At 35.3% G+C, this 260,394-nt stretch overlaps 33 protein-coding genes across 69 annotated transcripts; 14 read left to right on the plus strand and 19 right to left on the minus strand.

The window, feature by feature from the left end:
* Positions 1 to 5,684: 5,684 nt before the first annotated feature.
* On the minus strand, positions 5,685 to 36,183 carry LOC105256618 (nuclear factor 1 X-type). 7 transcript variants are annotated; one of them, XM_025408949.1, is made up of 13 exons: positions 33,245 to 34,095; positions 32,029 to 32,481; positions 30,474 to 30,629; positions 25,371 to 25,562; positions 24,983 to 25,166; positions 22,696 to 22,749; positions 22,386 to 22,484; positions 21,520 to 21,660; positions 20,195 to 20,338; positions 9,923 to 10,110; positions 9,406 to 9,762; positions 9,022 to 9,256; positions 5,685 to 8,938 (listed from the first exon to the last, which is right to left on the minus strand). In XM_025408949.1, the coding sequence occupies exons 2-13, from the start codon at positions 32,029 to 32,031 to the stop codon at positions 8,685 to 8,687; spliced, it is 2,007 nt and encodes a 668-aa protein (XP_025264734.1). In that variant the 5' UTR covers positions 32,032 to 32,481; positions 33,245 to 34,095; the 3' UTR covers positions 5,685 to 8,684. The 7 variants fall into 7 exon arrangements, with proteins under 7 accessions (XP_025264734.1, XP_011265011.1, XP_025264733.1 ...); XM_011266709.3 differs by having other exon boundaries at positions 32,029 to 32,718; XM_025408948.1 differs by lacking the exons at positions 32,029 to 32,481; positions 33,245 to 34,095 and adding an exon at positions 34,872 to 36,183 and having other exon boundaries at positions 22,386 to 22,478.
* A 2,310-nt stretch (positions 36,184 to 38,493) lies between these two features.
* LOC105256619 (actin-related protein 2/3 complex subunit 4) lies at positions 38,494 to 40,095 on the minus strand. The gene is made up of 4 exons (XM_011266713.3): positions 39,703 to 40,095; positions 39,107 to 39,433; positions 38,829 to 38,999; positions 38,494 to 38,739 (listed from the first exon to the last, which is right to left on the minus strand). Exons 1-4 carry the CDS (start codon positions 39,703 to 39,705, stop codon positions 38,734 to 38,736), a joined length of 507 nt encoding a protein of 168 aa, XP_011265015.1. The 5' UTR covers positions 39,706 to 40,095; the 3' UTR covers positions 38,494 to 38,733.
* A 783-nt stretch (positions 40,096 to 40,878) lies between these two features.
* Positions 40,879 to 47,717, plus strand: LOC105256620 (dnaJ homolog subfamily B member 6). 8 transcript variants are annotated; one of them, XR_889599.3, is made up of 8 exons: positions 40,879 to 41,066; positions 43,839 to 43,940; positions 44,100 to 44,209; positions 44,521 to 44,631; positions 45,442 to 45,612; positions 45,696 to 45,960; positions 46,042 to 46,224; positions 46,466 to 46,629. XR_889599.3 is itself a non-coding variant. In XM_011266714.3 (8 exons), exons 2-8 carry the CDS (start codon positions 43,876 to 43,878, stop codon positions 46,632 to 46,634), a joined length of 981 nt encoding a protein of 326 aa, XP_011265016.1. In that variant the 5' UTR covers positions 40,879 to 41,066; positions 43,839 to 43,875; the 3' UTR covers positions 46,635 to 47,717. The 8 variants fall into 8 exon arrangements, 7 of the variants coding, with proteins under 7 accessions (XP_011265016.1, XP_011265024.1, XP_011265019.1 ...); XM_011266714.3 differs by having other exon boundaries at positions 46,042 to 46,131; positions 46,466 to 47,717; XM_011266717.3 differs by lacking the exon at positions 40,879 to 41,066 and adding an exon at positions 41,095 to 41,283 and having other exon boundaries at positions 46,042 to 46,131; positions 46,466 to 47,717.
* Positions 47,588 to 49,014, minus strand: LOC105256621 (acyl-CoA-binding protein). The gene is made up of 3 exons (XM_011266723.3): positions 48,857 to 49,014; positions 48,075 to 48,189; positions 47,588 to 47,986 (listed from the first exon to the last, which is right to left on the minus strand). The coding sequence occupies exons 1-3, from the start codon at positions 48,869 to 48,871 to the stop codon at positions 47,847 to 47,849; spliced, it is 270 nt and encodes an 89-aa protein (XP_011265025.1). The 5' UTR covers positions 48,872 to 49,014; the 3' UTR covers positions 47,588 to 47,846.
* Positions 49,015 to 55,685: 6,671 nt separating this feature from the next.
* On the minus strand, positions 55,686 to 60,603 carry LOC105256622 (ceramide glucosyltransferase). The gene has a single exon (XM_011266724.3). The coding sequence runs from the start codon at positions 59,652 to 59,654 to the stop codon at positions 58,458 to 58,460; it is 1,197 nt and encodes a 398-aa protein (XP_011265026.1). The 5' UTR covers positions 59,655 to 60,603; the 3' UTR covers positions 55,686 to 58,457.
* A 632-nt stretch (positions 60,604 to 61,235) lies between these two features.
* LOC105256623 (general transcription and DNA repair factor IIH helicase subunit XPB) lies at positions 61,236 to 65,349 on the minus strand. The gene is made up of 15 exons (XM_011266726.3): positions 65,184 to 65,349; positions 64,770 to 64,975; positions 64,561 to 64,671; positions 64,329 to 64,478; positions 64,051 to 64,233; positions 63,779 to 63,967; positions 63,584 to 63,681; positions 63,395 to 63,501; positions 62,991 to 63,287; positions 62,644 to 62,912; positions 62,392 to 62,556; positions 62,099 to 62,285; positions 61,890 to 62,038; positions 61,664 to 61,780; positions 61,236 to 61,516 (listed from the first exon to the last, which is right to left on the minus strand). Exons 1-15 carry the CDS (start codon positions 65,215 to 65,217, stop codon positions 61,388 to 61,390), a joined length of 2,391 nt encoding a protein of 796 aa, XP_011265028.1. The 5' UTR covers positions 65,218 to 65,349; the 3' UTR covers positions 61,236 to 61,387.
* A 154-nt stretch (positions 65,350 to 65,503) lies between these two features.
* LOC105256624 (RING finger protein 113A) lies at positions 65,504 to 67,234 on the plus strand. Its single transcript, XM_011266727.3, has 6 exons — positions 65,504 to 65,663; positions 65,814 to 65,887; positions 66,039 to 66,236; positions 66,338 to 66,554; positions 66,671 to 66,863; positions 66,957 to 67,234. The coding sequence occupies exons 1-6, from the start codon at positions 65,588 to 65,590 to the stop codon at positions 67,135 to 67,137; spliced, it is 939 nt and encodes a 312-aa protein (XP_011265029.1). The 5' UTR covers positions 65,504 to 65,587; the 3' UTR covers positions 67,138 to 67,234.
* Positions 67,235 to 67,515: 281 nt separating this feature from the next.
* LOC105256625 (tRNA-dihydrouridine(20) synthase [NAD(P)+]-like) lies at positions 67,516 to 70,147 on the minus strand. The gene is made up of 5 exons (XM_011266728.3): positions 69,426 to 70,147; positions 68,550 to 69,063; positions 68,221 to 68,466; positions 67,812 to 68,156; positions 67,516 to 67,728 (listed from the first exon to the last, which is right to left on the minus strand). Exons 1-5 carry the CDS (start codon positions 69,610 to 69,612, stop codon positions 67,617 to 67,619), a joined length of 1,404 nt encoding a protein of 467 aa, XP_011265030.2. The 5' UTR covers positions 69,613 to 70,147; the 3' UTR covers positions 67,516 to 67,616.
* Positions 70,148 to 70,161: 14 nt separating this feature from the next.
* On the plus strand, positions 70,162 to 72,585 carry LOC105256626. Its single transcript, XM_011266729.3, has 2 exons — positions 70,162 to 70,678; positions 71,914 to 72,585. Exons 1-2 carry the CDS (start codon positions 70,510 to 70,512, stop codon positions 72,363 to 72,365), a joined length of 621 nt encoding a protein of 206 aa, XP_011265031.2. The 5' UTR covers positions 70,162 to 70,509; the 3' UTR covers positions 72,366 to 72,585.
* A 2,971-nt stretch (positions 72,586 to 75,556) lies between these two features.
* LOC105256628 (troponin C) lies at positions 75,557 to 76,725 on the plus strand. Its single transcript, XM_011266730.2, has 3 exons — positions 75,557 to 75,673; positions 76,106 to 76,529; positions 76,609 to 76,725. The coding sequence occupies exons 1-3, from the start codon at positions 75,671 to 75,673 to the stop codon at positions 76,635 to 76,637; spliced, it is 456 nt and encodes a 151-aa protein (XP_011265032.1). The 5' UTR covers positions 75,557 to 75,670; the 3' UTR covers positions 76,638 to 76,725.
* Positions 76,726 to 76,905: 180 nt separating this feature from the next.
* On the minus strand, positions 76,906 to 81,614 carry LOC105256665 (mediator of RNA polymerase II transcription subunit 12). The gene is made up of 7 exons (XM_025408933.1): positions 81,459 to 81,614; positions 80,594 to 81,210; positions 79,969 to 80,393; positions 78,315 to 79,894; positions 78,102 to 78,238; positions 77,722 to 78,016; positions 76,906 to 77,640 (listed from the first exon to the last, which is right to left on the minus strand). The coding sequence occupies exons 1-7, from the start codon at positions 81,571 to 81,573 to the stop codon at positions 76,985 to 76,987; spliced, it is 3,825 nt and encodes a 1,274-aa protein (XP_025264718.1). The 5' UTR covers positions 81,574 to 81,614; the 3' UTR covers positions 76,906 to 76,984.
* Positions 81,615 to 83,943: 2,329 nt separating this feature from the next.
* Positions 83,944 to 85,246, plus strand: LOC105256629 (protein lin-7 homolog C). The gene is made up of 5 exons (XM_011266731.3): positions 83,944 to 84,180; positions 84,249 to 84,290; positions 84,368 to 84,480; positions 84,574 to 84,819; positions 84,904 to 85,246. Exons 1-5 carry the CDS (start codon positions 84,144 to 84,146, stop codon positions 85,060 to 85,062), a joined length of 597 nt encoding a protein of 198 aa, XP_011265033.1. The 5' UTR covers positions 83,944 to 84,143; the 3' UTR covers positions 85,063 to 85,246.
* Positions 85,247 to 85,813: 567 nt separating this feature from the next.
* Positions 85,814 to 91,646, plus strand: LOC105256631 (casein kinase II subunit alpha). 2 transcript variants are annotated; one of them, XM_025408987.1, is made up of 8 exons: positions 85,814 to 85,999; positions 86,797 to 87,028; positions 87,118 to 87,229; positions 87,329 to 87,541; positions 88,320 to 88,514; positions 88,689 to 89,040; positions 89,292 to 89,369; positions 90,406 to 91,646. In XM_025408987.1, the coding sequence occupies exons 2-8, from the start codon at positions 86,934 to 86,936 to the stop codon at positions 90,525 to 90,527; spliced, it is 1,167 nt and encodes a 388-aa protein (XP_025264772.1). In that variant the 5' UTR covers positions 85,814 to 85,999; positions 86,797 to 86,933; the 3' UTR covers positions 90,528 to 91,646. The 2 variants fall into 2 exon arrangements, with proteins under 2 accessions (XP_025264772.1, XP_011265035.1); XM_011266733.3 differs by having other exon boundaries at positions 89,292 to 89,385; positions 90,406 to 91,644.
* Positions 91,647 to 94,258: 2,612 nt separating this feature from the next.
* On the plus strand, positions 94,259 to 96,589 carry LOC105256632 (ubiquitin-like modifier-activating enzyme 5). The gene is made up of 6 exons (XM_011266734.3): positions 94,259 to 94,398; positions 94,728 to 94,863; positions 94,939 to 95,135; positions 95,271 to 95,457; positions 95,548 to 95,884; positions 95,971 to 96,589. Exons 1-6 carry the CDS (start codon positions 94,259 to 94,261, stop codon positions 96,156 to 96,158), a joined length of 1,185 nt encoding a protein of 394 aa, XP_011265036.1. The 3' UTR covers positions 96,159 to 96,589.
* Positions 96,395 to 97,859, minus strand: LOC105256633 (actin-related protein 6). Its single transcript, XM_011266735.3, has 3 exons — positions 97,684 to 97,859; positions 96,639 to 97,610; positions 96,395 to 96,563 (listed from the first exon to the last, which is right to left on the minus strand). Exons 1-3 carry the CDS (start codon positions 97,755 to 97,757, stop codon positions 96,434 to 96,436), a joined length of 1,176 nt encoding a protein of 391 aa, XP_011265037.1. The 5' UTR covers positions 97,758 to 97,859; the 3' UTR covers positions 96,395 to 96,433.
* A 210-nt stretch (positions 97,860 to 98,069) lies between these two features.
* On the plus strand, positions 98,070 to 101,309 carry LOC105256634 (46 kDa FK506-binding nuclear protein). The gene is made up of 4 exons (XM_011266736.3): positions 98,070 to 98,262; positions 98,463 to 98,552; positions 98,990 to 99,992; positions 100,200 to 101,309. Exons 1-4 carry the CDS (start codon positions 98,253 to 98,255, stop codon positions 100,285 to 100,287), a joined length of 1,191 nt encoding a protein of 396 aa, XP_011265038.2. The 5' UTR covers positions 98,070 to 98,252; the 3' UTR covers positions 100,288 to 101,309.
* A 943-nt stretch (positions 101,310 to 102,252) lies between these two features.
* LOC105256635 lies at positions 102,253 to 107,753 on the minus strand. Of its 4 annotated transcripts, XM_025408871.1 has the most exons (6): positions 107,638 to 107,753; positions 107,204 to 107,518; positions 104,571 to 104,830; positions 104,119 to 104,414; positions 103,470 to 104,047; positions 102,253 to 103,290 (listed from the first exon to the last, which is right to left on the minus strand). In XM_025408871.1, the coding sequence occupies exons 3-6, from the start codon at positions 104,687 to 104,689 to the stop codon at positions 103,009 to 103,011; spliced, it is 1,275 nt and encodes a 424-aa protein (XP_025264656.1). In that variant the 5' UTR covers positions 104,690 to 104,830; positions 107,204 to 107,518; positions 107,638 to 107,753; the 3' UTR covers positions 102,253 to 103,008. The 4 variants fall into 4 exon arrangements, with proteins under 4 accessions (XP_025264656.1, XP_011265042.1, XP_011265041.1 ...); XM_011266740.3 differs by lacking the exon at positions 107,638 to 107,753 and having other exon boundaries at positions 107,269 to 107,624; XM_011266739.3 differs by lacking the exon at positions 107,638 to 107,753 and having other exon boundaries at positions 107,181 to 107,624.
* Positions 107,754 to 108,402: 649 nt separating this feature from the next.
* Positions 108,403 to 109,730, plus strand: LOC105256639 (signal recognition particle 9 kDa protein). The gene is made up of 3 exons (XM_011266744.3): positions 108,403 to 108,653; positions 109,252 to 109,320; positions 109,420 to 109,730. Exons 1-3 carry the CDS (start codon positions 108,582 to 108,584, stop codon positions 109,513 to 109,515), a joined length of 237 nt encoding a protein of 78 aa, XP_011265046.1. The 5' UTR covers positions 108,403 to 108,581; the 3' UTR covers positions 109,516 to 109,730.
* Positions 109,571 to 122,128, minus strand: LOC105256637 (band 4.1-like protein 4). 2 transcript variants are annotated; one of them, XM_011266743.3, is made up of 16 exons: positions 121,580 to 122,128; positions 119,545 to 119,776; positions 116,563 to 116,667; positions 116,237 to 116,376; positions 115,159 to 115,256; positions 114,310 to 114,430; positions 114,097 to 114,184; positions 113,893 to 114,009; positions 113,217 to 113,720; positions 112,742 to 112,956; positions 112,299 to 112,374; positions 112,137 to 112,222; positions 111,734 to 111,889; positions 110,642 to 110,918; positions 110,023 to 110,129; positions 109,571 to 109,761 (listed from the first exon to the last, which is right to left on the minus strand). In XM_011266743.3, exons 2-16 carry the CDS (start codon positions 119,656 to 119,658, stop codon positions 109,725 to 109,727), a joined length of 2,241 nt encoding a protein of 746 aa, XP_011265045.1. In that variant the 5' UTR covers positions 119,659 to 119,776; positions 121,580 to 122,128; the 3' UTR covers positions 109,571 to 109,724. The 2 variants fall into 2 exon arrangements, with proteins under 2 accessions (XP_011265045.1, XP_011265044.1); XM_011266742.3 differs by having other exon boundaries at positions 112,299 to 112,377; positions 121,580 to 122,127.
* Positions 122,129 to 122,602: 474 nt separating this feature from the next.
* Positions 122,603 to 143,354, plus strand: LOC105256640 (thyroid receptor-interacting protein 11). The gene is made up of 14 exons (XM_011266745.3): positions 122,603 to 122,618; positions 123,180 to 123,437; positions 124,135 to 124,214; positions 125,325 to 125,399; positions 134,986 to 135,144; positions 135,209 to 135,316; positions 135,989 to 136,400; positions 136,531 to 139,215; positions 139,397 to 139,500; positions 139,596 to 139,695; positions 142,497 to 142,578; positions 142,645 to 142,840; positions 142,972 to 143,067; positions 143,143 to 143,354. The coding sequence occupies exons 2-14, from the start codon at positions 123,335 to 123,337 to the stop codon at positions 143,302 to 143,304; spliced, it is 4,362 nt and encodes a 1,453-aa protein (XP_011265047.1). The 5' UTR covers positions 122,603 to 122,618; positions 123,180 to 123,334; the 3' UTR covers positions 143,305 to 143,354.
* A 902-nt stretch (positions 143,355 to 144,256) lies between these two features.
* LOC105256641 (rho guanine nucleotide exchange factor 10) lies at positions 144,257 to 160,707 on the minus strand. Of its 10 annotated transcripts, none has more exons than XM_020029168.2 (15): positions 160,618 to 160,707; positions 158,429 to 158,603; positions 157,851 to 158,176; positions 156,817 to 157,101; positions 156,474 to 156,637; positions 150,328 to 150,535; positions 150,014 to 150,251; positions 149,735 to 149,917; positions 149,351 to 149,647; positions 149,177 to 149,269; positions 148,875 to 149,099; positions 148,602 to 148,763; positions 148,240 to 148,452; positions 147,747 to 148,061; positions 144,257 to 147,667 (listed from the first exon to the last, which is right to left on the minus strand). In XM_020029168.2, the coding sequence occupies exons 2-15, from the start codon at positions 158,534 to 158,536 to the stop codon at positions 145,802 to 145,804; spliced, it is 4,683 nt and encodes a 1,560-aa protein (XP_019884727.1). In that variant the 5' UTR covers positions 158,537 to 158,603; positions 160,618 to 160,707; the 3' UTR covers positions 144,257 to 145,801. The 10 variants fall into 10 exon arrangements, with proteins under 10 accessions (XP_019884727.1, XP_011265048.1, XP_019884729.1 ...); XM_011266746.3 differs by lacking the exon at positions 160,618 to 160,707 and adding an exon at positions 160,183 to 160,482; XM_020029170.2 differs by lacking the exon at positions 160,618 to 160,707 and adding an exon at positions 160,085 to 160,482.
* A 616-nt stretch (positions 160,708 to 161,323) lies between these two features.
* On the minus strand, positions 161,324 to 185,854 carry LOC105256643 (dorsal-ventral patterning protein Sog). Its single transcript, XM_020029177.2, has 9 exons — positions 185,737 to 185,854; positions 184,615 to 185,135; positions 174,279 to 174,382; positions 171,966 to 172,095; positions 169,022 to 169,087; positions 167,014 to 168,801; positions 166,252 to 166,400; positions 165,513 to 165,839; positions 161,324 to 165,041 (listed from the first exon to the last, which is right to left on the minus strand). Exons 2-9 carry the CDS (start codon positions 184,742 to 184,744, stop codon positions 164,844 to 164,846), a joined length of 2,892 nt encoding a protein of 963 aa, XP_019884736.1. The 5' UTR covers positions 184,745 to 185,135; positions 185,737 to 185,854; the 3' UTR covers positions 161,324 to 164,843.
* An 11,281-nt stretch (positions 185,855 to 197,135) lies between these two features.
* Positions 197,136 to 199,864, minus strand: LOC105256644 (ADP-ribosylation factor 1). Of its 3 annotated transcripts, none has more exons than XM_011266758.3 (5): positions 199,759 to 199,864; positions 198,289 to 198,462; positions 197,888 to 197,997; positions 197,523 to 197,648; positions 197,136 to 197,449 (listed from the first exon to the last, which is right to left on the minus strand). In XM_011266758.3, exons 2-5 carry the CDS (start codon positions 198,434 to 198,436, stop codon positions 197,285 to 197,287), a joined length of 549 nt encoding a protein of 182 aa, XP_011265060.1. In that variant the 5' UTR covers positions 198,437 to 198,462; positions 199,759 to 199,864; the 3' UTR covers positions 197,136 to 197,284. The 3 variants fall into 3 exon arrangements, with proteins under 3 accessions (XP_011265060.1, XP_011265059.1, XP_011265058.1); XM_011266757.3 differs by having other exon boundaries at positions 199,538 to 199,859; XM_011266756.3 differs by having other exon boundaries at positions 199,475 to 199,859.
* A 973-nt stretch (positions 199,865 to 200,837) lies between these two features.
* On the plus strand, positions 200,838 to 205,975 carry LOC105256646 (putative methyltransferase NSUN6). The gene is made up of 8 exons (XM_011266760.3): positions 200,838 to 200,944; positions 203,177 to 203,554; positions 203,644 to 203,766; positions 204,115 to 204,310; positions 204,390 to 204,552; positions 204,735 to 204,945; positions 205,190 to 205,480; positions 205,620 to 205,975. The coding sequence occupies exons 2-8, from the start codon at positions 203,426 to 203,428 to the stop codon at positions 205,893 to 205,895; spliced, it is 1,389 nt and encodes a 462-aa protein (XP_011265062.1). The 5' UTR covers positions 200,838 to 200,944; positions 203,177 to 203,425; the 3' UTR covers positions 205,896 to 205,975.
* On the minus strand, positions 200,938 to 203,218 carry LOC105256648 (rac GTPase-activating protein 1-like). Its single transcript, XM_011266762.3, has 7 exons — positions 203,060 to 203,218; positions 202,857 to 202,973; positions 202,458 to 202,639; positions 202,227 to 202,384; positions 201,767 to 202,153; positions 201,527 to 201,650; positions 200,938 to 201,453 (listed from the first exon to the last, which is right to left on the minus strand). Exons 2-7 carry the CDS (start codon positions 202,891 to 202,893, stop codon positions 201,439 to 201,441), a joined length of 903 nt encoding a protein of 300 aa, XP_011265064.1. The 5' UTR covers positions 202,894 to 202,973; positions 203,060 to 203,218; the 3' UTR covers positions 200,938 to 201,438.
* A 203-nt stretch (positions 205,976 to 206,178) lies between the features above and the next one.
* On the minus strand, positions 206,179 to 207,666 carry LOC112638043 (the record flags this gene model as incomplete). Its single annotated transcript, XM_025408947.1, has 6 exons — positions 206,179 to 206,265; positions 206,356 to 206,481; positions 206,540 to 206,751; positions 206,978 to 206,987; positions 207,095 to 207,442; positions 207,517 to 207,666. Coding segments are annotated over 6 exons (933 nt in total), but the record flags the coding sequence as incomplete, so codon positions are not given.
* Positions 207,667 to 208,142: 476 nt separating this feature from the next.
* LOC105256650 (proteoglycan 4) lies at positions 208,143 to 215,885 on the minus strand. Of its 4 annotated transcripts, none has more exons than XM_025408982.1 (10): positions 215,707 to 215,885; positions 214,442 to 214,527; positions 214,037 to 214,179; positions 213,706 to 213,946; positions 213,345 to 213,520; positions 213,132 to 213,271; positions 212,845 to 213,057; positions 212,665 to 212,747; positions 209,722 to 212,193; positions 208,143 to 209,613 (listed from the first exon to the last, which is right to left on the minus strand). In XM_025408982.1, the coding sequence occupies exons 2-10, from the start codon at positions 214,494 to 214,496 to the stop codon at positions 209,516 to 209,518; spliced, it is 3,621 nt and encodes a 1,206-aa protein (XP_025264767.1). In that variant the 5' UTR covers positions 214,497 to 214,527; positions 215,707 to 215,885; the 3' UTR covers positions 208,143 to 209,515. The 4 variants fall into 4 exon arrangements, with proteins under 4 accessions (XP_025264767.1, XP_025264769.1, XP_025264766.1 ...); XM_025408984.1 differs by having other exon boundaries at positions 209,424 to 209,613; positions 209,722 to 212,187; XM_025408981.1 differs by lacking the exon at positions 215,707 to 215,885 and adding an exon at positions 215,293 to 215,363 and having other exon boundaries at positions 209,424 to 209,613.
* LOC105256649 (general transcription factor IIH subunit 2) lies at positions 215,087 to 219,267 on the plus strand. 4 transcript variants are annotated; one of them, XM_011266767.3, is made up of 8 exons: positions 215,087 to 215,261; positions 216,999 to 217,083; positions 217,192 to 217,393; positions 217,471 to 217,599; positions 217,919 to 218,092; positions 218,165 to 218,421; positions 218,608 to 218,857; positions 219,052 to 219,267. In XM_011266767.3, exons 2-8 carry the CDS (start codon positions 217,022 to 217,024, stop codon positions 219,181 to 219,183), a joined length of 1,206 nt encoding a protein of 401 aa, XP_011265069.1. In that variant the 5' UTR covers positions 215,087 to 215,261; positions 216,999 to 217,021; the 3' UTR covers positions 219,184 to 219,267. The 4 variants fall into 4 exon arrangements, with proteins under 4 accessions (XP_011265069.1, XP_011265070.1, XP_011265067.1 ...); XM_011266768.3 differs by lacking the exon at positions 215,087 to 215,261 and adding an exon at positions 215,964 to 216,102; XM_011266765.3 differs by lacking the exon at positions 215,087 to 215,261 and adding an exon at positions 216,182 to 216,395.
* Positions 219,268 to 224,517: 5,250 nt separating this feature from the next.
* Positions 224,518 to 228,253, plus strand: LOC105256651 (cationic amino acid transporter 3). The gene is made up of 10 exons (XM_025408985.1): positions 224,518 to 224,755; positions 225,558 to 225,686; positions 225,807 to 226,067; positions 226,341 to 226,624; positions 226,721 to 226,958; positions 227,043 to 227,145; positions 227,246 to 227,409; positions 227,569 to 227,735; positions 227,924 to 228,032; positions 228,129 to 228,253. The coding sequence occupies exons 1-10, from the start codon at positions 224,518 to 224,520 to the stop codon at positions 228,251 to 228,253; spliced, it is 1,818 nt and encodes a 605-aa protein (XP_025264770.1).
* A 2,221-nt stretch (positions 228,254 to 230,474) lies between these two features.
* Positions 230,475 to 238,839, minus strand: LOC105256652 (tectonin beta-propeller repeat-containing protein). 2 transcript variants are annotated; one of them, XM_011266777.2, is made up of 25 exons: positions 238,631 to 238,839; positions 238,256 to 238,516; positions 237,959 to 238,141; positions 237,295 to 237,447; positions 237,113 to 237,205; positions 236,802 to 236,982; positions 236,513 to 236,736; positions 236,157 to 236,360; positions 235,874 to 236,052; positions 235,586 to 235,718; positions 235,236 to 235,459; positions 234,953 to 235,087; positions 234,712 to 234,868; positions 234,454 to 234,616; positions 234,266 to 234,369; positions 234,037 to 234,179; positions 233,588 to 233,936; positions 233,364 to 233,514; positions 232,996 to 233,195; positions 232,620 to 232,829; positions 232,441 to 232,542; positions 232,164 to 232,299; positions 231,657 to 231,848; positions 231,409 to 231,566; positions 230,475 to 231,072 (listed from the first exon to the last, which is right to left on the minus strand). In XM_011266777.2, exons 2-25 carry the CDS (start codon positions 238,478 to 238,480, stop codon positions 231,022 to 231,024), a joined length of 4,050 nt encoding a protein of 1,349 aa, XP_011265079.1. In that variant the 5' UTR covers positions 238,481 to 238,516; positions 238,631 to 238,839; the 3' UTR covers positions 230,475 to 231,021. The 2 variants fall into 2 exon arrangements, with proteins under 2 accessions (XP_011265079.1, XP_011265080.1); XM_011266778.3 differs by lacking the exons at positions 238,256 to 238,516; positions 238,631 to 238,839 and having other exon boundaries at positions 237,295 to 237,513.
* Positions 238,840 to 241,080: 2,241 nt separating this feature from the next.
* Positions 241,081 to 245,548, plus strand: LOC105256653 (exocyst complex component 2). The gene is made up of 11 exons (XM_011266779.3): positions 241,081 to 241,308; positions 241,786 to 242,086; positions 242,168 to 242,363; positions 242,482 to 242,983; positions 243,177 to 243,466; positions 243,618 to 243,802; positions 243,900 to 244,014; positions 244,113 to 244,382; positions 244,481 to 244,807; positions 244,909 to 245,093; positions 245,307 to 245,548. Exons 1-11 carry the CDS (start codon positions 241,200 to 241,202, stop codon positions 245,491 to 245,493), a joined length of 2,667 nt encoding a protein of 888 aa, XP_011265081.1. The 5' UTR covers positions 241,081 to 241,199; the 3' UTR covers positions 245,494 to 245,548.
* A 156-nt stretch (positions 245,549 to 245,704) lies between these two features.
* On the minus strand, positions 245,705 to 254,223 carry LOC105256654 (prodigiosin synthesizing transferase PigC). The gene is made up of 20 exons (XM_011266780.3): positions 253,869 to 254,223; positions 253,429 to 253,581; positions 253,111 to 253,262; positions 252,869 to 253,007; positions 252,614 to 252,794; positions 252,402 to 252,512; positions 252,050 to 252,274; positions 251,675 to 251,799; positions 250,319 to 250,438; positions 249,967 to 250,199; positions 249,751 to 249,896; positions 249,390 to 249,659; positions 249,127 to 249,277; positions 247,977 to 248,513; positions 247,590 to 247,892; positions 247,110 to 247,499; positions 246,674 to 246,999; positions 246,490 to 246,574; positions 246,022 to 246,322; positions 245,705 to 245,882 (listed from the first exon to the last, which is right to left on the minus strand). Exons 2-20 carry the CDS (start codon positions 253,517 to 253,519, stop codon positions 245,809 to 245,811), a joined length of 3,960 nt encoding a protein of 1,319 aa, XP_011265082.1. The 5' UTR covers positions 253,520 to 253,581; positions 253,869 to 254,223; the 3' UTR covers positions 245,705 to 245,808.
* A 39-nt stretch (positions 254,224 to 254,262) lies between these two features.
* Positions 254,263 to 259,302, minus strand: LOC105256655 (cleft lip and palate transmembrane protein 1-like protein). Its single transcript, XM_011266781.3, has 8 exons — positions 258,503 to 259,302; positions 258,161 to 258,275; positions 257,850 to 258,073; positions 257,465 to 257,750; positions 257,201 to 257,389; positions 255,509 to 255,717; positions 255,181 to 255,432; positions 254,263 to 254,493 (listed from the first exon to the last, which is right to left on the minus strand). The coding sequence occupies exons 1-8, from the start codon at positions 258,754 to 258,756 to the stop codon at positions 254,409 to 254,411; spliced, it is 1,614 nt and encodes a 537-aa protein (XP_011265083.1). The 5' UTR covers positions 258,757 to 259,302; the 3' UTR covers positions 254,263 to 254,408.
* Between the last annotated feature and the right edge of the window lie 1,092 nt (positions 259,303 to 260,394).

Below are 260,394 nucleotides of genomic sequence, written 5' to 3' on the forward strand. Positions count from 1 at the left end.
CTCTCTTTCTCTCTCTCTTTCTCTCTTTCCTTGTTAAAAAGAACATTACAAGGTTTAATTAATGAGATGCAAGTTTTTCGTTTTCTTGCATCTCTCATATAATGTTTTTTATTACAAAGTCATTTTATCGCTGTCGTATTTTAAATACTTTTCTTACTTTTCACTTAATAAAGATGATAATGTCATATGTAACGCCAAAGTTTTCAATTAACAAATATAATTGTTTTAATGATTGAAAAATTTTGATATTTGCTACTTTGCATGAAAAAGTAAATGATGCGATATGCTATCATTTATTTTGATTATATAATTACATTGTAAATCGTATCACATTTGATTTCTATCAACAAATATCTAGTTGTTTGATTATAAATTTTCGTTTCAATATATCTATAAGAACTTCAAAAAAAATTATCTGTTAAAAATAATTGTGTTTATTGTTATTGTTAGTTAAAACTTTATTGTTGTTAATGACATTATCACTATAAGCTATACAAATAAGATAATATGTTCATATAACGTTTTATATTTTTTCGTTAATGCTTTTATCTATTATCCACATTCCAATAATGTAGAAATCCAATCGTTGTTGTTCATACAATTCTTTAGGCACGACCGAAGAGATATTTACGTATTTAAAATCGCAAGAATTTATCTTTAAATCAATTTGCAATTATTTTCAAAAATTGTTGAAAACACATCAAAAGATCTATTTGCTTTATATGAAATCGCATATTACATCATAGATATAATGGAATAAAAAATGTTATCAGCAAGATAAAACCTGAGATAGAAAAAATTTTATATCTCTAGAATAATCTATTTGCACATGCATATATGCACACGCGCATACATCTCTAATGCTATTTTCAGTCTTTATTATAATCTTAAAATCGATTATTGAATTTTTGTCTCTAGTTTCAGATATCTCGTTGTGTAGTAGGTCATTTATATTTCGCGTTTTTTAAATAAAAGTTTTTTTAAACAAAAATATATAGCAATAAAGCGAACAGTAATAAAAAAATATAATGCAGAAAAAATGCACAATTTTTGTGTGAACGCGCTCTGCTTTTTTATATCTCAAGTTGGATAATTCCTCAGGTCTAAATAAATATATGTATCTTAACAATTCTGAATTATAATATTTTTATGTCTACGATGTGCGCATATACATGTGAATACGAGCCGTGATAACTAATAAATTATTTTAAATTTCTTCTGCAAATATGATGATTAATAGATATTTCGATTTTTTTACGGCTTTTCTAGTATTTATATTTAAAAAACGGGATCGCCATTAAAAATATTCAAATCTTTAGATTTGATTTCTATGTATTTCTATTGTCTCTTCTGTTTTCTAATTATGTTTTTTTCTCAAATATATCTTACGGTTTGCTTTGTGTGTATACGTGTATATGTGTATGTGAACGGTTCGTTAAACCTTATTGTTAGTAGATATTAAATCGTATTCCTTTTCTGTAAGACATGAGTGGCTCGGGATAATGACATTTGCGGACTTACTACTTATTATCGGAATATCATATATCAGAATTTCAATTCGACGAATAATTTATATGTATTTTTATACATATATCTGTTGTATCAGTTTTGCTTTCGTCCAAAATGTGGAGAGCATATATACTTTGACTTTATAAACTTAGAATTTGTCGTTGAAGCAGAATCGTATTTATAGGCACGTTGAGAGTTGCGTGAAATGACAAATATTGCTCGTAGATATCTGAGACAAATATGATACGAATGTGATATAACGGAAAAAAACTCCAAATTGTTATTGTGATCACTTTTTATGCTTGATGTATATATGCGTATATAAGTATAAAAATGATAGCATGCACATTTCCTAAGTTTTTATTTAGCTAACATTTTTTATGTTATCATTTATCTATTATTGTAAATATACAATTTACTAGTGACAGCGCAGAAATTATCATTTTTGTTGTAAATAAAACTATGTATCAATTTGTCTCATAATATCCAAATATAATTCTGCTTCTCTTCTTCACAATGTTTAAGTACAATTTTTTAATGCACTTTTAATTTAAAACAATTTGATATGCTATATAAAATGTTGCAAAATGATTTGATTATTGTGAATCACGAAATATTGCCTTAATTAATCGTGAATTAATAATAAATAAATATTTTGGAAAAAACATTGCTAAGTAAATATAAGAAACCAATAGAAGATATTATAAGATTTTTATACAATTTAAATTATATATACTGGAGATGTATATATATTGAAATATTTTTAAATACTTTCAAGTTAATTATATTATATCAATTGTGCCATTAACGCTTACTTCACTATCGATACAATCGTTGTATCACATTCGGTTTACTTTTTACTTATCGTCATTGAAATTTCATATATTTAACTTCGTGTATTCTTGCGCCATTATTCTTGGTGTAAATACCTAAAATCTAAACTTACATTACTATAAATTGGCACACTATCCTGTCATTTATATTTTAAAAGCAGCATACTATTGTGATTTGTATCACACATGTATCACACAATGACTTTATTTCAATTTATTAAAATTAAAATAATGAATTAAAATTTCATTATAAATCACTGTAAAAATTATTTCAGAATACTGCGATGGCTTATAGAACTTGTAATTTTATTAATTACTTGCGCGTGATATAAGAAACATTATATAAAATGTGCGCTTTTTCTTTCTTTTCTTACGTGATACATTTCAGCTGAAACATAAAACTTTCGCAATGTATATCCCGAACCACCCAATATTTTTTTAAATAATCCTCAATGTCTAAAAGTATATATGACATGTTTAAGTTTTATGATTCATGATGTATATTGTGCATAATTTCGAATCGTCACAAGTACATTTATCATCTTCTTGCTTGTAAGTATACTTTCAATATCTCTTTTTTACAATTAGTGTTTTAAAATATCTGAACAAATAATATTATATTATGCATTAATACTGGCAATGCAAATTTAATCATAGATGTGCGAGAAAATTAGTAGATGAAGAAAAATAACAGTTAAGATTGAATAGTAGGGTAATGTTAATAATAGCGACAGTATTAGAGACAGTGGTAATAGTGATGACCGTATAATAAAATTAATAATAATTATGCCTATAGCAGTCATACTAGTTGTAATAATAATATCACTACCAGTTAGAATAGTGGTATTAATTATAGTAATGTAATAGTATCAATAATAATAATAGTAATAGTAATAATAATAGTAATAGTAGTTTTAAATTCTACTGGTGGTGATAGTGATGGTAGTAATAACGGTAATAGTTATAAGTAGCATTAATAGCAGTAATAGTGGTAAAGTGTTTAATGGTGTAAAATTAATTATCATAGTAATAGTAACAATAGCAATAGTAATAATAGTAATGGTAGTAGAAGTAGTATTTGTAGTAATAATAATAATAATATTATAATTATAATTGTTATTATTATTATTATTATTATTTGTAGCAGTAGTAATAATAGTAATAATAATTGTTGTAGCAACAGCAGCAACAATTGTAGCAGCAGCAGTAATAGTAATAATTTTTGGTATTAATAGTAATTGTAGTAATTATAGTAATCTTATTAGTAATAGTAATAATAATAGTGTTAATAGTAATAAAATAATGTTAATAGTAATATTATTATTATTAATAGTGATAGTGGTAGTAGCAGTAGCAATAGAAGTAGTAGTAGGAATAGTAGTAATAATAGCAGTAGTAGTAGTAGTAATAGTAATAGTAGTAGTAGTAGTAGTAGTAGTAGTAGTAGTAGTAGTAGAAGTAGTAATGATAGTAGTAGTAAGTAGTATAGTAATGATGGTGGTAGTAGTAGTAATAGTGGAAATAGTAGTAGAAATAGTAAAAGTAGTCATAGTAATAGTAGTGGTGATAATAGTAATAATTGTAGTAATAATAATAGCAGCAGTAGTAAGATAGTAACAGCAGTAATAGTAGTAGTAGCAGTAGCAATAGGAGTAGTAACAGCAGTAGTAGTAATAATAATTGTAGCCGTAATAACAATAATAATAGTGAATATTAATTGTCGAAGTTTGATAATAGTAATATTAATATTAGTTATAGTAATCATAATAGCAGTAGTAGTAATTATAAAATTAGTAATATTAATAGTAATATTAATAGTAACCATAATAGCAGTAGTGATATTTGTAGAATTAGTAATAATAGTATTAATAGTACTAGTGATGATAATAAGAATGTTAATGGTATTGGTAATGATAGCAGCGGTGATAGTAATAGTAGTAGTAGCAGTAGTAGTAATAATAATAGTAGAAGTAGTAGTAGTAGTAGTAGTAATAGTAGTAGTAGTAGTAGTAGTAGTAGTAGTAGTAGTAGTAGTAGTAGTAGTAGTAGTAGTAGTAGCAGTAATAATATAGTAGTAGTAGTAGTAGTAGTAATAATAATAATAATAATAATAATAATAATGATAGTAATAGTAGTAGTAATGACAGTTGCTGCAATAATTGTAGTAATAACAACAATATTAATAATGGTATGATAATGATAACAGTAGTAGGAAATAATGTATAGTAATTTTAATAATAATGCAATAATAATCTTTTTCAATTATAACATTACTATAAGCTGTAGTTATTATAATAATGTTGTTTTATATAATATAAGAGCAACTACATCTTTCTGTAAGAATATTAACATAATATAATATTTATTATTAAATTATTATATTTATTATTGTTATCGTTGAACCGCGCGAATTGATAGATATACGGCACTTTTTTTATTACAAATATTCTTGAACTCTATCTTCTTAATGTTACTTCTTCTATCTTTGTTTTGTATAATTTATTTATTATTATTTTGCAACATGTTTTCTTTAGATTATAAATATATGTATTTTATACAAAAATGTTAAAGAATTTTTAATTTTGATAGCGATAAAATAAAACAACTCAATGTAGTTTCTGTAATTAATAATCAACAATATAACAAGTAACACTTGAAAGTAATTAATGTCAATATGGAAATGACGTATTGTAATTTAAATAATAGATTCAACACATTTCGAGAATATACTTACAAAAAAAAAAAACATTAATTTAAGCAGGATTTTTATATATAAAATAAAGAAATGGCTAAATAATTGGAATTTAGAAAAATTGACAATATTTTTTTTTATACAGGTAAAAATTTCAAGTAACATAATTTTAATATTCCGTAAGGTGTATCGTAAAAAAATTACATTGGTTTTTGTTTAAACCATATGGAATAATCAATATATTTTCATAAAATCAACAAGTTAAATTAATCCTTAACATGGCAAATATATGGGATATACACATGATATATATTTTCAAATTTTAAAGATATTTGAAAGATTTTTCTGTGTTAGAATAAGAAAAACTAAATAATTTAATATATCAAATTTAATGCAATAATTTTTCTTCTATTTTTTTTGTATCCTTATATACTTTAGAACAAATAAACATAATGAACGTTGTCCAAAATATTGAAAAGTTCCGAAAAATGTAAAATTTTTAAGAAGAAATCTAAAATAAAAATAAAACATCTGTGAGATTTCTATTATATTTCTCCAATTACGTATTGACTTTTTTCTTTATTACCAGTTAAGGATCAATATTCATTAATTTAATAAATGGGGAAGGAGCGAGCAAAATAAAACATTCGGCCGATTAGTGATCTTATTTTCATGATTCGTAACAAAATGTTTTGCTTCTTCTGGTACAGTGCCCACGTGATACTTTTTCACTTGTTGGTTCTATTTTGACGTCTCTACTTTACGTGCATCCACATACTTGCATTGTATATACTTCTCTTCTCACGGAAATACACACAAACACAATAATGATAACATGGATAGACTATCTAGAACTAATAATTCTAAAGTAGACATCCTATAATTTAAACCCCGCATAATTATTAACTTATTTTAAATAGATTGGGATTATTGTTATTTTTAGTAAGCGAGGTTGAGTACTTAATCAAATAATAGTATTTTTTAATTATAAATAGTGGAGCCATAAGCAGATAGGTAATATACGTATCTGTTTCAACTACATTCACAAGCGTTAAGCTTATACATTTGTCTCAACGATAGTATCTACATTTTAAAAGAAAATGAAATTAAATTAGTCCATAAAAGAAGTTTCGAGAATCCATTTTTTCTCTCCTCACCGCCGATAAATCTTTATCGAATTTCAAGTGTTAAAAAAACAAGAAAACAATTTGAAAAAGAGAACGTTAGATTGTGCGATCGTTTGTCGTGTGTAACAAATGGTATTAATAAAACAATATTATAATATAACAAAATTAATCATCTTGTTATCTAGATAATGTACATAAGAACATAATAACATATCACTCGTTTATGTTGAATGCTCTTATTAACTATGTTTTTTCGATTACGGATGATAACGGACACAAATCCAAATTTCTTCTCTGCATATCGTTTACTTATTTGTCTTATTGTGTATAGAAAAGAGAAAAGTAGGTTTGATTAATTATTAAATATGAAGCGAATATGATCGTTTAACAAATATATTAAGAGTATTTTGTTCTTGTGATATAAACAACGAAAAATTTGAACTGTTAATTTAACTGAGTATATTTTACAACATCAGTATAAGTCCGTAATAATGGCAATTTCTTATTTTATGCACTCTTTTTGATATACATTGGCAATGAAAAACTTTATACAAAGTTGGACTTTGTTCGCAATAAACAATATTCGATGTTTGTTTGCTTACGCGATTATTTCCTACATCGTTATTTTCAATATAATATTGATAACATATTTAAATAATTAAGCGCTTATATTATCCAATAAACACAATATTAAATATCCACATTGGTTCTAATTAGCAGCCTCTGATGTGACTAGTTTTCACTAGTTCTTTTCCCTAATTAATGCTAGCCTGAGCATTACGCGATGACGCTATGCTTATTATCGAGTATCTGTCATTTATAAATCAGTAAATTCTTATTCGATGGATTTTCGTTTACGGTTTGTCACCATCGACGTTTGTCTCGCATTAATCCGTGTTTATAGGCAATCCTTAATTTATTAATATCACTACAAAAAGAATAGCGCGCACATGTGCTGCTTCATTGGCACAGAAAACTTTATACACGGTTCAATTATATTCAACCATTATAAGAATCGTACATGTCGCCAATTCATTTCTAACGAATCACTCATATGTATCTTTATGATACACGAGCTAACAAATTTTATTTGTTCAAGCTAAACCCGTAATATTTACTCATCGATGCACTACGTGAAATATGTAACACAACTTTCTACATAAATACGTATAAACTTGTATATTCTAAATACGTGACGTAAAGTCTGGAATAACATGTGGAAGAACAATTTTTCGGCAACTAGATGAAACTTGGTCTACACAAAATGTATAAAGGGCGATCAACAGGAACGCGACATGTTACTATATATTTCAATGTTAAAAGTGTTAAAATATTGCAAAGCAGATTGGATCAACGAGAAGGTTATTTGAAAAATTTTTGGAAAATGATGAGGAGAAAAAATTACGTACTCACAGAAGCTTTGTGTTATTCGCGTTATTTCTACTTTTAATAAAAGTTTTACTGTCTGCTTCCATGTCCCTCTTCATTATTATCGATTATAAAACACTATTTATACAAAATATTACAGTTTTGTACTTATTAAAAAAACATACTCGCATATATGTCACGAAAATTTTATTACGAAAATAAATCGAATCTCTTTATAATATAAACATTATGGAAGAATGCTATATCGCAAGAATATTATACCGTTTTAACTACGAGATTGCGGGAGAGTTTTAGAAAGTTTAAAAATAACATAAATGAAGAAATTCAGCTGTTTTCGTTTATGTCTCGAGATATAGAAAAATATGAAAAATAGAAAAATAGAAAGAGAGAGAGAGAGTGAGAGAGAGAGAGAGAGAGAGAGAGAGAGAGGTGGAAGGGGGGAGGAGAGAGGGAAACAGACAAAGAGAAAATAATTTAAATAATTATATGGAAATCATGAACCGTGTATCGACCAATATAGCGCATTCTGTATTGTTGACAAATGATCAAACAATATTGCATATTAGTTATATCGCGTCCAACTATTTGTATCAATTTCAACTGAAATTATGTCGTTTTATCTAAATACGTTATATTATAGCTTGAACAATATTTCATTGTACGACACTGTATGTAGACAATTTTCTGTTTTCGAGCAGAATAAGGCATGCATGGCGACGTCATCTTATGGCTATTCCAAGCGTCGCAAACTCTCTCACGGTTAACTATGCTTTAGAAGAACTTACTTATACTTGGTTAAGTTGTAATGAAACTTTATATTGTACGAATTCATTTCGAGATAAACGTGAATCAACGAATCTCCTTTTTCCTCAATTATGTTCCTTACGGAACGTATTCTTATTTTTGCTTTATAATGCTTTTTAATGTAAATTAAGATCGAACTCTTAAATATTCTATTCTCCGCAAGTTTAAATCACGTAATTGAATAGGAGACATAGATTCCTGACGATTGCGCTCGAATTCGGGCTCGGCTATAATTTCGGAATAATTATTACACGCGATACCAAATACTGATCTCGACAAACGTGGCGAGTATGCGAGTCTCTCGAGACTTTCCGTTTTCAGACTCCACTGTCACGGAGGAGATTTAGGTCCACCAGATTTATCTGCCATTACTTGTTGCTGCTGTTGCGAAGATGATTGTGTTTGCTGCTGTTGATGCTGCTGATGTTGTTGTTGTTGCTGTTGCTGCTGCTGCTGTTGATGCTGCTGCTGTTGGTGATGATGTGACGCAGGATCTGTGTTTACTCCGAGTTCGTTGCCTATTAAATTACCACTGCCATTTTTGTCTACTACGCCACTCGTATGCACAGGATGAAAATATCGTTCTGAAAAAGAGAAAATATCTGTTTTAAGCTAGCAAAAATATTGACAATTTTGCCAATGATAGAAACACGAGATTTAGCTTCACCTTCTTCCATGGCAGATGGTGGTTCGCTAGTAGTTCCAGCGATAATCGGCGCTATCATGTTGTAATCGTCTTCCAAATTGATAAATGGTGCAGTATTCCAACGCGGTGGAACATTCGAGACTGATCTCTGAGTGGCCACCGGTCTCGTAACCGAGACAGGAGACGAAAATAGAGAGAGATTAGTCGGCGATATTACCCCGGACATTGAACTGATGGTTGGATAGGTGAAGATTTGCTAGAAAAATAAGAGTACAATGCAGAAAGATTGCATATATTTCATAATGAAACTCAAAGAAGCACTAAAAAACAACTGACTCTGATATAAAAGAGATGAAAGAAATTCCTTCTCGAGGAAACAAGAATGCAATCGTACAATAATCTAACCTGTCCGGGTTGTGAATGAAAATGAGCAAACGTGTATTCCCTGCTAGTTGTGTGCGGTGTAACGAGAATTCTGGCGGGGCTCTTCCGGCCAGTGGATTCGACAGAATTCTGGCAAGCAGAACCGACGAGACCGACCGCCGCGGTCATCTGTTCTTGGTTGGGACCTAGTTCGGCTGGATCCGTAGGTGATGTGGACGATGTTGGAGGCGAACTAGCGGTCGTCGCTGCCAGCTCACCCGTCGATCTTATTATCGCCACCGGTCTGGCCATGGGAGCGGGAGGAGGCGGCGGTAACATCGAACTCGGATAATACTGTGGGAATTTTTGTATACCAGTGCGCGGTCCAGTTAGCTGCGTCTGAAAGTAATCGCGGTTAAGTTAGATATCGGCTTTCATCCGTAGAAATCGTAGAGATTTTGTGTATGTGTCGAAAGGTAATTTTCCCAATTGTTCGCGAAGAGGAAACAGTTCACGCGTTTATGTAATTTTAAATATTATTCACTAGTCGCTAAACTACCTGAGGTAATTGCTGAGTGTTCTCGGCTTCTTGGCAGACAAACGTCACAAAATCCGAGAGAGTATCATGTCCGTTCTCGGGGTACTTTACTACCCCTGTAGAGCCGGGATGTTCTGCCTGATAGTAAGCTAGTCCAGACATGCTTTGACCAGAGCCACCGGTTAATCCTTCGTGAGGTGAATGCAATCCTGAAACACAATTCCCATGATCATCTGATCTGATTAATGACCTCGATGTCACGACGAACCACCCCCTTAATTTAACGCTATTCTTTCCTTACCTTCGCGAACCGACACGATTATTTTTTACTTAACAAATTCTATTTTATCAAATTTTTGTCTATCGAAACTGGACGAAACGTTTGCGGTATCGCGAGAGCGATTTATATCCTATCTTGAAATTATATACAAAATGTTAGATTTTTTTCCAATGCGTGAAAAGATAATTTGCTTTGGAATTTTGAGCTATTGACGAGTTATAATCTTTAAAAGATGAAATTATTTCGTCCAATTTATTTCGCACTTTATTGTAAATTTTGTTTATTCAGATATATCGTGCTTACATTTTTTCGGTATTATTTCGATCATCATCAGTGATGAAAAATTAATATAATTGAACAATTACTAGTAATGTGTCTGTACACAAATGGTATTTTCAACTAGCTTAGTTGTACTTAATATACATAGATTAATCTTGTAGTGATAAGTCGCATTTGAACACACATGTGTATATGTACGTGTATCCAATCGAATCACGAAATTGAGATAAGCCGTATATAAGTTATGCACATCGAATTAGAGAGAGTTACAGCCAAATAATAATATTAAAGGTAAAATGCTAGAGTAGATCTCTCCCTCTAGTATTGTTTCATCTTTTGCAGCATTGTAGCTTAGCCCAGTTTCGTAATTGACACGCATAAATATACAGATAGATCGATAGGTATATAAATAGTTAGATAAGGACAGAAAAGTCGTTGTTACCATGAGCTTGTTAGGGGGTGGTTTTAGTGACGAACCGATAAAATTATTCTGATGCTTAGACCATGGTACAGATTATGTTCCAAAACTGTCGCAGTTTCTTTCAATTATAGATCCTTGAATAAATATAAAATTGTTTTTTTCTAGAGAAAATTTTGTAAAGAAAAAAATTTTATCGTCGATATAATTTTATATTTCAAACATTTCATTGAATTAGATAGAATTAATGTAAAATGAATTAGTATAAAATGTTTTGTTTTTTTTTATTGAGTTAATGGTTTAGTCTGGTAAGATTTTTCATTTAATTTGATTCAGAATTCTTCAATTTTCGTTAATCGACTTTGTAATCGTATATATCCCGTCAAATTTTCATTGTGTAGGATTCATCGACCTCAAATTCACCAAAAGAACTTATATGTGAAAGAGGGTACGATAATCCTGGAACACTGTACATATATATTTATATATGACGTACATACATACACATATACATATGCATTGGATGATGCATTCCAAGCGTGAGACCGGATGAATATGAAATATACGTTTATAGAATATATTCTTAGCAGAACACAAATCAAAAAATAGATTGCATATGCCGTTATGAAGAAACAATCTCTATTGTTTATCTCAAGAATTTCACATTCGATACACTGCGACATTTAAATGAATAAATAATAATTGTGAACGAAAAAAAAACTACTAGAAATTGTAAAGATCGAGTTGTTTAGATATTTCTTAATATACGCATTACAACAGTACACTACAAGCGTGCACGTATGCGTTTAATATGCATATCGAATAGAAGTTGAATATGATGTTTGAATTTTTTTGTATAGAGATGTATAGAGAGATAAACTTTTCGTACACACAATTAATTTTGTGCATAGAATAGATAATAACGTGTACGCATATAATACGTGATAAGAGATATATACATGTACGTATGTAGGTGTGTACATAGACACACAAAGTGCAACAACATAGTGCAAACATCAAACAAACAGCAAGATAACAACGACTAAACAACACATCAAAAACATCAAATTAACAACAACATCAACATCAATACAAAATATTGATTAGAGTATATATAGATGTATTAAACAACAACACCAACATCGCAACGATAATAGTGTAGAACAGGTAGATAATACCGTACAGAAAGGGCATAAATGTTCAATTAATATATATTCGAATATATGTGAATCAATGAAGTAGGTCAATTAATCCATCCAGCATACCAAGAGCATTGGCCGTGTGACAGTGAATAATATGGAAATAATATCGAGAGTGAGATGAAACTAAATTATATAGTGCACGCTTAGGATAGACGCAGCCTTGATCGTAGCTCGATCGATCGATTGTTACATTTATCTATCTTGGACTTGAACGTAATTAATAATAAATTAATCGTAAATGGTTTGTCGTTTGAATATTATTCTTCCAAGAGAGTCGAGAGAAATTTGTATATACACGGTCAATTATAAAATATAACTATATAGTCTTAATTCTTAAGAAAATACATGGGATCTTTTAGGCCCTAAAGATTATTTTAAATTAAGTCTTGTTTGTAAAAATGAAAAGGACATAAATAAGGGTATTAGTTTTAATGCAATAATATTTTTTTAACATTCATATTTGTGTGTCCTTAGATAGCCAATAAAAGTAATAATGTTAAAAAAAAAAGTATTCGAAAAAAATTTGCAAAAGATGAAACAGATTTGTAAGAGACTTTGCCAATCGCCAATTTTTTTATATTTAAAGATTAATAATATATAATTATAATCGTATTATATAATTTTAATCTTTCCTGAAATAAAGTCGATTATCGTAAGTTCAGATAAATTTTCTCATAAATTTTCTTTTGTGATCACCGAGCCGCGTCGAGACTGTATCGTCGAGTTTATTACGTGAATGGGTGTAAATAAAGGGCTTGTTAAACAAGGAATAAATTAATAGACAAAAACCAGACTGCCAGACAGACAGACAGACAGATAGATAGATAGATAGATAGATAGACAGACAGATAGATAGATAGATAGATAGATAGATAGATAGATAGATAGATAGACAGACAGACAGACAGACAGACAGACAGCAACAACTAGCTTGCTAGGTAGACCGTACTACGCATTTAGCAAGAAAAGCCGTCCGTCTGTTTATCCACCCGTTTCCAACCACTATATTTGCCTTTACTACATAATAATACAGACGATGCTTCCAAATGTTGGGAGAAAGTTATAGTTAGGGAATAAAGAGGAAATAATTATATTCTTGACTCTAAGAAGTAAATAGCAAGTTTACTAACTCGAATACGGCGGCCGTTAACAGGCAGATAGGTCAGACGGACAGGCAAAGAATTTTGTAAAGAGATATATATTATGCAGATATATATATGATGATACATACACAGATGGGAGAGAAAGACAGAAAATGAGATAAAAATAGAGTGAAAAATCTTTGTTGGTACTCAAATAAATTTTTTTTTTAAATACGCAATATTTGTTCAATATTATAAAATAAATGTTATAATATATTTATATTTTTTGTTTTATAATTTATTTGTATTAATTTGTATTATATGGATAGATATTAAATTTTTACCATTTGAATTAAAAAGAAGATTTAATAGACTATGATCGAGCTAGTCTTAATCATATTACTAAATTGTTCCAAGTCTTCAACGAATAAAAGAATCGTCGCTTGTGTCGCTTGTGATGACGACTTGTACAAGCAAGATTGATCTCACAACCGCAAAATCATTAAATCGGAAAAAATGTAGATTAGGGACATATTGTCGGTTTGGATGTATATTTATTATATCATCAACTGATATTTTAGCGCTTTAATATTTTTTTCATTTGATATATATATTTTTCTGTTTTTTAATACATACATTTCGTATGTATATGCGATATAAATAAACTGAATGGAATTAACACGACGAAGTTACTGATATTTCTGACATAATATTGCAAATGAAAAATATCACCTTTTTTTTCGTGACCGATGACACTGGTCGAAAGAAAGTATAGATAACAGAATAGTTACAATTTTCGGCTCAGCGGTCAATGAAAATATCGCACCAACGATATCGTGCACATAGCTGCAGGCGGATATAGATATGTATATGTATAGGTAAGGAACACAATATATGATGCAACACCGATCTAACACATATAGATATATATATATATATATTGTCATTAGTGCTAACATAACATTCTTGCGACCATGAGCGCAAGCGTTTTACCATATCGCAATCAGGCGTCAGGCGGATTTCTCGCTCTAAGTAGGACTTGCCTGATAAACAGAGGGTTTTCAATTAATTCACGTAATTTCATTCGATTCCAACCATTGGATTCATGTTTAATAACATTATATTCGTCTTTCTTTTATACTTAAATGCTAAAAATATCCATACAGTGAATGTCAAGTACTTATTTCGTACACTACGATGATTCTTCTTCATGCTTCTTTTTCCTATTTTATTTTTTCGTTATATCAGACACACGTTTCTCATTGTATATCCTATTCCTATATGCGATATATTTCGGATATATTTAGATCCAAACAATGTCTCACGATGATATTCTACATGAGGAAATTAAATTGATATTATCATAAATAAGAAAATGATTGAAATTATATTTTTAGTTGCATTAGATGATATTTTGACATTAGTCTGCGATTAATAATGATACAACAGAATGAGAAAGTTACATATATGTATATGTAAACATATAAGCACGCTTATAAAAAATATTGATTCGATTTATACACATATCTCTCTCAAATATACTAATATTCACTATTATATTATATATTCATTATTAAATAATATATTTGCTAGCTATTTGTATACTTTGTTGTACATCTTTTTCCCATTATTTTTAACAAATTTGTTTTAAACGAAACAAATATATTCTAAACGTATTTCGCATAGTATTTATTGTTTCATTAATATTTTAGAGTAAGTTATATAATTATGTGTGCGAAAAAAAAGATAAGAATGTAAGCAAAGTGACGAGAGAAAATTAATACAAATAGAATAAGAGAAAAAAACCATTGTACTAAAGAATAGAACGTTGGCTAATGCATCGAACGCATAGAATGTAATTGTGTTTAAGTGCAATTAATAAGTTCCATAAAAAAATCTCTAAAGGCAATAGAGAGAAATAAATATTACATTTTTGTAATAAATGTAAAGAGTAGCATTGTTACGATTTCAAGTCGTTGCAAGCGTGAAAGGAGTAATTTCAAAACGCCATTTCTGCATTGAATTTCGTGTAGTATTCCAATCGAGTGCATTAATAATCGGACAATTACGCAAGAAAGTAAGTTCGACTATAAAAAATCCACTATCGGTTAATACGTTCAAATTACATATAAATGGGAATGAAATAGAAAAATATGTAATTGAGTAAATAATAAAAGAAAAGAAGAAAGAAGAATAAAGAATAAAGAAAATAAATGAAAGATAATAAATTGTTGTGCTTTTTAAAATAGTGCTAAACACTGTGTGATCAAAAATGTATAAAAATTACAAATTAAAGTAACAATACGACGATATAAAATAATTGCAAAATTAAAGAGAAAGAGAGAGGGAGAGAAGAAACAAATAGCCGCAAAAATAAAAAAAATATAATAAAGTGTATATGAAAATATAGTAAGGATACGTAAATTTCATAGGATTTTATAGCAAGCCTTCTTGTTTAAGTAATAAAGAAACAGAGAGATTGATAATCCGAGATACTCGAAGGTAAATAAATATATGTGCTGACCCCGATATAGAGAGATGGAAGAAAAATTTTGTTTATATTACAATAGGTAAGGACGTACGCACAAAAATAATAGGGCGTATTGAAAAGTCTGCGTCAATACACATTTCAGAGTTTTACACCCTCCCGAAGAGATTCATCATGATACAACCTTACTACGAAACTTTTTGTGTCCTAATAACATCTACAGAAAAAATATCACAGATCATACACGAGTCTCGTAAGGCATAGATCTATGCACGAACCCATGCGCATACAAAGTCACGACTTTTTATCGAGAGCCACGATATCCAGGAAATATTCGCAGGTAAAATTGTACCAAATTGTACTCTTCTTCATATTGGAGCGATCGGCAGGTAATAGTTTTCATGTATTTTTTCTGTAAGTAAATTTCGCGTCCCACGGAAATATTCAGGAATATACTTTGAATACCCAGAGCAGTATCTACTGTCTAATATAGACCTACCAATCCACAACATGGATTTTCGATTTTTTCACGAATATTTCAAAATTCTATTTTTGACAATAATTACGTATTTTTTTATTAAAATTATATTTTATATGAGTTTGTTGCTTCCTCGTATACGCAAATATCTTGATATATGTATCTCTACATATACATATATATATATATTTGCGTTATTAAAAATAAATAAGTATTTGAAATTATGGAAACGATTAATATATAATAAAATGTGTCGTACGTAAGATATTTTAATATTTTATGTGGCATTGATTTTTTTTCTTATATAAAATTTTATATTTATTAGCAAGAGTATTAAAAAAGTGTCGTGCTACTTGAGATATAAGCATAGAAATCTGAGAATATAGAGATCAGAGATTTATACAATCATTTTGCGACGCAATTAATAAATAACTGTCCTGTATTTGTGTATACGCGTATAATAATAAACAGTCGCGTGCGTACAAATATGTATGTGTGTGTGTTTATACATACATATACATATAGAAAGAGAGAGAGATAGGTAGATAGATAGACAGATAGATAGATAGATAGATAGATAGAAATAGAGGAAAAGACAACAGTCAATAACCAGTCACAAAGTACCTTTTAGTCGAGTTAGCGAGCTTCTCTCTACGCTCAGGGTCAGACTGAAACAGACATCATGACGCGTCATTTTTAACGCGATTCATTAACACAGTCGTTGATTGGTAGGTAAGTTGGATAGCTTGATAGATTAACAGATCGAAAGATATCGATAGAGAATTGGTTACCCGATAAATTTGCCTCGTGATATGATATGAGTAAAAGATGAACGCGAAAATTACTTGCGACAAGATGCATACAAGAATCTGATTATTACGTGGCACTATCGTCGCTCATTAATTACGACAAACGCTCTCTCGCGTCGTCTTTTATTTTGTGTATTTTCTATGTAATATGTATAAAGCATACGATTTTGATAATATACAGAAAATTATGTTTAATTAAATTATGTTTAATTATGTTTAATTAAAAAATTAATTAAATTTAATTGTGCGGAGAAAAAAAAATGTGCCAAAACTGTCCGTTTACATATTTTAATGATTGTTTCCTCAAAAAACTTTGAGATATATTTTGGCAAAAATATTACGGTTATAATATTCATGTAAATGTGTTATATTCGGTGACTTCTTATTTACAACATTAATTATCTCGACCAAAAAGGATAAAAATTTCTAAGCTGAGATTATTTAAAGAATTGATACAGCAACAAGAATTTCTTAATATTACATGTGTCTTTGAGTATTTAATTAGTCAAAACTCTTTATATTTCTGTCACTTATATCTCAAAAAGCATTTACATTTATTAATTTAAAAATAATGAAAAAGCAGCAACTTTTTCGTTCAATCTTTAATAGATAAATAGTCATTTGTAAAGTAAACATATGTGTCGGGCATTTTGGCATATTTACAAGTGATATGCTATAAAAGAACGCATCGCTATGATGGTTTAATCTTCCTGAATATACATATTTGTGAAATATATATCATATTTTCATTTAGACATTCTTCTGGATACTAATTGTCCAAATGACGATTTTTTAATAAAGTCGTGCGCTTTGCTGCGTGAGCTCAATTAGCATGATTATTTCTCAGAAGAACGAAATAATATCGTAGAATCGTTTCGAAGAAAAGTATCGATTAACTTGTGTTTTGCATGCAATCCTTTCTATAAACATTCATATAAGCGTCTAATTAACGACGCGTCATATTTAATTAGATGGCAAAGATAAATGTATCAAATATTATTTTATATATATATATATATATATATATATACATATATAATGTTTGATACATTTATCAAATAAATTTTAACAAAGATTACTGCTTTAAAAAATAACACGGGTCTCGCATAAAAGATTTCAACGTAAAAAGAATCGAATGCTATGTTTCAGATTTCTTATTTCACATTAATTTGCTTATTCGATGGGTCAGCAAATTTATGTATTTTGGACTCATCGTACATTAAACACACACACATCGAAAATATGAAAACTTGAACTAAATTTTTATTAAAACTTGAATCAAAATTTCAAAGAGTAAATATATAAAAATATATATTGCGTATTAATTGAATTATTTAAAGTACACTAAAATGGCACAGGATTTTCAATAATTAAATATAATATCGTTATCTATCTAAGTAAATCACTGTAGAAGAGAGAAAGAAGATTAGATAGATTATGATTTTTTAAATTTATACCGCATATTTTCGGGTAAATAATTTTTTTAAAAAGCAGACTTATTAAAAAAGAGATTAATTAATAAAAATTCCTTCTGTTATGTTATTAACTTAAATTTATATATATATTTTGTTACGCTTTCTCATCATTCTAATTTTCATTTCATATATCAATATTAATATATTAATGTTAAACACAAATGTTAAAAAATTAAGTTAACTTAAGAAATTATACTCATTGAATAAATTACAAGTTAATATGACATTGAGAGAAAATATTTATTGAAATATAAACTCGTCACAATAAAAAGTATAAAAGTTGAAAATGAATATTTATTAAGTACTATATATAAAGTTAATATAAATTTGAATAATCTATATAATTTAAAGTATTTTCTTGTAAAAATATTTTTTGATATGCACACATATTTATATTATGTTTTATGGAAAAGAATATAAATTCGAACCAATAATCATTGCGAACATTCAAATTCTGGATTTTTGAAAGATTTAAAACTTTTATTTAACTATTTTTAAATAAGAATAATTTTTGATATAAAAATGATAAATATATTAAGGAAAAAAATATATTTATTAACACAAATAATCATTCATCGCTTCTCGATATAATCGAGATATGCAATGATTAAATATCGATAAAATATTAATTTGATCCTCACTTAATGTGAAGCGCATTGATCGCTTTAAAAGCATCGGCTTGATATATTTCGATATTAGATATATGTTAATAAAATAATTGGGATTAATTATCAAACACATGCGTCCCAAAACCGTGCACGCACGTGGGAGACAGAGAAAGAGAGAAAGAGAAAGAGAGACAAATGGGGTAGGAGAGAAAGAAAGAAAAAAATTATTGGAAGAATGGAATCAAGAGAGTCGTGTCGTGTTCTATACAGCGTACCTCGATAAAAAAGATTGGTCGCGATTCGAAGATCGTTGATATCTCGCTCTTCGATGACTCATTTAAAAAATTATAGTGAAAATTGTAGATGTAAATATCTGTCTAATATTGAACGAAATCTATATCTCTGTAAAAGTATTTATTAATGCGATACACACGTTATTCGTGACATATTTAATTTTCGATTTTATATGTGTAAGGAATATTTTTTTTTATTCTCAATACACACGATCTTCATTTAAATCATTCAAAAATTTTGAGGTTTTAACACTTCTCACGAGTTGTAGCTACTTAAAAATTTTATATAGAATTCTTAATATTGATCGTAATTTTAAAAGTGTCTACACTTTATTATCCTATAAATTATAATATAAAACGGAAAAATATACGCGCCCAATTCTTGCAACTTACGTTTACACGAATCTTTCTACCTGCTGTAAGAGTTGTTAAAGATTGTCCGATCAAACCTTGTTAATCTATTTGTGTAACGAGTCTGCTTTACAAACTAAAACGAATTCGCAAGAACTGTTTGCGTGTATTTTCTTGTTTCTGACGATTCAAGATATAGCTGATGTGCATATTAATATATATATGTATCATCGATCTTAAAAATTTATACTAGAAAATCGTTTATACAATAAAAAGAATTCTTTTCGAAACTTTAACAGCGTCAGAGTCTATTATATAAAAAAATCTATTTTTGCGAAAAAAGAAAGTCTATTACTTGTTGTTAATTTTATCGCAGCATTTGTAATAAGTATTATTCGGTTTTCGTAGTATTAAAATATATAATATGATGTCTCGTCCATCCTTCTCATGCAAATTATCGGATAGGAGTCAGATTTTCGAGTAATTTGCAGCTTCAGTGAAGTAATTGGAAAAATCCAGTGAATACATACCCGTTTGCGAATGCGGAGATTCTATCCCACGATGTCCATCCTCCGGCCTAAGAACCGATGAAAATGTCGGCGCGCTCGAAACCGAGACTGTCGGCGGCTTTTCAGTCTTATCGTTTCTTATTAATTGATGAACCGGTGGTGGGCCTGCGCATAAAATGACGGATGGATATGGGTTGACTTTCAATTGATAAAACAAATGTAAAATCCGCTCGCGACAGCGTGAAATAAAGTCTAAAGTATTCGTTCAATTCATTGACAGCAATAAAAGTGGAATATACATCGTATAATATAAAACACACATAATATGATACACACGAGTCTTTTACTACATATGTAATTTGGATTTGACATTTGTCTTATTACTTGTGACATTATTATTGAGTTGTAAACAATATGTATGGTTGATTGCGTGCTCCACTCCATCTCGTCAACATAAAAGGGAAATGTATGTATTCGATAAAAGAAAACGGGATTATAGTTGGCAGCAATCCAGATATACTTATTGCTGAAATTTTTCCGTGCATATATCACACTCGAGAAAGTGGTCATTTTATTTTGATTGTAAATTTCGTCCGTTTACCGATTGGCAATATTGTCTGTATATTTCGCCGCATAAAATTAACATTGTTCGTTGCAACAAGATTCGATCGTCGAGTCTCTATTGTTCTTTCTAGTATTGTCCCATCTCTTTAATTATTTCTTGCTTTCTCGTCTTTTTACGTGTTTCATTTTTGCAAGGACAATATTGGAAAAAGTGACTATGACTCTTGCAAGATTAATGAGTGCGCAAGAAAAGCTGCTTGGGAAGAATGTACAACTTATTGTGTAAGATAAAAGATGTATCTTACAAGTAAATGCACACGCGCGCGTAACTTTTTCTCAAGTCGCAAGATTTACATCCAATCCGTAATTTACGAATTTAAAAAAATTCGAAAAAATTCGAGAGACGCAGAGTAAGAAATTTATTCCATCGAAATAATTGAAAGATACGAAAATTATGAACCGCGAAACGCGACGCGCGTAGCATAATTTCCAGATACTCGTGGACGATGGAGAGAAAGTTGCGGAAAGAGATTAAAGCGATAAAGCGGATTTTCCGGGGACGGAAATTTTCAATGACAGGGTCGACTCGACAGAAGAGGAGGAACATGTCCGATGCATGTAGATGGAATAAATAATTTCCGCGTTGGAAATTGGCGAGTCCTTTCCGCCTCTGCGACGTGAACTAGTTTAGCGAGCGTCGTGGACGGCGATGCCGCGGCTACCGCATTCGACCCCGACTCTGTCTACTAAAAATAAGGGCAAAGGCAGATTTTGAAACTCACTGAAGCTAGCCGCCGGCTGAACGTGATCCGCGGTCGTCGCTGCGGATGGAGGGGTGTAGCTGCTGCAGTAGTACGGCGGGTGCTCTATTTTGATCGCGTTTATTTGAGGCTGCATGTCGCTGAGGTCATGCAGTATGGACGCTGAAACCAGACACACATTAGCACGGTTCCTAGCGCGTTCGTACGTACGTGTCATTCGCTTTCGTTTGCACTCCCCGCAACGCAATCGCGAAAAACGGCGCTTCCGCGCGCGTTCGAACGAACGGGAGGGGAGAAAAATTTCTCTCGCCACCAAGACACCCGACACAGATGACACGATCGATGGTTCGATCGACGGATTTAATCTAACGCGGTCGCGCGCATCTAGAGTAGCAGCTATTAAATGCAAAAGAGTCGATTGAATTAAATTGGTGACCCTCGTTTCGATTTCCGAGACCCAGTGGCGTATCGCCACTCTGTCTGTTATTATTGCCAATGTTGAATCCACACCGAGGAGAATTCGCATACGACCTATTCCAAAAGGCTAACGGCCCGTTTTGAAAGTTTTTTTCTCGCAACTTACCTTGAAACGCACGGTTATATAACACGTATATGTATATTTCTTACAGATATGATAACGCAATTGAAGAAGAGAGATATATGTATATGTCAACGTTCGTAGCTATCAGGATGCTTTCAAAAGGTCTTTCACATCGAGCTGTTGGTCACCTTTCGAAAGCATCCACCAATCGCAAATGTACATGGACGATCTCGATAGAATTCAAAGAATACATCGAATTTATTAGACAAATGTACTAATAATTTAGTTGCATGCAATCAATGAAAGAGAACTCGTATTCGAATCTGTGAGAAATATAACGTCGTACCTTTTGAAAGCATCCAGAGCTCTTTGGAGCTGAAGACACCTGTCGCAAGGATCGTGTCATTGCAGACAACACCGTTATATAGTTCATGGTATCCTGTACCTGGGAACAGAACCCAGCGAATCATGTTTAATATCCGCTTAGATCCACGACTCGATACACGTACGAGTTTGGATGTCTATGAAAGTTTTATCTCAAAAATCGCAACATCAAGATAACATACGTGAACGCGCCAGTTTGAAGTTAACGGAACGAATATAATGCACGGAATAAATATATTGCATAAATGTAAACCGGAAAATCACGCGAGTACCTTTTCTACGCCTGTCTTCCTCCTTGCTAGCGTTGCAGATACCATTTAGAACCTCTGTAATAGAAAAAAAAATTTGTTTCATTAATAACGAAGCAAAAGAAGAGGCTATAGGAACCATAGACGCAGGTAATGGTGCGTGATAGTAATAATATATTATGATGGAAACTTTGAATAGGGTCATCGACAGTACATTTTAAATATATTTTTATGTATTTTTACGGTTCTTATTGTAAGATAATAACTTTACTTTATATACTTTAAGCTTCTATCATAATATATTATTACTATCACGCACCATTGCTTGCGCCTTTGGTTCCTAGCCTTCTTTTGCTTCTTATTTGATTTGTATCGTTTGAACCATTTTTACATTTTTATATTTTTACCTTTTTAATTAATAAGTTATTTAAAATAGTGACTGTATGTGTAATAGTACAAACACGCTTTATTTGTCTCTCTCTTTGTCTCTTTCTTTCTCTTACCATTCTTTGTTTGTTAAAATTTAAATATTTCGACTATTACGAGACTTATAATATCAAAATATTTAAATTGAGAAAATTACATAAAGCTGTTCTTTCCACGAAAAGCGTGTAATGTTTTCACTGTTGCACGGTGTTTTATACCACCGCGTTTTAAATCTCATTACGCAACGTATCACCGAAATACTCGAGGGTCCGGAATGTACGGCGATTTCGCGAGGATTGAGAGGGGTAAAAAAAGGTTGCTTTTTACATCAATAAGAACTCTAGTTTTGAAGTGAGTGCTATAAAACGTCGAAAAATTAAATATCTGCTTTCGTGTCGTCGCATCATTCGGCAAGATTTTTTTTTTTTAACGAGAGAGAACAATCATTCAAAATGTCATTCAAAAAAGATTATAAAATTTAATCTCCTTCTCTTCTTCTCTTTCTCTTAAATATTCGAAAATTTAAGATTCGAATTATATTAAAATAAAATAATGTCAAAGACAAAGCTTTGTTAAATTCGTGTAATCCAATAAGATGTGTCTGTCGCGAGGAAAAAAGTCTCTTAAAGAGTCTGAATCTCTCTCTTCTTCTCTCTCAATTTTTATCGCTTGATTTCTTAAATAAATAGACTCTAATCTTTATGAGAGATTCCCAGTGATCTACTTTGCTTCGCAATTTCGATGCACAATGAGCGTATCGCTTCGATATTCGAAAATCAATCGGAATGACATGCAACGATTTCGCACAGGTACAAAAATATTCAGGTATTTTCAGTGGCATGAAAGAAAATCAACGTATAAGCGAAGCTCTGTGAGCTCGCTAAAGATGTCCGTTGCCTATTTATTTATAGAGCGAGCATACACAGCGGCAAGCATGGTCACGCGCTTGCGTGCACATTTTCTCTACACTCTTCATTCGCGCTCGCGCAGCACGTAAGAGACACACGCACACAGCAACACGCGATAATATATATCAAAACATGCTCGGATATTTTATTGTGCCGATATAAATACTTTAAGCACTCTACAGGAAGCACTCTGCTCGTCGGAAGAAAAATTCTTTCCAAAAAAAGACGGAGAAGACTATACGTTTATCTCTACATATATTTAATTCAATAAAATGTTCGTCTGTACTCGCTCTATAAATAAATAATATTCAAATTAATTATGAGATTAATATTAAAAGAGAAACAAAAATTAAAAGAATATTAATGGCAACTCTTGTATTATGCCAATATTAATCTTCTTTTTTACTTTAATATTAATTGATTTCAATTTAAATTGATAAAATCTTAATCAAGCTGTAAACAACATAAAAAGAGGAAGAAAACACATATCTTTATGTATATTTGTCGTTTCTCGTTTCACATCGCTATAGTCGTGTTCGATGTTTCGTTTCATTTTAGCCGAATAGTTTGAAAAATTGGAATGAAAGAGATCATACGTCATGTCGTCGCTCTAATAATTTTATTACGCGTGACACTTGCTTTCGCGTTATACCCGAAATATACGAAATTTCGCCAACTACGCTCTTTGCTCAGTTTATAATAGCATGTTCTATTAAAGGACTACCTACAACTACGTTCCTCGTGCTGGAAATTACGTTTCACTCTAAAATATACTCGTTAGAAATATTTGACGATTGTAAGACAAATATTTGCAATCAATGAATATCTTTCATTTAGTTTACATAAATATTAATGCTACATTTTCTCGTTTTGCTGTCACTTTGGATTTGATTTTTCAAATCCCAAGAAGCGAATCGGCTCATTGAAAATGCTCTTTCGATCAATCGGACAAATTATTAATCGTGAATCTCCCTTACCATGACTCGTGATAAAATTTGCGAGATAGAGATCCAGCTCCCGGACGGAAACGTTGATGTGATAAGGATTGACGCAGAGTCCTGGTTGCGCGCACTCCGCAGTCTTCTCTAGCCGTTCTCCATCCGTCGATTCCAAGGGAATTGCCTTGAAAAGGATCACCATAACTAGGTCCAACCTCCATACCTATCGCAGGAGAAAATGAAAACGTTGGTTACGATCGTCGCGCAAGTTCTTGGAGCTAATTCTCAGCAATTTTGCGTTAAACACTCGTGCTTTTCACTTGTCTCGTTTAATGAAAAGCGATACGAGTCGTTGGAATAACACGTGAAAGATCCTAACGAGAGAAACGAAAGCATTCCTAGCGAAATTCGAATCATCTCGACATACCTTATCCGCTTGACGAAGGCAATCGATTCGACGCATTTTGCCTTTCTGATCAGGATTGCTTAAAACACACATCGCTGGTCTTTTCCCCGTAATACTCAGCACGAAATCCTCTCGATATTCTTGCGTGATATCCTTCCGTAACTTTCCGAGAAGCCGCGAGGCCCATTTCTGTTTTACTTCCAGCTTCTCGTTCTAGAGGAAGGAAAGAGCGATTGTAGATTTCGCAAAACACCAATCGATGTAATCAATGAATAATTCTTCGCGCCAATTATCATATGCTGCTTATGATCGTGGGAATATTTATTTATTATATATTTAACGGTATAATCTCTTATTAAATCGAATGATATACCTATCAAATTAGACATTCTTCAAAGAAGAGTCCACAATTGTACAAAAAAAAATGCCATTCGCCACGTCTCGATACTGGTCCCACCTTTCCGTTACATGTAGCGGGACAATTCGAAAGTATCTCGATGTGAAAATTTCGTCGAGTTTGTAAAGCTTGTAACGAGAATAGCGACTAGCGAACAATCTCGAGGAGGAACGTCTTTCGGGCGAGCGATATGCAGCGCACGCGTGCGACCCTCGTCACACTCGGAATAGCAAATATACACGCATGCATAAGATCCCTGAGAAATGCATCGAAAGTGCGTGGAATGCATCGGAGAGAACGCTCCGCGCGATCTATCTCGCCTAGCCCGTTTTTGCCGTGCACGTATTCCCTTTGGGGACAACAAATTTTTTTCTAGCTCACTAAACCGCCGTAGCCGTCGTCGTAATTCGCATTTCGATATATTCCCAACATTAATAATCGTCGGAGATATCGAAATCGCAATGTTATGCGTCACAGCTGATTACGGATGATATAGTTGAACGCGATAACGCTTGGCTTTTACTAATCGTAAAAGATAAAACTGGAACAATTATTGTATAATAAAAGAATAAAAAAATATAAACGGAAATTGCAATTAAATTAAAAAAATATCTAGCAGAGGAGAAGTCGATTCCTCCATCAATGATTAAATTAATAACTGCACACACGCGGATGTGAAACAACAAAGTTGATCGATATAAAAATTTGGCAGGGCTATTATTAATTAAGTGTAACAAGTGTTGAACGGTAATAAATTGGCAATCAATTTTACCGTAGCGGACGAAAGAGTAGAGCCAGGTAGCGAGGAAACGCGTATGCGAGACTGTCACGCGCCTCGACATTTCTTCGCGCGTGTGAATAAAATGTCAGGCACGTTTTTGCGCGAATAAAGCGCGGATAAGAGTGCATTCGCGCGCTTTTGCTCGCGATGCGCCACGCTTGGAGAAAGCGTCGCCGTCGCACACGCGTTTAACGTTGCGTCCTGCGTGCATACTCGATATCAGGTATGCCGAATGCGAAGGAGAGCCTTCGTGTTCACGAGAATTGTGTTCAACGAGAGAGCGCGTAACACCGTGACATGCGTACGCATGCTACCTTCCCAAAGGCGCGGCTTACTCGTTGCCGGATGACTCGCCCAGTGATTCCGATGATTGCTTTTTTCCCTAATCTCTGCTCCGAGTATGATGCGCCGAAAAAATTTCATTACGCAATCGCAAACACCTCGCGTATCAATTTTATTTCACGTTTTTTTGGAGTATTTCGTTAAGCTATATAAGATCAATCTCGCTCGTATGCGCTTACTCGATGACACGCGCGTACACGCACACCTGTCACAACAGCTGCTGCCAATTTATTTCAGATTAAATATGAAAACTCGCGCGCGCACCAATTCTCCCCTTTGCCTCCCTCCTTCTTCCCTCTGTCGCGCACAAACGCAACTCTAGAAATATACATCGATATTCTGTCACATTCTAATAGATATCCGATGGCTTTACTCAGGTGCATATGCGTTTTGTCACTTTGATGATTTGATGATTACCTCTAAAACTACTCTACGCGCGCGATATTTTTCATATAATATTATAATTATTTCTTTGATTGATTCTCGAGTATTTTTCTCGTTCATCTTAATATTCAATCTTTCCTCCCCCTCATAAACTTTAACGCTAAATCGCTTCACGAGAACATTTTATCTCCGCAATATGAGAAATAAAGTACGGACTGTATTGTTTAACGGACCATGTTTGCATTATCAATATGCATATTTTCTTGAAAATGCCGCTATCATATATTCAACAATGCTGGGACGAAAAATGAAAAGGCAGAGAGATGAAGAAAGAAGAAAAATTGCCTTATAAATGTATGACCGAAACATCACAAATACACACACACACACACACACACACAAACATATATATATATATATATATATATATATATATATATATATTACAGATAAATAAAATGTAAAAAGACGAATCTTTCGTCATGTAGTATCCCCTCTCGTAAATCAATAGAAAATCAAAGCGTCGCATTCGAGGTCAGAGACTAGATCAGCTCGGAGACTAGATTGTCGTTCGATGATAAGAATAGGTGCGTGGAATGGAACGAAGAAAATTCCAAGTGGGGTAGAGAGACCGGGAATATATTTATTAATTTGGCAAGCTTCCCGACCAGTGTATATCTACCGACCCTTTACGTTACTACGTTATGACGCGAACAAAGCGATTCTGCGATTTCTTTATAGGCAATTCCGAGGTCTATATAGAATGTTGTGTAAATATTACAGCCCCTCGAGAGTCAGCCTATAAAGGAACATGGACAATCTTTCCCGAGCTTCAAATCGTCCAAACTATCAAAGTGGGAATTCTCGTATAACGTGCAATCATCCCCTTGATAGCTCGTACTGTCTTCTTCCTTCATGTTAGACCATTTTACAATACTTGTAGTATTAATTGAAGAGAGACAGCTTTTCGAAATCTTTTATAATACATATCTATATCGAAATGAAAACGTATCTCTTAGTAATGTGTAAAGAAAAGCTTACTAGAAATAGATTTCATTGAAATTATTAATAGCGAAACGGATTAACGCGTTTATTAATGAACGATCGAAAGCTGAGAAAGATGATCAACGTGTGAAGATTACGCGAGAAAATGATAGGAGAATAATTTAATGTCGATTGTTATCCTCTTTAGACGAACGGGAGGGATTACAATGTAGAGAACGTATTGAGACAAATGTGCAATTACGCTATATATGTAGTTTGACTAACGAGCCGGAAAAGGTGACAATGCGAGCGACGAACGGAAGGGAGTAGCGCCGCTAGTTTGCATAAATTTAGGAAATACAGGGTGGAAAATCGATATCTGCATAGAGATTATAGATGGTGGTTGGTAGGCGCCGCGTAGCCGCAGCCTCCGTCGCGACGGCGTATGCGCTACATGTCTACGTCCTCCCCAACACCATTTTCGACCGCCCTAAACCGGCCATCCCTCCCACTCATCCCCATTGCCGAAAAGTTGGTGTGCACTCGTGTAGCGGATACTTCTCGTGGGTGTTGGTGCTGCACCCCTTTCGCCCTCTCTTTCTCTCCCTCCCTCCTCCCCCCGCCCTCCCTCTCTCTCTCTCTCTCTCTCTTTCGATCTACCACGACCCTTCCAAACCCTCCGTCGAGCTGCACATACTCTTCTCGCGTACGTATATGCTCTTCCTTCCTCTTACGAGCGACGCGACGCGACGCGACGCGCCGCACCCCTTCTCTCGCTCTGGTTTATCCCCGTCTATCCATCCATTGCTCGCGTTCTCTTTCTTTTTCTCCAATTTTCCATCTCTCGTTCTCTCGTACCGCGCTCGCTCGTCTCGGTCTCTCGCAGTGCCCTACACCCGAATTGAAGTAGTCGATATCGTACTGCGGTCTGTCTCGAAATTAAGAGAAAACGACAGACTTGCGTCGCGCGTAGTCTACCTCGTATATGTATATATATGTACATCTCTCTTGTTATTTTCCATTCGTATCCCTTTATTCCTTTCTCTTGTAAGGTATATTAATGTGCCGCGTTGCAACTTGAAAAGCACACGTTACGAAGATTGACGCCTCGCACCCTTTCCTCATCTATTCGAGAATGTGAATTTGACTCGAGAGGAGACTCCTTTGCGAACTCGTATTCTTGCGTCGTTCGAGACTCAACACAAACAGAAAGAAAGAGAGAGAGAGAGAGAGAAAGAGAGAGAGAAAGAGGCATTCAAAACATACTTATATATTCCTTACGTTATATTACATTCTATTGCGGCGAGCAATTGTGCGCGCTCCTATCCAAATCAAACTATCCTTTCATTCTGCAAAGTAAACTACGTTGAAACAACACCTATCATATCTTTAGTTAACCGTCTTTAGAAAGAGAGAGAGACAGAGAGAGAGAGAGAGAGTTTTGAAAGGAAAGAAGAAACCAACACATCTTAATTTCTCAATGTACGAAACACGTTACCTTACACCAAACACTGCATCGTGCCAGTACTCGCATACACACACACTTTAGCATGGCCAACGACCTTTCATTCATGTCTGTTCGCAAGGCCGGTAGATTGATTACGAGGCAAACATAATTTGAAATTTCTCCCAATAATTTTCCAGTCCAGAAGCGCAGTTTCCGCCGAAATTCGCCGTCAAATGTAAAATGACCGTTTTGTCCGTTTCACTTGTAATTTTAGCGCAACGTGAATTTGCGTGAGACGTTCTCATTGTTTAGATGCATGGAACAAAACTGAAAGGAAAATATGAAAATATGAAAATGGAGGAAGAAGAGACGTCTATGCGCCACTAGTTAATGCCAGCCGCTCTTCCGCTAAATACCGCAACATCGCGAAATTAAAATATTGATCGAACCCTGTCGCAAGAGGGAGGATGGGAATGACGGTGGAGAAGCAACGGGCCGATAACATTACCAACGATAGCACATCCGACTGCGCTATCATCGAATGAGGCACGGTAGATTCCGATAGAAGAGAAACTTGGTCGGAAACCTTACGTATTATCCTTATTGTTATAGTCTAAAATTTTTATAACGCTTCAATTCACAGCGCGCACACAATCCTCATCATTTAAGTTAATTGTTTACAAACTGAGGATCCATTTATTCGTGCAATTTAATTTTTATACACCGGGAGATAAAGACGCAATAATAAATAATTCTACAGACAATCTAATTTCTCTCAGAGTCCCTCACCTGGAGTTCCTCCTTACACTGACGTTCCTCTTCCAAGCTCATCCGTTTTTCGTGTTTCTTATAGTATCGTCTCTTGGCAGCTTGTAGGTTGAACCATGTGTACGAGAAAGACTTCACGAATGGTAGAAGAGCCTCGATAAATGGATGGAACTCATCCTGCAATCATACCATTTTTTTTATTTACATTTTTTCATCTCATCAAGTTTCACGCGCGCAGTTAGAAAAGTTGTTTTTTTTTCGAGTACACATGCAACTGTCAACTATTTTATAAAAATCAAGAATTTTGTATAAAAGAATATGTAAAAAATTCACTCAATATAGTAAATGACATAAACGACACTCTAAACTAATTCAATATCACTTTTAATGGATTGAAATTTTTGTCATCAAACTCAGTAAATTTCTATTATTTCACTTATGTACACAAAAATGAAAACTAAAATAAACCAAATTAATTATTTAAGAGCTGTTGTGTACGAGAAAGACTTTACGAATGGTAAAAGAGCCTCGATAAATGGATGGAACTCATCCTGCAATCATACCATTTCTTTATTTACATTTTCTCATCTCATCAAGTTTCACGCGCGTAGTTAGAGAAGTTGTTTTTTTTCGAGTACATGCAACTGTCAACTATTTTTAAAAATCAAGAATTTTATAAAAGAATATGTAAAAAATTCACGCAATATAGTAAATAGCATGAACAACATTCTAAGCTAATTCAACATCACTTTTAATAGATTGAAATTTTTCCCATCAAACTAACAAGCAAATTTTTATTATTTTATTTATGTGCAAAATGCAAACTAAAGTAAATCAAACTAATTATTTAAGAGCCATTGTAACGATAAATTTCCTTCTGGCTGTTTGGTAAAATAACATAACGATAGTAGTTGAAAATATTCTTAATAAAAGATTACATTTATCATGCATTTGGTCAATTTTAGAGAATAATTTGATTTATATAATACTCATTTTAATCTCGTTAAAAATAGAGGTAATCACAAAAGAAATGGAAAATGAGCGAAAGAAAATAAAAGTAATAGCACAATGATGACAAAATTCTATAAAATAATGGCAAAAATTGAGATAATGCACGGTACAGCTGTACCAGCACAATTATATCTCCGTTAATTATAATCAACTATAAATGTAATATCGAATGATTTTTTGATGGATCACATGCATTTTGCGATATAAAGGGTAATTCTTTTATTATTATGATACGTGTGCTATTTTCTTCATTCGTTTCCGGTAGATTTACGTTACTCTTTTTATTCATCTTTTTATTTTAGAGCTTTAAAACTTGTATAATCTCGCGATACACTCAATTTGAATCTATATATTGAATTATAAATGTATCGAAATATTGGATACGAGTATTGGATATTTGGCGGATACGGCGATATCGGTTAAAAGGCAAGATTGAATTTAGCATTGTTTTTTCGCTCCCCTCTTTCGCCCCTCTACCTTTTAATCTCTATCCGTAATAAATACAAGAATTCTCTCGTCGCGCACATCTCGCAACGAATAAACTGCTAAAAAAACATAAACGAACCATCGAGTATTCGCAAACACTGCAGCTGCTGTAGCACACTACCGTCGTCCGTTCGTCCCTCCTGTCAGCGTCCAGCTGTCAGAAACAGCGATCCTCGCGGTAACGATTACGAAGAGCTCGATACTCCTCCACCTCACAGTCGCGAATCGCCCGCGGCCTCATCTGTACCGATCTCGTTCCCGAGAAGAAGCCAGTGCTTCAGCAGAAGTCTGCTTCTTCTCACGTGCTTTTCCAATTATTCGAGATATTTGTCTATTTATTCTCACTTTTGACAAAGTCTCACTAGCCGTCGAGAAGCCGCTGCCAGGAATCTTGCTCGCGACACTGTCCCCGTAAACGCGTCCATGTATTTCCGTGATTTATTAACCGTACGCGCGACTTTTATCGACGCTACCACGTGGACTTGTTTTCGTGTTTATCAAGTAATCATCCTCTTTGAGGCGGTATCCCTAGCTTTAGGAACGAGACGATGTTTCTTTTCTTTTTTTTAAGAGAAATTTTTCCTCGTGGATCTTCCACCAATCTTTCTCATCTACGAGACTTTTTCCGACGATAGATTGCGCCGCACAATTTAAATTTTAGCTATCGAAAGCGCCAGCAGCCTCGCCGAGGTATATATTTGCGCGCGACGAAAGAGGAAAAAGAACAGAAGGAGAAGTACGTCTACGTGTTTTCGCTCCTTTCTCTCCGCTACGTTTTGTATACGTTTTGTTATTAAACGAAAGACCGAAGAAACGAACGAGAAAATGTACGGATGAAATAATGAGAGAAAACGAGCACACCTGGGAAGATGAGACCGTCGTTTACGGACGTTTTAAACGGACACGCCTTTGTACGTTGGACGCGCGCGTCCATCTGTGTAGGTAACGCTGTTATTTTCGGAGCCAACGAAAATCAGGAACGTTAAACACTCTCGTCATCGCGGCAAGGATAAAGACACGTTGGAGAAGAACGCGCGACAAACCTTGGGATATGTTTGGGAGAGGTACAAGCGCGCGAAAGCTATAAAAGAAACGACTCCAGCGCGTCATCTTGTCTCCGCGCATCTCGTTTTCTTTCCTTTTTCTTTCTTTCTTTTCTGTTTTTTTTTTTTTTTAATTATAAATTACTCTCTACGCGATAGAGAAAATCCATGCGAAAAATCGACGAGCAGCCAAGCAGGAAGAAGCGCAAAGTGAATCACTCCCGGAAAACGATGGTCACACGGAAAACGTACCATTGTCAGGTACGAGCGATTCGCGAACTCAAATTAGAGAGTCCGTCACCTCCTCCTTCTTCTCTTCCGCCACCACCGTCTCCTTCTCCTCCTTCTCCTCCTCCTCCTCCTTCTCCTCTTCCTCTTCTGTACTTACTCGCGCAATATTGCGTGGCGCGAACTTATTCGAAGAGGTCCACGAGTCGCGATCGAATCAAACATTTCGACACCGGTGAACGCTGTATAATTTTTACCGCCCGTCAAAATTCTCTCGGGGAGGATCGACAAATTTTCCACCTATTATTATATATTAACAAATAAACAGTAAAAAGACCACGAGAATCACTTGCAATAACAAGCACTAATATACATATATATATATATATATCTCTATAAATGACGCATTATACTGATTTGACACGCGCGACAAAGACTGTATCGAGTTTGACGTGGACGATGCAAAGGCAAGCGCGATTAAGCAAAATTAAACGTAAAACGAACGCTTTGTCCCGCCACGCAAGATCAGCGGCGCAAACTATGGCGAAACGTTTGGCTGCATAAGAAAGACACACGATGTACTCTTTGGAGAAGCTTGCCACATCGCCATTTCGTTAAACTTGCGGCGAAGCGTGGCCGAATAGCGTCTCGAAGGCACGATAGCGGCCAATACTGTATTTCTCTCAAACACTCTCGTCTAGTTTGGCTACTTAACGGCGTACTAAGTCCGAGCTACTCCGGATTCGAGTCCCGATTGGGTTGACTCGTTGGGCAAGATTGCAACCGCGCGATCTAGTCGAGTCGTCCGTCGTCTCGATAGCGGATAACAACGTCGGTCGTCGCGACGACACTGAGACGCCGGTCGTCGAGACGCGCGTATCGAGACGCGGACGGCACCGCGCGGCGGCCAGGTACGGCACCCTAAACAGTTATTAATAGCTCCTGTCCTAGCTTACTAGATTTGCCCTCGAACCGACGCGATGCGACGCGACGCGACGCGACGCGACGCGAAGCGACGCAACGCCAGGCACAATCTCCATCCCCTTTGTGCATTGACCCTCTCTTATCGCTCTTTCTCCCTTTCGTATGCAAAATTTGCGATACTCTCCTTCTTCTCGATTCTCCGATGTTCGAACAATTTAGAGTAGGACACAGTCAAAGTGCGCTATCCAAGACACAGACGCGAAATATTTCTGGAAAAAATGGAGTAAAAAAATAGCAGGCAAAGGGGAAGGAAGCGGTTTGTCAAAGAAAGAAACATCGAGGCATCAAAGATGACGCGACGAGGAAGAGAAACGTTTGAGACAAAAGTTGCGGCCGAAAATGAATTTTACACCGCGATGCCTTATATATTATAACGCGTCTCGAGATAAGACAGATTGGCCACGCGTAAATAGCACCGAAGCGCGCGCAACGTTCGAATTGACCGCCACAACAAATGCCACGAGTCTCTCTTTCCTCGACGCATTTTTCATCATCTATTACAATAAAAAGAAGAAGAAGAAGACAAAGAAACTTATAGAAATTTATACCTTCGCGATAACAGAGCAAAGTTGCCAAATCATCTCCGCGCAAGCAAGGTGAACATGGAAGAAAAGGTAAACATGGAGAACTAGGTGAAAAAGATGATTGAAAATGTAACGATAAGCACCTGTCCGACGGAAGGAGCTTGCAGGTAAGTCGAGACATCCGGTTCCACCATGCAGCTTCTCAGAGTGTCTGGGATGAACATGAGTAGTCTGGACGTAGTCTGAGAGCCAGGCTGGAGCCGGCTGGTCACGACCCCGACGACGTCGCCGCTGTCCGACGCCGCTTGATACCGCTCGACGCCGCTCGACGCCGCGCTCGTCGTCCAGCGAGACACGACTTTGTGCGCTTTAATACCCAGGTCCGACGACGATTATTATTATTATTACGTAGAGAAGAGCGGGCTCTCAATTTGGACGTCGATCGCAGCGTCTGCTCGCAAGGGATCGCGTCCCGAGGACCGCACCACTCGCCGTGACCGGGGAAAGGCCGTCGATCGCGAAGATATCGTTCGACGATCGTTTCCGCGACTTTCCGAGGATGAGACACGTGGGACGAGGGTATTCTTCGAGTTGGCGAACTTGCGGGGCGAGTCCGAGCGCCGCGGTGTCGCAGTGACGACGATTTTTCAAGCCCCGAAGAGATCTGTTCCGGTCTTTTTCGCTCTTGCCCTCGTCCTTGGCGCTACTCGCACCTCTGGCGAACGATTCCGCGCTCTCGATTAACGTTCTCGCGGGACTGTCTCGGATGCTCCCGACACCGGTCTCGCCGGCGTTGCTGCGGATAGTAGTATTGCGGTAGCTGTCGACGCTGCTAAACTCTTGTCGTTTGTCGGGTGGTGACGAGACGCCGCACCCAAGCACACGCATCCTATCTAGCCGCAGTTGAGAATTTCTTTTCGATTTCCGATCTCCTCGGTGCCGATCTTGCTCTCGTGCCGCACGCAGAGTGTCGCGATTCTCCCCCACAAACTGTCACACTGTCGCCCCTTCTCTGTCCCCTTGTTGTACCTCTCTCTCTCTCCCTCCCTCCCGCTTTTTCTCAAACCGACTTTCACCCCTTCCTCTCGAGAATAGTCTCGATATCGCTTCTTTTCCTGTCGTTACAAGTGTCGCGAGTCTTTATATTTGGCCCTTTTCCCTCATGTATATTCCTCGCTCTCTCTTTCTTTGATTTTACCGTTTCGATTCCTCCTGCCTTTCCGCTCTCTCTCCCGTCCCATCTGTATCTTTATCAGCGATTTGTCCTCCTCTCTCTCTTTCTCTCTTCCTGTCACAATCTCTCTCTCTTTTTGCCGCGCAATTTTCAGATTGTCTTTGTTGTCACATCGACGTTGTCAAATCACGGCGACGATAATGACCAAGAGAGCTCTTGCGCTCTCGCTTCCTTCTAGTTTTCCTGCGCTCGATCGGAAGACGCCAGGCTTCGAACTACGTCGACTCCAAATCACGAAAGCTGCGTCGGCGTCGGCGTCGGCGTCGGCGTCGGCGTCGGCGTCGGTGTCGGCGTCGGCGTCAGCGTCGGCGTAAAAAGTGGACAGCGTCGCGCAAGCTCGATATCCGAGTGCAGTCTCCGCCGCGAGAGATGGAAACACAACTCGAAATAAGGAGAGAAGAAAATTAAATTAGTTGAAACAATAAGTTACAAATTTTTAAATAATGCGAGTTGCGCGAAAACAAAATGCAAAATAGACAATGCAATCGATATTGAAATGTCTACTTGATCAAAACAAATATCGAGAGAAATGTATGAATGTAATTTTTAATCTTGGTATTTGCAAAAAATATCCTTGAAAGAAATCAAAAGATTAAGGCAGAATAACAATTGCATTAAAAGAAAGAAAACAGGAAATATTAATAAAAATATGGCCAAGAAATAAAATTAAATTTACCTTTCACATTAATGAACCGTTTAATGAAATAATTTATCTTCATATCGTTATCCATTTGATAAAATAGTCCATAATGCAACTCTCAAAAATGTTTTGTCTATTTTCATCATCGTCGTGTTACTTGGAAAGTACAGCTTTTGTAGACTTGTCAATAAAAAAAGCTAAATGTCTAACAAGATCTGAATACACTGAAAGATTAATGTTACTGATATTACGACACAGTTATTCAATCGATTATAACAAACAATTGTTCATCTGCAATTAATAACGAAAATTAAAAACATTTAGCAACATGGCGGCTTTACATGGGAAACTTGTAACATATTATAATATTATAAAGATCATAAAATTTCGGACAAAGAAAGAGAAGAAATATTGAATATATAAATTTCTACAGACATTCTATAAAGATTTTAGAAAAATAACTTACATGGTCTCGTAGAAAAACTTGCAAATTATCGCTGATGTTTGGCGATCGATTGATCATAAACATATAAATGGAATATCTTTTCACACAGCAAGTTACTATTACGAACGTATACCACACAATTTACAGAAGCGTTGGTCAAGTTGCAGCACAAAGGTGCATTCATTATCCATCTTTTACCAGATTCATCTTTTATTATCGTATCGAAACAGATAATGTCCACTATGTAAATTTGTCACAATGAATAAAATAATGCTCCATTTCACCACCTCCGGTTATCTTAATCGGCCGATTAAATTTAAGAATTGCCAACTGCAAAACTTAAAATCTAATCAGACATCTATGCTCAAGAATATGTCAGTTGAAGTCTTGTGGTTGGCAATACTGATGATAAATTTAAATTGGCCGATTAATTAATCGGAAATGGTGAAATTGGGCTTAAAAGATTATAACTAAACTATTAGTATCAAAAATTTTGATCCGACTTTTTAACATATACATTACATACATTATATTCATTATTGTTATTTTTCCTAATAAACCTTAGTTTTTAAATTACAATTTCGTAACATATTTTACCTATTACATGGTAAAAAATTAAAATTAAAGAAGTTTGTAATTTCATCAAACGTGAGAATATTTTTATTTGTCTTTTTATGTGAAACCCTATATACATAATATTAAATACATATAATATAAAATAATCTAAATACACAGTAACACTTTATATGATGGTGAAATAAAGTTAAAATTTTCAGTCTTTTTCTCAACGTTTTGAAAACAGAAAGAGAGAGAGAGAGAGAGAGAAAGAGAAAAAGAAATTCATTATATATAAATTCTTTATCATTTATTAATTACGTACAAAGATTTTTCAAATTTGTAAACTTTGAGATAAATTTTTTAAATTACATTTTGCAATGTAATTCAAATGCTGCTTCAACTAGAAATGAACATTATAAAATCATAAAAAATTCACAAATAGTAAAAAGTATACAAATTCGAATGTTATAAAAAAAATATACATAATTATATATTTAACAAAATCTAACTAGGATAAATTGAATCGATAAATCAATTTCCATAATAGTAAAAATTTGTCCAAGCATTTCTGATAATTATAAATGCGATACAAATATATTTGTTTTAAAATTATATTTAATGAGAAACAAGTGTGGACGCGTGCGTTAATTGCAATTTTTAAAAACTTTCGACTTCTTAGCAAACATTAGGAAAGATAAATTATTCTACATTAAATAGTCCAATCTAGAAAAACACTAAATTCAAACTTGTGAATTTGTTTAAAACTAATTAAATTCTTATTGAATTAGCCAAATTTTATTAAATAAATGCTTAAAAATCATTCATCATAAATATTTAAATAATAATACTCAAACTTTTAATATTGCTCCAATTGCTATATAACAAATTGAATTTGAAGCAAGTGTATAATATTATGTTTATATATTTATAACGTTTTATTTAACATGGAATCCAAGTGGCAATATGGAGGATATATTTCGTTGGATATTTATAAAAATGTCTTTCCTAATTTTGTCAGAGTTATTGTTCAAAGTTGTACAATGGACAATATCAATGCACAATACATCCGTTGTGTGTGGTTCGATTCTTTGAATTATTCACATATTGCTAATAGTTGATATAAATGGATTAAAACTGAAAAAATTGAAAATTTAATGTTAGATGGAAAATGTTACGTTTACAAAATGTTACAAACTCGATAAAAATGATAACTGGATACTTACCCTTTTTAAGAATTCCTCTGCACATATGCGTGCTCTGGCATTAACCGATAACTTCATTTCGCTAATTTCTCGATCAATTTCCTCCATAAAGTGAATAACAAAATCTACTATTTTATGTTTGTACATTTGCTCCACATGAATATTAGTGATTAAGAAGCTAATATCAAAGCCCTAAAATAAATTAGGCTCAATTGTAGAAAATATATTTGATTATACATATAAGTAATATTAATATATAAATTTGATAAAAAATTTAAAATTTATTTTTAATTACTCACCTCTATTGGTTTTCTTCTGAGTATCATGAAATGTTCGGCTCTCATTGTCATGAATCTTGTGAAATTATGACAAAGAATCTTTTCTAGATCGTCGGCTTGTTTCACAGCAATACTTATTCTCATACTGTTTATACTGGACTCGATCAAAACCTTCTCCTTATCATTTCTACTTATCAAGATGGGTGTTAAAAGCAGTTCTTTGCTCGCTCTTACTTCCACTTCGGGTTTGTTGTGCTTTTCCACAATTTGGGAGGAAAAATTCTCCAAACACATGGCAGCGGTAAGCGTACGCCTAACTGCTGTCAGATAGGGTTTTAGCGTTCCCGACTACAGAACAAACAACAAAGCAAACAGTATGAGAAAAATCTTTGATATTAATCATTCTCACAATTAATTGTTGCAAAAGTGCACAATTTTTTACTTTTTTTAGATAACTGTAACTAGAAAAAATGCAATATATTTCAGAAGCAAAATTAAAAGTACAAACAAATTGTTGTCAAAATCTATCCTAGTACATGTACAATAAGTTGAGAATGATTTTAATAAGCTGGTCGAATTAAAGAGACAATCCTTAATAATAAAATAAAATAACTTACCATATTTGCAAAAAATAACTCACAAAGTTCGAAATAGCATCCGTATTGATTAATCTATTGGTTTTTTTAAAAGCCTGTCAGGTTTATCACTGCTTGTGTCGGCAAAGATAAACGGTAGAAAACATGAAACATTACACCGGTCAGTACATTTTCTATTTTTCCAGCCTATAAACTCTCTTATTCAATCAGCCTGATTCACTCTAATTCAGGTCGTGTAGCTCGACTTTTCCTGATTCAATAAAACTTGATGATAAAGCCGGTGTTTTTATCGGCTTGATTCTTCTACTTTCAGCATCAGTGATTTAGGGCGTGTATCGCTAAACTCCAAGCTGTTCCAAGAATGCTTTTTCGTATCAAGTGGTATCAAGTTGAACAGATTGAGGGCGTATTGGGGCGTATTCGTTTGCATTTCATCCCCATTGGAGGCCCACAAGTGTTCCCAATTTTGTATTCTATGCCTAAACATTCACTAGATTTTCACTCAATTTTTCCTAGGTATTTTTGGGAGGGCACCATATATTTACTAGACATTATTGACCAATCATAGCCATTCTTTTGAAGAATATATGGTTACATTCTTCAAAAGAATGGCTGTGATTGGTTAATGACGTCTAGTAAACTATCCCGAAGCGATTAAACCCGACCATTTGAAAGCGCCACATATATATTCGTGCATTATGACCATTATGATTAATTTATTTAGGTAAAAATTTGCATACGTATACAAAAAAACTCAATCATTATTTGATTTGATTAATTTCTTTATGCATAAGCATTAAGTCCGTATCAAATTATTCCATTGAAACTTGAGATTGAAGATAAAAATCGAAACTTGACCAATCGGAACAAAGAAACTTTAGTTCCGTTATTTTTATTAGTCAGTCTTTAATGACTAGTCCAATCTTAAGTCTTCAATATTCAATGCATATTCTGTGATACAAACTTTACACATCTTTACAAAAATTTGTTTCAACAGAATCCTGATAATAACTGCACACATTTGACATATGCTTAAATATTCACGTATTCGCAAAAGAAAAAAATAATTTTTTTATTTGTTTTAATCATAATAAATATAGAGGGGAAGGGAGAGCGTTTGAAAAACGCGCAACTTCAGACGTCAAGGCGCGCGAATATAGTTACCAAATGCTGGAAACCTCTAGAAAATTCACGATATTGGCCACACGTTGAATAATCGAACTTTGTTTGAGGCAACTTCACGTCGCTATCGCGTATCTCCACTTTTGTCCGCGAACGTGTGCTTTCTTTCCGATCAGGAGGAAGAAAACCGTTTACTTTTACCAACTATTAAAATCGATTAAAACGATTGACGATTGACGTGCGACAAACAGGAGCCATTTTCGGTGAGTCCCGAAGATAACTTGATAACAGAGTGTCAGAAGACCACGCGCGGTATCTCTTTTTGCAGCTAGGTTTTTGCATTTTTTTTACACACGCTTCGAGCTCTTAGAAACGAGTAAACTTTCGAAGAGAAGCGCTCTTTGCCATCATTTCGCATCAAACATTCGCACGTTCTAAATTCGATGCCAAGCCAGCAGCTACGTGCGAAGGCATGTAAAAGTACGTGTGCTCTATTATGTATCGGCTAAAGCGTCATCGAGTATCAGCGTAACCAATCGAAGAAATTCAAGTACATGTCAGTTACTTTCGGTTGTTGATAAAGCGTGCGCTCGTACGTTGCAGAAGGTAAACCTGAAATTAGGACGTAGGTAGGACATGGTATGTTTGAAACTTTGTCGTGTGTGTTGTCATCGTTGAGTTTATTATAGATGCCAAAAATGTATCGAATCGCCAAAGGAAGTTATCAGTGATTGTTACTTATCGTTAACCAATATTATATTTTACTATTGCTGTAGCAGTAATGATATTTTACTAGATGCACAAGGACTACAGTTGCGCAAAACCAAACACAATTATTTTTACAATAGGAATCTATAGTTTAAAAACTTTAAAATTACAGGTTTTAGTTTTTATCAGTGACTTGCGACTAAAGCATACAATATGACCCGATGTCAAGGACAGAAACATTGTGTTACAGATTGTGTAATATTGTGTAATCGAAAGACACAGCGGCAGCAATGTATTTGATAATTGTACATTGGAAGGTACAATGCAAATGTACGATGTAAAATATTTGGTAAACATTTAAACAATGTTTTGAAACTTTATCTCGACTTGATGCGTATTTACAGCATATTACAATTCATTTGTATTTGACATTGAAGTAGTATCTTAGATATTAAATTATTACATTTAAAATGGGTGAAAGTAAATCTTTTCTTCCATTTTCTTCTTATTTCAATGTAAGTTGGAAGATGGTGCAATTTTAAATTTAAATCAAAAGTAAATTCAAGATACGTACATGTGTTTTTTCTCAAATAAAAACATTTCATTCTTTCTGTTGAATTTTGTAAAACAACATATATTCTAAGTTATTAAAATTTATTATTATTATATTCTATTTATTTTACTCACATTTATGCATATTTGTTTATTATTAAATCATTGTTGAAATGACTTTATGCAAAATGTAATCTGATTTTCTCTTCCATGCAAATTAAAAATAAATTTAACAAATTGCACTTGTACATTTGCATTGTAAAATTTTGAAAAAAAAGACGTATATGTATGCGTAATCGCGATTACGATTAACCGGCATCTATAAGGAGAAAGAGAGTGTACACGTTGATATTTAAATTATACTTGCAACGAGGACAATACACGGAAAGATTTGCGCGCGAGCGAGGACACGAGGCATCGCGCGGGATCCTTTTCCTTCGATATGTCGTTCTCTGGCCAAATATGTAAAACTGACGTCACGCCTCCCTGCAAGAATATAAGGACGCCCACTAGAATCGCCTCGCTCTCATTCGTCCTCGAAAATTGCGTACCCTCTTTCGGATCGCCAAATATATTTCCTTCCGTGGTGATTTTCGGTCCTCGTGAGTTTGATCGATTAGAGGACTCGCTCGGAAACGATGTGAAAATTCAAGGTCGTGCTTGATTCGAGAGAGATGAAAAAAAAAAAATTTTGAAATCAAAACTTTTGAAATTTCTCTCTCTCGCAACAACACGATAATTCAACGATTAAAGAGTAATGAGAGTGGGGATTTAAAATATATAGGTAAAACGAAATTCGCAGTCGTTACGCAGGCGAGAGATATATACGTAGGATTACGTGGTCGCGAGACGACCCACGTCGCGATGACGAGCACGTTGGCTGCGACTTCACCTGAGAGACTTAGCCGTAAAACGCGTAGGCAGCGTAGATCAAAATCAAATCCAAAAGTAGCGTGACTCACTCACAATCATCCTCCCTTGATCGAAGCATCAGTTTTTTTATCTTTATCATCTTCGTCTCTACCAGTCGCGTATTTCTTCCCTTCAACAGAGAGAAAAAGAGAGCACGTATATATATATTTCTTTTTGGCAAGGATTCAGAGTTATCGAAGGCAAGAGTAGTATCAACCATTAGTTGAGCATCAAACACATTAGTAAGGAACGAGGATTGCGCGATACATCTTGTTTTTTTTTTTTTTCTCTCTTTATTTCGACTTGTTTAATTTGGCGATTAGCGGTACCTCGCTATACAAAATCGTAGGTCGGAGACTTTGTATTCGTAATAATCTCTACGTTCGATGCATCCAACTATTTTCGATAGTCGTCTTGGCTAACTTTAGCAATTTCGTCGGTCTGATCTCGAGTTTGTAAACGCTGAAATTTTCATCATTGCGCGTACGTATAACACGTTCCGGTTACCATATTCAACCAAAAAAGTTGACACGATGCAATTAGCGATAATGCGCTATCTATTCTTACCTGCGGTCCATTTAAATTGTTAATGACATTTATATGCGTCGCATAACGCTATCCCGCACAAGTCACGACGTGGCATCGTGATCAATTATTCGTCAAAACATTAGGAATTATCGTATTACGAAACAAAGATATCTGTGTCGCGTCATCCAAAAAGATTTTCGAAAAAGTTTGGCAATATAATTAATAATTAAACTTTTCATCGTATATTCCTTTGCGATATTCGATAATCGATTGCATGCATTAAACGTCATCAATTTATATCGGCCATAATAAGAAAGATTCGCATTGTCCGACAGGTGGTTTCCTAAGTCCTGATTCCGAACGTGCCGAACGATGGTCGACTACTACAAAGTGCTCGAAGTACAACGGAATGTTTCCAGTGCTGATATAAAAAAGGCGTAAGTTTATCGTTAATCTAATTTGCATCTCTCATCTCGTGGAATTGAATTCCGAGCGAATTTTCAAAGTCTTACGAAATAATACGACCTACTCTTACGATCGGTCGGATGTTTTTAATAAACTTCACTAACGCAATATCCGGCATTTCTGTTCCCTAGGTATAGAAAATTGGCATTGAAATGGCATCCAGACAAGAATCCCGATAATTTGGAAGAGGCAAATAGAAGATTCAAGGAAATCTCGGAAGCTTATGAAGTTTTGAGCGATGGTAAGTGCGTTCTATGATAATAATAAATTAAATTGAAAGGACACACTGCGATTCTCGCCGAGAATTGGCTTTCTAGCCGTAAAACACACCTCGATGTCTTGGAACGCAAGATATACCTTGAATAAATTTTTCTATAAAAGCACAAGAGATTTCTAGGATTAATGCGATAGAATCTGCCGCTTTTTCTTAAGATCGACACATCGTACAAAATGTTTGTTCCGAGAATATGGATTGTCGAAAAATTTGAAAGAACGACGAGTGTACGCATAATTTGTAAGAGAAGATCGGGGCGATACAAAAAATCTTTCCAGATGTGAAGAGACGCATTTACGATCAGCGCTTATATCAGAAGGCAGCATCAAGGCCCGGCCGTGGATTCACCTTCCGGAGTTTCTTTGATTCTCCTTTCCAGCGATATTTCGGTATCACTTGATAAAAAAAATACGATTTGCAGAGTGTTCAAAACATTTTGTATATTATAGTTTTTTTCTCTCGTTTTTCTTTGCCTTAATATTGCGCCACACAAAATGTATATATATATATATATCCGCCTCTCTCTTCTTTTTTCTTTCTTTTCTTTCTTTTTTTGCGAAAAAACGACGCGAATAAGGACACGGAATATCTAACGCGATGCAGAAGCGAGATAGGATTTTGAAAATCAACGTTGTATGTGACTTATTATAACAACACGGTTATTTGTAAAAACTGCTACACTGTGTGATGTGTAAATATCTTTTTTAAAACGATACTTTATACAAACAGAATAGACATCCGCCACAATCGCTCATCCTCTTTATTCTTACAATAGTAGTAGTGAAAGAAACTTTGCGAATTTTCCTTGATCTATAGTATCACGCTGATCTATAGTATCAACGCTACACCACGTTGCAGTTAACCCCGCCTGCCTTTCATTGTCAGCGTGTGCTAACAGTTGGCGAGTTATAACTCGATCGAAATAGTTACATTCTTGATGAAAACGATCAACATGTTACATAACATAAACTAAACTAAGCAATACATCAGTCGCGATAAATCTTTGAACGTTGTTGACACTCCATTTTTTTCATGATGTATATTATTCGTATGTACATTATTCGATTAATATTGGACTAACCTTGCGGCAAACCTTGCGGAAGCCTCGCTTGTTGAGTTTTTGATTGAAAGGAAAAAAATTTGTGATAATGATCGAAGCCAATAAAAGATTATAATCATTTGCTTTTAAATTTTTTTAGAAAAAAAGAGGCGTGTTTACGATCAATATGGCAAAGAAGGTCTTCAAATGCCCGGAAGCAAAGGACGAGATGACTTTGATCCGCACTTTGCCGGCACGTTTGTTTTTAGAGATCCCGAGGAAGTATTTAGGGAATTTTTCGACGGTATGCCCTTTGAAGATTTATTTGCCGGTAAGCATGTACGCGTGCTCGCAGTATACATTGCAGATGACGAATATATGTGACGAATACAAAACGCCATTGTCGAATTTCAGGTTTTCATGGTTCTTCTCGGAGAGGCCCTACGGGGAGACATGGTCACCCGGCTAGTAATAGTCTGAGCACTTCCTTCTTTGGTCCCTTCGGATTCGGCTTTCGTTTGCCGTTCGATAATCTAATGGAGAATACTGGAGCCGCCGGAGCAAACTTTACCTCTTTCAATACTTTTACTAGTTTCGATGGAGCGAGCGGTGGTGCTGCTGTGAAACGTACCAGTACCTCGACTCGTTTCATCAACGGAAAGAAAATTACGACCAAAAAGTATGTCTGATGTTGCGAATCTTTAATGACATTAAAACGTACTCTTTCTAATCGTTCGTTTTATTTCCTTTTTTTTTGCAGAGTCTTTGAAAATGGGAAAGAAACTATAATGTCTTACGAAAACGATGTACTGAAATCGAAGACGGTGAACGGCGTACCACAGTCAATAACGTACAGTTAAAATACATCTCATTCGCTCGATCTCTCCTTGGCAATTGAGAAATTCCTGTCGTCACGGTTCAAACATCAGCAAACGAGTACCTGGTATTCGCGTTGATATTCCCCGACATATTCTCCTCTCCCTCGCAATAGTCTCGTCGAGAACGTAACATTAGTTTTTAACGCGTTTTACTCATTACAATTGACAATCGATGATAGTGAGATAGGCTCTCTAAGCCCGAGTGATCGGAGCGTTAATAATTGGAATTTAACAATAAAACAAGAGCGAAATTGCCTCTCACGAACTTCGATTTTCCGTCATCTCGTTTGTTTATGTGTGTATTAGGTTCGACGAAGCATCAACGAGTCGTCAAGTCTGTGAGAACATCAATGATAACACGATGGGTAGCCACAGCTCGAATGCGATCCACAGCGACTATCTAAAAGCTAGCAGAATAAAGACGCGTCATCATCCGCACATGAGTAAGAAGCACGATAGAAGTAAGAGGAAATAGATTGCTCTTGTCAAGTTCCTTATATATGCAAATCGACAAGTATGCGCTCCTAATGTACTCGATTGATGTAATTTTTTTCAAATTTTCATTTTACATATACATGTCACTATTATCCATCATCTACCATCTAATGAAAGTTTAAAAAACAAAATATTACCAATTTATATATCAAATTATTATTACATAAAAGGGGGAGAGAGAGAGAGAGAAAGAGAGAGAGGGAGAAAGAATATAATATCCTATAATGCAATTGGTTTTTGACATATCCACGCGGTTCGGTTATAATAAAATTCATTTCAAAAGACAAGATTTTTGTCAGCTTTTGGTTTCGAAAGCGAAGCGGCGCGCTATCTGTTGTCGTTGAATCATTTAGTTTCGTAAAGCAATGAGCTGTTCGAGTCGAGTTTGGGTACTCGTGATAGCGTATCGCTTACGCTGCTAATCCAAACTTTACAATTTGCAAGTAACATCCAAGCCTTGTCCTCTATCAATAGCTGTAAAACGTAACCGATGGCGTTCGCGCTAACTTAAATCTCGATTAAATTAGATATCGCTAGGTTACAGAACTGACGCAAACTTATAATTTCTCAAACAAAAATGTCTTGTACATCTTTCGTATCGGTTAATAATAGGTATAATTTATTTTCGTTGCTGCGTATTTTTATTGTCGCGTTGGCTATAGCGTTATTTACCAATTTAAGTTTTAGCTAAATACATACAGACACACGGCGAGATATATCATTGAAAGTGTGTTAGGAAATTGTTTTCTTTGATTAGTTATTTCCATATGTGTATATAATGATAAGAAAAAAATGTTATATGTAAAAATACATTATTAATATACACTAATGTCTTGAGTCGGTATGAGTGAAACTTTAGTACGGGACTGAAACGCAAACGGCAAAAGTTAAATTATTGTTTGTTAAGAAGGGAAAATGATTGTGACCGAAAGATATATGCCAGAAGTAATTTTATGCTGACTGTAATAAAGTAGATACAAGATTTATAAATGAACGGAACAAAAATGTGCACCCTATACAAGTGCGTGTAGTTGCTGAACAATACAAAATTGATATCATACTATATGCAATTATTCGTATGTGCGTGTATAATGCTTCCTGCTACTCTATTACAAATGAAAAGTTTCGTAGACATTTCAGTAAGATTACACGCGAATATTTATGCGCACATATATGCGTGATAATGAATCGGCTACTTTTTTCCAATCGAGGCGATTAATTCCTCCACTTTAGCAATATATTGCTCTTTCGCCGTTTCTTGTTCCAGGCTTTTTTTACCATTCCAAGCATCCCACTTTGCTTTCCCTTTAAAGTCCAATATACCTGGCCGCTCTAAACGGAAAAAAATTGAAAGGCATTGAGATTATACATACGTGTGCAACGAGTATGAATTTTGTGCAAAAATTTTATGTAAACAAACCTGTATTGCAATCACCTACGGTGGATTGCTTGTACAATGCGTAGAGTTCAAGTAGATGTTCGTCTTCTGGCTGCGCAGCCAATTCTTTTACCTCTGCGGCAGCATGATTGAATCTCTGAGAAAAAAAAATGTTTATGCAATCATCTTGTAAAAAGATTTCTCTCTACTCTGTATTGTTTTTATCTAACGAATAGTAACAATTTAATCAAAATAACGAGTATGCAATTTAGATTTGTCAAATCAGAGATAGTTGCATGTGCTAACAATGCAGTTTGATTGGGGAATTGAGCTTTCCTCTTTATATCAAAATTATCGTCTGATCGCCATAATTAACCATTTATGTATCAAGCTGAGCTTGTGAGTTATCAACCTTTATTTGTAAAGTCAATATTATCAGTCAATAGCACTATTGGCTGCTGATATAACCTAATCTCCTTGTTGAGTCTAGCCTAGTGAATTTTTTCCTTCTTTTGTCTTGGATTTATCATTAAAGAGCAGGAGAAAGAAGCAAATTTAAGATCAATAAAATTATTTTAAAAAATCATGTTTTTTTTTGTCGCGCTGCATTAATACGTTATCTTTCTAAAGTAATTTCGAAAATAATGTTCATGGCATGCAATAGTTTATTTTACACCGATATAGAAGATTTAAAAAAAAAAGTTTGCAATTGGCACAAACGTCACTAGTCTCACTCTAATCAAACTTCACTCGCTAATAAACTAATGGTTCGATTTTGCGATACAAATTTTTTTCACCAAGCAAATAATTAATTTACTCCTTACTTCGTCCAGCGACATGATCGAAAATGGTTAATTCTGACACTGAAATTACGACGATAATCTCGAGGGAAGAATCGTACGAGAGGTTACGACACTTTTATCAACTGTCAACTGAAGGCTGACGATAAGAACGCGTACGTACGTGGTCGTATACGTGGTCCTCTTAACGTTCAGCTTAACGCAATGAGCAATAATTAATGCGGGGATTATCGAGCGACCTTTGACAACTGAAGTGACTATAAAAACTTACATGTGTTTCATAAGTAATTTCGCAAGAATACCTTGGTGAAGAGAACGGTAACGGATCGTTTTTTCAAACAACCTGAAAAATCAAGGGTTAATTTTTATAATCAAACAATACCACGCCCATGTATTCTCATTTTAATGTCAATATTTCGCTTTATTGTGCATGATTATTGAAAATCATGATATAATAGAGAAAATGTAAAATTTCTCAACGCAGCGTATACCGAAATATTTATCTATAAGAAAAATTATAAATGTTTAATAATATTATACTTGTGCAAAGTAAAATTAACAAACGTTATAAATGTTTAATAATACTTGTGCAAAGTAAAATTAACAAACGTACGATAATAAGAGTAGAGGAAGGACGTTAATAATGTGTAACTTTTGCGATCTCTCTCAATCCGTATTAATTGAAAATATATAAAAATAATATCGCATTGTAAAAAAATATATTGTCAAAATTGTTTATTCCATTCCGTTCGATTATATTTTATTTCGTCCGTGAAATTAAATCACGGACAGTAGCGTACTCTATGTAAAAGTATGTCTACCGGGTAAATCAGATGACATAGCTGTTTCCGTTGTACGAGAGCGACGCATGGTAAACTCGTTACACAAATGTCTCGTGTTATAAATTCAACGTTATTTATACACACAAATTTTCAATAAATTTTCATTGTAAAAATATGATAAATCGTAAAAGAGAAATATTTTTCTGAGAAACATAAATATGTCTTTTTCGTTCCGATTAAGACGGAATATTTGTTTGAGCAAAGAAAATATTTGAATAAACTCTCGATAAAATTTGCAATTTTATCATCTCTTCTTGACAGTTTGAATGATAAAAATGTTAACGTTATATTTATGAGAAACTCGAGAATGTTAAATAAACTGATTTCGATAATCTTTTTATTCAATTCTCTTATTTTTTTTCTCTCTCTCTCTCTCTCTCTCTCTCTCTCTTTCTCGTACACGCGTATGTATGCTAAGCTATGCATCTCGAAGGCTTTAAATTTACACAAGCGCATTATACGAGAAACACAATGAGGCCTACGCGAACCTTCAACGACTCGAGACTGATCAAGAGACGCATACGTCATAAATTTTTCAATTGAGAGTGTTTAAACGACCAGGATAATGTCAAAGTTACATAAAATGATTTAATCGTTAGTTCTCTATAATTATACAAGAGTAAACACCCGTCACAAAGGATGAAATCGATAACGCAAGAAGGAAGAACCAAGAGACAATTCGATTACACGTAAACATCGATACGAAACACTAGAAACTACGACCGCGAAAGCGGCTCGGATTTCGTTGTTTACCGATGCAAGAAAAAAAATATACATATCGAGTAACACGTCTATCTATTACATTATGTTTAATCATTCCTCGTTACTGATGGACTGCACCGCGCCGCGTCGTATTGCGGTATTTTTACCCTTGACAACTAGTCGTTTCACGGAATACAATCTCGTTATCGTACCCCAAAATTCAGAGCACACAGCTACCGTATAATCGAATATCGCGAGTATAAAACAATCGATTTAACCTTAGAGCTCTCTTTAATTGTGCGATTCATGTTGCGTTTCAAACTACGGCTTTGACGATATCGCAGAATGAATCTATTATGATCGATCGAGGAATGCTAGATTCGTGCTTCTCTCTTCTCCTTCCTTCATCGTGTTATTCAAATTGATATACATTACGTATATATGAGAGACACATGCCGTGATATATAATATAACACAATGGAATGCAGCGTAGCATAGCAGATAGCATAATATAATCTAACGTAGGATCTAGAGTAGGATAAGGTTTCATAATGTGGCATTACACATGTTAGCGGTATGTGTTGCCAGCCACACTTTACGCGATCGTGCTCCTCCCATTACGTACGTACAGTACTGGACAAAATAAATCATACACTTTTCAACGAATTGAATTTCTTAGTATAACTAATTCTTTTAACAAGCAAATAGATTATTAGATATAGGAAAGTCGAAGCATTTCAAAGTACTTCAATAAAGAAAATTGTAAAATAATAAAAATTACGCTCAATTCTTTTGTAAAAAATTTCTTATTCAATATTGTTACATTTTGCCCTGGACAAAATAAATCATACACTTTTAGAAGTAATAGTTAGCAAATAAATAAAGTTAATTCTAATTGTGATTAGTACTTGGTACGGCCACCATTGGCTTTCAATACCGCTTCCAATCGGCGAGGCATACTTTGGACTAATTTCTTTAAGTATTTAGGATCAATTTCCTTCCGAGCCTTCTGGAATGTTGCATAGGACGATGTCTTGTCACACACGTTCGTTTTATTCACGTTCACGTAAGCCCGCATAGTTTCAAATAAGCCCGCATAATTTCAATTGGATTAAATCTGAGATTCTTTCAAATTCTCGCACAATACATCAATATATTCTTCTGCAGTCATGCTTTCAATTCAATTCGAGCCAAATTACCATGACCAATTATCCCAGACCATGTAGCATAGAGCCCAGACCATAAAGCACCTCCATACCATAATATTACCGCCTCCATATTTTGCAGTCTTCTGCAAAATATTTACTTCTTTAAAAGCCTCACCAGGTTTTCGCCACACCCTAGATCGTCATTTTTATCCAAATAATTCAAACTTGCTCTCATCAGACCACAATACTTTTTTCCAAAAGTCTAGAGACATATTCGCGTACTTCTTGGCAAACTCAAGTCGGTTTTATTCAGAAGACTGTAAAATATGAAGGCGATAATATTATGATATGGGGATGCTTTACATGGTCTGGAATCGGTAATTTAAACTCGAATTGAAAGCATCATGACGGCAGAAAGATATATTGATGTATTGTGCGAGAATTTGAAAGAATTTCAGATTTAATCCAATTAATAAGTATGCCTCGCCGACTGGAAGCGGTATTGAAAGCTAAAGGTGACCATACCAAATACTAATTAGAATTTATTTATTTGTGAATTATTACTTCTAAAAGTGTATGATTTATTTTGTCCAGGGCAAAATGTAACAATATTGAATAATAAATTTTTTACAAAATAATTGAGCATAATTTTTATTATTTCCTATTTTCTTTATTTAAATACTTTGAAATGCTTCGACTTTCCTGTATCTAATAATCTATTTGCTTGTTACAAGAATAGTTATACTAAGAAATTCAATTTGTTGAAAGGTGTATGATTTGTTTTGTCTAGTACTGTACGTTCTTAAGGATAAATCTTTTCTTTTTTATTTCAATAATTTATTCAAGGAAAAACGAAACTATCAATAAAATAATTATTCACCGTGAAACGCGCTATGTATTGGATGCAAGGATGTTTCAAAAGATGTTTACAACACGTTTATATGATTATATTTTAATCTAATCTGTTATCTTATTCACATCGGTAAATTGTAGGTGATGATAGGTATATCGTATATAAAAAAAGGATACAAAAAAACAGCAGGGTGAAAAGGAATATTTTTTTATCGTACTCATATAAAGTAATGAAAAATTTCCTATAAACTTCATAAATTTCGCTCAATTTTTAAAAATGTTCAACGTCCAACTGGTTGTTTTATCGAGAGATACAATCTAGAGACGCGATAATATTTCATGGCTATAACTTTATTGAAATAAATGACATGATATCAATTCTTGTAATCCATAGGAAAGAAATTTATTTTAATGTTTAAAGTGATGACGCATGTGATGTGCTTAATCGCTATTATTATAGCTTTGTCACCATGTCGTCCGTTGCTTGTTCATATTTTATTGAAATGTGAGGAGGGAGGGAGATAAATAGTTTGAGCTTCGAGTTCTCTCTCTCTCTCTCTCTCTTTCTGAAATTATCGATTCACAGCCCAAAGTTAAATAAAAATGCAAATTCTCTCTTGGAATCAATTTGATACATTGGTATCGTTATACTTAAAATGATTTAATTTCCTACTTCTTATAAGTGATAATAAGAAGGCGTACGCACATTGCTCGCTCGTTATACATATTTCACTTAAAAAATTTCTTGAACACGTGCGGATGATAGTCTTTTATCAAAGTGTTACTCATAATGACTGTTTCTAAAAAAAATATTATTTTATATTTATTACAAGATATAAATTAAATGTGAAAGGATGTAGAGAGATATATGCATATCGCGATAATCGTCAGATATGCGATTCTGATTTTTATCATACATCCGCGTTACAAACTTGTGTTTGGGAAAATGTGTTTGAAAAAATCTTTGAAATTAAGCTTAATCAAAGGATAAAGTTTTGGACGATAAAACAAGGATTGCATACAAAATTGCAAATGTTAAAACTAGTAAAACTTGGCAGTGATGATAAAAAAAATACAAATTTTTTCTCTCTTTACTTGGCTTTCACGTAATCACTCATTTTCCCTCTTTCTCTCTTTCGTTTTGTATTTTTTCAAATATACGATAATTGTACTATATTTTTTATGCTCACACGAATAGATTTGCAAAAACCATTTTCAAAAGAGGCTTGATTCGAAATTAATTGCTTTTTAACGCATTTTTATAATTTCGTTATATTGAAAATTACTAAACTTCGAAAAATGTACGCAAATTTGTTTATACTAGTGTCATTCCTCAGTTTATTACTAACGCGCACTCAAGTCGTGTCTGTGAAAGCTATAATTAAGACATTACGTTTTTTGATTCCAAAAGTAAGAAATAATCCGCATTTACCGCGGATAAATATCGCTTAAAGATTAAATTTTTTACATGGTGCAAATGTTTGCCTGCATTACTGGGAATAATACGCGATAATTACAGCGATAAAGAGGAGAAGCAATAATAATCCGCTTAAGTAGCAAAACATATATAATGGAGCGGTAAACTTTTTAGGAATTGGATAAACGTGGATAATGACAGATTACAAGTTATATACAATCGATATTTTAATTATGAATTTTCCACCGAATGATAAAATTTTAAAATATTAAGATAAAAGATAAAAGTAAAATTAACTTATCTTAATTCAGCCAAAAGAATCCCCGCGAGCCAAGAATTTAAAGAATATCGGATATTTTCCTAATAAATATGATATTATTATGACATTATCTTTTATTTTAAATTTTGAAGAGTGCAAAATTTCGAAATATCAAGAGAACATATACATATTATTCTCATGTGTGGAACAAGAGTAATTACGTAATTCACTGAAATTCTACCAAGAGTTTTATAAAGATTTTATCGTGTAATGTGTTTCTCGCATGCTATTGCATGCATCCGAATCCGAATTAATAAAATGTGTGAATGCTTTTATAAAAATATATATAATTAAAGAAAAAAAAATCGTATTTATAAGAGACTCTTCCATTTGGAAGATAGAGTCCATAAAAACCTTAAGAAAAATTTCTCGATAAGAATGTAGAAGAATATAAAAGTGTTTAAAAACAAACGATACGAGATTATACAAACGCGATAAATATCTTTATCGCTCGAGAGAATTCCATTTTCAGTTCTGCAATGCTTTTTGAAAGAAAGAGAGAGAAGAGTCTTATGTAACGCAAGGTATGTACGTAGAAGAAGGTACGTGTCATATCCGCGCAATTTTGCCACAGCCATTTGCTTCGATTCGTACCATTCGACTTGCGTGTCAATCGATGTAGAAATGTTCGATAATTTATCTCGTAACAGATAAGCCTACTTTCTGCCTAAATCAATATCGGTGATATAATTTCGCGAGAAATGGGACACGTTTTGACGTAGGACCCACGTTAGAGAAATGAAGAGTGCGAGAAATAAAGTTGAATGTTTATTTATCTATGTAAATTAGGTGGGATTTGTCGTGCGATGGTCGTACTTGCCGCACTTTTAAAGTACGAGAGGATGTGGCTGATATATATATATATACTCGTATATAAAATGCGTGAGACAAATGCACGTGCGTCCTTGTAACGACAGACACATCTGTATGGCATTTTCAAACGGATTACATGCAATTATGTGTAATAACGAGCAAATTATAATTTCTGCTACATTGGCCACATTACTACGCATCTACGATGTACAGGAAATATGCTCAAAGCTCGGGAATGATGCAAAGATTCGCTGCTTTCTCGCATTTCGATCGTCTCATCGAAACCGTATCCGGGAAAAATGTATCTGTCGCGCAACGATTTACATTTCTGAACAAGGTTTAATATAAGGAAACACGCTTTTCAATATTTATGAAACACAGTCATTTTCTATGTTGTTTACGCGCATCGTGCAGCGACAAGCACATTGTTTTTTAACGTAACGAGAGTCTTGGATCGATTAAAAAAAATGAAAAAAAATTTCGCTAAATTTATTCATCGCAATTCAAGTGATCGTAATGACTCAATGATTTGTGAGTAATTTGAAACTGGGAGATTATAATGACTCAATGATTTGTTATCTACAATACTGCTTCGTATGATTCATCTTTCCAACGGTATAGGTGGCACAACAAACAGTCATCCTATCAATGACGTTCGCGCGATAATGTCGTTTTACAATATTCCCGAACGTGTTGTAAGTAACGCGATGAATACTATCGCGTACTTTTTTTTATCTAATAAAAGAGAGGAGCAAAGTAGTAAAACGAAATCTTTTATTTATATCCTTCACGAATTTTACATCTCTCAGAATAAATTTTCTGGAATAAGGTCAATTTATACGAGAGGATCTCTCGGAAATTTTTTCATACGCAAACACGCATACATACTTGACACGCACGCACGCACGCACGCACGCAATGATGTGCTAGCTAAACTTGTACCGCGAAATGATATACGTCAATTGTATGTGCGTTGTGATATTTTAATTTTTTTAACAACTCTCGTGGGACGCATTTTTTAGCCAATGAGAAAATTTATATTCTAGTTGTATCGCTGCGAGAAAAGCAAATTTTTCCATTTAATATCACATATTTGCATTCGGAGAATCATTGAAAAAAAATAACGTAGATATTTCTATCAATTTACGAATGTATGAAATGTATGAAATAAATAATAGTCGAATTAGCTCGATAATTACATTAATTGGACATCATCCTGCACTATGATGATTACATCGAAAAGTTGGGAAAAAAAGAAACGTTAAAATTCGCGTAATCATTCTATTTGGAGTGTATATGAGCAACCTTTGACTTTGAAACAAGGAAACAAATTTCCATAATGTATCGTATATTCGAAATAATAATAATAATAATTACATTATCATTTATATAAGTACATTATCTTTTATACAAATGAGAAACTAACAGAAAATTATCGATATAATGAAATAAATAAAATCTGATTATAAGATATCGAATCAATTAATTCATCGTTAATAATTTATTGCTTCTGCTTTATCTGAAAGCTTCGTAATAACGTATACGGAGATAGTCTAACTACTATTTATGGAATTTTAGTAATAGTATTTGTTTACAAATTTGAGAGATTAAGTCGGGGGTCGCCTTATCGTTCTAAGTGTGCGTTATTCGAATTTCAAAATGTTGAATGTCGCTTATTTGACAGATCTGCATTTTACGTTATGGAAGCCTCGTTTCCAGAAATCAAATAATTGCGTCGCAAGTATGAAAAAAAAAAAAAACATCGATTATGGGGATAAATTGGAAACGAGAAAAAAAAATCTACCATCGAGATTATCCAACCCAATCAAGTAATTTTTTTCCAAGTGAAAAAGAAGAGAAGAGAGAGAGAAAGAAAACGTTTCTCGTAACAAAAAAAATTGTAGGGATGATTCGAACGTAAATTAAGAGTTTCGGTTTACATTCGGTGTATATACACATATACGCACACACGTACTCGCACGTCCGTCGAAGGAAGGAATCGATATTTGGATTATCGGTGCCCGGACAATTGATGCTATATACAAAAACATTGGTGTATCTAACGTTAAGTACAGTGTAAGTACAGTTTTAGTAAATCAGCGATAACCAATGTATTGCGTAATCTCGTTATCGTAGATGCATACACGGGAGAGACTTTACCGAGTTTCTAGGTCTAACAATTTTGCAAGACTGCGAGAAAATTGAGAAATAAGTAGATGCGACAAAAATACATGTGTCTACATATACAGCAGTCGTATATACGTTTACACGCACACATACAGACGCGCACATTTGCTCAATGAAATTTAAATTGTACAGCCGGGATGAGAGTGCGAGAATGCTTATCTCCAATTGTCGAAAAATCACGCCATTGGATTTCTGGCAATTTATTTATCTTTACAATCTTTCAATCATAATTTATGTAATGCAACGACAACATATAATATATTCGCGCAATTTCGATACATTTTAATCATACATAGAATGCGACGCACGTGGAAAGACGCGAATGCCGTACGATACCGCCGACCTGTACACTTAAATCTCGACTAGTTTTACGTATCTATCAAAATTATTACAAATAAATAATACATGTTCGCGGACAGGAAAAAAATCTCATACATTCCATACCGTGATGTTGAATAACGGAAATTCGATGGAAATAATAAACGCGTCAAATGTTTCTCTCGTTGGCTATATCGACGAGTCATTGTATCGCGTACAGATCGATTCGATCAACTTTGCGCGAATAAAATTTTCGGCTCCTTATTCCTTTTGACGTAATATCATTTTTTTTTATGCCAATCTTTCTTCTCGTAATATTGTTGCGTCCTTGAATTCGATATCGCGATATTCGGACGGTGTTGAAGTCGAGGCCGAAACGTTGTCGAGAGATTGTTTATAAACAACTCGCGCTGTCAAAATGTTGTGCGGATGTTATTTTTTACGAGTCTTACTTCTTGCGCTTATTAAGTTGCAGGGCTTGCAAAGCGTTACTTATTTCGCGAGAGCGATCATGTAAAAGGTTTCGATCGGTTGTTTTCGCGTTAGACTATCGATCTCGATCGAACCACGGACGCAACATTTAAATTTGTATATAAGATTTAGCAGCGAGGCAGAATCTATACGATTCGTTCGACATTTTTTGACAGTTCCGTCTGATGTAATAGATGGAAAGAGGAAGCAATTTTTACGATAAAATTGGACCCGCTGAGAACCCGGTTCGCGCGAAAAGTTTAAAGCGCGTTCGTGAGAATTTTGCTTGTTCGGAGCCAGAGCCCTTAAGCTACCAATATATTTGGGTAAAAGTCGCAAATAAAAATATAAATTTCATTTGACGCGACACAAAGCGTTATTCTTGGATCGAGGTTGCAAATGTCTTTTTCGATCGCGACGACTGGAATTATACCTCGTAGAGGAATCGATCGGCCGCGAGAGGCTCGCCTCCGGTTTTCGCCTCCGCTAATGTCGCTTTGATTCGATCGGTGCACCCTGGGGGATGCACCGATTCGGAGCGCGCACAGACCGAGCGTTAATATTTGACTTTCGCCTTAACCTCCTCGGCGACGCCGCCCCATTTGAGCCTATAAACGCGCGAGCGCCACTGTATGAGAGGATCCAAAACAGCCTGGAGGAACAGATAGGGTCTCGTAATCTCGCTGAGCCACCAACCGCACACAAACTCGAGTTTGTCGAAGGGCAACGGACCGTTTTGCACGACGCACAGGAGCGTCCAGTCGAACATGAACCACAAGAGTATGTGCACCAGATAAAAAACTAGGGAGTCCCAGTCGAAGAGGACGCTGGCCGCCCAGGAAGCGAAGGCGCCCAGGACGAGGCACTCGCTGAGCGGCTCGAAGACGATGGTGGTGGGTAGCATCGCCACCCGCAGCTTGGCCCATCGTCGCAGTCTCGCTTGGAAGGACGTGACCTCGCAGTGGCCGCTGTTCTGCAGAGCCGGCTGCGAGGAGACGGTGATGAGCCAGCCGCGATCCGTCAGCGACTTGGCGTAGAAAAAGTCCTCGGCGAGGTAGATGCCGAACGCCTTCAGGCCCCCGACCTCGTCGAGGATGCACTTTCTCAGGAGGGCCGACATGCCGGTGTGGCAGTTTATCCTGAGCAGGTCCGCGGCGAGGTACATCCGGGACTGCACCGTCCCGAAGAAGATCTTCTCGTACGCGGCGGCGAAGCCCTCGCGGTCGCAGGTGAAGGGCATCTGGTGGACCAGGGCCACCTTGTCCGTCATGTGATTCACCATGTCCAGGAGAGTGTCCTCCTTCATGCGTATGCCGCTGTCGCTGATGAGGACGAGCTCGTGCTTGGCGGCCTCGTACGCCGGCTGCATATTGTTGATCTTGGGATTCACCCCGACGTTGCAGCCGCCGACGAAGAGCTTGGCGTCGGTCTCCGGGTACTTCTCCATGAGCTTGCGCACCAGCATCAGCACGGGATCCGAGTCGTCCTCGACGCAGAACAGGAGCTCGTACCGCGGGTACTCCATCGTGAAGAAGGTCTCGAGGTTGCCGAAGAGATTCGGGTCGACCCCCATCAGGGGCTTTATCACGGAGACCCCCGGCAACGGCGTCTCGTAGCTCGGCGGTTGCGTCGTCTTGCGATGCAGCTTCCAGCGGCCGGCGATCAACGCCAGCATGTGCACGACCCACATGCCCGACCAAAACACCATGAAGAATATCGCGATCACGTAGAGAGTATATAGCATGGAGTTCATTTTCCAGGAGCGAGGCGAGGGCCGGTCCAAGGGCCCGTCTAGGCCGGCCGGCCGCGGACCGGCCTCGGCAGCGACGCGCCTCCGAGGGAGAGAGCTCCTCTATCTCGCTTGGCCGCTTCTCCTCCGCTTCTCGCTGGGACGCGGGAGGAACGTCCGGGCCTCGTCGTCGCCCGTCGACGACATGGCGCTGCTCGGCTCTCGGCTCCTTCGACGCGCGACGCGACGCGACGCGACGCTCCTACTCGTCGAGCATCGCTATCGTTGACGTTTCCTCGGCACCGCAACACCCACAACCGCCGCCGCAGCTGCGACCGCGACCGCGACGACGACGACGGCGACGACGGCGACGACGACGACGGCGGCAACGTACTTTCCCCTTGCAACGCATTCACAACCTTTAGCCGGCCCGCTGCCTCCGACGTCGCTGCCTCCTTTATCTTTTTCGCCAATTCGTTCTAGCAGCCTCTATCTCGAGATAATAACCTCCTCCTTCTCGAACCGCGCCGAATCGGGCACCGACGAGCGCGTCAACTGCCGTCCGCGTCGTCCGCGCCGCGGTAGCCGACCTCGGGCTCTCGCGCCCGCTCCTCGTTCCGTTCTCGAGCGAGCGAAGCGCTCGAGCGTCTCGCCGAGTCGGGAGCCCAAGTCGAGCCGGGCATCGTCGAACGGCCTGATCGGCTTGATTCCGCACCCGCACCGAGTATCCGACGACGCGTTGGCACTGTCGCTCTTCTCCGCTCTAGTCGCTGGCATTGACGCCTCGTCCTCGTCCTCTCTCGACGGCTCCTCGCGCTATCGTGCCATTATCTCTTCCTCCTCTCTCCCGGGCTCTATCCAATTCTGTCCTCGAATCGAACGCCGGAAAGCGAAAGCGAAAGGAATCTTTGCATGACAAAGCGAAGCGGCTCGCGGCTCGCGGCTCGCGTCTCGCCCCGAAATGCCTCTTCTTTTAACGTGGCGCGCGCACTGACGCGTCTCGCGACTCTCTCCCCTCCTCAAAGTCTCGCTCGGCGACGCATACGTGCCAGGAACGGTAGGAACCGCAACTTTTTATTTCGTCACGGATGACTCATTTCGTCGATTTCAATTCGGTATATTTAATCGCAGCTGACGATAACAACTCCATCAAACTCTACGATATCCCATCCTAGAAAGCGCGCAAAAGTGGGGATTCTGTCCAATGACCTCGAGCCGAGGGAGATAGTTGCCAAGGGGTGATGCTATTTCTATTTTTGTATCGGAGAGACAGAGAGCAAAGTACAGACTGAAAAGGTGGGGCGCATTGAAAAAACGGAGAAGGTATCACCTTCTTGGAGATTGGTCGTCTTTATCGTGCTTCTCTTTCCCTCTCTCTCTCTCGTTGCATTCGATATGTTATATAATTCAGTGCAAACGTAAATTTGCTTTTAGATTGAGAGAAAAAGAGTCGACAAAAATTAATCGCATGTGATTATCGGTTTCAATGATATTTTCTCTCATTGTCGGTAAGACATTTCAAAGCGGAATAATTTTAAAACATTATACATGTGATAAAAGTACAATATCAAATTACAATAATTTATTTTTTGACAAACGAGTATTCTTAGAACTAGTTGTCGGGTTTCCCTCAATTTTCATTTTCACGTCATTGCCTTCTCAAACCTGAAATTCTATATTTTACGATAAGTTTAGGATCTTGTACATGTATAATAACATACATTTTTTTATCATTTTATGCTTCCAGTCTGCGCTCTTTATGTCCTAAATTTTTTAAAAAGAGGATGTTTATTTGCCGTTGATGAGCTAGGAGCTTTCTTGTACTCGTAATAGACGGCATCGTCCGCTCCCGACATTGATGTCATAGTGCCAGCTTTACGTACAATCTGAGAAAAAATTTTACTTTAATATGTACTCGCACACACATGTGTGAAATGTATTTTTTGACTATAATACATGTTCCCAATTTAATATTTTAAAAACTTTGATTATATATCAGATCTCTATTCTACATTTGTGTAAATCACACTCACCGGTCTTGGTCCTTCGTTGGGTATTCTTTCTTCATCCGCATCTGTGTCGCTAGCTGTCAAAACTTGTTGCAACAATTGACCTTGTTCTTCTCGGTTCCCATACATTAGATCCGGCTCCTATATGAAAATCATTAAACTTTTTGATAACAATGCAAATATTTTGTAAACAAATACGTCATATACATGAACACACACAACTATAAAATTGTATCGATTGTATCTTTACCTCATCCATGCCTGCAAGTTTTGTAATGACTTTGTAGGCATAGCCTTGATTTACGAGAAATCGTTGACGCTTTCTGGAATAGTTCATTTCCATCGTATCTTGCGATACGAGCGTATAAAAGAATGCGTTATACTCTTCTGCAATTGCTCCTACAACGAAATTTTTAGTTGCAATAATTGGCAGTCGATAGACGCGAGCAAATTATATACCTTTTTTAGCTCTAAGAATACGTCCTAATCGTTGCGCTTCTTGTCTTCTAGATCCACCGTGAGATGAAATTTGAATCAAGACATTAGCTTCTGGTAAATCAAAAGAAGTATCTGCTACTTTACTCACAAATATCGTATTCACTTTTGTATTAAATTTAAAGTTTTGCAAGATGTGTATCCTCTCGCTCTAAAAATATAAATAATATAAATAGTAAAAAAAACGTGCGCTTTCAAAGTATAATTTTATATACGTATATCAAAAGTTATCTAGTTTACAATCTCTACTTACTTACCTGAATAGTAGGACCATAAATATACGGCTTATTCATTTTAACAGCATAATGTTTTAATGCAAACACATTATCGGAAAAGACGATTGTTTTATCGCCACGTCTTTCGTGATATCGAATTAAATATTGGCAGCACCGAAATTTATTTGGATTCATCACATACAACAACTGAAATTATAAAGAGAAATACGACATGTATATAATACATTAAAGAATATACAAGTTGTATAAAATATATAATAAATTTTTTCTAACCAGTTTTTTGCTCATCTTGCAACCAAGATATTCTCTGTAAAATTCTGGCGTCATGGGACACCAAACTTCTGCGCACTGTACCCTTGCTATAAATCCTCTCTTTTGCAATTCTAACCAGTTTGCCTCGTACAACTTTGGGCCGATTAAAAAATTTAAATCAGCAATTTTGTCGTCTTCTCGCAAAAGCGTTGCCGTTAAACCCAACTTGCAGTGAGATTGAACAATTGTTAATACTCTACGGAACATTTTTGCAGGAATAGTGTGTACCTCTAAAAATAAATGCCACAATTATTAATGTAAGAAGTACCAGTGTTACTTTTTATTTTAAATAATACGAATAAATTTACCATCCAAAACCATAATACCCCATTCTTGTTCTTGAAGCCAACGCATCGTATTCTCGGCATCCCAAGAGCGTTTTTGAGTGTGCGTAATCATAGAATACGTTGTTATCAATATACCACAACCCATAAATTTATCCTTTGCTTCGCTGGTAAATCGACAAATCATTGAATCGTCAGCAGTCGACCACATTTTAAATTGTTGCTTCCATTGTTCTACAGATACACCAGAGTTACATAAAACTAGAGCACGTTTACGTACTGTACAGCAGGCTGTCACTCCGACTAAACTCTTACCAGCACCTACATTTAACATGCAAGATTTAAAATTGTTGTAAAAATGTCCCTTGAAATTTTGATTACATTATATTTAGTACGACTAGGCGAGTTTTAGTATGAAATATACTTACCACAGGGTAAGACTATTACTCCGGATCTAGCTCGTCCATTGCCAAACATTTTCCGCAAACTTTTTTCTTGGTAAGGTCTTAATACAGCTGATGGTTTCAAGTCGATACTGGAATATTATTTTGATGTATTTTTAATTTTTGATGTACATGAAAAGTGAGATGTACAACTTTTTCATCAATATTACTTACTTTATATCTGGGTTTACACTATCATTACGAAAATCGTACTCTGCCAATAAAGGGTACTCAAGTTCGATGCAACGTTTTTGTACAACTTCAATTTTTTCCTTTTGTAATGACATATACAATTTTGAATATTTTGCAATATTGTTTAAGAGATAAATACTTGATAATATAAAATTGGATCGAAATATTGACACATACCTGATTTACTTCAAAACTAACTGTTTTCAATCCTTGATCTTCTTCTTCATCTTCGTCGTCTTTATCAATTTTATCATAAAAAGCTGTTATGTCTTCTGGAATGGTAGTTGATTCCACCATCATTTGATCAGATTCCGTTTCCGAATTTGTCTTACTAGTGGCAGGAGTATTTTGTGCCTTTGATCCAAACTATATTCCAACATAAAGAAATATATCTTATTATCATACTAGAAATTATTCAATTAATTATTGGCACACTTAGTTCTATAGACCTGAGGAACTTTTGATTTAGCTTGAACATTTGTGACAATATCATCAACATCTGTATCTTCCGTAGGCGTTATTCGTGTCCTCAACCGACATTCTTGAATAACTGGATCTTTTAATAATTTCTGCAGCACTTCAGGAAATGGCGATTCGATAAAATATTTATTATGTTTTAAAACAAGTTTTACCTATATAAAATGTTTAATATTTTAATATTTCAATTATCTCAGGGTTATTTTTTAATGTCAAACAAAAGAAATTTGTTCAAGTTATCTTTACTCACTTTTCCATAGGATAATGTACATAATTTTATAAACTCAATTATACCATCGGGAACACTAGTTTTACTTAATCTTTTTAAATATTCTATTATATCTTCTGTTTGCAGACCAACACTAACCGCAGCATAGAGCGAATAGGCAGTCAGTTTGTACTGAAAAGGAGAAAAAATTGTATTATACGTATCGCTTCCTCTCTCTAATAATATTTATTTTATCATTCTTTGTTACTCATACTTCGTGAATAAATTCTGGTCGGCATACAGGTTCAGATATCGCAATTAAGAAATCATGAGCATGTTTATATACGGGAGAAAAGGATTCCAAAAAGATGTGTCCATTTGGTGCCTATAAAAAAATGCGTAAATGTCTTTTAATACTTTTTCATCTTTAAATATTTCTCTGCAATGTTCTTGTGCCAAATTTGAATAAAATTTTAGTCTTACCACCCACAATGGTCTGGATGTATTATCTGGCTTTAAAATCATTTGCAAGCGATAATCTTTGGCTCCAAACTCATCTTCGGTCGCGCACTCATCCTGCTTTTCTACATCAGTTTTTGCCGCGTCTGGCACACCATCCGCTTCATTACTGTCTATCGAATCGTCGTCGTTATATTTATCATATTCGTCTTTGCGCTTTTTCCATTTACCTTTATTTTAATAAATGTATTATTAGTAAATATATAAATGTAAATGTAAAGTATATAATTACTTTAATGTACGTCAAATTTACATCAAATTTAATATTATTTAGAAACATAATATAATAAAGATATAATAAAGAAAGAATAAGTTGAAAGAAAATTCGATTTATAACAAATAAAAGATAACCTGTAGAAAAACATGGATTATACTTGCCATTATCTTTTTTAAATCGTTTTGGCGGACCCATTATTTAAAGATGTCTAATTGCTTCCTCTGCTACAATATATGTATCAATTATTCTCGTGTCAGTAGTATTGATAACTGCCAACAAACTGAAACGACACAGCATACATTTATCACTGAACCATGTTTCTTTAGTCCCGATCTACAATAGGTAATTTAAGCTCTAAGCCTTAAGAAATTGACCAATTACAGTCGAGTATTCTCTTCATACTTGACTGTGATTGGTCAATCTCCTAAGGCTTAAAGCTTAAATTACCTATTGTAGATCGGGACTTACACCATGGCTGTGAACTGCACTGACCTGCACTGATCTGCACTCCGCACTCGGCGCTGCACAATTTTAGATACAAGAACGATACAAGTAGATATAAACAATGGTACCTGTATTTAATAAGCGTAAAATTCGTAGCAACGCTACGAGAAAGCGGAAAGAAGCGAATAGTAGTGACGGTGAGTTATAATGAATAATCCATTTCAGTGTAGACTAATTATAGATATCGCACGTCCAGTGGATTAAGTTTGGTTAAACGAAAGAATTTTAGGTTATAGGCCCAAGTGAACAGGTAAATAAATGTTTGGATTTGCATTTTTTTTATATAGATAGCAGCGAGGATGAAACTACGGTGATTAAAAAGGAGAGGAAACGAGACGATCATAATCCTATGATTCAAAGTGTGAGTATTTTTTATACAAAATGTCACGAAATTAATATATCTTTTTCTCTCTTTTACTTAAATTATACCATTAAAATGTCTAGTTATTGAATTTTTGATAAATTTAGAATATGTGACGTTTTATAAATCTCATCAGTTTTCGTTTTTCTAGACAAATGTAAAAAAACAGCAGGAAAAAATTCATTATGACAATGATACTGATGATGATATAAGGGTTTCCTATAAAAGTAGCGGAAATGCTTTACCAGCTGGTCCGAGTGACCAAGGAGCAACAGCTATTCTTCAAACGGAAACGGAAAAAGACAAAGATGCGCAAGCATTATTCGAAAAAGCCCAAAAAATAAATGAAGTATGTGGAATCATTTATTCGTTAAATATATTAATTAAATTTAAAATTGATCTTTTCTGGAAAGATAAAATTAATAATGTTGCTCTTATTTGAATTATTAGGAATTGGAAGGAAAAGAAGATGACAAAATTTACAGGGGTTTAAATAATTATGCGCAATATTATAAAAAGAAAGACACAGCAGCTGGTAATGCGTCTAGTGGCATGGTTCGTAAAGGACCAATTAGAGCACCCTCAAATCTTAGGGCAACTGTAAGATGGGACTATCAACCTGATATCTGTAAAGATTATAAAGAAACTGGATTTTGTGGCTTTGGAGGTATATATATAATTATAATTTACTTTAGTATTAAATAGATGTTGTAGTTCATTTTTGTAGAGTTTTCTAAAATTGATATAGTAAAAATTTTCTTTTTTTTTTTTTTTTTTTTTTAGATAGTTGTAAGTTTCTTCACGATCGGTCGGATTATAAATTGGGATGGCAATTGGAAAGAGGGGCTGCTACTGGAGAATGTGATAATAGTGGAGATGAAGATGATAAAAAGTATGAGATTGATAGCGACGAAGACAACTTACCATTTAAATGCTTTATTTGCAGAAACAGTTTTACAGATCCAGTTGTCACAAAGTATGTATTATTAACTTATTAATGTTCAATATTACTGTTATATATTAATAACTTTAATATTTAAAAGGGTCTAATCTATTTACTTATTTTTAGATGTAAGCATTATTTTTGTGAAAAATGTGCTTTGCAACAATATAAGAAAAGTACACGATGTTATGTTTGTAATACTCAAACTAATGGCACTTTTAATCCTGCAAAAGAAATCATTGCACGAACTAAAATGGAGGAGAAAGAAAAAATAACCACCGCAAGCGAAGCCTCTGATGACGATTAACAAAAATAAAACAACATCTTTACTTCCAGACATACAATTTTAACAATTAATGTATAATATGAAGAGTGACAATTTTTAGAAATTGTAAGCATTAATATAAATTGTTTTGATATATGTTATCAATGTATATAATATATTTTGTGGAGCATTTAATGGAAAGTAAACGATCCTTTGGATAGCTTTCCAATTTTTCTCTTACACTTATTCTTTAAATAACAAACATCTTTCAAAAATATGTTAAATTTATTATGAATATTAGAAGCAGTAACGAAGATATACATATATATCCTAGGGATGTATATGTGGGATACACTCTAAATAGGATTTAAATTTTTTATTAAATGGATAATAACTCCATGCATAATATATTTTTAATAAAAAAGTAAAATTTATTTACAGAAAGAATAATATTTACATATTTTTTTATATAATTGCATCAAAAATTTTTAAATGCATTCTATAGATCAAAAGTCTAGATATCATCGAGAAATAATGTTGCCACTAGCAGAAAGACTTTCTTCATTGATTACTCCCAAGAAATAGAGACATACCAAAGCAGCACCTTGTTCAGCCCATTTCTTATTTTTTTCCCTGAAAGGAGGAAGTGTACAATAAAGAAGTAGAAATAAAACGGAAAGAAATAAAAATCTTTTCTTTTTTCAAATATAATTTACCAGAAGGAAGAACCATATTTCCTGCCGTCAACGGTAACTACAGAACAAAAAAGTTTATCTTCTTGCTGAGTATTATATATCGGCATTTTTTTACGATTTTCCTTGGTCCACTTGAGTAATCTAGTCTTTGGCAGTTCAGAGTCTGTTGTGTAACTATTCCTCAAAAAAGCACAACGCATCAAGGAAACATCATTCTCTTCATAAATTTTTCTTTTGTGAGAAACATTATTGTCCTTTGCGTCTTTGTCGAGCATTACTGGCATCACTTGAAATCGACCCAACAAGCCCTTATCTCGAAATTCCTTATTTTTGGATCGGCAATAATCACCCAATCCCCATACTTCACTAAAAAGAACTTTTTGAGCAAACATAGAAAGCGAAAAAAAAAAGGAAAAGAAAAAATATTCACCATATTTGTTCTAGTGTTTGCGAATCGAGAAATTTTCTTCCTAGAGGAGATTCCTGAAGCTCCCGTAAAATATTTTGTACACAATATTTTGTATTGGAAGGTGAATTATCACAATCAACTGCATATTTTAAATATGATTTTATAACATTTTCCATTGATAGTAGACCTTCTTTACGAAATATCGAACAGTTCCATTGAGCTGCGCGAGCAAGCATCACACTACTACAACCTGTTTTTTCTTTAAATCTATAGAAACAGATTAAAAAAGACTTGAGAAATGTGTACCTGATGATTATTTGATAAAAAAATGCTGAAATGACCTGAATTACCTGAATATGTCGGAATGCTGTTGAATGTCTTTGGACCCACCATTCGCGATGACCGGTATCGAGAGTCTATCCGAAATCTGCTTGAGAACTTGATTTCGATTGGGGTGTTGCGGTCTCTCCTCAATCGTGCGACCGTGTATGGCAATGGCTTCGATACCAGTAGAAGCTAGGGTGTCGCAAAGTTGGAGAGTCTCCTCCAGGCTGGATAAAACGCGTATTTTACACGTGACTGGTATTGTTACAGTTTCAATCATCTTTCGCAAAATATTTGTCGCTTTTCGTGGGTCACTAAGAAGGGAAGCGCCCATTCCTCCGAGTATTGAAAATTTCTTTGGACAACCCATGTTGACATCTATGCCAGCAACATCCTTTTCCACCATACGAGCGACTTCGGCCGCTCTTAATGGATCGGACGTACCAATTTGAAGAACCACATGCTCTCGTTCCCGAGGACAAGTACGAAACACTACTGTACCGTCAGTTTTGTCGATGTAATCGATTGTGCTCAAAACATCTACAAATCAAATAATAACAATGAATAAATCTAAAATCTTAGACAAATTAAGTTAAGAGTCAATAAAATCTGATGAAATAAAAATTTGTTTAAAATTAGGAAAAATTGAACATTAGTCCTTCTTTAAAGGAATACCGCTTTATTCGACTCAACAAAATTCAAGTCAATTGAAACAGCAACTATGACATAAAAATTTAACTATGATAATATTAATTATATTAATAATCACAATAGAAATGTGTTAAAGTTTGTGTATCGATGAATCAAATTCTTATGCTCAAGTTTAATATAAAATCCTTTTGACATAATGTCAATACATGAAAGTTTTGCATAATTTTTGCAAAAAAAAAAATGCATTTTACCATTCTCTCGACGAATCGAACGAAGTAATTTTCTATCAATCAACTCTTCGGTATAAACTATGTCCGCACCGTAGTCTAGAGCGAGCAAACGCATCGGAAGTGTTCCGATACGCACCATGGGCGCCAAGATGAGTTTATTGTCGTAGTTGAGTCTCGTTCTTGTAACTGGAGCCGGCTCTTTTTCCATTTTACCGCAAACAATGCGTTATGACGATTCATGCAGACATTAATTCAGAACCCACGTGGACTTACGTACGTGGATTTACATATGTGTAGGGGACATTGATAAGCGAAATTTTATTTGTTGTCTTGATCGTTTTAGAGTCACTTTGTCACGTCGGGTAAAACCGTATGGAATGTTTTCGCATAATTATTTTGCGCATTTGTCACTTTATTAAAAACGTTTGAAACTTCAATAACCCTCAGAACACGTATCTTGTTTCTTTTAGAGAGGTTAGAATTAAGCGTATGCTAGAATGCGTTCAAAAATTCTATCGTGAGATGAAGTAGCGTTTAACTGACCAATCGGACAAAAGGGGAGCAAACATTTCTGCGTCTCGATTGGTCGATCGATTGCGATTATATCCTACGGGTACGATTTTCGAACGTACTTTAAACTAAATAACAGCACACATGCGACATACAGCTACATGTGTGTGCGCGCATGTGTGTGGCAACCTTGAGTATCACTACCAACTTTATTCATTCATCCATTACCAATTTCATTCAATACCATATACGTATATGCGTTCAATTTGTATGGAATGCACGGATGATGAGGGTAAATTAACCAAGTTGAGTTAGGTCAACAATTGTGTAGTATATGTAGTATACGTATATGCGTTTTCGCGTCTTACAACTTTTCGAGACTCGTAATAATTTCGCGACGTTATGACATCGGTTCGCCGTTTTACAATGACACTTTGCCTGGCACGCGTGTTTGCTTCCGTCCGCGAATAGACTGGAGAGAAAAAGAAAACTGTGACGACACTTGAAAACAATTGACAAGGATTCGAATGGGAAATTCGGTCAATTACCTTGGACTGGGCGAGTTACTCGGAGAGATAGCGAGACGGTGATCAGCATGGTAAACGCGAGCAGCGTCGTGGCGCATTTCGTGAAATTGCTGGTGACCGCGATATGCATGAGGCATCTCGCCGAGCCCTACCGGGCAAAGGCCTTGCCGACTACGTGGTCTCTGCGTGCCTTTCGAATTCTCTTCATGCATTCGATCTTGGGGATCTTCAGATTCGGTAAGACGAATGTCTCGTATCTAAAAATAAACAATCCCTCTACCTGTTGCTTTGCTCCTTTTTTGTTTATAGAAACAAGAATCTTACATTTATCAAAATGCGACAAGGTATAAAATTGATCTAAATTTTTTCTTCAATTTTATTTAATTTTATTTATTTGCTTTTAATTTCCTTTATATTTCTTTATCTTTACTATTAACTTGGTTATACATTATTATATACGTGTAATATTATTCATTATATTAGTATTATTATATTTTACTATTATTTTATACAATGTCAGTTGTATCCCTTTTACATTTCATTTGTTTATACGTAATATTTCTTGGCAGTTTATGTGCATGTGAGCATATACCATTTTTTTTATAATGTGTTTTCTTCAATGGCTACTCTATTTGTTCAAAGCTTAATAACTTATAGGTATGGACCATCCAAGATTCCATGTCATAACTTTGCAGGGGGGTGGGCACAGGGTGGGTGTCGCAGCAAAGAGCGATTCACGATATGACACATGGCCACGTGGTATTTAATTTTTGTGTCTAATTCGAGAATGGAAGAGGAAGATTTTTCCATTTGTCAACAATAAGGATTTACGGTTTTTGTCAACAATAAGGATTACGGTAATTGTACAATATTTGTTATCGTTGGAACAAGTGAGGAATCTTTGCAAAAAAAATGTATATTAATTATATCTTTGAGATTTCTACATATGTATAATTTATTTAATAGCATTAATCTTGGTCAAATTAATTGCGTTTGCATCTACTTGGAGTTTTGTTTGTTATTATGCAATTTTGTCCAAGTATACTTTTGCGCAACATTTATTTAATCCTTTCAGAAATACCTTAGAATGATAAACAAAATATATGCAACATTAGAGCATTGTATGCACAATTGTCTACAAGCTACGTGCACTTTGTTGGAATGTTTTCGCACATACATATATTCTCACAGTAACGTAAGACTTTTCACATCCAAGCGAGAAGCAAGAAATTTTGACAAGCACCGTCTCAATTTTTTTCTTTTCTTACATGTTCCAACAAGTCGACCTAATAATTTATGGTATGGTCATGTGATCAAATTACATTTGTTTACGTACACTGTTCTTTTGCAAACTATAGCACAGAGTTATAACATTGAATCTTGTATCCTTTTAATGCCTATTTAATGTGATTGTACACCTCTACATTTTTTTCTTATACATTTTCTTTATTATATAATTTCAACATTTTCAGGAGTTCCGTTTACTTCGTCATCGACACCTACGGCAAAGTGCTTTCGAAGCTTTTACGATTGGTTTTCCAGTGTCATTGAAATTGTTCCTTTGGCATTACTGACATCTGGTATATTGAGTGCATATCAGGTAGATGAAAAGATACGTATGCTGTTATTGTTTCTTGGTACGATACCGATATTTTTTCCATTAGCGATAAAACAAAAGGAAAGACAACTTAGGAAGCTCCGTTTTATAACTAATATCACTATCGTATTACAAATATTACCGATAATGATACTTGGTTTGCAAAATGGCAATTACAACGTTATTAGTTTAGTTGCTTCCTATACTTTTGAACGTTTTTTTGTGGAAGAATTTTGTTATCGATATAGTATTCCGTACACTGATTTGATGCAATATTGTATATGCTTTGTCGAGGTCTTCACAGTATCAACATTGCAGGAATTGTAAGAGGCTAATTTTGAATTGATTCTCTTTTATCTATTCAAAGCTATTGTCGTTTGATACTTAACAAGTGTTGTTTATTATATTTGATATGAAGATATATGTTTGATATGTCAATTTTTAGAAAGGCCTAAAGAAAAATCTGTGCTATAGTTATATGATACAATCTTTCTACAATTATTCTATAATATAAATGAACCGATATGTAACAATAATATTATTTTGCTATCAATTTATAAATTTAAATCAAAGAAATGACACAAGTCAAAGTAAATATGTGAAATTTTAATACATTTTATGTATCACAAAAAGTACTGCCGATTCAAAGTAAGATATATATATATATATATATATATATATGTCAATTACAATTTCTATAATATACATAAAAATCATGCCATATTTTTTATTCTTTTTATATCATAATGTAGCCACAAAAATTTGTAATCTTTTTTTAATAGCTGTTTAATATATCCCCTAAAATCAAATTCTTCTAGGAAAAAGAATCGGCGCAAAGTTTTTTGACATAGTCAATATCTCATAACAAAATAATCCGAATGTACTGAATATTTTTTTTAATGACGAGCTAAAGAGATGCGTATAAGTGCAATTTGTTGATTTAACTTGTGTAATTAATTTTATTTATGTGAAATTTTTATGCATATAGAAAGAAAATTTTTAATTGCCGGCCTATTTAACTACTAGAAACACACGCGCGTGCCCACAAACACACACACACATATACACAAATGGCCAAAAGATGATTTTTTCATAAGTGATAGTATTTGATATAGAAATTTCTATTCTGATTTTATAATTGAATATATAAAATCTTTTATTATCTGATTGATTTAATGTTTAGGCCCAGCAAGAACACTTTTTTTATCTAATAATGTGTCGTTAGAATTCTTAAGATATCTAATTCAATGACGAAGAATTGCGCCATCAAAGCACAAATTCTCTGACAAAGGAATGTTCCAATTTTAAGACTTGTGTATTAAAATTTATCTACGGTTTACTAATGAAATATTTTACCCAATATTTTGATATATAATATAATGATAATCATTTTTTCCCGCGAGATTTTGCTACAAATTTATCAGAGAGATGTATCACCTCTTGTGAATATAAAATTTTTCTTATACAAACTTTACTGTGTAAAGTCATTTATTTATGTCATAAATAATAACACGTTCGAGTCCACATGTGCTAAGGGAACGTGACTATTATTATCCCTACCTCTACCGAAATGTATTTCTTAAAATATTGATAAAAAAAGTTGTACATATTTTTCACAAATTGCATTTGCGAAACAGAGTGGAATATAGCGTGGAAATGATTTTAGACTCAAATCTCTCATGCGTTTTTTTATTCTTAGTATCTGTTTCTTCACACACTTTGAAAATGATTTATATATTTCGGTAATCCTTTCCATTTCATTGGATATTTATGCACACATGTTATTGACACAAATAGGCTTTAACAAGTATTTATCTGAAAGTTTAACAAGATTTGTTTGCAAGATTTTCAAATGCCTATAATAAATAAATTGTATTTAATGTAAATATATAAAAATTTATATTATTAAAGAACGAAGGAGATTTTAGCGACATGATTATATGTATATTTCGCAATAAGCTTTCTTTCTAGCTTTCGAGTACAAGTATAAGTATAAAAAAAAATTAAAAACATCTACATCGACATACATACAAACGATATTATTAGTATATAAGTGATACAAATAATTAAATTGAGCGATTTCGATAATTTATTATCGATCAATGAATTTTCAGAGTATGATTATATTCAAGCCACATGTAATTTAAAAACAGCTCATCCAACAAGAAGCATCGCTCGAAATATAATTAAACGTGTCGAAAAGTAAAAAAAAATTATTTAGATATATTAACTCAATGTTGGGAAAAAAGAATATCAAGATAAATGGCCCAATTTTGCCATTGAGGATTTCGCAATTAAGTTCTCCTTGTTAAGGAGTCTCGACGCGTTAATTTGGCATGAGCAAAATTGCTTTGCAAAATTTGGCACAGTAATGCAATAACCATCGAATTTACCTCTTGCTCGATGAGTGGATGCACTGAAAATATTTCCAATAAGATTATTTAGCGTACATCTTATAGTAGTGACGATACAAGGCTGCGCGCGATGATAGCTATTAGATGAATATAATTTATCTCTATATATTTTAAAACATGAATCTTTTTTCAGTACATTTGATCAATAAGAATATTAGCAATCGAGAATAATCGAAAAGAATACCTCCGACCTATTTTTTCCCCCCGACTGGAAAATGCGCGGGAAGGAAGCGATGAATCGTTTGCGCCAGAAGGAACAGCCCGGGATATATTTTTACATCATTCTAGCTGCATGCTAGGCATGTTGTAACGGTTTGCAGCCACGGAATGCGTAGGCAGCGACCTAAGAACGGTAATACGTTGCCCTATTTCAAGAGCTTGGAGTATCAGCTAATAAACGATTACATGGAATGGATCGCGCGCGCACCGAACGAGGACACAATTTTTATTTTTATCAATAGCGTGACACATATGCGATTTAAAATTCACACCCTATCCGTTTATTTTTATCATGTAAAAATAATTGAGTATATAATTGCGCCAAATATATAAATTACATAACTAGCTGTCGCGATTAGCCGTTTTTCCGCTACTCTCTCAGTCTTCGTCATGTGTCTGTATAATATAAATTCATTCATAAATATCAAGTACTTGCCAATCTATACATTTCTTTTCTACATGTATCGTTCGTTTGACGTCTTGAGAATAATTTAAAAATGCCGATCGCTATTGATTTTTATTTTTTTTTATAATTGGATGATTTATCGTATTCTGATATTAATAGCGATAAAATGTTCTCGTTACGTAAACGTAGATAAGATTATAGTAAAAACAGCCTGTACTGCGATACGCATGATGTAAAGATAATTTTATAATATTATAAAAAATGTGCTTTATTGTATAAAGTGCTCGATGAACTATCTTTATTCTATCTTTAACGAAAATATCTGTCAAAGCGTCAAAGCCGATATTATGCATCGACCTTTGTACAAAACGACGCGAAGAGGCGTCGGTACTCACTTATAACATGTTTCATTTTTCGTCGGCGTTACGCGAAACTCTATTTTTGCGTCCACCGACTTTCTAGCTGGTTTAGCCGATGACGGAGAGGAAGTCTTTATACCGGGACGGAAGAAGCGATTCTCTTCAAGTGTCGTTCGTCCGCCGCGTTCGTAGGTCACTCGGTTTCCCTAATAAAAGGTCCCCTTACTAATCGTCATGGTAAGAAGATAAGTTGAAAGATATCTTATTTGTTAAAGAAAAAAATTGTGTAAATTTAAAAAAAATTAAAAATTAAAAAATTTTCTTGCAAAAAAGACTATAAGAATGTCGCACATTATTCGAGCAACGATATTTGAAACGCTGTTGTGTTATTTATAAGAAAGAAGAGACATTTTCCTACTCTTTGGAGAATAAAAAAATGTTATTTTAAAATATGTCTCTCCTTTCTTTAATTATATTAAATAAGATTATATAATAATATATAATACATCGAGCAACACTTGAATTTTAAAATTTTCCGTTTAAACAAACCCACATAGTATCTATCAAAAAGATATTCGGAAGATATCAAATTGCCCAAAGATGTCTTCCGGATATCTTTTGAACGTCTTTTGGATATGCATGATATGTGGATGTGGATACATTCGACAGGAGGAAGATACTGATCAAAAAGTGGCCGTGATGCGTAAAGCATTCCAAATGTTTGATACAACGAAAAGCGGTTTTATCGAAACCATGAAAATCTCGACGATATTAAACACAATGGGACAACTATTCGACGATGGTGAATTAAATTCTTTAATCGAGGAAAATGATCCCGAGGGTTCTGGCAAAGTGAATTTTGACGGTTTCTGTAAAATCGCCGGTCGATTCCTTGAAGAGGAAGACGCCGAGGCGATGCAGGAGGAATTGAAAGAGGCGTTTCGATTGTACGATCGTGAAGGTAACGGATACATTACTACGGCTACATTGAAGGAGATTTTGGCGGCGTTGGATGATAAACTTACCAGTTCTGACCTTGATGGAATAATCGCAGAAATTGATACAGACGGCTCCGGTACGGTGGACTTTGACGGTAAGTACAATACTGTATATGTTTTCAATAAGATAGAAATTATTAACTTATTTGTGATGAACGCTTGATCCGTTTGCAGAATTTATGGAGATGATGACTGGAGAATGATCGATGTATTAAAACGATGATGGATTATCCAATTACTATAAGAAGGCATTAAACTTTCTTAATAAAATGATATTTTTCGCAAAAGAAATTATTTTATTTTATCGTTAATTAATCCTTACTTATGTGCATGAAAATCGGTAGGGAATGCAAGGAAATGAGAAAGAGAGAATTGTATCGTAAATACATATTTACAAATATCTGCATTTTAAATAGGGCAATTTATTAATTGCATTTGCTACATCAATAAATTTTTTTTAACATTAAATGAAAAAATAAAAAACGCTTTTGTTTAAACATCATCGTTACATATAGCGATGCCGCATCTATAAGTTTGACTTAGGAACATTTCACTGGTAGTACATCTCGTTGGCGGGTTGGTCTTCATGTTGAATATAGGCGGTTTGTACATATACATTAGGTACGGAAAGAGCACCAACGCTCAATGGTCTGTCCAATGGATAGTTGAAAGGTTTACCATCCAGAGAAATAGCACCACCAATAATTTGGGAGATGGGCTTATTCTGGTAGTATCTGCTGACGGAACTATCCTGTTGTCTCTGATTGAAGACATTTTGGAAGCCGCCAGCATGGGATTGTCCGCTACCGGCGTTTGCTGCACCATATCCTTGCTGCTGTTGGCTCTGTCCTTGGTAAGTAGATTGGTATTGGCCAGACTGTGCGCCACCATTACCTTCTTGCGCACTTTGTACATTTTGTGGTCCTTGGTTGCTTTGCTGTCTACCTTGGTTGCTTTGCTGTCCACCTTGGTTGCTTTGCTGCCCACCTTGGACTGCTACTGCGTTTTGTCCTTGCGCTTGACCCCATGGCTGTTGTCCTTGCGATTGACTCGATTGCTGCTGTCTACGAGCGTTTTGAGCCTGTTGTCTTTGGTATCCATACTGGTTTTGTACGCCGAAGACATTCTGTACTTGCCGTTGGACTTGAGATTGAGCGTTTTGTCCTTGTTGTTGGGCGTAGAAATTAGCTTGATGGTTTCTTACAGCTGCAAAGAAGAAATGACTTATTCTTCTGACAATGCTACTCAACAATGAATGGCTTTGTTCTTGTGGTATTGATAATGCACCTTGATTTACTTGCTGATTGGCTGATAGATTTTCAGGCACAACTTCCACAGCTTGCTGCGAACCGCTTCCCCGGTTACCTTGATATTGCTGTTGATTCTGCTGATATTCCTGGGAGCTAACTACTTGATATTCATTTTGTTGGTATGTTTGGTATTGTTCCGGGATTACTGGCCCATAAGATGGACTTTGTTGTCCTGGTTGAGAAATCACAACAAACAATTGAACTGGGAATCCTTGACCTTGTTGACCTTTAGGAAGAGCCAATCTAGCGGGGAAACCAAAGACCTGTTGCGGCTGAAAAAAATTAATATTTAAGCTTATATTGTTTATCAAATTGTAATCATGGTTGTGAATTATTTATAGGAAAGAAAATAATTACCTCGGTGATGTAGAATGGATTTTGGGCTTGGACAGCGTCGTTGACGCTCTGCTGGATGTCTTGAACAGATGGATAATCAAAGCTCTGACCTGGTGCTTGCTGAGACTGCCTGGCAATAACATTCTGTCCTTGCTGAACTGTAAAATGAAAAGAAAGTTTTAACTGTTTGGTTAAAAAAGCAATTCGTTGATAATCTTGCAATCGGAAACATACGATCGGTTGTAAATTGATCGAGTTCGACGAATTGTTGTCTATGTTGAGAGATGCTGATGGGGTTGCCCTGATCATCAAATTTAGGTCCAAGATAGACGCGGACGACGACATTGGGTACGTTTTGCTCACTCTGGACGGTGATCTGATACTCGTACGGCTTATGATCTAATCTCTGTACTTGTGCCTTGATTTGCTGTTGCTGTTGAGCTTGTTGCTGCTGCTGCTGTCCTTGTTGGTACTGCTGTTGCTGTGATTGTGGGTACTGCTGCTGTTGTGATTGTGGGTACTGTTGCTGCTGTCCCTGTGGATACTGCTGCTGCTGCGATTGTGGATACTGTTGCTGCTGTCCTTGTGGGTACTGCTGCTGTTGTCCTTGTGGGTACTGCTGCTGCTGCTGCTGTCCTTGTGGCTGCTGCTGTCCTTGTGGGTACTGCTGCTGCTGTCCTTGTGGCTGCTGCTGTCCTTGTGGGTACTGCTGCTGCTGTCCTTGTGGGTATTGCTGCTGCTGTCCTTGTGGATACTGCTGCTGCTGCTGTCCTTGTGACTGCTGCTGAGATTGTTGATGCTGCTGCCCTTGTGGGTACTGCTGTTGCTGTCCTTGTGGATACTGCTGCTGCTGTCCTTGTGGGAACTGCTGCTGCTGCTGTCCTTGTGGCTGCTGCTGTCCTTGTGAGTGCTGTGGCTGTCCCTGTTGGTTTCGCTGCTGCTGCGAGTTTTGCTGCTGCCCCTGCTGGTTTTGCTGCTGTCCCTGTTGGTTTTGCTGCTGTCCCTGCTGGTTTTGCTGCTGTCCCTGTTGGTTTTGCTGTTGTCCCTGCTGGTTTTGCTGCTGCTGCGGGTTTTGCTGCTGCCCCTGCTGGTTTTGCTGCTGTCCCTGTTGGTTTTGCTGTTGTCCCTGCTGCTGTCCCTGCTGGTTTTGCTGCTGCTGCGGGTTTTGCTGCTGTCCCTGCTGGTTTTGCTGCTGCCCCTGCTGATTTTGCTGCTGCTGCAGGTTTTGCTGCTGTCCCTGCTGGTTTTGCTGCTGCTGCGGGTTTTGCTGTTGTCCCTGCTGGTTTTGCTGCTGTTGCGGGTTTTGCTGCTGTCCCTGCTGGTTTTGCTGCTGCTGCGAGTTTTGCTGCTGTCCCTGCTGGTTTTGCTGCTGCTGCGAGTTTTGCTGCTGCTGTTGGTTTTGCTGCTGCTGCTGTTGAGCATACTGCTGCTGTTGAGCATACTGTTGCTGTTGAGCATACTGCTGCTGCTGTTGGAATTGTTGTTGTTGCTGCTGGTTTTGTTGCTGTTGTTGCTGAGCGGCTGCGTTACTGACATCAACGTAGTAATTGTCGAAGAAAGTTACAAGTGGACTAATCTGAACATTCTGGATGCTAACGCCGGGCACTAAAATGTCATTGTATTGATATGCCGGTAGAGAGTTCTGATACTGCTGGAATAATTGGATGACTTTGTTGAAAAGTTGGTAGAAAGCTGGGTCACGGACGGCGATATTGCCCGATTCCAAAACAGAAGGAGTATAATCATAAATGTTCTGAACTTCAGGAGCATTACCGAGGAGTTGACGCGCGGCTGCTTGAAGACTGCCATAGTACCTGTAATAAAAAATATATCATCATAAGTATCACATGATATCATGATCGCGCGATTAGTCGAATAGAAGATTAACCTTGGATTAACACTTCTGCCCGTTCCTTGGATAAGTTCTCCAAGAATGTTCAAACCTTGCGGTTGGAAAAGGGAGAGGAAAGCGCCTTGCGGAGTGAGGACCTGTCCAGACTCAATAGTTTCACTCAGTCTCTGTATCATTTTTCTGACATTGTTGACAAGATTACTTCTAACAGAGCTGAGCTGAACATTTGAAGGACGTGAAGGGAATTCGAGTCCATTTGCTTGTCGAAGATGCGGTTGATACGGTGCTTGTACATTGTCAAAATCGGTATTTTGAACTGGACCAAGTCCGTTTGAAAGACGGTTCAGCTCGTAATGGGCCTGCAGTTGTTGATGAACGTAATAATAGATGGCTCCCTGACCGTTTTGCTGATTCTGATTACTTTGAATACCTCGATGTGCCGTCGATTGCTGTTGTGCATTCTAGAATTATATTTGTAATTTATATATGATTTATATATATCATTATATATTTTAAATAAATCATTTATATTCATCATTTATTCAAAAATATCATTGAGCACGCACGAATAGAAATATCAAGGAGATAGTATATTTTGTCTTTTTCTATGTAAGAAAATACTTCGCGCAATATTTGTTTGCACTATTTAAAATATGCTTACCTGCGACAACAAATCTCCAGCGAGATTAACGAAGGCGTAATAGTTGGCAAGGCCGATGTCTTGCGTGAAATAAGAAAGCTGCTGTTCATCGTTGGCTAAACTAGCAGTATAATTAACGGGAACAACAACAGGGTTTTGTCCGGCGCCCTGTGCAACAATGTTTTGGATTTCTTGGATGACTCTAGCGTCGAAATAAGATTGGGGAATAACTTCGTAGAGAGGCGGCAGAATGACACCCTGTGTCTCCGGGTGTTGCAGAACGGCTGCGATGAAAGCTCTGACAAATTGCTCTTCGTTAACATGGACGCGGGCCCAAGCGGCAGTTGCTAAAAGTGTCTGATAGTCTCTGGCACTTGATAAAGTTCTCTGCAGAAGGGCGACCTCCTTGCGAAGCTGGCTGTTGGAGCTTGAATAAGAAGTGCCTTTGGGTTGTACCAAACCGGCCTGTACAGTGCTCGCGTAGTAATTGACAAGGTTCGGGTTGTTATATTGTTGCAAATTGTTTTGGATGTCGTAGGAAGAACCAAGGTTCTGTAGCTGTTGATTCGGAATTTCTTGATTGATTTGTTGCAATAGTACGATAACATCTTGCTGCTTCCTCACAAGATCTTGATTAGCTAAAAAAGAACAAAGAAATGATTGATTGCAATTTCTCAAATTACATCATGTTTCAACATCCAAGTCATTTTTTTATAACAGACAAAAGTCTGTAAAGCTTAGTATTATAAATTCAATTAAAAAAGTAACATTAATAAACATATAGCAGCAATATTTTAAAGAATATTTCAAATCTCTCAGTCTTGTTTGAACGAAAAATGAGAAAGAGGAGAGATCAAAGAAGAGTAAAGTGATAATTATTACTTACCAGCACGTTGTTTCTGCTGCTGCTGCTGCTGCTGCTGCTGCTGCTGTTGCTGCTGCTGTTGGGGGTAGGCCGCCCCAAAAGCTACCAGAGCCAGTAGAACGATTGCGCACCTCATTATGATGCTGTCAAAGTCGTTCGCCGCATGCTGTCTACTGAGCGATGCGAGTCTTTTATACCAAAATCGTATCAAACAAAGACCTATCAGTAGCGACCTATTGACCCACCCCAGCCGTGTAAAATGTCTACGTGCGATACCCCCTGCTATTCAGATTCGGACTTGTCGAAGCTAATCGAAGGTTAAATTAAAGCGATAATAAATCCCCCCGGCGCGAAAGCAAGATTTCATTGCATCAGCAGTTACGGAATTAGAACTTCGTATAATGCCTTCATCATCAATTTTTTTTCTTTTCTTATTTTACCTTGATAACTATATTTTATTACCTTCATATAGCCACATTTTTATGCAAATATGATTTATTTTGCACTATAAATACTAGTTTGCTGCTCGATTCTTTTTTTTTCACTGAAATGAAATTTCACTTCTTTTAAATGAGAGATAAAGAGTGAAATAATTTTCAACATATCATTATTTAACGATACAATTAAATGCAGCATACACTTTACACAAATATTCTAAGAAATTTATTTTTCTCATCTCTTTTTATCTTTGATAATATAATTACATATCATATATAATAATAGATATAATATATATAAATCGCGATTGAAAAATATGCAAAATATTGGACTGTAAAGTCAATCTCAGATTTCGTACATTAGATGTTTACAGTGTTATAAAATAAATCGATTTTTTCTTTAATTAATCTATTTTTAACTAGATAGCAATTCAATGTCACCGAGTATCGATTCTGTGCATCGATAAAAATATAAATTGCAAAATACAAATAAATGATACCATGCATTTAAATTTCTTTTAAGATACAAGATAATCAAATCTTTTATTTGGGAACAGATAAATAATTTTAATTAATTACAAAGATTTTTATAAATAATTTGTGCAGTGAATTGCAACTTGATAAACTTTTTGCAGTGAATTGCAACTTGATAAACATGTAATTAATGTTATTACTTCGTTTGACTTATTTGTGCTTCAAACTTTCCATAAGTCAAGACTTGATAATCGGTTATTATCTCGTACTTCTGATGTAATTCGCGCATACGTTGTTGATGAAAACATTTTAACTTTTTTAAAAATAGGTGTGTATAAATAATTTTTTAATTAACTACTTAATATCTTTCAATATATATTAGTTTCATAAACATATCTAATGCTATTATAAATAACATTTATGAAATGAACATGTGCTATTTGGGAAGAAACATAATAGAAGCAATATGAATGGTGTAGTCATTGAAGTATAATCCACACAGGTAACACATGTTGATGTCACAAACGTCTCCTAAATGTATATAATATGATATTATAGATACGTTTAAGAAACGCTTATGTAATCAACATGTATTGGATATATTTGTATATAAAAAACATGATAATTAAAGACAGAAAATTTAAATTTAAAATTGGTTAAAAATTTAAATTTAGTTTTTAAATTTTAAATGCTTTTAAATTTTAATTTTAAATTAATTTATATATAAAAATTATAGCAATGCCAAGCGCTATCGGCGAATATCTTTATCCCATCTTTATTTTCTTTTTGAGAAAATGAAAATTGTAATATTTATAAACTCCAATAAATATTTTTGCCTCTCTAGCAGATATAATTATATATATATGCATGTACATATATAAATACATACATAAGATGTTTTCTGGATTAGAAATATTAAAATTATTATCTAGAATGTATTAATAAGAAAATCTAACAATTTTTAACATAAATAAATAATTTGCTTATGTATATGTGTACGCGTATATTTATCGCATTTATCACCATGTTTGCTTCTCTTATAGCATACAGCTGGATTATATTCTTGCATCATGAAAATATCAGTAAGATTTTGTAAACATCGTACAAAATAATAAAATATTTTTTATTTTAGATATTTGAAACTGTTAGATTTTTTAATTAACGCGTTCTAAATAAATGATTATATTTTTTTATAATGGCATACTACTATGGACAATAGGACTCATTCAGGTAAATTATGCATTAAAAAATAATGCATATATATTCTTAATTTCTCTTACTTTTATAAAAATGAAGAATCAAATAGTACATACGACCTAGTATATGCAAATACCATTTTTTACATGTTTAATGTGTACATTAGCTTCCTAAAATATTATAATACATTTATGAATCACCTTTATAATTTCAGATTTTTAATCGACAGTCATGAATGTACGAATATCTAGACACGATGCGTATGCAAAGTGCGACAACTCGACATATTAGGGTCTATTCAGACAAACTGATAGAAATTCATAATTCAAAGATAGCTCAACCAATCACGCTGCTAGTAGGAAAAACGTAGCTCTGACGCAAGTGTGTTTGGAGATGGACCTTTAAATTTGATTCGAGTGAGTGAAAACAAACATTGATCCATCCTCGACCATTTTCGATCAAAAGTATTCGACGCTACTCGAATTTAATTTTGCAGTCACAAATAAATACGTTGTGCTGGAATATTTTTGCTTGGCACATATATACGCGTCGAGGTGTAATTGGAAAAAAAATTACAGATTTTGTGTAATCAAAAAGTATGGCAACCATGGGCGAGCCTCTTACGTTAGCGAGAGGTAAGTTTTGATCAGCCTCAATTAACACTAATAAATGATGTTTATTACTCTTTTGTCTTTTTTTATAGACGTCAAGAGATCTATAGAATTATTAGATAAATTACAAAAAGGTGAGTAATTTTTGAATACGTGTAAAATAAATTCTTTCATATATTCATTAATATCTATTTAATTTTATAATATTCAGGAGGTGAAGTTCCTACGACAAAATTGGCAGCATTACAGAAAGTATTACAAAGTGATTTCCTTAGTGCAGTGCGAGAAGTATACGAGCATGTATACGAAACTGTTGATATTCAGGTAAAATTATAGACAGTAGTTGTTTTAAATCGATAGATATTTTGTATCTGTGTAATTAGAATCATTTTACCTTTAAAAATAATTTTGCCAAAGGGTTCACAAGATGTACGTGCATCCGCAACAGCAAAAGCAACAGTTGCTGCCTTTGCAGCCAGTGAGGGTCATGCACATCCACGTGTAGTGGAATTACCGAAAACGGAAGAAGGACTTGGTTTTAACGTTATGGGAGGTAAAGAACAAAATTCGCCGATTTATATATCTCGCATTATCCCTGGTGGTGTCGCCGATAGACATGGTGGTTTAAAACGCGGAGATCAACTTTTATCAGTTAATGGAGTGGTTAGTAGAAATTTTTGTTTCTTTTTTTTCTCCTCAGCATTGAAAGTAAATCTTTTTTTAATAAAGAAATAATACCTGTTTCAGTGCGTTGAAGGGGAAAATCATGAAAAGGCGGTTGAATTATTAAAGCAAGCACAAAATTCTGTAAAATTAGTAGTGCGATATACTCCACGTGTTTTAGAAGAAATGGAATTACGTTTCGATAAACAGAGAGCTGCTCGTAGACGTCAACACATGCAATAAATATTATATTTAAAAAATATACAAAATATTTAATTATGATCGTTAAAGGAATGCAAATTATCAATTATGGTATCCATATACTTTAACTACTTATGCTCATAATCATAGTTTAGTTGGCTTACAGCATTCTGGCAATTGTATTTATATTCCTATTCATCAATAAATGTTATCTATTATCTATGTATTTCTAACGATTTTTTATTCTGTAATTAATTTTATCAATTATATGAAGCAGTTTTCTTAAATTTTATGTAGAATGCAAATTTATTCGATGTACAATATTAAAACTATCTTTGTTGTGTTTGTTATATGTTTTGTGAAATTACCTGTTTATATAGATATATATATATATATGTATATATAATATAATATCACGAGGTCTATATACTCTGCTATCAGACAATTCGATTCCAATCAAAAAACGAAAGATATTAATCTTTCTCTGTCAAGTTACTCGAGTTCGTTAATGGACTAACATTTAATTGACCAATCAGAATAAAGAAATGTATGCATCTTTTGTTCCTATTGGTCAATTAAACGGTACTTTATCCTACGGATAAAATTTTTGAACGTACCCCATAGATGAGCTTCAAAATGATTACAAATTTTTTCTGATCTCTAGAAAAGACTTCGCTTATTTTATAGTTTTTCCCCGAAATTTGAAAATATATATGCAATAATGTGATAAAGATGTCGCTGCACGTTGCGCGTCATAGGCAGGTAGAAGGTTTCCGTTCTAGATATTCAAAGTCCGCGGCGGGTTGCCGGCTGCCATCTTGCACCTCGCTCGTTTGAGAAGCCGGCCGCCCTCAAAAATCCGGAGTTTCACGCGTTTGCGCGGCCTCAGCTAATCCGTGAGTAAGTTTCGTGCATTCGCAACGAATCCGAGAATCCATCGTATTTAATCCGATCAAGATTCGGGCCCGGAATGCTCTAGGTGAGTCCAAAATAGGTCTACATCAATCGCTCGATCGTGATGGCGTGTGATTTACTGGGTACATGTGTGTACGTGCCTTGTGCCTCTTGCATGTGCGTGCTTTTGCTTCGGCTTGGCCGGTAGATAGGTAATCTCGTTACGATATACTCTAATCGCGGATGCAAGAGTACTTCTCTCTTTACTCGTACGATTTTTTCGCGCGAATATTCGGGCCATTCGACGTACGTTGGATATCCGAGATACTGACATTACAATCGATAAAGGAAAATATTGAAATAATGTGTCTTCTTCTTTTCTCTCCATTTCTCTCTTTTTTAATTATAATTAATAATGACTCGGATTTATGTTTCTAATTGTAAATTTTTGTCGTGTCTGTTTTTATCGCCTCATAAAATTTCAAATGGCTCGCATGAAATTTATCGTATAGTTTTTTAATCACAGCAGATTAAGTAATGGTGCCTGGGAGTTCGAATTTTCTCAAAATTTCCAAATATACGTGTGCATATATATGTGTTTATTTTTTAACAAATTTTTTTATAACAATTTTATATATATACATATCTATATATATAAAATAAATTTTTCATATAAAAATATATGTATATTTTATATATATTCTGAATCTTTTATACTATTCTATCAATACATATATTAAAACATTAAAAAATGGTATTGTCAAATTGTCTCTTATACAATTATCCATTTAATTGATTTATCATTTAAAAATATTATTCTACTTTATATTCTTATGTAGGAATGCAAACTCAGTCTCAATGTAAATTATGTGAATTGTTTAGGTTTATTACTGTTCTCACATGTACGTAGCTGGGTAAACAGGAGAGACAAAGTCATTAATAGCTATAAGTTTGGAACAGATAGTCGAGACAGTATATCATTTATCAAGACGCTTATCGATAATAATATTTCTGAGAGAATGGCTTTGCCAAGTAGAGCGCGAGTATATGCTGATGTAAATTCACATAAACCAAGAGAATACTGGGACTATGAATCTTATGTTGTCGATTGGGGGTAAGCTATATCATATGTCAGAGTATCATTGATATTGTCCACATTATGACATATATTTTACTTAGTTTCATGATTATTTTCTGATATAGGCAACAAGATGATTACCAGTTAGTGAGGAAGTTGGGAAGGGGTAAATATAGCGAAGTATTTGAGGCCATAAATGTTACAAACAATGAAAAATGTGTTGTAAAAATATTGAAGGTACGATAATCCATATATCGTATTATATTTAATAAGCATGTATAAAATAACAAAATGGAAATGTATAGTACTAATACTATATTTTTTTATTTGTTGTAGCCTGTAAAAAAGAAGAAAATAAAAAGGGAAATAAAAATTTTAGAAAATCTTAAAGGTGGGACCAACATAATTACACTCCAAGCAGTTGTTAAAGATCCAGTTTCAAGAACACCAGCATTGATTTTCGAACATGTCAACAACACAGATTTCAAGCAATTATACCAGACGCTAACTGACTACGACATAAGATACTACCTCTACGAATTATTAAAAGTGCGTGTATTGTTTTAAGTCGGAATGGAACCAAAATATCAATTCATCGTGAACCTTCGAGATTATTGTTTTTATAGATGTAGGTGTACATTGTAGCTTTCAGGAAGAATCCAAAGATATACTGTTTTTATCTTTCTTGTTAATATGAAAGATATAAATTCAATTTTATTACTTAGTTTTGCCATTATTCTTGCAAGATATTGCTACTTTGGATGAAAATGAAGATTATTACACATGTTTTATCTTTCAAAGTAATTTATATTTAATTTATATTTTATTTTATTATGAATTTTCCAGTAATTTTGATAGCTTTTGTATAATGCTTCTTCTTTCTCTATCTCTTTTATTTTTTTCATTTTTCATATTTATATAATTATCAATATTATTATTGTCATTTATGCTTTTTTTCCGTGACAATATTTGAAATATTAACAGCTAAAAATTATAGTTAACATAAATAAATCGAAATTTGTTCATACATATCTAATAGTTTTATATTCATTTATTTTCTATTTATAATGTAGAGTGTAATTTTAAAGATGTTATTGCATTCTGTATTAAAAAGATGAGCATGTGACACTTTCTTTTTCATCCTGTCAAATGAGTCAAAGATTTTTTTAAAGTTTCAGCAATTTTTTTAAATTTTTGGGCTCTTGTGAATATTTGTTGTAAGTAATATTTTGGTAACATATCCAATCACATCCATTGCATCATCTAATCGTGAATGCAGAAATAGGGATATTTTAACATTTAACATATTTATTTTGTTTCTGCACAGGCGCTAGATTATTGTCACAGTATGGGAATTATGCACAGGGATGTGAAGCCGCACAATGTTATGATAGACCATGAAAATCGAAAGTTACGATTAATCGACTGGGGACTAGCAGAGTTTTATCATCCTGGTCAAGAATACAATGTACGAGTAGCTTCCCGCTATTTCAAAGGTCCGGAATTACTTGTAGATTATCAAGTAAGTATTGTGCAGTATGAAAGGATAATAAAAAAAGACAAAAGGATGGAGAAAAAGAAAGAATTGGCTGGATCATATATGTGTTTATGTACTTATATATATATATTTTTTTTTATCTCTTTCTACAGGTATTATACATATAAGTTAAGAGAAATATTTTTTAATATCTTGCAGATGTACGACTATTCATTAGATATGTGGTCGTTGGGTTGTATGCTCGCAAGTATGATATTTAGGAAAGAACCGTTCTTTCATGGACATGATAATTATGACCAATTAGTTCGAATTGCAAAAGTTCTTGGAACCGAGGAATTATTTGAATATCTTGACAAATATCATATTGAATTAGATCCTCGTTTCAACGATATCCTAGGTCGACATTCGCGTAAACGTTGGGAACGTTTTGTACATTCGGAAAACCAGCATCTAGTATCACCCGAAAGTTTGGATTTTCTTGATAAACTTTTACGCTATGACCACTACGAGAGATTAACTGCGCGCGAAGCAATGGAACATCCATATTTTTGTAAGCATATACATATATATGCATATATCTATGCGATATAAATGTTCTTTATGTTTTGTTATTTTTTAGAATATATCTTTATATATATATATATATATATATGTGTGCTTGCGTGTGTATCATGAGGGAAACGTATTTAAATATCGAAAAAAGAAAATTTTCCGTCTATATAATTGCACATTTATATTGCATATTATATATTGTGAAATCGTGTCAAGTGTAGCTTTCTGCTTAACTAATTTTTTTTCTAGATCCCATAGTAAAAGAACAAGGTCGATTGACCATGGTGTCGTCATCACCTACTCCCATGACAGGCTCAGTGCCTGTAGGTGAGTAGCGGCCCAGGTAATGTCACCACTTTAATCTACCTCTAACTCCTATACTCTGACATGATTATAATATAGTTAACTTATATATATATTGGTCATTAAAAATTTAATACTGTAAAATATGTTTCTCTTATTTCATCAAGAGTTGTGTTCTTAAGTATGTATTTTCTCTTTTCTCTTTTCCAAAATTGTTACTTTTAGCATTTTATACCCTTGTCATCACGACAGATTTATAATAACGTATCTTACGAAGCAGTTGCATTCGTCTGTATAAATTTTTATGCGTACAATCGCATTCAAACAGATGTAATCGCGAATGTTGTTTGCATTTTACATTGAAATAACTTGTATGTAACTAAGGTAAAAGGAAAATGTAAGTTGTAAATACATTATTATTACAAATAGAAAATATTGATTACACATATACATATATTGTTCATTTGTTATATTAGTTCTTTTCATATATAACGCTCAATCGTGTGTGTGTGCGGTGTGTGTATGTATATATGTGTATATATACATACACATATATTTATTATGCAATGACACACATAATTCTATTTGTAAGTTTCTAAATCCTCAGTTTTTATGCCTATGTCTTGTTGCCGTCCTATGTCTATCGTTTTCCTAATAAGAGATAATTTTAGCAATTATCTCAACATGTTATTTGCTAGTTTCTCTAATGGAGATAAAAAAATGAAGATAAATATAATTAATATTACATTACAAATAGTTTGAATCATTTGATTGACTGAATCTAGAAAAAAAGAGACAAACGTTCTTTGTCTCGATGAATCAATCAATCAAACATGTGATCCGAAGCATTTGTAATCCATAACAGAGAGGACGTTTACGAACTTGAAATTGCTTTTTAAACATATGAATAATTCACTATTTTATTTATTCATTTGTATTGAAATTAAATGAAATGAGAGACATCATGTATGTTTAGATTGATATAGATTGTGCGACATATTGATATTAGTAAAAGTTAGTTTCGTATCAAAGTGATTTTTTAACTAGGAGATTATTACAGATCATCGTGGTGTAACAATGAGCACTATACCGATTCATGGGACAAACGGATTGGAAAGCATGGAAGAAATTGGCAGCGGGTGTTTGATCCTTTCAGAAGAACTGCCTCAAGTAATATTATAAGTTCAGCAATTCTGAATCTCGACAACCCGATTTCCAATCTACTACAAAATATTGCAATGCAGCAGCAAATATTTCGTATTGCCAACTATATTCTTCTCCATATGAGAATCATTCTGATTTGTAACAACGGCTTGATCGATGATCCCATCGTTAAGACTGAAGTATCTAATTTCGCTTTGTCTCCTTCAAAAATGTATAACCACTCGAAATTCGCAATGTACTTAGTGTATCATGGGAGATTAGGACTCTGGCACAAAATCTACCACATGAGAATACATGCTCCGTCCATATTGGCCGGTATGCATGCGATATCAAAAACAGCGAATTGTTTATTTCCGTTCTACGATTCGCGGTGCGTCCCACTATATCTACTATTTTTTCTGATGTTGCTATTATTATCATATTTTTGGCAAATCTATAAATGCATAAAGATGCAGCTAGATTCACTCTCATTTGATGAAAGATGATTATTTGTGGTTACACAATACATAAAGTGGTGGAGATTTTAAGCAAGCCACCTATTTGCATTCACATACACTCGCGTACACAGACACACAAATGAACATATACACAGTCATACTTATACCTTAGGCCATTCGGTTTAGTACTTTTAACAATGATAAAAAAAATGTTCGTTTATATCTGATACCACAATAGTTGAATAAAATGTTTGTTATAGCCAAGTACTCTTTGTGCTTTGTGAATACCTGCTCTGTGCATCCAACGCATATTATCGTCATTATTTTTTATCGAGAGTGAGAATCGAATGATCATTGATCTAAAGGCGCGCAGTAAAGTGAAAATGTACGTATGTGTTTTACGAGTGTTCTCACTATTATACAGTGTCTCCCTATTAATAAAAAAGGATTTAAATAAAAGCAGGTTTTACGGTAAAGTCCATTAAATAACGCGCGCAAATTCACAAGCACCTTAAACACTTGGCACAAAGCCTATAAATATTATTGACATATATACTAGTTTAAAAATCTTTATATATGTATATATACATAAACACACACACACACACACACACACATATATGTATGTGCATATTTATAAACTTGGTCTCTTTGTACATGTTGATCATTCTCACATAACTTACACTAGAATTTATTTTTCATGATTTCACAAAATTGCTCTGTATTTTTATTATATGCATTGAAAATTATTCTATATAAATATATATTGTAAGATCAATTTATACGCATAATGTACATTCGAGAGAATTTACAAATCAAGACGAGACGTACTTGTAAAGAATGTATAGGAATACAATATTCTCTTGTATAATTGTATCTTTTTTGTATAATTTTTCCAAGATTTGTCAGTTCCTATATGAATATGCATTAAGATTAATCGATTGCCATTTATATTCTCGCGCATTAAAATAATGCGCTAATAGCAAACAGAGTCTGCTAAAAATATAATGTGTTCTACATGATTAGTTAAAATAATATTTGTTTCTTTGACTGCATATTTTCGCATATATACATATATATACATACGTAAGCATAATTCAAACAATACATTCATGAACATACACATGCAGATTAATAAAAATATAATATGCATACATTATAATTAATAAATGTTGCTATACATATGGCATATAAACATGTAAAAAAGAAACTATATATGCTATATGAATAGTTATATGAACATGTTTATTTTGTCAATTTTACACTATCACATGTGCTACATCAAGTATAAATTCATTCATAAACATACACATGCAGATTAATAAGAATATAATATGCATACATTATAATTAACAAATGTTGCTATGCATATGGCATATAAACATGTAAAAAAGAGACTATATATGCTGTATGGATAGTTATATAAATGTTTATTTTGTCAATTTTACACTGTCACATGTGCTACATCAAGTTAATCAACATTAATATACATGAATGTTTAACTGGAAAACTTTTATTTGACAATAATGACGCGCATGTTTATTCAAGTTTTCACATCCCTTGTTTTTTAAATATATAAGAGACAGTTAACACTAATTTAATTTTATAGAAAAGGGGAATATGGAATAATAATCGTTATGTTTAAATAAATTAGCTTAAAAATATGAAAATACAATTAAATGTCGCTAATAGAAATAATATATTATGCTAAAAATTATATTTTTCTGTATCGTAATATGCGAGATACTTTGAGAGAGACTAAAAAATCGTTTGAGATACTTTGCCTTCTTAAAAAAGATTTGAATGTTTTGGATATATTCGAACATTTTTTTTATTATTCTCTTTTTCCGCCCTTTCTTTCTTTCTTTATTGTTCTTTCCTTCTATCACCAATTTCATTTTTTTATATGAAAGAATTATTATGGTAAAACACTGTTCTATTATTTCTCATTTTTATATTTCATTGCTTTTCAGTCAAAGTTCACAAATAAATATTTGACGTTTAATTATTTTTTTTATATAAATATATTTTAAGCATATTACAAACAATGAAAATGATTAAAGTACGACAATAAAATTTGTGCAAAATTACATCAATTTAAATGCACAATGATGTGTGCAAGACACATTGATGTATTTAATATTTTTTATGATATCTCCATACCATAAATAATAGCAAATAATTTATAAACTTTAGTAATTATTTAATAAAGATTGTTTTCTTTCTGATTCTGCAAATATGAAACATCATCTATATGCAAAATGTAACAATTTTTTATATAGTACTACTTGCTCTGTTATATATATATATACAAACACAATGAAAAAGACTAAGATAATGTTGTAATATATAATTAAAAGATGAAGATACATATGATTTTATTTTTGTCAAATTAATTTATCCATTATCTTATGATAAAAAAAATGCCTTTATTACTACTATCATTAATTTGAACAATAGATTGTTTTTTTTTATTTCCAGAAATAAAAATTGATGATAACTGTTTATGTATAAATATATATATATATATATATATATATATATATATATATATAAAATAAAATATACTTTTAGATAATTTCATTAATGGAGCTTGGAACACATTTAATGTACTTAATATGCTCCCAAGCAAGATATATATATATATATATATATATATATATATATATAAAATATAGTATATATTAGTCGAATATATCGAATGTAGAATCGAAATTTATCAAAGTAGTGGCTTGTCAACTTATTTCCTTTGCATACATCATAAATCAAGTTTTTCTTTGTCCATGTCAGTAGCTAAGAAAGAAGATTCCATATTGGACATTATTCATATCAGATTGATGCTTAGGGATTTTCATTATCTCAGGTGATTCATCATTAACCAATGTAAATAAACAGGTGTCATTTCTGATGGGTGGCACCCGATTGACCACGTCGCCAATTGGCCAATTCAAAATAGGACTCTCTGATTGGTCAATTGTTGCTGGTTACCCTAAGTACAGATCGATATAATTGGTGCTTAATAGCAACGTGGGCAAACGGGACGCTTCTAGCGCTGTTCAACACATTACCAATTGGTCAATAGAATACTAGAATCTTCTGATTGGTCAGTCGTGCTAGTTACCTTAAACAACGGTCGATATATGTGACGTAATATACTATGGAATGTGTAACAGGATCTCCTATGATGTAGTCAGCTGATCAGTGTCAGTGATCAGTTGTCAGTTTCAGTGTGCTTTCAATACTGTACAGTTGATTTTGCAAAGAAAGTAGTTATTTATTTTAATAATTAAATAATTTTTCTTTTATTAAAATATGGATGAAGTAGAAAGCTTGCGGCAGAGAATTATAGAACTCGAAAACGAGTTACAAGAAAAGAAAGATAAAGATGCGGTAGCAACGAGAGAAAAAATCAAACATATGTCGGAAGAGGTAGTGGACTCAAATCCGTACAGGTAGATTTAAAAATATTTTTCATTTTGATTACTTATATATATATATATATATATATATATATATATATATATTGCGATCGTGTAACATCAATTTTATAAAGTTAAATTTGTATTAATCAACTTTTTTAGAAACGTTATTTCTTATTAAAGAAAGGTTGAATTTACAAAGAATCACTATATATAGGCATCTAACGTGCATAAACACAATATAAGTGATTAAATAACATTTTAAAATTACATGTTTATTTATTATATATAAGAGATCATATACATTTTACAAGAAATTTTTGTAGCAATTTTATGTCTATTTTTTATTATTTTTATTTCAGCCGATTAATGGCATTAAAGCGTATGGGTATTGTTGACAATTATGAAAAGATACGAGAATTAACAATAGCTATAGTTGGAATTGGTGGTGTTGGTAGCGTAACAGCAGAAATGTTGACAAGATGTGGTATCGGAAAGGTAGGAAAGGTGTTATTATTTACTATATGTTATTAGCAATAAATCATTGTCTAACTAATACAACTAATATTTCAGTTGGTACTATTTGATTATGACAATGTAGAACTTGCAAATATGAACAGATTATTTTTTCAACCACATCAAGCAGGTCAAAGCAAAGTAGAGGCAGCAGCAAGTACTTTGCGTTATATAAATCCTGATGTGGAAATTGAAATACACAATTATAATATCACAACCATTGATCATTTTTCAGATTTTATGAATACAATAAGGTATAAATTTATAAAGTGTGTTAATATAGATTATTCAATTTTATAATAGACCTGTGCATATCCTTTAAAGTATATCTGCGAATATTCTTTTTAATTAATATACTTTGTGATTTATTTAAATTTGTCTTTGTGTAGTACTTCCAGCTTGGAAAATGGCCCAGTTGATTTGGTATTGAGCTGCGTTGATAATTTTGAAGCTCGTATGGCAATTAATACAGCATGTAATGAACTTAATCAGAAATGGTTTGAGAGCGGCGTTTCCGAAAATGCTGTTTCTGGTCATATTCAATTTATTGTGCCTGGTGAAACGGCCTGTTTTGCAGTAAGATGTCGATTACATATAAATTGGCTATTGATCACACGAGACACAAAGAATTTTATAATTATTTTGTTGCTAAATTTGAATTTTTAGTGTGCTCCACCTTTGATTGTAGCATCTAGCATTGACGAAAAAACTTTGAAACGCGAAGGTGTATGTGCTGCATCATTACCTACTACTATGGGTATAGTGGCAGGCTTTTTGGTGCAGAATACTTTAAAATTTTTACTAAAATTTGGACAAGTGTCTTACTATTTGGGTTACAATGCTATGGAAGACTTTTTTCCTAAAATGACTTTAAAGCCGAATCCAAATTGCGATGATGCGCATTGTAAACAAAGACAAAAAGAATATGCACAAAAACCAAAAAGTCAACAAAGATCGAGCAAGATTATTGAAGAAAAAGCTATACATGAAGATAATAAATGGGGTATATGAAAAGAAATTATATATACAATCTATTTTTAAAACATATCTTTGCATAACTTTTTGTTAAATATTATTTTTCCTTAACAGGAATTTCTTTAGTTGATGAACAAAGTGGGCAACCAGATGAAGAAACGTCCGTATCGACTTCAGGTGTACGATATGCATATACCATTTCTACACCAACATATGCAACTGATTCAGAAAGAGAACAAACTGTTCCTGAATCTACGGGAGCAAGTTTAGAAGAATTAATGGCAGAAATGAAATCTATTTGAAAGTAGTAGTGCAAAATATAAATGCACACACACATATTCCATATTTGAAAAATTTTTTTAATTTTATATTTAATATCAATCAAATATGAATTGTTATAAATATACTTTATACTTTGTTATAATTCTCTTTGTTGTAAAACAATTGATTTCAATAGCATAATGTGATATTTTACGTAAATATTTAATAAAAAGTGGAGGAAAAAATAAATCATGATACATACATACATACATACATATGTGTGTGTGTGTGTATATGTATACACAACACGATAGAATTATATATCAAATTTCTCAAAACATATAGATGGACCCTCTTCTTCATACTCTTCTCTTGTTACCAAAAGATTTGAGAATATTGTGTCTTGTGAAAGTTGTTTCCCACCGAACCATGCATAAGTAATTGGACTAGAAATAAAAGAATATTCATTAGACTTTTTGCAATATAAGAAACAAATGGCAATGAAACATAAAAATAAATACTTTTGCGGTAAATAAACGTTTACGGCATATTCTGTTGGAGCTAAACTTCTAATTTCTTTGTAAATTCTGTCCTTAAATCCTGGAAACTTTGCATTACCACCAGTTAGAATAATATGGGATAGAAAATGAGGCCATGTTTCTTCGTCGCAGGCTTTTATAGAATCTATGACAGCTTCGGGAATACCCATTTGTCGAATACCAATATCCGATGGATGAAATAATATTTCTGGTATGGCAAATCTTTCATTAGTCAAACGTAATGTTTGTTGCTCATTAGATGGTTCTGGATCTTTAAGATATCCACGTCGCAAAGTTGTATAATCTGGCAAAACATAATCCTTAGCGATGGTATTTTTCTCCAATTTATATTTAGCCCGTTCCATATCTTTAAAGAAATCTTGAGATACAAAACAACAATCTTCTTTTACTTGATTAATTACATACGTCTCGTCCATAACATGTAACTGACGATAAGATAGTATTTCCTTTAGATGATTTGTTAAAAGCTTGCCACCTACGTCTATTCTTCGTATACCTTCTTTTACCTTTGTATTATTGATAAAAGGTATAATATGCGTAAAACTATAACCACTGTCTATTACTATGCAGCATTTTGTACTAGGATTTTCGGTTTTGTAATTGTAACACGAAAGACTAGCTGCATTTATTCTCAAGAGACTATGACATTCGTATTCCTCGAAAAAGATCTCTGTCATAGCTTCTTGAATGCTTGGAAAATTAAACATTGGTTCTGTCACTATCACAGACGACTGACTTAAATTCACCGAACAAGACTCCTTTGAAAATATATAATCCCATAGAGTCTTCTGAATATCCCAATTCACGAGATAACCTTTCTGGAAAGGTAACATGTAGAATAATCCAGAAGCGTCTCTGCATTCTTCGATTTGATTTCCTATGAAAGGTCTGCGACGTTCGCTCTTTGCTTTCATTATACAATTTGGAACTAATCTAAAATATAATTCCATTTTAGTCATAGAGTGTAAATTGAAGATTCAAGTTTATTACATTTTTATAAACTTACTTGGGTGTTTCATTGGATAAACCAGCTTTTGCCATATAAGCACCATTGTCGAGAATAAAGGTGGAATTACTCATATTTAAAAAATATCGTAAATGCAAATTTAAACAAAGTTTTGATTTTGTATGTTCCTCTACCGGTAATCAAATTTCTGTCGTCATTTGAAGCCGGATCTACATTGGTCGTATCGTAACGTCGCAAGGCAAATTGACCAACCATAGTCGATTATTTCAAAAATAATCAAGCATAATTGGTGAATTTGCCTACGACTTACGACTTGCGACGTTGCGATACGACCAATGTAGACCCGGCTTTATTCTTGTTATTACTCGTAGAATGTGCATGCGCATAAGTTTAAATTTCGGCGCAAACTCTGTATTATTTGTATATATCACGTGACACGCGTCTATGATATTCGTTACTGTTCACGACCCTTACGACTTTCGAGATTTGTTCGGTGGTGTTCTTGCAATCGTAACAATCGAGGCGAACGGACGTATACAAGTCTCCCCTTTCCATTTGATAAAGAGATCTATTATACGAATCTATACGAATCTTATAATTATTACAATATGTTTTGGGGTAAGTGATTTCTATGTATACATTTGATAAAAATTTAATAAAAAGGTAAACGTTTAATGTAAAGATTCACGTGTTCCGGTAAAATATACGTTACAAGATGGCATCGCCACGTGTACTTGAAAAAACAAGAAACACGCATTTTAAGATGAAACGAGACTTATATTAGTATGCTTGATTCTTTATATTGTTCGTTGTTACAGCATTGATATTAGAACCGTTCAAACGGTACACGCAGAAAATAAAACACACATTCCACATAACTATGGCATCTTTGGATACATCATTAGCCGGTAAGTGTCGGTTATTTTAATACGTTTGGAGATTCTGGTTATTCTGACCGAAACTCGTTTTCTTCCACTTTAATATAATAATATTTGTACACGTGGAATAACAAAATCGCCACCCATAAGCATATCGTGCATATGTATATCTAAACTTTCTTTAAAAAATTGTATGTTAATTTTTAAGCAAAATTCAAAAATAACATTTATTCGTAAATATATACATTTGTATTATATATGTATATGTAAATGGTGATTATATTACAAAAGGTTTTCTGAAAATACTTAATCAATTAGTTAAGATAAAGATATTTCTTCATTGGGTCGAGATAAAGAAATGTCTTTCTTATCTTAAGTAATCGATCAAGTATACATGGAAGTCGTGTACTACAAATATATATTGTATGGAATGTTTATTTATGAAATTTTTATCTATTTTATTATAGCTAATAATGAAGCAATACAGATAATGGTACATAATAACAAAAAAAACTTTCTGCTTTGCACTTTAATAAAGGGCAAAGTAAACCAAGTACCGCTTGATTTAAAATTCGAAAAAGGAACTGAAATAACCCTTTTCTCCAATGGTCAAGGTTATGTACATCTAACTGGATATGTAGAAATAGAGTCTTTTGACATTTCTAACAATAAGACGAATGATTCAGAAGAGCAAAAAAAAGTAAATGAACAAGCACAAAAAAAACTTGAAGACAATAAAAAAGATCCAAAGTCGAATGGAGCACCCCAGAAAGCAAAGCTAAGCAAAACTAAGCAAGAATCTCTTAATGATTGCAATAATCAAGATGATGATGAATCTTCAGAAGAAGATTCGGATAACATTGAATATGAAGGAGACAGTGATGATTCTGATGATTATTATGTTGATGAGGATGAAGAAGATGATGATGATAATAAGGAGAAGGAGGAGGAGGAGGAGGAGGAGGAGGAAGAAGAAGAGGAGGAGGAAGAAGAGGAGGAAGAAGAAGAGGAAGAGAAACAAGACCAAAAACGTGAACAAAACAAGCTAGCAAAGGGAACAGGAAAAAAACTAGAGAATCAACAGCAAAAAAAGAAACATGATAAGCAAAATAAAACCAATGGAGAGGCAATTAAACAAGAACAGCAAAATATGAAACGAAAAAGGAAATTGGAGAATCAAGCGCAGAACAGTCCAAGTGAAGCAAAAAAGAGAATTATTGAGGGTGGTGTAATAGTGGAAGATATAAAAGTTGGTAGTGGTCGACCTATAGTAAGTGGCGACATTGTTGCAGTTTATTATGTAGGTCGCTGTAAAGTTGGAAATCGAGATAAGAAAGTTGAGGTGTGCATGAAAGGAAAGGGTCATAAATTCCGCCTCGGCAGAGGACAAGTATTAAAAGGATGGGATGTAGGACTTGTTGGAATGAGACTTGGTGGAAAGCGTCGTCTCACAGTACCTTCTGATATGGGGTATGTATATAGAATATTCGTATATTCTTATATTTTCCTTTTCCGTTTTGAGTTATATTAATGATATATTAATGTTATATTAATGATATATTAATGTTATATTAATGATTTTATATAACGATTTATCTATATAACTTTTTATCTCTATATTTATGAAACTTGTATTATTTTGAGTGTTAATTTAACGGAGCAATGTTTCTCTTATAGGTACGGATCTAGAGGCTTTCCTCCTACAATTCCTCCTTTCAGCACACTTACATACGAAATCGAACTGAAAAGCATTGATCTTAAGTAAAAATATTAAGTATCATAAATCTAAACATTTCTTACAGATTCAAGATTTTTTAATTTGGCTTGTATTTTTCGATTTAAAAAAATATTCATAATTTTTCGCGCATATATACATTTCAAATTATTTTTATTCGGAACAACTCGATAAATACCTCTTATAAAAAAAATGAATGAGACAAAAAAGGAATGATGTACGAATAAGGCTAAGAAAGAATTGATGTATAAAACGATTTATATCTGTAATGAGCAGAGTTCGAATCTCGGTGCCGTTTTCCTCACTCCATACTGGCGGTCGAGCGCCGCGAAAAACAGTACCATCTATGCCGGTCTAGTGATGGTAGCAAAGAGTATCGTCGCATAGAAAAAAAATATAATTTATATTATTTTATATATTATATATAATATTAAACATTCTATATTAATATATATATTACATATATAATATATATTTTATATATTTATATATATTTATTTAATATATATATATACATACATTTTTTTTATGCGATGGTACCCTCTTTGCTACCATCACTAGACCGGCGTAGACGGTACCGCTTTTAGCGGTGTTCGGCAGCTAGTATGTACTTGAAGTGAGGAAAAATGGCACAAAGATCCGAGCTCTGATAATGAGATTCAAATTTTATTTTAAACGAAACTGCGAATTGACTGTAATTTTTGTAATTTAGAATTTTTTTGAAACAAGACATTACATGAATTGAATGATGCGAATTAAATTTATATAATTTTTTTTAAATGAGACATTGTATAAATTGAATAATGTGAATTTTTTTATCATATGTGATTGGAATTTTTCAAGTTCTTGAGTATCTACATTTATTTAATATGAAGCATGAGCAAAAAACTTTGTAAAAAAAACTTTATTTTGTAATAACATCGTAATATACATTCCTCGATTTCCAATTATGCGTTAATGTACTTTTTCATGTAGTTTAAATAAAATATAAGTTTGGCATTGTATAATCTATTGTACTGGAAATAATTATATTAAACTAAACTTTGAAATCGCAAAATATACTAAGTCATTAAATAGTTTTATATAATTTATATTCGAAAATTCTCTAAATATCACATATAGGATATAGATAATTTTATACTTAATAAATTGAACCAAAATATCTTATACCTTGATTTTCTATATAATTTGCAGATGGTTACTCATTTTATTGATGTGGTTTAAAGCAATTTGAACATTTACAATTGCTATGTCGAGAGAATATATATTCAACAGCTACTTGGGAAAGTTTAGCAACTAAATATAAATATCAAAATAATCTGTATCGATTCATCAAATACATATATTTTAAATGAACAAATTTAATCGCTCTTCTTTACAGCATCTCGATTATCCTTCCATGATAAGGTACACGATCCATTTTTGCATTCTTTTATTAATTCTGGACATGGCTCGTCCCCCTTGGCCTCTTTTCCTTTATTTCTTAATTGCCACCATTTGATCAATAATGGTTGTATCAGAAATCTCCATATTATTAGAAATATAGGAACAGCAAAGCATGGTACGCACACCATTCTGTATGTGTGTGTGTATAACTTAGTTTATAATCTAGAATTATACAAGCAGAAGCTTATTTTATTATTTTAAGAGAAAATAGAAAACATATTCATCTTAGAATGATATTATACAACTATGCTATGTTCTGATTACGATCAATCATTTCGTTCTTTTTCCTTTTAATCTTTACGTACGTACATCTTTTATTTCGAAAAGGATTCTTACCTCGGAGAACGGGCAAAAATAATGCTATATATCGAGTTTCCGCGGAACAATTGAGCGAATGTGAAAGAGATCGATACGAGCATAACCTGGACGAAATCGTAAATTTGTGCGATTTTGTATATCACCGACAACTGAATGTTCTTGATAAATGCAAATATATGTCAGTTAAGTGGTAAATTGTCTGTTCACACTTTGTTCATCATCACTAATGTATTCGTATTCGTGATACGAAGGTTATACGTTTCAATAGGTTTACACTTACATATACGTCCTCTGACGTTTTTATTATGTTTTCACTGTCTTTGCTTGCAACGCCGCGCTGAGCGGACTAGTCGGACTAGTGTTAACTTGATGCACATGCGCGCAAAAATTATCCGTTACGTAGGGAACTTTGCAGTAAGAAAACACAGGTGGATTGGTAGATATAGATAGATACCGTCACGCAATTGTCTATCGAATAGAGAGGATATTTAAAGTGAACTGAGAATTCTTTTTATTCGATAATCAATTGTGTAATATTCTTGCTGAAAAGCTTCCATAGATCTTAGTTTCTCTTTATCGCGCGATATCGATAGAATGATAACGTTACCACGCCTATATTTACTTAAACTTAGCCCGATCGTAATGCTATACGATCTCTGATATTTAATTATACGTAAGGACATGGTCACAGCCATTCATTGCGAGATTACATATCTCTATATATAAGGTACTGAAATAGATATGCATATGAAACGAGAGTATTTGTATCGCAAAATGTCTGGTGAAAGAGCCATCAAAGTATTTCGTAGAATATTCTAAAATCTATTAAAATATATAATGTATCGCGCATTCAGATGACACCCGAGATTCCCAGAACTTTCCAACTGGTCGGTTTTTAGTAAAGGAGAAATTTTAAGAGCATCGATCGCTGCGAATGATTCGCATTTTTAAGAAGGAATGCATCCGGATAAGATAAATCTTTGACTCTTAAATGCTTCCAAACACTTTACGACCTCTCGTTATGCATAACGAGACGACAATGATGCTTAATATGAAGAAAATTAAGCCGACGAGAGTGGTGAGGACTCTGCACCATTGCCGTTTCCGTTTCGCTTTTGCGATTGTTCGAGTTAAACGCTCGGCACGCGTTACGTCGAGAGTGAAATCAAAGTCCTTTTCTAGGTCTTGAACGGCCAAGCGCTGATTCGAATCATTGGACGAAGCGATCGTTTCTTCGCTAGACGAGCCAACATCGCTGTAATCCAACTGCTGGAACATTGTATCTTATATATAATGTGGATATATATATATATATATATATATATATATATATATATATAAATATACTTATAAATGTCAATTTACAACTAATTGGATAAGAAATTTGAAAAGATCTTGTCTTCTTTTTACAAAGCAGTGGCGATCGAGCATCATTATTGAGTACTCACCGTTGAATATTTCGATTCGGTCGAGGTGAATCCGTTTTGGCACCGCTTAGAATCTTTATCCGGTCCAAACGATAGTTTCGCGCAATCACTTCCAACTTTTTTGCCATCGAGGTAGTCAAGGACGTATGGACCACTGGACGTTTCGCAAGACTCCCTTTCTATGTTTTCGCGTCTCGTTATTCTATCATTCTTAAGCAACAACGCGGATCGCACCGAGTTACTCTCATAGAAAGCACGGGACCCGTATAATTCAGAATTGGCAGAATTCATTCTCGGCGGTACGTCCTTGATGTAACTCGGTGATACCGATAGATTATCGTCGTTGAAAGCCCAGGAAGGATAAACGTATTCGTATAAATTGTCATTCCTTGGACCGATCTCGAGGGAGACGATACGCGAGATATCGCGCAAAATATCTTCCGGTGCTACAGCAATGCCACCGTCTATCATAGAAGTGAGAGTTCGAGATAATTCGAGCAACACTTCGCGCGCTGAAGATCTCAGCGGTGATGACGCCAACGATGACGACGGCGGCGAATAGCTACACGTGCAACCGCATACACGACAGGTATAGATACCTGTTGGAAGAAAAAGATACCGCCATCATGTTTCTGAAATTTGAGAGAAAGTAAAATCTCCGCTTTCTGACCTTCATAATCGATATTTTCGGCCTGATGACACGCGACGAAAGGCCAAATGGGTTGCGGTACGCAAGCTGTCTCGTTCTCGTGAATCACGGCCAGACCACCGTACGACAGATCTCTCGTCGACGTTGACGCATAATAAGAGCACGAACCGACCGATAACAGCGGAGAGTGGCTCGAATAACCGGAGCTGATGGACGTTTTGTAACATCTCGCATTAACTCGCTGAGCTGTAGCTGCTGACTTGCCGCCTATGATGCCGCTTACGAATTTAGAGATCTCGCCCAAATCTGACCTTACCCTGAAAGATGATTTTATCGAGTATTTATAAGGACGAAGAAGAGATAAAAATAAATTTAAAGAAACAGATGTAAAAAATCTCTCCATTATTTCTCGTCTCTTTGCACTTATTTCAAAGACTCTAAGAGTCATTTATAAGTGATATTGCGGCTCCTACCATTCGATCCCATACGGCTCGATTGTAGGCGACACGGCGTAAGCGCGTCTTTCTGTACCATCGGAATTGATTCTGGAATCGCGCGGGATCGCCGCTCGAACGCCGGTACTCGAATGCATCCCCCGATGGCATTCGACGGCGTCCGATGACGCATAGGGTGCTACCGCATGTAGGTTCGTCCAAGGCCGGTAACCATCGTTGCATGCTCAAACAGCTGCGCTCTCGTCATCGATGAGTCTCGTAGCTTCTTCCTGAGAGCCCTGAGAACCATATGGGGCCATATATATATTTATATATTACTGTTTATTCATATTTATATATCGCGCGCGCCCTCAGATACGAATGCACCCGCATTCGACGGATGAGCAATGTTTCAAGGTCGCTTTCACATCCACGTTACATTACGTTCACGGCCGACGTAAAAAGCGCTATTACGTTATTCGTCGGACATACTGGACGAATAAACATTAATGTAGGTCATTCTTCTTTTTTAATTTACATCGATGAAACAATTTTTCAATTTTATTCGCGACGTTATCAATACTCTCGTAAACGAGTTATTTCTTCTTTCAGTTTCTCAAATTTCGTCAACGAGGAATGTGTGCGAGAAAAAGAGAAAGTGAGCGCGCGCGCGCGCACTTTCGAATTAGGTCAACTTAATAATATTGAAAAATACCCTTTGTGTTTGTTATGTTCAATTCCGCTAGGTGTGTATATACGTTATAATATGAAATTATCGATTCTTCATTTTTAACTCTTGTCAAAATTATGACTTTTCTTTACGTCACTGGAACCGGTCAATCGTTAATTCATTTCTCTGGTATATTTTATATAAATATTACTTCGATACAATTGCAACATTACTAAACTTATATAATTATCTAGAATCCGTGGATCGAGGTGCATGCTGCGATATGAGAGAAAGAGAGAGAGCGTCGTACATTCCATCATCAATTGCCAGCCGACCAGCCAACTACTTTCACCTCGGCACAGCACGTTCGTCTCAATGTTTACATATTACACCGTATAGAATGACCGACCGACGTTATAAAAGCTCCGCATGAGGAAAGAGCAATCTTTCCACATAACTCGATCAGTGATCATGACCGCGATTGACATAATAATCTTCAACATTTTGCATTCTCTGCGCGCGCTTATTTTACAAATGAAAAAATGCTCGCTAAATTTATTCTCGATTCTTGGGTAATTTTTGACTCGATCTGCGCGCGATTATATTTGTGAATTCTAAATTAAAAACATGTCCACTTTTTTTTCCTTGTACATTACAGATTGTAATTTTAAGGTGTAAATCTTAAAAATTTCTTTGAATCAAAAATTAAAACTAAAGGGATTTATTGATGCATATATATGGAAATGTGCGAATGTGCACATTCTCTCGGTGTCAAGCTGTTGACGAGCATTACGGAAGAGAAATAAATATATTTGTGAATTAAAAACATGTTCACTTTCTTTCTTTGTACATTGCAGATTGTTTTAATTTTATGTTTATAAATCTTAAGAGTTCGAATCAAAAATTAATACCAAAAGGATTTACTGATGTATATATACGGAAATTATGAATGTGCACATCTTCTCAGTATCGAGTTGTCGACGAGCATTGCGGAAGAGAAATATATACGTAATGAGACATTTCTCTCTCTTCCTTGACAAGATGCGGAAATTATGTGTATATAGATATAAGCTAGATATTATACACGCAGCACGCACAACGTAACGAGCAACGAAACGAAATCGCGAAAAATATATTTAACTCATGGACTTTCACTCGCACTCATTCGGGCGTCGACGGAAAAGAATCGTCGTCAATCATCATTCTACCGCTTTGTTTCGATCGAATGCTTTAAAGATTTATCATACTTATAATCGCTTTCACAGCAATAATATCTCTAAGCGGGTAGATAATAAAACAAACCGTCGTTGTGTTTCCTCTCTCGGGCATTTATATTTCAATTTGCAAGTATTTATGTTCGTGGGTCCTTTATTATTCGCGAAATTTAACGTTCAAAATCGATACTTTTGTTCGCGGGTGACATGGAATTTGCGATAGATCCAAAGAAAGAAGAAACGCGATGTCCATCGTGAATTGCAATGCTCCGCGATATTTCGGAGCAAAAATAATCGAAATTTATATTAGAAAAAATAAGAGAAATCCCTATCTCGAAAGGAATAAAGAGCAGAAACAAAACGACGATTTATACATGCCATTATTGATTAAATAATGATTAGATTACAAAGAGACTTCTTAACTTACAAATTGTATCAATGTGAATAACAAATTAATATAAGATATATTAGACGAAAGACATCGCCTCGTTTTTATATAGAATATTATCCTCTCGGTGCAATTTTAAAAAAATGTGCAATAAATCATTTCAAATACGCGGGGGAAAAAAAGACTACGATAAGTAATTTTATATTCATCACATATCGCGCAACTATATAAATACTTTCAATTTTATAATACAAGTGTCGCTAAAAATGATGCAAATGAGAGGCACTTTATGTCTTTTCTATTTTTCTCTCTTTTCTTTTTTTTAATATTTTCTCTCTTTCTCTTTTTCGTTTTTCTCGGTATTCAATTGTATTCACCTCGCGCGTGAGGAAGTACATACATGAACGGCAAACTTTCACACGTGTATCGTGTCGATCGCACATCCGCTGATGATGATGCACTCACGGCGATTGAAGAGAAACTGAGAGCCTCCACTGGAGACGATCAGCTGCGCGATACGCGATACGTGATACCGCGAGACGGTCTTCTCTCTTCTCATTTCGTGGGGGTCGTATATTATTCGTTGATTATCTCTTTCCTTTATCCTCCTTGTCGTCTACTTTTCCTTCCTAAATGTTTATTAAATACGTTTTTTCCTCGTTGCACTTGTATTTCCAATCCACTTGTGATTGACTTTGCGCATTTTTCGCACGGCCTACTAATTAAATAACAATATAATACTCGAAAAATTTGATGGAAATCTCTCTTTTGTTTTAGACATAAAATGATGCATATAAATGTTGTTTGAAAAGAAATAATTTAAAGCGATATTACTTATCTTTATTTTTAATACTCTTGTAAACTCTCCAAATTTCCGTTTTCCGAGTTAAACGAAATAATTTATTTAATATTTTTATAATCGCATATAAAGCTTTCAATGGGCGTTTTTCAGCAAGCGACACAGAGCACACAGTGTATCACTTTATCCTTGTTGGTTGCCGAATGTAAACAAGGATGAAACGATTCACTGCGTTACACAGTGTCCTTTGTGTCGCTAGCTGGAAAACGTTTATATGTATTCGAGAGAAATTCTTCCGTAGCATTTCTATAGTTTGCCGGACTGGTCGAAATCGAATCGAGAATTCCTGGGGTTTTAAAGGCTTTTGCGATAACAGCCAATCGATACCGGAAGCGCTCCGTTTAACCACGTTGCGAATGGCCAATTATATCAATTTATGCCTAGGGTAACTAGCAACTATTGACCAATCAGAGAGTTCTATTTTGAATTGGCCAATTGGCGACGTGGTTAATCGGGTGCCACCCGTTTCAACCAAAGCTCCAAATAGCCGCATTCAACAGTTGGGCAATATTACTAGATTTCCCGATATAATTTGATGCTGATTGGTCGGACTTGAAACCAATCATTCGATTGAGTCCGCGGCCAATGAGAATATTATCCTTATGATAATTTAACGCTTTATATGCATTGATATATCCATGGTTCTGTTCTTTTCGGCTGTACTGCTGCACTAGTGCAATAAGTTAGAAAGAGACAAACGTGCTTTCTTTCACTCTAACTAATTGCACTAGTGCAGCAGTGCAGCTGAAAAGAACAGACCCCATGACAATTTGACTTAACGTAAATCGTGAATGTCGTTTTATGAAACGTTAAAGTTTCACGTGTCTTACCTGTTTAAAATTATTAAAATATTGATTAGTGATCTTTGCACTTCTCTCGAATATAGACCTGTTACAACTCCTTTATTGTTGTGATAATAATGACATATTTGAGTTCATGGGAAGAATTCGAAAAAGGCGCAGAGAGGTTATATCTACAAGATCCGATAAACGTATGTTCTCTTACAAAGTCATATTATCATATATTATATTCATCATGTCTTATCGTTTCTGATACCTATATTTTGTTACGCGATAGAATAATAACTGTAATTAGATTATTTAGGATTATTTTTACAATTTGAGATTGATATAAGATGAAAAAAATACATGTAATTTGATAGCATCAATGTTGGCCATTGACAATTTTTCGTTTCTCTCTCAACAATATTATTCAATTTGTTGAATTTGTAATGAATTATTGTTTATTGTGAGTTGCAAATTAAGGATTAACATAGAAACAGAATTAATGTATAATGAATATCAAAAAAAGTAGATACAAGCAATTCTCTTTTTTAGAGTGCTTTATATTAATTATGTATATTTGTTTTAATGTTTAAGATTATTCCTAAGCTATTCTTATTATTGATTGCATGTCTTGTAGTCAAATTGTAAATAAAAGAAGAAAAAGAAAGCATAATATGATACAATATCATATAGTACATGATGTATATATAATAAATTAAATCATTGTTTACAAGTGTGAATAATATTATTGAATCAAATAATTGTCTGTATAATACAGTAACTCTTTCTTTCTCCTTATTTCAGACTCGGTATACAATGAAATATTGTCACAATAAAGGAGTTTTATGTCTAAAGTTAACAGACAACCGACGGGTAAGCAGTTTCTACTATTCTACAAGATGTGAGAATATAAGTTTAAATTTGTTAAGAACACAATATTGTATTAACACTAGCGATTAAAATTGCTTGCAGTGCCTTCAATATAAAACAGAAATAGCTCAAGACTTAAAAAAAATGGAAAAGTTTATAGGCAATCTCATGAGACATATGGCATCGAAAGATAGTTAAATAAGCAAGACTTGTGTACAGAAATGTGTTTATCATTGAGTGTTTATCAAAACATATTTTTATTTAACAAAGTTCTTCTCTCATCTCATAAGATTTAACAACTGTCCAACAGCGGTCCATGTTAAATTTGTTTAAGGTATGAAAACTTTCTTAAATATACAACATATGATAAATGTAAAACTACTTTATTTCATATTAAAGTTTTGTGATTATATCGGGTAATTTCGCTGCCTCCTTGTTAAAGTTCTGAAACAATTGAATTTATAAATTAAATAATTATAAAAATATTATACTTTGTACAGAGAACTTTTTCTTTACATGTAAAACATTAATTTTTCAAATTTATTTATATCGATTTGATGTCTATCGAAAAATTATGTTATTATAATTATGTTGCGCCTAATTTATTAGATATTAATAAAGTCCAAATTTAAATCAAATGAAGATTTGATTTAAGAATCAAAGAGATATGATCGAATAAAAGAAAACCTCAAAGCAAGCACTTACGATATAATAGGTTGAAGAACAGCATCCAAAGTAGTGTCAACAGAAGGATAGATTTCTTGATTTGAAGGAAGTTCATAGAGTACCTCTCCCCCTAATTGCATCTGTGTCTATACCAAACAAAACTAATTTATTAATTTGAATTTCTAGAAAATAATGTTATTTCACAGATCATTTTGTAAAATAAAGCTATATATCTCTAGTACACATATGAAAATTGTGCTGTTGAAAAGGATATGCACAATTATTTAATATATAATAATATACATATATCATAAGAATTCTATAATGCAATGCAAAATTTGTACCAAATTTGCAAAAGATGAGAGTGTGTCTCTAAAATCATGCACTTGTTTGTAGAAATGTTTTAAGATCATTTATATGACACGTAATATCTGTGATAAATCTTTTATAACAATTAATATTAAAAGTTTTTGTTTTAAGAGTAACAAGTATAAATCACATAAAATAATTTGTGCTTATTCTTTTCTTGATAAGCATAAATATACATATGACTATATACATATGAATAAAATGTGCATTGTTTGATGTCTGGCTACTTTAAAACAGATACATAAACAAATATGATATGTTGCATAAAAGAATAGATTAGAATACATACTATGTGAATAGGTTTATTGCTGTCTGCAGAACTTGAGCGGCAACTTGAAAAATCCTGCGGTGTGCTCTCGCCGAGTCCACTGTCCGTATTATTACTTATCGACACTCTGTTGTTACGTGTATAATAAAAATCCTTCTTGATGTTACATACGTCGTTTCGAACTCCGGGAGATTTTGCCTCGACTCGATTGGATGTTGCAGACAGCAAATTATAAGCACTTCCATCACGATTATGCCGCACGATTCTTCTTTCCCTTTTGCCAATAGGTCCGATAGTTCTGAAAGGGAATCCTTGACAGTCTGTCTCCTCGTTTTAACTTGGTCGTTTTCGTCTAGTCGTTTTAACAATTACCAGATCCATCGTAGACTCGACTTTTTCAAATCGATATATCTTTTTTTTCTTTTTTTTAGTACATACAATTAATACACATATTGGCTGTTCTTACGCGTGTATGAAATTTACATGTACACAAATTCAAAATTCCACTAATCAATTTGTTTCTTTGTAAATCGCATTGTAGTACATTTTAAAGCGTAATTTTTCGAAAATTTAAAGAGACACAATGTAGAAAAATACACAAAATGCGCCTGGGACATGTAGGGAATCGAATGGGATCGAGGAATGTCATAAGAAAGACTCGGAGCATAAAGTGTTCTGAATCTTGAATGTTGACATTGTCAATCCTCCCAGATACCAATATTTATTACACAAATACATGGCGCATACCATATATAATATATACCATATATGAATGAGAAATAAAACACACACACGAATAATTATTACGACCCCAGAATGAAAGGCACGCATCGCCTTTGAAATTTCATGGAACAGCCAGAAGCGAATGAGTGCCAGCTAGGATGTCAAAATAAACAAGTGCGACAAGCAGTTAATTTTACTTATTTATTAAAGATTTATCATGCTTTAAATAAATAATAGGGGCATGCTTAAAGTAGATAATATACACATGCTCGAAATAAATACATGCAAAAAGAAATCGGAGATAACTAAACAATGACTACGGATCCCGTCTCATCCTCCAATTGCGGAGGATGGTTGTGGAGGTTGCAGGCCGTCTTGAGATCATCGTACCTAGGTAGGGACGATGAATCGGTGTCGTCCAATCGAGAATTGTTAGATTGTAAGGGAGATTGTTGTACAGATTGCGACTGTACTACTGTGTAGGATATCTCTCGACGTTGCTGCTCACTCATTCCACTAGTATCGACTAGGCCAAATTCCAAGTGTCTACAAAAAAGTATAATATACACATTTTTAATATCCTCTCTTTGCATAACATAATTATAAAATTAATTTATTAAAGTAGAAAGAAGTGGAATAGCAAGAATATAATTTGTTTAACAAACTCAAATTGCAGTTTGTATTCAGTGTAGACAAAAAATCTCTAAATTGTTTTCCATTCTGTTTTACACTGTATCAAATATATTGTGAAATTATAATTATAGTAGCATTTGTAATATTATCTTATATATACTTTCTAAGTTCATCCGGCAGTGATTGTTTTTGGGAAGGACTTCGATGTCTGCTCCTATGTCTTCTTCTAGGCTCTGTATGACTTACCTATAACATATTGGTTGAAAGTCAAATATTATTATAAACAAAATAATTTCAAATTCGAAAAAGACCTAATACTTACAATAGCTTTTTGCACGCCTTCTCCTTTTCGTTTCTGCGCTTCTCTCCATTGGGGCTCCGAATCTACCAATTCGTGTCTGCTACGGAAAATAGCATATTAGATTGAATTAATATTTTTCGACATCCGTGTTGTTATATCGCGAAGGATATAAGAATAATAATCATATAATGAGGATTAATTATTGCAAAAGAGAAGTTTTATTTGTGAAAAAGTGTATGCAAAATAAGTAAATTCCATGTTTAAGAAGATTGATGAACTCTATTGTTGATGGGAACAGGAAGACTCATTATCATTAAAGTGCTTTAATTATACCCTGATGCTTATAAGAGATCGTGATTTGAATTTATCAAGATACTATACTTACGAGAAACAATTATGAGAACGAGATATTATCGCGATGAGAGCGAACGTAATGCGATGTATCTAAGAATGGTTGAAGATACCTAGAGGAACGGGAATTCCTGTGTTTTCTACGATGTTTCCGGTGGCCGGATCTTGTGTCTGAACATCTCGAGAGTTCAGATTCGCAGTCGGAATGTCTGCTGTGTCGACGATGACTATGACTATGACTTCGTCTACGGTGACCACCGCGACTATGACTATCTCCTGAGCTTTGACTTTCTACCGAACTGCTGCGACGTTGAAGTCGACTTAAGAGCTACATTATAAGAAACGATAAATTATTTTAGTAGATTATTCAAATGTGTGCATGTTTAGAAATTTTGTAATATAGCATATGTATAGTACAAGAAATACACTTGATCCATCAACGTCAGAGTCGAGCGTTTGTTTCTTTTCATATATAACAATTGTACGTATACATGCTCACATATTTCTGTATACGTGAGTTACATTGCGATCAACTCTGCGATTAAGGATAATCAATAGAATACAAGCAAATATAACATGTCAACTAACTGCCGGTGCCGTTCCTGCGGAGCGAACGGAGCGAGGACTAGACGAAGTGTAAAGACCACGGGGCTGACTCTGCGTCCACGGTGCACTTCTCGTGCTTCTCGGACTCGAGGTATTCATCTGTCTTTGCGTATTGCACGGAACATTACCGCCGGATGGATTGCAACCTGGATTCGTGATTACGGTAACCGGTGTTTCGATGAATGAACCAACCATTTCTTGACCTTCGACAACTCGTCTTTGTGCTCTCCGACTGGGAGTTCTTTGAAACGGCGGTGGATTTCGTCTAATAGCTGTATGTTTTTCCAAAGTGGACGGAGGACTGTATGAATGAAATCGAGAATATGGACTCAGAGGTGGTGGACCGGTTGCCATTAATCGAAAAAAAGCTTGATGCTCCAAGCAACATTTCCAAAGGTGACGGCAGGCCCCTTTCGATGGTGTTTCGAAACCGTGCGTTCTCTCTTCGGAATTTTTTTCGCTCACCCTTAGCATAAAGTATCTACCCTGAAAGTTTGTGTAATTTTTGACTAATTTTTTGTGGAAAAATGGTTAACGAGTTTGTACTACATTCTTAAGCGTTTTACTATATTTTCATAATTTAAATGAGATTTTAAAAATTATTTATACTAAATTTTTTAAAAAATTATTTTAAAAAACCAGTAACAACATTATATACCTTATAATAGATTTTATTAATTCGAGGCCAATAGTAATTTCCGACTTTGGTTTTATTACGTAAAAGTATTATTCCGCTCGGTGTTAGACCCAAAAAATATTCCACACTATCCTCGCCCTATGAACGAAAATTGTATGTTTTTACGAGATTAATACTAGTGTGTGATTGCGGATACATTAATTTTATCAAATCACATTTACGTACCAACACAGGATGTAAATCTACCCCATACATTTCCAACCATTTGACTTTATCCAGGTAATTTAATTCTGCCGCCGAGGGTAATTGTCCTCTGAAAGAAAAAAAAACATAATTATGTGTTTTATTTAAGTCACTTTAATATTTCCAAAACATTTTATATTGATTAAATCTCTCTTTTTGCGCAATTAATAAACGCTACGATATGGAATGACGTACATGAGAGTTTTATGAATTTCTACTATACGATTCTCCAGTTCCGTAGTTTGATTGGCGAGAAACCGAAATTCCGTGACATATCCAGGTGAATGTCGTCTAGGATCATAATCACCCAGTTCCGCTAAAAGAATAGAAAATTATTGAGGGATGGATAAAAAAATAATTATTTATATATGGAAATTTATATATACTATTTTTCTATTGCTTTTGTTTTTTCCATTTTCCTCTTCAATTTTCTTATATCTATTTAGATTTTGTCCACATTCAAATTAATAACAGATTTTTAAAAACAGTTATGTTATTATTATGAAAAATATACATATAGCTACAGAATAATAAAAATATTGTAAAATGCATAATTTGATTCTGTTACAATGTTTGCTGCGAGTGAAAGAGAAACATTCTCTTTTCAATGCTTTTTTTACTCCATTGTCTGTCCTTTTCCGTATACTGTGCTTCTTTCGCAATATACGCGTATTATCGTTGAATAGGAAGAAAAGATATTCATTTCGTCTCTTTTGACTGCGATGAGATGCAAACACGAGCGTATTTTAGTTTGCCTTTCCTTTTTTTTATCTGTACGACTTTGAATCTCCCCATCAGATAACTAACGCGTAGACCATTCGTCCATGTTTGTTCGCGTTTACTTACATCTTGCTACACACATACATACAAAGTGCATATGTAAACAAGTTTGGTATTCACTACGAATGGTCTTTTCTCTCGCAAGATTTTTTTAAATACTTTATCCGTTCTCTTCATAAGATGAATCAGACGATTTTTAAGCGCACAGTAAGTAATGCGTCGTGATGGATTTGCGTTTTTTTTTCAATATAAAAGATATCTTACATTGAACAACATAGGCTCCTAATTCCGCAGCTAAATCAAAGGATACGGGCAGTCTTCCTTGTAGAATGTCTTGCTTGATTTGTAGGAAAAACTGGTATCTGCAAAACAAATCAGAAACGATGTAGAGTTTTATTATAATAACAATATTGAAATTTTTTTATCAAGTAGAATCGAGTATATATATATATATATATATATATATATATATATACACTCTATATATATAGTATATATATACCGGGAGATATATGAAACGGAAATATAATTTTTTTGAATCCTTTTGATCGTTTTTCATTGTGGAAAAATGTGAGAATTTAACATTAAAGTTGAATTAAACAGCAACGCGCACGAGATAACGCCGCGAGAGCTGACACAAGACACGCGTACGTACGCATGTATGCATGTACGCCGGGCGCGTTTCAACAAATTCGACGCACGTGGAATTCTCGTGCGTCCGCAACGTAACGTCCCTGGAATTTCCTAGAATTTCGAAGACACCAAGCGTGAAAGAATCGTTCACACAAGAGCGTGACATTGAATAAATATTGTCCGCGTCATATCCACATATCGTACGCGTTCAAACACATTTTCAATCCTTCAATTCCTTTCGTTACTTTTAAAAGTTTGAAATATAGAAATAAATAGTTGAAATTTGATTTTTAAAAATTATATAAATGTTTATTAGTCAGTTTTAAGTCTCCTGTCTCCTGATCGTAGTCACATTGAATTTTTATAACGTCATGAGCAGATAATTATACGGATCCATTTCTTGGGAAATACATTAAAATAAACAATTTTCATAATATAATAATGTAATTTACCAATCTATTCTATCGAACGCGAATAGCAGCACATTTAGAAATAATTTATTTCAACGTATTTCGGAGGAAAAACATTTTCACGTTATAATTAAATATGAAATTAAAAGCCCAAAGATTTTAACGACGAGTTTGACGGAAATGATATATATAAATTACGAATAATTCCGTGAGAGATTTTGAAAAAATTGTATATTCAAAATATATTATATATTATGTAAGTGTGAACGTTATTGAATAAATAAGATAAAGGGATATACCTGGTAATCTCTTCAATGAGTTTACACGGATCTGCCGCGTAGAATTTAACACCAAAGTAGAGAGTGTGCACATCCGATCCAGGATCTCCTTTATGAATCTTCAATTGTTTACCGAGCTTTTTGCTTTGATCGAGCCATTGCTAGAAAAGAAAAACGCGCGAATGTATTATAATTATTTGTGACAATTTACTAATTTTTAAGTCTAAACAATTTTTTAATAATTATGCGCTCTAAAACTTGATACCGTTCTTTGATATTAAATTGACATAATTATCAAGAGTGAAATTTGTTATACAAAATGTGAGTTAAATAAAATTATATCCTACCGTTTGATTTCCGTGATCAAGATAGCGCAATCCAAAATAAGAAGTTTCCAGCAAGTTTAGATGCTTGAATACTCTATCCAACAATTCTTGACCTAGGTTCGAGCTCTGGAAAACGTACATGTATTTATTACACCGGAATTGAACGCGTATCTAGAGCGTATAAATAAATTTTCTTCGATTTTCTACATTTGCGAGAAGCATGAATATACTAAGTATACCGTGGTGAACTAGCGAGATTGAAATCGAGAGGGACGGTTTCCCACTGGTGTTGCGAACCGTGACGCGTTGTTTATTCCCCTGAGAGAAACTAACGGAATCTTTAGGTAAATGCTTATATCGTTAAATTTCATACGCATGCTATTATCTTCCCCTGTTTGCGATTTACTCGCATTATCGATAAAGTGGACAAGAATATAAATTTAACGCTAATATTTTGCAGAGTCAAACTAATTTATCTCCTTGATTCATACACGATACGAAAGTAGAGGTTATTACATAGCGAGGCCGATAAAACTTGCACCGGATCGGAGAATAAATGAAAGGAAGCGCGAAATATGCGCAATGTAACGAAAGACACTTAAAATCTTTAAGAACAGCAACAAGTTGTCGAAGGAAGATGAAAAAGTGAAGGAAGAAAAGAAAGAGAAGAGAGAATGAAAGACCTCGCCCTTTTTCTTTCGCCTAAGGCCTAGGAGAGTCGAGTATAGGTTCAGGAGATGGGTAATCATCTCCAACTTGCGTGTTCCGAACGATCCTTCCCTTTTTTTGTTCGCTTTTTTCTCCCTCTTTCCTTTTTCCATCGGTTATTCAGATGATTTCTTTCATTTTTCATACATGGTGTAATTTAAACATTTATTTAGGTATTCTAATCTTTCCTGTCTATAGCTCGTTGTGGGAATCCAAGTATCGTAGCGTGATCTGATTCTCCTAAGGTAGCTTTAGAGAAAGAAATTCGAGTATCGTTGACTGGGCCATTAATGTAAAGTTTGACGTTCATTATTAGAAATGCAGAAATACAACACAGATTAAAAATGATTAAACAAGTTGAAAAAATGCGGAAAATGTCGATTCGACGATAGAGGAAAATGTGCGAAAATATTTTCCTTTTAGTGAAAAAGAAAAATGTCCTCGGCTAATGGATACGAAGAAAGACGAGAGAATAATCGGCGAGCTTCGCGGTGGCAACTAGCCGATATTGCTGCTTCATATTTTATCGGAGATTCGTTGTTGCCTCTAGGTATCGTGACTAGGTATGGTAACGTCAATGAAAAGTAGAAGCAACGCGAAAAAAAGAAAGACTTTGGCGAGTATCGCCCGCGGCGGATGCTGAGCGCCATTTGTGTAATTGGACGTCAAGCGAGGAAGAGGTAATCAGAGGTAATCAGAGAGGTACCAAGCGGAAATTCAAAAAATTCGAATGCCAACGAGCAGCCTGTCCTTCTTCAGCTTTCGCATTTTTACTTTCGCTTTACAAACTTTTGCTCGCTCGCCGATTAATGCCTCGATGAGCCGAAATTTTGCCGAGATTACAAGTAAAATGATGTACGTGCAATATTGACAATTCGTATCGCATATATTGTACGTACATATTATACATCCGACAAATGTGCACGAGATGTTTGGATTCGTTCTTTTCCCAAACGATAATCTTGCGATCGGTGTTGATTGTTAAACTATTGACCGCAGATTGATGCTTTGTGCAAATTCTGTGTATTAAAATTGCCGTTGCGAAATAAAGTGACGTACAAAAGATGTAGGTATATCGGAGAGATTCTACTGGGAAAGAGTTACTCGTTTATCCGGTCGCGCTATCTCGACGCATAGTCATTCTTTCGCGCTGTTACGCTGCAATTACGAGAGACTGGTTCTACAACTGGCGGTATAAATCTGAGAAAATATGGATTTCGATACCGCGGTGGCGAGATATTGCCTACAACTATCGCACTTGTAGTCATCAACGATCACTTCTTTCCTCGCGTTTCTCGATTCTACCTTTAATATTATGTACAATAATTTTTTTTAATTTTTCTTTCAGAGTAAATATTGCGTAAAAGTTATCGCCGCTTTTTCTATCGAAAGTACTTGTCGAAACAGATGTAACAACCTCTCTATACATTGTCGACCGCTAATGTTGGAATAAAAAAATGGCGAAAGAAAGAGAGAGGGAGAGACGGAGCGATAAAGAAGAAAAGAAAAGGAGGAAGAGAAAGCGAGAATGCGAATTTCCTTCTTCGCATATACATAATCTCATGTTTAACGCTCGACTGAATTTCGACTCGCATAGAGACTTGGGTTGTACGTATAGAGACACATACAATGAAGGATTACACGCGCTTATACAGGTTCGGAATGTTAATCGACAAAATGAGTCGGACGATGAGGGAAGCGGAGAGGATGGAGAAAGAGAGCGCGCAACGCGAGAGTGATTCCGAGAGGAAGAAAAAAAAAAAGGAAAGAAAAGAACGAGTAGGTAGATTGCGAAAAGACGCGGGAATTAGTGTGCGGCTTGGCCATCGGCGATGCGGAGGAGGTAAGGCGAGGCGGCGTTGTCTACGGTGGCCCACCGCCAATTTTGGCATATCGTCTAATAACAGAGAAGAAGACCAAAGGAATTCCCCGGGTGTACCCCCTCTGAGAGATATGTACGCGCCTTCTCTTCTTCCTGCGCGAAGCCGCACAGTCGACCATAACCCACCGTAGCCGCCGGGCACGATATGTAGTCCGGTACCGAAACGACCATCTAGAAACGAGCTGGGAAAGAAAATGCTATTAATCCGCCAAATTATAACTTGGCTAATATGAATTACGGTAGGATACGACGCCAATTTCTAGTCGATTGGAGCGGTTTTGCTCCAGAGTGACTCTTCGTATTCTCGTTTATTTCGCAGCAGAGCTTGGAAAGAGAGAGGAACCCCGATGGATTTGGCGTTGATTGAAAATAAAGTCCTTCATGTTCCTGGATAGGAGGCCTGCCAAACTTACCAAGACATCCTGCAACAATTCGTGCTCGTCCAAAAGTATCACTTTGCAGTGCAAAAGACGAGGCCTGTTGTTCCTGGTCGGCCTGAGTCCAGGGCACAGCCACTCCACCACCATCGCTTTCCTCCTTCCTCGATCCCTTTGTATCCCTTTTGCCTGGCTCGCGCGCTTTATCCGCTCGATGCGTTTGCGCTCATCCTGAGATTACGTATCGTCGCAACGTTCTTGTCGAAAGCTGCGAAAAATTATCAAGTTATCGATTATCAAGTTATGCGATTCTCTTTATTCCTCGTCACCGCTGTTGCTACGAAAAGTGTTTACGACGAGAGCTTGAGTCGAGAAAGCATTTCCGATCGACGGAAAAGTTTCTTCCTTTATTTTCTCGAGAAAGAATTTTCGAAATAAACTCATCAAAATTGCGACCGCGAGTCTAGAGTCCCGAAATGATTTTCCGCGTGACGTTAATTCCATGACAGGTGAGGAATATCAAACTGTCATAAATATGTATAGCGGTAATCGGCTTGCTTGGTATCCGCTCCTACCGTTACTTTATAGTTCCTGCTTGCGAATCGAACAATCTGTAATAGACGTAAGGTAAGCAGCCAGCGGCAGGTCCGATTTATAACTTTTTGTCGCGCACGCATTAGTAGCTGAATCAAAAAGTGCCCTATAGTTGTTAAAAAGTTACGAGATAGCCTGCAGATGCGGCTTGTATCTTTTGCAGAGAAAATAATAATTTTGAATCGAAAAAATAGGAATAAAATCCAATTAAAATTTTGGCAAACTTGTGCTTCGCCAAGTTCGCCAAAATGTCGTTGCATCTCGTTGATGGAAAAAATATTCTCATGGCGCGGAGAAGAATCTCTCGAATCGCGCACGTAGTTTTATTCGCGTTATCGTTGGGATATATTCGCAAACGTAGCATCGCCGCCAGACAGAGTGAGAATTCAAGTACACCTTTTGTCCTCGCGTATGCGTCGCTTGAGAAAAATGTCTGTACAATGTCTGTGGCCCAAGTGGCGAATGCCATTGAACTCGGAGAACGAGCGGGAGTAGCGTAGTCCGCGTGTGGAACAGGTTTCGAATCCAGAATCTCAATTGCATTTGACATAGAAAAAGTAATAGAGGAACCGATTAGCGCCGATTGGCAATTTATTTACGACTAACGGGAACACGTTTCTCCGACGAGAGAAAAAAGAAAGGAAAAGGGCCAACGTTCTCCGAGCGATTCGACACGACGATATCGTTTCGCGTTCGTGTCGTAAAAAAAAGATTCCAACTTTCGATACATTGATCCGATCGTCGAAATACTCGCGCGATTATCACGTATGTCTTTCTTATCTTTTTCGACACGGTCTTATCATCTCGCATCTTTTCTCGTAATATTTTTATTTAATTTTTACTTTTTACTTTACTTAATTTTTATTTTATTTAATTTATTTCTATTCAATTTTTTTATTAAATTTATTATGACTGCCACGAACGCGGATATTCGCATAGGAATTTGCACATTATTATTTATCGTCTTTACATCGTAAAGATGTAGAATCCAAAAATAGAAATATAGTCGAATGATTTTTTTTGCGCGATATTACATAAAGCGTGCAAATATATGCATGGAATATGAAAATTTGACTCGCGTGTGCGTATTTTCGTTTTCCTTTTGCTCATACTGGGAAGAGAGATTGCGATAATAAATGTCAAAATAGCGATCCAATTGAAATTAAACCGGGAGAAACGAGTTAGATATCTATCGACTCGACAGTTTTATCGAGTCTGTAATGTTGAAGCGAAACAAACGTTTTATAATAACATTCATGCGTGAATATAAACATGCATTATCTTATAATTTACAAAATGTAGTTTTTAAGATTCGCTTTGATTTTTAATATACTACAATAAAGAGCTTACACGCGTATGAAAACCAACTTGAAAATATTCCCATTTATTCTGATTTATGGTGATAAAATCAAATAAAATCAATGAATAATTCTAGCGTTACAAGGGAGAATAAAAAAAATTCTTGCATCGTACGTACCTGCGTTACGTTTACGCTCCGAGTTCTCGCGACCTCGACAGTTGTTCGGGACTTCCGGCACTTTTCGACACTTTCGACACTTGTGGCACTTCCGGTAGCAAAATTCAGAATTCGGACAGAATTCGATATACCGTCTCGTATATCTCGTCCAACTTTGAAGTATGCAACGCGCTTGTTGTCATTCGCGGAGACGACCGGCGTTCTTTACGTTTCACTCCGTAGTACGCGTGCATGTGAGGTATTCCAAGCGAGGTCGACCGAGTTCGCTGTCGCGCGTGTACCGATACATGTCAGATATATTATCGATGACGATCGGATATCATATCGGAGTCCGGATAGACTCGCTCCGAAGCTACAATGCCCGAATTATATAGCCGCGACGCGCACTCGAGCGATCGTAACGATCGCGAAGACGTGGAGGAACGTTTACGACTGACAGTTTCAAAGATTTCAACGCGCGGACGACGCGAGTTTTCAACTTGCATTGGCGCGACCCGACAGACACGACGCGGGACGAGACGAGGCGAGGCGAGACGCGAGACTGAGCGAGACGAGGCGAGGGGAGGTGAGATAAGGTAGGAGGTAGGATGAGAGGGAATAGGGTGGGACGGACGGCACGGTTGCGGGAGGGGGGATGAAGCGAGGCGAGACATGAACGCGTAAAATACATAGATGGGCATCAACCACAGAAGATTGCAAGCGGGATACATTGACCTTGTTCGGTTTGGTTTCGAGTCAAGTTGATTCAATCTTTATCGAGTTAACTTTTTAATCATTTTTTATCAATTTTAATCGATTGTCATATATTTAAATATCAATGGTTAGCCAAAAAAATGATTAAAAAGTCAATTTTGTCGAGCCGACTTCACGGAGGTTTGCTTACTTGTGATTGGTGGATCCGATATGCATCAAGGTGTACCTTCTCATCGCAAAAGCTTTTATCTTTTACTTAGACTCTGTCTATGTATTTTATGTTTATGGTTAAGATACTTGTGTAGCGATCGTGCAGGATAAGAGGAGAAAAAGGAGTGAAAGAAAGGTAAAAAGAGTTATAACGAGATAACTAATCAAGACATATATCATCTAAATACAATCTTTTTATCCCGCGAATAAAAATTACGTCAAATCAAGTCACTCTTTCAAAGTATCTTATCGATTCGTGATAATAAGGAAAGTTACTTTTTGAGATATCGAGCAATTAACATCGACTGATATTTTATCGATTTGTTTTATAAACAATTTAAATTGAAGGATTTTAACACGAGTAATCTCGAGCAACGATGAACGAATAATTATATTTAAAATTTATCCAAACAAATTAGCATAATTATACAATGCATACATATCGATATATAATTTTCTACTAACCGATTGATTGATTGATTTCTCTGTATATGTGCTTTATATGGCTATGTAAATTGATTTAAAAGGCGTTTTTTAAACGTGAAAAAAAAGTTTGAACAAACAAATTCACATTTCAAATATGGATGCTCTCGGAAAAAAAAACTACGCGAAATCTAGTAACTTTTGCGCCATATTGGCGACCTTTACGGAATTATATATATATTGTATTATATATATATATATATATTTTGCGTAGGTTACTACGTGGTACGTGTGGCATGTTTTTGTAATTGGTGTAGAGTTTAAGTTTGTCATCGCAATGTGTCGTATGTACGATGATCATCATCAGTGATAGTTGACTGTACGCTTGTATCGCAATTGTTGAAGCAACGTTGATCGCCGACACGTAAAATGGCCTGGTTCGGAGATAGCCTATCCAGTCTGTCTAATTTAAAGGGACAGATTACGAATTTCACGAAAGAGGTTTTATCCGATGGTATCGTCGAGGAAATAGGTACGTATGTCTGAATGTATCAAAGATCAATTTAGGATTTCAATTGATCTTAACGCGTAGCTGTCATACAGTAAAGAGGCAGGTTATGATTGTCAGATGACGTTTCTATTTTACCGATCGAAAAAAAACAGGTGTTTACCGGCGATTCGTTTTACCATGGATTCGTATTTGGAAACATACTTAACGGCAGTAATTCAAATAGTTTATACAATCGGTAAAAAATTTTATTTCCTTCTCTCTTGTTTATTAATACTTATTAATTATTATACTTATTTTTCAAATAAGCATTGTATCGAAAAAATTTAAAATTAAGAGCAAACTATTAATTCTTATTATTCGTTTATCTTTTACTTTCTTTCATAGCTATATTTAATATGTTATTGTTATAAATTTTACAATTATTTATTATCATTTTATTATTTTCATTTTTTATATTTTAAACTGTGTGAGTAAAGTCTTGTATTTTTGCAGAAAAGAATTTGTAGAAAAATTATTGTAATAATTATATAATAATAATAATTTTTTCTCATTTTATTTTTCATTTTACTTTTTATATAAGCTCAAGTTAATAATATAATCGAATTTTAGAAATACTCTTACAAATATATTAGCATATATATTATATATATTTTGTAAAATTTTATAATTATATAATATCAATTAATAATGATTGTTTTGTGGAAATATTTATTTTCAGATGAACGATCAAAAGCTTTAAATGAAGCCAACGAAAGATGCAATCAACTGCAAGATTTGCTCAATTCGAAAGATGCGGAGGTGAGTGTATTTATACATATTATAAATTTATAATTGTAATACACATACACGCGTACATGTACAGATTTTTGGTATAGGTAGTTTGCTAAAAGAGGAGGGTTACAATACGATTAGAAATTATTTCAACAGATGTTACATTCCCTAATAATCGTGAATAAGTGCAAAGCAAACACGTTCGTCTCTTATCCGTTAATATATGTCGCACAATCTGAAATCTTTTAAATTTCATTGAAAACAATGATGTAAACATTGTAAAAAAAATGTTGAAATTTTAAAAAACAGAAGAGAGAATTTTGAAAAATTAATACGTCCAGGAAATTTTTCGCTGTTAAAAAATATCGAGGTGAAACGTTTTACACACTATACTATCTATCTTTACCTATCTACCTACCTATCTATGTGACGAAACACCTTTTACCATGACGACCAGTCAAGAGGAGGAAGAAGGGGGGATGGAGGGTTTTGGAGGTACCCAGGGGTCATACGAGATAACGCATCGGGGATCGAAAAGTGGGGACTCTTATCGCAATGCAAACCTAAGATAAGAACGGCAAATGTAAACGCGCATCGTACGTCCTGTATCCACGACGGTACCGCCGGACTTCCTTCTGATTGTGCTTCCTAATATTTAAGCTGGAGATGTACGATTATTTTAAAAATCCAAATTCAGTTATCGACGATATCCTTTTTCCATCTAAAATTTCCATAAAAATTTTTTTCCATCAGCAAACAGTTTAAAACTTATATAATCATAAAATAAATATTAATACAATTTCTATCATTTGGTAGAAATATAATTTTTCTCTCGTCTTTCCTCCCTTTCTTTCGCTCTAAGAATCAAAAGTATATTATTATTCAAAATTTATAATTTTTATTTACGTATATCTTAAAGCACTCGATTTTTTTTATCTTTGATAAATTTTTATTTATTCATGCTTGTAATTTATCAGTTATATTTGCAAAAATTGTTGTTACTGTATAATATATGCGCGCATATAAGAAATGAATGGAAAGAAATCGGTCTGCATTAGATTGCTATATAGTTATATTTTGATATAATATTTTAATCTTGTTATAACTTGTGTATAAAAACCATTTATCGTATTATAGATTTCCCTCCTACGCCGACAAAATATCGAATTGCAGAGCGCCGTCATCGAGCTGAACGAAAGATCCAAAGAATCGGTGAGTCCAAAAATTCTGTGAATTAAATAATAAATAATTTGTTACAATTATCGTAGAAGAGAAAAACGCTCATTATTTGCATCAAACGTGGCTTTTCGCGAGAAAAGTGAAAATTTTTTTAGTCGAAATCATATTATATTTTCTGTAATCGTTAGTAAGATTATTGTTTATTCGAGAGTTACAAAAAATTAAGAATAATCAACAAGCAGCACGTTCAGTTTTTTTTTTTTTTTTTTTTTTTTTTTTCAAATAGATACAACAATTCCAACCGTGACGTGTATTCGCGAACGTTCGACGCATTGGTTATCACCTTTTCAAATGTAAGAACCGCTTGCGATTACGTGACCTATAAACCGCTTAACGTTGTCACGCGCCTCTTAGCCTAGAATCGTCACCTCCTCTCGGGTGCTCTCCCTTGTTAATAGTCGAGAACTTGCATATTACCGCGATAGTTTATCATTACATCAATACATTATAATAATAACGGGAGCGAGCCATTGTCTTTAAATTATCTATCACTCATTAAGCAAACGATAATATATATGTGTATGGGTGTGTGTGGCGAGTGGATGAACGTGCGTGCATGCGTGCGCGAAAGTGCACTTGTGATAACAAAAACTAGCCATTTGGCATTAGCTGGCAGATACCGATAGTAATTGTTGGAAAAAAGTCATTTTTTTGTCAGCGTTTAGATAGGGGACTTTTTGTTTCGCGTACTAATTTTATGTACTTTTATTATAGTAGGGGTATATAATTTCTTTTTATTCCATCATATACTCTTATAAAACTGGCCTAATAAAATGTCAATTTGTGACAATCGTAAAAATAGAATACTTCGATGGAGGTCTTTTGAGCTCGATGGAAGGAAACACACATATGAATACATATGAATACATATGAATATCGCATTTTAAATGAGAGAGAGAGAGATGCATATATAATGCAATTTATATAATTGCAGTAGAAAATATTTCTGAAAAATGGGATTATACGAAATGTAGACATTTCTCGTTGATCCAAATACGTTGTTTGAAATTTATTTTGTTTCAAACTTTCACGTTGTGTAGAAAATGTATATACGAACTGCGTTAGTCGAAAACGAGAGATAAGGCAACGCACTGCTCGTGTTCTTATACTTTATTACGTATCTTGGATCAACAAAGGATCGGTCTCACTTGTCGTGGAATGTGTCACAAATTTCTTCCAAGAGAGAATTCCTCACGCGACATTTCCTTCGGATAAATCAGCGGTCGTTTTTCTCCCTCAAATATTTCTCCTCTTCATCGTGTATTGTGCGTGTCATATGGATTGCATTTTGTATTACATACGTATATACAATCTTTACTGTGCGAACGCAGTTGCAACGTACCTAGTTTTCGTCGTTTGCTGTCACGTGTTTTCCCCATTATGACATATGAGGAGACTCGATACTATTAGTGTTTGTGAAAGTACGCGCAAAAAAAAAAAACAGAATTAACGAAGCCGAAAAATTCACAAGACTACCGCATATGTATTGTGCGTCGTGTACATAAAATGCGCTAAAAACGGATGAAAGATAAAAATGCGCGTGCCAGTTTTCTAATTCCTTCGAATTATACAGGCAAAAAATGTAAAGCAGACAAGGATGCAAAAAGACACGATGATGATTCATCGTGCGTTGTTACGTGTACGCAAGTGCAGCGATTTACCAGTCCTTGAGATCCAACGCAAGTAACGCAAGGAAAGTTATCTAATACGTTGCTGATCGTTTAAAGGATAAAAATTTCACGTTTTGTCTCTTGTTGCTCGGTAATGTAAAATATGTTCTCTCGACACGGCTATTATTATATGAAAATTACAAAATGAGATACCGCGCGTGAGATACTCCTCAAAAATAATATAGCATTAAAGTAAAATGCGCTCTCATCGCTCTCAATCGCGTGGTCATAAGTACAGATTGAAGATTGAACAGGCTTGCACGAAGGAGAGAGTCGAGCGTTGCAGAATATTTAATAAAAAATAAAATAAATAAACGAAAAATTCCTCCGAAATTTTTCGCAAATACGCATTGCATATAATCGGCCCGTAAATTGGTTCAATCTATCGATCTCGGTTCCTAGTCTCGTGTCACCCCACAGTTTCACTCTGTCGCCGATAACACTTTTAAGTATGATAAGAGCGGCCTCGGGTTGGGGTTGCTCAGTTTTCAGCACGATAGTGACTATGACTACTGTCTCAATCGAGTGGCTATAAATACAGGTTCAACGAGTTTGCACAAAAGTGAAGCAACGTGCCATTTGTGCGATAAAGTTCGGCATATATTAAGTTTTGTTGCTGAAACAATTGTTAAAAAGGTTGGTAATGAAGGTTTTTCTTTATTCGTTACTGCTATCTGTTAACGATTAGCCTGTTGCATTTAACATCGACGTTTATTTTTATCATTGAAACTTTGTTCCGAATAGGTTTGCGCGCTTAATTTTTTCCTGGAATGCGTCACTCCTTTTGCATCTAATTGCGATATCTAATATTTTTATAAAACATATTTATTATTGCGATGCTCTATTTTTAAAGGTTTAGAGACACGTAACTTGTAGAGAAAAGCTTCAACGTGCGAAAAGACAAACGGAACAATAACATTGTTAAAACGTCATTAGTATAACGCCGTATCTACAAAGATACAGTTACATATTACAATTATAGTAACAGTTTTCGATTGTACACCTGGATTCTTTCCGGTCGGTGAGTCTTCCTTTTTGTTCCATTTTATTTTCTGTCACAAACGGTGTTTTATAGTTTTGCATCGAGGAAAAAATCCCCAGCGATGATGCTACGAATGAAAAATTGGATAGGCATTGAAATTCAGGAACGCGCAATATGTATTCATGCTTTTTTATTATCGCGCAATCATTCATCATTTATGTCTCATTGACGATGCTTGATGCTTTCTAAATTTTTTATTGTCTCTCTCTCTACTTCGTTTCCTCAAGTATAGATGGTTGAGCGGAAAAACCACAGAGTCTCGAAGGTTTCTCGATTTTATTCCGGCGATTCCTATGGCGCTCTCTTATAATGTTTTCCCATTTCCTTCAGCTGTGCCCGCAGCAAGCGCGCTACCATACGGGCCGATAAAAATGTCCTGTCGACGCCTGCGTTAATATAACAGCACGTACGACGTGTCATACATTCATACACGGCCGTATTAAAACGAAAAAGATGGCAAAATTGTCCAATTACATTTTTACGTTTATAATAATATAATTTATTTTTTTTTATCAATAACAATATAATTTATAAAAATAACATTATTATATTTATAAATTAATAATATTAATAATATTAATCAAATTCAGAATTAACATTATTAATAATAATATAATAATTTTATTTATTAATAATAATAAAATTTATCGTGATGCTACGTGACGCTATTAAAGCTCGGTATTAAACAATTTTCGCGATAGCGGGCAACTAGCACGTATTTGCAGAAACGAAAATATATTTTCGCGAAATGTTTCGTAGCGACAAACTGCTCCGACATGAAATCTCACACACACACATATATAATATGTGCATATGCATACTATGATGATGCATCCTCGTATAGTTTTCTTACGTTTGCACCGCTCCGCGTAACCTCCACGCGTAACCTCCTCCTCCTCCTCCTCTTCCTCCTCCTTTTCCTCCTTCTCTTCTTCCTCCACCAGCTGCGTAGGATCGCTGGTAGAAGGTGGAATAGTCGAAACATACACAGTCATTCGTCGGCCAGCGCGTTCATTCGTCGCGTCACGCATCTCGCAACGTGCGAGCGCTTGGCTTGGGCGTGCGCCAACCCATCGTGTGGACCCGACCGTTTTTTTTTCCTCTCAAAAATGGTCTAGCTGCGAAAGCAGCCCTGTCCTCCGCTCGAACAATCGCTCGAAATGTCGTACGTTGGTTTTCGCGAGTTTTTCCGAGCACGGAAGCGGGGATCGAGAGGCTGTACGCGACTGCAATTTTCAATTCCAAGTAAGTTTTTCAGAATCGTTTCCGCCGCATAGAGACCGCGGATTATTTTTCAGACGGATGCTTTATCGAATCGATCATTTCACTTTTCTCATATCTTACTTACGACTGAAATGCGATAAGAAAAGTTTATCTAGCGTATTAGTTTTAAGATAACAGTTTATTAAAAAAAAAGTATTTGCGGAAGAATCCTGAAGAGAGAATTTTTTTCGTTCACCTTGTATCTGGTTGAAAAAATATGCGAGAGATTGATGTAGCATTTTATTTGATCGTGGAGAAAGAAAATGTCAAATACCAAATTTGCGGATGCGTGTCTTGGGATATATTTCGAGATTGCAATATAAAAAAAATAGCAGAGCACAATTCTTTCATCGCGCCATTTTTTCGCGCGCGAAGTGATGACCAGGCAATTTATCACGCGCACGCGTACGTTTCTATGGCTATTTCGCAAGTTTCGTATTAAATTTCCAAAATGTAGTCCTCGATAAATTCATAGTCGATTCCTTTTGCCAAACGAAATTTAAGTGGAATTGATCGATATCGATCACATATACATAATCTCGCTAAGAGTATCAATTTCCCTTAAAAATATTTTTACTCGGACGTACAAAAAATATGTTTGTTTTTACTATAATACATTTACTATAATTTGTTTTACTTGCGTTACATTTTGCGACTACAATATAAACACTGAATGAAATGCAAAAATTCGAGATTTAACATTCATTTATTATGTAATGTAATTTTTAAGTTATACAAGACTCTCGATTCCCTCGAGAAAGAAGACGTAAAAATTCAACGCGTTTTCTTTAAAAAATTATATACATTTTAAGAAAAACATATATGGAGAAGAAGCGTGGAAATTTTTCAGAGAAATTCTAGTAGCGAACGTTTACGATGAAGGCTTGTAAAACGTAAAACAGAAAGTTGAAATTAGCAGATAAAAATTTTCAAAGCGAATGCAATTGGCAACTTATTTATTTCCATTTGGCCTCACGATATAAGCTACGTTAAATTTGCGCCTATTTTGTACTGTTAAGCAACGTTTCCCGACAGAGTTATCGGTAGATAATGGACGAAGGACAGGCTTACCTATGATTACTTAACCAACGCGACGCGCGATTACCGTGCACTCGTACGACGTTGGACAGGTAATCGTATTGCAAAAAATAGAATGTTAGTTGTAAATGATAAAAGTTGGAGCGTGTACTTATCATATGTATGCACGAGTATCCAAGTTCAAAACGTTCGATTCGATTCGACGCTGACGTGTGCTCGCATATGTATGTAAATCTTTTCTTAAATAACAAGTGGAAAGGTACGAGACGTGCTTCAAGTGTCACGATCAATTTATCGATTTGCTTCAATTTTTTTCATTTTTATCTGGCAAAAATAACGTATTTGAATAAAGGAAAAAATTCCAATTCCAATCCCCACATGCGAATACGTGGTAAGTAATCGATATTTCTGAGTAATTTGTTAAAATAATGAGTCGAATTTGATTCGACAATTGAAATACATTTAGAGATGACGCGGGAAGGGAAGGGAAGCACATCGTGAATTTAATATGTTACAGATTCGGTACGTTTCGTGTAAAATATAAATGTTTCACACGTAGAAAACGTAAATTTTAAACTTGATACTAGAAAAAAATTAGACTTATTGTTAACGTTAGATTTAAATGAAATACGTACAATATAAAGATTAAAAAATGTCGCTCACGTGATAAATTACTTTTTTCTTTGTTACAATGACGATATAAAAATATACAAGTTCTTCTTTTTTTTTTCGAAAACTAATAATTAATCGATTGATATTTACATTAATAAACATGAGCATTAAAGATGCATTCCGATATAATATGGATATAGACATATTGTTGAATATCATTAATGATTCATATTGCGAATATATGTGTTGGCGATCTCGTAATATTATAAAGATTGGCCTTTTTCAAAATTTGAAGGACTCGTTTTTGCTCTCATTTCCGAGTCACGGTATGCGAATTAATATATTATCGAATTAACTAATATCTTATCTAATTAACTAATATATTATCGAATTAATTCATATATTATCGAATATGTTATTACATTGTTCAGTTTGGAGCGATCGACGGACATTCGCAGAAGGAGAATTTTGCTCTTGCGTATATGCTATAAAAAAAAAATGGAAAAATCAAGAACATATGGTATAAAAAAATATGGATACGCGAGAAGCTATAGTTATCACGTATTTCTGCTGTATCCGTTGTATGGTGATGAGCTGACGCTACATCGTCTCCGATGACGACTTCTTACCTCGAAGAACTCGCTGAGCGCCAACTTCTGAGTACCCAACACCAGAGATGGTGTGTTATTCGCGACGTTTGTTGATAAAATGTCCCCGTTGAGCTTTTCTAGCGGATGGCCGCTTCTCGTCGACTCGACGCATCCACGATTCTCGTTCCGCCGATTAATCTACGGCGATAGATTTCGAGACTCGATGGTATTCGTCGCGGGGGAGGCCCGAAAGTCGCCCGAAAGATGGTATTCATAGTCCATTCTTACATTTAAGATCATCTTACGAACTCATTCACTCAATCAAATAGCTACAATGTAGTTATTGATTGGTGGAATGAGAGCTTAAGATCTTAAATGTAAGACCGGACTACGAATACCGGCCGTAAAGTGAATGAAATATCCATGATTGCGCGCGGGAGCGTTACTTGACATACAGGATATTCGACAATGCAAGGGTCATGCGAGTCAAAGCCGGAAATAGTAAGCTGCGGTTCTCATTCGTCGAATAAAAATGTTTTCTCGCGCCAAACGACGAGAATCGTTATACGTTGGAAGCTTTTCCGGAGAGACGACTAACTCGAGAGAGTGGCAAACCTCGCGTAAAATAGACACCTCGACAATTTAATTTGACGCGCACGCAGACGCAGGGACATTTACTGTTATTTATCCAGATTATTTATCGAACCCTGAACCCCGCAGACACCGCCGGGCGATACTCGACATCGCGTGCGTGTACTCTCGACCGCGTTATTGTGTTTGTGCGCCTCGCGGCCACTCGGTTACGTCACTGGCATCGTGGACATTATTATGTTGCTACTGACGCAGGTACAATATGCCTGCCACGCTATTAGAGCAGCCTGCGTTAACCTGAAACTCCGCGTAAGCGGAGTGTGTTTCGTAACGTCGCGAGAGGCATGGAAATACTGTAAGCGATATTCCTTTATTATCAGCAAAAATGTGCGCGCGGGATGTCGAGTAGCGCGCCTGAAGTGGCTCGCCGAGAAATCAAAGTTGGCCGGATTGTTCTTTCTTGCGCGGGGATTATTTACGCTTGTCGTCTTCGAAGAAAAATGACTTTGATCGCGCGAGTACACGTGTGCAATTATCGCGTATACTTTACAAACGTCGGGTATCGTTTGTCGAATCTCAATCATCTTTCTTCCTTATAATCGAGCGAACCGGATAAATGATCTCTACCAAACGTTTTATTTATTTTTTCGAAATATACGCATTTTTTTTAACACGATGCAAAAAGGATAATCTGCGAACGCAGATGCGTCGTTGGAAGAAAGCATGTGTTTGCGCCTCGTAAGCGATTTCATTGCAGTCGTATAGAGCAACATCTGTAACGTCGAGTCGCGCAACACGAGCGTTATTAAAGAAAAATTTGTCCTCTCTTTTCCCGCAAATTAATTATTTTACTATTTTACCCTTCTTTTTATCATTAATTATTTTACCTCTATTCTTTTTATCATTAATTATTTTACCTATTCTTTTCTTTTTTCCTTATGCTTTTATATTTTGAACACTAATACAATAATTTATAACTCTGAAATATATGTATTCACGGTCGGCGCGGTTTTGATTTCACAGTCTCGTTGCTTGATTTTTCATCGCAGGATTACGATAACTCGTCCGTTTGCGATTGATAGCGACATCCTTTCCCACGCTTAATATCAGGATTGCGTTATCTGCGCACGACGCATCAACCGCGCGTAGCGTGTCGCACAATATTTGCCGTATAAATATTGAGCGTACGTAATGTTAAAAGGAGAATTTAAAAACTCCAAGATTCGAAAATAAGCTACGTTTGTTACATGGATGCGCGTGTGTAAACAATGCGTCGAAATTGCTCTTCATCCGTAGAGAATCCCATGAGATTGAAGATGACTGTTCAAATGGCGAAAAAGCACAGAGATTTCATCAAATTCTCTTTTCTTTCATCAGACGACCATTGTTGCACCTATTTTAAATAATAATAATCTACCCGTTGTATATTATTCAAACGTTTTTTCAGATTTTGCTCTTCATCTACGCACAAACGTATAGACATTTCTATGTCAATTTCATACAATATGTCAAGCTTATATCGAGTATTTTAATTGCCTATTGTTTATCGCATCGTGTAAGTCGATGAAAAACTAACGTGATATCTATATATTTCGTTTTATAAAATTGTGAGGATATACGTAAGTATTATCGGAGGTGTTACGCTATCAGCAGACTTGGACAGTCACATCTTGCCAGCGATATGCGTCGTTCTCGAGATACCGAAATGTGTAAAACGAACAAAAAGAAAAGGCCGTTACAAAGAAAAGATGGAGACTCTTGTCGTGAGACTGTATGCAAGTCAAACGACGCATTATTCCTTGACCTGACCCAACGAAACCTCCTTTCATATTCATTAGGATCGTCCCACTTCAGTCTGTCGCTTTGGACCACGGAACGCAACAATGTGTCTCCGATGCATCGCGCAAATCGATTTGTGTGGAAAATACCCAAGAGAATAGAGCTTGTATACATGACACAGAAGTTTTAAATACTTTTGATAATATTCTTAAATATTTTCGATATAACGTCAAATATGTCGACGAGAAATATGTCGGAGAGTCGCAATGTAATGTTAATTTTCTCCCAAACACATTCACATATTGATAAATTAAATTGATCGCTTGTTAAAGAAACCTAAATAATATATATTATTTTATTCGCGTCACAAATATTATTAATCTAACGTGTGTGCAAGATAAATGAAAGAATGAAAATTAGAAGAAAATTAAAAGAATGAATTTTTTTTTTTCTCAAATCATTGTCTCAAAAATCTCTCTCAAAAATCTTTCCATCTCTTTTCATTTTAATGAAAGAGGGAGAAGAATCTCTTGTTATTAATCGTTTCCTTTATATACATATATTTTATTCCGATCGGTATTCCCGTTGGACGAAATATGCCCGATAAGAATCTCGATCTTATCACGCACGGTTGAGTACAATGCTATTCCCGAGTCGCAGGGCCGTATGTATAACAGCTATGTATCCATTAGCATTTTGAAATGTATCGTTCACCTATCGAGGAAAGATTTTTGTGAAGCATCCGCGACAGAATGGGAAACGTCGGAATCCAAATGTGTTGCGTTTAACATTTGGCTATACATTTCAACGACAGATCTATCGTTTAACGTGACTAGACAAATTAGCTATTTTAAAATTTATCGGAATTGAAAGAGAGAGAGAGAGAGAGAGAGAATGTTTTTGTCGGATTGTTTAAATTTTAATTTATTATAAAGACTCGAGGGATATAAACGTGTATCTCCCTTTTGTTATAGAAGGATATAAATCACAGTGATGAAACTGAAGGCGTCTTTTGCGATCCGTCCTGCGTCGACAATCGAAATGCAAAGAATCAGAATGTACGTCAGCTACAGGAACAATTGGCTCAAGCCACCGTAAAAGTACGCGAATTAGAGCTGAAACATGTTCAAAAGGTAGTAATTATTATTAATAGAATCATCTGAGGCATTGAGGTTTGCGTAAACAATTATAATACAGGTAACCAACACATCCTTGAGAGATGATATTTCCGATGGACATCAAAAGGCTGAAGTTGTACGAGCGAGACAAGATATGATGAACCGTATAATACAAATGGAAGAGAAGGTACAAAAGGCATCAATGTATTTGAAACATTATTTTTCAATTATTAATTAGTATTAATTAAGTAGATTTAAAAAAAGAAAGCTCAAAATTCTGACGGAAAGAAATTGATTCTCATGTAAAAACGAATCATTAACAAAACATAAAATTACATTAAAGAAAGACAAAGGGATAGTCTTTTCAAGAGTTAAATGTTTCAAACAGTTTAAAAGAATGGAAATAAATAGTTTACGAGTATTACTTTTTAATTCGCGATGAGGCAAATTGCTCAGAAATTAATATATATATATATATATATATATATACACTCTTCGAAATATATATATATTTATATATATATATATATATATTTCTCTTTTATTTAAAAATAGTGATGGAATAATCTAACAAATATATATATATATATATATATATATATATATATATATATATTTGTTAGATTATTCCATCACTATTTTTAAATAAAAGAAAAAAGTTGTTTGCTTTAATTTTTTCTCTGGAAATTAATTCTTTATTAAATGATATCTCATGTTACTTTGAATAATATTACATAATGTTTTTAATTTATGGAAACTAGAGAAAAACTTGCGCAAGAGCAAATCATTTTCTTTAGAGAAAATCAGATTATATTCTTTATTACATATTATTTATTATCGATATTTTACATTTTCTTAGACTCGAGAAGCAGAACGTAATGCTAAGCATATCCAATTGGACGAGATCAGTCTTATCAATGACTTTCGTTCAGTAATGTCAAAATTAAACTCACGTGAAAAGTTTGACTTGGTTAGTGGAGCATTGAAAGCTTTACAAATCGAGAGCGAAATGCGCGAAAAGAAAAATCATGAAAAATCCAACGAGCAACTCGAGAAAGTCGAGAATGGCATCGAATATAACACTTTAACTTTGAAACATCATTTAGACAATATAAGCTTGCAACAAAATAAGCCCAGTGATACGTCTCAAGAACTTTTGATCAATAAGCGAGAGGTAATATTACAACAAAGAATAGAAGAACTCGAGAATGAAAATAAAGATCTTTTGGACGCTATGAACAAATTGGACGAAGAGCATACGCAATCGATTGGTAAGTAACAGTAATAGCCATTATATTATGTGCTATCCTCAGCTACAATCAGCGTTTTTATTTTTGATCGATTGTCAATTTTGTTACAATTTTAAAAAGCCACAATAATAAGAAATTTTAATTTGCACAGAAAAACTATTGTCACTCAGAGAAGAAACTAATAAAAAGCATCGTTCTCTACAAAGTGCATATGAGCAGCTTTCCATAGATTACAACAAATCTCAAAAAAGAATAATTGAATTTCGTAACAACGATTTGAAACTCGAAACAAGTCATCAATCTATCCAAACGGATAATTTAGATAATTTAGACAAACACATTCAAACAACGGTTCCTTTTCAAAGAGATGATGTAGTGTCGGAAACAAGCGTTCTCGAGGATATTACTCGGAAAATTAAGATGATTTTAAAAAGCTATACCGTAACCACTGAACCGGGAGAAACCATCTTTGAGGCCATCGCGAAACAATACGTTGATACTAAATGGAAATTGGACGTTTTGGAAAGGAAAGTAACCGAGATTACCAGAGATTTAAAGGAAACTAAGGAAACGAAAGATGTGTTGCAAATAGAATGCGAAGAATTGCAGTGTCATATTGATTCGTTATTGTTGGAAAATCAAGTTTTAAAATCGAGTTTACCATCTATTCCTGAAGAAAGCGAAGAACGAGTAGTCTCCTTAGAAATGGAAGTTGAATCTTTACAGGAAGAAATGAAACGACTTTCGATTGAAAACGAAACGATACGAGAAACAAATACAACTTTAACGCTCGCGGCACAAGATAACGGAAAGTTTTCGACAAATCACAACCGTTTGCAAAAAGATGTAAATCACAAAATAAGTGATTCTTTCGTAAAGGAAGATGAAGAATTTTCAGCATGTTTAGAAAAGAATAACAATTCAAATGAGGATGTGATATCGAGCGAACAAATAAAACTCGATTGTGAAAATGTAACGCGAGAATTAAAGTTGTCCCCGATAACCGAGACAAAATTGTTGGACAATAATCTTGTATCGTTGCAAGATCGAGATAAATTGGCAAATGAAGATAAACAAGATTTGTTACAGGAAAATATGCAATTACATTGCACGACTTTGCAAAAATGTGACCTACAAGAAGAAAATGATTACCAATTGCACGACTTACAGAAACGGCTTGACATGGCTAATCGCGAGAAATTTGATTTAGAGAATGATATCTCACGCAAGGAAAAAGAATTGGATGCAATGCAGATTCAAATGGACATGAAGCAATCTCAAATAACAAAATTAAATCAGGATAATGATAGATTAATTAAAGAAAATATGTCTTTGTCGGAGCAACTAACTGCTACGCACGATGAATCATTGGACAAGATAGAATTGTTAAATACGGAAATGTCGTTGCTTCAACAAGAACATAAAGATTTGAAACAGGAGACATTGATTTACAAGGAAGAATTGAATCGGACAAAGGATAAATTGTACGAGGCGCAACAACATTATGCAAAATTGGAAAATGAATATTATTATAATATAAATGTCTTAAAAGTGCAGTTGAATGAAGTTGAATTAGAAAAGACAAAAATTCAAACACAAGCGATAACAATGGAAGAGCTTGAAAATGAATTGAGTTTGAAGCAATCGTTTATAGAAAAGTTGAATTTTCTACGAAACAGATGTAAGCTATTAGAAGAAGAAATAAAAGTTGTTCGTACTAAAGAAATGCAATTGTTGGAATCTCGCGAAGATACATTGGAGATATCTTTGCCAAACATAGATGGAGTCAATAACAGCAGACTGGAGGAAGAACTTTCAACCGTTGAGGATAATTTAGTTGAAAAAGAAAACGTGAAAGCGGAAATGCAAGATTTGTCGAGAGATACATGGAACAATAACGAACAACAGACATTTGCTGCGTCGATTATCGATGAAAATGATATCAACAAATACATGATGAATGAAATTACTGAATTACGCAATAAATTACAAATTTCCATCGAGAATAGTAAAGAATCGGCAGAGATGGCTAAACAGACCATCGAGGGCCTCTCTCATCTTATTCGAAAAAAAGATCAGGAGATAAGCATTTTACAAGGTGAGATGGATCGCGCGAACACTATTGTCACAGAAACTTCCAACGAACTTGTCGTAATTAAAAACCAAAAGAATGAATTGGAACAAATTGTTTCTACGAAACACAATGAAAGTTTACAATATCAGAATGAAATTGACAAGTTGATTCAACGTGTAAATGAACAAACGGCTCAAATCCAAAGATTAATTTCCGAGCAAACAGCGAATGAAATACAAAAAGAAGAGGAGGCAAATCTGAAGGAACGGCAAAAAGAGCATATTCATCAAATTGACCAACAAAGCGAGCAAAGCGCCGAAATTGTGACTCTGAATAAAAAATGCGACGCATTAGAAATTGCTTTGATGCAAGAACAGTCCAACAATAGAATTCTGCAAAACCAGCTTACCGAAAGCCAAAACAGGGAAGCTAGCTCTGTTAAAGAATTAGAAAGACTGAGGACGCATTTGGTCGAAATGGAATCGAATTATACGGAAGAAGCTCTAATCGCTGAAAACAGTCGTCAAGAGTTGGAGACTAGATTATTGCAGGCTGAAGAGAAAGTAAAGAGTAGTTCAACTGCTTTCACCTCGGCAAATATTCGGGCAAATCAGCAAATAGAAACGTTGCAGCAACAAATTGCTCTAATTTCTCAACAAAGAGACCATATACAGGCAAAATTATCTGCCACAGAAGACAATATTCTACTGCAGTCTGCCTCTTTGACAAATTTGCAAATAGTTTTGGAACAGTTTCAACAAGGTGAGAGCTTTCTAATTTCATACTTTATTATTACAATATTATTGTATATACTATTATAACTTGTAAAACAACTGTGCATGTTTTGTAAAAGATGCTTCACAAATATTCATCATAATAATTATATTTAGAGATTTTAATTCGTATATATATGATAATGATGGAACGCGTCGAAACGTTTCAGATAAAGAACGCGATATTGAAGCAGCTACAGAAAAAATTCGATCTCAGCTCAATGAAGCATATAAGAAACAAGATAAACTCTTAAATGAAATTTCGATACTTAAGGTTTGTCCTTATACTATTTTATATTTATATTTGTACGACAGTTTCACTAAATTTTTCTCTTCTTCTCTAAAACTGTTGCACGTATATGTTTGCAGCAACAATTATTGGAGGCTAAAGAATGCTTGCAGGCTGCCTCAAGACTAAGCGAACAGCTTGAGAAGAAGGATGAACAAATCGAGCGACTCGACGAAGAAGGTAACCATTTCCAAAAATTACATATAGTATTGCCTGCATTTTGTTTCTGGTTTATGGCATGATTAGTGTTTTTAAATTAAATCGCATCCTTTTATTCGCATACAAAACTTGAATCAAGTTTTTCCTTTCATTGTGATATAAGGAAAGATTGACCATGTTTTCACTTTATTTTCATATTTATGCTTTTATTTCAATCCATTGCAATTAAATGATAAAATATGAGAAATGGAAATGACATTGGAATATAAAATTACCTAAAAATCTGATGATTGTTAATATCATCATGATGAACAATTAATTATGCAAATGTGTATAAAGTTTATAGAATATGTACAACTATCTCTTTTAATTATATAATTACACATTTTTTCATGGAAATGTACCGTATGCGAGAATATTATGGATCGTAATGTTGTAAATATATGCGATAAATTTTTATCAAGTTTATACGTAGAGAAAAATTTTCCATATTTTACATTTTTTATTAATAATATAATGATAATGATGTAATAAAGTTTTGCAATTGTAATAAAGTTTAGCAATTGCTGCAACAATAACTCGGTAATGTTTAAACATGCGCACTATTCAAATCTATTACTAAATTTTCGCCCCGCAAAATTAATTCCGAATCAAATGTACCAATCATATATTTATACGTATATACATATCTTGTATATGGCTTTTTTGTAAATAACATGAAGCACATACGCAATAATTTACAAAAATGTGTAAGATTTAGAATTAAAGGATATTATTACATAATCGTTTGCACATACATACACATACATACACATATGTAATTAAAACTTATACTATATGCGTGCATTGCCGAAACACAAAACAATTTCTATAAAATTATCAATGTGTGCGCGTTCTGTGACTAATCTGCGAAAGCAAACACGTATATAATCCGGTGATGTAGTCAAATATCAGCTGGTAATTCTGGGATTGTAACAATAGCCCAGGATTCTTGCTGGTATCTGGCTACGAACTGGATCATCGCCTTTGCATACTCACAAATCACATGATTGATTCATGCAATTTGCCACTGGTGCTGGTTTCTGCACTTTACTACATTCTGCGAGTTTTTGTTTCTCTCCTTTGGTGATTCTAACTTGAAAAATATACTCAGGATCTTTTTTTTTCAAACCATCATTAATACTGCACTTTTTCTTTTTATATTATATATGTGTAAGAATGATCAAGATGAATTATCCTCATCGCCTGTTTTTCGATTCAATCAGTCATCGTTTCATTGTATATTACGATTAACTAATTATCAATTTTCAATTGTGTGCGAATGATTACATCTATACACGTATATACAATATATAGTATTAGTGAATTTATCTTGCACATATAGTAGGTATTATTTTTTTGATTGATTAAGTTTTCGAGATTGCGAGATGGGAGCATACCGTAACGATTCCCCGCAATAATATGACTTTTCCATTATACATGTATTGGAATGCATGCACGAGAGACCTAACGGTGACGTATCAAGACGCAAAATGTCAACAATTATTTATTTTGAAAACTGTCTCTAGCTCTCATAACTAGCTGTATTAATAATACATACTTAACATTCGATACACCAGAATTGCGCTAAACAATCGTAATCATGTACTAATTATAAAGATACTGCATTGTATTTCAAAACAATTGCCATTGCTTCCACTTCTGATTTCTTTGCGCTCAACTGGTGTTTTCTCAGTAAAAAAATATCAAGTTTTTCTAAAAATATCAAAATGATGATTGAGATTGGAAATAGAAGAATTGACAATAGGCAATTGAGATGTAAATGAAACATTTTGACACATTAAAATATTAGAGTGTTATATATTAAATATGAATAATATATACATAATAACGTACGTTTGGTAGCGATAACGTGGGTAATCTCATGCGGTAACTGTGAGCGTGTAAATACAAAAAGCTCATATTACCTCGTGGGGTTTCCCACTCGTTACCATGATTCGTCAAAATTACAAATTTTTCGATCAGTCAAAAATTACTTTTGCATATATCAATCGGAATAATCGGTTATTTTTGTTCGGCCATGATAGTTTAGTTTATAGCATGTCATTGTAGTCTTGTATAAATATGCTTTAGTATACAATATATAATTTGTAAATTTTGAAATTTTTTTGATATATACAGAGAAAGAGAGAGAGAGAGAGAGAAAATGGCTATATATAAAACGTTGCGTGTGTGTGCATATTGTCTTGGAAATACTTTGTTAGAATTTGAACGTACTCTCCTACGTAATTGCTCCATCCGATTGGAGTACAAATCATTACTAAAACGCTTCTTTAATTCTAGTGGCATGCGCGCGACTTTAATTTCGTAGAACGGCATGATAAACGAAGAATGCAGCATGAGCAATTAAGGCGCAGGCGAGAGTATTGCATCAGGTACTGGTGTGATATCGAGGCAACCAGTACTTGTGTTATACTTACGCTCGTGTCTGTTCAAACTACCAATTCATCAACGATGGATCGCGCATGGTGTACATAGAAATCACATAAATTTTGCATAAATAATATTTTGAGTAAGCATCGTACACAAACACACGCACACACATACACACATTTATGAATATTAATCGTAATCCATATAAAAATGAAAAATAATGAAAGAGTAGTCTTCTACATGTACATGCGAATTGATTTAGTAAATTCTTATTTTTTTTTTTCATTTTATTTTAGATTCAAATTTGATTGATTTCGTTTAAAAAAAGCGCACGAATGAATAAAAAAAAAAATGTGAATTAATGTCGACAATACTATATTCATTTCTAGTTACGCGGTTGACGACATCGCTAAATTTTGCCGAGCAAAGAGTAAAAGAGGCAGTGGAGCACGACGAGGAGAAAATCGACAAGTGAGTAAATATAATTTATTTCTAAATAAATGAACGAGATAATTCTTCTTGGATAATTTTTTACAGGATTCTTATTAAAAATCTCTTCTTGGGTTATTTATCTTCAACTACATCGGACAAGTCTGCGATACTCAGAGTCTTTGCCAATGTTTTAAATTTCACAGACTCGGAAAAAGATAAAGCTGGTTTAAACAGTGGAACAGGGACACAAAGCAGTCGGTTCTTGCGCTCTTATGACAAAAGTGGCAGTGTACCTTTAAAGGTATTATACAGATTAATTTATTAACATTTATTAATTTAGATTAAATCATCATTGAAACATTAAAAGTTTTGCTTGCATTCGTAACAATTGGACAATTGCAATTACATCACGATATATTACATATTTTGCAGTATCAGGAAGCGTCTTTATCGGCAGCTTTTGTGAGATTTTTAGAGAGTGAATCTAAACCGAAGCCTCAGCTACCACCTTTGCCGATTGTGAATTCAGTGAGTAACAATTTGTTGCGAGGAGAGGTTCCCCATTGAAAAATATTATTCTCATTATTCTCGTTACAATTACAGTCTTCATCGGCATCAGGAAATAAACAACAAGCTCCATCATCATCATCATCATCGGCACAATCTACGTTATTATTGTCTAACGTTGCTCTTCCAACATTTCCAGACTTTATTCCGGCCAGAAATACAGGATCTATTTTGAAGGAGGTATTAAAGGACAGTTGATATTAAACGCATTATATATTTAAAAAATTGTACAAATAATATTAGAAATTATAATATATTCGATTGCATTTTATACCAATATTGTACTGCCTGATTGCATCCCACTCGAATCACTTTTTGCGCATTATCCGAATCAATTATATTGATATTTTTTTCTTTAAATAACCAGTTGCATGGTCAATACATACATATACATATACATAAATTACATACATATATATATTGTATATTTTGTGTATGTATATCTGGATAGATAAAGAGGGGTATTCTTGTTCATTTAAACTAGAGTTTTAACGTATCATGTAAAGTTACAATGAACAAAAAAAAGTATATTATACCATTACTCTCTTTTTGGAAAGAATAGCAAAATAACAAGATTCTCTATTTATAACGCAATGACATAACATCGTACTACAAGTAATAAATACAAAGTAAGGTTTCATTATACAACTAACGCGCGTACTGGGGATATAAATACAAAATTAGATCATGCGTATTCCAACAGAATTAGTGTACAAAATATAAATCTAATTCAACGATTTCATACATTAGATATTATCATTTTGCGAAACATATATACATAGACTTGTTGTGGCACTTTTCATTCAATCATATCAAAATGGGGTGGCATTTTATAAAAAAGTGGATACATTTATTTATTTATTTAATAACTGTAACTATAAATTTTTCAATAATTATCACAAGAACAGAAACAAAGTTATCGTTACTGATTAATGTTTTCATCATTTAATTATATCCAAAAAATTGCTAACAAACAGCTTTTCATATAATTTCATATAATTTGTTGAAAAATTAAAAAATTTATAATTCATTTTCAAAAAATTCATTGAAAAATATTAATAAACACTTCGACTTTCAAAATTATTTTCTGCAAAATATATTCTTAAATTTTTATTATAAAAAAGTAATTTAATGATTTTATAATAAGCGCTTTTTAATTTTAGTAAAATGGACAGATTATTAAATGAAAAGATGTTAATTTTCATCTAGTCAATATTAATGGATTGTTTGCACAAAACTTGTAAATCACGAGATGATAGTAGTTTGGATCTGTGACATGTTGTGTCCCAATTTTTTAAATTTCTTTAGCGGAATGCAGAATAATACGATGTTAATTTCACGGTAAAGTAATTTTTCTACTAATAAAAATAATATAAATGCGTTAGATTCTGTCTTATGCGCGTTATAAAAAACTTTATATAAGCGCATTTATCAAATATCAAAATGATACGATTGTCAAGTATGTTGATAATAGATCTAATTTCATGTGTTTGAATTGGTAATTATAATTTCAAACGGTAAATGTAATTGTTGAAATATTATTACATTTAAATCTTGGCCAAGAGCGATAGAAAAAAAATTCCGTTTAAAACAAAGGATTAATGTATGCATATGCGCGAACGTGCATACTTTAAAACAAATACTGCATATTGCCAAAAAAATGTTTAAAAAAATCAAAATGTCCAGACAAGTTTTTAGCCAATTTTCACCGAAATCAAGGTACGTAAATATGTGTGAGATGATGCAATAGAGTTTATAACATCACGTACTAAGATATAGCGCATGGTAAATATTTTTCATATGTGCGCCCATAGTTCAGACCCAACTAACCATTTGCGTTTTAGCTACGCATATACGAACAATGATTTCAGCACTTATTTTAATTTCAAGAGATTGAATATACGTACTATGTAAACATAATATTTTTATAGCAAATATTTGCGTGACAAATATAACAATATAAAACATTTAAGCGTAATCCTGTTTTTGTGCGCTTTCTTACCATCTTTAAGACTTATCACACATTTCGTTAACACTAACGAGATTCAAATTGATATACCATGAGCAGGTATACATTTTATGAATGATTGATATCTAGAAACGATACATTGTATCGAAATGTTATCAACTATAATCTATATGCAATGGAAGCATTCATTTTTGATAAGCAAGAGTATCCGCTGTGTGTGTATACTAAACTCATCATAATATACAAATCGCAATGCGACATATATATATATATTTTTCAATTTGTTTATTTAATAAAGTCATCCTTTCCTAGAAAAAGTTTTTGTTTAAAAGATACATTTAATTAAATATATAACGCCTATTAAACTATTTTTTTGATAATTGTGTATACGAGAGATGCTTAATATTCTAATACCGAACTGTACTTTTTCTTCTTTTAGCATTCTTGATTTTCTCATCGGTTTAAAAAATATAACAATTTGTACATTATATAAATCGTCACACGTAATCGAAGGTACGGATACTCTGTTGCCACAATTTTAATTGAAATTCATCATGTCATGGATCTGATAGTCTTATACAATACAATAATGAATAATGTTACCTAAAGCATTCTTTTGGTCCTATTTTCTGATACTACAATGCGCATAGATATCAGCGTCAAAAGTTTCGCTTCTGTGATACATGTATAACTGATGTATAACGATAAGTCTAAGGCGTACGAATATCACAATTTCATCTCCCATAAGACTATATGTGCGTCATTACTGTTGGGATCTTTGAACGCGAAGGTCGATTTTGAACTTTTGTCAATGTAGGATTGCGCGTGTAGTTGCCTCCAATTGATGTAACCACGTCCACCCATTAGCGTCAATACCGTTCTTTTAGGTTGTTCTATCTGCTGCACCATTTTACCATTTTTCTTACCATTCTTCTTAAGATTGCTCGCGGATGGTGGCTCCAATGCGGACTGTATCGCGCTATTGTTAGCTGTAGGGAGGTCGTAAGGACCGTTACGACTAGCTATGCTACTGTTGCGCGATAATTTTCCAGTTTTTAGAGATAAATTTTCTTCCGAAGATGTGTACAAGGAGCTCGCGTGAGAATCCACCGACCAATTAGAAAGATCCAACGATCTAGGTCTGGTGATTTTCATTTTCAATCTACGATCCAAGGTACTCACTTTATTTGGTATGGCTGCCAATTCTGGGTCGCTTCTTCTCAATGTCTCGTAAATGGGGTCTATGCCCGAATTGTTTTCATTTTCATAATCCTTTACGTACATCAATTCACCGTAAAGTCCATAAACGTCACAGTTTTCACCGGAACTCTGCGAACTGGAGAAGGAACTTGATAAAAGTCCACAACCAGCTCCTAATCCCCTCGGGAGTGTTTTCGAGCCTCGACATTCGTATTCTTTGCTCCGTTTTCTTCTCAGCATTACCGGACTTCCCGTCAACTGCTGTTTCAGTTTCGCGATATTATTACACGCGGATGAATCTAAACTCGCTCTATCTCGCGATTTCTGCTCGGCATCTCTCGTTCTTAATGGTACGCTCTCGTCATCATTGACGCGAATATTCTTCGCGGCAGAATACATTGCGCCTTTCGTATTGTGTACCGCCAATAAGAAGGTAATCGGACCAAAGTGAGCGTGATACGAAATATTGACGCGTCCGCTGATGATTGGCACTCCTTCTAAACGCGGCAATGGAATAGTCAAACTAATACCTACATTAGTGCCGACCCACAAGAGACCTTTGCACGCTAAAAGCGCCGTAACCGTGACTGCAGTTTGATTATTAGTAGCGAGAGTGCCGCCGCACGAGTTGGGAGGATTGTTCATTTTCGTCACTCTTAACACGTTGGATGCTATATTGATATCCTGCAGGTGTTTGAACGTTTCCGTATGATAGAGACAAACCGTGCTTGAATTTTTAAGGGCGACCCAAAGACCGACCCCGGAATGGGCCATAAGTCTCACATTTCCCACGTGTTCGTGTTGCGCGCTAAAGCTCTTGATGACATCTCCCGAAGTGGCATTAAGTACCCAAACCTTCTTGCCACAGGCGGCATAAACCGACGTATTGATTGGCATTAGGCATGAAACAGGATCGTTACCGAGTGATATAACAAAGGGATCTTTGAGAGCCCATGTACCATCGACTTGTCGTTTAAATAAAAGTAGCAAACCCGTGCCTAAAGCTACAAAAACGTTATCGCAGTGATACTTGATTTCAGTAATGGATCCCGAGACGGGATAATTGCCAATCTCTTCTTCCTTTTCCGGTTCTGTCGCGGCATAAATAATAATTTTCCGAGAATCCGTACCCATCCATACGAGATCACTGGCGAGCGTAGTAAAATCGTTGGAAATCCCCTTCACAAACTCGATGGCATTTACTTTAGTTTCCACCAGATCGAAAGTAGTTATACGTTTCAAGCAAGTTGCCGAAGCTGTTGTCGATTGACCAAAAACTGTTACATGACTGGATATGCCGTCTCCCGTACATATCCACAGATAATTTTGATTTCTACCGCGTCGTTTCGTGGAACGTGAATTTTCAATGGAATAATAACAACCGCAACGTACCTGCGATCAAAACATTGTGATATCGTGTGCGTATATAATAATAATTATAGTAACACGTAATATTTTCGTACCAACTTACTTCGGTCTGATGTTGCGAGCGATATACGGCCTGCGAACTAACGAAAAGCGGCATTTTCGTGGACGGTCTTTGCTCTTGTTCAGGTACTTCCCACGATGGGGAATTATTAGGATCCAGAGCTAATTGGGCCAATCTAAGCTCGGTTATCCAATCCTTTTTCACCAGCGGATTTTCCGTTTGAAACGTATACATTTGACCTTGCTTTGTGACTAGTTGGAGGCAACAACTATCGGCCCATATCATGTCCTCGTCTTTTTGTTGTATCGACATTTGTATCGATTGCAAAATTTGTTTAGTAGTTTGGAGTGTCATTCCCTTTAAATTCCAACAAGAAATACGAGAATCCAATTAATTAATTTACAAGTCAATTACAATCATCGAATTTCTATTACGAGTTTTATATAAATCTATATGCGTGCATGTTTGTTTTAAATCAAATACATAAAGATACGTGATAGAGATGTAAAGATATAATTCGTCATTTTGTCCTTACCTCGTATCTACCCTTCAATTGGACCACTAAATCACTTATTCTAGACATGACTTCGTAATCGTGCATAAGATCGTTCATTTCTACACAGAGATTATCCGCGTCGTTTGCTTGTCCACATTCTCCGCCGCTTTTGTCAGATTTTAAGCTGCCGCCTTTATTCAAACCGGCAGTGAGCAATCGACTTAAAGTCGGAGAAGTGCTAGTGTCTTGAATCTAAAACAAAATGATTAGTAATGCTATTAATTTTGTATATATATATATATATATCTTTAAGAGAGAAATGCCCTTTTATTATAAATTGATTTTGTATTTAACAAGACTATAATATATATAATTGCAATATGTAACGTAAAATTACATACTTCGATATCCGATACCGGGTACGTCCATTTCAGCGTTAATCGTTCGTTTCCTGAAAAATCTTCCGTCGATCTTGGAGTGACGGAAACGCATACTACTAAATCGTTTAGTAGCAATAACCTCCTTCTTTTGGATTTCGTTATCATGCCGTTTTGATTGAATTCCTAATAAATAAATCGTATATGCTATCTTTATTTCATTCGTTATTATGATTTATTTATATGTATATATAATATTATGATTTAAGTGCACATGTGTTTGATGACTCGTCTTACCAACTGCGTGACATTATCTTCTCTAATAAGATAGCGTGACGTTGAAGAAAGCGGACGATGCGATAACTTTCCGGAAACATGCCGCAACATTTCTTTAAACGCTTGGAATTGCTCCGCTTCTCGTTTTCTCTCGTTTAGCATTTCGGCCAAACTCTCGAGTTGCGTTAACGCCAACTGTAGAGACATTCTATCATGATGTCCTTGTGGTGTATGCTTTAATAAATCCTAAACATAAGGTATAAAACTGTCAATTTGACGACCCTGAGAGAAAATCATTTTTTTACATCTCATTGACAACTTACTTGCAAAAATAAGATGAATTGTGGGAATCTTTGTACAGGCTTGACCATTAAACCAAAGAAGGATAATCTATCGTGGGCACTAATTTGTTTCACCTGCAGAGATGAAGAAAAATATATACATTACGAAATTAAAATTTGAGAGACTTTGTTATCGAATAAATGGAGAGGCGGTACCTTGAAGAAATCTGCGAGCGCGGTCTTTCTCTTTGATTCTTGTTTAGCTAAATCCATCGCCACAGAAAAGTTGTTTATAAAGCCGCTGTAAATGTCGAGCACGATAGCTTTGCTGAAACTCGCGACAAATACATCTCCCAATTTTTCATCCTTGTCCCAGGATCGTACGCATTCCGCCAGAGCAATTCTAAATAACGTATGACACTGCAAAATTTCGGGAAGTCTATGAAACAATGTCGCTATTTTAGATTGGCTCAGTATAGGTGGTGAAGATTCCTCCAATGGTTTTTTATAGTCCTAAAATTAAAATAATCTATGTGAGAGAAAAATGTTTGCGCCGTCCTTTACGCTTACGAGACGAGATTGTTTTCGGTATACACGTACATTTACTAATCTCTGCAAAGTAGATACATAACTGTTTTCGGAATGTACTATCGCGGCCACGATGTGTCGACGTTTTAATTGTTGAGGAGACAAGTTTGGCGGTGGCGGTGGAAGCGTAGGTGGAGCTTGTCTCCGTTGTTGCATACACTGAAATTGTATCATTGCGCTAGTCTCTTCGTCGACCTAGGATATAACGATTAGATTCGATAAGAATTCAGAATAATTGAAATTATAATAATTCGCGCAATGCGAAAAATTGCGCGTAGACGGATTGCTCACCTCGCAAAGCTGTGGCATTTGCGATGTTTTGACAGGACTGGTTAGGGATACCGTATCCGAGGAGTCTACATCGTAATGATGCGTCGATCCTCTGCGAATGCTGAACCATCTCGAGAGACGTCCGTGATTTCCCGGAGATTCCAAAAGATCCGCACTGTTGGCCGGTATATTCTGAAATCGCCACTTGTCGCAAAGCGTACGTGCCTTGTGCAACGTATTTCTCAATTGGCAATTACTTCTGTAAGGAGCAAGTGACAAATTTTCACTATGGACACGTAATTTTACCGAGTTACGTAACGAGATTGAAAACTTACTTAATACTGATATTACTCTTTTCGCTTTCATCATCGGAAGAGATATCGTGATCCGATGCCGAACACCAAGAGTCCTCGCTTCTGGCGGACTGGGTGGACGTGTTGGACCTGTGCGTCTCTAAAGAGGGATGACGCGCGTTTCCACCGACCGTTTCCATCTTGCCGGGTCCTACGTCATCCCACGATTTACACCTTGAACGAGGCTCGTCTAGAAGCGTATCGACAAAAAAAACTCGACATTAATTACATTGGCAAAGTTAGTTTACAAAGATGACTAATACTTGGCATCTTTCTCTTTTAATTTGATACATATGGAAGAAGAAGAGCATCTTTTAACGATTTAGTTTCGTTTCATTATCGTATTCATCTATAATAAAACTTGCAACGCATTACGAGTAGTATTCGCACGCGTCATCGAACCAACTATATACGTCTGCTATGCGTCACCTCTTTGAGGATAGATAGACGAGAGAGATGATTTCGGTATTTTTGCTTCTTCTCTCATTGTCGGACGAGAGAAAAGGCAAAGAGAGAGAAAAGGTTCGAAAGTTGCCGAGTGTGTTGTAGTACACGAGTACAATTTTTGACGAATGCGCGTAACGAATACGAGAGACGGAGTCGCTTGATCGCGCGGAAGCGTCGCTTTGCTATTCATCGCCCGTTTTATTGGACCTTCCGCTGTGTCGCGCGCTCATGTTACCAACGCGATGCATTAACGTCGCGATCATCATCTGGTTAATGCGACGTACTCTATATTCCCACGTTCCTCTCGTCGCATATGAACAAAATGTACCGAGTAAAAGCGCCTTGAAACACTACGAGATGTCCAATATCGACGCGTATTCTACTTTTGTACTTTATACGCGCATGCAATCTGAAATTGAATCTTGTTGTTTTCGGAATAAACAAAGGAATACATTCGTTATATATGGATATATGTTGTATAAATTATATATATGTGTACATGTGCGTGTGTACGTAGCGCTCATTATTAAGGATGTTTCGTACCTATTTTCCAAATATTGAGAATTTAATGAAAATTGTACAGAACGTCCTTACATATGTTTAGAATCTTTAGTGCAATTTTTAAATCGATTCACTTTTTAAAGCGTTCACAGGTTATAAGGATTTTAATTTGCACCGAATTAACATGTTTATTCTTATAACCACGTCGATTTAAATGACAAAAATAATACGTGGAAATAATATTCAGAATTTGTTTAAAATTTGCAAAAGTTTAGATACAGAGGAAATATTTGGTCAAATAACATTATACAAGTACTAACTGATTAAAAAGGTGAAAAGATAAATATAATTCAATGAAATTAGCCACGAGACAAGGCGAAATTCTCTGCCAAAATTTTTCGATTAACAAAATTCGAAATATTTCAGTAAAAACGCAATAAACGTTAAAAAATACATCTCCGCACTGTTCCACGCAATTTCTCTCATACTCAAAATACATCAAAAGTGGATATATTTGTCAATCATGATTTTCATCCACTTTTTGCTGAGATTGTACGTACAAAGCATCCTTAATCAAAAATTGTCACACAAGCGCAAGATGCGTAGTTGTAGATTTGAATATCGAAATGTATGTTTTTTTCAGCCGCTATCGCGTTGCGTGGAGAAGAAGAAAAGTCTTTATATTCATTTCCACGAAGCAAAGCCATGTAGGCCAACGATAAATATCGACGGATACATTACATTTTTCTCGTCTCACTTTGTTACGATAACGTTTCGAGGCGAGCGAAGAGTTTTTTACGACACACATTTTATAATGCATAAAAAAAAAAATACGACACAGGCATGCACGCACTTTGCGGTGCGCGATGGCGGTCCCAATCTCACGTGTCACCACATCGTCCCCGAAAACTGATACGCCTACTCGTCGATTACCCAATACTTTCACATGGAAAAATACGACTCATCCTATATATGTGCCTTACTCGGCCCACGCACCATCGCGTTACGTGTTCGCGCGTGTAAACGCGTCAAGTGGAGAGTGGAGAGCGATACGTACGCTCGACGCACACGTACGCACCTAGATTCGAGGCGAGCCCGAGCCGAGCAGGTACGAAAGCAAACGCGACTGCCGTTGACGCGTTCAAAGTGCCGCGCGACGCGACGCGACGCGACGCGACGAACGCATAGTCGAGCAAATTACAGGCTGTCGTGGGCGCGCTGCGCCCCGATGTACTATTTCTCCGGAAGTAACGAGAGGGCCTCGCGCGCGCGCGCGCATCCATCAACTCGCTCGCGCGCTCTCGTCCGAGAGAGGCGAATCGGCGGACGACGAGCGACTCCCTCCCCGTGCTCGTTTCTACGCGTACATACGCGTCTGTCTACGTCTACGCGATCGGGGAGCCGGGCAAAGAGCTCCCGCGCGAGCGACATGCGTGCGCTCGTAACTACATCTCGCGCGTCTTTGGCCTTGCATTTTTCATTTCATTTAATTACTCTATCGAGTTGAACATGCACATCGCGCATGCATAATTCTACCCAAACGAAAATGTTTCGAAATTGCGTCCTATTCTTATTAATAGGAGTCAGTCGGCAAGCATGCGGGACCTCCGAGAGATTTTTCGGATAATCAGTCATTTTCGATAATTATATTTATTGCAAATAAAAAAGTAGAGAGCTCCGAATCGAAGTTACTTGAAAGGGACATTTTGCGATCGCACAAATTTAGCGATTAGTTTGTACGCGAGCATCCTGGCGATATTATACCCGCCGAGGTATATTATTCGCCCCAATTTCCTTTCACTATTTCTCCAGTTTATTTACAGCGGCTATGAATATGGAGCGAACGGTACGTTTTCAACAACGCGAAAGACTGCAGCTCGGCGTGATAATTCACTCAATGGGTGTTTTTGCGCGAAACGCACGCCTACGATTGGCAATTTCTCTCATTCATTGTGGACATTTCATACACGGAGACACGTGTGTACGTTGTATAGAAACTCGAGATATTTACCGTTGAAATAAAGAGGCAACGACAATACACGTTGTATACATACATACATACGAGCGATGAAAAGACGGAACGCGGCTTTCGAGGCGTAAATAATTTCGGCGCGACATCTTTTCTGTTTCTAGCAGATTTCGCAATGTTTCTCGCATTCAGCGGTGCGTGCAACGCAGCAATATTCCATGCCGCGAATGCTTGCACGGGTCAGAGAGCCCGATACGCGTGATCGATACGCTTTCAATCGATATAAATGCGACGAGCGCAATGTTTGTTTTAAATAAACAGTCGCGTATCGTCGACACGATTGACAGTTCTAACTGACAGTTGCGATCCAGGTGGTCGACGCCATCGCGAGAGGTATGATCGATGCAAACGTAAGGGCAACGCACAATCGTTGCATTTTTCAATCGGACCATACGCGATAATCGCAGTTACTTTTAGTAATAATACACAATCGCTCAATCATCGAAATTACATTATTATTATCATCAAATGAAGTAAATTAAGCGACATCGCGCTGACGAGAAAAGTATAACAAAGATTATCAAAAAGAAATAATTTTGTTCGCGATATCGCTATATAAGCGGCTATCTGCGCGTTGAGCTTTGAGAAAACAGATAGAGATAGACGACTTTATCCTCCTTATCTCGTCTCGTTTTGCTTTGCGCGCATTTAATCCGAGCCTTTGATACCGTACATTAATTAGAAATTTACATCGATACATCAACGTATAACGTTACGTCGTTGTACTGACATTTCAACGTTCCCGATACGGACGCGGTCTCTCCCTCTCTTTCTCTTCCTCTACCCAGGAAAGCCTGCTCCGATTCGAAATAATATCGCACGGATAAACACAAATATACCATTCCTGCCGTTGCAGCGATTAATGCGCGATACGAAGGGAGAAGAATATGTAAACCACGCGCGAGGAAGAGGAGAAGGTATTACGACGAGTCGCTACTTACATTTGATGAGGACAACCCCATTGTGCAGTTCCTCCATCTCGCGGAGGCGAATGTTCCTCGCGATGATTTACTCGCGCGACCCTGTCTCTCTCACTCTCGCTCTCGCTCCATCGCCAACTCGACGTGTTCCGCGAATACAATCACGCTACCACCCGCGAATTCATCGGCTCGCGCGCCCGCGCGCGCGCGCGCGCGCAAGTACCACGCCGCACACCCGCGTTGTACCCGCGTATACGGCTCGATATTACGCGCTGTTAAAAATCATATCGGACACGTGCGCCCGCGGCCGGCCGCGGCCTACGACGACGAGGAAGACGTGCCGTGACGCGCCGCGTTTCGCAATCGAGAAGCACCACCGCGAAGCGAGCAAACGGAACGAATCAACATGGCCGCGCTCTGCGTGTTCTGCTCCGGCCCCGTCCCTCCGCCCGCCCCGCTCCGCGCCCCGTCTACTTGTACACTGACGCGAGGAGATTGGAGAAAGAAGCGAAGGGCACGAAGGAAACGGGAGAGACCGAAGGGTCGGGGGAGGACGAGGAGGAGGAAGGAACGCGAGCGAGCGAGCCAAGAATGCGCGTGGCGACCAAACGAGAGAGAAAGTACGAGCGATCGAGAGTGAAACACATGACGCGGCGAGAGGCGAGAGCCGCGCAGCTGTGTGCGTGGACTCTCCACCCGCGAGAGAAAGACGGAAAAACGGAGAATGGAGGTAGATGGAGGACTGGACTGGGCGGGAAGGGACGAGATGAGACGGCGAATGAATATAAAAGAGAGGAAGAGGCGCGGTGCGGAAAGGACAAAGACCGGGAAAGAGAGAGAGAGAGACACATGGCAGGGGGGTTTTAAGCCGCAGAAGGTGAGCGAGATGCGAGACAATCTCTCGCTTCGAAAGACCAACAGGTGACATGGTATATTGCGTGTGCATGTCGAGAGAGGGAAAGGGAGAGAAAATGTATGCCAAGGGAGATGCCCGCACATTATCGCGCAGAGTATCATTATATAAATTGGCATTGATGTTTAATTGCAAACGCAAGAGTTTCCATCTCCTAGAATAAAATCTCGAGAAAATGTCGCGTTTTCAATACGAATGCGACTCGATCGGTATATGCCGCACCGACGATATTCAATTCTCCGTCTTGTCGCTACATCCAATAGATGGCGCCACCGTGCAATTATAAATTAATTACAAGTTTATACATATATCGGTAAATATATGTACATTGTATGTACATGACATACTTGAGTAAATGTGCGAAAAAGAAATGAATTAAAAACCTTTCAACGTATACGCAACATTTTTTTGAAACCTTACATTTTATACGAAAAATCTGTAAACGCGCTTAATATATTTAATATAAAGTTATTTTACGGAAAATATATATCGCATCGTATTTCATCAACCTTTTTTGACTCGGCAAGTAAAAGGAAATGCTTTTCTAAATCAATAATTGCTAAATCAATAATTAAACCGTATATTAAAAAGGTAGAGTCCGCGAGAGGTTTATTTTATATGACACAGATTAAAGAAACGGAGGTGGGGGTTAAAAAGGGAAAGAGAGAAAGAGAGAAGGGGACAACATTTCACGTGATCTCGCATCTGCTTCTCCATCGAGTGACCACAGCTGACCTCTTCCAAGTACCAATAATTAACTTTATTCGCCAAATGCACGCGAGCGTATGGATCGAGTATGAGTACTCTATGGCGCGAGCAATGTACTTTTATAAAATAGAGAAATATGCATACTTGTACAGTTACGTGTACGACAAAAACACTTTGTGCATGATAAATACATAGAGATATTTGAATTTTTTAAGAATTATATAATTTTTTGATCTCGAAAAAAGATGTGCAAAATATGTATGCGAATCTCTCCTCTCTTTTTCGTTCCTTTACGAGTATTTATTTTTTTCAAAATATACGAATTACGTTCCAAAAAATTACCGCTCTCTCATTTATTTCCGAGAAACATATTTTCAGGGGAATACGTTGTCTGTATTCTCGATGCGCGACAGACTACGCATCAAGAATTTGTAACGAATGTCAAAGTAATTCATAAAGTGGCGCGTAATTTGAAATTTGATTACCGGATACGATGATCGCGTTTACGAAACGACACGAGGGATTATCGTTGATATATTATCGCGTATAATCAATGTACTTACACGTACATACATTTATACAATCTACAAACCAAATCGATTAGACTCACCAATGATCTTGCTGTTGTTGCTATTGTTTCCAAGGGACTGGAGTTTCTTCCAGCCTTTCCAACCTTTTTTCCAAATCATGGCGGCTTTCGTTTTACGTGGAATACCAATTAGTTCCGAGCCGCTCGTTTTCCCCATTCCTCTTCTTAAAGATCCCAAGCCGGATCTAGAATTAAGAAATAAATCGTTCGACAAGCTGTATGTGAGAAATAAAATTGGACGATAAGAACTTGTTTGCAAAATTGTTTAAAAATATAGTCTTTATAATCTATCCAATAATTTAGCATATAGTATTAAAGCAGATGAATGTATGTGTAATGATAGTAACGCAACTTTCCAATGTACCTGTAACTCGCGCTGGAGCTTCCACTGAAACCGCTGTCCATATCATATCCGCGCGAGAGCACGTCATCGGCGAAACTAGCCAGAGGCAGCAGTTCTTCGGTAGAAGTTTCATGAGGTTCCCGTGCTATTTCTTCCTCGTTATTATCAACCGCGGCTGGCATCAACATTGCTTCTACGCTCAGGTTAAGTTCCCCGAGCACGCGACGATGCCGCGATTGTACGCGACGTACCTCGTCTGCCACGAGTGACCTTCGCGATCCGTGCAACGCGCGATGACATTGCTTGCTGAAAAATTGATTAGCGTTCAAAAAAATAAAACTTTCGTGCATCTCTTTAAATTTGTGATTTTCAATGCGATTATATTGAACTTTTATACTCGTAACACATGATTCGGTCGTGCTTTGTATCATTTATTGTATTAGCAAATTTTTAACGAAATATTCCGCACCATGTAATTGCATAAATTTAATTTGGATTTGTGATTTAAATACGTGTTCCCAAGAAGAAACAATTACCAGAAATTAGGGAGCTATCTCGCGCGGTCCATCCCGCGACAACATATGAAATGATATAGTTGTGCATTTAGCAATTGCTCTCAATTTGAATACGTCTGTAGTTTATCTCGTTTCAACGACTTGTGCGCCAGTCGAAGACACAGGGGATAAAGACATATAATCTACAATTTGTTTTCTTATTGTTCTCAAGTTAATCGCTATCTCCGGCATCCGCTACGGGATACATTGAACCGTGGGGAGTGAATTGTATTGTTTGCATACATTTGCATGTAAAATTTATCTTATCATTACTTGAACCGAATATGTTTTTCAGCCGACAAATCTCTAAAAATATAATTTATATTTCTTTTACTGTAAAATTTCCAATTTCAGTAGACATTGAATACCACTAGGCGTATCGTGTTGGCAACTTGTAACTCGCGTAAACACTTGACTCTATTAAAATAATTTCTCACGTAAAGCTAATAATTTGTTCATACGATTGCGCGAATGACATTTTTTTTTTATTATGGACTTTACCTAATTTCCGATATCTCTTCATAAATATTTTCTTCCGTGCCATAGCAAGTTGTGTAAGTGTGTCTCTTTAAAGGGTCGGATCTTGGCTGTAACTGTTGTTGCGGTTGCTGTTGTAACTGCTGTTGTAGTGGTTGCTGCTGTTGTCGCTGCTCCTGCTGTTGCTGTTGTTGTTGTTGTTGCGGGAGCGCCTGTGTCGGATACGCGACATGAAAGTGACTTGAATCAGACTGGTAGTACGCATACGAATAATCCAAAAGCGGATGCTGGTGAGAACTCGTGATGGGTGACACTGGTGATACCGGTTCCATTAAAGCGTTCCGCGTTATCTGTGGAAGAAAAAAATCAACGCCGCGCGATATAAAGATAACAATTTTAACACCACTAATGGCAGAGAGTATTATAATGCTAATATATATAAATTATTAAAAGTATTACATTTTTTTTGTATCGACTTTTATTTCGCATACGATTGTTTCTAGCTAATTTGTCTAATAATTATTACGTACAATCAAACGCAGACATGCGCAACATGTGCAGTGAAATTAATAATCTGTCTCTTTGCCCTCTTCAAAGTTTACCTGATTGTGCGGCGGTGGGTAGGGTGGAGGTGGGGGAAATTCCAGGTTGACTATTCGCGGCGACGAGATGCCCGACGTCATTCCTGACCCCCCTAAAGACGAAGCCATGGCACATCGTTCGAGGAACTTTTAACTAAACCTCGCGGTCCTCTTGTCGCTGTTCCATCGGCTTTGTCTATCGTGAGAAAATAAATATCACATTCATCACATTGCCCACGTTTTACACATTCGAAGCAGTCGACGCATTTCAATGTACTCTAGAAAACAATACGCCAGTGTTGTTTCTGGCTCGCGTTGTCCTTTGTTAGAGATTATGCCACGTTACATGACGCACTTTGAACGCGAAATTCATCTCGCGAAGGCGCAAACGGAAGTGTTTTACATTTATCTATGTCATTTGTAATGTCGAAAAATGTAATCGGAAGGAAACCAAGTCTACGCGACACACGTATATACGGCATAAATGGTAGATAACACGGTATCTTGCTTGAAAAGGATGCAGGTGTAGGCGCGTTTTATTCTAGATATTTATGCCTTATCAAATTTTCTTAATCGTGCGTAAATTATTGCAAAGAGGAAACAATTGGTAAATTGTCATCCGTACAATTTGTATATATATGAAAATGTAATTGTATAAAATATATATTTCCCAGGATACCAGTCGATACAGGATCGATATTAAGTAGTCGGTTATATCGCTTGATTCGTCATGTTGGAAGTTTAAACATGTACGCGCACGCACGCACGCACGCACGCATCCGCACGTACAATATATATATGTATGCGCATACTTTGGGATAATATTTTCAAACATTTCATAACGTTAGATACAAAAATTGCAAATGCAAAGAGATATATGTGTATATATTTGCAGTTGACTAAATAATAATAAAAATATATAAATTTAAAGTTGGCGAGATTTCATCGAGTGTAAAGAAGAAACAATCTTGGCATCGAGAATTTTAAATATCCATACTTTTCCATGTCGTAAAAATCAAACAGAGGACGTTCAACTCTTGTTACGAGCCAAACCTTTATCACTCGAGCAGCTATAATGTTGCTAAGAATGCAAAACTAATTAAATATTGACCATTCAAGAGATTTCGAATCAACGTCAGAGCGAGAGAGAGAGAGAGAGATTCTAGGTACGAGTGCGCGTATAACAGCTAGTAACATTCTTTATTTTTTTTAACAAAAAACATGTACATACAATCAAGGAAAAAAATTGACTGATAAAAATTTGTAAACTTTTAATTATACATTTTTATAAGATTAAATGTCGTTTAATTCGTTTGTCTATTTAACAAGAAAACGATTAGTCACGGAGATGTACAGAAAAACGAATAAAACTATCGACATCAAGTACATTAAATGTGTATATAATATTTATATATATAATATATACACGATAACACGCATTCCTCATATTTATAAACAATAAAAGAAAGTTAATGTTAAATTTTTCTAAGTAGATGAGAACTGATCATAGGAAAATGTTGAAAAAAAGGGGTTCGCGAGGAAAATGTCACAACGTTAACTCTCATGTACTTGAACTCTCGTCATAATTATAAACAATATAATATATACATATTTTATGTGCGATTATATATATATATATATATATATATATATATATATATATATATATACATATACCTCTCTCGTAAGCAAGACGAACCGACCAACGCGACCGACAAACACATCCAATCCTCCAATCTCACGCGTCTGAATGTTCTTCGGCAACTTGCTCTTACCCTTTGAATCGTGGAGCACAAGGACCGATTTGCTCAGCGATTACGCACGACGATGACGATCGAGTGCCACGAAGTGGCCGGTCGGGCCACACACGAGCAACATACGAACCGCACAAGAACGAATTGCTTTGCGCCTCGTGCTTAGATAGTTTCGCGTTCACGTTCGCGTTTGTTGTATGCGAGCAAGCACGCCCCCTTGAGAAGCCAGTCGACCGGTCGACCAAGAAAAGCCGCATCGAAGAGAGGAGGAAGTGAGGGAAAGAGAGAGAGAGAGAGAGAGAGACAGAGAGAAGAAGAGAAGGGACGAAAAATTGTAGAAAGGAAAAGAAGAAGAAGGTGGAGGGACAGGAGGAGGAGGAAGAGGAGGAGGAGGAGGAGAAGGAGACGCCAAGCGTCGTCTCTCGATCGTGCTCGTCTGCCGATTCGCGCGATTACCTTATATCTTATCACTATCCCGATTTTGCGACACGAGTACCCGCACGGACGTACGTATATCTCGGCTGATCCATCGCGAGTAGAAAATGAGCCATGGATAATATATTGAGATTGAAATTCCGCTAGATCACTCGATCGATAATTGGCGCGCCATTTCATCTTTGGTCGATAAGCACGGCACGACGCTTGTATCAACACACATGACCTACTTGACGTATGTACATGACGTACTTGTACCGTTCCTATTAATATAGCTTTATTAATGACACGATAAATGTATAAACGTTCGTTTGTCATGCGGAATAATTCGCAACATTTCAAGTATTATCGTTACATTTCCGATAGCTCGATTAACATTTTTTCCAGTGCGAGCGTACTCTGTTCAAGCCGAGCGCTCAATGTGACATTTGGAGAGAGAGCGCGCGCGCGCGCGCGCGCGAGGGCGATCGTAAACAAATATATGCAAAAGCGACAAAGTCACCTTTTCATTGAAATTATATTTTTTTCATATTTCAAGACAATTTTTAGCGGCAGAGTTAGGTTTCAGCAACTTTGTCGCTTCTTTTTAAGGAATTGACAAATAATGGAGCTTGGGCGCGTAAAATTGTCAATGGACTTGTAATGTTACGAATAGGAATAATTATAATCGTATCGAAATGATTTTCATTTATCATAGATGATTCGTTTTTCATAGATACTTTGCGAATAAATGTAATCTATACCGATAGTCAATCTTTTCTCGGTGCGTTTTGTTCAGGATCGATGTCCTTTATATCGATCCCCTTTCGTATAGAATACGTGTGTATGTACGCGTATATCCATATCGATTAATGTTTCTTGCTCGAATGGCCTTTTCTACAATGACAAAAAACAATGCAGTTACTATTGAGAAATGCGCGGATTAAGAGCAAGGTATTCCTGGAATCTCTACGTTCAGAATATCAATCGAATTCAGTGAGTCATTATTATAGTCTCATTGGTGGTTTTACCCTATTCGATTTCTGTGAATCATACATCCGTTGGCAAATTCCTATACGATGACATTTTTCATCTCTTTCTCTTTTTCGGACATTTTAGGACAGGACGAATTGTTACCATCTTTTTAATAGTAATAGTAATAATAATTGACATTTTTAATTGATAAATTGTTTTGGCACAATACAGAATAACATCGAGTTGCATTTCTCATAAAATTGTTACAATGTACATTACATACATTCCTCAGCAGCTTATCTTGTCGCAGAAATATTTCGTTGATATTATTGCATTATACAAAAATTAATAATAATTTTGCTCACCCCATCGTGTATTGTATGTAATAAATGTGTAAAAGCATGTTAAAAACACATATCCAACGGACATTGTATTCAAACGCACAGATACAAATTTATCCTTTCTCGCATAGGCATCGTGTCGCGATATTATTTCATCTCGTTGTCATAATTGCTACGAAAAATTAATAAAACGCACGGAAATGAATTTTCTTTGTAAATAAATTTTTGTGTACAAGATCGCAATAATTATCTCTACAATGTTTGCTACTCGTCCATCTACTCTTTTTCGCAAGCTTTACATAAGCAACAACTCTTCCATGCGATATAACGCTACTGTTGTGCGTATGTGCGCGCGTACATACACAAACGCATACACCATTTTTCTCTCGTCTTTTGTTAGTTAAATTTATAATAAAAGGAGATAAAGGCGATTAATTTTGTTGTTTCCAACAAGCGTTTATAGAGATTATACGTTGACAACTACATTTATATTAAAACAGCATTTTTTTCAATATAGCTTTATGCGGGCATAAAGCTTGCCAAAATAAGAGATATAATTCTATTTATCAAATAATTAACATCAACTCGTCAAAAAATCAATATCTTGTGTGTTTATGAGGATGACTTTAAATAATCATGACAATATAACAAATCGATAATAAACAGGAATACAATATATAGGGAAAACTCTGAATGACGCTAAAAGAGAGAGTTATACAATAATGTATAAATAATATTAATAATAATTATCATATGTATAATGCTGATGTATTGTTATAATAAAATTAGCCGTTTAATTATATACTATGTACAAAATGTTTGCATACGCGACATGGTGTTAATGTCAGCCGACTATAATGTATTCATTTCGTATCATAAGTAAGGCACACGAGTCAATGTCTTTACACGAGATACACACTACGTTAAGTAGTAAAGTTAAACTGTTTCGATTATAACATTGATCAACGCAAACTTGCTTCTAAAATTTTTGCAATTTCGACATTTGTACAAATTGTCTCGTTGGCTGCTGGATTCAGAAACTCTGATGTGACATTTGCCATGTTTATAGCGCTAAATTGTTTTTTTTTTTTTTTTTTTTTTTGCCAATCGGATTCAGTTTTGTAATAGAATTAAAAATACTATTTAAAAGGTTTCAAATCGATAGTTTCGAGTTCGATCCAAGAGCTCTTAAATAATTTTTAATTTTACGACATCCGTCTTTTGTCATTTTAACGAATAGTGGCGAATTGAATAAACATTCTTAAAATCGTATTTATATCGTATAAAAATACATGAAATAGTGATACATAAAAAATAAGTTTATGATAAAACTTTCGCGTGTAGCAACATATCGTTGAAAAATTGCTGCTTAAAAGTTTTTAAAAATTATTGCAGTGGACGCCTCCTGATTCAATTGTAACTAGTGCGATACCGATTACTTTTTAAATTATTGCGCGTGACCAAAGAATCTATAAGGAACAAAATTTCTGGAATTAATATACATTACATACATTATTTTTGCGTCTCAGAAAATGAACGTTAATTAATCAGCAATTGTTAAGATATGTCAAAATTAATTCATTTATCCTAAGATTCGATATGTGTTTCGACTGAAAAGGATTATTTCTAATAATAAATATACAACTTAAATATTGTAAACGTACTTACAGCAATGACTGTTATCGTTGACAAACATTTTATCGCTCATCGATCATAGAGTAACAACGTTACCGCGTGTTTTTTCTCATCAAACCGTTGATATGATTCATAACGTATGAATATGCAATGCACTATATAAATACACTCTTCAACGATAATTTAGATTTGATCGTAACAATCGGCAAAAATAAAGTCGATAAACAATAAGAAAAATGACGTAGTAGAATATAGCGATTATATAATAATACCCATTATATAACGATATTAAAATTATAGTATAAGCAATATAGCGGTAATACTATTAATAGTAAAAAGATGATGATGATGATGATGATGAGGATGACGAGGATGATGATCATGATGATGATGATGATGATGATGATGATGATGATAATCATGATGATAATAATAATGTAGTTATTAGTAAACATTAGCAATCGCATAATAACTGATGCCGCCATCGGAGGTTTTTCAGTCTTCTTTGGTTGCTGGGTAACTCGAAGAAATTATTGGGTACAGTAGAGCACTCTAATAACGCCATAATGAAAAACTCGTTCCTATCAGGATTTTCACCCTTCATTTTCGCACATCTCTAAAATGATTGTTAATCATAAATGGTTGTCCCCTTTTACGAAAAGAAGGAGCGCTCTTGCTCCATTTTTACCCGTTGACGAGGATCAATTGATTAATAAGCGTTTGGCTGCGGGTATTGGAGGCTCTGGAGCATACGACCGAACGGACGGGTGTCGCAGATAAGAATAACATCCGTTATCACGCCCCACGTTCTTCCTCTTATATTTAGTATCTTGTCAACTTTCTACAAACATACGTATGTTTGTACACGCATTTGCTGACTTTTTTATCACTGACAATAAATTTTGAGCAATTGCGCCATTGTTGATTAATTATTCTCGTCTCATCGAGCATTACCAAATTCTGCGACAAGATTCGCACGTCGTTTTCCGCCCAGTCGAATACGAGTTATATCCCCGACGAATTGTATAAGTTCGTTAGCTGATTTTTCCAAACTATTCCTACTCTTAAAAATCAGTTTCTCTTGGGTACATTTCTGATCCAGTTCCCACAATCTTGATATACGCATGTATAAAAAGTTTGTTTTCATTTTGCTTCAAAGGCTCTTCTCGATCGCTCGTGACCCGCGCGGCAGACAATCGGTGACGAACGGCACGAACGATCGACAACTGGTTTTTTTATCATCGCCCGACGATGATGGCACGGCACATGGCAAGGTTCTTCGTAGACCGGAGCAAATTTCTCGCAAGACGATCAGACTCAGCTCAGCTCACGTGGCGTCACAGAATGCCGCGATGCCGGATGATGGTTGTTGCGGTGATGACGTCTCGCGCGGCGACATTGTGCCGTGCAACAGTCATCGACGTCCGCCACATATTCCCCACGTTTCATCTGATGTGCGATTGAATTACAGAGCGATCGTGGACAGCGTTTCCTGTCGCACCTGACCTCGCCATTCTGAAACGTACGAGAAGCGGTTCTATTATCACGACGTAAAAATCAGCCGAGGTCACAGCGCGCGTGTTTCATCTTCGTTTTAATGAATGAACGTTATAATGAGCGTAAATAGCAGGGAGGAAGGGCGGGCCAAGCGAGCACACGTCTGTCTAAAAAGTTATGTCTCTAAAGACTCTGAGAGAATATACGTATATGAATAACGGTATATTTTATTCATAAACAGCCTCGTTTTAACATACGAGTCGCGCAAAATAACTTTGACTCGTTCTTTAACGACTGAATTTTTAAGTTTTGAATTTTATTAAAATCTTTCGGGCAACTAAAATAAAGCAAAGCCTCTGCGTTAGAGTCACGTTCCTCCCCGTACAATTACGGAGATGGTATTGTGGCGCACAACCGCGTGCATTTATCCATCGTGTTTATATAATCTTTTTCGATAATGGCATAAATAAATTGCAAATAAATTCTTACTTTGCAACGACACTTGACGCACTTCATCTCACCGTGGGAATGCACTCGGGGATGCCATTCCATGCCATTCTCGTAGGGTCCACCGAGAGGATATTTGCAGCCACCAGAAGAGAGTATCTCTTCCGCGGTGCGTCGCGTCGAAGGTAAAGCCTGATCTCTCGGTAGGTGTGCGATGTCGCTTAAAGCGGTGGTAGTTGTGTTGCTACGAGGAGTCGTTACCGGGCACTGCCTGCAACAAGCCTTCTTGTCCGGCCTGAAGGCGATCTTCTCGTCGCACTCGAGCGGCGGGCACTGCACCCGCGGGCATTTCACCTCCAGCGTGACAGCCTGCGAGACAAATGGATTTCCGTTGTAAATTGCGGACGTGAGAGGTGACTCGACTTTTTACACTTGGTCGTCCAAGTACGCGCGATACACACACGCATACGCATCTGTGTTCTTTATCATATTCTATTTTAATTATTATCACTAGTAATTATCGCGAAAAAAAGAAAGAGGAAATATTTTCATAACAATTACTTGACACATAACTTAAGACAAAATAAAATTGTAATACATTATATTGAAAAACACATGATAAATTAAAGTTTCTCGTACATTTTACAAATATTTTTTTTTTCAAAGACTGGAAGTACTATATAAGATGAAAAAATTTTTCACATAGATTGTTTCAAAAATTTTTACAAATCTATTTATGCGTTTGCAATTCTATTAGAAACCAAAAGGAGTAAAAACTTACGTCACAAACACATATCGCACAAATATCGAATCCTACTGGTGGTAAATACGGATGCCAGGATGATCCTGCGAGATGATATTGTCCAGCCAATGTACAACCTCTCGTGATGTTGCTCTTGATTGTTGTATTAGTTTCGACAGTCGCTGGTGCTAAATATTATTAAATCATTAAACGATGATAATGTAGCGTGTTTGTTTATTATCCTATAATTCTCGTTTTCAATTTTTGAAACTCCTTTGCAACTTTAAACTTGATATTAATAACCTGAATTTAAAAAAAAAATGTATTTGCTCAGAATATTATCTTTACCGGTATTTGCACAATTATCGCAAATTCTGTTATCAGAGATAAATTGAATGTAATAATCCTTGAGAAAAGGAAAAATATATTTTATTTATTTTTAAATTAGTCCACTACTTATTCTTTCTATGATATTAAAAATTGTCAAGTTTTAAAATCATTAAAATTTCATGTAATCTCAAAAAAATTGAAGACAATATATTTTCTCTCCTGCCAAATATATAATGTGTATACAAGTGCTTGCAAAGAGTTGCACAAATACTTAAAACTTTTATTACAATTCGCTAATCACGTTTGAGTATTATTTTACTCTTGCATTTTTTCTTAATCGATTCGATTGCCATTTTCTCCCTCGCATCTCTTATACGTGTGTCTTGATTTTATATCGAAGAATTAAATTTTCTCTCTTCTTTTTACGTGAATAAATAAATAAATATAATAAATTAAGATATTTCTTCATACCAGCGCATATCGGACAGCAATGACCAGGCATCGGTTGCTTGAGCTGCTTTCCCAGCGGGCAAGAGACTGTCGGACAAGGCATTGCGTCACATCGCGCCAAGCCGCGATAGCAATGACACATTAAACAGGGATCCGCGCTCGATGTCCATTGCATGCCCTCCTCGTAGAATCTAGTCTCGTGAAAGCACGCGCCGGTGTCGATATCCGACCTGGGTGGCTGCAGATTGTACGCCACCACAGAAGCAATGTCATTGTCGGCGTAGTGCGGTAAACAGCTAAACGGCGCCCTAGCCTTGAAGGGAGCTTTCAAGACGTGAGTAGCCTGCTTGTCAGTCACCTCGAGAAAGCCAATGCCCGATTCGATTCTGTAGAGCTCCATCGGCGACAGTCCGGTGACCGAGCCTTCTAGGGTGTATCCCGTAAATTCTTCGAGGAGTCTCCTGGCGACGGGAGCACCTTGCGCCAGCAGAGGCATGGTCTCCAGGTACAAACGGAACGTTTGCGGCTCTTGAGACGAGGAGGGAAAACCAGCGAGCTCTAGCTCATAGTGTAGGGAACAATCGAGGTCTACCGCGGTCCATATCAGACCGACCGGTCCGGGATACGTTGGCTCTTTGGTCGATCTTCGTAGTAATACAGGCGCGGCGGTGTCTCTGGCGTCCGCTACGGGTCTTTCCAAAAGTCTGCCGCGCAACACGGAGCCGAGATGACTCGCGGCGACTACGGAGAGTTCCTCGTTGAAAAGCGGCTGCAAGAGTCTCGGTCCGGGTCGATCGAGGGAACCGTTTGCGAGACCGTTGATCAACGAAGGCGTCAAGTCTTCGAGTTCCGTTCTCCGTTTCCCACCCTCGTCCACTAACGTCACTAGGGGACTCTCCTCCTCGAGGCCCATCAACTGAACCCCGTAACGTAACGCTCCGATGCGATCCAGGAAGGCCCATGCCAATCCAGACGCCGCGGACGGCGTCTCCGACAATAACAACGTCTGATATATATCGCAAGTTGCGCGCGGACCAACCGTGCCAGCCAGTCGAAGAGCCTGCGGATCCTTGCGAGACATTATGCTGATCGACAACTTGCCACGGGTCAACAAACGGAGATCGGTTCCGGAAAGCGCGCTACGAATCTCACCAAAGTTCAATTCGTTGGACGGCTTTTTCACCACTATCTCCTCGGTAAGGACCACGTAATCCTTCTCCTGATGTTCCAGCTGAACGATCAGCGGAACGTCAGCTACGTCGTTTGGCAGGAAGAGACCGTTGAAGACGAGCGATACGTGGATCGATGGCGTCGAGGCGGATGAGGCGGATACGATCGCTGTCGCGCCCGCGCCGGACATCAATGATCGATCGACGCCCATCGTCGGTTCTAACAGCGAGGAGAACTGCTCGCTCGACAATGCGCGGTAACGAGACACCTGACCGGTTAGACTCGACGAAGGTTCCCAGATGAAGGAAACGTGCAAGCGTTCCTCGCGCAATAATTTACGATAGTCGCGCGGGACGCGTCTCCATACGCCGCAAAGCTTGCCAGTGGCATTTTGATAGGCACCACCGATCGGATCGATCACCTGTTCCTCGAGGATACTGCCGGATCCATCGACGAACTGTATGCTACGCGGACGAGGCGTCGATGCGGACAAATAAAACGAGTAGTAGAGATTTTTGCGATGGAAGCTGAAGCGACCGGTCGCTAGATAATTGTACGCGCTGTTGTACGCCGACGTTGGATTAGAGTTGTCGCGATGCAAAGATTGCGACGTTCTGCCCGTTAGTAAAGTGCCGAAATCTGCAATCATAGATGCGAGAGAGACGCTCGTTGGTTCAAGCTCAAATTTCATCAGCTAGACTAAGGAGTTGCATACGTATCGATAAATAATGGATGGCAATTATTGACAGATGGACAATTAATATTTCTCAATCTTTCTCAATTTTTAACCTTGCTCTTTGAAAGAACAAGAAACGATACATCGACAGTTTTTTTTTACAAATAGAGGAGGGAATCTTACGTTTCAAGCTTCGTTCCTCTTCCTCCGAAGTCAGTTGCGCCGGCAAATCTTGCACTATGTCCGTGTCTGCAACAAAGTTTATTTTATCGTTTAAATTTGGGCATTTATTGCCATTTTATCGCTCGATACACAATTCTTTCATTCATTTAACGTTCCCGTTTATTACTCGTTGTCAATTAAAAACATAAAGATTATATGTATTTGCGAACATTTTCTTTCGTTGCCAAGACGGGACGGGACGGTTTTCAACATTTTCAGCCGAGTTGAATGCGCTTGATGTTAAAAATAATTTAGTTAAAACAACCTAGACGAGGAATTCTCGTTGCTTTTAATCGATGCTGAAGGAGATCGATACCATACGTATAGAAATTGGCGCGCACACATGTACAAACGACTCGCGCGAGTTTTAAAATTAAATATATATTTATAAAGGAAAGAAGGATAAAACACGCGCACAAGAGAAGTGTTTTCCACTTTGTTTTGCACATGGTACGAGAAGCAGACGCCCATCGGCCCGATGGCAACTCGTCGTCGCGCGCTCTCTCTCTCTCTCTCTTTCGCAGAGGATAGGCATAAAATAAAAATAAAGGGTCAATCGTCGATCATCGATCGTCGATCGTCGATGGGCAACACTGACTCGATTCAGCAGCCGGTGGTGGTATGTGCGTGGCATGGGCATGGCACGGATCATAAAGAATGCCTGCGCGCGGTAGGAAAAAGAGTCGGCTGGCGCCAACCGCTGCTACTTTGAATGTTACTTTTATGGCGCATACCGCGCCGGTTCAGCGCCACGGAGACGTTAATTGCCCTCGCGCAAAACGTACAGCACGCCTGCCCTGCCTCTCTCGACACGCGTGAGACCAACCACAGTTATCGACTAAACTATTTCCGGCTAATTGAATCTAACCGAGACGGACGGCGCGACATTCATTCCATCGCGCCATTAACATTGGAAAAGGAATACACGACGATTCGCGAACGCGATAAACGATAAACGATCGCAATCTGTCGAGCCTACCTGTCGCGTCCACCTTTCTACGTCTCGCGCCGTCCTCGCCTTCTCTTTCTTCTCGCGTCGATAAGTTAACCAGTCTCTTACACTTTTTACGAGAAAAACAATTTTTGCCAATTCCACAAGGCTACACGTCGGCGGGCTATAATCGTTTCAAAGTTTATTCGCGTTATCGTTTCGAGCGAAACAACGATCGCTGCGCGGGATTACCGAGAAAACAGATTCGAACCTTGCAATTTCGCTCGGTCGGCCGGTTAAACAAACATCCAGACGCGAATAAAAATCGGCAATAGTCTCGCTCGTAAAGTATTTTCGTCCCTCTCCTCTTTTTATTCCTTTTTATAGCCGCGGACGCGTATGTCAGTAACGTCCAATTCGTTTTCGTAACGTCAAAGTTCGCATTTTCGCAGTCGTACGACAATCGAATGAGAATCGATGCGACGGTCCAATCGACGAGGTCAAGGGTCGCGATACATTTCCTCGCGCAACGTAAAAGAAAGGCGCTGATAATCGCGTCAAGTTTCACCTTTCATCAGCCGGGGCAACGATGATGACAATGACGGCGAATGGTCTCGCGCGGAAAATAAATTCGACGCGCGAGCTTTCTACGAGAACAAAGGAGAGAGCGAGAGAGAGATGTAAAAAACGATTCTATATATATTATCGTTATTGGTCACGGCGGGATATCGCGGCGACAACCGGAGTGCTTTATCAAAAGTGTCACGTTAACCTAATTGCGCGATAAATATATGCGCGTCTTTTTCGTCGCATCGCCAATAGCTGCGCGATACGCGACCGTAAAAATGTAAACGACTCTGGATCTATTTATAAGCGCTCGATCCGATGAATTTGTATAAACGATATAAAAGACTCGTCCTCTACCCCCCGCTGGACAATTCGTATCCATTGCAACAATCTCTCTCTCTCTCTCTCGCCTCATCCGCCCATCTATTCTTATTCCCACCGCGTGCGTTTAGCCCGATCATTACGTATGCTAATATTTACATTTAGATTGCACGGCTTAATCGAAGTGACGCCATGCGGTAATATAGCCGGCGCCATGGCGCTAAACCCGTGGCGTCCGTCCTCGTCTCCTCTCGCTCCGCTTCTCTTCGACGATTACAACTCGAGAGTCGCCTCTCGAGAGAAGAACGCGAGAGATCGGTCAATCTTGCCACCTAAATCTCTTCTTTTTCTCATCCGTTGTTTCGTCTCCTCTTTTGGCCATTTCCTTTCACCGCTAGGCAAGCCATTCGTCTAGGCATTCATCTCACTCATCTATCTCTCTCTCTCTCTCTCCTTCTCCGCTTATATATCTCTAAATAAAGATGCGGAATTTCTTTTTAGCGTCATTCCTGAAAATTGCGGCAGAATCGGCGGTGGCGATTAAAAAAGATTATTCTAGTTTGTATCCGTTTAGAACGCAATTTATCAATTTGCGCAATACATTCGGCAACTTTTCGGTTAAACAATTTAAATGTAAAAGGCAAGGCGAGGTAACGCAAAAGCGATAGCATCGCTATGCGAGGCGAAACATTTCGTGGCAATTTGCGCTCATTACCGTTGCTGTGACGCACGCCAAGCTTATCTGCCAACCTTATCAGTGCGCGAGATACGCTACTTTCACCAGCATCGGCGGCTCGCGGGCCAAATTCTTCGAGAGCTCCCCCAACGGAGCCGGCCCAACGCCGTCTATTTCTCCTCGCCAGGATACCTAATCCGTATCGCCGCTATACCCGCCATAGTCGCGGTAGAATGCGGATGGAGTAAGGCGCATAGCCGAGATACCCGGACAGATTGCCCTCCCGATCATATCGAGAAAATAAAATAAAAAGGGAACGAAATATTCATCGCGACGGACGGTTAATCGGAATCGAAAGGAGGAAAAGAGGATCGACCCGAGACTAATCGGATTTGTATTGCATAACTTACTCAAGTCACCGGGACAGGATTTGCAACATCGACCCGGCAGTAAAACTGGTTCGTCGCACGTGAGTTTGGGACATTCGTTCTTTATATTGCGACATTGGACTCTGGCGATGATCCGTCGTTTCTTTTGCACCTGAAAGCAACAAACAAAGTCGTCGGTTAGATCGCGGAGCAAACTTGTCTTTTGCACTTTTGTCTTTTCGGGGAAAAAACAAAACCGTGCTTATATTCTTAGCGAGCGGCGTAACACGGTGAATCATTTCATCCTTGTTTACAACCAACAAGGATAAAGCGATACACCGTGTCCATCCTGTGTCGCTTGAATGATGTGATGAAGAATGTCGATGTAAGAAGAAAAATTTGGCATTTTCATCTCTCTCTTTATCCAGAGCATCGCGCGCGAATATTATGTATATATATATATATATATATATATATATATATATATATATATATATATAAATGTTCAAACTCGATCAACATTGTACTTTTCAAGATTGACACGACGCCTGACTCTCTTCTCGTCTCCAAGGCGACGATAAAGGGAGAATAAGCGTTGCGTTCGACGAACCGCAACATTACTGCGATGACTTTAAGCGAGGAGACACGACTTCTCGTAACGACGTGTGATTCACGCGACGCGTCTGCTTCTTCTACAACCAAGATCGCGACCTATCAATAGCTCCTCGTGTACACGAAAGAGGGGAACTGTCATTCTTCCGAAGTCTAAAAATAGACGCCGCGCTCACGAGCCGAACATAACACAGCGCAGCATCTCTCTCATTTTCTTCCGTCTTTCTTTCATTTTCATCCATCTTTTCTTCGGTCCATCGTAATACACATTTTTCAACGATATTTTTTAACCCGTCAGTTATTAGCGCGACGTTATCGAAATGCGCAAATGCGCTTTTCCAAAATCAAATTCAAAGCTCTTTCGAATCTTATCTGACATTACTTTAGTCGAAAAATCTCCCTGCCTCGTTACCGCAAGAAAGAGATTGGAGTCTAATCGTATTAATTAACATTCATCAGTTGTTTACACTCGCATGTTTTTTATCGCTTTTATTTAGTGCGCACGTAAATGTAAATTTCCCAACATTTTCAAATTAAACGAGTAGTAGGTGCGAAATAATAAAAAATAATAAATTTTATAACAATTTTATATAATAATTATAAACTCAAAGAAATTATATATCACGACGCTCACATTTATTTTCGTCACGTTCCAATACTTTTGATTTAAGATTTGAATCAAAACGATGCGATAACCGAATAAACCGAATTGTTATGCGAAAATATTCCATATGCAACATCACCAACACTTTTAAACATGACAGTAAAGCGTACGACATAATTGATGAATATTTATGAAAACGCGTCGGGTAAATCTATCGAAAATAGTAAATTATAATTATACGAGGAAAGGTATATAATCGAGGTGTTAGGTTTATATAGAAAATTTATGTTTTCCCATAACTTCTTCCATACTACGAATAATGCATTCCAACGCACGAATGTGTAAACAAACATGTACAACTACTCGTATGTACAAACATACATCCATCTCTGGAAAGCCATCGATCGCGTTTATATCGTTTATACACGAATGAGAAAAAAATTTACAGGACATAAACGGAATATGAATGACAATTATTGCACGATTGAATAAATATTCATATTGTATATGTATGTTTGTGGCGTAAATTAAATTTTTTCTCTCAAATTAAATTCAGCGTTTTCGAGTGTCGTATGCGTTACTTTCGTGCATCAATGTAATATACGCTACTTATTAGTACAAGACATTAAATTATATGTATATATTGCGCGCGCGCGAGAAATAATTATCTCAACGATACTATACCATACTACATTCTTTTATCGTTGCACGTAAAGATTTATTCCGATAAAAATTTATCCATCTTTTTGTTTTATACGAGTTTAACACGTCTCGACTATCGATAAACATTAATGTTACTTAATTCGTCAGAAAAAAGGGGGAAAGAATCAACACAGACGATCGAAAAATTAAAACAAGACACGAGCATTTATAGCATGTTTCTCGACTGAATAAATTCCAAGGTAAAGAAAAAAGAGGCTACGAATTCTTTATTCATATATGCTAAAAAATTCCGGTGAGATATCTTACTGAAATTATTATATTAAATGTCATATATATTCGCCAAACGCTGCGGAATATGCAACGTGTCTTAATATGTGAATTATTGAAATGTCTGTATAGCGAGTTACGCGCATACATATATGTATACGCGCATTTTATTTACAAATAAATAAAATACAAGCTCATGTATTACGTACCGGTATACATTCGCACTTGATACAATACATGATTCCAAAAGGCGGTCCTAAATCCGCGAACCATATCGAGCCCAGTTCGCGAATCTGCTTGCCAAAAGTGCATTCTGAAACGAAGAGAAAAAAAGATTAACCGTCGATATTACATATCATCTAGTAATATACATGTTACAAGTACAAATTATAATAAATTAAATATCGCCCTATTTAATTTATCGATAATATTTTACAGATAAATTTGCGTGTTTCGCGATTAAGAATACATTATTAAGAAAAGTAGGTGAGGTGCGTATGTATTCCAGGTGCAAATAATGCAAATACACTTCCGTTGCCATCATTGACGAATAAGGCGCAATTTGACGCAGGTATAACGTAATACGTTCGGCATGTGCATGAGCCGTACGCATATTCATTCGCACATTTGTCGATAATATGCGTCGCGCGTTCTTTAAACCATCGTTGAATGAAACTTGGTCAACGTCGCAATTTTATTCCATATGTAAAACTTTAGCTATTGTTTACAAATATCGCGCAACCGGTCGATCGGTTAATCGATGCCGTCAGTGACACAGTGACAGGAATCTCTTGACCGTTCCGTGCTGAATCACAATTGGAATTGTGTGCGTGTGTGCGCGCGCGCGTGTGTTTTGCATAAGGATCAGAATTTCTTAACTAGCAAAAATGCAATATGTATATATTATTAAATTAATAGTAATTTATATTCATGGTTTTTAAATAATATAATTTCTTAAACTCCTCTTCTCTCTCGCCAAACAGAAAAGAAAATGAAAACGATCGAAAGCTACCAAGAGTCTCATTGTTTTATATCGACGCCATTTTCTCCTCTCGACGTAAAAATAAATGCGGACCTGAAAGCACTCTGAAAATAACGTAATGGGAATTGTTTTCATCGGGGCGTATTATGCACAGCCATGTTTCACAATGTTTTTATTTTTGTCGAGCGACTATAGCGCATTGCCGTTTTTCTCAATTCATAATCAATGTAGGGAAATAGAGATTGGCAGAATTCTATTAAAACTATTTATAAAAGAACACTTTTACACTATATGCATTTTACTCATTTTCTTAACGGGTGAGTAAATCAATTGTTTACACATGCAGATAATATATATGCCATGTACAAGTTTATGCGCATGACTTGGATACATGTATAGAAAAGAAAAAATATGAAAAAGAAAAAAATACATGTGCAGATTTCTCATCACTGTTGATCAAAAATTATTACAAAACGAAAAGGGAGACAGAGAAAGAGAAAGAAAGAGAGAGATGGAGGAAAGGGAAGAGGAAGAAAAAATTTGATCGTGTGCAAGTTGGAAAAAAATACAGAAAAATTCATTTTGCACGAGGTCATTGCACTGCGCGTACTAAATCGTTCCAAGCTCGCAAAATCGCGGCCTTTAGTAACTAGGAGTCTGAAGAGTGAAAGAGAGAGAGAGAGAGAGAGAGAGAGAGAGAGAGAGAGAGAGAGAGAGAGAGAGAGAGAGAGAGAGAGAGAGAGAGAGAGAGAGAGAGAGAGAGAGAGTCAAGCTACAACATTGAAAATATGTGAATCACGCGGTATATATATTGCCGTAAAGTAATCTATTAATTCTCTCTCTCTCTCTCTCTCTCTTTCTATCTCGTTGGCATGATAACAGTGATTTGTTGAATTTTTCAGTTTCGTTCCCTCGCACCTTTTTCACGCGTGCAACGCGACATACTTTCGGATATATACATGTGCATATATAAATAAATTTATTTTTTTTTAACTCTTTAACTTTAACTAATAAATGGTTAATTATTTTCAATTGCCAAGGCCTAATATGTAGTTGATAAAGTATATTAGTTTAATAATTAAACGATTAATATTTAAATCGCAGAGTTTAAGTTTAAAGTTTCAAGTAACGATTTTACAAACTGATTGAAAAAAACACTCACGAGCGGGTACATTTTTATTGCGATGCCATGAATATGTCTTCGCTCACGATAACATAAATAATGCGAGCGTGGAAAAGAGCATGTACTGGAATACACTAGATCATAATCCGCAAACGGTTAAGCGAATGGCAAACATGTGCTACCTTTCGTTTTTCGCTTTTCCGCCCTCACATTCTCCTCTGTGTATGCGTGCGGGTATGCGTGCGCGCGTATGCGTGCGCGCGGTCTCTCTCCAACTCTCACGTTGGATAGATTTACGAACGTGACGTCTATCCGTTGATTCTCGCTGTTCGCTTCTTCCTCTCTCGTTCTTTCTTTTCGGCATCTATCCTCTCGTCTCGTCTCGTCTCGAGTTTCACATCACCTTTAGCATCGCGTCCGCTCTCACGTCTCATCGTAACATAGCGATGCGAAGCGCATACACACGAGAGACGGTTATCCTATCGCCATCACGGTGCGGAGAAATGACGATTGACGAAATAAAAGAAAACCGGATTTGTTTGTAAAACTTAGAAATTAATCTTTAGAAATCGCAAGGCTGACTTTTCCCTTCATTTTTCAAGTTGGTCCGTTTCTTTTTTTTGTACGATATTTAAAAATTATAAACTTGTTTTCTATGAAATTTAAAATCTAAAAAATTGTTCGATAAAAAACATTTTGCTATCAATAATCGGTTTTCTACAAAGCTGTATAAAGAATACTTAATAATACTTGCAAGTTTAATTTCGAGTTTTCGCCAAAATGATGTATAAAAGTGGATAAAAGAGCAACATTTATATACATAACGCTATATAATTATGATCTCTCTCCCTCTCTTTAAATTTCCTGTAAAGATGGGAAGCGCATCGTGCGCGCGTAGACATTGCTTTATGCGACAACGGCTGCCCGAAGCATTTATACATGGATCGAGAAACGGCACCCTTACCTCCGTAAAGGTATCGCGGCGGCATCGCGACTTTGGACAATGTTCGAGCGCCACTTTCTCGAGCGCGATGCCGCCTGCCTTGCCTCATTTTACTTCATCTCGCTTCGTCTCCCCTCGCCACCCTCCACCCGACGCTACGCCGCGCTATGCCGCGTCGCGCCGCGCCGCGCCGCGCCGCGCCGCGCCGCGCCACGCCTCGCCGCGTCACGCCGTGCCGGCTCTCGAGACGTTTTAGCGTCTCCGCTAAAAGCGGAGAGACACGTAGGCGATGTGCGATGTCGTCCGATTATTTATGTATGCGTGAACTGCGCTGCGCTGCGCTGCGCTGCGCCGCGCCGCGCTATACCTGATACCGATGATGCGTACATTTACGTGCGACGCGTACCATTATTCGCGTACATTTTACCTTGCTTTTTTTCGCTTTATTTATTTACTTTTTTTTCCATTTCAACCTTGTTTATATTAAAGTCGTGTTTTTTCAATTTCATACAATTTTAAACGAATCAGCGAGTTCAAAAACAGGTCGAAAAATAATATCGTTTCATGGATTTAATTCTTTCATACGCTTGCGCTTTCTCTCTCTCTCTCTCTCTCCGCTTAGTTTATTTCCTTTAAAACACATGATACGCGGGCATATCATGTTTAAATCACATGTATAATGCGTATCAATTTATGTCAAAGTGTCATCTCGACAGAAATTTAAATTTTTTAAAACTATCCATCTCTAGACATTATTATGATATATATTATTCGATTCCTATGTAAACGATTCTTTTTTTTGGATAAATTATTTTCTCGATATTATTCTTCCTCGTGTTGTTTTTCTCTAGCTTCCAAAAATATTTCCAAAGAGACGCATGCATCATTTTACACGATTGACTCTACGTATATGAGAAAGACGTGTACTAAAAAGAATCGAAAAAAAAAAAAAACAGTACACTTCTCTCGTAAAAGTCATATACATGAAATGATGCATGATGTACATAAATTGTTCCAGTGTCGGACACACACACACATATATATATATATATATATATATATATATGTATCCCTGCATACATGTCCCTACACTTACGTGATATCACGCACGGCTCAGAAATGCCGACCTTGCGCCTGCGACTTGAGTCAGTGCACGCGTAATGCGATGCATTCACGTTCGCCAAGCCTTTCGGCCAATCCCTCCGTCGGTCGCGCGACGACCGCGCTGATAAGCGATGAGGGCGGCGGCGGCGGCGGCGGCGGCAACGGCTGCGACTGCGGCTGCGGCGGCGGCGACCGCAAATCTACGACGTACATAGAATATCTGTATGTATGCACGCACGCGCGCGCGCGCGATATGTAAATATACCGTCGGACGAAATATCAGGTAAGGCGTAAACATTTTAGACGCTATCGTTTCTTTTTCTCCTAGTGAAAAATACATTTTCTTCTCGATTCGATTAAAAAGAAAAATACACTATCAAGAAATAGAAAGAGAAGAGGGGAAGAGAGAGAGAAAGAGAGTCATTGCGAGTATCGACTATATATTTGGGATTACGCCAAGACTAAAGCTTTGCTTAATTTCGTCAAAATTTTGTCTGTCAAATAAACCGCTATTACAAGTCGACAAGTGGCTCGTTCGTATTATTACAAATTTCTCCGCTGGCACGCGTCAATGCTCTCGCGAGCCAAGAAACTGATTAATTCAATTTTGCAAAAGTACAATATATCGATGGTACGTTTCGCGCGTCACACGAGGAAAAATATATCCGTAAAAGCATACATTTTCCAAAGAGGAAATAACTGGCAATAACGCACATTTTGCGCGTATTAAATTATTTATTTTTTCAAATACGTGACGGGAAATGTGTTCATCGCAAAAAAATACACTCATCGTTGTAGCGGCGAAATAATGAGAATTGGATAATCGTTGACCGATGACGCGCCTACTTTTCCTTCCTCTGTCGTGCGAGAATAAATACACGAGAATTATAAATAATACATTACGTTTCGAACAAGTCGGTTTGATTCGATTTATCGAAGCGACGATCGATCGTTGCTGACAATGAAAAAAAAAAAAAGGAAAAGACCTTTGCCGGTTTAGCTCAAGGTTATTAATCGAAATAGTTTTTTTTTTTTTTATGTAACGTACATGCACGCGCGCTGAGAAAGAGAGAGAGAGGAGAATGCCAATTCACTATACAGCTTGAGACTACATAAGTTAAACTAACAGTTTAGAAGAAATCGTATAAATGAATTAATATAGAAAAAATTGTTCCCTCTGTCAGGTAAATTATATTAAAAAATTTTTTCTTTATTTAACCAAGCTTGAAAACATCGGCACTCGTTTGCCTAAAGTAAATTTCCGAGCAAATTCACCACTCTTACAGTAGATGATAGATGACAAACGATCAATCGTCAGCTGCCGTTCATTGGCCGAGTATCCGAGTACAGATATCGTACAATAATAGCGCGATATTGGTGCAATAAATTTGAAAATTTCGCTTACAAGATTGCGCATTTCGAAAAGCCATTCTGACGTTGACTTTCGATTCGTTCGTTGCACGATTTGGATAAAAGTCAAACGTTATTAAAATAATGAAAGAGAAAATTTAATTTGCATCTTTCCCAGCGAAATTTTTGTTTAAACCCTCGTTGTAAGAAATATACAAGTAACGTGCATAATATTATACATCTTATCTCTCTCACGAAGAACGAGTCGAGATGGCTCGTAAAATCGGAACGAGTCGTTCCGTCCGAGGTATGCGTGAAAAAAGGAGCAATCCATTTAACGGTGTGCGCGTGTTGTTTCCGTAATAAAACTAATTCGCGATACGATGCGATATGACGCGACACGATGCGATACGCGCGATACGAATGATAGGCACGCGACGAGAGCGCGATTCTCGAAGCCTGGTCTAGTACGTACGTATAACGGCCAAAGTAGGAAGGATACGAGTGACATTAACGGTACCGATTAGCGGTTATACCTTACCGCGCGCGAGTACTGATAAAATGAAAATTTATAAATGAGAATAATGTCGAGAGGAAATGTGTTTTCCAAGTCCCGCAGGATCATCGATGGAATTCGATCGTCACAGCGGGCAGCTCGTTACACTATTCATCGTATTGTATTTGCCGACACTTTTCGGGGCACGCTCAGACCTTGGCAGCGAAGAAGAAAGTGAAACTCTGACTAGATTGATAATTTTCGCGCAACATTCATGCAATTTCCGTTCATTCGTATGTTTATATACATGTTGAAAATTTCCATTTATAAATACCGAGGAGTTTTGTTTCATCTGGGAAAACTGATAAATGGACACCTTTTACGTTCATTAAATACACCGAGCGAAAGCTCTCCCTTTCTTCTCGCGTCCCTTTTCTCTTTCCATCGCTTTCCTCTACATCCATCTCGTGCCTTTTACAAACACTTGTTACTCCTTCTCATGTTTGTCGACTTGGCGTGCACGCGCCAGAAAAAGATGTCGGAACACCATGTTGCATACTTGTCTTTGTAGATACAAATTCTACTTTGAAGTTTTGCAAATTCGCGCGCGTTAATGCGTTGCGTCCATAGTCGCGAAAAATCTTGATCCTCTTTGGCCGACCGATTAATCCTCTCGGAGCAAAGGGACAAACAGGAGCGCGCTACCTACGCCATATATGTACGTATATGCGGATGAGCGACACGCGTTAACAAAATTACAATTTTTTCAAACTTGTTTTTCAAATCTCTACAACGTCTACATTCATCGCTGCGATTAGCCAGATTATACGATCGCGAAAGGCTGTTTGCTACGTAAAAGAAAATGCATAAAGTACAAACCACACCCATGTCATCCGAGGATAATGGCAACCTATCTCGCGCATCCTGCCGTGCCTTGTCCGGTCGGTCTCTCTCTCTCATCGACTCTCAAAGTCGACGCGAATCGATCGGGCGATAAAAGGCGCGCGATCTTGAGAAACGTAAAGTCTAAATCCCCTCCTAGGGGGAGAAGAATGCGAGACGTTTTACGCCTCGACTTTGGCACACGTGAGGTTACACAGAGGTTATCGCTTACAATTAGTTTCTAGCGTTCACTCTTATTGTTAGCTAGATTCCGCGTGTGTACATCCGCGACAATGAAATAGGAGGCAGAGAGAACGAGTTCACGGAGAACGAAGAAGGAGAGAAACGAAGAAGCCGTTGGTCGCGAAGGTGGTGGTAAGTCGTTTTGTGTCTGCAGCTCGTCTAAATATATACGATCCTCTCTCTTCGGCGCGATGTAGCCTTTCTCAGAGAAAACAGGAGAGACGCGAACGGGCCCTGTCTTGATTTTCGAGAAATCCCTGTGAATTTCGCGCATTTCGACAAAGCTGAAAAATTAGGCGGGCGAAAAGAGCGACCAAGATTATATCGCTGATTCGTCTCGTTTGACGTCTCTCTCCCTTCCTCTCTCTTTTTCTCTTTCGAAAAAAATGCGGCTCTCGATTTAATTTACCGCGTCAGCTTTTATAAAATGTTTGCGCAAATATTTCATCGAAGTATAATATTTTTTCCTTCTCGCACACATACCATCTTGTATAAATTAATCTATATAAAATTCCTCCGTCCGAAGGGATGAATGAAGATTCACTAACATTCAATCTAATGTTGCTCGTTTGCAACACTTGCAATAAATTTGCTATTTGTATCGCGTATTCGCTAATACAATTTGACACACTTATACGTAAACTATGATATTTCACATAATCGAGCAGAGAACAGGGCGCCTCCGAGAATTCTCACCTTCCACTTTTCTCTCGCTCCTCGCCCCCATCACGATAATCTATAAAATCCGTTAAATAAAAATGATGACATTGTAAATTGGCGCGTCGCGCGCGCGCCGCGTTCAATGCCATCGTTTACGTTTAGCTACTTGAAAAAGGCGCATATAAATTGGCTTCTAAACTAAACTTGTTTAATATACAACGGTCGCGTTGTCTCGGTGGCTGCAGCCAATTAGCCGCGAATCTTGTCGAACGGAGGATCGGGCGACGCATTCGCGAGAGGAAAGGGCTCGATTGCGTTGCCGCCACGTGAATAAGGTTCATTTATGTAAAATTTCCAGACGGATTATTTTTTAAACGCGCGTTTACCGAGTAATCTACCATCGTATGAAATTGGGTCGAATTCGAACACAATGAGACGCATAGTCAACTTTTTCAACTAAATGGCATCTCGAGCAGTCCAAATATCATTGCCCGTTACTCTAAGGCGCACATTCAAATTAACGTACATATTAAAAATATTCTTTTTCTACCAACACGACTGTTTATCGACCGTCACATCTCGATGCACGAACAAATGGCTTTCGTCAAATGGCTTTTATTCGCGAATGGATGCAAGTGTGAGATGTGTACGCTCGGTTTTAGTTGGTTTATATTTTTATTGCCGTGATCGAGAATCACATACACGCGCACATATATATATATATATATATATATATATATATATATATATATATACAGTTGCACAACTCATCATGCGCTATAAATCAAAGTTGTGATATCGGCACAAATCTTACTATTTGGCATCGATAACGATCCGATACCGCGCGTGCGGTACAATGGTTAGCAGGGATGCGGATACAAATGCGGAAATTAATTAATTACGTAAATGGACAATCCTTAATTGTGCGTAAGAAATATATGCCTAGTTTCACACGTCCTAATCAATCGCGTTTAGATAATACGGAGCGCACGGAGCGCGCTATTCCATCAGTCGAGTTAAGAGTCACGTGCGCGAATGACAATCGTACGTAAACAGAAGAGGGCTGTTGAACGAGATCTCAAATAAAAATCGACGGTCATTATATTTTAAACGCTCGGTCTCTACAATTTCAACAGTTCCATCAATAAGATTATCAATAAGATAGAATCGCGTGGATTGATAATCTAAAGATTATCAATCCACGCGATTAATCAATTAATGCGATTAACCTTTGCAATTGTTGCGTCCAAAGTAGCCATTTGCGTAAAGTATGAAAAAAGGTGCCAATTTTTTTAAATTTGTCATTAAATTGCATGTATTTTAATATTTGTCAAGCGCATGTAATATTAATCCTATTTGCACAGCAATCTTTTGCGGCGACATGAAGCGTTTTTAACTATTTTTCACATTTATCTCGCGAGCGCGAAATTTTAAACTTGTAAAATTTTTAGCATTTACACAGCAATTTGTCCGGGAAATGATTCGATATCGATATTAACTCGATTATTTACTCTCGGCTGTCTTGTCGCGAGACATGAGAATTGTTGTAATATTCTATGCATCCATCTGCCATTTTTCTGTATTTTGGTCTTTGAGTCTTGTTAATTTTTGCTCCTTGATTGTAAAGATATAAAAATCGCCTCTAAAAATTGGTTTACCGGATAATACGAAGCGTCACGGTAAAATCAAAGGTGAAAATTAGCGTCTTATAAGATTAATAATAGACCATTTATTTTAAATGAACCTCCCGTACATTCGACTCGCGTATATTTCGGTAAACATGTTCCGCGTGTGTAACGTGTGTAATATTAATCGATGATTTGTATTTGTATTTTGCCGTACGGTGCTATTGTTTACAAAATATGGTAAAATAATACTTTTCGCATAAAATGATACATTTGCGACTCATCATCTTATACATGTATGACACAATTTTTCCAGATCAAACTATCGGTTCGTACGAAGCTTTCATGTTTAATCTCTACGCATGCATAAATAGTTTATAATTTCGATAATGTATGTCGAATTAATAAAAAAAGGAGAGAAGGAGTAAAAGAGAGAGAGAAACGTCGCGCGCGCGCGCGCGTACGGTAGAAAGGAATATTAAATATATATAAAATTGTACGAAAGAAATTGTACGTGCGTGTACGCTTTGACGAGGACGCGCGCGCGCGAGCGGAGCAAACCGGTGGACATTGCTAGATCCATATAAAGAAGAGAAATGAGTCGCTTGGATCCTTTACCTTTTGCTCGTTGCTCCAAACAATCTCTCTCTCTCTCTCTCTCTCTCTCTATCTCATTGCGAAAATTACAAACGTGCTTGAACCGCGCCAACAAATGGCTACATGATTTATTTTATAAAACGATATTTATATAAATGCAACTACCTTTAATACAGACGATATTGCATTTTGAGAAATTTACCAAGGGGACACGCGTAAAGTGTACAAGAGGAAGATTACGTTTCGGGGGTGAAAAATGACGTAATTTACGTGGCAAAAGCCGTGGGGTGAGTCTCTACCTAGGAGGGAAAGGATAACCATCGCGAATCGAGGAAATGATTATTAGTGGGGGGGGGGGATATTAAGCGAGGATGCGCTTTGCGCTTCATTCGCGCGCGTTTCTACGTACGCACGCGAGCATCTCTAACCTTTAAAGGACAAGAAGCTGCCCCGCGCGACAATCGTCGAGCGCTCGAAATCGGAAAACGGAATTTCTCCGTTCGAGAGCAAATGCGAGATATGCGATGAATTGTTACTTACCGGCGGCCCGGTGAGGTCTCCTCGCCCAGTCGTCCTCTATCAAGGGTGCGACTCGACGCGCGCGTAACGTCAGAGGATAGGAAGCGATGATGAGTAGAATCGGCAACGTCAGACCACTGTGAAGATGCATATTGGCGACTCTCGGTCTCTCGCGATGCGACGCGACGCGACGCGACGCGACGCGAGCGCAGCGATGCGATGCGATGCGATGCGATGAGATGCGATGCGACGCGATGCGACGCGATGAGATGCGATGCAATGTGACGTGACGTGACGTGACGTGACGTGACGTGCGTGACGTAACGCGATGCGACGTGACGCGATGCGACGCGACGCGACGCGACGCGATGCGACGCGACGCGACACCCGCGCGTCTCTCTCCCTCCTCGCTGTTTATCAGCTGGCTGCTCTCTCGTACTCAGTTTTGGCACTCGCACCGATGTTTAACGCATAGATAGCGCGCCTTCTCCTCCTCCTCCCTCGCTCTCTTTCTTCGCCGTCGTCGAAATCGCGGCACTAATCTATTAACAACCGCGTTCACTGCACAAAACTTTCCGCGCAATCTCATTTACTACGTAATTTATTCCCCTCCCTCCCGGGTCGCGGGCGCGACGCGAAAAAGGGCGCGATGTCCGCGGCCGGAATTTAAACTCGCGAGCGCGCACAACGTCGAGTCTCCTCTATTCTTGGTCCAGTCGGGAAAGGATCTCGGCGCGAAAATTGCACTCGCGCGAGAAAGCCTCGCTCGCAACTACTCCGCTACTACTCTGCGATTTCTCGATTCGCGTTCCTCTCGCGCCTCGCGTCTCGCGTCTCGCGTCTCGCGTCTCGCGCCTCTCTGCTCCGCCGGTCTCGGCCGCGCGCACGTTTTATAAGGTGGTGGGTAGGTAGGTAGGTAGGTAGGTAGTAGGTACCTACACGCGCGGTGCTACGAGAATGCCCCGAGATCGAGAGACACGGGAGAGCAGAAAGGCTTCCTCGTCGTTTGTCTCTCTTTCCTCACTCGCTCGCCCGCGCGCGCGCGCGCGCGCGCTTTCTCCCTCCCTCTCGCCTCGTTTTTCGCTCTCCGCCGCTCTCGCGTTATTCATTCGCGTCGCGTTACGTTTCCCATATTCTCTTTACCTCTCGCCTGCTCCCCCTCGCAAAGTAACGCCGGTGCGCATCGACACTGATTCCGTTGGCGAGGGCGCCGCGCGTTAAACGTATCGGATCGGATGGCAAACGTCCGACTGACTGACTAACTGACCGTCTCCGCCGTCTCTGGTGAATTTGTCTCTGGTGGGAGGAGAAGGAGGAGGAAAAAGCGGAGAAGGTGGAAGAGCGGGAGGAGGAGTCCTCGCCGCGCGAGCGCGCCGTCGTCACCGACTCTGTCCTTTTCCAGATTACGCGATCGCGAGATTACGGAAACGCGAGCCCGTCCGTTGTCGGCGGCTAGAGGCGAGTTTCGACAATCGCCGCGCCTGCCGCGCCCAACTGTATTATCGAGACACTTTTCCACTTTCGTACGTTGCTCTCCTCCTCTTCCGACAGAGAGACGGCTCGACACCTTTGCCAACGAAAGAGACGCGCGCGCGCGCTCTCTCTCTCTCTCTCTCTCTCTCTCGCTTCTCTTTCTTATAATAGTCTTGGCCACGTGCTATGCCGCGCGCTCTTTGATCGATTTTTTTTTTCACGAAAGAAAAAGACAATACAAATGAAATAAACCGACCCGTCGTCTCTCGGTCGCGCCAGGGTATTCCAGCTTCCGACTAGACGGGCGTTTGGAAAAATGTATTCGATACCTGCTCGGTCGAGACTGTCACGCGTCGAGCGCTGCGCTGCACCAGCCAGCACCAGGCGCGGTGCACGAGCCAGGGATTAATCGAGACGACTCGTGTCGTCCAGCGTGTTACCTCGATTGCCTCGATCGCGCGATGGGTGTAGCGGGCGTAGCGAATCGCGCTGTCCGAGGCGGGTGGGTGCGTCATCCCCCTCCCTCCCTCGCCCTCGCCCTCGTCCTCGCCAGTCGAGCCAACCGCGCGCGATGGGCGACGGGCGTCGCAAAAGCCGCGCCGCGCCGCGCCGCGACACCGTGCTATCCGTTTTATAACAACGGACGCTTATGAAATATTTCACGGCGATGAGGAGCAACTGCAACATTTTCGTTCTTCTCGAGACGTTCGTTCCTTTACGATCGTTCTTTCCTTCCGGAAATGGAAGCCCGGAAAAGAGCACCGACGCAAAGCATCAAGCGCTGTCCTGTCAATTTTCAACTTTTTAATTAAATTTGCGACAGCGCGTTAAAGGGGGAATGTAAATGGGAATTTTGGAAAGACGCGGAATTTGCCCCGTTTACAACGAATGCGATGCCACCGTGTTGCATCTACATTTAAAGAGTTTACGCTTGTGCGTGTAACGATACGATGTAAAATCGTTCGTTCCGACGTACATTGTGACAAATGTTTCTTTTCTTTAAAAAAAATACAACCTGCAAGCTGCTTTTTATCGATACGCGTCTGTAATTTTTTTCCTTATTTATTCACTCGCGTTTCAAGACGCTCGCGCATAGATGCGAATAGAGATTATAAAGAGGTGTAAAAGCAAAGTGTAAAACTCGGGATGAGAGAAAGAAAAGACGAAAAAAAGTTACGCGCGTGCGCTCAGCAACACCATTGTTGCATTTAAAGGCGGGGAGGATAATGCTTTCGCAGATCCCATGTGATATACCTGCGGCATTCTTCGTCCCGTATAGCGTGGGGTATTAAGCCGGATGCGCATTCGTCGTGGACCATGTTCGCTCGATTCGTTTCTAAGAAAATCATCTTTTACCTTGAAACGAATTTTACGGCAGATTTTGTTGACGATTCTCGCAGAGATTCTCTCTCGAGAAAAGAATTTTTACATTTCGATCGCGCCTCCCTCGCCCTCGCTTCTCGAATCAAATTATTACTTTTGTCGGTTAATTGGACGATGTCGTTTGCAAATCCATTTCCGAGAAAAAAATCACCCCGGTGACGATTCCAAAGGTATGTCGCGCCTGTTGTCACGGGCCACCTTTGCGCGCCGCTGCTTTTATCGCGCGACGCATCGCAAGACGGGACCGAGATATTCGCGCTCCTCCTCGTTGGACCATCCATTTTTATCCCATATACCCGACGTACATGCGAAAAAAAAGAAGAGAAAAATCCATTCTCCACCTCTACTCTCGAGATATATCTCCGATTGTGAAATAAAAGGAAAAATAAAGTACCTACGCGCGACTCGCATCGGAAGACGCGAGATTTTCAATTTGAGCGGTCGACATTGTCGTTGCGCGAAGCGCTAGGCTTCGGGGGCCAAAGTAAAAAGTATCGCACTTCGGAGCGATCGCTGGTGTAAGATTGAATACGATTGAATTTCGACGGTGCATTTTGCGTTTTCATACAATACAAATATAGCGCTCGCGGCTCCAGGAGAAAGAGACGAGCGCAATCGAGGAAAGAGATGCCGCAAACAGGAAGAAAGGGAAGAAAGAAGAGCCTGGGAAGAACGGTGCCGTCTAGTCGCGTTGACTATTCATAATCGAGAATGACAAATCTAATAGATTGTCGGCTCGTCGCGTGAGTCGTGATGGGAGGTAGAGGGAAAAAGGGAGAAAAAAAAAGTACAAGAATTTTATTCAAAGCAACGGATGTAACGCTTCATCGGATTCGGCCGCGCCGAGTCCTTTTTTCTCGGTCGAGCCCAACAATAATATATATCTTTTCTTGGCGAGCTGCGAAAGAGACCTGACACGAATCGAATCAAACTCGTCTACGACAAAGACGCTCGCACAATACTCATTGTCGTGATGCGAGAGTCGAGATGCGACGGCGTGGAATGCGAGGAAGGTTTTAGTATGTATTGTCATTGGTGTATTTAGGATAAATGCGAGTCTCCCGATTCTTCCAATCCTTCCTTTATAGAGTAACGAACGCATTTTTCAATTACCCGCTGCGTAGATATCGCTGCGTAAATTATCGCTTTCGTCGAGCCGACTAAATCCAACGACATTTGATTGACCGACAGGATGTATTTAATTATGTATTTAACATGCAATTGGTTTTATAAAATTTAAAAATTTTTGAAAATAATTTATATATCCTACAGTTTCGTACAATCTAACTTTGTAGGTAGGGCGAGTAATTTAAGTTTTGTGCAAATCTGTACAAATTTAAATAAAGACGCGACACGGTAAAGTTACGTATATATGTGTAATACGCTTCGATTAAACTTGACTAAATTGAAACTATAATGCAAAAAGAGGGGAGAGGGGCAATTCTTTTTCAAAAAAATAAATGACGTAAATACATTCACATCGCCAGAATAAATAAATTAGAATATATATGTTGGAAGAATAACCGAGCTAGTAATTGTACGATTGCCTAATTATGAATTACGAAAAGCGCAATCCTTTTTCATCCTCACAATTGTATTTTTATTTACTTATTTCATTTACTCAAACAATCACGATCCTTTCCAAATTAAAGGTAATGAAATAGCATAAAGTCGACAATAGGCGACGAGATGATACAATGCTACAAACACAATAAAATGCACGCTTTTCAAACGCGAATGCGAGTGGATTCGCATCGCCTCGCCTCGCCTCGCCCCGCCTCGCCTCGCTTCGCCTCGCCTAGCATCGCGTCGCATCGCATCGTATCGTCGCGTTAAATTAAACCTAAGGTCACCTCGACCCCAGACTCGATATATCGAGAGCATGTCCTATAGATTATAAGAGAGGAAGCGCATTCGATGAATGCGCGAACTGGTATCGCGCGCACGCGATTGAGCTTCTCCTGCGTTTTTGCATCAATCTCAATGCTTGTGACAATCGAGAGGAAAAAAGAAAGAGAAATCTCGTTTGTCATTTGAAAATTGTCCATGTTCACTTTTTCACAAATTTTCCCTATCGATTACAATTTTTACACCCGATAATTCCGCGCCTCAATTATTCATTGAATAATTCAAAAGAGGGGCACACACATGTATATATATATATATATATATATATATATATATATATTATTATATCTAATAAGTAGATCGAGTCTAGCTACGCACCTAGTTGTCGCATACCTTATTTGACGAGCAATCGACGAGAACGCTTGGCTATACTTGGAAAAGTATGGCTCGACGATACGACGCCGGTATTCTCGTACAACAAATCCGTCGTAAACGCTCGTTGCTCGTTGCTCGTTGTGCTCGGTACCATCAATCTTTACAAAAAGTTTCTGTAAAGAAAAAATTTCATGCACTCGGGTTTTTTTACAACAAAGCAAAATTTCTTATAACAAAATTTACGGCGCGGCATTCCGACTTGGGCTCAACTTTAACGTCTCATAATCCCGGCATCGAATGCAAAGGCATTTTCAGCCAAGGTTGATTCAGGCGACTCTCTTACAAATGATTTTAAGAGAAAGATTTTGACCAGATTTTTTATGCTGAGACACGCAAATCAAATTCATAATGCGACATTTACGTCGTAAAATTTCCTTAAATTTTCATAGAAATACGACAAACAAAAGAATTCTTTTCAAATCCCCCTTCCTTTTACGGAATTTCTTCTTTCGACGCGATGGACCTGGCTTTTAATAGGTTTTCGAGACCTCTGTAAAAATTTATCGGACATTTACAAGTCAGATGGAAAAATTTTACTATATATTTCTTGTGAATAAAAAATTTTTTTGTTTTTTTCCGCGCTTTAATAATAACATGTTAATTTTTTACATTTTTATATAATAGAGAGATATCGATACACACGCACGCACACATGAACCAATCTTTCGTTACAAGTCTATCATATGTTTATTCGTATCAAAGTATATGTCAAAATGATTTCTTCGATTCGTTCAAGTTGAAATAATGAGTGAATTTGTGCGATATTTTTTCCTTCAATATCCTTGCTATATATTATATGTACATGTCTCACATTTTTATAAATTTTACTTTTATACAAAAAACACGTGTGTTTTTAAAATGCTCAAAGGTCGACGCTTTATAGAGGCTGATTTTACAAAAAATCTGCAACATATGTATATGTATATTCTGTATAAAAAGTTTCCATTCCACGAGAGGACAGTTGTGTCGGTGATACGCGTGTAATTCTTTCGCCATCTCAAATTATTGCCAATTTATTGCCCGTCATTCAAAAATTTCGCTCAATTAGTGCAAAAATTGATGCAAACATTTTCTCTTTCGTCATCCAAATTTACGTATATTACAATTGTCCAACAGCAATATATTTATAATTACCGAGTTTAAATTGTAAATTCAAAAAAATAAAGATATATAATATTATTTTTTCAGTATAAATATTTAAAACGGAAAAGAGAAGAGAGAATAAAAATTAAAACTTTAAAAAATAAAAAAATCTTAAATTATTATTAAAAAAAACAATATTTTGAAAATTTGCGAAAACGAATGAAAATTTTATTGTTCCCTCCAAGTATATTTTAGAAGAATTAAAATATATTGTTATATGTGCGTTGCGCGTTATGTCATTTTTATTATTTCTCCATAAACATTTTCTCTCATTCAATTTTTAATAATAACAAAATTGACGGCGATATTAATGATAGCCGTAGCCACATGGATGATTTCTAATGGCAGGGGCATGTGTAGCGAGGAATACGTGTCATATACACGTCTCTCGCGTATATATATACATATATATCTAAACAGACTATAATAATATTACACTATAAATACATTTCTCGATGGCGAGACCGTATGCAGGCGCCGGGCGCCGGCGCCGACACCGGCGCCGATAGCCCGGCACCGGCCGTGTACATTACATACGTCCAAGACATTACGTACGTATTCTCGCTCCTTTATTCACCTCTAGCCCCTTTCTTTTTTCTTCTCTCTTCTGCTCCTTTATCCCCTTTACGGTGTCGCGTTGCTTCTTTTGCTTATGCGCGCCTTGGTGTGTGTGCGTGTGTGTGTTTATACATACGTCACAAACTTTCTTAAACTGTGACTAGATTTGATTGCAACACTATGCGTTGTAACTGACTCGGTTCGACAACTATTTCGTCTCATTTTCCCTTCCTTTTTTTCTCTTTTTTTAATCATTAACGCGCGTGCAAACGTTTCGATTCTCTTTTTTTAATAACAATAACGTCGATAGTGAAGAAATGCTTGTCGGGAGAGAAATGTACTAGAATTTATCGAAACGAATATTACGCATTTTTCACATCATAAATAATAAAATACGTTAACACGAGAAAAACGTGTAAAATCACGTATATACAAAAATGTGAAAATGTGCGAGGCCAATCTCTATTCTTAAAGAATACAAAAATAAAATAGATGAAACAGAAATGTCGTTGTAAATTGAATTGAACACGAGCGCGCAATTTCCATTTATGATCGTGTTGCCAATCAAGGAAAAGAAATGATGCAAAATTCAATCGTGTAACTTTGGATCAAATTGTTTCGATACATATACACATGTATTCATAATGTCACAACTATTTTCTAATATTTCTCTCTCTCTCTCTCTCATTCATACTAAAAATGTATTGCCGAAATATTTACAAGTTGAACAAGTTGATAAATTATAAGCTTATACAATTGCGCAATTATGATTCTCCACGTTTTTCCTTTGACATATTATCAATTATGATAATCAAACTTTGGAAAAAAGTGTTATTCTGGCAGAGTCTCACGCATTTTTCTATACAATTAAAATTTGAAATATATTTGCGAGCCAATTTGATCCTTCAAAACATGTTGAAATCGTTTTGACGTGCAATTCCATAGTTTTGATTTTCTCTTAGGCAAAGTGATGGATTGGAAATTGGTACACATCTCTCTCGCGCGTGATAAAGATTAAGTAGACTCTTTCTCTCTCCTCATATCTACATTGCGAGATTTTTCGACACTTGCACATTATTCGTGTCGTGACAAAATTTAGGATAAAATTTGGCAAAAGTATGCGCTACACGTAATCGTCAACACTAGCATACACTTGTCGTGACGCGTATAAATTGAAAAATTAATAGTAATTGCAAAGAGAGAAAGAGAGGGGGGAGGGGGAGAGAAAGAGAAAATTCCTATAGCCTATGCGCCAACACCTCGTTTTATCCGATGCGAGGTTGGATGATGGGGCGGGACGGCAAGTCGGCAAAGATGAGTTGTGGAGAAAACAGGGTGGGGACGGGGGAGAAAATTGAGACGGGGGTTATTCCTTTCACTTCCCTTATCATTCGAGATTCCATATTGGACGCAAGACGCAACAGATCTCGGCGCGCCGCGTGTTCTCGCACCGCATCATTACTGCATTATTATTCAAATCGGAACTACATCACCTCTATGCGAGTTGTGTCATTTCTGTGCAGAGTCATGCGACGTGGCGCCAACATTCCCATCGTTTAACGATATGCGTGCGCCTACTATAAAACGTCCAGATATCAACGTGCGGGTGCTTTTTATTTTTCTTCGCGCGCGCATACATAGACATACGAGTTACATGGACATACGAGTTTATGCGTGCGAGCTACGCAAGAGGATATAAATTACATGTATATTTAATGTGACCCGAGAATGCGGGAATACCATCAAGCTTGACTCTTTGATATGGAACGTACGACGTATGGGTAAAACACGACACTTCTCTTCTCGTCTCAAGTAAATACATGTATGCCGTTGATATTTAAATTTTATAGCCTTTTCCGATTAGAATTTATGATAATCATATGATAATTGTGGCGTCACGATAGCCGCGATACTTGCAATAATCGCAATATTGCAAAAACACGTAATCCTGGCTGTTTGATAAATCTTGAGAAACATTGAAAAATAACTGACAACGAGAAAAAAAATGTAGCCGAAAAAAAAAGAGAAACAAAGTTTCCTTCTTTTTACAATTTCAATGGAGCATGATATTTTTAATGTCGCTTTGTGTCATACTCGCTAACTGTTACGCTTTCTTGTGCACAATCACACAACTTACATATACGTGTAAAAGAAGCACGTACTCAATTGTGTCGAAAGAGAGAGAAGATAGATTATACATGTAATTAATTATTAAAAATTATATAATTATAATGTTTTATCGATAAAAGACGGATAAAACTTTTTATTTAAAAACATCACATTATCTTACATGACATTATCGCGACATATTAACGTTCGTGCTTTCTTTTTTATGTATATTGCAAATTATCTTCGGTTCAAAAAATTATCATTTTCATTGCTTTTAATAGCAAATTTATGGTATGTCGCGGATATAATTTCTTTTTAACAAAAATGTCAAGTAGTATTAAAATAAAATTATTTATTTACTTTTCAACAACTATGATGTGCGTCAATATATAGAGATAAAGAAATACAAGTAATAAATATATCTTTTGTGTATTGGTTTCTAAAATTGAGTTTGAAGAAAAAAAGTTGCCTATATATAATCACATATCAAATTATATGTATGCAATTATACATATACATACACACACACACACACACACACACACACATATATATATATATATATATATATATATAGAGAGAGAGAGAGAGAGAGAGAGGGAGAGAAAATCATGTCTTAAACATTTTTCGCGTTTATCATGAAACACCCTGTCTATTTATATCAATTATATACATATTGTTTTCCGATTATATTACACAATAAAAGGGTAAATGACGCGCGCATAGCGTGCGCTTTGTAATATGTAGTATTGAAAAATGGACGTTTACATATGTACGTATCTACATATATACGTATCTACATATATGTGGTGTTTTATAATGGCAATTACACACACACACACACACACACACCACACACACACAACACACACACACACACACACACACACACACACACACACACACACACACACACACCACACACACCACACACACACACACCACACCACCACCCCACTCTCTCTCTTTCCCTCTTTCTTTCTTTTCCTCTCTCTCTATCTGTCAATAGCTACGGTCGGGGAGACGCTCTGGATGCTTTAAAGCGTTTGATCGACCCACTCCTTTTGTCCTGAATGGTCAATAAAACGCTTCAAAGTATCCAGAGTGCCTTTTTCGTAGCCATGTGTCTATCCGAAATTATATGTATTTGAATTCGAGGATATCGAAAAGCCATTTTCAATATAAATCAAAATCGATTACGGAGAGTTATACCGAGGTTTATAAAGATTTTTCTCTCTTTTATAAATATGTGATGTATGCGAGCAATATAGCTGGGAGCGGAAATAAATTAAATGATGCACGTGAAACGCGCGAGACAATTGCATCACATCATCTGGTCAGAATCTCGCAGTCATAAAAATGGATTTGATTTACATATATGTGTCACACAGTCTGCATTGAATGATGACAATGAATATATCTATAAAACTAAACGACAAGATTATGATTTACCAGTTACCATGCGTGTACGTTATCGAGCGAAAGAGATGGTTCGTTAGAGATCGACCGTTGCATCGTGTAAACCATATGTATATATCTATATATACATAACTATAGAGAATGTAATAAAATGTTTTAATCTTTCTTACAACAAAATGTTTTTCAATTTTTCATATAAATTATAATTATAGTATACTCTTTCATGACCGAGCATACATGTTACGTATATATAATGTACTAAATATACATTTTTTTCATTTCTTAATTAAAAACTTTCATTTTTTTAAATTTTAATTTCTCAACAACATGAAATACAAGTGCAGATTAAATTTTCCAACAAAATTTGCGTAGGCATGTGTGTGTACACACGCACGCACGCACGCGCGCACACACACACACACACACACACACACACACACATACACATGCCTATACTAGAGAGACCACTAGTTAAAATCAACTGATATAATTGTGCGACATGTTTCATGATTAAGCTACAATCAATTAAAGAGGGAATCTTGATGTAAAATTAATAATACCACCCCGACTTGCCGTTTTTTCCAGTGAAGATATGTAACCTCTTCAATAGCAAATTTTAATTACCGTGCGTTCTTGCTGATATTAGAGTATTATTGTTTCAGTCGCTTATCTCGCGTTACAAAAACATCCACTCATCGTCCCCTTTGAGAAAAACCGCCCTCATTATGTTACCTTTCGTTATATAAATACGCGTGAAATCTCGAATAAGAATTTATCAACTTAAACAAAGATTAAAAAGACTATTCATTGACAAATAACATATAGACTACATAAAGCACAATTACAATATATTTCACAAATTGTTTAAACATTCATACATAATATGAATTTTCGCATATGACGAAAAGGCGATTCAATGAAAATAGGGGAGAATTAGCTCGTAAAAACAATTACCTCAAAGACAGGAAAAATGTTTGGACATAGAAGAACGACCGCGAATTAGCGTCATAATCGCTGGCGTATATAACGCCACAAGTCCAAAGTATGTATCGAATTCCAGTAGTTGCGAGGCCTGAATCTCTTGGCAGATAGCTCCAACTCTTGTAAATTAGTCTCTGAATTTTTCCGTCACATTCACTGCACAATTTCGGAATGTGTCGAGGATACATTCTAATTTATCTTACCAAGGTGCAATAAATAAGTGTGATATCTCCTCTATAGTGAGATATACATAGTTGGATAACTACAAGTTTGATGGGATGGGCAGGTGAGAAAAGGAAGAGGACACACCTGCCACAGTCAAGAGATAACCATTCGTATATCTTTTGTTTTCTCAAGTTTTCTATCGCCGAGGATATATATATATATATATATATATATATATATATATATATATAAAAATAAAAAGAATTTAAAAAATGAATTTTTTTACTATATAACTAGGAAATATAGAGTTAGTCATTGCACCGTTTGCTGCAATCACTTTCTGCGTTTTCGTGTCAACCATCCTGGGCTGAGATGAGAGCGACTTTTATAAAATGTAATGTGGACAGAGCAACATTCTCTTGTCTATTGATCACATTTTATCGTATTTATATAATGTAATGTACAATATGCAGCTACATTATGATAATCGGTATGTCCAACGCATTGAAAACTGATAACACTGTGGGTACTTTATTCGTTTTTCATGTTTTTGAATTTTCTTATCGAAGGTATCATTTAAATTATTCATTAATGTGTATCGTATGTTTCAGAATTAGGTACTTTAATATAATTACTCCCAAGTTCTCCACATTTTTTCGTGGCATCTCTGTGTAAAAAGTTGTGTAACTATAATGCTAATATAATAATAATAATATAATAATAATAATAATAATAAGATTTGCGCAAGGCAATAGTCCGGTGTGGCCATTCGATCATGTGCCTACGGCCTCGCTTGCCCACTCCTCTCCCCCCCAAAAAAATTTGCCTAGACAGACAATTCTCAGTAATGAACCTTCTATATATATACATATATATTTATATATGTATATATATATATATATATATATATACACATATATATATACATACATGTATATATACATATATATGTATGTATATATGTATATGTGTGTGTGTGTGTGTGTGTGTGTGTGTGTGTATGTATGTATGTATGTATGTATCCACCATTCAGGATCAGAGATCTTGCAGTTTATATTTTGTTTGTTTCTTATAATGTATTACTCATTCATCGCAAAGAGCCAAGGGGGGACAGGTGTGCAGCTGTTTTTGTATGATGTTAATATAGCAACTGAATGTTGACAGAATAATTTCCCAATTAGCGATTGGCATTTTTCAGCTGATTGGAAAGCCAATCGAGGCCTTCGTAAAGTCCGTCTCCACTTGTGGCACACGTTGCTTGGATATACCAATTACGATTACGTAGAGAATGTAATCCCAACTTGTCAGTGATTTCTGCTGCATTCATTGCATTTGGCAGATCCTGAAATACAGTTTCTTTAATATCGTCTTTCGCTTAAATTTCTTGTAACACTTTATGACAATTTATTACTGACTTGTTTGTTAGCAAATATGAGGAGTACCGCATCTCTCAGTTCATCTTCCGCAAGCATTCTCATCAACTCTTCGCGTGCTTCGCCAATACGTTCCCTATCATTACTATCAACGACGAATATCAAACCCTACAGAAAATGAAAGATATGAGGGACAGAATAAAACTGATACAATCTCAAAATATTCATGCGTGATGTCAAAAAGTCAAATCTAAAGTTAAATCTATCCGATGAAAATAATCGAAAGAAAGATATAATGCACTTTTATATTTGGAGTAAACATGTTATATATTAAACATAATAAAAAACATGTTAGATAATACATTAGAATCTAACGCTATTTTGTTTAACATTAATAAAGAACATACTTGCGTATTCTGAAAATAATGTCGCCAGAGCGGTCTTATTTTATCTTGGCCACCTACATCCCACACGGTGAAACTTATATTCTTATACTCGACTGTTTCTACATTGAAACCTAAAAAATACATTTACACATATGATATTCATATATCTCATACATATATTTGTAAATTATCACACTTTTACGTTTAACACAAAAGTTGCAAAATACATAACGTTAACACGCACATACTTTGCAATAAATAAATTTTTTATTACTGTTAAAATACCATAATTATAGTCATGAATCAAATATAATCAAATATAATCACATGTAACATTACTTTCCCTTTTTTAATTTCTTTTTATTAAATTTTATACAACACGAGAGAGAGAGAGAGAAAGAGAGAAAGAGGGATATATTTACCTATAGTGGGAATTGTAGTAACAATTTCCCCTAATTTTAATTTGTACAGTATTGTGGTTTTTCCCGCTGCATCAAGACCCACCATCAAAATCCTCATTTCTTTTTTGCCAAAGAGGCCTTTGAATAACGTCGCAAACATATTCCCCATGATTGGTATCGATTATGTCAAAGGATCTGAAAAAAATATATTACAATACAATTAAAAGATATAAATGTATATTTCTATAAAATATATAAAATTATCTTTTTCTCACAAACACGCTTGTCTTATATAAGGAATGAAAAATTATAAATTGTCCCATTACTTTGTATTACTTTAAATTTTAATGATATACCAAAGTATATGTATATGTATGCAGCTAAAATCGAGCAATATAAAATGTAACGCAAGTGTATGATATTGTTACGCATTGAGAGAGGTGTACGCAATTTTTAAATTGTAGAAATAAATTTTGTTGCGCAAAATAAAAAATTGAATCGACACATTTGATATTATTTACTTTGCGCATACTGCAAGAGTAGCGTGAGAAAGATTTATACATATGTGTGTGTGTGTGTACATGTGTATGTGTATATATATATATGTGTATATACATATATATGTAAATGCCCTCTAATGCAATTGCGACTACGAGTTACGAGGAAAGAATTATACGTGTATTTCCTTTGTTTCCTTTTTTTTGGTCTCTCTTCTCTGCCGTACGCGGATAAGAAAATCGAGGAAAGAGACGACAAATTTGATGGGAAAAAATCTAAAGGATAAGAGATGGCACGTGGGCGAAGACGAGAAAGAGACGGCGGTTAATCGACAAAGGCGCGAGGCGCGACACGCGTAAGTCGTCCCTCGAAACGCACACGTACGTAACGTATACGTTATACACAAGAGTGTCCGACCGCGGCATACCTTGGCGCGTACACGCCACGGTACAGCAATCGCCGCAATTTGGCGTCTTGCAAGAGCCTCGCAAACTAACCTGATCGCGTTAAAGAGCCCGAGACGAAACGATCGGATTAATCGAATCGTACGCGCGCGTACTCGACTCTCGACTGGAAGGAAAAAAAATTAAAGAGAGAGAAAAAAAGGATCACGCACGCACGCACGCACGCACGAGATGCTCACGCTGCCCGCTACCTATCGATTCTCATTTTAATACATCGCTACGATTATCGTCAAAGACTAGCGTACCCTCGGGGATCACTTATAGACCTCTCTGCTGACAATCTATGCAGTTTTAAAGGGTGTTCGTACTATTTAAAAGGCCAGTGGAGCGTGATACTGCGAGCGTGGCGGAAGATTTTGTGCGGTTTGCGAAGCCACTGCGTACACCCGGTTGTCTGTCACCTTCGACCTACTCCCCAGTGAATCGTCGAGGGTTCTCCGCTCAAAGATCCATTACCCAGAGACTTGCTCTTACTATCGAGTTCCCTGGTAATGCCACGTTGCACATATACGCCACTTGCGCTACTTACGTTTCAGTAAAAAAGATTATTTTCACGAGAAACGATAAAACATAAAACCAACACTCTCTCGAAAAGTACCGTATGTCAAAATGGCGGACGTGGAAAGGATTCATGCCTTATGCCACGTATAGGATCACCGGGCCGTCGCGATTGGCCCGACGAGTCACGTGACGCGTGAAAATTAACATTGGTACGCGAGTACTCTGATAGATGGCGATGTTGAATCGGAAATTTCGAAATTGTGTCGAGGCGTATATATGTATGCGGGTATCGCCGTCGGGCATTGCCGTCGAGCGTCGAGTCGAGAGAGGGAGAGAGAGAGAGAAAGAAAGGCGAAAGCTTCTACCCTCACGCCTATATGTAACATGCGTCTTTCTCTACGTACATGGAAACGTATAATTGCGTTTTTAATTCTTCCCCCCCCCCCCTCTATCATTCGTGTTATTTCTATCCGATTATTTTTGCTGCATTAAATTTAGCCTATAAAATACAGTGGTAATTGCAGTCAAGTTACACCCTACGACAAGAACGAAACAAACGTATAGACCGATCGACATTTTCAAATATATTTATATTAGATGTTTTTGTATATATAAAGAAAAGATCAGATCGCGCTATACATCAATGGACAGAAATATAAAAGAAGAAACTGGATACAGCGTGTATTTAATAAATTGTACACACACCTTGCTATATTAATAGCGTTTTATGCTACACAGAATGTTTGCAATCGTATAAATTATATGGATGGATGAAATGGCGACAAAATAAAATGAACAGTACGATGCTTCCTATTATTTATTTTTGCCATGAAGTAAGAGAGAAGGAGATCGAGCTTGATAGCGTGCGAGTAGAGAAAATGGTCCCGAAAAGAAACCAGAAGAGTGGAAAGCCAATCGGAACTCGCGCTGGTAATAAGCAGGGTGTAAACGGTACATTAGAAGAGCAAAAAGTAGAAATTGTGACTACCAGCGCGAGTTCTGATTGGCTTCTGCTGTTTTGCTTTTCTGTCAAGATGTGAACGCGCCCTTACACTGCGTCCTCCTCTGTGTGAACTCTGTCGCTTGCTGAAAAACGCCCAGAATTTGCACAAAGGTAAATAGAGCAAAGAGGTTAAACAAAAGCCAAACAAACTCCGAGTGAAAACGAAACGGACGCGATAGTGAAGAGCGCGACCGAACCGATCTCGAAAAAGGTAATTTCTCGAAAAACTCGAACGAGAAATGAAACTAAATATTTCGAAATATTAAACGATACGCTCTACTAGTGCGTTGATTCATTAAGGAGATGAAAATTCTAAATTTCCAATGTAATCAGATGTAAATGGATTCATCAAGAGGAGAATACATACATATATATATAAAACACAAAGAGACACAAGATTTTCAACATTGCAAAATGAATTATTCTTCTTTAAATATTGGAGTATAACCAAAGTTCAATTATCCGTAATACAATTATAACCAGTCGTGTAAAAGCGTTTACTAAATACATTTACTAAATACGTTTATTAAATATTCCCAACATGATATATAACATTTGAAATGAGACACATTACAATATATAATTATACGTTTATGAACATGTAAAATTAATAAGGTTCAATCGATTAAATTGTAAAACTGGATCCTTTTTTTCTCCACAATATTGTTCCACTGCAAAGTAACAAACTTCAAGTTTTATTGGTTATTACTGTTTGACAATCTAAAATTATATTGCAAGGATATTAAATTTACAAAAAGAGCGTTATTATTGTTATCATTAGTAGTACGCTTACAGATGTATTGTGTAATATTGCCGTCTTCTTTCCACATGGAAGCGAAAAAACTTGCGTCTTACATTCTGCGTGACACACAACAGTGCAGTCTCTGCATCTTAATATTATCTTTCCAAATCTGATTCTGACATAAAACAAAAGAAAAATTATATAACTTTGCATTATATTTTTGTTAGAATGTGTTTCGTTCTGTTTCGTTCGTCACATTTACCTGTCGCAAGTTACCTTTGATCAAATTACCTTTTACTGCACAAACTACATGTCTCTGGTTTAATAACTATCTTTGACACAAAGTTATGATTCACGAGCGCTTCTGTATTCAACGGTTTGGAATCGGTATTTTCATTATTAGATGTAACTTTGATTTTAAAAGCAGTATACGTATCGTCGTTTGCCTTAGCTCTTGTAGTTGTTGCTCCATCGGATGAGTTAAATTTTGCAACTTTATCTAATGTGTTGCATTGTTCATTTACAGAATAATCATTGTAAAGTTTGTACTCTTTCCATTTTCTATTTTTTTGCGCTTGTATAATAATATCGGTGTCCAAATCATCTTCCGACTTTGATAAACAATTCAAGTCGCTTAATATCGAACCTGTCGAATCCATTTCTGTTATTGTGGTCAGGCTACAAATTAGTAAGTTGTGTAACGTAAATGAAATCATTATATCACAGATACAAAATAGATTGATGTACTTACTATCCATCGGACTGTTTCTCTTGGACGTGTAGATTATTACACATTTTGAATTCAAACGTAGGTTTGATAAGAAATTGTAATTTCTTTCTTATTTCTTCGTCCAAGCTCGCTTCTCCATCATGGAATAACACTTTTCTAACTGTATTAATTTGACTTTCCTTTTAAACAGATTTATATATACAAATAAGTATCAAGTGACAGCGTACAAAATTTTTATAGTAATTAACTTACCAATAAATTTTTATAATGCTCAACTACTCGACGTTTACGTTTTTCATCCTCCAAATTTCTTCTAGCGTTACATAGTTTCTGATTAAGATTTGCAATATTTTGATGAGCCTTGTCTAAATCTAGATAAAGTTGTTGATATTCTTGCAAAGGTAGACGTTTCATTTGCGACACATTAGTAGCAACTGCATTACAGATATATCATTACCATGTATACATGTACATTGTATATAAAGAGAACTATACTATAATACAAGAATTTGAGTTTGAGATTAAAGATAGATTTATAATTAGATGTTTTTTGATATGATGTAGAATTATTCTTAATTTTAGATATAATATTTTATATTGATACACACACACACGTCTACACAACATGTAACAAAGAAGCGATTTACAAACCTCCATGTACCTCATTGTTGCTCACCAAAGATGACATTGTGTTGTTTCGTAAATCTCGCTGTCAAATATCTAATGCTCTTTTTTTCATTGCACGGGTAGCGACACAAAGTTATGTGGCTATTTGGAAAACGAGAATTTGAACAAATTTCAATTCAATGTGCAAAGATATTTAACAGTTTCTGCTATTAACAAGATTAGTTTACCTTTCAAATCTTTCAATCTTGCCAAACAGTTATATAATAGGACATTTCTAGTTAATTATAATTAATTATTTAAAAGATTCTCAACAAAATATATTTTTCTCTCTCTTTGTTTTTCAGAAGTACAGACGTTGTTGAGTGTATATATAGAGATTGGTGATGATTGGATCTCTAAATATATATTATATATATTATATTAAACAATGTTAAAGACTTTTGCTCAATTGTCCAATAGTTGAAGGGCAATTACACGCTGATCTTACATCTGTATCACACAGCTCTGTAAATATAAGTTGTTAAACACATACGCGAAAAAAAAGAAAAGGACATACGTGTATACACATACATATATACATACACACATATATAATGTTGGAACAATCATATCATTTCGGAGAAACGCCGTTTAAAAATAAATCCGAAATATACGACGAATTGATAACAGATTTAGGAAAAGTTATCACTAATGACGGATATTTGCAAAAATGTGAAATTCAGGTATTTTAATACAATTTTTATAACTTTCTCCCTGCTACTTTATAATTTGAATAAAATGTATTTTTTTCTAAAAACAAAAAAAATTATAGGAAAAGGTCAATGCTCTCTGCAAATGGATGTGTACAACTCCTAGAAAAAGTATTTATAGATTAGATCACTTTTCCAATCATTATGCAGACAATCTGCAGAAACTTTGTAAAGCATTAAAACAGGTATGTTGGCGCGATAGTTTGAATAATTTTATAATTTTAACAATGCTTTATTATATAATTATTATTTATTAATACTTAATAATTTATTTAATACTTTTCCGACGAAATTGTAAGAAGCAGCAATATATGCCAATTATTTCAGTGTCAAAACTTAATCGATACTTTTAGTATATTGAGACTTATTATTTTTTTAATCTTCTCTCTCTCTCTCTCTCTCTCTCTCTCTCTCTCTCTCTCTTTCTTATAAACTTTATTAATTACAAAAGAAAAATATATTTTTCTCAATGTTTGATGTTTTACTTGAATTATTCTATATCTGTTTACACAATAGAGCTTTACATATATTAGGTTGATAAACCAGATCCGTCTATTCACTTTTTACCTGATCTTCCAAACGGGATAGTCGCTGTTGATAGTTGGGATTCATCGGTATCTCTCGATTTAAAGAGATATCCAAACGAGATTATTGTCGATGCTATATGTGGTGCAGCTGTACTAAGAGGGTCTCACGTTTATGCTCCTGGTGTTATTGGGATGCCGAATGGTAATCCTTATACGTATATAGCATTCTCTCTGTTAATTATGTAGCCACAAAAATTATTATTATTATAAATTCACTATAGGTTTAATCATTAATTGTAAAGTTAGCGTATTCGCCGACGTTACCGGTCATTGTAAAAAAGGCTTAATTAAACCATACCCAGATAGCAAGAAGATGTATTTGGGTAATGGCATTCTTCGACAAACTAGGAAAGAATTATTTGGTAAAGCTGCAACAAATCCATGGTAAGGAACAATTAATAATGATGAAGAAAGAAAGATATAAGCTTACTCTTTGTTATATTACAATTGGAGAATTTCTCCATTCGAGCTGTACAAATGCTCCTTTTCGTTTATTTTCGTTATACATGATTGAGTGTTGTACCATACATATAGTATCAAAAATGATGCTGTAAATTGTCTTCCAGCGGTATTGCAATAATTATGAGCGATGTAATCTCACGAGTTCCACAATTGAATACGGATAATGAATTTTTGAGACCATATGCACTGTTACAAAATTTGCCGTCTATTATATGTAGTCTAGTCTTAAATCCCCAACCGGGTGAGACAATTTTGGATATGTGCGCTGCACCTGGTAACAAAACTACGCATATTTCGTTTCTTATGAAAGGCCAGGTAAATATTTGGAAAAAAAAAGTTTATTTTACGGATCATATCAATCAGCAGATAACTGTCCTTTCTAGCTATTTTTTTACACTTTTCTTCTTTTTAAAAAGTTGAAATTTGAGTATATATTTACTTCTTGAAATGAGGAGAAGAAAGAAAAAGAAACTAGATGTAGAGAGTACATGTAGATAATGATGGTATTTGTTCTTTTAATCATTTTATTTTTAATTATTATCTCTAATATAATTTCTAGGGCAAGATAATAGCATTAGAGAAAAATGCAGGTAAAGCGAAGCGATTTAAGGAAAAGTGTAATGACGAAAACATTAAAATATTTTGTTACGATGCTACAAAGGCTGTCGTTGAACGAGGCGATAGTTTTGTCGGTAATACCGATACACCCCCATTTAAACAGGATCACTTTGATCGTATTCTCTTGGACGCACCATGCAGCGCATTAGGTCAAAGACCGCAATTGTATAATACAATCACATTGGCGCAGCTTCGTTCGTACATTCCCTTGCAACGAAGTCTTTTTTCTGCCGTAAGTCGACAAATTAGTTTTTATGCAAACGGACATTCATAAATATGTGTTGCGAATGTGTATGTGTGTGTATATATATATATATATATATATATATATATATATATATATATATGATTGTAATAAATTACATATACAGGCCGTCCGTCTCTTGAAACAAAACGGAATATTGGTGTATAGTACGTGCACTATTACAATAGCAGAGAATGAAGGAATCATTGCTTGGGCATTGAAACAATTTCCACAGTTAAAATTAGAATCCGTTACAGATCGGATAAAAACAAATAGATATGGTCGTCAAGGATATACCATAGATGGTCTAGTGAACGAAAATGCGAGAAAAGTATGTAGATTTGATACTGAAAGTATTGATTCTGTTGGATTTTTTATTGCATGTTTTAAAAAATGTTGCTAGTATAATTAAGTGCATTGAAACTGTACATTATCTGTATATCTAAAGTTATTCCGTTGAAAAATAGACTCTTGATTGCAAGACTCGATGAGCTTATGTGACATGTTTGAATCTGAAAATGAAATTGTCATCTTTATATTTATTTAAGATAGGATCAGTCCTTTATGATAACAATTGAAAAGAGGAGAAATATACGTGTGGGCGCGCGCGCGAAAGAAGGTAGAGGTACACACACACACACACACATACACGCATGTACATATACATGTTTGGTACCTCTTATACTTTACTGTTGCTTGTACGCGATTCCATCTCCAATGATCTCCGTTGTTATCACAGAACAATTATCACAAATTGCGTACAATGTCTCTACCTAAGTTTAAAATTTTTAAACAGAAAGAAAAAAGAGAGATTTATTTAACAGAAAAGGGTGTAAAAATGTACTATTTTCATTATCATTTACATGCATTCCGTGAGTGTCAGGAAAGAAATAGATGTGTAGATACATGTACTCTTGCGACTTGAGGGTAAAATATGCGGGCCATATAGCAAAAGATGGTAGAATTAGCATATTGTCGTTAGTGACATCCTGAAAATACGATACAATAATCTTTGATTGTTAATTATGTAAGCATTTATATTTCTACCTCGATATACATCGAGCACCAATCGATTTCGCTCATAATGAAGAATCTTCCTTCGCCGCCGATGTTTTTAACTATCAGAGATAAAACAACTTGTTGATCTACGTGACACTCTCCACAATCGAAGCTCTTCAATTTCTTGCAATACAGTATACTCTCTCCAGATATGTTTGATGCGTCACTACCTAAATCGGTAAACTGTAAATTCAATTTCACTTAAAAAGAAATGCAGATTATTCGGGATATTATTCAAAAATAAATAACAAAATTTTATACCTTTTCGTGAGAATTTGTTTGTGTAAATAAAATTTTCGCAATACACTTTTTATTTTTTACTATATCTTTTGCTTGCAGTTTTTGTCGCGAATGTGCAAAAGACGGGATACTAGTCACTATAATAATTAAAGGTATATATAAAAAGAGAAATTTCCATTTTTCTACATATTTTTTCCTACATATGACGCTATTATATTATTTTTACTTATTCTTTGTGCTCGACTCAAGTGCTTAATTTTTCTTTTTCTTTTTGCAAATAGACAAATTTTATAAATTTATTTATAACAATTTATAAAATTTATTCAACAAGAATACCCCTATATGCTTAGGTGTATTCTCACATATAAGTACCACAATTATAAATTTACTTTGTAATATCGGTGAATCACGATATCCGCGTAATTTAATAATCACCGAACGTCCTTGTTGTACATTTATCACTAACATTTCTTCGGGTTCGTCCAAGATGTCACAACGAAATAAAATAATCAATTTTACATGCATTCCTGGGGAAATGCCACCCGTTTGTCTTTTACATTCAATCATGACATTGAATCGTGAATGCATAGGCCGTACTGGTAATTGAAATCTAGCTAAGGACGTACTCACATTTTGTAGCATGACAACTTTCTACAATGAAGAGTGAGAATATTTTCATTTAAAAATTGTTTTTACAATATCTACTTACCTATCCACTCACCTACCCGATATAACTTATTCGATTCATAATTGCGAAATTCCACAAAATTGGGGACTGCAATTAAAATTGTTTTTGGTGTTTCTGTTTTTCGAATATTTCTTTTTGATTGACTAACCAATGAAGCAATTGATTTGATTTTTCTGAGTGACGAAAAGCATAATTAATATACACACACGTATATACACATGTGTGATAGTGTCTAATAAAATTAAATTATATATTAATATAATACAAAATATATATATATATATATATATATATATATATATATTTATTATAAAATTCAATTACAAATTAATTAAAATTATATATAGCTAAGATAAATAAGTACCTGGCATAAAATTTTGTCATGAGGATTATGAATGCTCCTAACAATAGGATTTTAAAATATAAAACTTTAAAAATGTATATATCTTATAAAAACTTGTAGTTTTGCATTCATTGGAATAATATAATTAAAAGTGATGTTTTTTTCTTTATATATATGTTTAAATAAAAACTATAGAAGAGATAAATGTGTGAACCAAGCATACACAAACTTACGAGAAATATTTGACATATTATGCTGTAAATATATAAAAATAAAACATAATCAACTACATACACACACACACACGTACTATGTGTTTAAAAAAAAATTGAAATGGAATTGATACATGATCGTTTTTATTGAGAAAATCGCGCATTTTCTTTTTTTCTTCATAAATAGATAAACATCGTAATGTAAACAATATATTGGTTGAATACTTATCGTTATACATTTAAATATTTATAGAATTGTCTACAACTAATAGGAACGGGTTTAAGAATAGTAGGCTTGTTTATACTCCGTTCAACAACATTATATTTTAAGCTTTATAGGTTCAGAAATTATAAGTGTTTTGTTAGAGTGCATTTATTTATCATATAGATAAGCATACATAGTCCATGTAATGTAATAGCAACTTCGATTGGACGCACCAGAAATTTATTGACTTGGAGCACATTAAAGACTGTTGTACACAACTCAGAGACATCATCAGTGTAATTTATCACATTTGGTAAAATAACATTGTATATATTGAACATTTTCAGTTAAGAGTAATACATTTTTATGTAAATTTGAGAGTACGCATAGCGATTTAAAATGTTGCTATATCGGATATTTTAAATTTGTACACTAGTGCATCCACTTGAATCAATTATAAGACATGAGTTACAATCATATAATGAATATAAGATAAAGGCATAATACATACAAGAATATTCCATTTTAATCATGCTCGATAAACATGTACAAATTTAAAAGATTTAAAAGAAAGAAAAAAAAAAAAAGAAAATTCTGACAAATATTTTGCTATCCTTTCTTCATCACGTTTTATCAATGAGAATAAATCTTTAAACCCTTTACATAGATGCGTCCGACACGATGAATATTCTATATCATCACTTTGAACTTTGTATGCATGGAATAAGATTTTTTTCTTTTTTTAGCAAAGCTCATTATTTGATTGGAAAATATAAAACCCCATATTATATTTTACTATCCTACAAATACAATGCTTACTTCGTACATACTATAATGATGTCACTCCATTGAAAGTAGTTTTATCTTTATATTCTATGACGTGTGTATGTGTGTGTGTGTGTGCGCGCGTGTGTGAATAAAGTGTATATGTGTGTACTATATATTTTATATCATAAAAGTTAAACACGAAAATGGAGATACCAATAAAGTGTTTTACACTGAAACATACATTTCTAAAATGTATTTTAATCTAAAATTTAGATTTTTCTTGATGTGATTTTTTTTTTACATTATATCAGTTCTCTCTGTCTCTCCGCTTTACATACAATACCTAGTCGCTTTAATATTATAAGACGTCACCAATGTGTAACTAAGAAGTGAACGTTCTTATATATATACACAATTCACGATCACGTTTTAAACGTACAATTTACGCATAACTTGTAATTCGATGCATTACCGTGATATTTCTTTAACGTACATCAAAATGATGTCTTCACTTGTCAAGTTCCAATGCAGCGTATTGTTCTTCGTCCACTTCAGTCATCATCAAATTTCCATCTGGTAAGAGCAATACCACTCTCCTAGTTCCCCCTGAATAATCAGACAATTGTAAAGAGGACGTACAACGGACAAATACATATTGGATAAATATTGTCGGAAGCAACTAGTTTTTATTTAAAGAACGAAATGTCACATTACCTGGAGTGGGTTCATCAGCTTGTACCACTTGAGCCACAACTTGCGCCTGTCCATCGTTATCCTCTTGCGTCCCGGTTACATCGGTCGCATTCGCGTTATCCATTATAGACATCACCATTGGATTTTCAGTCGGTTCCGCTCCGTCCTCCTTTACATAAAACTGGGGAGTAAGATTTACCTGATCAGGAATCAATTGTGCTACAGCCTCGGCAACCGCGTGATCCAATGTCAAAACAGAACCGTCGTCTCCTTGCTGTTCAGTAGTTACATATACGCATTGTTGTTCGCCATCGGCACCGCGCGTTACTAAGAGCGTTTGTCCGTCTTCCGCTTGGCCCGCGACTTGATAAACGACACCGTGTTCCGCTATAGTAACCAGATTGGACGACGCGTCGTCTGTCGTCACTTTTCTCTCTTCCGTTATCTTGTCTTCAGTCTTGGCGTCGGCCGACGTTACTGACATGGTAACGGTGGATGTCGCTGCTGTGACAGCCGACAATGCCGTAGTGATGGATGTTTCAACAGAATTCGAATTGTTTTCTGTCAAGGACGTGGACACAGGAGCGGTTGGTACAGTCGGTACGGTTGGTATTGTAGGAGCGGTATCGTCCAAACATGGCAAATCTGGCGCAGGTACCGCTACATTCGACAGATTAATTTGCGCTGTTGTTTCGCTAGTTTGAACAATGGTACCGGTTGTTCCGCCAGGACTCATCTCGACTCTCATGATACCGCTTTCCGCGAGCGAGTCGAGCGAAGGTAAAACCAATTCGGCGGCACCGGTGGCGGTGGTAGTGGTGGGAGTAGTAGTGATAGTGGTAGTGACAGTGGTGGTAGTAGCCGTAACGATATCCGCCGCGATCGTAGTTTCGGGCACGGTTGCAGTGGTCGCTTTCATTGCGGTCGATAACGTCGTGGTATTCGAAGATGATGTGGCTGCTGGTTCAGGCTCGGCTTGTTCGGACGTTTGTTCGATCGGTTCGCCGTCTGGACCAATTATACGTCCTGTGAGAGGGCACAACGTGAACGGACGTGGCGGACTATCAGGTTCGGGAACTGTAACGGAATCGGACTCGGGAGGAGGTGGTAAATCGGGCTCGCCGTCGCTGCTGCTCTCTTCCGAGCCGACCTCGTGAAACTCCATGTGAAGTCCATCACCTTCCGCTAATTTGCTTTCCTTGAGTTTTGCTCCTGCCTGAGCAATCGTCGAAGGTGTCTCACCTACTTTCGCCCTGCTTCGTCCCACAGCGGTACCTGCAGCACGCGCACCTGCCAAAAGTCCACGACCACCCGATTTAATTATACCCGCTGCTTCTTGGGCCTTTCTCTTTGCCATTAATAACTTTTGTTGCGGAGATAACAACGATTGTGCCTTACCCACTGGCGTTTTCGGAGATTGTTTCGTTTGTGCTTGTTGTTGCACTGGGCTAGTTCCTGTCTTAATCACTTGTTTAGGCTGCGCGGGTGTTGTAAGCACTGTGAATTTCGGCCTGATTTGCGTGACGGGCGTGCCGGCGGTGCTCGGCGAAACCGACTGCGTGCTTATGACCGTCGTCGTAGGACGCTTCTGCAACACGGGGCGCGCCGCTTGCGTTTGAATCTGTCTCGGTGTTGGTGCTCTAACGGGCGTGCGAATGGTACCGAGAACGCTCGTTGCTGTTGTTGCCCGCAACGCCGGTCTGGGCAATAGAGGACGACCATCCGCCGCTCGTTGAGGCGTAACGGAAGCAGGTCTTATGCCTGTAGTTATTCTCGGCTGCAAAGCTATCGGTCCCGACATTGCAGTCACAACGTGTATTTGTGGCAATTGCGATGGATCTGGCTTCGGTTGTATCTTTATAGGTTCCGTCTTTTGCGCGCTTCCCGGCGTTTTTGCCGTAATAGGCTTGGAGGTGACTACTTTCATTTGCGTTACTACTTGGCTACCATCCACCTTTGAAACAACTTTCATCGCAGGAGTCATTGGGCTTGATTGCGACGTCGAGATTACTTGTTTCCTCGCTATATTGTCCCGGTTCTGGACCATTAACACACCCTGCGTCGTCGGAGAGCCTTTGACCGCCAATTTTCCGCTGGGCGATGAATCTAGCTTAATGATACCATCTTTTCGTGACATAACATAAACGCCAGAGGTTAAATTCGGCATTTGTTTGGGATCGACCTTAACAACTCCCTTAGCATTGGCTACTAAAACAGGTGGTTGGCTGGATTTTGCTCCTTCGGGAGATTGTAATCCTAATGAGGTTGCCAAGTCCGTAGATGAAACTGACGCTCTATTGGATCCATTAGACTGCGCGTTAGCGCGATTGAACGCACGTTGAATCACATCGCTACGGCCCATTCTCGAATCACTGTCCGATTCTCCAGTCCATTCGTCGTCGCTGCCTGTATCGGCTTTAGTTCTCTTTGCAGCGCTACTTCCACCATCTTCCGAGTCGCTCTCCGAATCGTCGATTCTCCTTTTACCTAATACTATATTTTTTAAAAAATGTACATATATATATATATATATATATATATATATATATATATATAATTAAAACAATATCCAACTAGTTTAATAATATCGATTAATAAGAAAAATTTTATCATTTCGACAAATATATATGAGAGGAAGTTAGAAAATAGGGCTTTCAATTCACGTACTTTTTCAATACATAATTTTTGGCAAGCAATTTCGTTCAAATGACGATGCCAAGTATAAAATTCAGAAATGACTGCAACAATAGAATCACACCTTTTTACATGGATCCATCATTTAGACAAGCGACGCAATAGAAAAGGCTATATTGAAAAACAGCATACAGAGATGTACATACTTTATCAAAAATTAAGTATTGAAAAAATTACATAATGTGGAACTTTACTTTTTGACTACTTCTCCTAGTGTGTATAATATTATATATATGTATATATAAAAGTGTGTGTGTGTGTCATACATACGTTCATTATCTTCTTCTTTCATCGAGCCACACCATTGCTTGACTTGATCCATTGCTTTTGATTTACTAGATCGCATTGGTCGCCTACAAAACAACAAATTATTGGATATCTATCCATAACATTGAATTCTTTCATTGTAATCACATTTTATCAATTATAAAAGGTCAAATTAACTCTCACCCTGCTTGAGTCGCCGTACTCGGTCCTGGCTTATTAACTTCAGTTTTTATTACTGATTTTTGCGCTGGCAAACTTGCACGGCCTACAACTTTTGTATTAGTTTGCTGTTGGGCGGCTTTTAGCTCCTTTTGCTTAGCGAGATTCCGCTCAAATTCTTCCAACATATTTTTACAAGTTGCTACAGCCTCTGCAGACTCCCATGTATTATTTTCACTATGAAATTTTATACATTTTAAAATTTATTGGAAAGAGAAGGATGCATGATAAGACTGATAGGATTCGCTTACTGTGAGTAGCCTTCCCATTTGATTAAATATTCCGAGCATTTCTTTTTCGTATTAAAACGTTTAGCTAAAATTTTCTCGACAACGTACTCTTCGTTGCTCGATTCCGCGTCTTCTTCGGTAGCTGCCTTGCCAGATTTGTTCTATAGAAACAAATAATAATAAAGCAAATCTGAAAAAATAAATATTTTTATATATAAATGTTGTAAGAGAGACCTTAGGCTTAATCGATGGCTTAAGCTTTGGTTTTTCTTTCTTGTCTGTTTCCATTTCTATAGATTCATTTTTTTGTGTTTTTGTTTCCAATAATTTTGGAGTGTCTTTTTTAGCTTCGCTCGTTTCCTCTGGTTGTCCATTTCTAATAATTTTGCGAACTATTATCGGTTTGGCACCTATATAAAACAAGATAACGTGAATAATTCTAATCATAAATAGCGAGCATCTCTTTGCAGTTTCATCTATAGAAAATATAAGCGCGCGCTCAATTTTCTTTGTTCGTATCGTTCCTGAGAAACTGTTTCTCGTTTATACGTATGTTCATATATATACAAATATATATATATATATATATATATACCTTCGACATTGGTGTTTGTTTGAACTTGTATCGGTGTATCCTGCATTTTTGCATTACTAATTTTTGTAAAAGTTTGTATAGTCTTTCCTGCTGTAATCCATGAATCTCTTATATGCGTATCCATTTTACACCATTTTTGATAGAGTTTCCAAGCATTAGGTGTATCCTTATCCGAACCTTCTTGTTGGATTTGCGAATCTTTCCACAACAAGAATGCCCACACTTGTGCTTTTTGTACATTCTACAAAAGTTTTATATTAATTTTGCAAAAAATTGGCATATAATTAATTTAACCACTGAGTGAGGAAACTCTAAATATAAAAATACCAACGTCATTATTTTCACGAAAATGTGATGCTTTGGAGCAAGCTCCTTCCTTTGTACGATGTTCCTGAAGCTCCTCGATAAAATGAAAGACGGAATGACATTGTCCGCATACTAGTACATCCAATCGTCCCATTTGCTCTTGCGCCGCTGAAAGAAGTAGATGGAGAAAACAATTTGAAAGATTAATAATGACAGCCATTATAATATAAATATAAAAAGAAGGGGAAAAAATACAATGTATGCAGATAAAAAAAATTGTATCGTGTATATATACATATATATATATATATATATTTCTTCTCAGAAATATAAAAAAATTATTCTATTTCAATTATATTAAAATTCGAAAGAAAGGTGCAAATTACAAGAGCGTGTATAAATCTAAACGCTAAACGCGGAGAGCAATTACCTTTGATGACGTTAGGTTTACTACTGATAGCCGAAGGGCCATCGTCTCCTTCCATCCTGTATACGTTTGTCCCGCAATCTCTTTTTCTAAAAATGAAATGAAAGTGTACCGTTCAAAATAATATATCGTTACAATTTTTGACAAGCGCGCACATAAGCTGCTTCTGTCCCTCTATAATGTAACGAAATTGCGCGCGACCGAAAACAGAGATCTCGTTCACGGGCGATACCCGGTTACACGCGAGTTTTGCAAATCATGAACAAACATAAAACTTTTCGCTAGTTTTTTCGAGAGAGGCGGAAGCGATCGACGAGTATACATTGCCGGTTCCGCGACATCGGAGGATTCACGACGAGAGAAAACACCTAAGGTACATATACCTCGGCGTACACCGGCGACAAGCGATCGAACGGTAAGCGGGTGAGTGAGAGTAGCGAGAGAACACTTCTCTCTCTCTATCTCCATCTCTATCTTTCTAAGGAGACACTCGCGCCATACCCGCACAATTTTCGTGCTCGCGCGCCTACACTTGGCGCGCGCGTTTGCGCTCGCGCTCGCATATCGTACCACGCGCGGTGATAAACAGAGCGTATTCGCCCGTTCTTCATCGGGTTATTATATTTTACCAACGTCTAAATTAAACGCATTTCCCCGCGCGAGACGACAGAGACTTAGGCGACTTAGGCTGCATAGAATGAACGAGGCGCGATTGTAAACGCGGCCAGTTGTAGATGAGGATGAACAAACCGAGGGAACAAACGACACTCGCGTGCACCTATTCCCGCCACTACCCGCAGCGCGATCTTATCTCCCGAGCTATGTACGTATTAACGAGTAGGAAAATAATTTGCCAAGTATGTATGCGAGATGCAGCGATGTCGAGATACTAATACGAGAAGTATTTGAGAACGAAGTCGAGCCGAAGCGAGAGAGAGAGAGAGAGAGAGAGAGAGAGATGTCGAGTTTTTTTTTATATCGTTACTATTATTATTATTATTATTATTATTCTTGTCGTCGTTCGTCGTTCGTCGTTCGTCGTTCGTCGTTCGTCGTCGTCGTCGTCGTCGATGGCAAAGACCTCGATGTCTCCTCTGTCTCTAACGAGCAAGCCGATGCTCGTCAAAGATGGCTCTCGTCGCCGACACTCTTCTATGAGAGTTATTCACTTCCTGTCTTTACGTGAATGCTTTTCGAACACACCGTGACGCGCGCGCTAACCCGATTAATGGCACAATCTCGGAAGAAGATGAGCAACGATCACTTACACACGGCGAAGCCGGTGAACGGCTAGATTTTCTTCAGTCTGGAAAATTGCTCGTCGTCGTGTGAGACAAGACGAAAACAGCGACCGCGTCGGCCGATAGTAGCGCCATGGCGGCCTGCGGTAGGCCGTGGCAGTCGTGGCGGCGCGCGGCGCGACCGTCTTCTTCTTACATATTATACACCTATCCGGTTTGCCTCGGTCCGGGTCCCGTGGTCGTGGTCCCGCTCTCGACCCCGTCCCCGACCCCGCTGCGGTTTCCGCGCTCGACTCGCTCGAGTAGATTTTGGCGGGAAGTCTCGTCTAAAAAAAAAAAAATAAACAATCCATTCGAAATACAATAATAGCTTTATACCTTTGACAGAGTTTCAAACTTGTTTACACTTTATCAATTTACAAGGTAGATACCGCAAGTAGCATAGATGCATGCATACGTAAATACATTGCATACACGTGCCTATGTAGAGATGTGTTCGCATACACAAGTTGAATCGGTGCTGCGCATTCGTTATTCGTCACATGCCCGATGTCAGCTTCGATATGCGTGCTTACTTATACATGCCTCGAGTCGGATACTTGTTACATCCGTTACATTTGCAGATAAAGTGATTTCTAAATAAAATATACGTCTCTCTCGGTCTCTTTTATATTTCTCATCCATCATTTTAGAATTTATCACACGGACCATCTTGAGTGAGATATTTTTATTAAGACTTGTGTGTGACATTATATAATAAATATTAACCTATATTTTTTCAAATAAACGATGTTTGTATACTGTATAACATTGAAATATATTTAAGAAACAAATATAAACGAAGAATTAATAATCGACAATGTTTCATAACGCTAAAATAATTAAAGTAGAAACGAGGGAGTTTTAAAGGCATCTATATTTTATTTTTTTAAAAACATCCTTCCATTTAACCAAACAAACATGGAGAGGTTTTATTATATTAATTATTAAATTAAAGACAAGTGTAATTTAATGAATATCTAGTCTCCTTAAAGAAAAATTATATTAATAACACGCGATACGTTATGCATTAAGGGATATTAAACATTTTAATTTTTCAATATATAAATTTTACGAAGGTTACATAGAGTGTAATTGGAGAAAAGTAAAATTTTCATCGTGCGTGAGACAGAATGAATAGAACAATGAGACTGGAATTATATAAAGATTATCTTTTGCTTTTTTAGTAAAATAGGAATAATGATTTAACCGAGAAATAAATATAAAAATTTTTCGTTTGCTTATTTATAATAATATATATCCATCTTTTTGCTATATAGAATATTTTATCTTACGATAAATTATGGTGGAAGAAGAGTCAGAGGAAAAGGAATATCGCTGGGAGACCGGTTATGAAAAGACATGGTATGTTCCAGTACCAAAAATTGTTGATATTCTCTTCTTTGATATGTAAATAAAAATTTTACACTTTACATCGATTCGATAATTTAACTGACACTGCATTTTTTGCAGGGAAGCGATCAAAGAGGATGACCATGGATTATTGGAAGCATCTGTCGCAGATATTATTCATAATGCTAAGAGAAAACGTCAACTGGAAAGAAAACAAGGTGCTCGATTAGGGATGATGAGGCATCTTTATATCATCTTAGATGCCTCTGAATCAATGTCGAATCAAGATTTAAAACCAACTCGATTCTTGTGTTCTCTAAAGGTATGAAAGAAAGTTATCAATTATTTGCTCATTGTGTTAACGTATATGTATGTGCTTTAGTAAATATTTGTCTCAAGCTTCTAGAAGACTTTATTGAAGAATTTTTCTATCAAAATCCTATAAGCCAATTAGGTGTAATAATAACTAGAAATAAAAGAGCTGAGAAGATTAGTGATTTGGCTGGCAACTCAAAGAAGCATATTAAGGTAATTGTCTTTATATTTTATATCTAATTGAGACATCTTGTTTTAGATTATAATCATATATATATACACACACACTTTGATAAACTTTTTTGCAATGTATAATAAATCTGCAGATAAAGTAAAAAAAAAGATTATTTAATATAAAATGTATAAACATTGTTAAAGAGCAATAAAAATAATACTGTATAATAGAGAGTAATGTATTAATTGATTTAATAGTACTAGGACACTGGAATTTGTCAGATAAATAAGAATATATATATATATATATATATATATATATATATATATATATATATATAACATTTATAATTTATAGGAATTACGAGCTTTGCAACAAACTATAGTAACTGGTGAACCTTCCTTGCAAAATTCTTTGGAATTAGCTACAAAATCATTGAAACTATTACCATCTCATGCTAGTAAAGAAATATTGATAATCATTGGAGCTCTTACTACTTGTGATCCAGGAGACATCAATGAAACGATACGAGTATGCACTTATTATATGTATATAATAATGATATTTATTTTAAAGCTTTTCGTATTACCGAGATTATTTCAGAATATGAAATTGGATAGTATTAGATGTAGTGTAATAGGACTGGCTGCTGAATTGTACATTTGTAAACGAATGGCAAATATTACTGGTGGCGAACATGGTGTTGCGCTCGACGATAAGCATTATAAAGAGCAGTTAAATGCACATATAGATCCTCCACCTGCTGCAACGCGATTAGATGCAGCGCTTGTGAAAATGGGGTTTCCTCATCATGCCTTACACTCTAGCGCATCAGACACATCTATGACAGTGTGCATGTGGTAAGTGTACAGATCAGAATAATATGTGCCCCTATTTTATTTTTAGTGTGTGTGTGTGTGTGTGTATGTGTGTGTGTGTGTGTATATATTTACATTTAGATTATAAACGGTACTTTGATGTAATAATATTAAAAATTTTGTCCCAACACATGTCACACATACTTTAATAATTTTTCTTTGTTATAGTCATGCAGAAAACTCTGATGAATCGGTAAAACTTATGAGTACTGGCTATCTTTGTCCCCAGTGCTTTAGTAAGCATTGTGAGCTCCCCGTCGAATGTAGAGCTTGCGGTCTTACTTTAGTATCCGCTCCACATTTAGCACGATCGTATCATTATTTATTTCCCGTTGAACCTTTTAGAGAAGTTACATTTGAAGGCAACCATTCTTTCTGCTTTGGTTGTCAAAAAACTTTTGCGCAAAAAGACAAAAAGGTATTCTTTTTCTCACAAATTGCATTGTTATGCAAAATTATTGTATAATTTTCAAAATAACAAAATATAATTTTATTAAAATTAATCATGTAATTGAAAAAAGAGTCTTTAATCATTCAAAAAAAAAATCAATGTATAATTAATATTTAAATATTTTAAATAATAAGAATAATATGTCATATTTTTATTTTTAGGTCTATACTTGTGAAAAATGTAATCAAACGTTTTGTTTAGATTGTGAGATATTTATTCATGACATCTTACACACATGTCCTGGTTGTGCGACAAATCCCGCAACATATAATAAATTCACAGATAAATCTTAAAAAAAATCTGTTTGATACAAATTGTATAAACGTTGCTAAAAGCAATAAAAATAATACTATATAGAGAATGGGTTAATTGATATTATTGATGATGATTGATTTAATAGTATTAGGACACTGGAATTTAGATGAATGAGAATAATACTAAAAGAAAGAATAGAGATGTAAAAATACATTATATTTCTGTTTAAATAAGTTTTTAAAATTAATTTAAATAAAAATGAAATTAAAAATTAAAAGTAAAGAGACTGACATAATTAATGCCAGTTTATACAACACAGTTTATGTCGAATTAGAAAATATTATCTTACAAGTATTTAGACGAATGTTTTTTATTGATATATGAAAAAAAAATTGATATAAATACATGTCTCTTACATACACACACATTTGCGTGTATGTTGGACGCATGTCCGTGCGCAGCAAGTAAAATCTTATTAAATTTTATTAAAATTCTTTAAAATTACATAGATCTGAATAATAAAAGGAAATGAAACACAAAAACGTTGAAAAACGTAATTTGAAAAACACATACAAAGAACATTTATGTTGTATGTATCTATCTATCTATATGCATATATGTATATACACACACACAAAAGAATTTTACATATTTATATATTAAAATTATATATTTTACATATATATATATATATATCCAAATTTATTTAATGTGTGATTGGGCTTTTGCGGTAATAAACTCCCGGCAACTCCTCAACTACCGCAGCGCAAAGCGCAAACGTTCTACTTGAATGATATGGTGGGGGAAACATTGAAACTTATTACTCTATCCAGACAGGTGGAAAGTGAATATCGTGGGATTACAGTTCGTTATTAATTTGCGATCGTTTGCCAACGGTTGACGCATTCACAAATCGACTCGCGTCATTCATACATTATCTGTGTCATTTATCCTATATCGATCAAGTTTAATCATATACGATCGATATATTCCGTCCAATTTGTGCTGATATTTCTATTTTATCCTCAGAGTTAGGTAAGTCCTTTTATATCGTGATGTGTGTTTATTTTTGAAATTTTAACGTCAAAGCAAGTTTGCTTCATCAATTGCTTGTGCAGAAGATTTTTATAATGGAGAAAAGAAAAAGAGGATGAAACTGTCATACGTAAGACATGTGATAATGTTAACAGCAATGTATAAACATTATATTGTTACACGTTCTGTGCATAAATATTTTGTAAAAGTTAATGGTGCAAGGATAAACGTACATAGATACTATTTATTCAAACATTATCGAAAATTATGCAAATTATAAGAATTAAATGTGAGGCTTTTACGTACTAACATATGTATATGCACATTGCACGTGATGATCGTTAAAATATGTGAATTCAACTTATACATTGTAAGAAAAGACTACATTCTCTGCTCTAGAATCACGCGTAATGAAAATAAATTTTAGTTGAGAAAAGGTTCAAAATTAATTTGCCATATATATACAAAATATAATGTCCTCTTTCTTTTTATTATATTAATAGCTTTACATCTTGATATAATGATAAAAAGCGCTATCTCTCTATCTAATACTTTCTCTTTTTTTAAATGTCAAATATATATATACAGGATGGCCCATTGTAAAAAATATGGTCAATTTTCTCATAAACTAAGCGAAATATCGAAAAATGGTTCAGACATGTGTTGCATGGTTTCGAAGGGACCATAAGATGGTGCCATTGGACCTTGGATAATCATTTGAAGGTCACATGAAGGTCACTTCAATTTTTTTAAATGGCACCCCCTATTTTTTATTACATATTCTTGTAGCTAACCTCGAGAGCTTTCCAAAACGCTATAATAAAATATTTTTGCATTGAGTTGTGATTGTTAATTGCAAATTACATATTTTTTCTTATAAATAACTATGTGTTTTCTTTACACTAATCGATTTCTCACATTATTTTGTGCATAAAAGTATTAAGGTAAAATAATCGAAAAATGAATATTTTACTAGATATTTTATGATTTATGTAGAATTAAGAAATTATTCAAGCCTCATAACTCGAAAAATATTCAATGCAAAAATATTTTATTATAGCGTTTTGGAAAGCTCTCGAGGTCAGCTACAAGAATATGTAATAAAAAATAGGGGGTGCCATTTTAAAAAATTGAGGACCTTTACATGACCTTCAAATGATTATCCAAGGTCAAACCAATGGCACCATCTTGTAGCCCCTTCGAAACCATGCAACACATGTCTGAACCATTTTTCGATATTTCGCTTAGTTTACGAGAAAATTGACCGTATTGTTTAAAATGGGCCACCCTGTATATATATATATATATATTGAACAATCATTATTTATCACTCTTTCAACTAAAATAAAAAAGAAAACTAAAAAAAGACAGCTTATCCTTAAACAACTTATCCTTAAAAATCAGTTATTTATTCTACAATCAATTATACAGCTGATAAGTATATGTATATTATTGTAATATAATTATTTATAATACCAACTTATAATATTTTCTATTATAAATTGATATAATATACATATACATATACTTAATAGCTGTACAATTAACTTCAGAATAAATAATTGATTTGTAGATACGTACTGTATCTTTTTTTAGAGTTTATTTTTATTTTAATTGAAAGTGTGTTAAATAATGATTGTACATTTAGAATTGAGTATAATCATTATTCATCATTCTTTTAGCTCGCATTTTTAGATTGCATTTTTAATGCATGTGTGTGCATGTGTGAATGCAAATGAAAAATTACACGTATATTGACAATGTAAGTTTTCGGATAATTTGAATAAAATCAAACATTTCCACAACATATCTGCCATGTTTTGATTATATAATCAAGTACATTGAAAATCAATTATAAATAAAACATCTCCTTTTTTGAATCGAACAATGTTTGAGCGGGTATGTAATTACTGTTGGCGATTATCACCGGTTTATGGACGACGTAAAATAACTCAAGGTCCGTTCAATTTGTAACAGGAAAGCTATAAAAACTTGACATCGATATCCGTAGAATGCTTTTGTTCGAACTCTATAATTATGTAATCTCTGTGTGTATGTGTGTGTGTGTGTATAATTTTTTTACAAGATTTAAATCCTGAAAAAATGAAAAAATGAAGAAAAAAAACCGATATTGTGAGAGAAAATGTAACAAAAGATTCTCTCTCTTTCTCTCTCTCTCTCTCTTAAGGGTAAGGGAATATAGAAAGACCCCGATTTTTATTTCGATAGATAATTTAAGAGTAAATGTAGCCTGCTATTATAAAGCACATTTTCTTTTGATAAAGGCAATGTGTAAATTATATGTACAAGTAACTTATAAATAGAATAATCTGATTATTTTCTATCATTAATCTTAATAATTAAATTCGATAAATTAAATTGTTCTTTTTAATAAAATAAGTTTTTTTTATAACACCTTACTCGACATATATAGAAAAATTATATTGAATTTTTAGATTGATAGAGCACTTTTTTTCGTAAATATAATCTAATCTGTTTGTATACGCGCATGCAATTCTTGATGCGAAGTCAAGAGTGAGCAAGAGACAGTTAATAAATATTTGCTCTCTCGCGCTTAAACGATTTGATTCAAGGTAAGCGCGTTTTATAAGCGCTACGAGACAGAAAACCTTTTACATTATTTGATTTTATACGCTTATCAGTCGCACGTTCTTTAATTAAAAATATTTTGATATTACGTATCTATTTTATATATGTATTTTAAAAACTCGAGCATTTAGACGTCTGAAAATGTTACAATATAAAAAAATATAAAAGTGTGGTATATCTATCTATATTTTAGATGTTTTCATCACATGTACAATCGCGTTCCAATTATTGTCACCGTATAATGATTTTACTATTATATAGCTTTACTGTCATAGTTATTAATTATATATATACATACATTATGTCTTTACAAGATCACTTTATTCTTCTACTTATATCGAAAAAAATTACATAACACGCAGATATGAATTTACCGAGACTAATCGATTCCCAACAAGAAGATGTACGAGTGTATATTTACGTAATGCATATACATGTCATTGTTTTACTATCAGTTGATAACGAATGTGTGTTTTATATATATATATATATATATATATATATATATGTATATATATATATATATATATATTATACGCGATTAAGAACGTTTATCCTTATATCGCTCTTGCAATTAGAATATTTGAACATAAAGTTTGATAAAATGCTTGTATCGTACAATGACTAATAATAAGATTATACTTTTACAACATTTACCGCTATAAAAAGATAAGATTTCGTGCATTGTAAGAAAGGATCGTATTGTGTTTGTTGAAAGCACAATATGATAAATTAAATTATTCCCAAGATAAACTTTCCGTTGTCGAAATTAAATTTCCAGGCTCGGATCATTATCATAAATATCGCTTGAATATTGTTCAGAGCTTCGGTCTGTTTATATAAGCTTTATATAATTTTTATAATTATTAATTTTAATAATTATAATTTTTATATACTGTATAATAGTTTTCTACTTATATTGTTGTAGAAATATCAAATTATATATATATATAAAACTTGATTTATTAAATACATCAAGTTTCGAGCGAAAAAAATGATGAACGAACGGACAAAAAATAAACGGAGAGAAAGCAACATCAAGGTCGGCTGTTGCGCAAATGGCAACAACGTTTAATTTGCACGTGATTTGATTACTACTTTGACAAAAATTGAGATTTATAGATTAATATTTTTAAATTGTTTTTTACGTTCTCAATTTCTGTGACTACTTGATATATTTTATTAATAAATTTCTTGTCTAATTATAGAAGCTATAATAAATGGAATATCTCGACATAAGTTTTTTTTGCTATTGCACATATAAAATATTATTAAGCGAAAAAAGAATATTTTTTTCAAGTTCGGTGAAAAATATATTCTTTAATTATCTTCTCGTCCTTCGTCTCTTTGATTAAAAAAAAATTTGAATTGCTGTTGTTGCACAACATCATTTTGCAAGAACGTAGTTTTGCAAGAATTCTTGTTAGAAATGTCGAGTTTCTTGAATTATTCATAAGATAGCAATGTAAAAAAAGAGAAAAAGTCACTCATACATCTGTGTGCGAACAAGTATGTGTGTGAGCGTATGCGTGCGTGCACATTATATATCATTATTCTCTTATATTCATATATATTCACTTTGTACATGATCATTTATATACTGTATACACTGTGTCATATATTTATTACTATTATAAGATAGTAATTTGGAAATAATAATTTTTACAACATTCGACTGATATGTGAAAATAATAATGTACGCAGGTGAAAAAGAAATCGACGTCGATATGACGAGCCGGTTATGGAAAACGTTGTCGCGAAAGCGCATAGAAGAAGAGAATAGAGAAGTAAAAGGCAACGAGCAATTGGCACGGGTCCTTGGTCTATTTGACTTGACCGCACTCGGCGTAGGTGCGACTCTTGGTTTAGGAGTTTACGTTCTTGCCGGAAGCGTAGCCAAAGACACTGCTGGACCTGCCGTTTGTATCTCTTTTCTCATAGCCGCCATCGCGTCTGCTTTCGCAGGTAAAAAAGAATGTCTTACAATTGTTTGGGAAAAAAAAGATATATATATATATATATATATATATATATATATATATATATTGTCTACAACTACACCAATGTTCGACATTTCAAACTTTGGCAAACAAATTTTTCAAGCAAATTCTCATGTCCTCCGATTACAAACTTGGTTTTTTAAAGTGACAACTTGTTGCCGGGAGAGTAATTCTTTTATCGATATTATATATATGTACAGGACTTGTTATGTGATGATATATTTGAGTTTATTTGCAGTTTATTATATATATATATATATATATATATATATATATATAATAAACTTTAGCATTTATGTGTATAATATGTAGAATATGCTCTGAAACAATAGCCACTTTGAAATCTTTTAGTCTTGCACTTTGTAAACAATCAATAATAGATGCAAAGAAGCGAGATGGCGAGATTCTAAGCTACCCCTTACGATATTAATAAATTACATTTGATCTCTATGATGAAATGAAATGAAATACATTGTAATGCGCAAATTGATGTCAAATTTGCATTTGATATCTCAAATACATAATCACATAACAAGCCCTGTACATATATATATAATATCGATAAAAGAATTACTCTCCCGGCAACAAGTTGTCACTTTAAAAAACCAAGTTTGTAATCGGAGGATATGAGAATTTGCTCGAAAAATTTGTTTGCCAAAGTTTGAAATGTCGAACATTGGCGTAGTTGTAGACAATATATGTATACCAAATGCGTTTATAACATACGTTATGTGTTTTACATGCATATACATGAGTATATGTTATAGGTATGTGCTATGCAGAATTTGCATCGCGAGTACCGAAAGCCGGTTCGGCATATGTTTATAGTTATGTAACAGTAGGAGAGTTTATCGCTTTCGTGATAGGATGGAATTTGATTTTAGAATATGTAATTGGTGAGTGTACGGGTGAAATAAAAAAGCCGATTTATTTACATACAATGTACGATATACATATATATATATATATATATATATATATATATATATATATCACGGAATAATAAATTTTCACAGGTACAGCGAGCGCTGCTCGTGGACTAAGTAATTATATCGATGTATTGATAGGAAATGTCATGGGTAATACTCTGCGTTCTCTTATGCCCATAAATGTCTCCTTTCTGTCAGAGTATCCTGATTTTTTCGCTTTTGGAATGGTCATGCTACTAGTAATACTATTGTGCATAGGAGTAAGGGAATCATCGATCTTGAACAATACATTTACCGTTGTAAACATAATAACGATCATAATTGTTATTATCGCAGGGTCGATTAAAGGTAAGCCGATAAGAGAGAGTTGAGTCACATCTCTACATCTCAGATTTTTAATCTTTTACATCCTTTACACGAGGAGAGAGGGAGAGGAGGAGGAGAAAGAGGAGGAAGAGGGGGGGGGAGAGAGAGTGTGTTTCAAATCGCTGAAATATTGTACGTGATAATGTTGTAAAGTTTTGTTTAAAATATATCTTTTTTCAAATGTTTCGCGTATCCCTAATTTTGAAGATAATTCTCTCAATCACGCGTATAATTAAACGTTAAATGTGTTTATAGCGAATTCGTCATACTGGTCCATTGCACCCGAGGATATCCCAAATTCCGTGAAAAACGGCGGGACCGGTGGATTTATGCCGTTCGGTATCAGCGGAGTGATGGTTGGAGCGGCCAAATGTTTTTACGGATTTGTCGGTTTCGATGCCGTCGCTACCACTGGCGAAGAAGCAAAGAGCCCTGAACGTCATATTCCTCTAGCGATTATATTATCCCTAATTATTATATTCATAGCGTATTTTGGTATTTCCACGGTTCTTACAATGATGCTACCTTATTACGCTCAAGTACGATTTATAAATAACGCAAAACTTTATATAATTAGAAAAATTAGAGAGAATCGTTTAAATACACGAGTATACAAAGGCTGAAAACTTGTTTAGAATGCGAACGCGCCGTTTCCACATGCGTTCGATGAGATCGGATGGCCCATCATTAAATGGATCGTTAATGTAGGTGCGGTATTCGCGCTATGTACTAGTCTTTTGGGCGCTATGTTTCCATTACCACGTGTATTATATGCCATGGCAAATGATGGCATAATATTCAAGATTCTCTCCAAAGTGAATTCTAAAACTATGACGCCTGTATATGGCACGTTGCTCTCTGGTTTACTTAGTGGTTAGTAAAAACCTATCCTTGTTAATTTAATTTTCAATAATGTTGTTAATAACTTTGTTAATAAAACTCCTCTCTATGTTTTAGGTCTTATGACACTTGTCTTCAATTTGCAGCAATTGATCGATATGATGTCTATCGGGACTTTACTCGCATATACAATAGTAGCGATATGTGTTTTAATATTAAGGTAACGGTTCGCGCGCGCGCGTTTGTAAATGTCTCGAGCGAGATTAATATTTTATAGAAAATATTCATATAATAGGTATAAGAGTGCCTTTTTTTTGCAGATATCGAAAAGATACAAACTCTAGCAACGCTTCTGCTATACCACTAATGAGTGAATATCAATTTACATCTATAAATATATTTAAGGAATTATTTAATTTGCATAATCAGAAGGAACCTACGGAACTTTCCAATAAAATTGCAAATATCGGCATCGCTTTACTTTGTAAGTTTATGCAGATTGATATTGTATATATATTCTATAATATACACACAGGCACACATATATTATAGAATACATTGAAATGTGTGATAAACATAATGTTTATAGACATGTATTGAATTCTAGCAATCATTCGTAATTTGTAAGGTCTCACTGTTACAGGTATCATTATATGCATCATCACATTTCTGATTAGTAACATGAGCGCATACCTGCTCGCAGGAAATGTGATAATATCTGTGACACTAGTTGTATTTGTGATCGTTCTATTCTTGAATTTAGCCGCGATTGGTAGGCAACCGGTACAAAAGATTGAATTGTCTTTCAAGGTAAGAAAAAGACACATGTCGAAAGTACAATTATTTGGCATATTTTATATACAATATATATATATATATATATATATATATATATATATATATATAGCAAACTCTTTTGAAAATATATCTTTTTCTCATACACACGCACGCAATTTAACATATTTCACAATTTAATATATTTCTATATATATGTATAGGTACCTCTCGTTCCACTTATTCCCTGTCTCAGTATTTTTATAAACATATATTTAATGTTCCAATTAGACGTCTTTACATGGATTAGATTTGCCACTTGGTTGCTAATTGGTAAGTACTGTGTAAAAAATTATGTAACTCAAAGACAGAATTAATCTAAATTTACTTAAGCAAATATTAAATTTTCACTTCTTTTCTTTCTTATAGGATTATGCATCTATGGTTTTTACGGAATTAATCACAGTGAGCAAGGAAAAAGGAATAAAGAGAGAGAAAGCAAGAAATTACAACAGACGTACATGGAAAAATTTAAAACAGTAACATCATTTTAATCATCAAATGTGTTATATTATACTATTATATTGTAATATAATAGTAAATTAGAAAAAGAGGATCATGAAATATATATTAGTTTTCTCTCTCTCTCTCTCTTTCAGTTATTGTTTTTCAAAATTATTTTTTCCACCAAGATTGTAATTAAATGTCTTCTTTTTTTAATTTTTTAATTATATTGAGTACATTCAAACCTAGTCAACATTTCAATTGAACGTACCTAATGTATTTATCATTCGATATCTGTAAATATTTATATAAAGAATGTCTGTATTTTCATAACAATAACAAAATATATAATAGTATTAAATATAATAGTATTTATGTATTTTTATAATACATTGTGAAATGATACATATTAAAACAAAAATATAAATAGATACATATAAAAGTCATTATATTAGATATTTATATAATAGGAAAAAGAAAATAAAAAAAAAAAAAAAAAAAAAAAAAAAAATTAAAACAGTAACATCATTTAATCATCAAATGTGTTATATTATACTATTATATTGTAATATAATAGTAAATTAGAAAAAGAGGATCATGAAATATATATTAGTTTTCTCTCTCTCTCTCTCTTTCAGTTATTGTTTTTCAAAATTATTTTTCCACCAAGATTGTAATTAAATGTCTTCTTTTTTTAATTTTTTAATTATATTGAGTACATTCAAACCTAGTCAACATTTCAATTGAACGTACCTAATGTATTTATCATTCGATATCTGTAAATATTTATATAAAGAATGTCTGTATTTTCATAACAATAACAAAATATATAATAGTATTAAATATAATAGTATTTATGTATTTTATAATACATTGTGAAAATGATACATCATTAACAATCACAAATAATAGTATTAAATAGTATTACATAATAAAAAAGTGCATTTCATATTATGTGATATTTATTTATAAAATAGAAATATCTCGTGCTCTTTACATTGGCAAAGTAGGAAACAAATGCGTTAATACGAAATGATGTGAATGATTCGATACATATACAATATAATTGGAATGTCAATATAATATAATTGTATATATAATTGTAATATAATTGTATATATAATTGTAATATAATTGTGTATATAATTAATTAATAATTTTTCTTAAATAAAGCTTTATGTTACATAACGCATTATCATTTAATCTCTATCTTTGCAACGTATTAAATATTATAATTATATGTAGCAAGTAAAATATAGTAAATAAATTGTAGTAAATTGTAGTAAATCAAAAAGTTGATGTCATAAAGAGATTGTAACACCGATTACATTGATTATAATCAATAGTTATGGCTCTATATGAATTTTTTTAAGCATAAAAATTAATGAAGAGCTTTTAGATATTATTTGAATTTGTCACGATGTCGTAACTGGAATGTCTGCATTACAAAATAATCATTTTTATTTTTATTATACTCGTGTATGTGTGTGTATATTGTTTTGCTATATCCTACTACAGTCAGAGATATTAATTATTTGTTTATTATTTTTCACATCTCAAGAAAAATAATAAAATATTCTCATTATGGAATATAATCATTATCGTGTAAAGCGCATATTAATGCAAATAAAATTTAGAAAATTTCATTTAAATGATATAGATGAGTGTGTCGTGTATGTGTCTATGTATGTATGTATGTATGTAGAATTGTAAAAGTTATTTTATAAAAGAAATTCGATACTATTTAAAAAGTAACTTATTGTTACAATGTCTATTACTTTTTCTGATGTTATTACAAGGCCAAGTTATATAAACAACACACATTTACGTACATACATAAAGTTTACATTTTTGAAACATTTTTTTATATAAAAATTTAATAAAAGTAATATAATTTCAATACTGATATCACTATCGAGAGATATAATTTTGATAATAACTTAGAGTCTTAATCATATCTTAATAAGAAAAAAACTTTTATCTGAATAAGAAAAAGCATTGCTAACATTCTCACTAAACATCTCCAAATTTTGTAAATAAAAAAAGGTCTCAATCTTATCTTTTATTAAGATTCGTAAATATGGTAATAATATCTTTGTAAATATGATCATAATATCTTTTCTTTGTATTTTTAATTTACACAATTTCAAAATTCTAACATAATATATTAATTCACAAAGTCAAATTTATTTTTAACATGTAAAGTTTAGAAAATTACACAATCTGGCTTAAAATAAAATTATTGATTATTAATATGTTTATTTATTAATTTAAAAAATTAATGCTCTTTATGTGTATTTGTTTGCATGTAAAATTGTGCTATGCAAATAGTTTCTAAAAGTAAAGTGTTGAATTTGTGAAAAAGATGTATTAGTTATTTTTGTCATTACACACAAAAATTTTACATCATTATTATCACAATTGCCGAAAAGAAATGACTGTAATGATAACGGTAATGATAATATTACAAGTTACAGTTGTTTATCAATTAAATCCTCTTTATATGTGTATTTTGTGTGTATATGTGTGTTTTTTGTACGTGTGTATATGTGTGTCATAAATTATTTTATTCATTTCAATTTCTTTAAAGAATATCTTTTGTATTGAGGCAAAAGTTTCTAATAATCAGTGTCAAGTATGTAATACACAATTCATAATTATAGATATAATTACTGTCTAAAAATTGTCACAAGACATTTCTGCATAATAAACAAGTATACATACACACACATGATACCATATTTTACAAGATAATCACAAAATTATTATGTTTTATGTTATAGTATATTCATATCAATTTTATCGTGCAGTACAGATATCACTTTGTTTTATTTATAAGACCTCCGAGACTTATATGTTGCCAGTTTGCCTGTTAGGAATAAATCAAAATTTTATTTATTCTTAATTGAGAAATTTATTTATTCTTAATGAGAGCTTTTATGTATGATATAATGAGAGAAAATAATAGAATTAAAAAATGATTCTTTTATATATTATCAATATATATATTTTAAAATAAGGCAAGTGATATTATCTTTAGCACTATTACTCGCAATATTAAGAAAATGTATTTTTATTTATTAAAAATTATTATATTAAACATAATTGTATTCTATACTGAACGTATACTTTTATATATATGGACCAATCTCCTTGTGTTTAAAATTATTATAATTTTTAAAAAATTTTTGTTACCCCTACTTACCCCTATACCGGTTACCCATCCAGTTCCAGCTGAATTTTCATCAGTAATTCCAATTCTTCGACAGATAATACCAGCTCCTGAAATTGCCCAAACTTGTCCCTGTTCCCTCGAAATGGATACATGTCGGAATCCTTGTTTCGCATTTAATACCGACATATCTACAAACATGTAATTTAATTTAATGTAATTTTTGAAGATATAATTTGTTGATGATATGCAATAAATTTGCAAGAAAATAATTTGTATACCTATATGAATAGGGTCGTTTGGCATAGCAGGTAAAGTTTGCCAATAGGTTCCTTCAGGGAAAACATTAGATTGTATCTCTCGGCGTACTGATAATCTACCATTCGTATCTAAAGCCCATACTACATCACGTCCTACTGAAATTTGCTTTAATTGGGCTCCTGAAGGAGGTTCGACAGTCTGCCATTGCAAACCTATATTTATCAACTTTATTATCAACAAAATAACCTTAAAAATGAAAAAAATGAATGAATGAATGAATGAGAGAGTGAGAGAGAAAGAGAAAGAAAGAGCAAAGGAGGGCAGAGGTAAAAAGGGAGAAAAATAAGAGAATGGAAAATAGCAGAAAGTGAGGGAAGAAGAGAAAAAATTAAGAAAATGGAAAGGGATGGAAGGGAAAAAGGGATAGAAAGACAATTTATATTAAACATAAATTATTGCACAATTTGTTAAAAGAATGTGTAATGTATAATGTATGAATTCTGATGATAGTAATTTGTAAATTTTACCAGTCGGTTTTGTAGCACTGATGCCTAGTCTCCAACAAGAGGATCCGTTTTTACCAACAGCCCATACTTGTCCACATGGGCCACACGATATATTAATTAGAGGCTGGTCACTTGGTATATGTTCCCATGATATACCCTTTAACATATATTTAAAAAAAATTGTTAAAAGGTATGCCTACTTGCTATACTTACTGCTTTAATATCACACATACACACATACGCACGCACGCACGCCCGCGCACATCCTATTGCATAAATATAGTTTAAGTGATCATACCATTGGACAAGATTCCGAAACACCTCGTCTGAATAAAGCCTCACCGTTTGCGGCAACTGCCCAGACATGAATAGGAGCATCTGTGCCAGGCTTTCCAGTCGCCTAATTAATCAAGAAATATTTAAGATGCGTCCTTTTTTAAAAATTTAAAGTTAAAAGACGGGGTTAAAGACACATACATATAAAGAGACATCAACGAGTTTCGTATTCCCTAATTCTTGCCAGGGTCCGCTGGTTGTTAGTTGACATCTTCTAAACCATCGTCTTCTTCGAACGTAATCGGTAAACTGTTTTTTACCGTGATATTGTGCCGGGAAATCAGTAGCGTATTGCCACCCATCTCTATCAACGCCACCAGGTGTATGAAAGTCGACAATCCAATCTGATATCTTTAAAATATCAATAGAGACCATAGAATAAAAAAAGCAAAATGTTACAGTAGTGAATATTATTGTATCACATTTTTCATATCAAGGACAACACGCAAGAAACTCTATACAGTCCTCTCTTACTTTCAAACTTCAAAGATCTTTTCCTTTCTCCATTTCCACTTACCCAATGCCAGTGCATCGACAATAATTTTGTATGCTCTCGCGTACGTTTGTGGCGTCCAGTTGCATCGCTCCACATGTAGCGATCTGTTGGAAGTCCATGCGCGGTATATCCAGTTACTGGATTCCAGCGTTGATTTTCGTATACGTAATAATTATGGGTATCTACCATCGTATTTATTCCAGTATTGCTAATTCCTAGACCTATAACATTTTTCGACATTAACGCTTTGTGCCAAGAAATGGAAATGGAAATTTAACTTGAATTACATAATTATTGTATTCTCTATCAGTCTTGAAATAATTTCATAATCGTTTTCTCTTCTTTTCTTATGCAAAATATATTTTCATCATAAAAAAATAATAAAATACCTTTAAGAAATGTGCCTCCCCAACCACCTGTATATACCCAAGCGGTACTATCGTAGCCAATGCCCCAAGTGACGCCTACGGAACATGTTTCAACTTTTTTTAAATGTCCACCAATCTGTCTCCAAAACATTGTGCTAGGTTCTATAATTACCTGTGGAGCAAAATATTCATCAATCATACAGATAATGAACGACACAATCATCATAATAAAACACTCTACTTACAAATGGGGATTTGTATGTAATATTACATAAAGTTAATAATCCTTTAATACGCAAATGTGTAATACTTTGCGGAGATATTCGATGACTATAAAAGGTATATTCGCTACCATTAATGTAGATTTTATAACCGCGTTCTTCACAAATAATATATAACGTTAGATCACAACCCGCCTTTAACGGACTATCCCCATTTCTTTCCTCATCTCCCCATTGACCATTTTGATATGTATTCCGTACAATAATATTTTCTTTGAGTCTTGGATTAAAATGCAAAGCTACATCATGACTATCCATTATAGTCTTTTGCTTCACAAATGTTGTGGTATAACAGACGAGATTAAAAGACAATCTGAGAAATAAAGTTATTATTATGTTAAAATGTTAGTATGTGTAAATCTTATAGCCTTTCTATATAGAACACACATGAAAAATGTAGCTGTTTGATTTACCTGTCAGCGTCGTCATGAATACATACTGTAATTTTTAGAGTACTACCATATCCAAAACCATTCTGTAATATACTTTCAAATGGCATGTCTTTACCAGTTACATCAATTTCTTGTATATATCCGTCTTTAGATAATTGACATTCCTTAAACATAACAAAAATAGAATAACAAAGGGTGATTCTTCCTATTTGATACATGCTGATATTTGTAAACATATCTTAGACTTTACCTCTGCAATTGCAGGATCAAATACATACACGTCACCTAATGCAGTAGTGCTCCAAATAGAATTTGGACCAGGCCTACCATATACATTATTCATTTGGCAAGACACTGAAAAAATAAGAGAAAGCAAAAATATCTTTGCACATCTTTCTTCATTTATTATCACTTGTTGTTAGATAACAATGCCCTTACCTAAAGTTAAATGCGCCAACCAATCTTCCATTTCTGTATCACTTGCAAATTGTAATCTAATTACTTTCGAACGTCTTAATTTAGGAGTATAAACTGCTATTCTTGGATTACCTGGTTCGCTACAGCAAACGACACACGTAATTTCCGAAATGGGAAATTGTATCTGCAACATTATTATTTATATGAAAATGTTGTAATGTCTAGAATTTTATGTATTACATAAATTTATAAATTTATTTTTAATTTCTATCAACGTACTATGCTTGTTATGCCGTCCGAATTTAATATTATTAAGGTCCCAGAATCTAATGATCCAGTATCGCTACTTATCCATTCTAGTTCAATCTTACAATCTTCATATAAACTGCCGTGTTTAATTTTACATTTAGCATCGCCACTTTTCACCCAAGATAATCTATAGTAATTTAATAATTGAATAAAATAAACATTTTAATTAAAGATTGTACATTTAATCAATATCACACTTAATTCAGCTTACTTTTCAACCGCTTTCTCATATATCACTGAGGAATCAAATGACATTTTCTTTAATCTCGCCTTTAATTCATCCAAAATACATATTCTCCATAACTCTGCAGTTTCCCCTTGTATTGTACCGTTACCATCTGCGATCCTATTCAATTGAAATAATTATTCAATTTATTCAATTAAAACAAAATTACCACCAATTATTTTTTAAATCTTTATCGATCTTATTGAAAAAAAAAAAAAGAACATTTATGTGTGTGTGTGTCTGCATGAGAATAAAAATATAGTTTTACCATTTTGGTGGATTTGTTGGATCGACAAAGCATGCCCCAGCTTCCACCTTGTACCATAGCACGTCGCACTCGGTCCAATATATTATGCCTGCGCTTTCGTCTTCACCATACACACCAGAATCAGTTAAATCTGGATCAAATACACTTCCATCTGTTTCTGGATGTGCCTCAACACCAACCATAGAACCGACAGAATGAACAGGGCTCCAAGCAGCAGGATTAATCTGTTGAGAGATAGACAATTTATTATATAATCTCTTTATTTTCTTATTTATAATATTTCACTATACATTATATATTATACATTTTTAATCAATATATACTTTATTCGATTCTAAAAATATTTTAACCTTAACAGTACTGCTCATTCCTTTTCCCGAGACGATTATTGATTCTCCGCTTTTTGCTAAAGATTCATTAGATATAGTTATACTAGCAACACTCGCTTCATTTAAATCACCTGCATCTATAGAACTTGTAGATCTACAATATTGAAAAATTATATATAAAAGAAAAATTAAATAATTAGAGATTAATATACAAAAATATATTAAAATTTTTATCGTTACCATTATATATTATACTACTTTTGCTATATTAATATATTTCTATAATTGTAAATGATTGCACGCTTTTACCTCTTCTTCTCTTCATTTAAATATATATCTTGAAAAGACGTTTGTTGAATATTTTTCGTGGGTGCACTGTCCCCGGTACGTTGCCACAATTTTAAAGACGTGGGAGTCGGTGCCGACCGTGACTGCTCTTCCCATTCTCTAATTAACATTGTACCTTCACCAGTACTATGAGGCCGATTCTATAAAAACATGATCCAAATTAAATGTCATTTATCGGTTATTTTATTACATCATAGATATAATGACATATATATAACATGGAGAGCACAAATGTTTTTCTTACCAAGGAACTCCAACTCTGATGACGTTGCTGTTGTGGCGTGCCGCAAGTGCTATGCCTGTTGCTAGATGATAAACTGGCGCTACTACTTGCTCTACTCAATTGAAGTGGTGCGTTTATTAATTTCCACCGTTTTCCCGTTAATTCGGAGCGTGCGATACCAGTACGATAATACAAACATCGATCGTCATAGCCAATAGCCCAAACCTTTACAATACATAAAAACCACGCATGTCTGCATTTGTATGTGTAAACAGAAAAAGAAATATCCATGTATGCACGCACGCACGCACGCACGCACATGAATATCCAATATACAATATTTCTTTGTCACACAAATAAAGAATTAAAATTATTACTTGATCGTTTGGAGCAACAGATACTAGTGCCATTTTGCTCAACATTTCAACCCAACCGGTACCAGTAGCCAATTGTTCGCAAACGCCACTTATTTCGCCTTGAATACCCTTTCGGAACCATACTCCACCATCGTGCGTTACAGCCCATACAGCATCAGTGCCAACACTAACTTGTACCAATCTCAAGTCCTTTTCCGGTGATTCCACTTCTGACCAATCTTCACCTATAACACATATATCCACTGTGCCAATACATAACTATATCCTGTAATCACGTTTGCTTATTTACCCATTGGATTGTCTCTCGTTATGCCTGTACGTATCAGTGCTTTGCCCACTGTAAGTACAGCCCAAACAAGACCAGTTACTCCAACACTAATTTGACAAACTTCATAGCCATTTGCTAATTTAATACAGCTCCATCTTTGTCCTTCAGGACAAGTTGTACTAGTCCCAACACGAAACATTACCTAAATAACATGATGTAATAATTTAGTTTTGAAATATAATAAAATTGTTTGTATATATATATATATATATATATATATATATATATATATATATATGCTCTTTGGAAGCAAGTTGTTTTAAAAATTATACCCTTCCGTGGGCAGTTACCGCCCAGACTACTAAGCTTCCAGAGCTACCTCCAGGCATTTGATGTCCACCCACAGCGACATCGATAAAAGGTTCCTAAAGATGTGTAATATATTTTATTTAATTAAATTACACAATTAAAAGTGCTATCACATATGAAAAGATTCATGTTAACGTTTTATCACCTTGGTTGGATCTTTATGAAGAGGTGCAATAGCGCACCAGGAATTCATAGCGCTATATCTCCGATAACGAACCCATTTGCGTCTTCTTACGCAGGATTTCCACTGCTTTTTTGTAGTATACGTAGCTGGAAAATCAATTGCGTATGTCCATCCCTATCAAAATATCAGATTCTCTGTGATCATAAGATTCTCTTTCGTCGTGGGCAACTGATAACACATCTATACATAAATAAAACTTTATGAAAAAGACATGACTCGTATGGAAGAAACACAAGTATATAACAAATGTGTAATTTCATACAGATTTAAATAAAAGTTACAAAAGACCTGTATCCTTGGTATGCATGGAATATTAAAAAAATGCACTTGTATAAGCCTATTTTATTTGAGAAATCAATAGAAAATTATCGAGAAATATAAACGGGATGATTTTTCTTATTCAAAAACGATCGAGTTTTTTGCATTACAAAAATATTATATTGAAAAAATATACTCTATATAATAATGTTTAATTGTATACATCAATGATCCAAAATGATTAACAGATCGTTTTACAATGGAATAACCTAACATGTATTTCATATATGTTATTAGATTTTTCAAATATGGATAGAAAAGAAGAATATTTAAAAATAGACGGCATTGAATAGATGAGAATATTTACATCGTGATCTAATGGTTGGCCATCTAACGTAGTTTCTATCTGCCAATCACCTTCCCATTGCCATGCCATTGATGGTAACTTTACTTTGTCTCTGCTACGATTGACTGTACCATCTTGATTTGAAAAATTATATCTGTCAGTTGGAAGTAACCTTCCGGAGAAACCTTCCAAAGGCAACCATCGCTAGAATATATTATTAACAATTTTTTATTTCTTTGTTTGTAATTTGTATACTTGTTTAGAGTAGAGCTTATAATTCGGTCGATAGAGTGACATAATACTTGTATAAATCTATACCTCATTCTCATAAGTTTCCTCCTTAATTCTGATTGGTACGTCTAAACCATGAACGTGAACATAAACTTGCCGATCGCCGCCAATCGCCCACATAAAATGTGGCACAGCTGATAATTGTTTAAATTCAAGTCCTAGATACATAAATTCACGCCACATATTCCCAGATGTCGACAATCCAAACACACGCCCTTCGTTATTAATAGCATATAAATATGAACTTGGCATTTTAAATATTATGTACAGTGCACTTAATAAATTTATCTGTAAACAAAATTTCCATCTCAACCTGTATTTTCAAGTTACTTAATTATACAATTTTGATAGCTTTATCAATGATAATTTTATGTAATAGATTTAATTTTCCACAATACATACTCTGATCCTTTCTGGCTGTCTTATTCTCTCTCTTTGTCTCTTTATAACATTTCATCTACCATTAAATCATGTAGTCTTTTTTATAGATTTATACATGTTAATTCTTGATAAGACATTACAACTGTGTGTGTCTTTGAAAACTTTCGTCCTCTTCCTTTTTTGCATTAAATTATTTTTTCTTCGTAATGGCAAATGTATATGTACATACATAACATGCTATACATATATTTTCTATATTTTTTTTAACTATATACGTTTTATTTCTCTATATATATATATATGTGTCATACAATGTATGAGCTTAAAAAAATTTTAAAAAGCTCCACTAAATAAACTGTAAAATCAGCTGATATCAATATATATATATATATACATCAGAGTATTAAAAAAAATTATACAGGTAAAAGGAATTAGACAGATTATCTCTCTCGAAAATTGGCACTGAGTCTAACACACTCTCTCAGAGAAATGTCAAACATGCAATAATCCCACTATCCCACATCCCAGAGATTGTAATGGCCGCATTCAGCGGACTCAACAGTTGGGCAACATTACTGATAGATTTTTCGACGTAATTTCCGACGCTGATTGATCGGTCTTGAAAGTAGAAACCAATCATATTCGATTGCTACTTAAGCCGGATCTACATTGGTCGTATCGTAACGACGCAAGTCGTAAGTCATAAGCAAATTGACCAATCATAGGCCGGTATTCATAGTCCGATCTTATATTTAAGATCGTCTTAGGTCTGGTCCGAGATTGACTTAAGACCTCCTTCAACCAATCAAATAGCTGCGTAGCATTTCAAGCTCGAACTTAAGACGATCTCAAATATAAGATCGGACTATGAATACCGGCCATAGTTGATTATTTTTGAAATAATCGATTACGGTTGGTCAATTTGCCTACGACTTGCGACGTTACGATACGACCAATGTAGATCCGGCTTAAGAGAATATTCGATTGTGATTGGTCAATTTCTTAAGTCTTAAGGTGCGGCCTCATTGACGCTAAAAAGTAGCGTCAACTATTGGTTGAACAAGGAGGTAAGTATAGTTGCTTCATTGTTCAACCAATGGTTGACGCTACTTTTTAGCGTCAATGAGGCCGCATCTTTAAAGGTGCGGCCTCATTGACGCTAAAAAGTAGCGTCAACCATTGGTTGAACAATGAAGCAACTATACTTACCTCCTTGTTCAACCAATGGTTGACGCTACTTTTTAGCGTCAATGAGGCCGCACCTTAAGCGGCCTTTTCATTGACGCTAGAAACCAGCGGCAATGGGAATCTAGTAACTAAATTTGCCGTTTGTCTTAATGGAGGGAGAAGTAGCGGCAAAACATGCGAGACAAACATACTTTCTCTCACTCTAACTAATTGCACTAGTGTAACAGTGCAGCTAAAAAGAACAGATCCACAATTACATATTATTACACTTGAATTTTGCGTCACGCTGAAACAGTTGAAACTGAGTCTGAACCATGGACGTAAGAAATACTGGACAGAGCATAAAGTACTCTTTTAGACGAGGGGAGTGAAATCTGAGGGGTAAGGGCGATAGCCAACCAGTAGATACGTAAAGCCGGGTCTACAATGGCCGTAGCATAAGGTTGTAAGGTTGTAAGCAAAATGAACCAAATCCATTTCCTACGGATTTCGTGCGTTCTACGGCGGTCACGCATACGCAGTCACGGAAGATTCCTGCGTTCTTAATTCTGATTGCGCGTCCGCCGTAGAACATACTAGAGAACCTCTAGGAGAGAGAATGGACAACTGATCAAGCTTTTTCATGATTGGCTGGCAGAAAATGTATCAATTTTAGCTATTGCGACGCCAATGCAAAATATGATGACACAAATAGGACACACATGACACACATATATTAACCTATTTGTGTGTATCATATTTTGCATTGGCGTCGCAATAGCTAAAATTGATACATTTTCTGCCAGCCAATCATGAAAAAGCTTGATCACATGTCACATGATCAGTTGTCCATTCTCTCTCCTAGAGGTTCTCTAGAACATACAGTGGTAGGAAATGGATTTGATAGGAAATGGATTTGGTTCATTTCGCTTACAACCTTACAACCTTATGTTACAGCCATTGTAGACCCAGCTTAACATCTACCGCGCGTCAAAATTGAATTTAACTTTTGTATTGGCTTATGCGTCGGCTTCCGCCGCGCGGCAAGTGTTGCAGCGTCCTGTGTGCAAGAGCCCTTACGCCTTAAGTCTCCTTAAAATCTCATTGTAGACGCCGCATTAAGCCGGATTGACCAACCATAGTCGATTATTTAAAAAATAATTAACCATAATTGATCAATTTGCCTACGACTTGCGATGTTACGATACGACCAATGTAGATCTGGCTTAAATCGGAAAGTATCCTTAATTTCAAAAGTCACGCATGTGCAGAGCCGCACATGCGCGCGAACGGAATCCCTACTCGGATCACTGCGCTTACTTTTACGTGCTTATGGAATTTTGTGTGTGATGGCCGTTATGACGTATTATCGACAGCGGGAGATGCATGGTTTTTCTTTGTAATTTAGAACATTATTGCTAGGATGGGACCGCCACCCGTGGTCACTGGAATATCGCCTAAAGAAGGCCCACCCGGCACTCGGGTGATAATGCGTGGAGAATTTTTAGGAAATAAAGCTCAAGACCTTATAGGTTAGTGGCATTTGTAAATAATTATTAAATTTTGTCAAAATCTAAAAAAAGGAAAAACAGTTTTCAAATATAAGTATTCATATATATAAAAATTACATATATAAATATATGTGCATATGTGTGTTGCGTGCGTATATAAAATATTTTTTAATTTTATGTAAAAAATAACTAAAAACTACTGATATGCAAAAGTAGATAATAAAAATTATTTGTCATTCTATTATAATATTTCAATAAATAAAACTAAAAGATATAATACAATAATTTCTTAAGTATTTTTTATTTCTAAGATATTTATATATTTGAACTATATTAACTATATGAGTGTATCAGTAATCAATCTGAGGAAGATTTGAATAGGAAGAATCGAAATTTCACTACTTGGAATAAATTTTAAGATTGCATTGTACTTTAAATACCAAGTTGTGCACATAAACATCAATGTTTGGTTTTATATGTTTATTTAAATTTTTTTAGGATTGACAATATGTGGATGTGACTGTCTACTTTCGGCTGAATGGAAATCGTCGAATAAAATTATAGCGAGGTCAGGACCTTGCAAAGGTCGCGGCGATATAATAGTCACAACACGAAGCGGAGGGCAGGGAACCTCGACAGTACAGTTTCGTGGTTATCATGAAACTATAGGTCCTATGAAGGAGTCGGCTGTATGGGTAGAAGAAGCTCCTATGCAGAGTTTAGGTTGGGGTAGAAGGGCATTGTCACCTACAAACTATCAACAGGAAGATCCTTTGGGGCTTAGTGTAGAGGGAAACGAGTAAATATTTAAGTTGCTATAATATAATACAAGTCGTTAATATTTCATAAATAAATAAATTTGTTGCATTTTATTTTGAAGTAAAAAGTTTCCCGAGGATGAATTGACCGAACTTTTTGGGGATGGAAGCGGAGATTTAACGAGTGAAAAATTTCATCCAGGATGGTTTTTATTACAGCATCATCATGCCACAACTTTGGAAGATTTAAAAGCTGGCTTGGCTTATCTTAGAAGAAAAGTTAACTCTCAAAAGGAAGGGCAGTTGTCATTTTTAAAAGTGAGCAAAGGATATTGATTGTTGATAAAAGAATTTTCAAAAGAGATATTTCAAAAGAAAATTTTCATAATTCATCAACCTAATTCAACCAATGTAACCAAAATTGAATATTTAACAGGCCAATGTAGGGGCAGTAATGGAGCAACTTGATACAATAATGTCATTAAAGGATCAGTTTGAGGCAGACATGAAGAGTTATGGCAGTGATCCTACAGAGAAATTGGAAAAAGCCATCAGACAGTCTATGTCAGAGGCTAATAAATTATTCGACGATGTGTTAGCGAGAAGAGACAGAGCTGATGCTACTCGTAATGCACTGGCTGTTATGCAACGTTATAAATTTCTCTTTTGTATGCCAATAAACATTGAGAGAAATATTAAACGTGGCAATTATGATCTCGTAATTAATGACTATGCCAGAGTTAAGAATCTGTTTAAAAATACAGAGGTGGATGTTTTTAGAAAGGTATTAGAAGAAATTGATGATAGAATTAATAATTTTAAAGTGCTGTTACGGAAAAGATTAGAAGAGATGTCATTCAGTTTAGAGGAACGTAAGAAGATCATTAGAAATCTTGTCAATCTCGACGCCGAAGGTGATCCGGCATGGGATGCGATAGGTGCGTAAGTGCAAAAAAAAATAAGCATGATCTAAAACTGATGTTAAAAAATTTTGTACATTTGAAACAAATTATATATATATATATATATATATATATATATATATATATATATATATTACACGTATATTATTTACATGCATATTAATTATATTTAAAAAAAAATTTCAAATCTCTTCCTTCTCTTTTCTAGTTTCACATGCAAATTATCTAGAAAAATGTATTGTCAATGTTGTACCCGAGCATCTAGACGCAGTTAATTATGAGGATACGAGCAAGACATGCAAGTCGATTTCGCTAAATATTAAGCATTTGCGCTTGGAGAAAACTAATGGAAATAACCCACCAACACAAATCTCGTGCATCGAAACAATCTGCGATATCGTGGTTGAACAATTGCCAGACTTATGGAGATTGGGACAGAGTTATTTCACAGGACAGCTACATGTAGCGGTAGATGTGGAAAAGCAAGGTCATTTTAAAGTACGTATACATTATGTCTAAATTTATTTCTAATTATCAGGGAACATAACATGTACAAATGTTGCTTAATTTTGGAATTTCTCTAGTTTTTAGTCTCTAGTCTCTATTTTTCCATATCTAAGATACATGCATTATTGTACACGACATACAGAATTTAGTTTTATCGAGCATGCAACGTGCCATGGAGGCCATCAAGAGTATATGCAGTCATGATGTAGATGCAAAGTGGCTTTTACATATATTACGTTGCGTCAGACAAATGTACGCATCTCTGATACATTTGGATTTGCCTAGCGAAGCTCTTGACATTTTCGGGGCATTTATATTGAATTTAAGGTACATTTTCAAGTTACACAATTTAAGAGTTCAGTTGAATTCTCTTCGTTACTTATACAACCAAATATCTCTATCTTTTTCTTTGTATATTATACAGGATACAATGTTTGATTGCTCTCTTCAAGCAAGGAGCAGATAATATAATAGCTTTGAATCGAGAGGAAACGTGGCAAATAGAATATTTGAATGAGGACGGTGGTGTTACCAAATTGGTAAAATTAAAAATTTCCATAAATTTTATTTTCATTAGAAATTTATATATCCCGTTATATATTATCGCCAAATGGTAATGGTTTTGTGCTATGAATAGCCGTACTTGTTTGAGGAAACAGTCGTGAAGATATCGAGACACGCGCGTGAAACAGTAATTGCTTGTGGCCCGAGAGAAGGGCCGTTGTTCAATAATCCGACACACCAGCTTCTCTATCACAATACCGTCAAAATGTTATTCACATCGTTCACGCGATGTTTAGAACAATTGGCATTTAGCGGTTGCGAGGACAATGACGAAACGTCGGTTTCGCAATTGATCGGCTCGCCTTCTGGTTATAAAAGCAAAACCAATAAACACAAAGGACCAGTAAGTAGCGTAAATGGCGCGAGATGCTTGCAACTTTTATAAAAACAGAATTATTTTTTCTTTTGCATATAATATTTGTAAATTTTTTTATGGAGCAGACATGGGAGCAATGTCTTTTAATTTCGTTAAGCAATATACGATACACGTTGAATATCGTTTTACCAAGAATCGAAGATGCCTTGAAAACACAAGGTTATCCCGAATTATCCACCGCAGTTGGATGGAATTCCGATTGGACGCAAATGGAGACATTGGATAGCGCCGTTCTGGAAGCGTATCTAGAACGCCGTTGCGATCCGCTCGTCGGTACAATAGAACCTAGCATGTATTTAGGTGGCTTGGAGTGGGACTTTGATATAGAGCCAACCCATCTAAAGCCGTATGCTCAAGAAATATTGGCGAATTTAATCGCAGTGCACGCGGAGGTAATAAATTGTTATGTCCCAAATAAAATTCGACATATATATATATATATGTGTGTGTGTGTGTGTGTGTATAAATTTTGAACATCCTTTTTCTCGCGCAGGTGCGCAGAGTTGCGCCAGCTCTATTACAACGAATTCTATCCCACATAATAGAGACTATAGCGGAAGAGCTCGCGCGACTTATGTCGTGCGTTACGCAGTTTCGACCGGCTGGAATTATTCAAGCTCGGACAGATATAACACTCTTGAGGAACGCTTTGCAAGCTTATAGCACAACTAGAGCAAAGTAAAAAACGATATATATACACACATATATTCAATGCACAATTTTTAAATATGAAGTAATTCCTGAATTTATAACACACACACACAACACACACACACACACACACACATATATATGTATATATTATAAATTCGGAAATTACCTCATTTTTGAAAATTGTGCGTTGAATTTATACTATAACTTTAACAAACAAACTATAACTTTTGCAAACAGAAGTTTCTTCGAGGAAGCTTTGGACGCGATACCTCAGCCTGTAAATACCGTAGACCGTATGCGAATAGACGCTCTTCTATCAAAGGTAACAACTTGCATGCGACTACAGTTATCGTGTCTTGCCAATGAAGGAACGGAGAATATTCGTTACTTGACGGCGGATCCCGAGCGTGTTACCACTGTGTAATTTATGGCGTCTAGAATATCCAACGATGTATATTGTAAGCAATAATTAATTAATTTAAAACTTCTATTGCTACGTTTAAATATGCATATTATATATAGCCTATCGCCATACAGTTGAATGATACTTGCGTTTATTGCGTTAATAAGCTTTAATTTATAATAAGCCATTTATTTTATTTTTCACCTCTTGTATATTCTTATATAAAAAATTTTATCATTCTCCCTCTCTCTTTCGACAGAATATTTATTATGTTTCAAATACAATCTATATTATCCAAGTTATATTTGCAATCCCAATGTAATAATGGAAATCTATCTATTTTTCATTATTGCTCACTTTTTTAATTAATTGTAACACGCCAACATCTCCAGCTAATAATACAGTGTCGCCTAAATAGAAAAATTTGCATTAATACAGATTGATAAATAAAATAATGATAATGATGATTATGATAAGGATAATAATAATAACAATGACTTAAGTTTTGTGTAGATTGTCTTATATTGTAATATAGAAATGTGTACAAACCTGTCTGAAACACTTGCGTTGCGCTTTTAGCGCCAACAATACAAGGAAGACCGTATTCTCTCGCTACGACGGCACCATGGCTTATAAGACCGCCCAATTCTGTCACAATTCCACCCAATAATGGAAAGTACGGACTCCAACCAATGTCGGTGCAATGTGTGATCAAAATATCTCCATGTTGTATATTTTTTGCTTCGGATAGATCGGTTATCACGCATGCTCTAGCTACCCATGAACCACCGCAAATTGAAGTACCTTCAATCTTTGTACATCCTTCGTAAAATGAGGCGTCGAGCGTCTTCTGCACAATGAGATACGGTACACATTAATAATCTCAGGAATACTATATATATATATATATATATATATATATATATATATATATATATATATATATATATACATGTAAGAAAATGATTGGCGAATCTAGATAATATATTTAGATTGAACAATGGAAATAATTACAACCTGTACTGGTATAGGCATGCCAACGCTAAATTCTGGATATTCCAATTTTACTGCTTGCTGATAAATTTTTTTTCTACGGAGTGCTCTGAAAAATTTCAAACAAAGTTGTCCATATAATAAAAAATATTACGATATGGTATAATATATACTTTAGAAATATAATCATAAATAAATTTAAACTCACTTTCGCACGAGTAACGAGTTGTGATTGTTCAAGAGTTGCCCGATCTCTTGGTGTGTCAAAAAGAAAATGAGATTTTCATCAGGTATGCAATTTTCTGCAACCATCAAGACACCAAGATGTTTATAAGCTAATCTCAATGTATGCACAGCAGATACAATCCTGTCTTTTGTCATTTCTCTGCGTGTGACAGCTTTTCGACAAAGAGGTATCACAAGCTGTAGGAGCCATTTAGTGAACGATGACATGGGCGTTTTTAAAGACGCGATAGTTTCCTGTACATTAAGCATTTTGCTCACATAATTCTTTTCGGGAGACATTGCTTGCGTCTAAAAACAGTATAAATAGTACATTAAATATAGATACGGTATATTATATGCAAACTTTATCGAAATATTTCTTAATTATTTCTCGATGCGATATTTTATTAATGAGATACCTGAATCGTACTAATGATACTATCAGATCTAAATATCCAAGGTTCTGCGAACAAATCTAATTCTTGAACGCATCTGTGACCATGCATGTCAAAGAAGGCACACAGTTTTTCCGCGGCCGGTGGACAATTCAATTTCAACCAATCTATAGCTTCCGCGGGCTCGATTTTACTAAATTCTTCCGATTTGCAGTTTTTTCTGATGCACGCCGCTATTTTGCTCAGGGCTATTGGTACTTCGGTGCTGATAACATTGGTACACGAACTTAGCAAAACAGCGATATCCGCAAGATGATTGGACGTAAAATTGTCGCTTCCTTTTGTTAAAAGCAACATCGCTATCATCTGATAAGAGACGTTTATCATGGACGCTATATTATGGCATTGCGCTATCTGAAATACGTAAATAATGACATTTTATTATAATGATGCATATATTTTCGTAGTTAAACTTGATATTTTTTTTTTATTGCGATAACTTACTAGATAGATTTCTTTGTACTTTTTATTTATATCATTGTATAAGTTACGAGGTGTATCGAATTCGTTAGCATTCAAAATAAATTTATTAGACATGTCGGTCGCAGCCCTTACTATCGCGTCACTCATCCACATTGTTTTAAACATATCGTACATCAAATACATTTTCCGCCATCCGCTTACGATACCGTACTTTTGTACCGCGAGCTGATGTATTTCGGATGTCATTACTACACGTCCGCATATAGCTACATCTACCATTTTATTCGCTATCGTTATCTCTTTGTCAACATCTTGCAAAGCAGACTTAAAAAGAAAGAAAGGAAAAAAATTATCAATCGGTTTACTTATTCTGTAAATGTATATAAATGCATAGGTGCAAATACTTACGTTGCAGTAATTCATCGCGCACCTCATATTAATCAAATGAAGATACGTGCAATCACAATTGAATTTAGCGCCAATCGCCAAGTTCAATACTTTTATAATGGTAGAGCTCGACAAAGGACTAATGGGACGTGGAAATACTTCTCCGACATTGGCAAAAGTTATAAGATCGACATCGGGAGGAACCTGCGAGTCTAACTCGTGCATTAATTCGAAGTCTGTCCATGTGTTAATGGTAGTGATGGGTCGTGCTTGCAAAAGAAAAATCTGTTCGCCGACAATCGCCCATTCCACATCTCGAGCGGATCCAAAAAGCGATTCCAAATGCAATCCTATTTTAGCTAATCGCAGAGCGGTCGCGTCAGATATCGATATATTCATAGTTTCCTGTTCATTCAAAGTGCATTCAGTCACACCATCGTCCTTCAGTGATAACTTCTGTCTCTTGCTCCCTACCAACGAGTCACTTATTACTAGAGTGTCGTCCAATTTCCTATGAATCGTCAGAGTATCAGGCTCAACCGTCCCAGATACTACCGTCTATAACAATAAATATTAAGACATTTTATTTCATGTCATTTATAGTGAATTATAAATCTAAAAAATATTCAACACAAGTATTTCAACTATACATCTTGTCCGATTATTTTAGATGAAATTACTAATATACTTTTGCGATGTGAATAATAGTACGTGTGTGTGCGTGCGCGTGCGTATGTATGTATGTGCGCGCGCGCGCGCGTGTATATATATATATATATATATATATATATATATATATATATATATCAGAGCTGGATTTAAAGATGTGGAGGTCCTGGGGCAACGAAAAGGTGGAGACGCCTAACCATTTTTGAACCAAAATCAAATAGAAATTTTTACGTTGTTTAAATAATTTATTGCGAAATAACAAGATCAAGCAATATACCTTGTAAGTGTTGTATACCATTCGATAGGAAATTTTAAACAAAAATTTGTGTTGTGGAGACCCCCCTCTTGTGGAGGCCCCTGGACTTGCCCCCCGCCCCCCTAAATCTAGCCCTGATATATATATATATATATATATATATATATATATATATATATATAATAAATACTATACAGAGAAGTAGTATATTCATATATTGCATCTTTGAGATCTCATTAGATATACCTCTCCCAAGCCGTAATTCGCTGCGATAGTAATGCTAGATGGATCACCAGTTGTAGGATGTCTAGTAAACATAACGCCAGCCGCTTCCGCATCGATCATTCTCTGAATGCAAACGCCCATGGATACTTTTATCGGTAGTCCATTCTGTCGTCTATATATGTAATTACCATCATGAAATAAATAAACTCTCCTTCCCTTGTCTCCTCTTCCTCTCTTTCTCTCTCTCTCTCTCTCTGGGAGAGATAGAAAAATAAATTAATTACCTGTACTCGACGCTTTGATATGAGAATAGACTTGCCCAGCATTTAGCAACGCAATTGATAATGTCATTCGCATTCTTCACGCCTAAATACGTTGAGTTTTGACCAGCAGCCGAAGTTTCCTCGCCGTCCTCTCCAACAGCGCTCGATCTTACGGCATACAAGTTGCATACATTTTTTCCATTTACAGACCTTTCCAATCCTTCCAAGCCCTCCAATATTGCTCGTTCAATTTGTTTTTCGACAGGAGTAGTCCGAATACTAGACACTGTTCTGAGAAACAAAGACGATTCAATTATTATAATAACCACAAAGTAATATAATATAATAATCACTTTTAAAAGCAGAAACATTAGACGCATACTTTTCACAATAAGTCTTGAGATCTTCCTTCTTTTTGCCACGACTAATGTTTACTATATCATTGATCAATTCCTGCAATTGTTTGTGATGATGCAATTGCTGTTCCAGAGCGAAACTCGTTACGCAGAAACCTTGGGGTACTATAAACTACAAAACAAAATTCATATTTTTATTATGATAAATTTTCCGCTTTTCAGATGCATTATAAAATATGTACATCATTGGTAATAATAGATGTCAAAACTGCAAGAGAATATGCCTTTCCTCCGACAATATTTTCATTTTGACATTGTTTATCAGCAAAATGTACGATGTATCTATCTTTTTGTGCAAATGTGTCAATTCGTGTCAAGTATTGGATTCTGTAGATTGGGAGGTCGATAGGGAGGTCTGTTCTCTTGATTTGCGTCGCTCTCGTACATGGGCAGCACACAATCATCAGTCCAATACCTATACATTCATACAGTTTTCTTAAATATAAAGATTTAAGATTGTTCTTCCAGGAAATATAAATTTCTCAATTTGATGTAGTTGGATTTTTGATTTGTTGTTATTATATCGATATATACCTTCGCTGCCGTTTAGTTGTACATGCAGATTACGAGTTGTACATGCCCAAGACGGACCATTGTAATAGGTAATTGCATCGCCTACTGTGTAGTTGATGGCGTCGTAATTTTTTCCAGCCGCTAAATTCGTGTAAATATTAAAATGTTACAAAATAATTAAAAAAATTTATAATTATATACAGTGTGTGTCATTTTAAGTTATGCAGCTGAATATCTCTTAAAGTAAAAGAGATTGGGAAAAATGTTTCAGACAAAGAAAACATAATTGTTTCGAAAAAAAAAAATGTAATTTGCAATTAACAATTACATTAAAAAAAAAAAAATAATTATGTGTTTTCTTTACATCAATAAATTTCTCTCATTATTTTGTACATAAAAGTATTAAGGTAAGATAATCGAAAAATGAATATTTTACAAGATATTTTACAGTTTATGTAAAATTAAGAAGTGATTTCAAGCCTCATAACTCGGAAAGTACTTAATGAAAACTAACTTAATTATAGTGTTTGGAAAGCTCTCGAGATGAGCTACAAGAATATGCAAAAGCATACAGGGTGTCCCTTTTACAAAGTTGGAGGTAACCTTCACGTGACCTTCAGCTGACTCTTCAAGGACAAACTAATGGCACCGTCTTATATCCCCCTCGAAACCATACAACTATTGTCTGAAACATTTTTCCCAATCTCTTTTACTTTAAGAAATATTCAGCTGCATCACTTAAAATGACACACCCTGCATAAATATATTTTCTGTAAGAATTAGTTTGTAAGGCATTAGTTAATAACTTAATATAATTTTGAGCCAATGCAGTATGCGTGCGTATGCGTGTATGTGGTAGCGAGTGGATGAAATTTAAATTTAGCTTCGTAAATTTAGTTTAGTAAAAAATTTTTATAAGTTTTTTGTTTCCTTTTTTTTTGTAAGATGAAATGGCTTCAATTGTAATCTTTAAAAAAACAAAGTATCATGCAAATATATATATATAATTTATTCTCATATGTAAATATATAGTGTATAGTTTTGGAAACTTGATTATCTTGAAAAATAATCATTCTCGAAAAAAAATATTTAATATGAAAGCTGCTGAATTTTGAGTGATTTTCCAGATGTTATCAAAGACCATACTAACATTGCGATGTAATGCGGCACTTAAAATCTTTATAATTTATATTTACTTTATATTTGCTGCAATTTTTATATTGAACATTTTTTTTGAAATACTTATTTTTTTAAGATATATTTCAGGATTTCGAGACTTTTATACATCTTGTATACAGTTGTATATATAAATTAATGTTCTGTCAAATTATACGTTTGTAATACATATATTGTGACAAAAAATATTTCAAAATATACCTGTAAACGCAATCTTGTAGGTCGTACGAACAGCATTTTCTTTTTCAAAATCACTTAATTTTAAATCGGTCCAATCAATTTTAGATATCTTTCCTCCCGCTTCCTCAAGATGGCCAAACTGCATGCTGCAACAAATTTTGTATCATTAACACTTAGTTTTCACTCTTATATTATTTTAATTAGAAAATATTCATCGTTATTTTTATAAAATTCCCGTTGTGATAACACCTCATATTTTAAATAATATATATGAAATATATTTAGCAGATATATAAAAGTATCAAAACCATAACGCCCTCATACACACGCAACACACGCAAACACACACACATACATGACATTTTTTAATTCCATATAATAGTTTGTTCATCTTACTGTGAAAAACTGTATTTGGTATCGTTTACACCAAGATAATACATCGCTCCATGCTTTGTTACACCAAAAAATGTGATGATTTGATGAAATTGATGAGATTCGTGTTTACCCCAACGTCGCTGACAAAGTCCTCGTAGATACAGTTCATTTATACTTGAATCTTTAAACGTTATCTGTCCAATAATGGATCCCCATTGATCGAAACCTGTATAATCTATTAATTTACTATTGGAAAGAAAAGAAAAAAATTTAGCATCAGAAAGAAAAGGAAAAATCTATGAACATTTTGTCAAGATGATAATTCACGATTAATCATGATTCACATTATTATTATATTAATATAAAGTCTTACATTTTATGCATCCAGTCGGGACTTTTCCATGGCTCACGTGCTAAAGCATCTGCATGCAAATGAGTACTCCAGTCATCTGGCCATTCTAATGATCGAGGCTTTCCTATAAATCTGAAAAATGAGAAAATATCATGTGGTGGTCATTCTCATATAATTTTTATCATTCTTTTCTCGCAGTATTTGTACAGAACTATATTTGCAATTTTACTCACATGAAATTTAAGCGAATATGTTCGACATTGTCTTCGTTAGATGTATCTCCTGGACACTGGTTCCAAAGAAGACCATTATAAGTGATTCTCCAACGTTGTCGTGGTTCTAATAATTCAATTTTTAAACCCGATGCTGACCATTTTTCATTTGTCTCTTTCGTCATAGTTTTATCAGGATGATCTGCACAAATAAATGTGTCAGTTTATTCCCCATTATGCATTAAATAATAATACATGATATTAAACAAATCTTACCAGGTAGCATATAAATTCGGCCATCTGATAAGATTAATTGCAAGATTAATTCTACTATGCGATGTCCTCTATGATTCATTTTAATGAATAATAAATTACCTTTCTGATCAGCACCACAGAAAGATATGCTATCACAACTCTATATAAAGTAAACAATCAACAATTTATTTGTAACATGCGTGTACATATGAATATATATATGAAGCAATATATTTGAGAATATTGTAATATGCATTACGAACATTTTCATCGATAATAATCTTTGGGTTATCCGTGTATGGTTTCCAGATTTTGTTTATATTGAACAATTTACCATATTTGAGTTTACTTTTGTTTTTGTTCTGCCTTGAGATACACCAGAGAGCCCACCATCGTTTTAAGACAAACTGTATGTCTAAGGAAAAAACAGTGATTTTTAAATATAAGCGTACATTCATTGTTAAATCAATTATCGTATTATTTCGCAAAATTAACAAAAACTTATTTTTTATATGAGAAAAGTAGATTTTATTATTATTCCAACACAGATTCACACAAAATATAAAATAGAAACGTCATACCAAGATAATGCGAGAGCTGTCCTTTCATGTGTTTGTTAAACCAAAGAAAAATCCATATAGGGAGAATAATTAAAATCAGTGTAGTGCACATAATGCACTCTATTGCTTATTGTGTAACGTCGCACGTCGCACGGCTTGTAATCTCGGCTTGCACTATTAGGAGTATATATATATATATATATATATATATATATATATATGAAATTTAAAAAAAATATAATTAATATACATGTAAATAATATACGTGTAATATATATATATATATATATATATATATATATATATATATATATACTAATGAATATCAGCATCTAATTCGAAAAGACTTCTGGGATTATTATATGTTAAATCACTAGCATTATCGATTTAAAAGAGATCCAAAATCTTGATTGTCACAAGCATTTTGAACACAGTCAAAGTGCAGTTTTTCATAGACTTACACAAGTTGTATTGCTATAAACGATTCACAGGATACAGTATATTCATAGCACGCTTCCCTCACGGATGTAAATTATAATCTCTTGTATTTAGAAGTAGTTTGATGATATACAACCTTGTTAAGTAAGCGTATGAATGACGAGTCGGAATGCACTATTTTATCTGCCGGCACACTGACTTTTTCTGCTATCTCTCCAAGATATTACTCGTTACATAATCTCCTTCTTCTGCTGTTAAGCCTGAGGCAAGATACTGATGTATCGATTATGATTTAATTCCGATTACCCGAATCACACAAGATCTGTTATCGAATCAAATGTAAGAGAATTGAAAAGTTAACAGATATGATGATAAAAAATTTATAAAAAATATATATTTTTTTCTTTTTATAACAAAAACCATGTATTATAAATGAAATTTTCACACATTAGCGATATAATGTTTGTAATAATATCGGCATGTAATAGCGCGTCATGCATGAAATTACATAATTTCTCCAGTAGGCCGCGAAGAAAAATGATGACAATGAACAACAAGAATCGTTAATTTATTTTCTTATTAACGAGATCAATAGTTTCTTCTGTAATCGTATCAGTATCCATACGCGATTTATCCACTGGGTATAACCTGCGGACAATGTGTATTTGCCAATTTTTTTATACTTTAAAATATTACCTGCATATATGTATCAGGATCGTACGAGAATTGGAATGCGTTCTGCGCGTCGCTGGACCACAGAGAATAATGAAGTTAAATTTTCGGCTTCAGTGGATTTGGATCCTTTTGAGAAATTCTTTTAAAGACCCTCAGGTACCAAATAAATTTTGCTTCAGGTCACAAAATTGGGCATAAAGGAGATACGAAAAATAGGCATTTTTTCGATTTATGTTTGCCATAGAAATCAGGAAAAAAGAAGTTGAGATTTATTTTTTGTTTAATCTTAAAAAGTTGATATCTCAAACGTAAATTGATGTTTGCAATTGAATACAAGTTTATAAAAATTGTCAACCGTTCCCGAAGCAATCCAAAAGTCGCTTCAGTCGAAAAATGTTGCAAGAAAAAAAATATATATTTGCATATGCAGAGACAGCTTAAAACATTTTGCAATTACACTTTGCAATTTTTATTCTCTTTTGTTACTTTTTTAACCAATCTCTGCATTCAATGATGCTCAGCTTAAACAGTCCAGTATCGCATTACGTTTCCGTCATCTGGACGAATCTGATTCATATATGCGTACGTACACATATGCATACATACACACAGATATATATATATATATAAACAAAATGTATAAAACCATAAAATGTTTACCATCTTTGATACAAATAAATCAAAAAGACAGCGTCGTCTCTGAAACATGCTATTCTGTGAGCTGTTGGCATCGTTATAATAAAAGCGAACACATCATCAATGAACGTGTTAAATGCTTTGTACATGAATGCTCTCCACGGCAGGTGCGCCACGGATTTCAATTTATAATTAACAAACAATTGTGGCAGCATAAAGAGAAATCCGAATGCATAAACGCCATTTACCATAGAATTTATGCTCCAAGAATACCAACTATAATACAATATAATTTAAATTAATGGTTTATTTAACACAAAAGTTATTATTTTAAATAAAAGCGATTGTTTACCTCTTATGCGGTTGATAAAGAAGCGAATAGACGGCACCAACAATGATTAGCGGATATAACAGATAACTCAAATAACGCATACTTTCAGCATCAAATTCTCGAGTTTTTACTTCTGCTGCATTCATGTCATCAGTTTTAAATTGTATTCTTGGCAAAATGCTATTACTGCTAATTAGTTGCACTCTAGATATCTTTTTCAATTTCCACAGCTATTGACAAAATATATATATATATATGCAATATGTGCATTTTACACACACACGTTTATTACAAAATAAAATTTCACTGTAAAATCAGTAATCGCTTCGTTCATTTACCGCTACGGTGCGCTGTTTCTCTCGTATTTAATTTTTAATCAGAGAATTATATAAAGCTTGCAAAGGGCGACAGATAAAAGTATTACTTCAATTTAACTTTTGATACAATCTCAATAGAGAAACTTCAGATATTAAATCGATTTTATAAGTCCGACAAGTAAATGTCCGGCGAATAAATGAAATTGATCCGTTCATTATCTATTTAAGATGCATCTTCAATATGCATACAAATATAAATATAATTTTTAATTTTATACGAATAGATAAATCTAATCTCTATTATAGTCCAATGTTACTGATTAAAACAATCAATATTATTAATTCTTTCAGTGAAATATTACTGATTTACAGTGATATAATAACTTATAATTGCTGTAATTATTTACTCTATTTACTGTTTTTAGTGATAATATACTAGTTCACTTTTAAAGAGTGTATGAATGCATTATTTTATTAATTTCATGAGAAAACAAACGTTTAACGAATAAAAGAAAAAAACGTATTTTAAACGTTTCTCGACAGAAAAGAATCGTATCTCTTAACGTTTCTCAAGTGGATATTTTAACCAATCAGAAACATTTCCAAGAGTCGGTTATGAAATGTTTCGAAGAAACATTTGTGAAATGTTTTTGAAACAAATATGTGCTACCTGGGATCTCACTGTAAAGGCCCTTGCTAGACAACAGGCAATAAGAACAGGCAATAAGAACAGGCAATAAGAACAGAAATAGTATCTATTCTCTGCTCCTATTGGCGAATATTTTCTATTCCGTGTTTTTATTGGTAAATAGTTTTTATTCTTTTTTCCTATTGCCTGTTGCCTAGCATTGTGCAAGGGCCTTAATTCCCCAAGCGTAACTTGTACGCTTCGTCGCGAGCCTAGTATCAAGTTATAGTGGGGCAGCTTTTTATCACGTGCTTATACTCGCGCGTATTGGCTGATTTTTAATTAATATCTCGAAATTTTACGTGGTTATTTGCAAAATGGTATAGGACTTTTTAGTTTGGTTTAATCTACTTAAGTATGGTTTTTTTTGGCAGATGATGCGACGAACCTTTTATATAACTTATACAGGATGTCTGATAACTTTTTGCAGTCCCGAAGTATGAAGGTAGGTATTGGCTCAAATTGAGAAGGTCCTATACTGTTTTATGATATTCGCAATAATTAATGAAAAATTAATTAAAGAAGATCGGCCAATCTACGTGAGTAGAAGCGCGCGGCGACGAGAGTCGTCCCACTGTAACTTTATACTAAGCGTGCGGCGAAGCAGTGAGTGGGGAAGGAGTGATGCCCGGACTCTGACATCCTGTATATATTGGTTGATATAACTATATATTTGTTATATTGTGTATTTATTAAAAATGCACGCACCTCGATAATAGTGCCAATACCAGTTGGAATAAGAACAAGTAACGAAGAACTCTCATCGCAAAGATAAAGGAAAATCACAGTTTGGCTGAATGCTCGCCACATTACAGTCCATTTGCTGAGACCTATGAGATTACTCTTCTTTCGCCAAAAACTGACATCGTTTTTAATAGCAAGAAAATCAAACAGCAACTGTAACATGATAGATAATGGACGTCGCTTCTTTAATATAATATGAGAATAATACACTCTTTATTATACACTCACATGTATAGCAGCGATGAAGAATGTACCGCCTAGTAAATAAATATTGGTATCTGCAAAGATGCCCTTTACTTCATCGACGTCCTTGTCAGAGAAACCGAGATTTTTCAAGTTTTCCATAGTTGCTTGCACATGTAGCACCAATCGTAGTTTTCCTAGGGATACAGGCGAATATTCTATAGTGACATTCATTGTATTATTCTGTAAAGTAATTCGTTGAAGATCCCGATGCCGCGTTTGTAAGAAATCGTAATTGACAATGGGCAAGAATGTCTGTTTGCCAATTATTCTGTAACAAGAAACGAATTAAACAATGTATAACATTCATTATGTATGTATATATATGTTCTAAGTCATTTGATAACAAATAAAAGTAAAATTTGTCTACCTTATGTGATTCACGAGTTCGGCAGGCACGCTATATGCAGGGAGCATAATATTGTCTGTCATTATTGTAAAAGTCACACGACTTTTGATGTGCGAGACTAGATGTACAGCAATCTTGTTGGCCTTACTGATACTGGAATCTTTCTTGCCCAACAGTTTAAATGCTTCTGCTTCAGGTACCATGTATTGTGTCATCTTAATTGTTATATACGAAGTAAAGATATCCTGTAAAGTATAATTAAAATGAAATACTTCAGAAAACTCTGAATAAAAAGAGCATCGATATATTTTATTGTATTAGACTGCAATTACTTTTTGCAAATCGATGAACGACCTGTCCTGTTTTGTGAAAGTAGGAACTAATAGTACATGTAAAAACAATGTCCCATTTCGCCGCGTTTCGCGTGGAATATTTAATATGGTTGGACTGCAAGAGAGAAAAAAATATATATATCATATATTGAACTCTCATGTGTAGAGAATCCAGATCACTCCTATAAGAATTATCTAAGTTCAACTTTGGTTTATGTATATATACTTCAATTGTAGATTGTTTTTATAGAGAAGAGATAAAAAATTAACCAAAATATAGTTGTTACGTGGGATATAGGGATGGAAAAGCGATTATATGTTTAAACAATTGAGAATGCGTACATAATTTGCGCTTCATTGTAATTGAAATTTTGCGCCGAATACACGAGATCGACATCTCTACTCGTGGGATTTCTCTTGACGGAGCTGTAGATGTACAGATTCAATTGCGGTCGTTCGCTTAGGTATGATTTGAGACATGGTTTGCCGTCCTCGCAAACTGGTGAGACGAACAGCAATGATAGGCTATATATCGAATACACGATGTATGCCAAAAATATCTGGGAAAGAATAACGCTGAGCGAGGGCCACCGCATTTTGCCAGTATTTTGCGACCCGCATACGTATATCACAATAAATATATATACGGCATTATTATGACTTTCGTATTTTCTACACGACCGATCTCTCGATAATTTCTCGAATCTCACAGTTCTAGAGCAAATGCGTATAAACGTTTTTTGTCACATGCGTTTAATTGTATCCTCGCTCCTCGGTTCACTCCGATGAGGCCAGAGAGTGACTCGGATTGTTGTTTGCGTGGCAAATCGCAGCAGACGATAGTAATAACAAAGTAATCACTATGAGTACTGAACTCTACATATTGGAACAAATGGTACCGTGCACACCGAAAGAGAGGGTCAATACAGCTATCTATCCTCGTTTTTGTACAGTCCGAAGGAAAAGTTACTTTAAACCGATTCCAACAAGCAATGTATCTACACTAGAGAAATCTACACACTCTCATGTACATACATACATCTCACTGATTTCTCGAGGATAAATTTTAATTTGCTATCTCTTTCGGCGCGCACTATACCATTGTGGCACAGTATGTATGTAGAGTTTAATGATTATAAGTAATAATTGTTTTTCTTTCTTTTTTTAAATTGATATGGGAATCTAATCTAATCCATAAACTGATAATAAAGTATAGCTAATCAGCAGAGTTTCTTATCAAATAGAGTATAACAAATCAAGAGACATGGGTAAGGAATAGAGACCTAAAATCAGAGATGCGCCCATAGACATATATACATAGACTGCGCATGCTATGCTGGCCGTTGAAGCAATGAAGTGAGATAGAAAATGGCTCGGAGGATCTCTTTCTCTCTCGCATAGTAAGAAAAGTGGGGGAAGCAGAATGAGAGTTGCAGGGGAAAAGTCTTGAGGGGAAAAGAGTTCACTTCCCCCTCCACGGTGTGATTTAGAGTGAGACAGAGATCCCCCGATATTGCTTTCTCTTTTTAAATGTTTGCTTCAATGGCTAGCACAGCATGCGCAGTCTAGTTATATACGTCTATGGATGCGCCAATGGCGAACAGTTTTTGATTGGTCACTGCGGAATCACGTGGTTTTTCCGTCATCTTGTACCCCATGACGTCATTAATGACGTCACTGATGACGTTTATTGACGTCATGCTAATTGTTGCTCGTGTTAAATCTGAGTGAGATCTTGTTTTTTCATGTATTATGTAATATTATAAGTTCAATTAAATCCTTCGTATAGCAAACTCGTTTTGTTGCAGTATGATTAGACTCGAAACACAAGCACGGCTATGTTCCAAAATTCACTGCCTGTACTGAAAATCTATAGTGTACGTTACGTAAACTATAGATTTTCAGTATTGGCAGTGAATTTTGGAACGCAGCCTATGACGTCACAAATGACATCACGTAGTGGTGTTAAATTCAAATGCTCAATTAATAACTTTTTCAGTCGTATCTAGAATTCAGTAACAAAATAATAAATATTAATTATATTTCTTTTATATGCCATTTCTTATATCAAATATTGTACTTGAGAAATTAAGCTATAAACTTATAAAAATATTATCTTATATTGCTTACAAATGATAAGACACAGAAAGACCATTATGATCAATACTTTTAGAATATCCGCAAACGCAGCAACAAACCATTTTTTTTATGTAATGAATTATTTGCTTATTAAA

This window comes from Camponotus floridanus, unplaced genomic scaffold (assembly GCF_003227725.1).
Source record: "Camponotus floridanus strain SB8 unplaced genomic scaffold, Cflo_v7.5 scaffold24, whole genome shotgun sequence".
Lineage (NCBI taxonomy): Eukaryota > Metazoa > Arthropoda > Insecta > Hymenoptera > Formicidae > Camponotus > Camponotus floridanus.

Coding starts and splice junctions, on each gene's coding strand:
- LOC105256634 (XM_011266736.3), top strand. Junction 98,553..98,989: donor TTTGGATACATCATTAGCCG/GTAAGTGTCGGT, acceptor ATTTTATTATAG/CTAATAATGAAGCAATACAG. Junction 99,993..100,199: donor ACAGTACCTTCTGATATGGG/GTATGTATATAG, acceptor TTTCTCTTATAG/GTACGGATCTAGAGGCTTTC.
- LOC105256629 (XM_011266731.3), top strand. CDS start 84,144: ATGGCAACCATGGGCGAGCCTCTTACGTTAGCGAGAG. Junction 84,291..84,367: donor ATTAGATAAATTACAAAAAG/GTGAGTAATTTT, acceptor TATAATATTCAG/GAGGTGAAGTTCCTACGACA. Junction 84,481..84,573: donor ACGAAACTGTTGATATTCAG/GTAAAATTATAG, acceptor ATTTTGCCAAAG/GGTTCACAAGATGTACGTGC.
- LOC105256632 (XM_011266734.3), top strand. CDS start 94,259: ATGGATGAAGTAGAAAGCTTGCGGCAGAGAATTATAGAACTCGAAAAC. Junction 95,136..95,270: donor GATTTTATGAATACAATAAG/GTATAAATTTAT, acceptor GTCTTTGTGTAG/TACTTCCAGCTTGGAAAATG. Junction 95,458..95,547: donor GTGAAACGGCCTGTTTTGCA/GTAAGATGTCGA, acceptor TTGAATTTTTAG/TGTGCTCCACCTTTGATTGT.
- LOC105256654 (XM_011266780.3), bottom strand. CDS start 253,519: ATGTGCACTACACTGATTTTAATTATTCTCCCTATATGGATTTTTCTT. Junction 253,263..253,428: donor ACAGCTCTCGCATTATCTTG/GTATGACGTTTC, acceptor TTTTTTCCTTAG/ACATACAGTTTGTCTTAAAA. Junction 246,323..246,489: donor GCATGCCTATACCAGTACAG/GTTGTAATTATT, acceptor CTCATTGTGCAG/AAGACGCTCGACGCCTCATT.
- LOC105256646 (XM_011266760.3), top strand. CDS start 203,426: ATGTTGGAACAATCATATCATTTCGGAGAAACGCCGTTTAAAAATAAA. Junction 204,553..204,734: donor AAAGCTGCAACAAATCCATG/GTAAGGAACAAT, acceptor ATTGTCTTCCAG/CGGTATTGCAATAATTATGA. Junction 205,481..205,619: donor AACGAAGTCTTTTTTCTGCC/GTAAGTCGACAA, acceptor TTACATATACAG/GCCGTCCGTCTCTTGAAACA.
- LOC105256628 (XM_011266730.2), top strand. Junction 76,530..76,608: donor CGGTACGGTGGACTTTGACG/GTAAGTACAATA, acceptor ATCCGTTTGCAG/AATTTATGGAGATGATGACT.
- LOC105256623 (XM_011266726.3), bottom strand. CDS start 65,217: ATGGGTCCGCCAAAACGATTTAAAAAAGATAATG. Junction 63,288..63,394: donor AGTAATAGTCTTACCCTGTG/GTAAGTATATTT, acceptor TGTTAAATGTAG/GTGCTGGTAAGAGTTTAGTC. Junction 61,781..61,889: donor AACTTGCAGGCATGGATGAG/GTAAAGATACAA, acceptor ATTTTCATATAG/GAGCCGGATCTAATGTATGG.
- LOC105256653 (XM_011266779.3), top strand. CDS start 241,200: ATGGGACCGCCACCCGTGGTCACTGGAATATCGCCTAAAGAAGGCCCA. Junction 242,364..242,481: donor GGCAGTTGTCATTTTTAAAA/GTGAGCAAAGGA, acceptor AATATTTAACAG/GCCAATGTAGGGGCAGTAAT. Junction 242,984..243,176: donor TCCGGCATGGGATGCGATAG/GTGCGTAAGTGC, acceptor TCTCTTTTCTAG/TTTCACATGCAAATTATCTA.
- LOC105256631 (XM_025408987.1), top strand. CDS start 86,934: ATGGCTTTGCCAAGTAGAGCGCGAGTATATGCTGATGTAAATTCACAT. Junction 88,515..88,688: donor AATTACTTGTAGATTATCAA/GTAAGTATTGTG, acceptor AATATCTTGCAG/ATGTACGACTATTCATTAGA. Junction 89,370..90,405: donor GACAGGCTCAGTGCCTGTAG/GTGAGTAGCGGC, acceptor AGATTATTACAG/ATCATCGTGGTGTAACAATG.
- LOC105256649 (XM_011266767.3), top strand. CDS start 217,022: ATGGTGGAAGAAGAGTCAGAGGAAAAGGAATATCGCTGGGAGACCGGT. Junction 217,394..217,470: donor GATTCTTGTGTTCTCTAAAG/GTATGAAAGAAA, acceptor ATTTGTCTCAAG/CTTCTAGAAGACTTTATTGA. Junction 218,422..218,607: donor TCTATGACAGTGTGCATGTG/GTAAGTGTACAG, acceptor TCTTTGTTATAG/TCATGCAGAAAACTCTGATG.
- LOC105256619 (XM_011266713.3), bottom strand. Junction 39,000..39,106: donor TCAGAAGAAAACCAATAGAG/GTGAGTAATTAA, acceptor AATTTATTTTAG/GGCTTTGATATTAGCTTCTT.
- LOC105256641 (XM_020029168.2), bottom strand. CDS start 158,536: ATGGCTTCGTCTTTAGGGGGGTCAGGAATGACGTCGGGCATCTCGTCG. Junction 150,252..150,327: donor AAGAGTAATATCAGTATTAA/GTAAGTTTTCAA, acceptor TGCTCCTTACAG/AAGTAATTGCCAATTGAGAA. Junction 148,062..148,239: donor AATTGAAGGGTAGATACGAG/GTAAGGACAAAA, acceptor TGGAATTTAAAG/GGAATGACACTCCAAACTAC.
- LOC105256640 (XM_011266745.3), top strand. CDS start 123,335: ATGGCCTGGTTCGGAGATAGCCTATCCAGTCTGTCTAATTTAAAGGGA. Junction 125,400..134,985: donor ACGAAAGATCCAAAGAATCG/GTGAGTCCAAAA, acceptor CTTTTGTTATAG/AAGGATATAAATCACAGTGA. Junction 135,317..135,988: donor TAATACAAATGGAAGAGAAG/GTACAAAAGGCA, acceptor ACATTTTCTTAG/ACTCGAGAAGCAGAACGTAA.
- LOC105256626 (XM_011266729.3), top strand. CDS start 70,510: ATGGTAAACGCGAGCAGCGTCGTGGCGCATTTCGTGAAATTGCTGGTG. Junction 70,679..71,913: donor CTTGGGGATCTTCAGATTCG/GTAAGACGAATG, acceptor CAACATTTTCAG/GAGTTCCGTTTACTTCGTCA.
- LOC105256625 (XM_011266728.3), bottom strand. CDS start 69,612: ATGGAAAAAGAGCCGGCTCCAGTTACAAGAACGAGACTCAACTACGAC. Junction 69,064..69,425: donor TTCGATTCGTCGAGAGAATG/GTAAAATGCATT, acceptor TTTGATTTGTAG/ATGTTTTGAGCACAATCGAT. Junction 67,729..67,811: donor AAATATGGTTCTTCCTTCTG/GTAAATTATATT, acceptor TCCTCCTTTCAG/GGAAAAAAATAAGAAATGGG.
- LOC105256643 (XM_020029177.2), bottom strand. CDS start 184,744: ATGCATCTTCACAGTGGTCTGACGTTGCCGATTCTACTCATCATCGCT. Junction 168,802..169,021: donor AGAGGAACGAAGCTTGAAAC/GTAAGATTCCCT, acceptor CTATGATTGCAG/ATTTCGGCACTTTACTAACG. Junction 165,042..165,512: donor GCGTCAAGTGTCGTTGCAAA/GTAAGAATTTAT, acceptor CGTACGTTTCAG/AATGGCGAGGTCAGGTGCGA.
- LOC105256620 (XM_011266714.3), top strand. CDS start 43,876: ATGGTCGACTACTACAAAGTGCTCGAAGTACAACGGAATGTTTCCAGT. Junction 44,210..44,520: donor TTATGAAGTTTTGAGCGATG/GTAAGTGCGTTC, acceptor AAATCTTTCCAG/ATGTGAAGAGACGCATTTAC. Junction 45,613..45,695: donor CTTTGAAGATTTATTTGCCG/GTAAGCATGTAC, acceptor GTCGAATTTCAG/GTTTTCATGGTTCTTCTCGG.
- LOC105256633 (XM_011266735.3), bottom strand. CDS start 97,757: ATGAGTAATTCCACCTTTATTCTCGACAATGGTGCTTATATGGCAAAA. Junction 97,611..97,683: donor TTATCCAATGAAACACCCAA/GTAAGTTTATAA, acceptor ATTATATTTTAG/ATTAGTTCCAAATTGTATAA. Junction 96,564..96,638: donor AACGTTTATTTACCGCAAAA/GTATTTATTTTT, acceptor TTTTATTTCTAG/TCCAATTACTTATGCATGGT.
- LOC105256639 (XM_011266744.3), top strand. CDS start 108,582: ATGACATATTTGAGTTCATGGGAAGAATTCGAAAAAGGCGCAGAGAGG. Junction 108,654..109,251: donor ATCTACAAGATCCGATAAAC/GTATGTTCTCTT, acceptor TCCTTATTTCAG/ACTCGGTATACAATGAAATA. Junction 109,321..109,419: donor AGTTAACAGACAACCGACGG/GTAAGCAGTTTC, acceptor AATTGCTTGCAG/TGCCTTCAATATAAAACAGA.
- LOC105256622 (XM_011266724.3), bottom strand. CDS start 59,654: ATGAACTCCATGCTATATACTCTCTACGTGATCGCGATATTCTTCATG.
- LOC105256652 (XM_011266777.2), bottom strand. CDS start 238,480: ATGCCAAGTTCATATTTATATGCTATTAATAACGAAGGGCGTGTGTTT. Junction 237,448..237,958: donor GCCAACCATTAGATCACGAT/GTAAATATTCTC, acceptor ATATTTTGATAG/GGATGGACATACGCAATTGA. Junction 236,361..236,512: donor CTGTTGCTCCAAACGATCAA/GTAATAATTTTA, acceptor TGTATTGTAAAG/GTTTGGGCTATTGGCTATGA.
- LOC105256655 (XM_011266781.3), bottom strand. CDS start 258,756: ATGCGGTGGCCCTCGCTCAGCGTTATTCTTTCCCAGATATTTTTGGCA. Junction 255,718..257,200: donor GTATTGGCACTATTATCGAG/GTGCGTGCATTT, acceptor TTTTGTCAATAG/CTGTGGAAATTGAAAAAGAT. Junction 255,433..255,508: donor CTTTATCAACCGCATAAGAG/GTAAACAATCGC, acceptor ATTGTATTATAG/TTGGTATTCTTGGAGCATAA.
- LOC105256644 (XM_011266758.3), bottom strand. CDS start 198,436: ATGGGGAATATGTTTGCGACGTTATTCAAAGGCCTCTTTGGCAAAAAA. Junction 197,998..198,288: donor TACTACAATTCCCACTATAG/GTAAATATATCC, acceptor TGTATTTTTTAG/GTTTCAATGTAGAAACAGTC. Junction 197,450..197,522: donor TCATATTTGCTAACAAACAA/GTCAGTAATAAA, acceptor ACTGTATTTCAG/GATCTGCCAAATGCAATGAA.
- LOC105256650 (XM_025408982.1), bottom strand. CDS start 214,496: ATGGAAGGAGACGATGGCCCTTCGGCTATCAGTAGTAAACCTAACGTC. Junction 213,272..213,344: donor AGCCATCGATTAAGCCTAAG/GTCTCTCTTACA, acceptor TTGTTTCTATAG/AACAAATCTGGCAAGGCAGC. Junction 213,058..213,131: donor AAATGGGAAGGCTACTCACA/GTAAGCGAATCC, acceptor AAAATTTCATAG/TGAAAATAATACATGGGAGT.
- LOC105256637 (XM_011266742.3), bottom strand. CDS start 119,658: ATGGTGGTGGAGTGGCTGTGCCCTGGACTCAGGCCGACCAGGAACAAC. Junction 116,668..119,544: donor AATTGTTGCAGGATGTCTTG/GTAAGTTTGGCA, acceptor TACGTTTTCCAG/AGCTCGAACCTAGGTCAAGA. Junction 110,919..111,733: donor GATTCATCGTCCCTACCTAG/GTACGATGATCT, acceptor ATTCCCTTTCAG/AACTATCGGACCTATTGGCA.
- LOC105256618 (XM_020029176.2), bottom strand. CDS start 34,952: ATGTTCATCCCAGACACTCTGAGAAGCTGCATGGTGGAACCGGATGTC. Junction 30,630..34,871: donor AAGCTCCTTCCGTCGGACAG/GTGCTTATCGTT, acceptor GTATGATTGCAG/GATGAGTTCCATCCATTTAT. Junction 25,563..30,473: donor AGTGTAAGGAGGAACTCCAG/GTGAGGGACTCT, acceptor TCCTTCCTCTAG/AACGAGAAGCTGGAAGTAAA.
- LOC105256651 (XM_025408985.1), top strand. CDS start 224,518: ATGACGAGCCGGTTATGGAAAACGTTGTCGCGAAAGCGCATAGAAGAA. Junction 226,625..226,720: donor TGCTACCTTATTACGCTCAA/GTACGATTTATA, acceptor AAACTTGTTTAG/AATGCGAACGCGCCGTTTCC. Junction 228,033..228,128: donor TGCCACTTGGTTGCTAATTG/GTAAGTACTGTG, acceptor TCTTTCTTATAG/GATTATGCATCTATGGTTTT.
- LOC105256635 (XM_025408871.1), bottom strand. CDS start 104,689: ATGCATTCGAGTACCGGCGTTCGAGCGGCGATCCCGCGCGATTCCAGA. Junction 104,048..104,118: donor CGAAAATATCGATTATGAAG/GTCAGAAAGCGG, acceptor TTCTTCCAACAG/GTATCTATACCTGTCGTGTA. Junction 103,291..103,469: donor CCGAATCGAAATATTCAACG/GTGAGTACTCAA, acceptor ACAATGTTCCAG/CAGTTGGATTACAGCGATGT.
- LOC105256648 (XM_011266762.3), bottom strand. CDS start 202,893: ATGTCATCTTTGGTGAGCAACAATGAGGTACATGGAG. Junction 202,640..202,856: donor CAACAATGAGGTACATGGAG/GTTTGTAAATCG, acceptor TCTGTAATGCAG/TTGCTACTAATGTGTCGCAA. Junction 201,651..201,766: donor TGTAGTTTGTGCAGTAAAAG/GTAATTTGATCA, acceptor GTTTTATGTCAG/AATCAGATTTGGAAAGATAA.
- LOC105256621 (XM_011266723.3), bottom strand. Junction 47,987..48,074: donor CGTAGGTGATTGCAATACAG/GTTTGTTTACAT, acceptor TTTTCCGTTTAG/AGCGGCCAGGTATATTGGAC.
- LOC105256665 (XM_025408933.1), bottom strand. CDS start 81,573: ATGAGGTGCGCAATCGTTCTACTGGCTCTGGTAGCTTTTGGGGCGGCC. Junction 79,895..79,968: donor GGCAGAAGTGTTAATCCAAG/GTTAATCTTCTA, acceptor TTTTTATTACAG/GTACTATGGCAGTCTTCAAG. Junction 77,641..77,721: donor CAATCAGCAAGTAAATCAAG/GTGCATTATCAA, acceptor TCTTCTTTGCAG/CTGTAAGAAACCATCAAGCT.
- LOC105256624 (XM_011266727.3), top strand. CDS start 65,588: ATGGTACCTGTATTTAATAAGCGTAAAATTCGTAGCAACGCTACGAGA. Junction 65,664..65,813: donor AGAAGCGAATAGTAGTGACG/GTGAGTTATAAT, acceptor TTTTTTATATAG/ATAGCAGCGAGGATGAAACT. Junction 66,237..66,337: donor AAGCCCAAAAAATAAATGAA/GTATGTGGAATC, acceptor TTGAATTATTAG/GAATTGGAAGGAAAAGAAGA.